Source organism: Microtus pennsylvanicus, chromosome X (genome assembly GCF_037038515.1).
Source record: "Microtus pennsylvanicus isolate mMicPen1 chromosome X, mMicPen1.hap1, whole genome shotgun sequence".
NCBI classification, from domain to species: domain Eukaryota; kingdom Metazoa; phylum Chordata; class Mammalia; order Rodentia; family Cricetidae; genus Microtus; species Microtus pennsylvanicus.
Genome location: NC_134601.1, coordinates 83,068,146 through 83,347,380, shown reverse-complemented (window position 1 = coordinate 83,347,380; position 279,235 = coordinate 83,068,146). Strand labels below are relative to the sequence as shown.

At 40.2% G+C, this 279,235-nt stretch overlaps 1 protein-coding gene and 1 pseudogene across 1 annotated transcript; both read right to left on the bottom strand.

The window, feature by feature from the left end:
- Positions 1–78,846: 78,846 nt before the first annotated feature.
- LOC142840384 (SH2B adapter protein 1 pseudogene) lies at positions 78,847–81,018 on the bottom strand (annotated as a pseudogene).
- A 64,351-nt stretch (positions 81,019–145,369) lies between these two features.
- Positions 145,370–278,535, bottom strand: Nexmif (neurite extension and migration factor). Its single transcript, XM_075957241.1, has 4 exons — positions 278,397–278,535; positions 151,157–151,282; positions 146,155–150,523; positions 145,370–145,581 (listed from the first exon to the last, which is right to left on the bottom strand). Exons 2-4 carry the CDS (start codon positions 151,233–151,235, stop codon positions 145,488–145,490), a joined length of 4,542 nt encoding a protein of 1,513 aa, XP_075813356.1. The 5' UTR covers positions 151,236–151,282; positions 278,397–278,535; the 3' UTR covers positions 145,370–145,487.
- Positions 278,536–279,235: the final 700 nt, after the last annotated feature.

Genomic DNA, 279,235 nt, shown 5'->3' with positions numbered 1-279,235 from the left:
ACTTTAAAAGGGGGCGGTAATTGTAAATGGATGGGAAAATCTGATAGCAGGGGAATTCTAAAAGGGGCGGTTAAGGAAACCTTTCTTAGATGCTAATGACGAAAGGAAGGATCGAAGGGAATGCAGCCTACAGCTTCCAATTCCCATTGAACGGTTAAAGGGGAAAAGAATCTTAAGCCAGTGTTTTAAGGGTGTCTCTGTGCCCCCATCCCCATTTTTCTGTTTTCTCTTAAAAGCATAGATAGAGTAGCTTGTTTATTGTTTTTTCCAAGGGATCTAACTTAGACCAACTCAGGTGTTTAAACTAATCCGGAAGCGGGGGTGAGGTGGGGGGGATGGGGTGGTGGCAGCAGCAGCTGTGCGTGTCTCTAGTACCAGCGCTTGGGAGGCAGAGGCAGACAGATCTCTGAGTTCGAGGCCAGCCTGGTCTACACATCGAGTTCCAGGACAGCCAGGGCTACACAAACACACAAACCAGACTGGAATATTTTTCTTTGATATTTTTGTATTAATCATCTAGCCTCGTCTTATCTCTCAGAGAAACCTGTGATCATCCAATTTAATCTAACAACTTCTCTTAAACTCTTTTCCATACCATTTAAGAATGCAATAAAAACCCCAGAACTGAGGAGGCTGAAGCAGGAGAATTGTTGAGAGTTGGAGGCCATCCTAGGCTACATAGTGAATTCCAGATCAGTCTGAGTTAAAATGTAAGACATTTTTTTAAAATGGAGAATCTCTCTATGAGACCCAGGCTGACCTTAAATCTACAGTCCAGCTTTTTCTTCCCAAGTACTTCCTGCTCCAAATTCATGGATGTCTTAAAGCCTCAGTATATCCGGAAATGACAGTGTCTGTTTGGTAAAGTGTGTCAAAAGCCTCAGTATATGCGGAAATGACAGTGTCTGTTTGGTAAAGTGTGTCAAAAGCCTCAGTGTATCTGGACATGACGGTGTTTGTCAGGTATGCCTGTACCGAAACGAATAAAGCACGATTGCAACAAATTCAAAGTCAGTCTGGGGCTACATAGTATGTTCCAGGTCACCGTAGGCTAAAGTGAGACCCTGGGTTTCTTTTTTAATGCCAGTCATAGTGGATTTTTTAATCTTTAAATTACATTGCGCGTACGCGTGCGCACACACGCTTTTGCCCCACCCCCACCCGGTGCTGGGAACAGGCCTTAGGCAAACATTCTTCCACTAAGCTAGCCCAACTCCTAGAAAGAAGTTGGACATACATGGAAGTAAAGTGTGATCATTATTAGTCATTTAACCATCTTAATTTTTTCCTATATTGTCTTAAACATTTTACAATATACATGTGTTAATAGGTTTTAGAAGGGGGAGAGGCATGTTCATTCAGAAGAAGTATTTAAATGTAAAAAGAGAAAAAGAGTTCCTATCCATTTGTTCCTTCCACAATCCAAATACACACTTTGCCTTTCTTCCTGTTTTTCCCGAGCTTTTTCATAAGCATGAAGCTGCTTCAAGTATGTAGGAAATTATTCACTTTATTGTCAAACTTTGAATGCAGCCCGTGATGCCATTGAGTACACTCTGGAACCATCCAAAACAAACACTGAATACTTCTGTGTCCGCCTACTTGTTTGTCCCACGCAACACTGAAATGTTTCCTAAAAACCTCTTCTTGATTACATGGTCTTTAGGAAAAAGAAAAACATTTCCTTGTGTTCCTCTCGATGGTCTGCCGATCTCTACTCAGATCTACCAGTAGCTCTCGGCACACGCCTGGACTCTGCAGTAGGACAGACGTCGAGCCGGTATCAGTGTAAAGAACATTGCAAAGGAGATTAGTGTGCCAATGGAAGTACTAAGAGAAGCTGCTATTTGTGCCTGAGATCTGAAAAGAGGAAGGTACTTCAGGGAAATAAAGGAGGAACCCTGAGAGAGGAGACAGCCTTATTTAAATATCCTGGGGTGAGAAAATGGAGCCTGCGGTCCTGAAAGGCTAGATAATTTTTTCCAGCAAAGATTCGATTTTATTTTCTTCACAGCGCTCACACATTAGAGTTTATCTGGTCCATTTGCTTGCTTATTGGTTTTATTTATATGTTTATAGTCCGTCAGTCTTCCAGCTGGCTGGCTCCCACCCCTCTGAGAGTAAACATCGTGGGAACTGAAGCTTGGCTCCACCCCCTCACAGCAGAATCTCCGGAGCCTAAATTACTAACAGGCACTCAATATATATATATATTTTAATGAATCAACAGGTTAGTGTGTAGTTCTTGTTGCAGATTTAAGATCTAGCCTAATAACCATGAAAAACGTTAGGTCTTTAAAGGGAAGAGCAATAGAGCAATACTATCTGATTCAAGTTGTTTTTAAGGTCTTTAATGGATGCTATGTGTTTGATTCTGATTTTGCCTTCTTAAAAATAATATTCAAATAAAGGTCTAACAGTTACAGTTGTTGTGTGTTTGTGACTTCATTTTTCCCTTTAGAAACAGCCACACTGTTTTAAAATGTAATAAGTAAATGCTGTCTTTAAGGCATTCCAAAGGTTGTGTGGAAAAGACGGCTACAGAATATTTACTTGGGTCAGGACTGCCTCTAATGTCTTTTTAAATTCTTTTTGAGCAAGAATCATGTGCGTCTTTGATGGGCACCAGTATATGCCACCTTGCCACTCCACACACAGAGGACTCTGTGGGCCTCCTTCAGCCTCTGTCTCTGCCAGTGCTCCTGGTCAGGTTTCAGCTCAGGTGAGATCCCAGCAGGGAGAGTCACTCTCCCTGGCACGCCATCTTCACTTGGCATGTCATGCACTTGTTTTGCATTTGTAGATGGCATGTCCTCAGCGAGAATGCCTGTTTCATGAGAACCAACACTGCCTCTTTTGTCTGCTTCTATATTCCAGGTGCCTTGAAGATCCCTGACCCGTAATAAATACTCTGTAACTATTTGAATAAACGAGTGAAAAAGAAATCCATTGGTCAAAATAGTTTAACCAAAAACCATTGCCTATTTCTCAGTGCTTCCAGTTACCAGTTTGCTCCTGTAGTGGTTCGCGGTGAAAATTAAGATATGAGCAAACTCTAAATGCCTTTTCTTCAGTTGTTCTGAGGAAGTGGCTAAAGATACACAGGTAAATATTCAATAATGATTTATTTAAATAAATAGGTTATTTATTCATTTATTTTGGCATTAGAGATCAAACCAAAGGCGTCTAAAGTCTTAAGAACACTAAGCAAGAATTCCACCACTGAACTACATCCCTAAATAGCTAATTTGTTCATTTATTCCCTTGATTAAGTCATTTGTTCAATAAATTCTGTGAGCCAATACTGTGTGTTAGGCCTTGGGGCTTTGCATACAAACGTTGCAGAGGAGAAGAGAAGCATCTTGGGAGGATGTAGTTTTTTGTAAAGGTGTGTGTTCATTCTATTGACTGCCCAGGAGACACTCTTTAGTTCATTCACATGTGTAATTTGTTTGAGGATACAGAAGACATTAATATGATCAAAGTAACTTATACGTATGCATGAAAGTGTAACAGTGATAAAACAAGAAAAGTTCAAAATACAGCCCATTATTCTCTAATAAAGCAGAACAAAAGCAAGATTCAAAAGCGAAGCACACTTGACCACACAAAGCCTGTGGAGGGCATTTCAAGCCCCTCAAGCTTTAAAAATAGTAACTTGTGGGTCAGCCTCTTCCGTGGCACAGATTACAATTCCTTTTACTCTAACAACACAAAGGCCCGTTTTAGCTGGGCCTCTAGGCACGTGCCTGTCAAGCGTCCTGTTTATACTGGCATTGTTATTGAAAACTGTTAGATCCTTGAGAACTATTATCTCCGCAAAGTTCATTGTGCTGCTTATTCTTTCTCTGGCAGACCCCTGGAACTTAATTAACTGAAGTTGTTATCCCCAGGAAAATAAATTCTAGAATAGGAAGTATTACTGCAAATGTTTGGCATACTGGAAAGAAAATGAGTTCTGGCTAATTGCATTAATATTAAAGAGATTCAGAGTAGATGTGTAGTCAAACCCCTCCCCCCTCCAGCTGTTTTTGCAGCGATCTCAGGTTTTTCTTGACACTCTGCTGTCTGGGAATTAAAAGGCAACTTGCCCTAGCAAAGCAGTAGGATGCGCCTTCAGTATCGAAACAGAGAAGTCCAGAGCCCGGACACAAAGCACAGGACACTTTTGTATTTCATGCCAAAGCAACTAGAATGTAGCCTTTCTAGAACAAATTAAGAACAGGGTCTTAGAGAGAGCACAGAGCTGTGGATTTAGAGAAGATGCTTTCTTGCTATCTCTGATTAGCAGCTCATTTCAATAAATAAATCCTCTTTTGTTTAAGTTATTCTAACTGTGAAGAAGAAAATGTTTAAAGCTGGCTCAGGTTAATTGTGGGCTATCATCTCTGAAGTCAAACACACCAAGTGTCTCTTTGGAGACAAGATACCCAGGTCTTTGCTTCTTATCTTCAGTCTCCTCAGTTAGCAAAAAATTACTATCCACCAAACCCCGCTTTCCGCAGAGTTCTGCTGTAGGGCTTCTACCCTGGCGATCCACACTTCCCTTCGTGCAGGCTCTATGGACTTTCTCTGGGAAACCACATTCAAAAAAAAAAAAAGTCACTCCTCCGCCTTCCAAGTCTCTTCAGAGAAGAAAGGCTCCTCCTTCCAGCACTTTGACCGGAAACTGCCAGCTCCCAAATCTTCCCCTCCCCCAAGAACTCTAGGGAAAATCCCAAGGCCACACCAGGAGTTTAGACTCCTTAGCCTCCCGGGGAGAGACAGAAAGGAAGCTTGTTTAGAAAAGAACAGGTTCCATCCCCTACCCTATGATTCTCATTTAAATGCTTCAGATAGGAACTTGAGAAGTGTCAGGTTTTAAATGGTATGTTTATCAATGTAAATTACTCTGAGGGTTTTGTTGTTCTGTTTAGTTTTCCCCGGTTAGGGTCTCTAAGCAGTCCTGTCTGGCCTGGATCTTGCTTTTGTGGACCAGGCCGGCTTCAAACCTGCAGCTATGGATTTCTTGTCTCTGCTTTCTGGATGCTGGGATTTTAGGTGGTCACCACCACGCACGTTAGAAAGTTTCATTTTAAATACTGCTCCTGCCCTCAGCAAAGATTCAGAGCCGGACTATTTGTAGAGAAGCACTAGCAAGGCCTCCTTTCCTTGAAACAATAGGAGCTGTCATTTACTAAATTATGCTGTGTTCCATGATAAAATATAATGCCATTAAATGCTCTTAGAAGAAAATTTAATAACAGAAAATATTTATAAATACCTTATCCATTACAAGGAGATAATCCTATTTAAAACAATGTTTTAATGTATGCTTGGAGATTTTTATACAATGTATTTTAATCATATTCTTTGCACTCTTTCAATTCCTGACTGCCAGACCCTCCCTACTGCCCCCACCTTCCAACCTTCATGCTTTCTCTGTGTCTTTAAAAAACAACAGTCAGGCAGCGGTGGCACAGGCCTTTAATTCCAACAGGGAGGAAGAGACAGGTGGATCTCTGAGTTCGAGACCAGCCTAGTCATGAGTTCCAGGACAGCCAGGGTTGCGCAGAGAAACCCCCATCTCAAAAAACCTACCAATCAACCATCCACTCAAACAAGCAAGCAAATCCATGGAGTGCAGTCTGTTTCGCCAACTATTTCTAGCTGTGAACCTGCTGTGAACTGTGGTTCATATATCAAGTGTCACTCCGCTGAGGAAAACTTTGCTCTGCAGCAATCAGCTGCCAGTAGTTTCTCAGCTAAGGGAGGGGCGTCATACCTCCCTCCCTTCCTCTAAGCCAGGATTTTGTCTGGCCCGAGCTTGTGCAGCTCTTAAGCTTGCAGTCATAGCCTTTTCCTGCATATGCCCTACTGTGTCTGTAAAACACTGATTCCTTGAAGTCAGCCAGTATTTCTGACTCTTACAATTTTTCTACCCTATCTTCTGCATAAATCCCTGAGCCTTGAGCGGGGGGTGTGATATAAACATTGAAATGGATCTATAAAATATGCTGCGGATGGAAGCTGCGAGACTCAGGCTGCATGCCGGAAGGAAGATCTGCCTGCCTCAGCAGGGGCGGGGAGGGAGTGGGCGTGGGCTTGTCTCTTAAAGAAACAGAAGAGATCATTACAAACATCTCGTTTAGGACCAAGCATTCTGCCATCTTTTATGCTCTGCGTGTTTACCAGTTGAGAGTCTTTGTGTTAATTAGTGTCTCGTGCAGGAAGATGCTTCTCTGATTAGGGTTGATCTACATGATGAAGAGTCATTTTAATTCGATGCCAATTCAGCACAATAATAGTAGTAGGTTTCCCCCTAAGGACTATGACCTGCTGAGGAATATAATAATAACTTTTATCCACTTTCTTGAGTTTTACTTTTTTCTTCCAAGACAAGGTTTTTCTGTGTAGCACTGGCTGCCCTGGAACTCACCTATAGACCAGGCTGAACTTGAACTCTCAGAGAACCTCTAGCCTTTGCTTCCCAAGTGCTGGTGTGCACCACCACCACCTGACCTTCATATCTCATTTTCAACTGGGTTAGTTTTCTTTTCCTTTTTAAATAAATATGACTTTTTAAAAATAATTTATTAGCCGGGCGATGGTGGCGCACGCCTTTAATCCCAGCACTCGGGAGGCAGAGGCAGGAGGATCTCTGTGAGTTCGAGACCAGCCTGGTCTACAGAGCTAGTTCCAGGACAGGCTCCAAAGCCACAGAGAAACTCTGTCTCGAAAAACCAAAAAATAAATAAATAAATAAACAAACAAACAAATAAATAAATAAATAATAAAAATAATTTATTCAACTTTATATTTATGTGCATTGGTTTGAAGGTGTCAGATCCCCTGGAACTGAAGTTGCAGACAGTTGTGAGCTGCAATGTGGGTGCTAGGAATTGAACCTAGGACCTCTGGAAGAGCAGTCAGTGCTCTTAACTGCTGAGCCATCTCTCCAGCCTCGAGTTATTTGCTTTTTTTTAATATTTAGGTTTTTTTCAGCTCTTTGTATATTCTAGATACAAACCTCCTGTCAGATGTATAGTTTGTTATGATTTGTCCCCATTCTGTAGGTTACCACTTTGCTTGAATGATGGTGTCCTTTACTGTACTGAAGCTTCATTAGGTCCTGAAAATATTTTTTTTTAATTTTATGTTCATTGTTGTTTGGCCTGCATGTATGTCTGTGTGAGCAAGTCAGATCCACTGGAACTTGAGTTACACTTGTGAGCTGTCATGTGGATGCTTGGTAATTGAACCCAGGTCCTCTGGAAAAGCTGCCAATGCTCTTAACCATTGAGCCATTTCTCCAGCCCCAAGGTCCTGTTTATTAAATGTTGGTCTTAGTGCTTATGCTAGCAATGTCTTGTTCAGAAAGTCCTTTCCTGTGACAGTGAGTTCAAGTGTATCCTTCCTTCCTTTCTTTCTTCCTTTCTTTCTTTCTTTCTTTCTTCCTTTCTTTCTTTTAAAATCAGATTAAGAGTATTTATCAGGAGTTATGTTGAGGTCCTTGATTCGTTTGGAGTTGTAACTAGGTTGAAAGAACCTAGTTTCAGCTGGGTGGTGGTGGCGCATGCCTTTAGTCCCAGCACTTGGGAGGCAGAAACAGGCAGTTCTCTGTGATCTGTGAGTTCTAGGCCAGACTGGTCTACAGAGCAAGTTCCGGGACAGCCGGTACAGCCGGGACTTTTACACAGAGAAACCCTGTCTCAAAATCAAAAGCCCCAAACCAAACAAAACATGTCTGTAACCCCCTGCAACAAAAAATAAAGTTTCATTCTTCTACATGCAGCTATCCAGTTTGGCCATCACCATTTGTTGAAGATGCTGTTTTCTCTACAGTGTGCATTTTTGGCTTCTCTGTCAAAAATTAGGAGTCTGTAGGAGTGTAGAATTATGTCTGTGTCTTCAGTTCTGTTTCATTGAACAATGTGTCTATTTTTATGACAATATCATGATGATTTTATTTGACTTGCATATATCGAACCATCTCTGAATCTCTGGGATGAAGTCAACTTAACCACATGAATAATCTTTTTTGATATATTCTTGAATTTGGTATGTAATGCACCTATGTTCATAAAACATATTGTTCTTTAATTTTCTTTCTTTCATTTTTTTTACTGAGTCTTTGTTTGTTCAAGGCCAATCTGGTCTACAGAGCAAGTTCCAGGACAGCCAAGTCTACACAGAGAAACCCTGTCTTGAAATTAAAAACAGAAAGGAAGGAAGGAAGGAAGAAAGAAAGAACAGATGTTCTTCAAACAGGCTTGCATTTATATGTGATTTAGTATTTTTCACTTGCAGCTTTCAATACCCTTTGTTTGTCTTTTGTATTTAATATTTTGATTATTTGTCAAATGATATATATCCTTTCTAGTAATGTCTATTTGCTGTTCCGTATGTCTCTTGTACCTTGATAGGCACCTCTTTTTAGACACAGGAAATTTTCTATGATTTTGTTGAAAATATTTTCTGTGCCTTTGACTGGGTTTCTTCTCCTTCTCATATACCTATTATTCATAAATTGGTTTTTTTCACAGTGTCATAGACTTCCTGGAGGTTTTGTTACTGGGTCTTTTTTAATTCAACATTTTCTTTTACTCAGTAATTTGTTTTTACCTTGTCTTCAAGGTCTGATTTTCTCTCTTCTACTTAGTCCAGCATGTTGCTGAGATTTTCTTTTGATCTTGTTGTTTGACTTCCCAAATTGTTCGTTCATTCATTCGTTTCTTCCTTTTTTCCTTCTTTCTTTCTTTCTTTCTTTCTTTCTTTCTTTCTTTCTTTCTTTCCTTCCTTCCTTCCTTCCTTCCTTCCTCCCTCTTTCTCTTCTCTTTTCTTCCACCCCCTCTCTCTTTTCTTGAGACAGGGTCTCCTGGAACTCACTATGTAGACTAGACTGGCCTAGAACTCACAGAGATCCTTCTGCCTTTGTCTCCCAAGTATTAGGATTGAAGGTATGCACCTCTATGCCTGAAATGTCCCAAGTTCTTTTTCACTTTTATTTCATTTTTCCTCCCCCTCCACAAAATATCTTTTTTTGCATTCAATTTTTGTATCTTGAATTGCTTTTTACTTTTTATTTATTATTTCATTTAACTGTGTTTTCACCATCTTCATTTAGATATTTATTCTCCTTTGAAAATGTTCATAGTTGCTATTTTGAAGTCTTTGTCTTTACATCAGTGAAGTGCTTCTATTTGTGGGATATTGCAAATGGGTGCTGATTTCTGGAGGAGCCATATTATCTTAGCTGTTCATTGTCTTAGTTTCTTTTTGATTTCTGTGATAAGACATCATGACCAAGACAACTTATAAAAGAAATCTTTTAAATAGGGCTTGCTTAGAGTTTCAGAGAGTTAGTCTGTGATCATTATGTCAGGGAGCATGGCAGTAAACAAGCAGGCCTGACTATGGAGAAGTAGATGAGTACTTATATCTAATCCACTTGCACAAGGCAGAGGGAAGAGAGGGAGGGGGGAAGATGGGGGGAAAGGAAAGCTAATTGAGAATGACATGGGCTTTTTAAATCTCAAAGCCTGCCCTCATTGATGGATCTCTTCCAATAGGGCCATGCCTCCTAATCCTTCCCAAACAGTTCCACCAATTAAAACCAAGCATTCAAATATATGAGTCTATGGGGGCCATTCTTATTCAAACCACCATATTCATGATGTGTGTGTATGTGTGTGTGTGTGTGTGTGTGTGTGTGTGTGTGTGTGTATGTATGTGTATGTTTATAAGATCTATGCATCTGGAATTAGGACCATCTGTGGTGTTTCTTTGTAGGAATATTTACTTTGGCATTTGTTTAATTGGTGTTTACATCTTTGTTGTTACTCCAGCTTCTTAGATTGTAGACCAGATTAATGATACTTGGGTCTAAGTCTTGGGGCTACTTTGAGTTCTGGGTTCAGTCTCCAAGAGGTCTCAGATCAGAGTAGTACATAGGGTGGCTGATAGCTCCGCAGGTGGGTGGGGAGTATACTGCCTTTGGAAATCTCTAACTGGGGTTCTGAGTCAGCTGTGCACTGTCTTAGGACCCAGCAATATGTTGGGTACCTGAGAGTTAGGCAGACTGGTGGGGTAACTCTGGGAGCTCTCTCCTGGAACTCAGATTCAGATGCAAATTTTATACTCTAAAAGGTCCCGGCAAAGTGTGAGGGGTGGGGTGACTGACATTGACAGGGAGGGAATGTATTGGCTCTGCGAGTTCCTACCTAAAGTCACAGTTTGGACTCCAAGCAGTCCCAGGTATGTATGGTGGATGGGATGCCTATCAGATGAGGGGATGTGTAGGGCACAGGCTCTGGAAATTTCTACCTGGAGTTCTGAGTTCAGCTGTCCAAAACTGGGGGTCCAACAGAAGATGGATGTTTGACAGTCTGATGTTAGTGCACTGACTCTGAGAATTCCTACATGAAATTCTGGTTTGGATTCTAGGTTTAGACTCCCAGACTAGGGTGTTCAGGGTGATGGCTGATAGCTGAGCAAGTGGGGAGGAGCACATTGGCTCCGAGTGTCTCTGTCTAGAGCTCTGCATCAGAATTCACCTCATCTGAGGCCTAAGGGGGGTGGGGTGTCTGACAGCTCAGTGAATTGAATTTGAGAAAATAATTTAAAAAATTATACACACACAGCTACAATTCACTTTGGTTTTGTGCGTTTTAAATGATCATTTTTTGCCTATTTTATATATATTGATATTTTGTTTCCATCTATGTCTGCATATGCCTGGCCAGAATTAAGTCTAAGATTTTTGGAACTGGTGTTACAGATGGTTGTTAGCCACCATGAGGGTGCTAGGAATCGAACCTGTGTCCTCTGGAAGAACAGTCAGTGCTCTTATAACTGCTGAACCATTTCTCCAGCCCCTCTTTGTTTGATTTTGAGACAGAGTTTCCCTGTGTAGCCCTGGTTGACCTAGAACTCACTCTGGAGACCTGACTGGCCTCCAGCTCATAAAGACTGCATGCTCTGTCTCCTAAATGCTAGGATTAAACACATGTGCTACCTGCTTTATTTGCCTTGCGTTAAGATGTCATGTAGCCATTACTGGCCTCAAACTCATTATGTAGCTGAGAATTGCCTTGAAATCCTAAATTTCTGCCTCCAGTGCCTGAGTGTTCAGATTACAGATGTGCATCACCCTGCTGGGTTCCTCCTGTTTTAAGTACATTTTTATAAACATTAGAAAGATATGTCTTCAGGATGTATCATTAAATGCTAATATATATTTCTGGGCACTGGCATTACCGGTGATTATTTTCTAAAGTTTTTACAAGAAATATTCACTACTTTTGCACTTGATTGAAATAAAGGTTACACAAGAGAAGCTGTTCTCTCCAGAGTAATCAAGTTTTGCTCATCATTCTATGCATCACAAATTATCCATTAGACTGTAACTATCATGTGGGCAGAAATTAGTTTTTTTTTTTAATTTCCCCTGGTACTTCCTGCCACACAGTGTTCTGCATTCAATAAATGTTGACTAAGTCCACTCGTGCATACGCATACATATAAGCCTATGTACCTATGCGGGCACGCATATTTAAATATGCTGCCGTCTTTCTCATCAGTAATGAGAAAAAAGTAAAAAGCAGCTTTCTAAAAAGAGCTAATGGGCCTTTTGCCATATGTTGGGAAAAGAACGGTGCTCTCTACCTGCCAAGGCTGAGTACAGAGTGACCACTAATTATTTCTGGTCACCGCAATCAAATTTGTCCATTTCTGCCCACGCAATTATTTTCTTGTACTGCTTTTGGTGAGATTAGGTCCAGCTCTCCAACAATTTTCCTAACTAGCCTGTCTGGACACTTTATTGAAAATGTTTAAATGAAAAGCTATGTACCAAGACAAGTGGTAAATGGACTGTCTGTACCCACTCTGCCCTACTTGTTGCAGCCCCTGTTTAATCAGCCGAGATGACAAGGACCTTGTCCTGTTGAGAGGCAGGCGAGCCAGACAGGTTCACAGGTCTCCAGGCTCATCTCATTTGCTGCGCCTTCAGAATTCCGTGCTCTGCATCAAAACCGAGAGAAAAGTACAAAGTTTGTACTTTGGGTTATCAGCAGGTGCCCAAGGGAGAATGAGTGTTCAAATCCCTCAAACCACTAAATTATTAAAAAACCCTCGAACGGGCTCTTCAGAATCAGACAGCAGGGCTGAAGGATTTACACATTTGATATCAGAAATAGGAGGACAGGATAAAGAGCCAATCTGAGCTCTCGATGATTTGATTTTTACAAAATAGTTCCTGCTGTGTAAAGGAAGGCACAGAACGTGGAGGACATTTTAAAGACAGATTATGGCTTATCCTTAATTCTGGCTGCTGCAGGGCTAAGGAGATGGGTTGGAGCCTGATCATGACTCTGGCCTTCCCTCAGAGACCCAGCAGGCAACAGGGTAGGGTTTCTTTTGCTTCCTCAAAGTCACTGATGGAGAATTATTGATTCTGAAATCTCCTATAGGAAATTTTTACGCTGAAAAGTGGAGCGTTTAGAAATCTGAGCAGATCGACCAACTGTGAATTTATACTGCCTCATTATGTTAACCCATTGGAAGCTCTATCTGGGGACACACTAGCACCGCTGTCTTCTTACATATTTATTGGGCTGTCAAGGTATAAAATGCCACTATTAAAGTCAGAAGCACCATGCAGTGGACCGTGGCTTAAAATTCCCTCTGCTAATCACAGCAGAGTCCTGGCAGCGGTAGCCCTGCATTCAGCAAATAGTGAAGAGTTGGAACACTCGTGCGGCCTTAGGAGATGCTGCTTTACTCTTTATTCTCAAATTATCCAGAATTTCACATTTGTAAATAACTAAAATCCTAGCCCTTCTGAGGCACCCAATCATGTAAGATCTTACCTTGGGAGTGTGATCCAAAAAACAAAACAAAACAACAACAACAAAAAAAAACCCAAAAAAAACAAAAAAAAAAAACCTGTTCTGTTTTGTGTATTGGGGAAGGTGCAAGAGGTGCTCTTGGGAGGAAGAAAGGGGATTGGCAAAGAGTAACGGGAAAGTTTAGGATTTATAAGCAATGCATTCACTTTCAAACATTTTCTGATTGAGAAAAAGTCAACGTCATCGTATGCTTATTCTCCCTATACTGTAGGCAAAGTGTGTACTCATAAACTTGACTCACTGCTAAAATCCCACCAACTTCGTTCCCCATCTTTGCATTGTGTAGCCAGCACTAAATATCCATTTCTTTGTTAGAGGAATGAAAACTGGATCTCAAATGATGGCACTTTTTACTGCCTGTATGGTGGTTTGAAGGAGAATGGTCCCCATAGGCTCATATATTTGAATGCTAGGTCCCTAGATGATGAAACTAGTTTGGGAAAGATTAGAAAGTGTGGTCTTCTTGGAGAAGGTGTGTCACTGGGGATGGGCTTTGAGGTTTCAAGAGCTCACTCTTCCCCTACTCTCCTGTCCGCCTCTCTCCTTGCCTCAGGGTTGTGGATCAGGAAGTGAACTCTTAGCTCCAGCACCACATCTGCCTGCCTGAGGCCATGCTCCCTCCCTGCCAGGAATCTTAACCTTCTGGAACAGAAAGCAAATTAAACCTCCATTTAAATGCTTTTTTTTAATAAGTTGCCTTGGTCATGGTGTCTTTTCATAGTAATAAAACATCAACTAGGAGAGTCTGCTAGTGTTAAACTGAGTATCAGTGAGACTCGCAAATGTACATCTTTTTTTCTTTTTTTTATTGATAAAAGGAGAATAAAAAAAAATTTCCACCTCCTCCGAGCCTCCCATTTCCCTCCCCCTCCTCCCACTCTTCTCCCCCTTCTCCCACCCTTCTCCCCCTCCCCCCCACTCCTCTCCCCCTCCCTCTCCAGTCCAAAGAGCAGTCAGGGTTCCCTGCCCTGTGGTAAGTCCTAGGTCCTCCCCCCTCCGCCCATATCAAGGAAGGTGAACATCCAAACTGGCTAGGCTCCCACCAAGCCAGCACATTAGGTAGGATCAAAACCCCGTGCCATTGTCCTTGGCTTCTCATCAGCCCTCATTGTTCGCCATGTTCCAGTTTTATCCCATGCTTTTTCAGTCACAGTCCAGCTGGCCTTGGTGAGCTCCCAGTAGATCAGCTCCACTGTCTCAGTGGGTGGGTGCACCCCTCGTGGTCCCGACTTCTTTGCTCATGTTCTCCTTCCTTCTGCTCCTCATTGGGACCTTGGGATCTCAGTCCATTGCTCCAGTGTGGGTCTCTGTCTCTATCTCCATCCATCACCAGATGAAGGTTCTATGATGATATGCAAGATATTCGTCAGTATTGCTATAGGCTAGGGTCATTTCAGGTTCCCTATCCTCAGCTGCCCAAGGAACTAACTGGGGACCTCAGCTTGGGCACCTGGGAGCCCCTCTAGGGTCAAGTCTCTTGCCCACCCTAAAGTGGCTCCCTTAACTAAGAATTGTGGTTCCGAGCTCCCCTATCCAACCTTCCTTTATCCCAATCCTCCTGTTTCCCCAAGTCCCCTCCCTTCCCTTCTACCTTTTCTCTCCCCATCTCCCCTTACCCCCATCCCACCCCACCCCCAAAATCCCAATTTTCTCCCCGGCAATTTCGTCTACTTCCCTTAGCCAAGAGGATAACTATATGTTTTTCCTTGGGTTCACCTTCTTACTTAGCTTCTTTAGGTTCACCTATTGTAGACTCCGTGACCCCTATTTATGGCTAGAGACCAATTATGAGTGAGTACATCCCATGTTCATCTTTTTGGGTCTGGGATACCTCACTCAGGATAGTGTTTTCTATTTCCATCCATTTGCATGCAAAATTCGAGAAGTCATTGTTTTTTACCACAGCGTAGTACTCTAGTGTGTATATATTCCATACTTTCTTCATCCATTCTTCCATTGAAGGGCATCTAGGTTGTTTCCAGGTTCTGGCTATTACAAATAATACTGCTATGAACATGGTTGAACAAATGCTTTTGTCATATGATAGAACATCTCTTGGGTATATTCCCAGGAGTGGTATTGCTGGGTCCAGGGGTAGGTTGATGTACATCTTAAGATGTACAGCCCGCTGCAGAGGGTGGATCCTGAGCTGACCACTGAGTATCCAAGCATTTTATCATAGGTATTATTGCTTGTACCTGATACTAAAAGTGGTAAATTATGAAGGGAGAAATTATTTTAATCTCCTGATCTAAGTAAAGCCTCAGACTAGGGGCTGGGAAGATGACTCAGAGGTTAAGAGGTCCTGAATTCAATTCCTGGCAACCACAAAGATGGCTCACAAGGATATATGATGGTATCTGGTGCCCTCTTCTGGTAGGTAGGGATACATGCAGGTAGAACACTATATACACAAAAATATATAAATCTTAAAAAATCCAAAACCTTGGACAAAAATATATTCTCTCTCTGTGTGTGTACACAATTTTAAGGAATCTCTTCTTTTCCTTCCACCTTGGGTTAGGAATTGAACTCATGAACTCATGGATCTCAGGCTTGCGACAAAGTGCTTGTATCTGTCGTTTTGACAGCCCAGAAATTATATTACTTCTTATTTTGAATATTGTATTTGGTAGACCACATTCAGGATAATCACCCAGGGATTAAGTTAAATGTAGACGTGGTAGAGAGATGGAGATGCGATTTGGACCACAGATAAGAGTTGACCTGGAAAAAGTCACAATATTTTCTGTCCTTCAAGAACACATTTCCTACTCACTCATAATTGGTTTCTAGCCATAAATAAAGGTCATTGAGTCTATAATTTGATATCCTAAAGAAGCTAAATAAGAAGGTGAACCCAAAGAAATCCATATACCTATCCTCCTGGTTATGGGAAGTAGACAAGATTGCCGGGCAAAAAATTGGGATCTTGGGGGTGGGGTGGGAGGGGGGTAAGGGGAGATGGGGAGGGAAAAGTGAGAAGGGGAGGATGGGGGGAACTTGGGGCAACGGGATGATTGGGAGAAAGGAAGGTTGGATAGGGGAGCAGGGAAGCACATATCTTAGTTAAGGGAGCCATCTTAGAGTTGGCAAGAGACTTGGACCTAGAGGGGCTCCCAGGTGCCCAGGGCGATGTCCCCAGTTAGTTCCTGGGGCAGCTGAGGATAGGGAACCTGAAACGACCCTATCCTATAGCCATACTGACGAATATCTTGCATATCATCATAGAACCTTCATCTGGTGATGGATGGAGATAGAGACAGAGACCCACACTGGAGCACCGGACTGAGCTCCCAATGTCCCAATGAGGACATGTCCAAGAAGGAGGGAGAACATGAGCAAAGAAGTCGGGACCACAAGGGGTGCACCCACCCACGGAGACAGTGGGGCTGATCTATTGGGAGCTCACCAAGGCCAGCTGGACTATGACTGAAAAAGCATGGGATAAAACCGGACTCTGAATATGGCGGACAATGAGGGCTGCTGAGAAGCCAAGGACAATGGCACGGGGTTTTGATCCTACTTCATGTTCTGGCTTGGTGGGAGCCTAGCCAGTTTGGATGTTCACCTTCCTGGACCAGGATGGAGGGGGGAGGACTTTGGACTTTCCACAGGGCAGGGAACCCTGACTGCTCTTCGGACTGGAGAGGGAGGGGGAGAGGAGTGGGGGGAGGAGGAGGGAAATGGGAGGATGGGAGGAGGCGGAAATTTTTTTTTTCAATAAAAAAAGAACACATTTCCTCAATTATTCTTGCCAGAATTAAATAAACTTTCTTATATAATAACTTCTCTTCCTTTTTTTCTATCCCCCTCTCTTTCCTCACTTTCCTTTTTAGAGACAGTGTCTTGTTCTGTAGTCCAGGCTTATCTAGACCTATGTAGCCTAGGGTGGTCTTAAACTCACAAGCCTTCTGCTTCAGCCTCCCCAGTGCTAGGAGAAAGTATTACAGGCATGCACCACCATACTTGACTTCTCACCTTCCTTCCTCCACTGCCTTTTTTGCTTCCTTCCTTGCTTGCCTCTCTTCTTTCCTTTTATCTTTCCTTTTGGGAATTGAACCCAGGGCTTTGTGTGCACACCAGGCAAGTGCTCTACCAATAAGCTGCATCCCCAGTCATTCTAAACATTGTTCTAACATCTGAGTTACAAAATATACAGGCAGAAAACTTATGGATTCTAGTCCAAGATTTACTAGGATATTATTGTAGATTGCAAACAGTGATAGTTCTTCTTCTTTAAGATAAGAGAAGGTGGACAAAAATCACTAAAAAGAAAGGCATGGAGGCCGAAGAGACGGCTCACCAGTTAAGAGCACATACTGCTCTGGCAGAGGCCCAGAATTCAGTTTCTAGTCCCCACATCAGGTGACTTACAGAGGCTTGTAACTTCAGTTTCAGTGAGACCCACCACTCTCTTCTGGACTACGTGGTCATTGCACTCATATGTGCAAACCATACTCACATAAAACACATATAATTTAAGTATAAAATCTTGGGCTGCAGAGATGGCTCAGTGATTAAGAGCACTGACCACTTTTTACATAGGTTCTGGCTTTGATTGTCAGCACCCGCATGGCAGCTCACAACTGCCTGTAACTTCAGTTCCAGAAATCTGACATCCATGAGCACCAGGTACACATGTGGTGCATAGACTTGCATCACTCAGGCAAAATACCCAAATACATAAAAGAAAGAAATACACCTCAAAATATTAAGAATAATATCTTAAAAAATAAAGACATGCTCTTATCAAGTTTGACAGTGCTAGCTTTTTTTTAGGACATAAATTCTAGATGTTTCTATTTTTCTTTCTTTTTAAAGACAGTGTTTCTCTGTATAACAGCCCTGGCTGTCCTGGAACTCACTCTGTAGACCAGGCTGGCCTTGAACTCACAGAGATCCGCCTGCCTCTGCCTCCCAAGTGCTAGGATTAAAGGCGCGTGCCACCACTGCCCAGCTAGTTGTTTTTCTTTTAACAGTCCAGCTTCTAAGTGAAGTCATCTACTTTATTTACTTTTATTGCTTATCTCAAAGATTTTAATTTTTCTGAGACATGGTCTCACTATGGAGCCCTAGTGGACATCAAACTCAATCTTGACTTAGCCTCCAGGATATTGAGATTGCAAGTGTATGTTACTGTGCCTGATACATCTTTTATTTTGTGTGTGTATGTGTTTCAGTACATAAAATGACATCATATTACACTTTTCATTCTTCCATCAGTGCTCTGCTTGAAAGCAGTTTATAGCAGACACACTATTTCTTCTTGTATTATTATTTTTTTTTTGAGACAGGGTTTCTCTGTGTAAGCAATCAGTGTCCTGGAACTCACTCTGTAGACCAGGCTGGCCTTGAATGCACAGAGATCCGCCTGCCTCAGCCTCTCAAGTGCTGAGATTAAAGGCGCGTGCCACCACTGCCCGCCCAGCTATTTATTTTTGCAGTATGGTAGTCCATGCTTTGCATCTACTGTCTTACATCTAGCCCCTTACCACCAGAAACTGCACTGCAGTAATCATGGCCATATTTGAACCCATAGGAAGAATTTTTTTTCCTTTTTAAACATTTTAGGTGTCATTTTGTAGTTCAAGAGGGTCACAAACAAACTCAACAGCCCTGCATGTCCTTCTCAATTGTCAACATCACAGTCATGTGTCAGGACAAGAATTTCCTTAGGAAACCAACTCAGGAGCAAAACTGCTGGAACACGGAGCTATGTATCAATTGAATTGAATGCTTCTGATTAGTTGTCTGCAAGCTCCCACAGAAATTGCTTGCTTGGGGCTGCTCTTACTGAAGTCGCTGCCTTGGACCTGCTCTGGCAGTGGTCACTGGTTCAGGCAGGCCTGCTCCCTCAGAGGTTTCTGACTTGTGCCCGAACCTGCAGAAAACTCTGGTTTGGGCTTGCTTCCTCAGTGGTGGCTACCTTGTACCTACTCCTGTGGAGGTAATTGCCTTGGCCCTGCTCTGGTGGAGGTCACTTGCTCAAGCCTGCTCCTGGGCCTGCTGTGGCTGACGTAGCTGCCTCAGGCCTGCTCTGGCAGGAAATAGCTGCTTCAGGCCTGCTTGGGTAGAGGTCTTTGCCTCAGGCCTGTTTCCACAAGGGCCTCCTCCCTTGGAGGTCCCTGATGGCGTCAGGTCCCACAGAGGTCTCTGGCTCCAGCCTGCTCCCTCATCAATTGCTTCCTTGTACGTGCTCCTGTGAAGGTCACTGGCTCAGGTCTACTGCCTCAGAGGTCTTTAGTTGGGCCTACTCCCTCAGTGATGGCTCCCTTGTTCCTGCTCCTGTGGGGGCCATTGCCTCCTGCCTATTTCAGCAGATGTCCCTGGGTCAAGCCTGCTCCTGTGGAGGTCACTGCCTTGGGCCTGCCCCTGCTGAGATAGCTGGCTCAGGCCTGCTGAAGCAAAGGTTATTGCTCAGGCCTTTTCCGGCAGATGTCCTTGGATCTGGCCTGCTTCTTAGGTAATAGGTCCCCTGTCAGTATTTTTTAATTTTTTTAAAGATTTATTTATTTATTATATATACAACATTCTGCCTCTATGTACGCCCACATGCCAGAGGAGGGTGCCAGATCTCAGTACAGATGGTTGTGAGCCATCATGTGGTTGCTGGGAATTGAACTCAGGACCTCTGGAAGAGCAGCCAGTGCTCTTAACCGCCGAGCCATCTCTCCAGCCCCTTTAATTTTTTTTTATTGATTTTTATTGAGTTCTACATTTTTCTCTGCTCCTCTACCTTCTCCTCTCCCCTTCAACCCTTTCACCAGGTCTCCATGCTCCCAATTTACTCAGGAGGTCTCGTCTTTTTCTACTTCCCATGTAGATTAGATCTATGTAAGTCTCTCTTAGGGTCCTCATTGTTGTCTAGGTTCTCTGGGATTGTGATTTGTGGGCTGGTTTTCTTTGCTTTATGTTTAAAAATCACTTATGAGTAAGTACATGTGATAATTGTCTTTCTGGGACTGGGTTACCTCACTCAAAATGATGTTTTCTAGCTCCATCCATTTGCCTGCAAAATTCAAGATGTTGTTATTTTTTGATATGTAGTACTCCAATTGTGTAAATGTACCACATTTTTCTTATTCATTCTTTGTTCAAGGGTCATTTAGGTTGTTTCCAGGTTCTGGCTATGACAAACAATGCTGCTATGAACATAGTTGAGCACATGTCCTTGTGGCATGATTGAGCATCCTTTGGATATATACCCAAAAGTGGTATTGCTGGGTTTTGAGAAAGGTTGTTTCCTAATTTTCTGAGAAATCACCACACTGACATCCAAAGGGGTTGTACCAGCTTGCATTCCCATCAGCAATGCAGAAGTGTTCCCTTTTCCCCACATCTTCTCCAGTATAAGTTGTCGTCAGTGTTTTTGATCTTGGCCATTCTTACAAGTGTAAGATGGAATCTCAGAGTTGTTTTGATTTGCATTTCTCTGATGACCAAGGATGTTGAACATTTCCTTAAGTGTCTTTCAGCCATTTTAGATTCCTCTGTTGAGAGTTCTCTGTTTAAGTCTGTACTCCATTTTTTATTGGATTGTTTGTTCTTTTGATGACTCATTTCTTGAATTCTTTGTATATTTTGGAGATCAGACCTCTGTCTGATGTGGGATTAGAGAAGATCTTTTCCCATTCTGTAGGCTGTCGTTTTGTCTTGTTGACCATGTCCTTTGCTTTACAGAAAATTTTCAGTTTCAGGAGGTCCCGTTTATTAATTGTTTCTCTCAGTCTCTGTGCTACTGGGGTTATATTTAGGAAGTGGTCTCCTGTACCAATGCGTTCAAGTGTACTTTCCACTTTCTCTTCTACAAAGTTCAGTGTGGCTGTCTTTATGTTGAGGTCTTTGATCCATTTGGACTTGAGTTTTGTGTATGGTGATAGATACAGATCTATCTTCATTCTTCTACATGTTGATATCCAGTTATGCCAGCACCATTTGTTAAATATGCTTTCTTTTTTCCATTTGATATTTTTTGCTTCTTTGTCAAAAATCAGGTATTCGAAGGAGTGTGGATTAATATCCAGGTCTTCAATTTGGTTCCATTGGTCATCCTGTCTGTTTTTATGCCAATAACAGGCTGTTTTCAGTACTGTAGCTCTGTGGTAGAGTTTGAAGTCAGGGATTGTGATGCCTCCAGAAGTTCTTTTATTGTATAGGATTGTTTTGGCTATCCTGGGCTTTTTTCTTTTCCATATGAAGTTGAGTACCATTCTTTCGAGGTCAGTGAAGAATTTTTCTGGGATGTTGATAGGCATTGCATTGAATCTGTAGATTGCTTTTAGTAAGATTGCATTTTTACTATGTACCACTTTACTTAAAATTTTTCTGATTTGTAACCAGCCTTCCCTGATTTATTAACCTTGAAGTTTCTTAATGCTAAGGAGAATGGAACAATGGCAGCAGAGAGACATTGCATAATAGAAAAAAAACTTCTGAATTAGATCTGTTGGTATATTTCAAGGCTGTATTGTCCTTAGTAACGTAGCACCAGGAAATGTGCTACGTTGGAGAAGGGGTTTTGCTCTTGTTTCTACAGGAGAAGAAAAGCTATGATACCTTCAAAATTAATTGGGATTCAGTTGAAAAGGAAAAACCTCTTGATAAAGAGAAATGACAGCTAATTCACAGAGTTGGCAATCTTACAGGTTGTAAGAAAACCTCATAAGGGTTGGGGCATGGTTCTGTTCTTGTCTTTGCAGGAAAATACCCATATTTGAAAAGTCATGAGACTTTGTGCATCTAGACGCCTAAAGAAGAAAGAATCACCAAGGAAAGAGAAACATGACTTATGATACCAATATCCTAGGTAGGGTAAAATCTCACTACCGAAACATAAATAACTCCCTACTTGTCAGTTTAATGGTAGTCACAACTCACTTAAAACTCAAAGCTGGCTTTGGAGTTAGATGGTGGCTCTCCTTCTCTAAACCCAAGCATGTTGTTAAAATTCAGAGTTTCTGTCTCATATCAGGAACCATCTGTTGTGGGACAGAAGGAAGATAAAATCTAGGGGCTAAGGTTACCAAAACTCTCTTTTCAAAAATTTTACTTCTCCCCATACCTATTTTCATCTCTATGGTACTTTTTTTCTCTCACATATAAATCTATATTTTTTAATTTTTTATTTTTTTAGACCCAAGAATAAAATTTAATTTAGAAAATTCATGAGGAAAACAAAAGTCTAATATCTTCCTCCTATTTTTGGTCTGTGTTTTGTCTTCCCTCCTGTTACACAAAATTATTATTTTTTTGTTGCTGCTTGTTTGTTTTTTTAAATTATTTATTAAATATTTCTGCCTCCTCCCTGCCACCGCCTCCCATTTCCCTCCCCCTCCCCCTTGGACTTCCCACAGGGCAGGGAACCCTGATGGCTCTATGGTACTTTTCTTTGAACAAAAATGTCTATTGAAATTCAAGCTTCCTGGTCTTCAGATTGAACCCCAATATCTGTCTCTGAGTTTTTATTATTTGTACTTCAAAAGTAGAAGACTTTCCCAGTCCCATTTCAATTCTGAACAGTTAGAAGTTTTTTAGGTGCAACAAGTTATTGAGTCCATCTTAAAGAGCCAAAGACACTTGAGTTCTTACATTTTGGATAAAGTTGCTGGAGAGATAGCTCAGTGGTTAAGAGCATTGCCTGCTCTTCCAAAGGTCCTGAGTTCAATTCCCAGCAACCACATGGTGGCTCACAACCACCTGTAATGATGTCTGGCGCCCTCTTCTGGCCTGCAGACATACACACAGACAGAATATTGTATACATCATAAATAAATAAATAAATATTTTTAAAAAAAGATATAATATAGACTATCACAAATTGAACTTACAATTGTCTTGCCCTAGTCTTCTAAGGGCTGATATTACAAGTGTATGACCTCATTCTTAGCATTTTAGTTGTTTTTTTTTTTTACACAAAATCAATTCAATGGACAATTGATAACCTTTTCAACAAATGGTGATGGAATAAATGGATATCTGTCTAGGAAAAGGGCATTTTGATCAATACCATATATTGTTTTTTAATTTTTTAAAATTTGAGACAGTAGAATTCTTTTAAGAGTATGAGTTCTGCTAAATATTTGGAATCACCATAATATCATGCTTATCAGAAGCCCATATTGCTTGTAAAATAAATAAGGAACCTCAAATTGACTTTTAAATTATCTTTTGGGTGACTTCCCTGGAGCAAAGTCTAGCTTTTGAAGATCACTATGGGCAAGCAGGAGAATCAATACCACATATTGTAAACATACAAAAACAAATTACTCAGTAACATAAATTAATAAGTAGGAGGCTTGAAATATAGTTCAGTGGTAGAACATTACCTCGTATGCATAAGGCCTTGAGTTTTCTCCCTGCACTGTAAGAACAAAAATAAAACAAAATAGGATCTAGACTTTCAGGAATATGGAACAAGAACTCAAGTTCTCTCTCCTTCCAGTTTGTCCCAATAAACTGCTGTATAGTATTCTCTGGCACATACTTCAATTTACTTATTTCATGATGTGTAAATATTCTTCTGATAAATATGAAGAAGGTTGTATTTGGGATTAAGCAAAGGGCCTTGTGAACAGATGTGTGCCAGTGTAACAGGCCCCAGAGATTACCTGTTTTGCTTGCAGAAATGGATCAGCCAAATGTATATCTTCTGAGTTATTTGCTCTATAGGAAATTCCACTCCCTTGCATCTGTGTGTATGTTATAGCACTGGTGTTCATTATAATGAAGAGTAGGGTAGGGCCTACCTAAATATAGATTCTGAGCTTTCCCATGTGCAGCAAGTCATTCCCATTCTCATTCCCTTCTAGGTTAGGGTGGATTTTGCAGCCTCAGTTCTACTACCTCAGAGGTCTCTAGTTTGGGCCTACTCTCTCAGTGGTGGCTCCCTTGTTCCTGCTCCTGTGGAAGCCATTGCCTCCTGCCTACTTCAGCAGATGTCCCTGGGCCAAACCTGCTCCTCTGGAGGCCATTGCCTCCTGCCTACTTCAGCAGATGTCCCTGGGTCAAGCCTGTTCCTGTGGAGGTCACTGCCTTGGGCCTGCCCCTGCTGAGATAGCTGGCTCAGGCCTGTTGAAGCAAAGGTTATTGCTCAGGCTCCATCTTCTTCCTTGAAACTTCAAAGATTATTGTAGGAAAAGGATCTGTAGGAAAATCTATTGTTCATCGTGGAAAACATAAACATAATCCATAGAGACATACACTCAATAAAGATTATGATATAGTCAAAATAGACATGGAGAAAATAAAATTTTTCTTAAAGTCTTCCTTCTGTCCCATACCAGATGGTTCCTGATATGAAATAGAAACTCTGAATGGTCCTTTTAACAACACACTTGGATTTAGATAAGTAGAGAGCCATTGACCAACTCCAAACTCAGCTCTATATATTCATAAATATATATCTACATTTATATCTATTTAAATTCCTTTTTCTTTTTTTTTTCTTTTTTATTTATTTATTTTTTTTTTGGTTTTTCGAGACAGGGTTTATCTGTGGCTTTGGAGCCTGTCCTGGAACTAGCTCTGTAGACCAGGCTGGTCTCGAACTCACAGAGATCCTCCTGCCTCTGCCTCCCGAGTGCTGGGATTAAAGGCGTGCGCCACCATCGCCCGGCTTAAATTCCTTTTTCTAGGTGATCCTTAGTGGATAGTTATTTTTCCTTCTGTCAGCATTCAAACATCCAGGGTCTCTTGAATTTTTGAAGATGTGTATTTTCCTGTAAAGATAAGAGCAGAACCCTACCCCAACCCTATATGTTTGTCACCGTTGTGGATGAGCTGTCATGTCTCTTTTTCAAGAGGTTTCTCAGTGTGTGGGTGCACCCTTCGTGGTCCTGAGTTCCTTGCTCGTGCTCTCTCTCCTTCTGCTCCTGATTTGGACCTTGAGATTTCTGTCTGGTGCTCCAATGTGGGTCTCTGTCTCTGTCTCCTTTCCTCGCCTGATGAAGGTTAATATTCAGGAGGATGCCTATATGTTTTTCTTTGGGTTCTCCTTCTTATTTAGCTTCTCTAGGATCACTAATTATAGGCTCAATGTCCTTTATTTATGGCTAGAAACCAAATACGAGTGAGTACATACCATGTTCCTCTTTTTGGGTCTGGCTTACCTCACTCAGGATAGTGTTTTCTATTTCCATCCTTTTGCATGCAATTGGGAACTCACCAAGGCCAGCTGGCCTGGGTCTGAAAAAGCCTGGGATAAAACCGGACTCACTGAACATAGCGGGCAATGAAGACTACTGAGAACTCAAGAACAATGGCAATGGGTTTTTGATCCTACTGCACGTACTGGCTTTGTGGGAGCCTAGGCAGTTTGGATGCTCACCTTACTAGACCTGGATGGAGGTGGGTGGTCCTTGGACTTCCCACAGGGCAGGGAACCCTGATTGCTCTTTGGGCTGATGAGGGAGGACGACTTGATTGGGGGAGGGGGATGGAAATGGGAGGCTATGGCGGGGAAGAGACAGAAATCTTTAATTAATAAATAAATTAATTAAAAAATATTTAAAAAAGAGGTTTCTCCTTTTCACAGTGAATATTTTTAAATTTTGATAGTATCCATAGCTTTTCTTCTCCTGTGGAAACAAGAGTGAAACCCCTTCCCCAACATAGCACATCTCCTGGTTTCCATTGTGAGGTCAACACATCCTTGAAACACAGTGGTTGATTCAGTTCAGAAGTTTTTTCCATTATCCAATGCCTCTCTGCTGCTGTTGTTCCTTTCTCATTAGTGTTAAGGAAATTCAAGATTAATAAAGGACTATGCAATTTATTTCTGGGGGTATTTTCCATCCCTTTCTGTTTGTTCAGCATAACATTTATAGCATGATTTGACTTTTCAATAACTGCCTGACCTGTAGGATTATTTGATATACCTGTAATGTGCTTTATATTGTAATAGGCAAAAGACTTTTTCAGTTTTTTAGATACATATGCTGGACCATTGTCTGTCTTTATTTGTGCAGGAATGCCCATGATGACCATAACTTCTAATAAATGTGTGTTACCAAATCAGCCTTTTCCGAGCTCAAGGCCCATTGGAAACCCGAGTACGTGTCTATGGTGTGGTGTAAATATTTTAATTTACCAAATTCTTCAAAGTGAAACACATCCATGTGCCAGATTTCATTCCTTTGAGTACCCTTAGGGTTCCTCCCTGCAGCCAATGGTGTTTGGTTATAGAACGAGCAAGTAGGACATCTGTTTATTATCTCTTTAGGTTGTTGCCATGTAATAGAAAACTATTTAAACCTTTGCTATTGGCATGATATTTTTTTATGAAATTCAGATGCCTGCAACACACTTCAAATGAATAATGGATCAATTTCTGCATTATCTTGTGCTAGAGGACCTGGCAGACCCATATGGGATTGGATGTGTGTTATGTTTATAGTACAAAGTCTATTCCTGATTATGTCTCACACCTGGATGAATAATGAAGTCAATTCCATATCATCTGGTATAAACTCAGTGGTTTTAATATGCAAGACAACTCTTTCTGCATATCGTGACTCAGTAACTATATTGAGAGGTTCTTTAAAATCCCTTAGTACCGGGCTGGAGAGATGGCTCAGTGGTTAAGAGCATCGCCTGCTCTTCCAAAGGTCCTGAGTTCAATTCCCAGCAACCACATGGTGGCTCACAACCGTCTGTAATGAGGTCCGGTGCCCTCTTCTGGTCTGGAGACATACACACAAACAGAATATTGTATACATAATAAATAAATAAATATTTAAAAAAAAATCCCTTAGTACCATAAGAATAACATATAATTTTGCCTTCTGGACAGAATTATAAGGGCTTTGTTCCACCTTACTTAATTCTTTTGATTTGTAACCCATCTTCTCTGATTTACTTGCATCAGTATAAAATGTATGGGCTCCATTTATTGGTGCATCATGTACAATTCAGGGGAGAATCCAAGAAATATGCTTTATAAGGTTAAGTCTATTGCTTTTGGGATAATTGCTATTAATTTTTCCCAAAAAAATTAGCACAAGCCCTTTACCAGGGTTCATTGTCTTCCCATAACTTTTTTTATTTCATCAGCAGTAAAAGGCACTACAATCTTTTCTGGGTCTATACCTGCTAATTGACAAAGTCTCAATTTTCCTTTTATAATTAATTCTGAGATCTTTCTACATAAGTTTTAAATTTTTTACTTGGTTTATGTGATAAAAAGATCCTTTCTAAGATAATATCCCTCTGCATTAAAATTCCTATAGGAGAAATTCTGGAAGGCAATATGACTAGATTAAGATTTGTATTTACCCTATCCACATGTACCTCCTATAATTTCTCCTCAACAATCATCAATTCCTTTTTCTGCTTCAGCTGTTAATTCTCTGGGACTATTTAAGTCTTTATGACCATCTAAAGTTTTAGTCAGATGAATTATTAGGTCAGGTGTTATCCTACCAGCCAGTCATAGACTGGAGATGTCCCCCAGTAATCTTTGAAAGTCATTAAGAGTCTGCAACCAGTCTCTTCTAATCTGTGCCTTTTGTGTTCTAATTTTCTGCGAACTTATTCTGTAACCTAGGTAATTAACATAATCTCCTCTCTGAATCTTTTCAGGAGCAATTTGTAATCCCCATTTAGGCAAAATGTTCTTTTTTTAAAAAAAATATTTTCTTTTTATGTGTGCAATATTCTGTCTGTGTATATGCCTGCAGGCCAGAAGAGGGCACCAGATCCCATTATAGATGGTTGTGAGCCACCATGTGGTTGCTGGGAATTGAACTCAGGACCTTTGGAAGAGCAAGCAATGCTCTTAACTTCTGAGCCATCTCTCCAGCCCGGCAAAATGTTCTTTACTTCTTCAAATATCCATTCTAAAGTATCTGTATTTGAATTAGATAACGAAATGTCATCCATGTAATTGTAGATTATAGATTTAGGAAATTTTTTACATATTATTTCCAATGACTGGCTGACAAAGTATTGACACAGGGTGGGGCTATTGAGCATTCCTTGTGGGAGGATAGTCCATTGATATCTCCTAGTAGGTTGAGAATTATTATAAGTAGGCACTGTGAAGGCAAACTTTTCTCTATCCTTTTCTTGTAAAGGTGTAGTGAAGAGAAAAATCCTTTAAATCAATAACTATGAGAGGCCATCCCTTTGGTAACAGAGAAATCTGGAAAATGGAGAATGGTGACAGATATTAAAGCTATCAACAAGGTTATGTAATTCCTCTACAATCTGGGATTTCATTTTACAGATTTCTTTTTAACAACAAATACAGGAGAATTCCAAGGGCTGGTAGATTTTTCAATATGTCGAACATTTAGTTGCTCTTGTACCAGCTCTTCTAAAGCCTGCAACTTTTCCTTGGCTAAAGGCTACTGTTTAACCCATATTGGTTTCTCAGTTAACCATTTTAAAGTAGGGCTGTTAGTATCTCTGAAGGTTTATCAGTTGCTTTTTGTTCTTGTACAGCCCAAATGGCTGGTGACTGTCATTTACAATATTTTCTAATATTTTCCCCAGAAAAATAAGTTTTTGGGGCTGCAGGAATGTTAATCTGGGTATTCCATTGCTGCAATAGGTCATGACCCCACAAATTCACTGCAATATTAGCTACATATGGCCTCAGTCTTCCTCTCTTTCCTTCTGACCCTAGGCATTCAACCCATCTTGTGCTTTGTTTTCCTGAGATAGGTTCCAGTTTCTAGGAACTGAACAACTACCTCTTGAAGAGGTGAATTAGGATGCCAAGATTCTGGAGTAATGATACTTACATCTGTATCCATGTCTAGTAAGCCTTCAATAAAAAAGCCATTTATACAATAAAAATGCCATTTATACACACTCTTAGCTTTGGTCTTTGATCATTTGTAGATGTCTGTTAGAAAATACATTTTCTATGTACTACTGGAGTTTTTGACTCATCCTCCACATTTAACCCATCATTCAGGCCAGTATTGTTTTTTATAGCAAGCATTGGATTTTTTAATTTTCCAGGTGAGACACGTTCTCCACAGTAACTAGGAATGACTGGATCACATTTGTCATGCGAGCCTGTGAGAGGTCCACCACAGCATTTCCCGATGGTATCAGGTTGCCTTGTCTGTCCTTCGTTGACCTACATTCATTGGTCCAGTGTCAGTCTTTGCCACATCTCCTATATATACCTGAAGGCTGAGTCCTCCTATTTATGCTATTCCCAGAGGAGGCATTATTCCTAGGAATCTGTTGTCTACAATTCCTTCTCAGATGTCCCATTCTACCACAATTAAAAAATTTGGTATTTTGATGTCTTACCATTGGAAATTGCTTCTCCTAGCCAAGCTTCAGTACCATAGTCAAGTGTCTCAACATTCATTGTATGCAATACCCATTCATCCATGGGTACTGATCTGATCTTTAAAGGACCAAGGATCTTTTTCATTCTATGTTGGCATTCTTATAATCTAAAGATTCAATTATTATACATCTAGCTTCTGGGTCTGTTACCTCTATTTGTACAGCACTGGTTAGTCTTTGTAAAAAGTCACTAAAAGGTTCTCTCTGACCCTGTTTAACCCTAAGATATGATTCAACTCTCTTTTCTTGTTCCTGAATCCTGTCCTAAGCCTTTAAAGTTGCTGTGCCATATAAGGACAAGGTGTGGTCATCATAAAGAGCTTGATCCTGAGGATCAGAATAAAGTCCCTTACCTAGAATTTGATCTAGGGAAATCTCAAATCCTTTTGCTTTTTTCTGTTGCTCTAAAATTTTAGCTTCTTCCTTAAAATAGCACCTCAAAAGCAACTTCAGTCCATTTTCTGGGACTGCTGAAATTAACTGAGTCCATTCTTATGTTGTTGTTTTGTTACTTGAAGCCTACATTTTGACCATTTCCCTAACAAATGTAGTCCATAAGCTACAATTGCTTATTTAATTTCCTTCAGATCAGTCATACATATGGGCTCCCATGAATATTCTTTGACAGCCTCAGGGTACTTGGGGCCAGATACTCTTTCTGATGTTATTACCAGAAAGGCAGGCAGAACTTTGGGGAAGCTATCCCAGAGGTTTTTACATACCAATGAGGCTAAATTTTGTCTTTGTACCTTTTGTCCATGGTCATCAAATTTGATAAGTTCCTCAATCTTTTCAAATCTATTTACCTTTTGTAAAGTCTGGATCTCCTGTCCAGTGTTCTATTCCAATGTCCTCATTGAGGATTCCAAGGTATGTAGTCTTTCCAGTAGAGACAATGTCTCATCCTTGGACATAATCTTCATAGCATGCATATTGCCTTCTTGGAGAGACATTTTATCAGTCAATCTGTCTACCCCTTTGACAGAGTCTGATTAATACATTCAACAGTACTAATTTTCTCAAATAATGTTTCAACACCCACTGTCATTGATTGGGTTTTATGTACCAAATTGGCTGTATCCTTCTCCAGAGTGTTGAATTTTCCTTTAAATAAATTACTATCAGTCTGTACCATTTCTAAAAGTACTCCAGTTAACTGAGTTTTGTTAGTTAAATTGTTCATATCCTTCAAGAGTTCTGACTAGGTATCAGTCTGTAAAGACTGTCCTATTTCTTTTTTTTATTTACTTAACTTTATTTTATATGCATTGGTATATGTTGAAGGGAGCTGCGGACTGCATTCCTGCTACCCAGCTCCCAGCCGCCTGGCTAGCTTATGCCCCAAAATAACGACACACAAACTGTATTCATATAAACACTGCCTGGCCCATTATATCTAGCCTCTTCTGGCTAACTCTGATATCCTGCCTTAACCCATATCTAATAATGTGTGTAGCACCAGTCTTACTGAGAAAGATTCAGCATGTCTGATCTGGCAGCTGGGAGGACAAGACTAATCCCTAGAATTAAAAATAGTGATGTAGGAGGGAAATCATGTAAGTCTTGTAAAACCTCATACATGGTTTAAGTAAAGGGGCTATTGAAACCTTGGATGGTTAGGTTGTCTGATATATTGCCCTTTTAGATTATAAATTTATTGTCATGGGTTAGTTGTAATTGCCTATATTACCAGAAAAATATGGTCCTAGAAAACCCAGTGCTGCAGTGTTAAGATGGTGAGACTATTAAGATCTGGGGACTAGTAAGAATTGGTTAGGTCATTAGCTGTGTAATCTTGAAGAGGATTAATTTACCTCTTATGAGACTCTGACTAGTTCCTGAAGATTGAGACCTGTGCCTTAATTTCTCTCTGGCTTCCTGCCTCAATATGTGATATCATCCATGAATGCTTTTTATCATTGTGATGCTATCCATAGGCTGAGCAGATAGAGGAGCCTATTATGAAATTTCAGTCCTCAAAAATGTGACTTAATAAACACCTCTCTTTACAAAGTAAAAAAATTATAAATTTATAATTTATATTTCAAATTATAAATCTTACCTATGTTTGATTTTGAGCTGGAGTAGGTGCAATAACCATTACCTGCCAGTAGGTGCCACAGGCCACCTACGAAACAAACCCAGCTGGGCATAGTGGTGTACTTGGAGTCTCGTGGCTGGTTTGAATCTGGTTTTGGAGTGAAATGCTGAAAGACATGCTCAGATTAAAAAGACTTATTTAATAGAAATCACGGTCTGTGTCCTCTGCAGTGGCTCCTGATTGGACAGCAGCTGCACAAGCACAGGAATAACAATATAACAGAGGTACCCCAGAAAGCCCGCGTTCCATCTCTGTTTCCATGGTGCACGGCAGTGGGGCACAAGCACCGGGGACAGAGCGTGGAGACTTGAAGCCACTCCAAGCTGTGTAATGAGAAAATATAAAGAATCACAGCTTCTCTGTAGCAAGAAAAGCTGCTGCTTGAGAATTCTATATCCAAATGAACTGCTGACTCTGCGCACAGGCCTTGTCTGAGATGGGCTGACTGAGGACTCACACTGAGCTGGGCACCTAGTGGCGTGCAGAGCTGAGGGTTCTAAATCCAAATGTTTGGGTGCCAGATGATGGTGGAAGTCACAAAATAATCCCATACCAGTTCAGAATTATGAATAATAAAGAGTTATTTATTTAAGGGAAACTTAAAGATCACTGTCCTAGATAACGGTCCTCTGCATGAATAGGAACAGAGTCTAGCAGTCGGAAGCGAGAACCAGAACAAGAGAGCGAATGCACACTTTACAGCTGCATTTACAGTATAAGGCACCACACCCAAGTGGGCTGGTATCGTAAATGCTATTGGCCAAAGGGTGGAATGTACTCCCACAGCAACAGAAGCAGGAAGCTGAGGGCTAACATCTCAAACTGTAAGCACAAAATAGAGACAGTGAATTTCAAATGGCATGTGTAACCACAAAGCCCACCTTTGGTGACATACTTCTTCTAATATGGCCTCACTTCTTGATCCTACCCAAATACCACCTCCTTCTAGGAACCACCATTCACATGCCAGAGACTGTGGGGGGGGGCATCCTCATTCAAATCAACACAGTCCATGAAGGTGGGGATGGTACGGTGGAGCAGTCCGCACCATTCTATTCAGGACGCCGAGAATAAGGAATATAAACAGTAGTGAGAGGAAGAAATAGCCCAAAAAGCCATGACTCCAGTGACCTCTTTCTTCCAATTCAGCTTTATTCCCTACCAATACCACTTTCCACTAATGCCATCATATTATGTATCCATCAAGGGATTCACCCATTCATTAGGCCAGAGCCTTCCTGATCTAATTGTCTTGGGAGGGTGTCTATGTAGTGCAAGCTGACCTCAAACTTATGATTCTGCAGCTTCAACTTTCTGAGTAGCTGGGATTATTACTTTATGCTCTGATCTTATCAGCACCCTACATTTTACCAGAGCCTGGGCATCTTTTCACCAACTTCTTTAGGGCCATATTTTGTTCGCAGAGCACATAGGTCACCAGAAAAGTCTGAGCAATGCTAAGATAGAATCAAATATCTAGTTTTACATTTTAGAGAATTTTTAACATTTGAGATTGTAGCTGATTGTTTTAGAAGTAATAAATAAAAATTAGGGACATACTGAGATAAAATTTGAATTACAGATATTTTATAGCATGTATTTTTATAAATACAAAAATATTGAGATGTAGTGGTACACACCTTTTATCCTAGCACTCAGATGGTGGATCTTTGTGAGTCTAAGGCTAATGTGGTCTACACAGCATGTACCAGGCCAGGCAGGGCTGCATAATGAGATTCTATTTCAAAAACACAAATAAACAAAATGTGTAATATATGCTGTATGTACATACACCACATATAATGTGTCACTTGTTATCATGTACATCATTATTTATTGTGAAATTTAAATATTGATCATTGTTACCTGAGGGCTATGCCTTTGATATTTCTTCCTTTTCCTATCTTTCAACCTCTTTATTTTATTGTTTTTGTTTTTCAAAACAGGGTTTCACTGTGTAGTCCTGGCTGTCCTGGAACTCTGTAGGCCAGGCTGGTCTCAAACTCAAGAAGATCTGCCTGCCTTTGCCTCCCAAGTGCTGGGATTAAAGGCATGTGCCACCACCACCTGGTCTTCTTTTTTTAAAGACAGGATTTCATATATGCTATACTATTAACAGTGTAGCCAAAAATAACCTTGATCCTCCTACCTTCACTTCTGGAGTACTGGGTTTATTGGCATGTGACACTTTACATTTTATGTGTTGCTGGAGATCGAACCTCAGATTTGTATCAGTCCACCAACTGATCTATTACACCAGCCCCTCTTTCTTGTTCTCTCTCGCTCTCTCTTTCTTTCTCTGCTGATATTACTGTGCACGAGAACAGATCACAAGATATACAACAAAACCCACTTTGAGAGTTTTTATTAATAAAGAGAAAGGAAAGAGGGGGTTGCACAGATCTGTCTGAAAGAAACGTAGGGAAAGAGAGCATGGGTCAGGCATGTCCACTTTTTATAGGTAGTTCAGCGCATGTGTAAAGGGGCTTAAGTAGCTACGCCATGCATGCGTATAGATTACATGGCCACGCTGTGCTTGTGGACAGATTACAGGGAGCATAAGGCTCCATAAGGATGATTAGGCAATTTGCCTGAATGCTGATGGCACATGCGTGGCTTTGGGGACCTGGAAATGATAGCTCCCAGGGTGACTAAGCATTTTGTCTGAATGCTGATGGCGGTGGGACCCTAGGTGTGATGGAAATGACAACATTTCACCCTTTTGTTTATTTTAAAAAGTGGGGGATTAAGGGTAGCAGGTGGCTGGGAATCGGAATGTTGGGTCTCACAAAATTGCTTCAAGATGACTTGTTGGGCATTGGTCATCTCTGGGGGGCTTGTCCTGAGGTGGCTGTGTCTTCCGCATTGTTTGAACTCTGTCTGACTGCTTGGGCCTGACAAGATGCTGGCGAGACATAAGATGAAGTTTAGAAAATTTTCCTTAGATCCTGAAGGATCTGAAGGAGGGTCCTAAGATGGAGGGCGGTTCCCCAGGGGTCCCAAGATGAGGGAAGAGGGTCCCGAGACCAGGTAAAAGTTGAATGATACGTATAATGAGTGAATCTGGTCTGTTCAGGTGGGTCCAATGTGACTTCCTGGAGCTTACAAGAATTTTAAGTTTATAAAAGAGATAAGTTTTTAGACACATAAGAAGTGACCAAAGGAATTTAAAATCCTGAGCTTGTGGCTAAGATAATAGAGTGGTGGAGTGGAGTGTTTAATACTATTCTAGAGTTGGGTTAACAGCTTATCAGAATTTTATTTGTTACTGTTAAAGTTATGAACACTCACATAATGACAGAGAGAGGAATTACCAATTAAACTTTTTAATTTCCACATGAAACAAAACTTAAGGCACCTGTTCCTTTTTCATCACCATAACATCCGGGAGACACAGGTGCCTGATTGCAGAGGACAGTTAATAATAATAAACTTGTTATATTAAAATCTGTTTTGTGAGTCTCCCTTCTGAGTCTGGGGATGTGAATGTCTCTGGAGTGTTACTGTTTCTTACCACCTGGACATCTCTGATAACTTTTGAGCCTCTGACTTTGTGGCTGATGGTGGTCTCTGTAACAGCAACTCAGTAGTTAATTAGAAATTTGAATATGTCATTGGAGACATAGAAAGGAAATTGATAAAGCAAGGTATGTTAGGTAGAGACAGGAGAAAGAGGAGGGAAGACCAGGAAGGAAAACATATAGTGTTCTTAATCCAATAGAGTTGAGTAGGTTGTGGGGTGAGACTTCCTTCATCCTTCTGGGATTGGAGACAAAGCAGTTGATCTCAGTGTTCTCTGGAACTTAAAGGAACGGGGCCCTGTTTGAGTCACTGTGTATGAAGAAAGATTGTCCTGAGGTGGGGGAGTAAAGGGTTTGAGGTGAGAAAGGTGAATCCGATGAGGAAGGCCCTCAAGCTTAGTACTTGTGAGGGTTACAAGAACCACCTTAAAGGGGCCCTGCCATTTAGGGGAAAGGAGTGAGGGGTGTTGGTCTGTAGGAAGGGGTAGGACTTGATCCCTGATATTGATTGGAGATGGACAGGGGCTGGCACATGGTATAGGTAGGGAGTGGTCAGTAAAGTCCCAAAGAAGGGAATTGAGGTGTTATAGTAATAGGGTGAGTAGGTGATCAGGGTGAGGTGAGGGTTCAGATGAGAGACTGGAGGTTAGAACCAGCCACCCATGAGTTCAAAGGGTGAGATGAAAAGGAGTCATTTGGGGAGAGCCCGGAGCTAAAAGAATGAGAGGCAAGAGTTTTACCTCGTTAAGGTGAACTTCCCGTGACATTTTAACAAGAATATTTTTTTTTAACAAGCTGTTAGTTCGTTCTGTCTTTCCTGAGGACTGGGGATGGTATGGGATATACTGGGGATGTTGAGAGCTTTAGATAAGGTCTGGGAAATTTGGAAGGTGAATTCAGGACTGTTGTCAGACTGGAGAGAGGCAGGAATGGCAAATCGGGGAATAATCTCCCAGGGAAGAAGACAGTCTGGTCCCTCCTGCTAGAGGTTGGAAATGCTTCTACCCACCCTGAGAGCATATCCTCTAAGACCAGGAGATATTTAACACATCTGACTGTGGGCATGTGAGTAAAATCAAATTGCCAGTCAGTCCTTGGAAGGAAGGCCCTGGCCTGGTGGGTAGGAAAAGGGAAGCTACAATATTTGGAATTGGTATCTGACTTTTGACAGATTTTACACGAGACAGTTATAGTTTTAAAGAGCTAAGTCCTCAGGGGTGGGCTGGAGGTGAGACAGAATTAGACAGCCTGACTATTACGATGAAACAGCTGGTGGAGGTAGGACAAATTTTTTTAATTAATTAATTTATTTATTAAAGATTTCTGCCTCCTCCCCGCCACCACCTCCCATTTTCCTCCCCCTCCCCCGATCAAGTCCCCCTCCCTCATCAGCTCGAAGAGCAATCAGGGTTCCCTGCCCTGTGGGAAGTCCAAGGACCACCCACCTCCATCCAGGTCTCGTAAGGTGAGCATCCAAACTGCCTAGGCTCCCACAAAGCCAGTACGTGCAGTAGGATCAAAAACCCAGTGCCATTGTTCTTGAGTTCTCAGTAGTCCTCATTGTCCGCTATGTTCAGCAAGTCTGGTTTTAGGTAGGACAAAATTTGCTGAGTGTCAGGAGATGACTGTGAGGTTGTTGATTGTAGTGTGTGGATCCCCTGTAGTGGGTGAGGTGAGTCTGGGCCTTGAAGGGTTGATGTCATAGCTTCCTGGTTGGCTCGGTTACTTCCCTTGAGATGTTGGAGCTCAAGGTCTGATGAGACCCGCAGTGAGTAATTCCTAAACCTTTGGGGAGATGGGAGGCTTTGAGCATGGCCATAATTTGGCCTGAGTTAGTTATAGATCCTCCTTTTGTTGTAAGAAACATGCACTCTTTACAGATGTCAGCAGGGGACAGGAGGATATGAAAGGCATATTTGGAATTTGTGTAAACATTTATACATTATCCTTGTGCTAATTGAAAGGCACGGCTGAGAGCTATTAGTTCAGCCTAGTGGTTAGTAGTATGGGTAGGGAGTGTCTGTGCTTCAACCACTCCAGTAACTGACACTATGACATAGTCCACTTTACAGGGCCCCTCATATTAAAAGGAGCTGTCATTTGTGCATCAGGTAGGGGTGGCCTGAGGCATTGTGCCCTCTTGTGTGTGTGAAGAATGGGATAGTAGTTCCTCTAGGGTTTCAATGCAGGAATAAGATGGGGAATAGTCAGTATTAGACTGTGGGAGATGTGAGATGTTGAGGGGTGGGCAAGATTAGAAAGTAAGTGTGGCATCTTTCACGAGTGCCACTAGGAGAGAACGAACTCAAGAAGGAGGTAAATTTTGTAAGCCTTTATAAGATAAGAGATGGGACAGGCTGTGGTGGGAGAAGACAGTGGTGGGTGACCCAAAGGTTACTTTTTATGATTCTCAAATAAGGAGCTCAGCAGCTGCTAACGCACGTATGGAGAGTGCCCATCCATGAGCAGTAAGATCTATTTTCTTTGACAGGTATGCTACAGGTACAAAGGAAGGTCCCAGCTATGGCTTTGAACGCCAAAGGCATATCCTTCCTTTTCTGTTACATAGAGGGAGAAGGGGCAAATTAGGTCTGGGAGATAAAGAGCTGGAGCCCGGAGAAGAGCCACTTGGAGTCTCTGGAAGGGCTTAGTAATGGGATGGAAAAGGGGCTTGTGTGGAGAGCCAAGAACTGCCTTGTGTAAGGGGCGAGCGAGGAGAGAAAAAGAGGGGATCTAGGATTGTAAGAAGCCAGCTATTCCTAGAAATGTTAAAATATCCTCCTTGGTAGAGGGGACTACAAGATACTGGAATAGGTGCTTTCTGTCTAAGGTAATGGCTTTATGTGTTGGGGTAATGGTTTGACCCAAGTAGGTGACCTGAGGGGTGGATAATTGAACTTTTGAAGGTGAGACTCTATATCCCTTGCTGGACAAGAAGTTTAGGAGAGCAGAGGAAATGGGAGATTCCTGAAGGGATAGTGGAAAGAAGTGTGTAAGGATTAGGTACCAAAAGATAGAGGGGGGCCACTGTAAAATTAATGAGCCAGCTGTCTTGAACCAGGTGGTAGGTTCCATTAGATTTCTTAACTGCAAGCATAAGAGTGTTAAAAGGATAAAAGGTGGGGCCAAGTAGCTATTGTCTTAGAGGGTCAGAGATAATAGGCTTAAGTCCCCTAAGGCTCTGGAGTGAGAGTGGGTACTGAACTTGGGTAGTGTACCTGGTAGGATCTTGTAATTGGATGACAGTGGGGGAATGGTGTCTAGTAGTAGAGGAATTTGGGGTGTCCCAGACTCTGAGATCCACCTGAGAGGCAGGCAAAGTAAATGACACATTGCCATGGTAGGGCGGGAGGCAGGAGGAGGAGATAAAGCTGCTGGTGAGCCTGGGGTCAGGTGAATGGAGAGAGCAAAGGAAATAGAAGCTCCCACTTTGGCTAAAAAAAAATCTCTTCCCATTAGGGGTATAGGGCAGGTTGGCGCAACCAAAAATGTGTGAGTGAGAGGAATACCCCCTCTCTAAAATGCAATTGAGTGGTGGGGTCTGATGAGGTAGGTAAGGCTATTCCCCTACCCTGACAATAGGGAAACAAGAAGGAGAGGTGGGTCCCCAAACTCCCTTAGTACCAAGTATGTGGCTCCCGTGTCCAGGAGAAAGACAGATGGAGGAGAAAGGAGATGGATCATCCTGATATTGTGATGTCTACCCATGGCTTTCTCTGATAGAAATGACAGTGGTTGGGTCCACGGAGTGTGGGTATTCTCAGTTGCCCATGGCCAAGCCTAGAAGCTTGGTTAGGTGGTCTGCATTTGATGTCCCCAAGCCACAAGGTGCATGGGGGTAATCAATCCCCCAATGCCTCTCTCAATGGCATTTTGAACACAGTCTAGGGGGTTTGGGGTGAGGATGGGCCCAATGCCCATTTTCTCAACATTTGAAATAGGGGCCTGGTGATCCTTGAGCCCTGGGGAGCAAGAGCGCATGAGCAGTTGCTGAGGCTGGTCGGATGGCCTGGGCCACCATTTAGTATTTTTGTTTACGAACTTTATCATCTCTTCCATGGTACACCTTAAAAGCCAGATCTAATACTTCTGCCTTGGGGTCAGGGGCCTTCTCTCCAAATGCTTAAGCTTGGCTCTAGGTTGGGGAAGCTCTGGGAAAAAAAATGGGTCATAAAAAGCTGTCTGCTCTCTGGGCGCTCAGGATCTAGATTAGTGTACTGCAAGAGAGCCTTTGTGAGGCGTTGGAACTGAGATGGATTTTCCTGTCTGTCCTGAATGATGTCCTGGAGTTTATCACAGTTTACTGGTTTGAGGGCAGTCTTATAGAGACCTGCCAGGAGGCGGGCCGTAAACTGATCTCTAGCTAGAAAGCCACCTAGGGTGTTATAACCCCTAGCGGGTCTTGATCAGGGAGCACCTCAGCCCCGGCAGGCTGGGCTGCATTAGTTTGGTGAATTTTGTCTGCATGTATGCTAGTCTGCTCCCAAGCTCACCTGTGATCCTCAGGAAATAGGTTGTACACACACACACACACACACACACACACACACACACACATAAGGAGAGGTCAAACTATAAGTTTGGGTAATATATTGCAATTGTTTTATGAAAGAGGTAGAGTTAGAGCTCTAAGAACCCAGTTTCTGTTCTATCTGAGTTTTAATAATGAGAAAGGGACATTTACTTTAACCAATCTGCGTACTCTGGCTACCTCTCATAAAGGGAAAATTGCAGCTGAATTGGTTTGATCAGAGTGGGGTCCCTTAGTGGCATGAGAATGCATGACAGGAGGAGTGAAAGTGGGTGCTATAGTCAGACAGTTGGAGTGGCCTGGTACCAGAAAGGAGGAAAGAGCCAGAGGGTCTGAAGAAACAGCTGGAGAGAAGGGAGGGGCTGTTTACTGCTGCGTTAGGAAAGGTGGGGGTTCCTTAGAAGGGTCCAGAGTAGTAGTGGGGTGTTCTTCTGGTTTAGACGGCATAATCAGGAACACGTGAGCAGGTGAACAGGAGGCAAGGAGAGAGGGCTTAGAACTAAGATAGGAAAAAGCTTAGGAGTCTTTAAGTAGGGCATTAAGCTTAGAGGTTTGAGGGTTTCTAAAAGACACCTCAGAGGAGATGTTGGGCTTATATTGTTGGAAGGCTTATTTCCCATGGCTGTGTCAGAGAAAAATAAACGAGATCCATTGGCTTTATTAATCTCAGGCATCCTGAGATTAAGCGAAGACGGAGTAAAATGGCAAAGGCCGCTTCAAGTTTTGTCAGGCAGGGAGCGGAGGAGGCTGGGGCTGAGAAGTCAGAGGGACAGAAGTCTGAGCGACAAGAAACAAGGAACAAAGTCTGAGATGAGAAGCAAGGCCTCAGTCCTCAGCCATGGGAAATTGCCAGAGGTGATTGTTGGCAAAAGGGGCCAGTCATAGCCTTGAAGGCGGTAGATGGCTGTGCCCCTGTTTCTAAGAACACTAGAAGGGTGCCAGATGCTGAACAGTCACTCTCATGGGTTCAGGGAAGCATTTCCGCCCACCGGAAGGGGACAATAGTCGGTGTTGTAGGAAGTGATCCAGCAGCACGGCAGATGGAATATTGGCAGTTATAGATGAACCCCGTTCGGAGTCCTGGCCCTTGGCGCGGGACAGAGGGCAGGAGAGCCTGTCAGAGCCTCGGCACCAACGATATTGCTGTGCGTGAGAATGGATCACAAGATATACAACAAAACCCACTTTGAGAGTTTTTATTAATAAAGAGAAAGGAAAGAGGGGGTTGCACAGATCTGTCTGAAAGAAACGTGGTGAAAGAGAGCATGGGTTAGGCATGTCCACTTTTCATAGGTAGTTCAGCGCATGTGTAAAGGGGCTTAAGTAGCTACGCCATGCATGCGTATAGATTACATGGCCACGCTGTGCTTGTGGACAGATTACAGGGAGCATAAGGCTCCATAAGGATGATTAGGCAATTTGCCTGAATGCTGAGGACACATGCGTGGCTTTGGGGACCTGGAAATGATAGCACCTAGGGTGACTAAGCATTTTGCCTGAATGCCGATGGCCTTGGGACCCCAGAGGTGATGGAGTGGACGACAATTTCTCTCTCTCCTCCTACCTACCTACAATGGTCCTGGGTATCAAACTTAGGACTTTATGTATCCTGGTCAAGAGCTCTACCATTTAGCCACATTCCCAACTTCCACCTCCTCACTCTTTTCAACCCTTTCTCTCCTTTTTCTAATTTTCTGCTTTCCTTTTTTTGAGACTGTTTCACTATTATGCTGGTATAGATTTTGATATATAGGCAAAATGGGCCTCCAACATGTGAATCTTCTATCTCAGATTCTTGAGTGCTGGTGTGATAAACATGTGCCACCTTGCTCTACCTATGACGTTTCTTTTTAAGACAAGAGTGGAAGTGTAGAAAAAGAAAATTATCTCTCTTGCTAAATTTAATCTCTTATATTTATGATAATTCTTTTTTGTTGCTTATCTCTGCTTTTCAAAGAGACAAAGTATTGCTATCCTGTCAAAGGTACTATACAAAAATTGGCAAGTGCAGGAAGGTGAACACACACACACACACACATATATACTTGCACACAAACACATGCATTTTACCATTTCTCCCCCAAGTGGCCACAAGAAGCAATGACAACAGTGGTAAAGAAAGGCAACCCTATTTCCAGATGTTGTAAAATTGTCTATTTGCCTCCCCATCTCACACCGCCTGATCAGATTGGTAATTAGAAGCAAATATAATTTCCATGTAGACTTCAGTCATGTGTGAGGGAGGTGCCAGAACCCCTTAGCCTTATTCCCCAGAGAAAGGTGAGTGCGCTATCTGCCCATTCCACAGTCCCACATGCAGGATAATCAGATGTCATAGGGAGTCAAGTCAAAGCAGGAACTTGGTTTATTACTGTGAGCATTAGCTTATATAGGTTAAGTGACATAGGGGCTGAAGTGATATGGAAGTTCCTCCAGCCAATGAGAGACAGCCAAGCCTCCTCTGGCTGGAGGAGCCTCTACCTAAATTTTGCTGTCTCATCCTCACTCAGTAGCTTTGAGACTATCCTTCAAACTCGAGCCAGGCTTTTTTCTGTCCTACAGGCCTTGAGGTACAGGCCCTGAGATAATTTTGGCCCAATATCTCCCCCTTTTTGTTTGATATCCCACCCCATACCCAGGTCTCTAGGCCAGAATACCCCACTGGGGAGAGGATATGGGGTCAGCGTATCTGGAGTTTTGGCCTGTATACCTTCAAATGGAGAGTTCGTCCATGGGGTGAGATGTATCAAGCCTATCATAATGTACTTGAAGGGCCATGAATTGTACCAGTTGTATTTGGTTTTGGAATGCTTGTTTCAGTCTTTAGAGACTGCAAGGGCCAAAAAGACAGATCAATAAACAAATAGCTATCAGCCAAATTAGAGAAGAGATGAGTGTGGTAAGCCTTGGGGACCAATTAAACCAGGTCTCATAGGGGATGCTTGACTTAAACGAATCAATATCTTTTCTTAACTCATCTAGGATTTTGTAACTATCTCGGAATGGTCATCATAGAAGCAACATTCTTCTCCAAGTGCCCTCTGCAAATTCTTCCCTGTTTCATAAACAGCAAATCTAAGCCTCTCCTATTTTGTAATGTTACCCTTGCTAAGGAATCCAAAGACTTTTGTAAATAATATAATGCAGTTTCTTTTTTAAGGTTGCTGTCGATTGTGAGTGAATTATTTCCATTTCTTGTTGTAAAATCACCAGGGATGAGGTGCCCAGGGCAATCCCGGCCACCTGTAGCCTCATCAATGTGGTGACAGCCAGGGCCATTAGGGACTCTCTCTTATGCCTTTCAGGCCAGGTATCTTTCTTTCTTTCTTTCTTTCTTTCTTTCTTTCTTTCTTTCTTTCTTTCTTTCTTTCTTTCTTTCTTTCTTTCTTTCTTTCTTTCTTTCTTTCTTTCTTTCGTATACAATATTCTGTCTGTGTGTATGCCTGCAGGCCAGAAGAGGGCACCAGAGCCCATTACAGATGGTTGTGAGTCACCATGTGGTTGCTGGGAATTGAACTCAGGACCTTTGGAAGAGCAGGCAATGCTCTTAACCTCTGAGCCATCTCTCCAGCCCCCAGGAATTTTTCTTGCGTGTGGCAAAGTACATGAGGGAAAATTAATGCATGGAGGCAAGTATCATTATGCTGAATGATCAGTGGGTCAGATAGGCAGGGAGTAACCCCCATCTCTTGGAAGATACAAATATACCCATGATCTTTGGGCACCCTCCATGAATCTATAAACCCATTAGCCACATCACAAGTGAGGTTAACAAAGGGGGTGTCTGGTGTATGAGACACAAGTTACGTTCGCCATCTGCCAAAGGGGGATAGTCAGTTCTGACATCTCTCCCATCTCGAGGTTTTCCCATCTACAAATATCAGCTTTTATCTAGTATCTCATAAGAGCCATTTACCCAAAAGGCTTCAAAGTAGGGGAGTGGTGGCTGTAAGCAAATCCAATAGGCCTCAGTGGCTTCAGGGTGGGTAAGGTTTAAAGCCATAAAGGCCATCTTAATGATCTCCATCAAATAAGGCGAGGTTTCTAATCCCCGTACATCTCTAGGCAGCTTGGTGAAGGATACCTTAGGGGTAGATGATGGGGGGGCTTGAGGCATATATATATATATATATATATATATATATATATATATATGTGTGTGTGTGTGTGTGTGTGTGTGTGTGTGTGTGTGTGTGTGTTCCCCATGGGCATTAGCTTGCAAGCAGGCCCCGGCATCTGAGGAGGGTCCTCAGGAAGTATCTCTATTGAAGCATGAGTATAAATAAGGCCATGATCATAACCCTTTGGGTATAACCTCAACCCCCACATCTTCCCAGATAACCAGGATAGGTCCCTTTTCTTTGCCTGATCTCTAAACCTTAATAAATCGAGTGCATCTTCCCTATGGGGGTTCCGGGATAGGGGTACCTGGGAGATCCTGGAGATCATTATATCTCCATGTTGTTTTATCCAGTGTCCAGTCCCAGTCTGCTCACATCCACAGGAAGAGCAATAATTATCAGGAGCCCCCCCCCCCCGACAATTTCTAATAGAGATAGTCCAGTTGCTTCCTGAGCATACATAAAAGGGTATCTGCAGGAAGGCATGTCTCCTAAGGACATGAGAACACCGAGGGGAAAATTTTTAAGTTATGAACAGGTAGCTATATAGGCATTTCCCCTCTGTTTGGGAAGACACATCCATATCCTCGGCTTTGCGTCAACAAGGGATCTGGGCCCCTCCATTGGTTAGTGAGAAGATCCTTCCACCTAACCTTTAGGCAGGGCCTTGTTGGTAGGGATCCCCAATGTTTCTGGAATCTATTTTGTTCATCTGATTTTTGAAAATTTAAAATATTGATGGTTAATAATGCCTTTTGCATTTGTGGATGGGGGGAGACTTTTCCCCTTTTTGTTTTATAAGGACCTCTTTGAGATATTGCTGATGTCTTTTGACAATAGCTTGACCTTGAGGGTTGTATGGGATCCCAGTGGTATGGGATATATTCCCTCTCTGGAAGAATTCTTTTAATGTTTTACTTATAAAACAGGGGCCGTTGTTGGTCTTGACCTGTTGTGGTAGTCCCAACATAGCAAAACATTTTTGGCATGGGGTGCCTTTTCTCCTGAGTGGGCGGTAGTCCAGCATGCCTTAGAGTATGTGTATATGATCACAGCCATATATATTAATTTGCCAAATGGAGTGGTAATGTGTTATATCTGTTTGCCAGGTGATATTGGGTCCTAACCATTTTGGGTTCACCCCCAGTCCTTGTAAAGGGGGGTTGCGGAGAAACTGTTGGCAAATCTTACACATATGAACAATTCTCTTTAATTCTGCTGCAGGGATCTGGGGGGTATGGGTATTTGCGTACTCTCCAGTTGACATAAGTTAAGTCATGCATTTGGGTAGCATTTTGTATGGGCAGAATTAAGACCTCTAAGAGACAGGCCCCTGGAGCTGCAGCATCTGCAGTAGCATTCCCTTGGGAAATGAGGTCAGGGGGTTTTGGTGTCCTCTGAGATGTTGAATATATATGTTTTTTTTCCTACCCTCTAAGAGCGATCCAAATTGTTTCATCAAGGCAGAAATAGGATTAGCATCCAGTCTGATATAGACATAGGGTAAGTGTGGCAGTAGGTTCACTACATAAGAGCTGTCTGAATAGAGGTTGCAGGGTTCTGGGACTGTTGTAATAAGAGCGGCGGGGCTGCATCCCTGGCATCCAGCTGCCCACATGGCTAGCTTATGCCCCAAAATAATTACACGGAAACTGTATTCTTTTAAACACTGCTTGGCCAATTAGTTCCAGCCTCTTCTCGGCTAGCTCTTACATATTGATCTAACCCATTTCTAATATTCTGTGTAGCACCACGAGCTGGCTAACCAGGGAAGATCTTAACCTGTATTTGTCTGGAGTGGGAGAATCATGGCGACTCCCTGACTCGGCTTCTTTCTCCCTGCATTCTGTTCTGTTTACTCCACCTACCTAATTTTCTGTCCTATCAGGCCAAGCAGTTTTCTTTATTAGTTAACCAATGAAAGCAACAGATAAGATACAAGACCTACCTCCATCATGGGACCTCTTGTAGAGCAATATATATGGCCACCATTTCCTCATATTGAGCCAATCCCCCACAAGGGAGGATTTTGGTAATCTTTGTCTTGGGCCCCCCCTGCAGGGAAAACTACAAAGATGACCCCATTCTTCCTGCCATCTGTGCAAACAGTGAATGCTTGGGGCAGGGGCCTAGAATATAAGACTAAGGGGACTCTCCAGTATAGTTCTTGATATAGCTTCGCTAACTGGAATTCCCCAAAGTGGCTGTTCAGGGTTCCCAGAAATCCCTCCAGGGTGAGGCTCAATTGAGAACAATGTCTGGCCTCCCATTCTAAGTCCTTAATTTTGAATGGAATTATTAATTTAGAGGGATCTTTCCCATAATGTCGGAGGGATGTGTCCCTGATTTTTATGATCATATCAGCTATTTGATCTACTAGAGAGTATATTCTGGGAGTGCCCCCCAGGGTGGTGTGTACCCATTCTAGTGGTTGTGACTGCTGAATAGAGGCAGCTAGCAAGGTCTTTTTCCCTAATAATATTCAGCCTTGAATTGGAATATTAGGATTATATCTCACCAAAGAATCCTGATGGAGCTCATTGACGAATTCAGTGAGTGCCTGATGGCCCTCAGGGAGCAAGGAAATGATCTCATAAGGTTGCTCCCCCTTTTAGGAGATCATATAACAATCTAATCTCCCAATATCTATAGGCAACCAGGGCCTTACCCAGTTCATTTCTCTCAATATCTTTTGTAACCCCAATAAAGTGAGACGCTCAGGCAGGATTAATTGGGGTCCACTCACTTTGGCTTGAGAGAGTGTTAATTGGAATCCCAATATATGAAATGGGGGTACCTTCTGTATTTTGTTTGGGGCTATCTTAAAGCCACGTTGTGGGAGGATATCAACAATAGTGGTTACCCAGGGACCTAGTCCTGATCCCTCCAAATGCCCAATGATTAGATCATCCATATAAACATATAGAAGAGTATTATCTTTGTCAAAATAAGGAGAGAGGATACTATACAAATATTGTTGGCAAAAGGCTATTCTCCCTTGTGGGAGAATAGTTCATTCGTATCTCTCATCAGGTTGAGAGGAGTTAACTGTAGGAATGGAAAAGGCAAACTTTTCACAATCCTCCTCATGAAGAGAAATTGAGAAACAGTCCTTTAGATTGATTACAATGAGGTGAAACTGAGAGGGGACTGCTGGGACCCAAGGCAAGTTCTTTAAAGGCGCCCATACTAGCTCCATATGGGAATTGATTGCTTGTAGGTCCTGTAACATTCTCCAGGTTACACTAGGCTTATGTATCACAAACACAGGGCTATTCCAGAGGCACACGGAGGGCCTTATCTCTCTTTTTAAAGTACATTTCTGGCGATTTCCTTGAGCATCTTAAGTTTAAGTTCAGGTAATGACCACTGTTCTACCCGTACTGGCTTATCAGGGGCCTACCTAATGGGGGGGGGAACCTGAATACAGTGGCCTCTACTTTTGGGGGTGAATCCAGGTGTCGGGGGGTCTGCCTGATGACACCTTGCTCAGTTTTATCATCATAAAAGGCTAAGTGGTCAGTGGTAATAACAGCATCCACTTGTCCTAACAAATCTTGTCCCAGGAGGTTTGCAGACAATGCCGGGAGCATCAGAGGCCTGAACTTTTTTTTGTCTCTGTCCAGCCCCACCCAAGTTATGAAACTGACCGTTTCTTGGGACATAGACCTTCCCCCAACCCACATGATAGGTGACCCAGTTATGAAATCGTAGCTGGTCAGGACCTCTTCCTTTCTGAGGACCGTCCTGTCAGATCCTGTATCTATCAGGCATTGGAATCTTTGTCCCCCAAAGATCATAGTCATATTGGGTCAGAACCCCTCTACCATTGGAATGGTCCAGTGAACTGAAGGTGCATCTTTCCTTCCTTTGGTTGAGGGGGCTGGAAGGTGCTCCCCATCTAGTTTAAAGGTTGATTTGCAATGGGTTTCCCATTTATATAAAATTTGAAGTGGCATTCTGAACCCCAATAGTACCCCTTATGGCAGCAAGGGCAGGGAGATGGAGGGGGTCCCTTCTGCACCTGGGTCTTATTGCCCTTTTGTGGGCAATACCTCTTAAAATGCCCCAGATGACCACATAAGAAACATTTCCCAGATGTTTGCTTTTGCTGTGCAGCCACCAGGACTTGAGTAATAGAAGAGGCTAGAGTTTGGGTCCGGGCCTGAAGGGCCACCACAAGAGTCTTGTTGGTATGTGACTGGGTCCCGACATTCTGCGATGCCACAACTCTGACTCATGGACCCTTCCCTAAGGCCAGCACAAGCCATCCTAGTATCTTTGTTCACACCTTCCCAGACTAGGAGCTTAGTAAATTGATCTCTAAGCCCACTGGGGGGCAATATCATCTCAAGGCTGATCTACATGTGGACAATAAAGTTTGTAAGTGGCTCCCTTGGTTTTTGCATCATTCCAGCTATAGATGATTCTGTGGGTTCCTCCTCTAGCTGGCCCAGGCCTCCAGGCCTGCTTGTCTGACTTGGTCCAGATACAGAGCCACAGTTGTGACTTGTTGGACCCCAGTGGAAAAGCCTTCCCCTGTACCAGTTAGCATTGGATAAGTAATAGGAATAGGGGGTCAGCTGCTTTATTGAAATCTGCCTTAGTGGCACAGGCCTCCTTAAAGAAGGCTGTCCATTTAACATATTGGGGTCCCCCAGGGTGGCATTACCCAGATCATATGAGTCATTGGGGACACAAGGATGTTAGGCTTCCTCCTGAAGGAGGGTCATGGCCCAAGGGGAGTTGGGGCCATCTTTGGCCACTGCCTTCCTCAATTTTTTCAGGTCCTTAGATTCCCAAGGATACCAGGCTAGTGACCGATTAGGGCTGGGGGCAACATTGATGGGGAAGGCTTGGGGGTCTGTAAACCTTAGCCCTATAGCCCTAGGGGTAAGTAGGATTAGGATCCCTAGGAGGCTCTGCCACAAGTTCCTCTGTATGAGAGTGCCAACTTTGCAGTCCCCCCCGAGAGGCTGGTATATTTATTTCCTCCTGGCAAGGATGGAGCCCCCATATTTGTCCCATTCCCCTCTCCCATTTTATCCTTTCCAGAGTGGCTAGGAGCATAAGGAAGCAGCCATTTCTTGTCACAGGCAATATCTACGTTCCTTTTGGTCTTTGCCTCTGTCTGCTTTATTCCTTCCCCTGGGACCACTCTTCAGTAAATTGCACTCATTTTTGATCTTCCCCCTTGTCTGTCTCCTTTTTTCCCGTTCTTTTGGATTCTTCAAACCTCTCCTGATCTTTGGCTTTTTCCTGCTCTTCGCCTGTCTCCTTTTCCCCTGCCCTTATAGCCAGTTGGTTATTTTTTGGATTCTTTAGACCTCTCTCGGTCTCTGGTCTTTTTCTTATCTGCCGTTGGGGGAGGCAGAGCAGTGGGGTGAAAACATGCCATAAGGGCCATAATAGTTGGATAAAATCCCAATGGTGGGGTTATATCAAAGTGCTTTCCCCTTTCTCTGGCCAGAGTCTCCACCCGGTTCCACGTGTCCCATGAGAAAAGATTGCTGGTGTGTACTTAGGGGTCCAGGGTAATTATAGTCTCCCATACCTAGATCACATTGTGGTCTGACAATTCCACACCTAGGGAGAATAGCATATATCTCAAGTCCTTAAGCACTGGGTCATTTTTGTGTGAAGCTGCGTTACCCATCATGGGGTCCCACTCACTTTGATCAACCGCTTAGCCCTGGGACCAGTCATGTCCCTGTTCGGGTACCAGTTGCCAGGCCTCCTTAGCCTTATTCCCCAGAGAAAGGTGAGTGTGCTATCTGCTCATTCCACAGTCCCACATGCAGGACAATCAGACGTGATAGGAAGTCAAGTCAAAGCAGGAACTTGGTTTATTACTGTGAGCACCAGCTTATATAGGTTAAGTGACATAGGGGCTGAAGTGATACGGGAGTACCTCCAGCCAATGAGAGACAGCCAAGCCCTCCCTCTGGCTGGAGGGGTCTCTACCTCGATTTTGCTGTCTCATCCTTACTCAGTAGCTTTGAGACTATCCTTCAAACTCGAGCCAGGCTTTTTTCTGTCCTACAGGCCTCGAGATACAGGCCCTGAGATAATTTTCACCCAACAGAAGGGAGAGAAGAAGGGAGGAAATGAGCAAGGAAAGGAGGGAGGGAGAGAACTGAAGGGCTCAAGGATTAACAACAGATGAGAAAGGGACTATGGCAAATTTTAACTAGAGGCCAGTAAACAATTATTAGTGCTGCTGGTTACAGGGAGCCCTGTTTTTCATGTGGCTTCAGATTCATTGTGTGATCATATCCTGATGCATGTGACTAATCTTAATCCCCAAATTCTGCCTTTTAGGAGTTAGGATGTACTAGCTAATTTTCTTATTGCTGTACAAAATACCCAACAAAAGCAAATTAAAGGATGACTTTATCAGGGTAGGCAAGAAATAGAGGTGGGAGCATCTCACAGCGGCAGAAGCATAAGACTGTTGACTCACTTCTGGGAGGATAAGGAAGCAAAGATAGGGGAATTCAGTTATTCAGCAGGCTTTTTCCTTTATTTTGTTTTTATTTAGTCTAGGATTCCAGCCTTGGTGATGGTGTTGCCCACATTCAGAGTGAACCCTATCCTCTCAGCTAATCCTCTTGGTAAATTCCTTCACAGGCACATCTAGAAAAATTCATAACTTACTTATGACTATCAGTCAAATCAAGTAGGATATGAATTTTTGGTGGTAATGACTTGGTATTAAGTGTAAGGACTCAGGAATATTCAGTTTTGCTTACCTTTATTACATTTCTAATACAAAGTTCATTGTGTTAGTTACTTTTCAATTGCTGTGATAAAACATCACTACCAGGGTAACTTATTAAAGACAGAGTTTAATTGGGTTTGTGGTTCCAGTGAGTTCCAGTTTATGATGGCAGGTGACCGAAGAAGCAGCTGAGAGCCCATATCTAGATCTATAGTCAGAAGGCAGAGCGAGTACACTGAGAATGACATGAGTCTCCTGAAATCCTAGTGACATATTTCTTCCAGAAAGGCCTCACATCTGAATCATCACCCAACCAACTGGGGATCAAGTATTCAAATACCAAAGACTTATGTGGGACAGCTCCTTCAAATCACTACTTCCGAAGATGAGGCATGCATAAAAAAAAGGCAAGAATGGGGGAGTGTCTGTTCTATTGCTGTGAAGAGACACCATGACCAAGGCAACTTATTACAGAAAACAATTAATTGGAGGCTTGATAATGTTTCAGTGGGTGAGCTCCTGACCATCATGTTGAGGAGCATGGCAGGCAGGCAGGCAGGCAGGCAGGCAGGCATGGTGCTGGAGGTGCTATAACTGAGAGGATGCATCTAATTCACAAGCAGGAAGCAGAATGCTAACTGGGAGTAGCATGGGCTTTTGAAGCCTCAAAGGCTAGGGACACACTTCCTCCAGCAAGGTCACATCTCCTAATCATTCCTAAACAGTTCACCCACTGGGAACCAAATATCCAAATATATGAGCCCATCGGGGGGGGGGCATTCTCATTCAAACTTTGCTCTGGGTATATTAGTGCATGGCTTTTAATACCAACACTGGACTTGGGAGACAGAGGCAGGAAGATTTCTATGAGCCAGAGGGCAGCCTGATCTATGTAGTAAGTTCCAGGCCAGCCAAGGATACATATGAGTCTCTAGCTGGAAAAAAAGCCATTTTGTGATTGGTGGAATAAATATCCAATTCTTTGGTAGAGTTAGAGATCCGAGGATAACTCAGGATCAAAGTCCAAAAAGGACTTAGTCATTTCTTGCCAATTTCCTGTCTTTCAGTAGCTGATCATTAAATTATTTAACAGCTCTTGTGTATCTGAAAACACATGTAAAAAACTCAAAAATAAAAACAGCTAGGATTCTAAGAGACTGTAGCTTAGAGAAGCAGCTGGTCACCTCTTGCAGCCTCAGCCAGGGAGCAGAGAATGATGCCTTTGCTCGCTCAGCTAGTTATCATTTTATAAAGAAGATTTCTTCATTTATTATGCATACAGTGCTCTGCCTGCATGTCTGCCTACAGACCAGAAGAGGGCACCAGATCTCATTACAGATGATTCTGAGCCACCACATGGTTGTAGGCAATTGAACTCAGGACCTTTGGAAGAGCAGCCACTGCTCTGAACCTCTGAGTCATCTTTCCAGCCCGCTAGTTACCTTTTTTTTTGTGCAGTCCGGAACCCAAGCATAGAATCCCACTGCCCACTTTTAGGGAGGGTATTCCCACCCAAATTAACAGAATTGAGATAAGTCCTCAGGACCATATCTAGAGGTGAGTTTAATTCAAATAATCTCCTGTAAGTATGCACACAGTCTGGTTTCTTAGATGAGTCCATATCCTGTCAAGTTGACAGTCAACATTAGCCATTACATCTCCTAGAATGTGTTAAAGGCTTCATCCCCAGGGTGGCATTGTTGGGAGTCCAGAGATCCTGGAAGTGGGACCTTCTAAGAGTTCTTGAGGCATTTATTGAAGGCACACCCTTGAAAGAGATTTTTAGGACTCCAGCCCATCCTCTTCTCTTTACTGTGTGAGACTTGCTTTCGCTCCTGACAATACTGCCATGGAATCATTCAAAGCAAATATGGGCATTTGATCATTGACCGGAACTTTAAAAACTATCAAGTAGAATGATCCTTTAAGAGCCAGTGAGAGACAGCGTGGTGGTAGTACAAGCTTTTAATCCCAGCACTTAGGAGGCAGACACAGGTGCTCACTGGGTTTGAGATCAGCCTGGTCTATAGAGTGAGTTCTAGGCCAGCCAGAGCCACAGAGTGGAATAGTTCGTTCAGTGGCAAAGCTGCTTGCTGCCAAGCCTGTTGACCTGAGCTCCGTCTCCAGAAGCCACATAGTGGAAGGAGAGAACATACTGTCACAAATTTTCCTCTGATGTCCATCCATGGCATGCACATGGCACTCCCCCAGCCACCCATAAAATGAAAGAATCACATGTAAAAATAATGGAAAATTTAATTATCAAAATATTTTGTTACACTGAGGCAAAAGAAACACAGGAAAATGGTATTGAGATGCAAGGCTGTCGCTAGACAATACCTGACAGTGTAGAAGGGCTTTGGGAACTGGTTTGCATGAGGAGTCTGGCATTGTAAGACAAAAAAGGCTAAGCGTTTAATAGGTGATTCTGATAAGCTAATGTGGTTCCAGATGGAAATGAAGACTCTAGTGGGAATTGGACTAGAGGCCACCCTTGTCATATGTCATAGCAAACAAACAAACAAATGAAAGCATACCTACATCTATTCATGCCTTAAGACTTTAATGAGAGACCAAGCTTAAAGGTAGCGAGCTAGTGTAACTGATGGGTGGGATTAGGAAGGCAGCAAAATACACAGGATTCAGAAAGAGCACTGCTGGCTGCTTTTACCCACATTTACAGTGAGAACTGACAATGAAAAGGAACGAAGAAATATTTGAAAATTTTGGAGTTCAACTAGAAAACAAGTTCATGTAAAGGTGTAGATTGTTAATATTGATAAAAAAGCCCAGTGTTTTGTGCTGGGACAAGCAGGAGGAATGTCTCTACTTGAGCAATTGCCGAGGCCTTAGCTACCACTGGTTTAGAGATGAAGTGCAGATTTGTTCTGAAGATAGCCCAGACCAGAGTCTGTCTTTGTGTTTCTTTATTTGGCTATTTGTTTATTATGTGGGGCCACTTATGTGGAGGTCAGAAAACAGTTGCAGGAGTCAATTCTCTTTCCACCATGAGGGTCCTGGTAAGTAAAATCAAGTAGTTAGACTTGGTGGCAAGCCCCTTTGTCCTTCCTCTGAGCTATCTTACTGGCTCTGTCTATATTCTCTTATAGCCCTAGAATGCCTGTATTGCTCAGGAATGCCTACAGAATCATTTTGCAGGTTTAGTTGGCTAGACACTCCGAGGCCAGTGTGACCAGGATGCAGGCAGGCTCAGATCTAGGTAATACAGGCTTTGGAGAGATGCGGATACAAGGCTTATGGAGAAATGGAGGCTTCTACAAAGGTTTCAAATGAAATCCTGGGAAGTTGGGCAGCGTGTTATCGATTGAGAGTCCCTGCAGGCAGCTTCTCACAGGACAATGCATGGAACTAGAAGGGTGAAACTGCAGGTGCCGTGGTGATCTGAGGACGACAGAGATGCCAGCCATGTGCAATGCTTACTGAGGGAAGCTGCAAATGGTGTACAAAAGGTCACCGGGGAAGCCTTCCTCCCATCACAGTGTGCTACCATTCCCAAACATGGACTTTTAGGATTTAATTTTTGTCACACTGGGGTATTTTGCCTTCAAAGTGCCTGAAAACTGACTAACGTACCCTCCCAACACATTACTGAATGACTATAGCTTAAGAAATGGGAGTCCTTCACTTCACCGAGTCTTTCTTGAGAGAGTGGATGGGGTTGAGAGGAAGTTGTGGTCTTTTATGTTCAAACTTTGTGTTTAACATCCATTGTGAAGAAGGAAGCTGTAGATATGAGCAGATGTCTTCATAAGGACCTGGGAGGTAGATAGGGGCTTCTTCTGTATGGATTCTCAGATATTAAGTTTTGGACTTGGGTTTCTGGTTTGGACATACTGGGATCCTGTCTTCTTATGGAATTTAGACATTTGTTGAGGTAGTCCCTGCCTCCCGTTAGTCATCCCTGAAGGGTCTCCTCTTTACCTCATTACCCACCTTATGCACTTAAATAAATCTTTGTTTCCATTTTATTTTTGGTTGCTTGAGACAGGGTTTTATTATGTAGCCCCACCTGGCAAGAAATTCAGTATAAATTCCAGGCTGGCTTCATACTTACAGCCATCCTCCTGCCTCTGTGTCCTAAATATTGGGATTACAGACATATGCCACTATGCCTGGCCTTTGTCTCATACATTCCTACAAACTGACAGGATTTAATCCTGTGAGAAGATAGCCCATGTCTATTACTTGCTACTCTTTATGTAAAATTCATGGCTCAACATTCCTCGCAGTCTCCATGGCCTATTATCTTGGTACATGTGTCCCCATTATGAACCCAGAGGATTTATTCTGTCCTGTGGGTCACTGCTGTTAATGCTGGAGATTTTTTTTTTGAGACAAGGTTTCTCTATGTAACAGCCCTGACTGTCCTGGAACTCTCTCAGTAGACTAGGCTGGCCTCGAACTCACAGAAGTCCACCTGCTTCTGCTTCCTGAGTGCTGGGATTAAAGGCATGGGTTGCCACCAGTGTTGGAGATTTTTGAGTTCTTTAAAACCTGCTGGTTAAAAGAGGTCCATCGATTGTTCCCACATGCCTGGCATACTTGTAAAGTGTCCTCAACACATTCCTGAACTAAAGCCATTTTTGATGCTTCCATCTTTAGCCAAAAGAATGTTGTGCTACAGGTTATTCAAACCCTGGAAGATTAGAGAAGAAAAAGAAAGTAGAATCTGGAGAAACCGAATGTGGCTGAGGACGACTACTGGGCGTGCCCCCTGGGCTACATATAACAGCACCCATAGTAGAACATTATTTTAAAAGCTCATTTTCTTCTTTTGTTCATATTTATGTAAGGTCCACTTTTGCTGTTTTTTGTTTGTTTGTTTGGTTTTTCTACCTGTGAAAGGCCAGCACTATTTGTTGGCTTATTTTGTTTCTTCTTCCTGTTTATGCCTCCGTTTTGTAGTCTTGACGTGTTATTATTGTTTTTGAGATAGCATCTTTCTATGTAAGCCCAGCCTGGCAGGGAACTTGCAGTGGTCCTCCTGCCTTTGCCTCCTGAGTGCTGGGATTAAAGGTGTGTGCCATCACTGATCTTCTGGTTCTGTAACAGCGTAAATGAATGTAGACAGATTGTAAAAATATATACAGCTTTAATGGGGAAATAGACTTATAGAACCACCGTTCCCTCGGAGACCAGGAAATCAGAAGGGGGGCGCAGGCTCCTGCTCGCCCGATTAATAAGTAAACATTCGCCCGAGGTGAACACGCCCCCTAAGGGGCTGGGCTTATTCCTACATGGTTCCAGGAATTAATTTAGGTTGACAAGCTTTTAACAGCAAATACTCATAACCACTGAGTTCTCTTACATGTCTTTTTGAATGTTATCTAGTTAGTCATGCAGGGAAGCTGGGTAATCTACTACTACTACTACTACTACTACTACTACTACTACTACTACTACTACTACTACTACTACTACTATTGATTTTAAAAAGACAGGATTTCACTATATGGCTCTGAGTGGCCTGGAAGTTGCAATGCAAACCAGGCTGCCCTCAAACTCACAGATATGATCTGCCTGCTTCTGCTTCCTGAATGCTAGTATTAAAGGCATGTGCAATCGTCCCTGGCTATGGTTTGATTTTTGGAACAATCTCACATAGCTGAGGCTTGTCTCCAACTTTCTAGGTGGTTGAGGGAGCCCTTAAACTCCTGATTTTTCTGCCTCCATCTCTCACGTTCTGGGATTATAAGAATAGAAAGTCATTCTAGTTTACAGCTTCTTTTTTCCCTCTTTATTTTCTGTTAAGTCTGAGTCAAAGTTATGCCTCCTGGACCTAATAACAGAAAAATATATTCTTCTTTTCTTAGTTCATACCAAAACATCATTTGCTGGCCTTAAATGTGTATAAGCACATTTAAATAAATATGTCATAAATATACCTATAGTATTTTGACAACAATAACAACACAGTGATCTCTATGTACATCCACGTTGCTTTTAGACTTAGAGCTATCTTTTGGAGGCACATTCCTCGTTTTCCTTTCATGTAGACCCTGACCTCTAAGATCTTAAGCCTTCTCTACCTTTATTTCCAGATAATCCTTTGGTTTGCCTTCTGACATTTCTAAAGCTATAAAAGTCTCCTGGGCTGTGCTTCTCTGTTCATTTTAAATACACTGTAGTTGCTCTGCCTGCTGCCAAGGTCCTTAAGCTGTTGCTGTGCCAACCAGATTCCCAAGGCCAAAGCAGTAGTGCCACCGTCTTTTCTAGCGCATTTTCTGTTATGATGTTTTCCTTTGGATTTGCTGTAATTTATTTCATTGGGTTTTCTCCCCTGCCACTTCAGTACTAAATGAAGCCACATTCCTTGTGTATTGCTGGCTCTCACACTTCTTGATCTGCTTTTTCATAAAGCCCACCACCCTTTGTGGACCTTTGGAATTGACAACCAGGATCAAGGTCTACCTGAGGAATAATCAGAGCCAATTCAAGAACTTCTGGTAGAGGAAAGGGCATCAGAAGCAAGGCAAGCAAGCCAGTTAGATCTCTGGGTGAGTTGTGTTAGCTCGCCTTCTTCGACAATGGTTTCGTTTCAGAATAAAGTAAAGAACAGCATAATATGTGCAGTTAACACAAAGGCCCAGTCAGCCTTCACCTGCCAAAGCTCAGTCTGCAGCTATGTCAGAGGAACAGAATTGGAAGAGAGAGATAAACTGCACTATCTGAAATCATGTTACTATATTAAAAATAAAGATGTACTTTTGAAAGACATAAAGTCTTTGTTGATAGTTGTCAAATACTAGAAACTCAAATGCCCATTAGTAAAGAATAGCTAAATAAATTGCCACATTTTATTTATTTTATTTATTTATTAAAGATTTCTGTCTCCTCCCCGCCACAGCCTCCCATTCCCACCCCCCATCCCCAAATCAGGTCCCCCTCCCTCCTCAGCCCGAAGAGCAATCAGGGTTCCCTGCCCTGTGGGAAGTCCAAGGACCACCCACTTCCATCCAGGTCTAGTAAGGTGAACATCCAAACTGCCTAGACTCCCACAAAGCCAGTATGTGCAGTAGGATCAAAAACCCATTGCCATTGTTCTTGAGTTCTCAGTAGTCCTCATTGTTCACTGTGTTCAGCGAGTCCGGTTTTATCCCATGGTTTTTCAGACCCAGGCCAGCTGGCCTTGGTGCGTTCCTGATAGAACATCCCCATTGTCTCAGTGTGTGGGTGCACCCCTCTCAGTCCTGAGTTCCTTGCTCGTGCTCCGTCTTATTCTGCTCCTGATTTGGACCTTGAGATTTCAGTCTGGTGCTCCAATGTGGGTCTCTGTCTCTGTCTCCTTTCATCGCCTGATGAAAGTTAATATTCATGAGGATGCCTATATGTTTTTCTTTGAGTTCACCTTCTTATTTAGCTTCTCTAGGATCACAAATTATAGGCTCAATGTCCTTTATTTATGGCTAGAAACCAAATATGAGTGAGTACATCCCATGCTCTTCTTTTTGGGTCTGGCTTACCTCACTCAGGATAGTGTTTTCTATTTCCATCTATTTGTATGCAAAATTCAAGAAGTCCTTGTTTTTTACTGCTGAGTAGTACTCTAATGTGTATATATACCACACTTTCTTCATCTGTTCTTCCGTGGAAGGGCATCTAGGTTGTTTCCAGGTTCTGGCTATTACAAACAATGCTGCTATGAACATAGTTGAGCATATACTTTTGTTGTATGATAGGGCATCTCTTGGGTATATTCCCAAGAGTGGTATTGCTGGGTCCAGGGGTAGGGTGATCCCGAATTTTCTGAGAAACCACCACACTGCTTTCCAAAGAATTGCCACATTTTATTACATGGAGCATTATCTTAAACATTTTTTAAAGCTTAAATGGCTTTGAAAGACTATTTCATAGATGTCTCTGTTCCATTTGGATCTAGGGTTACAAGTATTTGTGATGACACTGGCTTATTACACAGGTGCTAGGATCCAAACTCTTAGCCACGCTACTATCCACTTTTTTGATTATTTTTTGATGGCTATGTTATATTCTGTAGTATGAGAATATGAAATTGTATTTAATTGGGCTTTTATGCTACTTATTTTCAGTCTTTTGCCACTGTTGACAATGCAGCATAAAACAAGGGAGTGGCAGTGTGCCCCTTTAATCCAGCATTTGGAGGCAGAGGCTGATGGCCTCTGTGAGTTCGAGACTAGCCTGGTCTACAGAGCGAGTTCCAGATCTGCCAAGGCTACATAGCCAAACCAAAAAATAAATCCCTCCAAAAAGAAAAAAAAACAAAGGTACACAATAGAATTTATCTTTACCCTAGTAGTGGTGGTGCATGCCTTTAGTCGCAGCACTGGGAAGGCAAAGGTAAGCAAATCTCTGAGAGTTCGAGGCCAGCCTGGTCTATAGAGTGAGTTCCAGGGCTACACAGAGAAACCCTGTCTCAAACACACACACACACACACACACACACACACACACACACACACACACACAGAGCCCAACCAAAAAACCAGCCAAACAAACAAACAAACAAACAAACAAACAAAAAACCAAAATATTTAATCCGAACCAAACTAAAACTGCAACAAAAATATTTTATTTACCTGTAGGTGTTTCTGAGACCTCGATATGGCCCTTGACTTTGTTTTAGACTTTATGTCACTGAACACTGCCAGGGTTATGTGCTCAGTGCAGACACAGTGTCAGTTTTCTTAATACAACATACCGTTACGCTAAAATCCCTGGTGTATCGGGGTGAACGCAATGGTGTGCCCCTGTATTGTGAGATCAGTCATTGCGAAGCTGAGGCTAAAAGATGAAGACCATCCTGGGTGAGCATTTGTCTCAAAAGAGAAAAAAAATTAAAAATAAAAGGGAAAAGTCATCAAACACATATTGGAGAGGCAAAATCTATTCTTTGGTAGTTTGCAATTACATTTATTTTATTATGATTTCATGTGCCTTTTCAACTGTATGAAAGCCAGATTATTATACTTTATTCTGAGTGACAATTCATATATTTGCTCATATTGCTGCAGCTGTCTTAATCATTTCCTTTATTAAATATATATAAAGGAATCAATTATCTAGTCATTCTCCTTCCATTTGTGCCTTCATTTTGTGTAATTTTTCCCTATAGAAAATATTTATGCTTATATTTTATTTTCTCCTTTTTTCAATTACATTTATTTATTTATTTTTGTTTTTATTTTGATTTTTTAGTCAGAGCCTAATGTATCCTAGGTTGACCTTAAACTTGCTATGTAGAGGAGAAGGACCTTGAACTCCTGCCTCTACTTCCAACATTGCAATCATGTACTTCCTTGCCCAATTTATGTAGTGCCAGGGATCAAACCCAGGGTCATGTGCATGCCAGAGAAGCACTTTACCAATTAAGCTGCATCATTGGCCTGCTGTCAGCCCAGTTTATTTACCTGTTTGGGGTGTGCATGTGTGTGTGTGTGTGAGAGAGAGAGAGAGAGAGAGAGACAGAGACAGAGACAGAGAGAGACAGAGACAGAGAGAGACAGAGAGACAGAGAGAGACAGAGAGAGACAGAGACAGAGACAAAAAGAGATGGGATTATGTGTTAGTTCTCTCCTTCCATCATGTGGATTCTTGGTATTAAAATGCAAATCCTTAGGTCAGGCTTAGTGGAGTGCTTTGCTTGCTGAACCATCTTGTCAATCCAGATTTGTTGTTAGAAAGAGTCTCATTATGTAGGCTAGGCTGTTCTCACACCAAAGATCCTCCTGCCTGGGCCTCTGAAGTGTTAAGATTATGGGCATGTATCCCACACTCAGTTTCTCTTTTTCACCTTTCTTTAGATTTTTTCTTTTTCCTTTATTGAAAATACATTTTTATAATTTATTTTTATTTACTGTTCATTGGTGCTTTCCCTGCATGTATGTATGTGTGAGTATGTCAGAAGCCCTGGAACTGGAATCACAGACAGTTGTGAGCAACCATGTGTGTTCTGGGAATTGAACACAGGTCCTCTGGAAGACCAATTAGTGCTCTTATCTCCAATCCTCAAATATATATTTTTTCATCCAATATATTCTGATTATGGTTTTACCTCCCCTAACACCTCCAAGGTCCTCCCATCTCCCCTTCTAACTGCATCCACACTTTTCTGTCTCTCCTTACAAAACAAACAGGCTTCTAAAGAATAGTAATAAAATAAGATAAAACAAAAACAAATCAGAATAGGACAAAACAAACAAACAAGCAGAAGAAAAAGAGCCAAAGAAAAGCACAAGAAACACATAAAGATGCAGAGAAACACAAGACTTCCTTAAAAACACAAAACTGGAAGCCATAATATATACACAAAGAACTTTTTTTTTGTATGACCCACATCTTCTTAACAAGAATAATAAGGAAAGGAATTGTAAGCCCATATATAGCTTTCAAATCCTCTGCTAGCAGGCGGCAAGTGTGCTTTCCCAATGTTGGCTCTCCACTGCCACCCTCAGGAAGCTTGTGGTAAAGGCGCTTCAAAACCCTTGACCCTGGCAACCTGGCGGGAGTTGGTAGTAAACTGGCTAAGGAAGAAGGGGCCGGCATTTAGCTTGCTGTATTTTACAAAATCCATGTTTTCTTTGTAACTCAATCAAATTATAGGAAGATGGAAACAGCTAATGTTTATATCTGTATTGTACCTATGTAATAAAAGTTTATAAATGCTTTAGATATCATACATACATAAATAAGCTAAGCAGTGATCAGAAGTCCACGCTCATTCTACACTGGGGAGTACACAAACAACTTGTAAGGTTAAAAAAACAAACAAGCAAAATCCCCGACAAACATTATGAGACAAAGACCCTCCAAATCAACCATTGAGTTCTTCTAATTGTTTTTATTAAACTTTATATTTTTCCCACTCCCTTTATTTCCCCTCTTCCACCCTCTCTCCTGCCCCCATGCTCCCAGATCTCTGGAGCTGTGGACTAATTATCCTTTGCTTTACTTTATATCTTCTATCCATTTATGAGTGAGTACATACCGTGCTTATCTTTCTGAGTCTGTGTTACCTCACTCAGGATGTTTTTTTTTTCTAGTTCCATCCATTTTTTTCTGCAAATTTCATGACATCATTGTATTTTTAACAGCCGAATAGTACTCCATTGTGTAAACGTACCACATTTTCTTTATCCATTCTTTGGTTCAGGGGAATCTACTTTGTTTCCAGGTTTTGATTATTACAGATAATGCTGCTATGAATATAGTTGAGCAAATGTCCTTGTAGTATGATTGAGCATCCTTTGAGTGTATGCCCAAGAGTGGTATTGCTGGGTCTTGGAGTAGGTTGATTCCCAATTTTCTGAGTAACCACCATACTGATTTCCAGAATGGCTGTACAAGTTTGTATTCCTACCAGCAGTGAAGGAGTGCTTTCCTGACTCCACATCCTCTCCAAAATAAACTGTCTTCAGTATTTTTGATCTTAGCCATTCTGACCGGTGTAAGATGGTATCTGAGAGTTGTTTTGATTTGCATTTCCCTGATGACTAAAGATTTTGAGCAATTCCTTAAATGACTTTTGGCCATTTGAGTTTCTTCTAATGAGAATTCTCTGTTTAGTTCTCTACCACATTTTAAAAAGGGATTATTTGTTATTTTGTTGTCTAGTTTCTTAAGTTCTTTACCTATTTTGGAAATAAGCCTTCTGTCAGATGTGGGATTGGTGAAGATCTTTCCCCATTCCGTTGGCTGTCATTTTTGTCTTTTTTTTTAAACCATGTTCTTTGACTTTTACAAGCTTCTCAGTTTCAGAAGGTCCTATTTATTGGTTGTTACTCTTAGTGTCTCTGCTACTCTGATGTTCTATTTAGGAAGTGTTCTCCTGTGATAATGTGTTCAAGGCTACTCTCCACTTTGTCATCTATCAGGTTCAATGTAACTGCCTTTATGTTGAGGTATTTGATCCACTTGGACTTGAGTTTTGTGTAAGGCAATAGATAAGGATCTATTTGCAATCTTCTACATGCTGACATCCAGTTATTCCAGCACCATTTGTTAAAGATGTTTTCCTTTTTCCATTGTACCTTTTTGGCTTTGTCAAAAGTCAGGTGTTCATATGAGCATAAATTAATGTCAGGGTCTTCGATTTGATTCCATTGATCCATGTGTCTGTTTTTATGCCAATACCAGCCTGTTTTTATTACTATAGCTCTTTAGCAGAGTTTGAAGTCAGGGATGGTAATGCCTCTGGAAGTTTCTGTATTATACAGGATTGTTTTAGCTATTCTGGGTTTTTTTTTCAATATGAAGTTGAGTAATGTTCTTTCAAGGTCTGTGAAGACTTGTGTTGGGATTTTGATGGGGATTACATTGACTCTATAGATTGCTTTAGGCAGGATTGTTATTTTTATTATATTGATCCTACCTATCCAAGAACATGGGAGATCTTTCCATTTTCTGATGTTTTCTTTAATTTCTTTCATTAGAGACTGAAAGTTCTTGTCATGCAGGTCTTTCACTGGTTTGGTTAATTACCTCAAGATAGTTTTCATTTGTGACTTTTGTAAAGAGTGATGTTTTTCTGATTTCTTTCTCAGTCCATTTATCATTTGTATATAGGAGGGATACTGATCTTTTTGAGTTAATCTTGTATCCCACTACATTACTGGAGGTGTTTATCAGTAATAGTATGAGTTCCTGGGTAGGTTTGGGGGTAGTTATTTATCATATCATCTACGAAAAGGGATAGTTTGATTTCTTCCTTTCCAATTTGTATCCCCTTGATCTCCTTTTGTTGTCTTATTTTGCTAGCTAGAACTTTCAGTACAGTTTTGAATAGCTATGGAGAGAATGGACAGCCTTGTCTTGTTCCTGATTTTAGTGGAATCACTTTGAGTTTCTCTCCATTTAATTTGATTTTGGCTGTTGGCTTGCTGTAAATTGATTTTTTTTATTATGTTTAGATGGTCTTTGTATCCCTGATCTCTCCAAGACCTTCATCATGAAGGAGTCTTGGATTTTGTTGAAGGTTTTTTTCAGCATCTAATGAGATGATCGTGTTTTTTTTTTCCAGTTTGTTTATGTGGTGGATTACATTTCAAGATTTCCGTATGTTAAAGCAACCCTGCATCTCTGTGATGAAGTCTACTTGGTCATGGTGGATGATTTTTTTTTGGATGTGTTCAGTTTGCAGCATCTTATTGCTGTGGGATAATGCTCTTGTATTCTGTAAAGATTTGTCACTTGTATTGGTTTAATAAAATGCTGATTGACCAGTAGCCAGGCAGGAAATACAGGCGGGGTGACCAGACTAGGAGAATTCTGGGAAGAGGAAAGGCTCAGTCTGCAGTCACCAGCCAGACACAGAGGAAGCAAGATGAAAATGCTGCCCTGAGAAAAAGTACCAAGCCGGAATGTCAGAGAGAGGGAGCTCAGTGGCAGTTGCCCTGACCCCTACCTGGAAGCATCAGAAAGGGAGTGCAGCAGTCTGGGAGCATCAACAGCAGCGGCTAAACATACACAAGAATTACAGGTTAGTTTAAGTTGTAAGAGCTAGTTAATAGGAAGCCTGGGCTAATAGTTTGTAATTAATGTAAGCTTCTCTGTGTTGGTGGCTGTTGCTCCAATGATTGCCCCTCCAGGAGTAGGCAGGGCAGAGTCTCAGGTGGTTGCTACTCCAGGTGCCAATGGGCCCAAGGCTCAGGTGGTCACTCCTCCAGATGCAGATGTAGTCTACAAGGCTTTGATGCCAGCAGGTCTGTGGTTCCAGTGGTTACTGATTCAGCAGGCGATCTCATACAGAAGATGGCACTGGATGCTGGCTGGGACCCTGGTGTTCTTTCCCAGAGGGACTTCTTAATATTGTTTTTAGAAGCTACTGCTGTTGATGCTCCCAGGTTGCTGTACTCCCTCTCTGATGCTTCCAGGTAGGGGCCAGGGCCACTGCCACTAAGCTCTCTCTCTCTGACATTCTGGGCCTGGGCTGGTGTTGTCACCGTGCTTCCTCTCTCACTGACTCTTCCTTGAAATGTCTAAGTCAGGGCCAGTCATTGAGTTCTTTTTGTGTTGGCCAACTACAGTTGGACATGAGACCTGCCATTAAGTGTGTATAAGTTTGTATACTGAGTGAGACTCCATTGAAGAAAACTAACTCTTCCTTTTCAAATGGTTATCAATTGGAAATGGGTTTTGGTTTATAGAAAGGCACATGCATCCACTTCCTCTCTTAGTGCTAGGACACTATCTGACCTAGAACTGTCCAGGCTCTGTGCGTGCTACCACAGTTTCTGTGAGTTCATATGTGTACCATTCCTGTTGTGTCTAGAAGACCCTGTTTCCTTGGTGTCCTCAGTCCCCTTTGGCTCTTACAATCTTTTCACTTCCTCTTTTTCAGGGTTCCCTGAGTCCATCTGAACAACCACTGGAAGAATCAGAGGATTGAGTAACTGCCAGGAGCATCTAAGGTGAGCAACTGCAGGTAGTGGCATGTGACTGCTGGGAACGAAAACAGTGGCTTCCAGCAGTGACTTACAGAAGTAATTGTAAGAAGTGACTCTGGCAAAGAGCACCTGTGTCTCAGCCAGCATCCACTGCCATTCTCTGTAGGAGATACCTCGTCACTGCAGCCACCACCAGAAGCTCAGTCCTGCCTGTACTTAGAGAAGTCATCACCAGAACTGTGACCAGAGGAATGACCACTGGAACTGTGGCCCCACCTGCACCTCAAGGAGTAACCATCTGAGCCTTGGGCCTGCTTGCACCTGGATCATTGGAGGCTCTTCTCTGCTTGCACCTGAAGGAGCATTCACCAGAGCCATAGCCCCCAACTACACCAATTGGAGGCAGAGGGACCTTCTGAAGCACAGGCTCCATGTATACTGATGGAAGAAAAGTACAGGTAGACAACAAGGTAAGAACAACATAAAATGCAATTCAGCACCACCAGAAACTAGTGGTTCTACAACAGCAAGATCTGAACATCCCAACACAGATGAAGCAGAAGGCAAAGACCTTAAAAATAACTTTATGAAGATAACTGAGGCCTTTCAAGAAGAAATGAAAAATTCCCTTAAATAAGTGGAGGAAAAGACAAAAGAATTGGAAGAAATCAACACATCCCTTAAAGAAAACCAAGAAAAAGCAATCAAACAGGTGAAGGAAATGGTTCAAGACTTGAAAACTGAAATAGAGGCAATAAAGAAAACACAAACTGAGGGGATTCTGGAAATGGAAAATTTGGGTAAATGATAAGTTACTTTTTCAATATATTATGCATTCTAAGAATAGGCCTAACAAGTAACAGAATCCCAACATTGGTTGCGTGAATTATGGAATGAGGGTTTTGATGATAGAAAAAGCCAAGGGAAAGTCACTATAATTGCCTCTATGTAGGAAAATTTTTAGTAAATCAAAACCAATACTACATGGCGGCTCATATCAGTAAGTCCAGAATTTTGAAGACTGAGGCAGGAGGACCTTCAAGATTCCACAGCCAGCCTGAGCTACACTGTTAGACCCTGACTGTAGAAACCAAACCCAAAACAAACAAGCAAGAAGATTACTGATACTTGTAGTAATATATAGCGGCGGCGGGGCTGCTCGGCTAGCTTTTGCTCCGAAATAACAACACACAAACTGTATTCATTTAATCACTGCTTGGCCCACTAGCCCTAGCCCTTACTGGCTAATTCTGATATACCGATCAACCCATCTCTAATAATCTGTGAGCACCGGTCTTACCGGGAAGATTCTAGGTCGGAGCTTCATCGCGTGTGTCTGCCTGGGAGCGGGGCATGGCGTCTCTCTGAGGCGTCTGCTCCGGAGAGGAGAGCTGTCGAGTCTGAGCTCACTTCCTCTTCCTCCCAGCGTTTTGTTCTGTCTACTCCTCCCACCTATCTTCTAACCAATGAAATGGGCCAAGGCAGTTCCTTTATTAGCCAATGACCTTCCTCCATCAGATACTACCAAGTATTATTATTATTGTTATTATTTTATTACTTTAAACAATACCAATCAAAATTCCCACTCCCTTTTCTCCTCCCACTCCCTCCACACTTCCCTCCCCCTCCAATCCTAAGACACCCTGCCCTGTGGAAAGTCCAAGGCCCTCCCTACTACATCTAGGTTGAGCAAGGTATACATCCAAAGAGAATAGGACCCCAAAAAGCTAGTACGTGCAGTAGAGACAAATCCCAGTGCCACTATCAGGGGCCCCTCAGTCTGCCCCAACTGTCAACCACATTCAGAGGGACTAGTTTGATCCCATGCTCACTCACTTCTAGTCTAATAGAGGTGATTAGCTCCCATTAGCACAGACAAATTGTCTCAGTGGGTGAACCCCTCATGGTCTTGACTTCTTTGCTCATACTCTCACTCCTTCCACTCTTCAACTGGACCTTGGGAGCTCAGTCCAGTGCTCCGATGTGGGTCTCTGCCTCTGTTTCCATCTGTTGTTGGACGAAGGTTCTATGGTGATATTTAAGATAATCATCAGTCTGACTACAAAGCAAGGCCAGTTCAGCACCCTCTCCCCTATTGCTTCGGGTGTTAGCTGGGGTCATCCTTATGGATTCCTGGGAATTTTTCTAGAGCCAGGTTTCTTGCTAACCCCATAATGACTCCTTCAATCAAGATATCTCTTTCCTTGCTCTCATATCTGTCCTTCCTCCATCTCGACTACTTCATTCCCTCAAGTTCTCCCCAGCCCTCCCCTTCTCCATCCTCTTTTCCTTCTCCCCATCCTTTTTCCTCCTGCCCCCATGCTCCCAAATTTTGTCAGGCAATCTTGTCTGTTTCCAATTTCTTTGGGTTCACCTTATTAATTAGCTTCTCTAGGATCATGAACTATAGGATCAATGTCCTTTATTTATGGCTAGTATTCACTAATGAGTGAGTACATACCATATTCATTTTTTTGGGTCTGGATTACCTCACAAAGGATAGTGTTCTCTAATTTCATCAATTCTCATGCAAAATTCAAGATGTCATTGTTTTGTTTTGTTTTCTGCTGAGTAGTACTCTAATGTGTAGATGTGCCACACTTTTTTTCCATCTTCAGTTGAGGGGCATCTAGGTTGTTTCCAAGTCCTGGCTATTACAAATAATGCTGCTATAAACATCATAGTTGAACAAATGCTTTTGTAGTATGATTGAGCATCTTTTGGGTGTATTCCCAAGAGTGGTATTGCTGGATCCTGAGGTAGGTTGATTCCTAATTTTCTGAGAAACTGCTACACTGATTTCCAAAGTGATTGCACAAGTTTGCATTCCCACCAGCAATAGATGAATGTTTTCCTTACTCCACATTCTCTCCAGCATAAGCTATCATTGGTGTTTTTTAATCTTAGCCATTCTGGCATGTGTAACATGGTATCTCAGAGTTGTTTTGATTTGCATTTCCCTGATAGCTAAGGAAGTTGAACAGGTCCTTAAGTATCTTTTGACCATTTGAAATTCTTCTGTTGAGAATTCTCTGTTTAGTTCAGTATACCATTTTTAATTGGGTTATTTATAATTTTAATGTCTAATTTCTTGAGTTCTTTATATATTTTGGAGATCAGTCCTTTGTCTGATGTGGGGTTGGTGAATATCTTTTCCCATTCAGTAGGCTGCCTTTTTGTCGTATTGACAGTTTCTTTTGCTTCTCAGTTTCAGGAGTTCTCATTTATTTATTGTTGCTCTTATTGCCTGTGCTACTGGGGTTATATTTAGAAAGTGGTCTCCTGTGCCCATGCACCAAAGGCTACTTCCCAGTAATTTTATTTTTTAGACAGGGTTTCTCTGTAGCTTTGGAGCCTGTCCTGGAACTCACTCTGTAGACCAGGCTGGCCTCGAACTCACACAGATCCACTTGCCTCTGCCTCTCAAGTGCTGGGTGCCACCACCACTTGACTTTTTTGTATTACCAAGTATTTGAAGGAAACAGGGAGGGCTGATCCTTGTCTCATCTTATTAACTACCCTATTTGGCTTTGTGCAGAAGGCAGATGGAGTTTGAAGAATGCCAGTTGGTTATCCTAAGTTTAATCAGGTAATAACTCCAGTTGCAGCTTCTAGACTAGAAGTGATTTTATTGCTCAAGTAAAACATCTCCTGGTGTTTGGAATATACCCATTCATCTGGCAAATTCCTTTTCTCTTGGTCCCTGATAGTAAAGAACATTAGAATAATTTATGTTCAGCTAGCAAGGTCAACAGTACTGTCTCATTCCAAGGGAATGCATATTCTCTATCCTGTGTCTTGGTCTGGTCTTCAAGGACTTTACTTGCCTTCAGTTCTTGTACGACCCCAGTGGTTTATTGTATTGATGTTAATGCTGAGAAGACTTGATGGCGTAAGTCACAAACAATGCCACACCAGTTTGGAATTATGATTAATAAGGTGGTATTTATTTAAAGGGGAAAAAACTTACAGATCACAGTCCCAGACAACAGCCTTCTGCGCAACCAGGAAGGGAGTCTAGTTGCCCGCGGAGCAGGAAGTGAAGAGAGAGAGGAGAGGGAAGTGGCCGCTTTTTTAAAGGGAGAGAGACCACGCCCCAATGGGCTGGTATCTCAGCCGCTATAGGCTGGAGGAGCAAAAGGACCTCCCGCAACAAAGACTCAGTGAGCATCCAGTTAGCAACTACTTGAGACTTGCATTTGCATGCCAGAAATTAGAAAATAAATTTGAACAAATTTAGGAACTTTTGGGCATGGGGGCCTGTATCTGTCACCTCCACACTTAGGAGATGCATGAGGATTGTGATCTTGGGATCAGTCAGGACTACAAAGAAAAACCCAAGCTAGCTACATATATGTCATGAGACTTGTGTCAATAAACAAAACCAAAAACAACTTAGGAGCTTTATGATACAGTAAAATTAATATAGTGCCAATTAATTGGGAACATTTTAAAATACACCTTTTTTGTTTTTGCTTTTTTTGAGACAGGGTTTCTCTGTGTAACAGCTCTTGTTGTCCTGAAACTCACTTTGTACATCAGGCTGGCCTTGAAGTGCCGGGATTAAAGGTGTGCATCACCTCTCCTGGCTGAAATATACCTTATTAAGAGGTTAAATTGTTTTATCTGCCCCTTTCAATGCCCCAAAAGGTAGATGACATCTTTTGAGTCTCTTTGAACTTTGGAGGCAACATACTCCCAATTTGAAAATGCTATGTTGAGTCAGGCAGTGGTGGCGCACATCTTTAATCCCAGCACTTGGGAGGCAGAGGCAGGCGGATCTCTGTGAGTTTGAGGCCAGCCTGATCTATAAGAGCTATTTCCAGGACAGGCTCCAAAGCTACAGTGAAGCCTTTTCTTGAAAATAAAAAAAAAACAACTAGAAAATGCTATGTTGAGCTATTCACTAAGTGATCTAAAATGGTGCTAGTTTTAAGTGGTGCTTAGAAAAAAATGAGGCTCAAAGAAGCTGGACAAGCTGTGCTACTATTTTCTAGCAGATACAACAACTCTTAAAGTCCCAATGAGAGATAAGACTGTGGTCTAGAAAGCATGGCAGTAGTGGTGCAAGCCTTTAATCATAGTCCTTCGGAGGCAGAGGCAGTCGAATCTCGGTGAGTTCGAGGTCAACCGGGTCTACAGAGTGAATTCCAGGACAGTTGGGTCTACAGAAAAATCCTGTCTCAAAAAACAAAAAAGAATAAAAAGAATGCAGTCTGGAATGTTTGGCAGGCCTCTCTAGGTGAAGCACTGCACTGACTCTTAGGAATTAGGAACAAAGCCCTGTGTTTTTGAGAAACAGCTTTTGGGTTGTTACTGGGCCTTGGTAGTGACTAGACACAATCCTGAATCACTGAATAGCTTGGGTTGCTAATTAAGAGCTGGGTATTATTGGTTCACCAAACAAAACTGCGTGCCCAGGTGCACTCCATCATCAAGTGGTAGTAGTCTATAAATCTGAGCAAGCCTTAAAAGCACAAGCTAGGAGAAGTGGCCCAAATGCCTATGGTCCCACACCTGAGTTTCACATGATTAGTTAAAAGAGGAAAGGAGACTTGGGTCTGATTTACAGATGGTTCTGTATAATCTGCAGGCACTGCCTGAAGGTAGACAATGAGCAAAAAGTTGGAAATTGTACCCGATACTTCACTTTGACTTGTATGGAGAAATGGTCTGAAGTATCAGTGTATATTCATGGATGGGGGCTAATGGTGCTGAGATTAAGCAAACAAGCCTGCCCTAAGTACTGCCATCTTGTTTCTAGATTCCACTTAAAAGTAGGGTAAAACAAAATTTGTTTCCAAGCCCTGGGAGAGCTGGGATTCTTCACTAGAGTCATAGGCTTCTTTCTTAACAGATGAGAAATAGCTTGTTACTCATCTCTAGTTCCTCAAACTGCAAAGGAGAAATGAATTTGATTGGTTACATTGTAAAACGTACATCCTGTGTTGGTTGACACATATGTTTGTGGTTTTTCTGCTTAAATACTTGCTGAAATGAATGTCCAGGAACACAGTCAGTTCCCAAATCTGTATTGTCCCTTGCCAGTTTTTGCTGACCCTTCAATAAAGATCTTGATTTGTATAAGTTTTTGTGTGTTTAAGTTGTTTTGGATCTTCTCAGACCCTGCAACAATGGTTTAGATGGATGATGGTCAGAGACCTGGAAGGAACATATCTGGAAAATTGGTAACAAGGAGGTTTGGGGAAAAAGTAATATAGATGGTCCTGAATGGGTAGAAATATAAAGCAATTTGTTTTATATGTGAATTCTAACCAAAAAGTGTCTTCATAAGTAATATAACTTTCTGTACACAGCAGTAAGCTCTTTTCCATAGCTAGTTCTGTTATCATCCAATGGGTTCATTTGGAAAGTAGCCAGAGTAGTGGGGTTGCCACTTTAGTATAGGTTCAACAATATGGCCTTCAGTTCACCAAGGGAGACTTTGCTGTTTTCACTGCTGAGTCAAAATCAGAGACCATTGTTGAACTTGACTTAGCCACACTGATGAATTCAATGTATTTAATCATAGACAGGGTTCATTGGAAAGCTTAATTCTGGGCTTAAAGTAGCAGTGGAGGATCACCTTTTAGAAATTCTAATTTAGTGTCAGGAGCCCTAGTACTATAGAAAGTATCAGCAAGACTTTGTTAGTTTCAGTTGAGTAGCGCTCTGAGCCACTTCCCATACCCACAAGCATTTTGCATGTTAACTCTTTACTCTTTCTTTTCTTTCCCCAATGAAACACCCTGCTAGAGGACCTGACTTACCGTGACAGCAAATTTCTATTTACATGTCTCAAGGGGTTTTGTGGAGTGATTTACAGTGAGGCATTGCAGGGGAGGCCAGTCAGGATGATGATACTTTGTTGCCTACTTCTTAGATCCTGAATGAGATAACAACAAGGGTGTTTGCTCATGTGGAGGAGGAACAAAGGGCTCCAGAGCACACACAGGCTGTTTACCACCTGCCAGTGCCTAAGCACACTCCAAATAGAAAATGTTATAGGAGGCATGTCTCTACCTTCATTCTTTGTATACCATTTTTTAATATCTATCCCTACGGTATCTCAAATTTCTACATCTAAATTTCCCTGATCTGGAAACCAGGTGCTAACTGTCTGAACAAACTAGAGAATACCAGTTGGATGACCAATGTTAATCTTAATTCCTTTTTTCTTCAGTGTATATTTAATAACAGTAAAGAACCATCTTTCTTTGATTCTCCTTGTCCTATCTTGAGGAAAAGTCATGAAAGACAACTGGATTACTCACCCATATTTACTTGGCTTGTGATGGCCAAGGAGTTCTGGACCTTCTTGAGTGAGAACCTATCTGCATAGAACACCAGAGAATTACCTCCTCCAGGACAATCTCAAAAGAATGCATTCTCAGATCCCTGTTTGGGTGCCTGGAATGCTACTGTAAGGACTAGCCTTCAGCAGCTCAGGAATTAAAAGGGAGCCATGGAGCTGGTGGACTAATTGCTCAACTGGCTTTTCTATCTGAGGGAGTAAAACTTAATTCTCTGTGGCTGGTGAGTGGGGCAAAATGTAACTCTCTGGGGCAGGCAAAAAAGTGAAACACACACACATACACATCTTTAGGATCTCTTTATAATCTTTTATCTCTCTATCTTTGTTTTTTCTTTACAGCTTATATATCCCAGCAAAATCTTTCAAGTGACATAAAAATTACAATGTGGATACTTTCTGCCACCCAGCTCCCGGCCGCCTGGCTAGCTTATGCTCCATGATAACAACACGCAAACTGTATTCTTTTAAACACTGCCTGGCCCATTATATATAGCCTCTTCTAGGCTAATTCTCAAGTGTTAATTTAGCCCATTTCTAATAATCTGTGTAGCACCGCTAGGGGCGCTTACCGGGAAAGATTCAGCATGTCTAACCTGGCAGCTTGCTTCATTGCGTCTGCCTCAGAGAGCAGCAGCCTGGCCTCTGAGCTCACTTCCTCTTCCTCCCAGCATTCTGGTCTGTTTACTCCACCCACCTATGTTCTAACCCATCAGGACCAAGCAGTTTCTTTATTAGCCAATGACCTTCCTCCATCAATACATGTCCAAGTAACTCATTACAGATTTACAAAGTAAGCAAGGTATTTTCCTCAGTCAGTTTTTCTTTACTGGTTCACTGCATTTTGTGATTACAAAGAAAGGTTTGATCATTTTATTATTTATCTCAAAAAGTAATGTTACAAAATCTAAACTTTTGTATATGAAAAACAGTCAGCTCTACTTTAAATCCCCAGCATCCATTCCACTCATCAACAGTTCTTTTTATCAGGAAACTGAGGGCAGAAAAGGGTACTGTTGTGGGCTTGTTATCACTGCCTGTTGTGTGATCCCCATCTCCTAGGGGCCAGGGGTGAGAAGATGTGGAGGCAATGACACAGACTCTGAGAGATTCCAATACAGAAGCTCTTTACTGTAAGCTGCAGCAGGAACATTTTTGGTTGGTTCTTTTGAAAATGGCAGTTGCTGTTGGTGTGTTGTAATTGGCTTGGAGTGTGTGTTATTAGTTACCATGTTTTTGGTCCACTGACTGGTTGTTTTGGCCAATTTTGCTTATTCATTGTGAATTTGCACGCACTTGCTTGTGCTATTGCCCTGCCTCATCTCACCCTTTTAATTTCATTTTTATTGGGCCAGAGTGTCCTCTGGACTGTAATAAGTCTTGAATAGTTTGCGTAGTTTTAGAGATAAAATCCTTTTGAGACTTCAATTTTGCAAAAGATAGTATTTTGCATGCTTGTGTGGCATAGTGAATATCTGAGAAAATATTTACTGGTTTTTATTGGGTCATTTCCAATACCTTAATGACCATCAATAACTCCTCTAGTTGTTCTGATCAAGGATTTAATTGGGGATAGGACCTTTCCTTATGATTAACTCCCATTATTAATAACCCAAATTAGTTTTATTGGCATCTGAAAAGGCTATTGTGGCCTTTGTGTTGTATGAAGATTACTTGTGGCCACTCAGACCTAAAATAACCACACAGAAACTGTATTAATTAAATCACTGCTTGGCCTATTAATTCTAGGTACTTTTTAAATTTATTGATTTTTATTGAGCTCTACATTTTTTAATTTGCTTTCCTCCCTGCCTCACCCCTCCCCTTCAACCCTCTCCGGTCCCAATGCTCCCAATTTACTCAGGAGATTTTGTCTTTTCCTACTTTGCATGTAGATAAGGTCCATGTATGTCTCTCTTAGGGTCCTCATTGTTGTCTACATTCTCTGGGATTATGATTTGTAGGCTGGTTCTCTTTGCTTTATGTTTAAAACCATTTATTAGTGAGTACATATGATAATTGTCTTTCTGAGTCTAGGTTACCTCACTCAAAATGATGTTTTCTAGTTCCATCCATTTGCCTGCAAATTTCAAGATGTCATCATTTTTTTCTGCTGTGTAGTACTCCATTGTGTAAATGTACCACATTTTCCTTATCCATTCTTTGGTCAAGGGGCATTTAGGTTGTTTCCAGGCTCTGGATATGAAAACAATGCTTCTATAAACATAGTTGAGCACATATCCTTGTGGCATGATTGAGCATCCTTTGGATATATACCCCAAAGAGGTATTGCTGGGTCTTGAGGAAGGTTGTTTCATAATTTTCTGAGAAATTGCCATATAGATATACAAAGGGGCTGTACCAGCTTTCACTCCCACCATCAATGGAGGAGTGTTTCTTTACCCCACAACCTCTCCAGTGTAAGTTGTTATCAGTGCTTTTGATCTTGGCCATTCTTACAGGTGTAAGATGGAATACCAGAGTTGTTTTGATTTGCATTTCTCTGATGGCTAAGGATGTTGAACATTTCCTTAAGCGTCTTTCAGCCATTTTAGATTTCTCTGTTGAGGTCTGTACTCTACTTTTTTTTATTGGATTATTTGTTCTTTTGATGACCAATTTCTTGAGTTCTTTGTATATTTTGGAGAACAGATCTCTGTCTGATGTGGGGTTGGTGACGATCTTTTCCAATTCTGTAGGCTGTTGTTTTTTCTTGTTAACCATGTCCTTTGCTTTACAGAAGCTTTTTAGTTTCAGGAGGTCCCATTTATTGATTATTTCAGTGTCTGTGCTACTGGGGTTATCTTTAGGAAGTGGTCTCCTGTGCCAGTGTGTTCAAGTATACTTCCCACTTTCTCTTCTATGTGGTTCAGTGTAGCTGTCTTTATGTTGAGGTCTTTGATCCATTTCGACTTGAGTTTTGTGTATGAGTATGGTGATAGATACAGATCTATTTTCATTCTTATACATGTTGACATTCAGTTATGCTGGCACCATTTGTTAAATATGCTTTCTTTTTTCCATTCGATATTTTTTGCTTCTTTGTCAAAAATCAGGTGTTCAAAGGAGTGTGGATTAATATAACTACAATTATATATTCTTTAACTCCATCAAAGACTCCAGAAGGATATAATATTACCTAAGTAAACAGGAAGTGCATTATAAGCAACTTCTAAAACTCTAGAATTGACAGAGACATCTTGCTGCCTGGACAGTCACTCAAAGTTCTTCTGTACCATTGAGGCATCTATCTTCAGTCTAAAGGCCCATAGCATTCAGCATACTTTTCCATGAAGCAGAAAATTTCAAAGACACTTCTGCCTATATTAGCAGTTTGTCAATCACTTTCTTCTGTGTCCTGGGTAATGTCTAGCAGACTCTTCCTATTCTTTCATGAAGTAGAAACTCTTAAGGACGGTCTCACCTTTAGGCAAGTTCAGCAGTCATTTCTCTGTGGGTCCTGTATGTCCAGCCCATGCAGCATAGCATCAAGCAGTCCAGGCAAGAGCAGTTTCTTGCCTAATTGGCTAACCAACTCCATAAGGAGCCTCTTCAATGCCTATCATCCTCTTGAAGTAATTGGTGTCGACAGGAGCAGATGTGTCTCACTGTCATAAAAAGTCCTAAGTTCTTAAACATTTTAAATGCCATATTCTGTAGTCTTTGAAAGGTTTGAAGAATGCCTATCCATTTGAAATACACTTCTGTCCATATAGAAAATCTAACTAACAGGGCTACAAGCTTGACTATTATAGATGACTATCTGTTAATCTGTATTTCTTAATCATACATTACATTTTTAAATGAGCTGTATAAACACAGTACCTTAATTAGGAGTATAAATATACATATAAGAAAATTGAGTGTAAATGTGTATTAATAATCTAAGATCCATTCCAATGCAAATCTCTATAGCATATCCCCCTTCAAATGTAAACAAACACTTATAAACAATATTTGGTAATATAGTCATAGTTCTCTCCAAACTGCTTCCTGCTTTTTGTTGGGTGAAGTAATTTTTGGGGGATGTTCATGATGACCTTTCGGGAGGTCTTGGTGTATCAAACCACATCAGTCTGGAAGAATTCCACAGGTTCTCAAGCTCTGTAGAAGTAAATGAAGAACCTTCCCTCCCCCCCAAAACAATACATCCTTAGACCCATATTTCGAAGTCAAGACACCTTTAAGATATATATGTTGGTTTAGCTTAGCAGCCTATACAATAAAATGTCTCTCTGTACTTAGCCCCTTAAAGGTCAAAAAATTCAAAGAAAACACAATAATATACATAATCCTGACTCCCTGTGTATATTTCCAACTTTAAATGGCTTGTTTTTCTTTATTTTTTTAATCTATGACTGTCTCGACTTTTGTCCCTTTAAAGACTTTGTTTTACTCTTTTTTTATAAACCACTTTCTTTTATAACTCTTTATACTCTTTTTCTTCTCTGTCTTAAGCCTACATACATTTTTTAAAACACACTGTGTTTTGTTTAGAGGTCTTTTATGTCTGAGTCTGTCCTAATTGCATATTTGTAATCCTTTCCTGACCAGAACTGCTTTTTTTAAAAAGATTTATTTATTATATGTACAACATTCCTTCCATGTATGCTTGCATGCCAGAAGAGGGCACCAGATCTCATTATAGATGGCTGTGAGCCACCATGTGGTTGCTGGGAATTGAACTCAGGACCTCTAGAAGAGCAGTCAGTACTCTTAACCTCTGAGCCATCTCTCCAGCCACAGGACTGCTTTTTTAAAATGCTAAGTGCATCTTAAAAACCTAAATAGCAGCATTGCTAGGGCAAATACAGCCCTGCCTGCTTGCTCTGTCCAGTCTGAATGGCTGTAATCCATTCACTGCCTCTGAGACTGCCCTGTGGGAGTCATCCTTACTACCTCAACTCTGGGAAACACCATGCAGCATTTAAACCCTTTTTATCTGAGTAAAACTAACTCTGCAATGCAGTGCACTGTGCAACCTGGAAATATCTTTGTGTATAGCAGCAGGAATCTGCCATGCTTTTCTGCTTGTGCATACCTAGTAGATCTGATTCTGCTACCTGCTCAGGCAGGGAGCACTGAGCTTTGGGCATGGTCTCAGTTACTTTTCTCCCAATCCCAAAGGTGCATACAAACACCCAGACCCCCAAATGCCATTCAAGTGCTTGGCCTCCAGAAAAATCCAGAGTGGTTTGTGCTGCCATTTTGAAGCCACACAGGTTTTTTTTTTCTGTCAGGTTTTAAGTATATTTTAGTTGACCATGTTGGCATGCCAATTTGTTGTATTAAGGCTGCTTGCTTGTTCCAGCTACTCAGACCCAAAATAATCACACAGAAACTGTATTAATTAAGTCACTGCTTGGCCTATTAGCTCTAAGTTCTTATTGGCTCACTCTTACATATTAATTTAAGCCATTTCTATTAATCTGTGTATCATCATGTGACTGTGGCTTACTGGGTAAAGTTCTGTCTAGTGTCTGTCTCTGGTGGGGCTACATAGTTTCTCCTGACTCTGTCTTCTTTCCCCAGGATTCAGTTTAGTTTTCCCTACCTAGCTCTACTCTGCCCTATCAGGCCAAGCCAGTTCCTTTATTAAACAATGGGATTCACAGCATACGTAATACCACATCACCTTGAGGATGGCATGGCACAATGTTTTATCTTTAATTTTAAAGGGGGGAGGGCAGAAAGATGTCTGTCCTTAGGGAAATGATTATCCAGCATTTCCATACTGGACATAGCAATCACTTTAAAAAAGATTTTCTCTCCAAGTGTTTTGCTGTTTTTCCTGGCTTTGCTTATGACAATGCCTCTGCAGTCTATATCTATAACTGTAACTCTTGGATCAGGGAGTGCATCCAGTACTATGAGCAGCTGCTGACTGGCCTAAAGGGTAGTAAATGGCTTATTTTCACAGACTATCCTGGGAAGCTGGCTGAACACATAGCGCATGAACAACAGAAACTCCCTGCTGCCACCTTGGCTCTGGAAGAGGACCTAAAATCTTCCACCATGCTCTCAAGCTAGCTCGCAAAAGACACCAAAATCTCTATTAAGGTTGGCTATACTGCTGTTCAAGTAACCTCAGCAAAGAGTACAAAAGTATTAGGGCAATCTGTCCTTTTAAATAACATCTACTATTTTTCTAAAATTGAAGAGATCTGCCAAGTGGATGAGAAGCAGTTCACCTTAACCAATGCAAACCAAGGCACATCACTTACCTTCAGGCACCAGGAGTGTGAAGCCATTGTCCAGTCTATCAGGGCCCGCTGGGAACTTCTACAGTCTTGTGGCCAATGATAGCCCTTTTGGCACTTAGGGCATTAGGTCTTTGGATGAGCCCTGGGACAATACCTATGTAAGTGGCCAGACTGTTCACATCACCAGCAAGTATGGTCTGGTGAGGTGGAATTATCGTCCTTGTCAAGTTTGGTGTTGACCAAGACATTGATGGAAGCAATAAGGGCAGAAATGGACCCGTTCACTGTATCAATAACATAGACAGCCAAGACCCACTTATGAAGATTCTCATTTGTCACAAGTGTGATGACATGAGTGATAGTGTTGGACCCCTGTCAGCTGTTTAACAAGAATATCCTTGGTAGGACCAGATGGGGCACACTTTTCAACAGCATTGGTGACATGAGACAAAAGTTCAGGAAATGGTTCTGCAGCCTGCTGGATAAGACTGTGGAAATAGCCTCCACTGTTCTGGGGCATACAAAGTTTAAGGGTCTTGGAGGCTAGGTTGGATGCTTGTTGGAAAAAGGCATGTAGGCCAATTATGAATTGTGAGACAGGATCAGTGTATTGTCCATGGCCAGTAAGCATGCAGAGGGTGACATTAAGTCCAAATTATAAGCTTGTATAGGTTTGGGTCTCTGCTGCATCATCATAAGAAGAGCACCACTGGAAGAAAACTGAGGGGTCAAGGACTGCCTTCAACATGAAGTACTAATTATAATGGGTTTGAAGCTTCATGGCCCATTGTCTGAGTACTTCCTCAAAATAAGGAGAATTGGGGTAGCATCAGTCACCCTTACACACCCCTGCATGGCTCCCAGCCTGCTCCCAGCCCTGCTGCCACTGGGAGGGAACATAGCTGACAAGGACAGCATCACTGTAGTCTCCAGACTCCACAGGGATGGGATGCACCTGGAAGTGTTCAAGCATATCGAAAATGGACTGGACCCGACACTGACCCTCCTCATTCAGGGATAAACACAAGTGCTTGGCCTTGCCCTGGAAGTTGAAAGTGAGGGCATATTTACTTTGTCTTGTCTCACTCTGATGTACCAGCAAGACACCATGGGAGCCAGTGCCTCCTTCCAGCACTTACTGGGCAGCCTTAAGTCAAGAGAGCATTCCATGGAACCAAGGATATGCTGAGAGGGGTTGATTCCCCCCTCAGTGCCCTCTGACAACCCCTGGAACAGAAATGACCCTGCATCTGCTTCTGGAGTATCCAGGGGGAGGGGAGGGGGTTGAGAGGGAATGAACTGTTTTTACTGGGGGCTCCTCCTCAATGGGAATGTGAGGGGGCAGTTCCAGAGAAAACAGTTCCATTGAGTCAAAGTGGGAGGCAGCAACGGAGGCAGAACTAGGGGAGAAGGATGCTGATAGCTGGTCAGAAAGGCCCCCATAAGCCTCCTCTCATAAGCGGTCATTACTATTGCTGGGTCGCAGCAGCAGATCCTGGCTGGACAGACCCTCTGAAGGATTCAAGCAGGGCAACTCCAGGCTGTCTGTATCCTTTGTGAGGAAGTAAGTCCCAGGGGTCAGAGGAAGGGTCATGGATACAGGGGCTGATAGCAGGGCAGGATCCTGGGCTTAGGCACCCTTTCCTGGATGTCAGACACCCAGGCCTTCTCATGAAGTGTATCAGTTGTCTCCAGAATGTACTCTTTGGGGCCTTCTACCTTAACCACAAACATGTTCTCCCTGTCAGGCATCTCTAGGGCCATGGCTATGCAGTGATAGTAGACCAGGGAATACTGAGTCAGGGCTGGGATGCCTTGGATGATAGGAAGAACTCCAAGCGACTTCCTCTTCCTTCTTCACTTTGGAGCAGTAGGTGACACTTGTACCTCTAAGGCTGCCCTCCTCCCCCTGAGGTCAGCCCAGTCGCCCCTCCTCCGTTACTCACTCCTGCTGGGTCAGGGTCAGCTTCTTCAGCCCCCATAAAACTGAGCAGCTCTTTTCTCTGTACAATTCCTGTTCTGTCTTTCAAGGTTCCCCCTCCACGACTCAGTCTCAGTCTATCTCTCCCCAGGGGATGTGCCATCACTAGCCAATCCCCTACCACATGTCCCAGCACCACCAGAGGAGTTGGAGTTCCTGTTTCCGCCTAGGACTGGAAGGCCTGATGTGGTTTCCAGAGGCCCTGCTGGGATGTATCAGTGGCCTCTCGCCACTGCAGAATGACTCATACAGAATCTCTGACATGGGGCTGGAGAGATGGCTCAGAGGTTAAGAGCATTGCCTCCTCTTCCAAAGGTCCTGAGTTCAATTCCCAGCAACCACATGGTGGCTCACAACCATCTGTAATGAGGTCTGGTGCCTTCTTCTGGCCTGCAGGCATACACACAGACAGAATATTGTATACATAATAAATAAATAAATAAATATTTTTTAAAAAAAGAATCTCTGACTGAGCGATGGAGGGAAGTGTTTCTTGAGCCTTGGCTTTGAAGATGTTGTAGAGGAGGAAGAGACTGAGGAAGGAAGGGGGGCCAGCTAGATTCTAAGAAGATAGAAATGGGCCCAACACAGTCAGGGGACCGCCCACCCTGCAACTGTCAAAGGATAAGTCATGTGGTCGAGTAATCTCCACACCAGGACTCAATGGGGTCAAGACAGGTGGGGCGAATGAGCCCGAGGCCGGGGCCACTTCACCTTCGAAGTGCTGTAGGAATAGCTCAGTAAAACGGCCAGAAAAGGCGGCTTCTGCTTCAGGCTTTGCATACTGTGGGTGGGAGGCCAAGTAGAGGCGAAAATGGTGGGCAAGATCCAGGGCAGCAGCCCTTGCATGGGACTCACAGAACTCTTGCCAGCTACGGGGAGGGGGGGTGGCAGCGCTGGTGGAGAAGGGAAGGGCCCATTCCCTGGGGAAGGGGCATCATTCATGATAGGCCCCAGCAAGAGCCTGTGAGGTGGGGCAGCAAAGAAGAAAGCAGCCAGAAGAGAAGGGGTGAGTGGCAACAACTGCATCTCTGTTCCTGCACTCAGCTCCAGGGTCAAGCAAGTGGAAGTAGCTGCTGTCTAAGGAAAACGTTCCAATCCCAGAAGGGAAAGGGTATTCAACCACACTCCAATGGCCAAAACCTTTCTGTGAATTAAGAAACCAGCTCTTAACTGGTGGTCACGTAACTGGATTAGTTGAGAAGAGAGACTAGTGTGGACTGTTGAACTTCCTCCACTGTGGTTTGTTAGGTCGTGGCGTATACTTATACAGTCTCTCTGGGTGAAAAGGACCTGTCAGAGGGTCTTTATTGGCTCTCCTCCTGTGTGGTCAGCCCTTATGTGGAGGTACTGGGGCAAACAGAGTCACGATAGAGAGTTCCTAACCCGGGGGACAAACAGCCAAATGAAAAGAAAATGTGGGGATAGGAAAGAAAGCTGCAACTCACCATAGGTTTAGAAAACAAAAATAGGGGTCAACTTACTGAAAACAACTGAAGGGGGTAAACTCAAGATGCGGGCAGAGAGTCAGGATGGGGACAGCAGTGGGGGCAGCAACCAAGCAAGAAAAAAGCCCGAAAGATGGTAAGGAGGACCCAAAAAGTGAGCAAAAGGAAAAGTTCCATCCTCGCTGGGTGCCAGTTGTGGACTTGTTACTGCTGCCTGTTGTGTGATCCCTGCTTTCTGGGAGGCAGGGGGTGAGAAGACGCAGAGGCAATGACACAGACTCCTAGAGATTCCAATACAGAAACTCTTTACTGTAAAAAGGTTGGGAGGTGTTTTTTTTTTTTTTATGGGATTAGGGAAACCAAACTGCTGCAGGAATATTTTTTTGGTTGGCCCTTTTGAGACTGGTAGTCACTGCTGGCTGACAGGTTGTTTTGGCCAATTTTTGCTTATTCATTGTGAGTTTGCATGGGCTTGCTTGTGCTTGCGCTATTGCCCTGCCTCAGAGTCCATCATCATCTTTGATCACTAACCCATTCTAGCAAGAAAAGAACATCAGCCAGCAATAGCCAGCTGCGATTGTTTTGTTCCCTGACCTCAATGAGTTCCTTACTCAACTGTTAAGTGTGTGTTTCTAAACTTTAAATTGTTCCCCCAAGATTTTGTACCTCAAAGCCATTGGTAAAAACATCTTAACTTAGCCTTCAGTCATTATTTAAAGCTTTGTTTTAACAATAATGCACACGGAAACTCATGAACACATCTCCCAACATTAGGATTAATGTTGAACTAGCCTTGCTTCTGGGACTCAGTTGTTTTCCTTAATCATTAACTTAAACCATGGTCTTTATGGCCCCTCAAGAGAAATTCATAAGTTCTAGATGCATGACACTTTCTTGTTCCTATTTTCTATTCTTTACAGTCCCTGGTTCATCAGGGGTGGGGCCAACACTATATCCTGCCTTTACGTATATTAATTTTAATTTTCCCACTAAACTAACCTCTATTATGATCCCTTCCTATATTTGTTAAAAACCTCTAACCATCAAAATTCTATTTAAATTAACACTATTCTTGTAAAACATCACTGCTTCAGTTAAAGAGTTCAACTTATACGGAAATCATCTTCATAATAAGCCATAGGTAAACATGCCCAGTAGAATGGGATATTTCCATGAGATAATCACACTATATTGAAGGCAGTGGGGTCTCCCACACCCATTCACACCATACCAGATACCATAAAAAAATTGACAGTGGCAAACATGTAAAGGCACAGCAGTAGTAAGAGACATCCTGGAGCCAAAGCCCTCAGGGCCTTGCTTATCCGGGATTCACCCATCCGTGCCTTGCATTCTGGAGAGCTGCACTCCTGAAGCCAATGCCACTTGCTGCTCCTCTGACATGGCCGCTGGCATCTTAATATGCACTAGATCAGTATCCACTGTACAGTGCTCTTTCCCTTATATTCAGGATTTATAGATGCAGGAATCAAGGTGATAAATGGGACCTACATTTAAAATACATGAGATATGAAAGTAGAAGGGTGACTGTTTGGAAGCAGAAAGGGGATTAGTAGAAAAGGAAAAGAGTGGCAAGAGATAAAAACACAATGGAATTTGAGCAAGACCCATAATATACAATCTGAAATTAAACATATTCTAATAAAAGGAAAATGAGAATGCCATTATTTGATGTTTTCTTTTTATCCTTAAGCTAATTTTAATTTTATGAGAGAGAGAGAGAGAGAGAGAGAGAGAGAGAGAGAGAGAGAGAGAGAGAGAGAGAGAAGTAGGTCACACATGCCACAGAACATGCAGAATGTAGAGATCAGAAAACAACATTGGGGAGCCAATTTTCTCCTTCCATGGTGATGGTGGCCATTATGGGAAGAACTTAGGTCATCAGGCTTACTCTGTAAGTGTTTTCACCCACTGAGCTATTTGGACCTGTAGCTAATCTGTAGTTAATGTTTTGCTTCCTGCCTCTGTGACTGTATTAAACAAAGTTCTCTAGAGGAGCAGGATCAATGGAATGGATATATATATATATATATATATATATATATATATATATATATATATATGCGTGTGTGTGTATTATTAGATTGGTTTACATCATACAGACTCAGTAATTCAACAATGGCTGTCTACATGCCAGAGAGCCTGAGAACCTAGTAGCTGTTTAGCCTATGATGCTGCATGCCTCAGTAGTCTCAATCTGGCACTAAAGATTTGAGAGATTTCTGGAGAGTTTCTGGTCTTCAGTCTCTGTTGGAAGGCTGGGATGTGATGTCAGCAAAAGATGGTGGCAGTGGCTGTGGCAATGGAGGTAGGTGTCAATGCTGTCAGAGGCAGCAGTAGCAAGTAGCAACAATGATGATAGACTACTTAGCAGCAAGATGTGAAGGTAGTCAGGCAAGCAACAATACATTTCCCTTAGACCTCTTAATATCTTTGCCATCCACTGAAAGGTGCTACCCACTCTGAAGGAAGGTCTCCACCCTCAGCAAATTCTTTCTTGAAATTCTCTCAGAAACCTGCCCAGAGGACTGTTTCATAGTTGTTTCCAAATCACATCAGGTTGAGGATCAATATTAACCATCACAGTGACCTTATGATTTCTAGTCCAGAGGTCTTAGTTCCAAAGAGTAGGATATTTGTATCAGGAGATACAGTGTTATCATTGAACTAGAATGCAAGGTAATTACTTTTAGGCCTTTGTGCTTCTACATATACAGAAGTGAAGGGGGTTACTATATTGGCTGTTGTGATTGATCTTGCTTACCAAAAGGAAAGCTTGCAGTACATCTGGTTCCTATTCCATAATGGAGGTAAAGGCAAACATGTTCACTATATAGTATATTCTTTAGAACATTTCTAAATGCTGTCATGTTATGTGAAAACAACAGAGATGGCAAGTCATTAGGACAAAAGACATATCTGACATACCTCAGAGATGTTGTTTTGGATTCCAGACCACTGCTGTAAAGTGAATATCAAAATGAAGCTTTCCGTAGGAAGTTGATATTTTTCTGTGCCTATAAAGATATGTTTGTATTATACTATAATCTTTTAAATGTATATACTATAGTGTCTTAAAACTGAATTAAAAAGACTTTCCTGCTAAAGAACAATCCAGGAGTCCTCTCTTTCAGCTTTCACAACATTGCAATCATTTTATCTTTTGGAAGTTTTGCCTTCATGTCAATTTTGCTGACTAAACAAGTAATGATTACTGAAGGTTGGGTGGCTGGGCAATTTTTTTTTCCAGTGCTGGGTGTGATGCATTAATTAAAAAATGCTGCAGGTCCCCAACTAGCTGCAGTAGCAGGAACGCTGCAGGCCTCCAAGCAGCAGCAGGCAGCGGGCCATGTGGTGGCAGGCAGGGACACTACATGAGACCATGCCACAGGTCTCCAAAGGGGTCTGGTACTGGGCAGCGAGACACACAGTAGTGGGCAAAAGACAGAGATGTGAATAGGCATGCCATGCAGAGTGAGATTTGATATTTATTTAGTGAGTTATGGCTGGGAAAGAGAGAAGGGGAGAAGAGCAGAGAGGCAGAGAGAGAGAGAGACAGAGAAGAAGGGACGGAGGGAGAGACAGAAGCTGCCTCTTCAAGAGGGAGACAGAAAAAGGAAGGGACTCCGGATGCAAGCAAGAAGGAAGATCTGCCTGCCTCAGTGGATGGGGAGGGAGTGGGCGTGGTTTGTCTCTTAAAGAGACAGGACAGTTCATTACATTCCCGTATCTTTTTTTTTTTTATAATAAAAAGGTAGGAAGTTAGGCACCACAGGTTAAGGTAATTGGGGCAGTGTGTTCTTAAGACTGCTTCCTGCTTATTTATGGGCATCATCTTTGGGGAGCAGAACCTGAGAAAGCTGGGTGCTGATCACATCCTTGGATAGCTGATCTCTTTGCTCCTGTCTGGTGTTTGTGGTATCGAAATGTCTGTTGTCTCTTACACATGTTTAAGGTATTGGCAGAACAGAGGACAGAGTTAAGGAAAAAAGTTTTAGGACCAAAGAATTGAGAGGGGTGTATCTGACCTGTTTAAGGTGGATCCTTCAATTTGACTCTCTGGAACTCACAAGAATTCTTTGAGTTTGTGAAAACAGAAGTTTTAGACATATCCATTGTATAAACAGTAGCATATTCATGTCAGAATGACTGTGACAGATATTTTTGTACAACAAAAAGTATTTTTAAGACTATGAAAGGCAGTGGAAGAGAGAAATTTGATAGTGTGCATTTGTCCTCACACCTTTAATAACTTGCAGGTCTTGTATTTGTATTTTACTGAAATTTGTTTGGTGAGGTTGTCCTTTTAAACTGACAAAACCTCTCAGCTATCAAACTGCATCAGAGATCTTTGATAAGGATGAAATTTTACTTGAGTTATTAATTAAAAAACGACAGAGAACTTACTTCATTGACACCTAGAGCTACTCCTCAGGGTCCTCTATGGTTGCTGAAGGTTGCATTTGCATTTTGCTGTTTAGCGCAGGGTCTGCCAGGCTCCAGAAGATCCTTTGGGCTAAGAAATCTGTAGGAAGACAAGCCTACCTTGACCCGAGCAGCTAGGCTGTTGATTCCAATGATTCTGTCCATGTCTGGAAATCTTCAATTTAGAAGACAGGTAGTTTTTCCTAGTGGTCAGGGCTTGGCAGTTGAAGCGAATTGCCGATGGGTGTTGTTCTGTGCCCATTTGTCTTCGTTGGAGGAAATAGAGTGGTATTGTTAGGAGCCAGCCTGTCTCTTTTTTTTTAATGAAAATTTATTAATATTTAAATATTTAAATGCCATATTCCCCAGATCTCTGAGCAGTTGAGGACTGTTTATTAGGTAAAACTATGTATAGAATCTGCCTGGATAGCTGGGTCTGAGCTTGACTACGATGGCTCTTAACAGCTAAGATTTACACTCATAAAAAGATAGAAAGAAGAAAAAATTGCTTGCAATAGAAGGTTAATGGCAGAACTGACAATAGTAGAGAACAGCTTAACATATTTTAAATGAGGGTTGGATTAAATATAAAGCATTTTTGTAAGAAACTTAAAAGTACATACCAGTGGGTTTTTGATCCTACTGCACGTACTGGCTTTGGGGGAGCCTAGGCAGTTTGGATGCTCACCTTATGAGACCTGGATAGAGGTGGGCGGTCCTTGGGCTTCCCACAGGTCAGGGAACCCTGATTGCTCTTCGAACAGATGAGGGAGGGTGACTTGATCGGGGGAGGGGGAGGGAAATGGGAGGTGGTGGCGGGGAGGAGGCAGAAATCCTTAATAAATAAATAAATTTTAAAAAAAAGTAAAAAAAAAGTACATACCAGTTTAAATCATGAGACTTATTGTTTTTGTAGTCTGAAATGAGATGTAATGAACAAACAGTTATAACATTTAACAGTAAACATAGGTACATTTAACTTACACGTATGAACATATACACACACTGAACAGGAATTGGGCAAAGTGGAATGCTCTTGGTGGGCCCTACCAAAGGCATGCCACTGCATAAAACACACATGCAACAGAGTCAGCAAGAGGAATTTAGAGACAAAAACATAAGTAAACCGGGGGACCAGGCAGGGTATACTTCAGTAAAGATGGCAGGACTTGGTCATCTGACGTGGCTCTCAGTTAAGATGGTGGTAAAGTCATCTGACCTCAGTTAAGATGGTGGTAAGGTCACCCGTGTAATAGAGTTAACCCTGGGGAACCTCAGTAAAGATGGCAGAATTTGGTCACCTGATCTGGCTCTCAGCCAAGATGGCAGTAATGTCACTTGACCTCAGTCAAAATGACAGTGGTCACATGTTGTATGGAAAAGTCACAATTTTGAGCTGCAGGGAATTTAAGGTTAATAATAAGAGAGACCTAAAGGCATGATCTGTCCTGTCGCTGAGCCACCATGCCACAAGCTGCAGTGGGGAGCAAAAAACTGGAATTGAAAACAGCGGTCCCATGTATCTGACCAATCTTATGCAGCAGTAGTGGTGGCAGAGACAGTTTGAGGAAACTCTTTCCATTTGTCTGTGTGCTGACAGTAGTTAGAAAGCTCCCTCTAACAGTAGTTAGAAAGCTCCCATAAAAGTGGAACTGGCAGGACACTGGTGGATGAGGGTACGAGTTGAAGAAGTAGGGTATTAAGGCCTGGGGTTTTAGGACCTCTAAAAGGTATCCATCCCAGGGGCGACAGAAATGTATGGCTCGCTATCCATAGCTGAAACTGGAAACCCGTGAAACAGTGACATCACAAGCCCTATAATGGGACATCTTCCCCTATAGGCAGGGTGCAAATCAGTGCAAACAGTGCAGGACCCATGGGAGAGCATCTTCCACCCCTGGGATCCAGCCTAACTGGATTCGGTAAGGGTGACTCGGAAGCCAGAGAGGCTAGAGGCCTCTCCGAGTAGCCTTCTACTGGGGGGGGGGAAGAAAAGAAAAAGAAAAAAGAGAAAGAAAAACTGAGGGACCCTGGGCCCCCAGTTGAATGCACCTCACAGAGTGTGCAGTGCTAGCATGGGAGGACTGACCCTGGGTCAATTCGGTCATGATTTTAGCTAAGGGAAGCAATCCAGAAATGAATGTCAGTGAAAGGCTCAACCATAGCCTTAAAGACTGTGGCTGGGGGCTGTCTCCCCATTTCTAGGAACACCAGAAGATTGCCAGGGGCTTACCAGTCAATTCCTCAGGTTCAGAAAAACAGTTAAGCTGACCAGAATGGGGGAAGCTCACCAATTGAAGCCAGTGGTGTGCGAAGAAACCACACTGTAGAAATCACACTCAGGCATATGGAACACGTGGTTGTTGTGGGAAAAAAAATATGGTTCAGGATCCTGACCTCAAGAGAGGGGCTCGGGGCAGGAGAGCCATCCGAGTCATGGCATCGATGAAATGGATTAATAAAAAATGCTGCAGATCCCCGAGTAGCTGCAGTAGCAGAAACGCTGCAGGTCCCCAAGCAGTGTCAGGCAGTGGGCCATGTAGTGGCAGGCAGGGGGCAGTGGGTCCCGAGAGCAGCCAGTCCCAGGCAGGGAAGGTGCATGAGACAACCCCACAGGTCTCCGAAGGTGGCTGGTCCTGGGTGGCAAGCCACGTGGCAGTGGCAGGCAAGAAACAGACACATAGGCATTCCATGCAGAGTGAGGTTGGATATTTATTAGTGGGTTATGGAAGTATGGAATGGAAGGGGGAGAAGGAGAAGGGGGGAGAGAGAGAAACAGATAGAGATAGAGATAGATAGATAGATAGATAGATAGATAGATAGATAGATAGATAAGAGAAAGGGGAGAGAGAGAAGAGAGAGGGGAGAGAGAGGAGAGGCAGAAGCTGCTTCTTCGAGAGGGAGATGGAAAAGGAAGGAACTCAGGCTGCAAGCTGAAGATCAGCCTGCTTTAGCAGACAGGGGAGGGAGTGGGCATGACTTATCTCTTAAAAAGACAGAACAGATCATTACACTGGGGATTAAACATTTTAAAAAGTCTTTCTCAGCCATTTGTATTTCATCTTTTAAGAACTCTTTAATTTTATATCCCATTTTTAAACTGGAGGTTATTTTAGTGTTCAGTTTTTTTTTAGTGTTCAGTTTTTTGAGTTCCTTTCATACACTAAATACTAACCCCCTCTTAGTTGTATAATTGGTTATGATTTTTCCTCATTCTCTATGCTGCTTTTTTACTAAAACAATGGTGTACTTTGCTGTTCAGAAGCTTTTTAATCTTCATGAGGTCCCATTTATTAAATGTCTTTGTCTTAGTTACGGTTCCTATTGCTGTGAAGAGACACCATGACCACAGCAACTCTTATAAAGGAAAGAGATTTAATTGGGGTGGCTAGCATTTTCAGAGGTTTAGTCCATTATCTTCACGATACAACATGGTGGCATACAGGCAGACATGGTGTTGGGGAAGTAGCTCAAAGTCCTACATCTTGACTCCCAGGAAGTGGTCTATCTCACTGGGTGTGACTTGGGCATATAGGAGACCTCAAAGCCTTCCCCCACAGTAACACAGTTTCTCCAACAAGACCACACCTACTCTAACAAGGTCATACCTCCTAATAGTGCCACTCCCTTTGGGGTCCATTTTCTTTCAAATCACCACAGTCTTAATGCCTGCCTTATTGGATCTAGTTCAGGAAATCCTTTTCCATGCCAACGAGCTCACTATACTGTCTACTTTCTCTTCTATCAAATTCAGAGTATTTGGTGTTGTGCTGATATCCTTGATCCATTTGGAGTTGCATTTTGTGCAGGCTGAGATATAAAGGTCTAGTTTCGTTCTACATGCACAGTCCAGTTTGACTGGCACCATTTGGTAAAGACTTTTTACCATAGGAGATTTGATATAGGGAGTGGCTCCATATAGGCTTCTTGGTCTAGGGTGTATTTGCTGCATATCCTGCTCAAAATATAAAACTGATTAACTCAGGAAACAATGCCCTGATGTCTTAAGTATTGAAGCAAGTAACTCTTCTGGTTGTCCTTTGTGTCATATTAAAGCAGTCTTCTTCTCCCACTTTTTGTATTGGGGTGTATAATCGTATGGAAAATAAACATGGCCGAATTCAATATTCAGTATTCACTAGGTTGCCCTCCTGGTACTATCCTATATCTCTGTACTTCTTTTGTATCTGTCTATTCTTCCTAACATTTCTAATCCACATCCCCCTATCCTGGAATGTTCAAACTCATCATGGCTGGACTGTGACAATTGTCACCCCAATGTGTGGCTTACAAAATCTTGCCTTGAAATCAGAGATCTACTTGCTTCTGACACTCATGTGCTGGGTGGGATTAAAGGCCTGTAACACCACTGCCCAGATTATTCTGTTTTAAAAAAAGTTACAATAGCTCTGCAGCATATCTTAAAAACTGAAGCTGGGCTTTGATGGCACAAGCATTTAATCCCAACATTTGGGAAGCAGAGGGAGGTGGATCTCTGAGTATGAGTATGGTCTACAGGGAAAGTTCCAGGACAGGCAGGGCTGCATGGAGAAACCCTATCGTGAAAAACAAAACAAAACAAAAAATAAGCACAAAAAAACCTCAAACCCCAAACAAGAACAACAACAACAAAACTCCCAAACAACAACAACAAAATGAACAGAAGTGGTGATACTTCTAGCAGTTCTTTTATTGTTCAGGATTATTTTAGCTGTTATGTTTTTTGTTTCCATGAAGTTTAAGTTGTTTTTAAAAACTTCTGTGAAAAATTATTGTGGATTTCTGATGGGGATTGAATTGAATCTATGTATTGTTTTTGGTAGGATGGCCAGTTTTACAATATTAATCCTACCAATTTATAAGCATGGGAGGCCTTTTCATCTCTAATATTTTATTCAATTTTTTTCCCTCAATGTCTCAAAGTTTTTATTTTATAAGTCTTTTACTTGATTAGTTAGAGTTATTCCATGGTATATATTTTTGAGATTATTGTAAATACTAGTGTTTTAATGTTTTTCCCTTGGTACCTTGTCATTTTGTACACAAAGGTTTCTGATTTTTGTGTGCTAATTTTGTTTATTTTATTTATTTATTAAAAATTTCCACCTAATCCCCTCCTCACATTTCCCTCCCCCTCCCCCCAGTTCCCTTCCCCTTTCCTCTCCAGTCCTAAGAGAAGTCAGGGTGCCATGCCCTGTGGGAAGCTCAAGGTTCTCCCCCCTCTATCCAGGTCTAGGAAGGTGAACATCCAGACAGACTAGGCTCTCAAAAAGCCAGTACCTGCAGTAGAATCAAAACCCAGTGTCATTATCATTGGCTTCTCAGTCAGCCTTCATTGTCAGCCACATTCAGAGAGTCCAGTTTGATCACATGCTCGTTCAGTCCCAATCCAGCTGGCCTTGGTGAGCTCCCATTAGATCAGTCACACCGCCTCAGTGGGTGGATGCACCCCTCATGGTCCTGATTTCCTTGCTCATGTTCTCCCTCCTTCTGCTCTTCATCTGGACCTTGAAAGCTCAGTCCAGTGCTCCAATGAAAAACAAAAATTGGGTCTCTGTCTCTATCCTCATTCATTTCTGGATGAAGGTTCTATGGTGATATGCAAGATACATTCATCAGTGTGGCTATGGGAGAAGACCAGTTCAGGCACCCTCTCCTCTCCTGCCCAAGGACCTAGCTGTGGACACACCCTTGGACACCTGGGAACCCCCTAGAGCCAAGTCTCTTGCCAATCCTAAAATGGCTCTCTTAATTAAGACATCTTCTTCCCTTCTCCCATATCCACCCTTCCTCCATCTCAACCATCCCATTCCCCCAAGCTCTCTCCACTCCCCAATCCTCCCCTTCTCCCTTCTCTCTCCCCATCTCCCCCCCACCCCTCCTCCACCCCCATGCTCCCAACTTTTGCCCAGCGATCTTGTCTACTTCCAATATCCAGGAGGATAAATATATGTTTTTCTTTAGGTTTACCTTATTATTTAGGTTCTCTAGAATCACGAACTATAGACTCAATGCGCTTTGTTTATGGCTAGAATCCACTAATGAGTGAGTACATACCATATTCATCTTTTTGGGTCTGGGTTATCTCACTAAGTATAGTGTTTTCTATTTCCATCCATTTGCATGCAAAATTCAAGATGTTATTGTTTTTTACTGCTGAGTAGAACTTTAATGTGTGTGTGTTAATTTTGTATACTGCTACTTTGCTGAAAAGGTTTATCAGATGTAGGAATTCTCTGGTGAAATTTTTAGGGTTGTTATATATACTATTATATCATCTATGAATAAGACTACTTTTGACTTCTCCTTTCCTGTTTGAATCCCCCTTGATTTCTTTTAGTTGTCTTATTGCTCTAGCTATATTGAATACTAGAGCAATAAGTACTATATTGATCACATGTTCGTTCAGTCCCAGTCCAGCTGGCCTTGGTGAGCTCCCATTTGATCAGTCACACTGCCTCAGTGGGTGGACGCTATATTGAATAAATATGAAAAGTAGACAAGTTTGTCTTATTCCTCATTTTAGTGCAGTTGCTTTGAGTTTGTCTCCATTTTAATTTGATGTTGGCTATAGGCTTGCTGTAAACTACCTTTATTATGTTGACGTATGTCCCTTGTATTCCTAGTCTCTCAGGACTTTTATCACGAAGGGGTGCTGGATTTTTTTCAAAGGCCTTTTAGTCTTCTAATGATGGGGTACCTCCTCCAACCAATGGCCTTTGAGAGGCTGGACCAGGCTTAGGTGTGACTTTGGGGTACCAAAAAGTCACAATCCTGCCCACTCACTGCGCTCTATATCTAGATGTTGCCCCCCTTTCCTGTTCCATGAGTTTTCCTTTTTTAATAAAGGAAAACCTTTATTAAAAATATCCTCTATTAGGAGTTAGCTTGGGATTATTTGACTTGTGTTCCCCCATTTGATGTGTTCAGCATCATCTGGCATCCCACATGGGAATGAGTCCGTGGTTCCTGGGAACCTCCTGGTTCACCAGCCTGGGCACGTTTTGTTGCCCACTCGTGGCCCATTTGCCACTGCTAAGAAACCTGATGTTCCCCTCCTGCTGTTTCTCCAGCTAGCGATCCCTGCAGTGTTTCTTCTGAAAGCAGCGGTGTGCAGTTTGTGGCTTGCAAATGATGGAAAGCTTTGTGCTTCCGTCTTATTCTGACCACCACCTCTTAGAATTTCTTTGACTGTAGTTAATAACTGCCTTTAATTAGTTAAACAAAGCACATTTATCAGTATCTATGTAGGCCATGGCCTGTGTAACCAGAGAGAATGATCTGGGAGAATGCTGGCTTCTCCTCTGCATCCCTTTACCATGTGGCTGCAACTGCAACGCCTACTGGCCAATAAAGGTCATTACAATGCTCCAGTTCACTGTAATTGCCTTATGACAGGTAAGATTTGAAAAATTACATGATTACTGATAATATTACCATTCAGAAATTTAATAACTATTTTGCTTATTATATGGATATTATTCTGCAAGGCTTGTGTGATTTTACTTATACATCCATTTATTTGACTTTGGGAATTAGTTTTGTTTTTCATATTATACCATTAAGAAAATGGTTTGATAACAGAGCCAAGAATGAGGCACTTTTAGAAATGATACAGTCTTTAGAGACTAATAATGAACAGTTAGTTTAAAAAATTGATACTATTGAGAAGGATTACATTAATTTGACAGACAAAATTCAATCAATGTCAAAGGGTACTGAGACATCTGAAAGAATTTATGCTGCTGAATTTAATAATTGGAATCTGTTGAAAAGTTATGATAGATTAACCGATATGGTATATTTCCAGAAAGGCAATATGTACACCATCAAAATTATGTCAAAGGACGAAATTTTATCTTTACTGGACAAATTTCATAACTTGGAATAATCAATGAGGGCATTAGAATGGAACACTGGACAGGAGATTCAGACTTTACAAAAGGGAGGTAAAAAGATTTGAAAATATTGAGGAAATTATTGAAACTGATGAGCAGGGACAGAAGGAACAAGGACAGGATTTAGCCTCATCAGTACATGCCAAACTCTGGGATGACTTAGCTAGAGTTTTAACTGCCTATCTGGTAATTTCCTCTGAGAAAACATCTGGCAGAAAATACCCTAAGGTAGTCAAAGAATATGCATTGCAACTTATAGGTATGGGTGACCTAGAAGAAATTAAGCAAACAATAGTATCTTATGGCCTGCAGCCACCGTTTGTTAGGGAAATTGTGAAAACATGGGCTTCAAGCAATAAGGCTACCCCACAAGATTGGCTTCAATTAACCACCCAGAAAACAGACACCAGCTGCTATGGAACTGCTATTGGCAAGTAGAGGCAAAAATTTTAGAACAACAGGGAAAATCAAAAGAATTTGAGGCTTTCCAAGAACAAATTACCGAAGACACTCCACTTGGAGCTTGTTTTCTTCTTGGCAAAACTGGCCTTTGAACAAGGAACTGCCTATGCCTCAACCATTGACAAAAGGCATCCAGACTGGACAAGCAGGATACAAGAAAAAAGACTGCCAAACCTTGCCAAGACAGGGTAAGACAGTTTTGAAAAATTTTCCCGCCTCTGAAAATGGTCTGTCAGTTATTCTAGGCCTTAGCCAAAGTTGGTTGCTTCAACATTACAAATGAGACTTTGGGTGATTGCCCAGGTAGCCAGTTGTCTCTGTCATCTACTGCATATTTTAGAAGCTGCTTGATTGCACTTCCTGCCTACTCAAGTAATATTATCTCCCTTCTCAGGTCTTCAAAGGAGTAGAAGTCATAGTTACTTTCCTCTTATGATTTAGCCAATCCATTTCTAATACATGACTTCGACTCCTTAGGATAGAATGATTATTGAAACATTTAGCATATGTTCCTTGCTTAATATTGTTATGCTCGAATTTTTATATTTGATATCTATTCTTATTGTATATATTGTATTGGGTTTGGAACTCTTTTATTTAGACTAAAGGGGGGAGGTGATGGGGAGCCTCCTCCAGCCAGTGGCCTTTGAGAGGCTGGACCAGGTCGAGGTGTGGCTTTGGGGGTACCAAAAAAAGTCATGGTCCTGCCCACTCACCCCTCTTCTTCCCATGCTCCACACTTAGATGCTGGACCCCATTCCTGTTCCATGAGTTTTCCTTTTTTAATAAAGAAAAACCTTAGTATACTCTATTCAGAGTTACCTTGGGATTATTTGATTTTTGTTCCCCATTTGATGTGTTTAGCATGACTCTAATGAGATGGTCATGTGAGTTTTATATTTCAGCCTGTTTACATGGTGGATTACATTTATCAATTTAGATGTGTTTAATCATCCCTGTATCTCTGGGATACAGAGATCCCTACTTGGTCATGGTGAATGATCTTTTTGAGGTGTTTTTGAATTTGAATTGCAAATATTTGATTGAAAAATTGTTGCATCATATGTTTATAACAAATATTGGTCTATAATTTTCTCTCTTGTTTAGTCTTTTGCAGTTTTGGTATAATATAATGGTGGCTTTGTAAAAAAGAAATGGGCAATGTTCCTTCTGTTTCTACCTTGTAGAATAATTTGAGGAGTATTGGCATTAGCTCTTCTTTGAAGATCTGATAGAGTACTGTGCTGAATTCATCTGGCATTGGGTTTTTTTTCATGAATAGAGTTAAATCTTTGTTTTATGTGTATGAATGCTTTTTATGCATAAATGTTTGTGTCCCATATCATTTATATGGTAATGGTGAAAGCTAGCAGAGGACACAAGATCACCAGGGACTGGAATTACAGATAGTTGTGAACCATCTTATATGTGGTAGGAATTGAACTAATACTTGACTCCTGATTGTGATAAGTGTAACTGTAACTTGTCACAGGTGTGTTTATGTTTGTGCTCATAAATCCCACTTCTGCCCCTATTCAGGGCTACCAGGAAAAGCAAGACACCTGAGTCCTTATTTTGCTGCCCTGATGGATTAGTGACTCCACTTATGTGATTTGTTGAAGTTTTTGGAACCATAAGTGTTGTCTCTCTCTCCTTTCTTGTTTTGCACAATAGATTGGATGCAACAAAACATTTTCCTTTCTCTGTTGATTATGTCTGATAGTTTTGATATGTGTAGTAGTCTGGGCTAGTGTCTGTCTCTTTAGAGATTTTAGGACATTAGTCAGGGCCTTTCTGGCATCTAGAGTCTCCAGTGAAAAGTCAAATGTTATTCCAATAGGCCTATCTTTATATGCATTTTGGTATTTTTCCCTTACAGGCTTTTGAGAGCCTTTGTTTATTCTGTACATTTAGTGTTCTGATTATTATGTGTCACAGTGAGTTAGTTCTTTTGTGGACCAATCTGCTTGCTTTTTTTGTGCCTTTTGAAGCTTAACAGGCATTTCTTTCTTTAAACTAGGGAAATTTTCTTGTATGATTTTGTTAAAAATAATTCCCATGGGGAGATGGATAGATAGCTCAAAGGTTAAGAGCATTGGCTACTCTTCAAGAGGTCCTGAGTTCAATTCCTAACAACCACATGGCGGCTAGCAGCCATCTGTAATGAGACCTAGTGGTCTCTTCTGGCATTCCGGCATATGTACAGGCAGAACACCCCACATAATAAATAAATAAACAAACAAACAAACAAATAAATAATTTTTTTAGTTATAAACTGATTGGCCCATTAGCTCAGGCTTCTTATTAACTCTTATAACTTTTATTGGCTCATTATTCTTGTCTATGTTATCCACATGGCTCATTACCTTATTCAGCAAGGCAATCATATCTTGCTTCTTCTGTGGCTGGGTCACACTGCAGACTAGGACTTCCTTCTTCCCAGAATTCCCCTGCTCTCATTGGCTCACCTCTACTTCCTGTCTGGTTGTCCTGCCTACATTTCCTGCTTGGCTACTGGCCCATCAGTGTTTATTTAAAATATAATTGACAGAATACAGACCATTGTCCCACACCACTTCCCCCTCTCTTTTTTTAAAATAAGAACTCTGAATCTAATATCCCCCTCTTTTTAGCTTTTTTCCTGACTGTTATCCATAACAATTTGTAACCAACATTCTAAACAAAAGAAAATATCCATAGTCTAGATTTTGGGAATGTAAGCATAGTTTTCCAGGCTACTTCCTGCTGGTTGGGGGTGCTAATAATCTTATGGTGACCTAAAAAAATTAGAATTATGATCAAGTCCTGACTGGAGTATCCTGTCAGGACTTGATCATCTCAGGCAGCAGTCTTAAATCTGTTCTGGATGTAGAACTCTGACATTTGGGCCATCTGTTCCTACCAGAGATTTCTCAGGTGGTCTTCCTTGATCAAACCTGATTTTTCTTAACTCAGAATAAATCCATAGCCTCTCATTTTCTGTGGAAACAAAAGCAAAACCTATTCTCCAAAGTAACATATCTTTTGACTTCAATTTTGAAGTTAAGGTATTTTCAAAATACCTACCTTAGATTAATTCAGCAGCATTTATAAACAAATATCTTTTGGCAGCTGTTGCTCCTTCCTCAGCACTCAAATAATTCAAAGAGAACATAATAACATACAGTATCCAGATGCTCTGAGTATTTTTCATCTTTACATGGCTTTATTTTAACCTCTATTTCTTTTATTTTTATCCTTATTTTTTGGCTTTTTGAGACAGGGTTTCTCTGTGTATCTTTGTCCGGCAACTCACTCCATAGTCCAGGTTGTCCTTGAACTCACAGAGATCCACCTGTCTCTGCCTCTCAAGTACTGGGATTAAAAGTGTGTGTCACCAGACCTAGAACTCACAGAGGTCTGTCTGCCTCTGTCTCCCAAGTGTTGGGATTAAAGGTATGTACCACCACACCCAACTACTCTCTTTCTTTCTTTTTTATTTTAAGGACTTTAACCTTTTTATTTTCTTTCCCAAGCCTGCATATATTTTTTAAACACACTGTAAACCATTTAGAGGTTTTCTTTGTCTTTGAATATCTCCTTACTGTATATCTCTCTTTTTCTGACCACAGGAGTCTTTAATTTGCTAGGCAATATGACTAGGATTAAAGCTGTGGCTTTGATGGCTGGATCCAGCCCATTCTTTAGCTTTCTGAGATTCCAGCCTCATGGTGGAGGTACTGGCTGTAACCATGTTTATTTCCACAACTCTAAGACATTTCAAGGTCCCTGCCACCAAGCAAGCTGCAGCAGTCTGCTCACAAACCACAGTCAAATGCTCTGTAGCCAGACCTCCTGCCTGAAAGAGCCAGAGTTTGCACTGGCAGGACGGCTCAGAAAACTGGCATTTTAAAATGGCACAGCTTATTTCCTGCTATGGCTGAAAAGCAAAAAGCATGCAGTTAGCTTTTTATCAGCACCATTTAAGTGTTTTGTAGCAGGACCTCTTAAAAGAGCTGCAAGGTTTTGCAACTAAAGCTGAGTCAGGAAGCCTCTCTCAAATGAAAATGCTTGCCTCTAGCAAGCAGAGCCCACCCAAGGAAGTGCTGCTATCGATAAACCATGCGTTGCTCTATTATTTTTTGTCTAGAATAACTTCCCAAACTCTCTCAGGCTTTATGTGGGTGCAGTTGTCCACGTGGATGCCATTCTGTTGTCTGAGGTTCTCTGTCTTGCCCGGTTCCCATAATCATTAAGTACCAAAGAAATCACACAGAGGTCTATCTACATTAGTCATAAACTGATTGGCCCATTAGCTCAGGCTTCTTCTTAACACTTATAACTTATATTAGCTCATTATTCTTGTCTGTGTTAGCCATGTGGCTCAGTACCTTATTTGGTGAGGCAGTCACATCTTGCTTCTTTTATGGCTGGGCCACACTCAATAAATAAATCTTAAAAGATATTATTTCTCTGTTGAATGTATGATTGGTGAAGATTTTTCTCACATTCTGTAGGCTACTTCTTCACTTGATTGACTGTGTCCTTTGCCGTACAGAGACTTCTATAATTTAATAAGGTCACATTTGTCAGTTGTTGGCATTATTTCTTGAGCAACCAGGATATTGTTTTAAAAGTCCTTTGCTATGCCTATATCTTGCAGTGTTTCACGTACTTTTTCTGTATACTGTTTTTAACATGGATTCTGGGCTTGAACTCTGGTCATGTTTGGGTATCAGTGATTTGACCCCACGAGACAGCTCCATAGTCCCACATTAGTTTTTAATGCCACCTAGAATGCAAATATTTTTCAAAGGATTTTCAATTTACTTTGTTAGATTATTAAAAGGTTCATTACTAAAATGATATTTACAAACTGGGCATTGGTGGCACACACCTTTAATCCCAGCACTTAGGAGGCAGAGGCAGGGGGATCTCTGAGTTCCAGGCCAGCCTTGTCTACAGGGTGAGTTTCAGGACAGCCAGGAGCATACAGATAATCCCTATCTAGGAAAACAAGCAAGCAAGCAAACAAACAAACAAACAAAAAAACAACAACAAACTAAAACAAAGCCTACAGTCTTTTTTTGCAATTAAAAGCATTAAAGATACTAATCCCTGTACTAAAAATCCCTGTTCATCACTATCAGAACAGTTCAGCGAAAAGGTGTCTTGTCAATACTCACTTAAAAGTGGGATTTTTTTTTTTTTTAGCAAACTTTGTTGTAAAACAGTTGAGCTCACATCAATCTACTATTCCATGTTCAAAGCACATATAGTAGGCTTATTATAGTTTTGAAAAGCCTTTCAAACACCCAGAATGGTGAAAGAGAATTGGTTTTAAGTCAAGAGCTGCATTAGATTCTAATGCAACCTGTCTTTTGAAGCCAGGTGTAGGTTTCTTTTCTTCAACACCTAAGGTCCTATATGGTGTATTTTTCAAATAAAAGATTGTTTTGCCTACACTGAAAAACTCTGTAGTTGGGTTGAGAATGTAACCTACAAGTCCCACTTCACTCCCATCCCCACCCATTCCAGGAGACCTCAGTAGCTCCCTGAGACAGAGACAGCAACTGCAACAACAAGAGAGGATCCCTGAGACTCAGACACTGACTGCAAGGATTGAATCAAGAGGCAAAGACACTGCCAACTCCAATTGTAGGGAGAGATGTGTAGGCGTCAATGCAAGAAGTCATTCAACAACCTAAAAAGTAACATGATAACACCAGAACCCAGTGGTCATACAAAAGGAAGACCTGATCATCTTAACACAAAGCAGCAGAAAAAGATGATGTAAATTTAACTTTCTGAAGATGTTAGAGACCTTAAAGAGGAAATAAAAAATTCCCCTAAGTAAATGGAGGAAAAGACAAACAAAAAATCAGAAGAAATCAATAAATATCTTAAAGAAATCCAAGAAAACCAAAAAAATAAAACACCCATCAAACAGATGAAACAAACAGTTCAAACAATTCAATACTTGAAAACTGAAATAGAGGCAATAAAGAAAACACAAACCTAGGGAATTATTGAAATGGAAGATCTGGGTAAACAAATAGGAACTGTAGATGCAAGCATAAACACCAGAATATAAGAGATAGAAGAGAGAATCTCAGGCATTGAAAATATGATAAAAGAAATAGATTTATCAGTCAAAGAAAATGTTAAATCCAACAAATTCTTAACACAATAAGGAAATTTGGGACACCATGAAAAAAACAAATCTGAAAATATGAGGGATAGAAGAAGAAGAAGTCCAGCTCAAAAGCACAGAAAATATATCCAACAAAATAATAGAAGAAATCTTTCCCAACCTAAGGAAGGATATGCCTATAAAGCTTACAAAACACCAAATAGACTGGAACAAAAAAGTCCCCTTACTATATAATACTCAAAACACTAGACATACAGAATAAAGAAGGAATATTAAGAGCTGCAAAGAAAAAAAGGCAATGTAACATTAAAGACTGTATCTAAACATAATGCATACAATATACAGCAAACTGACAGCCAACACCAAATTATATAACAGTCAAAGTCATTCCACTAAAATCAGTAACAAAACAAGGCAGTCCACTCTCTTCATATCTGTTCAACATAGTACTCAAAGCTGTAGCTAGAGCAATAAAACAACAAAAAGAGATTAAGGGGATACAAATTAAAAAGGAAGAAGTAAAATTTTGCTATTTGCAGATGATGAGATAGTATACATAAGTGACACCAAAAATTCGACAAAGGAACTCTCCTACAACTGATAAGCACTTTCAGTAATGTGAAAGGACACAATATCAACTCAAAAAACTCAGTAGCCCCTCCTATATACAAATGATAAATTTGCTGAGAAAGAAATCAGAGAAATATCAGCATTCACAATAGCTTTAAATAGCTTATAATATCTTGGGGGTAACACTAACCAAAGAAGCTAAAGACCTGTATGACAAGAACTTTAAGTCTTTGGAGAAAGAAATTGAAGATATCAGAAAATGAAATGATTTCTCATGCTCTTGGATAGGTAGGATCAACATAATAAAAATGGCAATCCTCCCAAAAGCAATCTCCACACTCAATGCAATCCCCATCAAAATCCCAACACAATTTTTCACAGACCTTGAAAAAAGCAATATTTAACTTTTCTTGGAAAAACAAAAAAACAAAAGATAGCCAAAACAATCCTGTACAGTAAAGGAACTTCTGGAGGCATCACCATACCTGACATCAAGTTCTATTATGGAGCTACAGTAAAGAAAACAGCTTGGTATTGGCATAAAACCAGACAGGTAGACCAATGGAATTGAATCTAATACCCAGATGCTAATTCACACACCGATTAACACCTGATTTTTGACAAACAAGCTAAAACTATACAATGGAAAAAAGGTAAGCATCTTCAACAAATGTTGCTGGTGCAGCTGGATGTCAGCATGTAGAAGAATGCAAACAGATCTATCATGATGCAAAAAACCCAAGTATAAATGGATCAAAGATCTCAATATGAATTCAGCTACACTGATCCTCATAGAAGAGAAAGTGCGAAGTCTTCAACACATGGGCACAGAATACCACTTCCTAAATATAACTCCAGTAGCACAGACACTGAGAGCAACAATAAATAAATGAGATCTCTTGAAACTGAGAAGCTTCTGTAAAGCAAAGGACACAGTCGATAAGACAAAAAGGCAGCATACTGAATGGAAAAAGATCTTCACCAACCCCACATTAGATAGAGGACTGATTTCCAAAATATATCAAGAACTCAAGAAATTAGACACCAAAAAACCAAATAAACCAATTAAAAATGGGGTACAGATCTAAACAGAATTTTCAACAGAAGAATATCAAATGGCTGAAAGACACTTAAGGAAATGTTCAACATCCTTAGGCATTAGGGTAATGCAAATCAAAATGACTCTGAGATACCAGAATAGCTAACTAAGACAAAAAAACGCCAATGATAGCTTATGCTAGAGGGGATGCAGTGTTAGGGGAACATTCTTCCATTGCTGTTGGGAATACAAACTTGTACAGCTACTTTGTAAATCAGTATGGCAGTTTCTCAGAAAATTTGCAACCAGCCTACATCAGGACCCAACAATACCGCTCTTGGGCATATACCCAAAGGATGCTCAACCATACTACAAGGACATTTGCTCAACTATGTTCATAGCAGCATTATTCATGATATCCAGAACTTGGAAACAACCTAGATGCCCCTGAACCAAAGAATGGTTAAAGAAAACGTGGTAAATTTACACAATGGATTACTACTCGGCGGTAAAAAACAATGACATCTTGTATGCAAATGGATGGAACTAGAAAAAAAACCATCTTGAGTGAGATAACTCAGACCCGGAAGTATGAGCACAGTGCGTGTTGTAGGGAGACCGCTAGTTTGTTCCCAGCTACTTCGCCCCAAAATAATCACACAGAAACTGTATTAATTAAATTACTGCTTGGTCCATTAGCTCTAGATTCTTATTGGCTAACTCTTACATATTAATTTAACCCATTTCTATTAAGCTCTGTATCACTGTGTGACTGTGGCTTACCAGCTGAGCTCCCAAGGTCCAGTTGAAGAGAGGGAGGAGTGAGAATATGATCAAAGGGGTGAAGACCATGATGGGTTCACCCACTGAAAGAGCTGACCTGAGCAAGTGGGAGCTCACCAACTCTGACTTGATAGCAGGGGAACCAGCATAGGACAGAACTAGGCCCTCTGAATGTGGTGACTGTTTTATGGCTGGGACATATTGTGGGGCCACTGGCCATGGCACCAGCATTTATCCATACTGCTGTACTGGCTTCTTGGATCCTGTTCTCTTTTAAGGGATACCCTGTTCAGCCTAGATATAGTCGGGGAGGGCCTTGGTCCTGCCTTAAAGCAATGTGCTAGACTTTGTTGACTCCCCATGGGAAACCTTACCCTCTTTGAGGAGTAAATGGGGTGGGTGAGGTGAGAGGAAGGTGGAGGGAGCAGGAAAAGGGGAGGGAGTGGCAACAGAGATTGGTATGTAAAGTGAGAAAAGATAGTTTTCTTAAAAAATAATGAATTAAAATAAGAAGCCAAAAATAAGAAGTAATAAAAGATTCCCCTTGATAATTGGGCATGGCATGGTGGCACATGACCATAATAAGACTCAGGTGGCTGAGATAGGAGGATTAGGAGTATGAGGCAAGCCTGGATACATAGCGAATTTCAGAACCTCATAGGGCACATACTAAGACTACATCTCAAAAGCAAGTAAGCAAAACCAAGGGCTGGAAGCATAACTTAGTGGTTGAACAAATGGCTGCTATATACAAGAACCTTGGCTCAATCCTTAGCACTGCCATAAAAATTTCATTGTTTAGTGTCATCATTGCCTTCATAATAATCTTAAATTTTCTGTATAATTTGAAATTTTTATGTTGGCACTTTCTGCTGCTTCTTGTGCTTTTCTGTTAGGGGAGACTGCTTATTAAATATCATCTACCAATCTTTTCTGGTTTCAGATTTTCTGTCCTTTATTAATTTCTTCATGTAATTAAGGAGAATGAGGGCCTTGGTCCAGATTAAGCTTTATCTGAGGGGAAAGCTGTGTCTGGTTTGATCTTCTATCCAGCGCACTATGACATCCTCTATACTGACAATATGATTTTCTCACTTTTGTTTTTGTTTTTCAAGACAGGATTTCTCTGTGTAACAGCCCTGGCTGTCCAGAACTCTCTTTGTAGATCAGGCTGGCCTCAAACTTAGGTGTCTCCTAAGTGCGGAGATTAAAGGCTTGTGCTACCACTGCCTGGCTCAGTTTTTTTCACTTTCTTACAATTTCTCTATTCACTTAAGTAGAACTTTAAATTTTGTTCAAGACTTTTGTATTAGCACCTTGGCTAATTGCTATAATAAGTCTTGTGTTTGGTTTCTCTTAGCTTTTTATATGCTTTTCTCAAAAAATGAGAAATGTACAATTCTTCCTTCCACTAATATACTTAGAGGCCATTGTGGTATCATAAATTATACTAATTTTAACATCTTTGCTGAGGGCAAAGGGACCAGGGGCAGGAACAAAGGAATAAATTGTAGAAGATCATTTTAAATATCAACTATAATCATGAATACAATTGCAGAAACAAGGATTATAATCATTCTGGATATGTCTTCCTTATTTTTCATGAATGCTTAGTTTTGGGTAAATTTGTATTGAATATCTTTGTTTCATTATCTTTCTTATTATATAAAATCTGATTCATCTAACTATTAAAACTAGTTAATTTTACATTGCAATGTTTACTTTTCAATATATCAAGGAGAATAATTGCTGTGGGATAATGCTCTCACATACTGTAAATATTTGTTACGCATGTTGGCTTAGTAAAATGCTGTTTGGCCAGTAGCCAGGCGGGAAGTATATGCAGGTTGACCAGAATAAGAGAATTCTGGGAAGAGGAAAGGCGGAGACACAATCTCCAGCCAAACACAGTGGAAGCAAGATGAGAATGCCTCACTGAGAAAAGGTGCAAAGTCACGTGGTTCAACATAGACAAAAATTATGGGTTAATTTAAGTTGTAAGAACTAGTTAATGATAAGACTGAGCTTATAGACAAACCAGTTTATGAATAATATAAACCTTTGTGTGTTTTGTTTGGACTGACTGACTGCAGGACTAGGAGGGACAGAAACTTCTGTCTACAAATAATGAATACCATTTGGATCTTGGCATGTGCACATCTGTGTGTGGATTTGCATATCAGTGTATGCAAATGCTTCACTCACATATGTGTGCATCTTTAGAGGTCAGAAGCTGAAGTTGGGTGTTTTCTGTAATCACTTTCTATATTTTTTTTGAAACAGAGTCTGTTACTTAACTTGGAGCTCACAATTTTAGCCTGACTGGTTGGTTCTATGTCTGCACTCCCCACATGTTGAGGTTATAGACCACCACCATTTGCTTTTATGTAGACTCTGGAGAGCTTAACTCATGTCCATGTTTGTGCAGCAAGTTCTTTACCCACGGAGCTATCTCCCCAGGCTGAGAGATTTTAAGTTACTACTTCAATTTTGTTGTTAGTTATAGATCTGTTTAAATTATCTTATCTTGGTTTACTTTGGGCAATGTTCCTTCTGTTTTTATTTTGTGAAGTAATTTGAGGAGTATTGATATTAGCCTTTCTTGTTGATTTTCTCAAAGAACCAATTCTTATTTCATTGATTCTTTGTTTTCTTCTCATTGTTTATATTTTATTGATTTCAACCCTCAGTTTTATTATTTTTTGCTATCTACTCATTTTGGTTGTACTTACTTTTTTTTTGTTCTTGAGCTTTTAGGTATGCTGTTAAGTTTCTAGTATGAAATCTCTGTAATTTCTTTATGCAGACACTTAGTGCTGTGAACTTTACTGTAGCACTGCTTTCATTGTGGCCCATAATTTTTGGTATGTTGTGCATTCATTGTCATTGAATTCTAGGAAACCTTTAACTTATTTTTTTATGCCTTGACTCAGCAGTCACTCAGTAGAGGGCTGTGAAGGACTTTAGCAGGCCCAACATGGTAAACATGGTGAAGACAGGTTTTTAAATTTTTTTAAAAAATTATTTAAATGTATTTATTTACTTTTTTAAACATTTTTTTTATTTTACATACCAATCCCAGTTTCCACTTTCTCCCCTCCTCCTGCTTTCCCACATTTCCCCACCCTTCCCCAATCCACTCCTCAGAGAGGATAAGGTTTCCTATGGCAAGGTGACAAAGTTTGGCACATCATTTTGAGGCAAGACCAAGGCCCTCCTCACTATAGCTAGGCTGAGCAAGGTATCCCTCTAAAGAGAATGGGCTCCAAAAAACCAGCTCAAACACTTGGGATAAATCCTAGCCCCACTGTCAGTGGCCCCACAGTCTGCCTCAATCATACAACTATCACTCACATTCAGAGGGCCTAGTTTGGTCCTATGATGGTTTCCCCACTGCTAATCTGGAGCCAACGAGCTCCCATCAGCTCAGATAAGCTGTTACTGTAGGTATCACCATCATGGTCTTGACCCCTTTGTTCATATTATTCTTCCTTCGACTGGCCTTTTGGAGCTCAGCCCAGTGCTTCACTGTGAATCTCTGCATCTGCTTCCATCAGTTGCTAGACGAAAGTTCTATGATGACAATTAACATTGTCATCAATCTGACTAAAGGGGAAGGCCAGTTCAGGCACCCTCTCCACAATTGCTTTGGGTCTTGGCTAGGTTTATCCTTGTGGATTCCTGAGAATTTCTCTAGTGCCAGGTTTCTCCCTAGCCCCATAATGGTTCCCTCAATCAAGATATCTTTACCTTGCTCTTCCTTTCTGTCCTTACCCATCTCGACCATCCCGTTCTCCCATATACCCAAAGGATACACACTCATACCATAAAGACATTTGCACAACTGTGTTCATAGCAGCATTATTTGTAATAACCAGAACCTGGAAGCAAGCTAGATGCCCCTCAACTGAAGAATGGATAAAGAAAATATGGTACATTTGCACAATGAAGTACTATTTGGTGGTAAAAAACAATGACACCTTGCAATTTGCAGGCAAATGGATGGAACTAAAAAAAGCCTTCTAAGTGAGGTAACCCAGTCTCAAAAAGACAAATGCAGTATGTACTTACTCATAAGTAGATATTAGTTGTAAAGCAAAGGGTAACCAGCCTATAGTCCACAGCTCCAGAGAAGCTAAGTAACAAGGAGAATCCTAAGAGAAACATACATGGATGCCCCTGGGAAGGGGAAATAGACAAGTTCTCCTGAGAAAATTGGGAACTGGGGGAGAAGAGAGGGTGGAAGGGAAGTGGAGAAGGAAAGGGGAGAGGACAGGTTTTGCCTTTTACACTTCTTCATTTCCTCTATTTTGTCAAAGCATTAGATTAACATTCCCAAAACTAGCCACTAAGGGCTATTCTCTTATTTGTGACTTCCTCCTCCTGAGGCTGACTACTGGTATCCAGTGATCAAAGAATTGAAGTCCAGCAACCAAAAGTCCCCTTTTGGAATCAAGATGGTGCTCTAAGCTATGGTGACTGTAGCCTTTTCCAGGACTTTATCTCTCCCTAAAGTGTTGCATCTAACTTTGGCCATAGATTTATTTCAATTGGGAGCTCTGGATTGGGCAAACACTTAAAGATACACAGAGAAAACCTTGTTGTAGACTATTCCTTTACACTGTTTGAAGAGATGTAACTGTAATTTGTTTAATAAAAAGCTAAATGGCTTTTTCAGACCCAGGCCAGCTGGCCTTGGTGCGTTCCCAGTAGAACATCCTCATTGTCTCAGTGTGTGGGTGCACCCCTTGCGGTCCTGAGTTCCTTGCTCGTGCTCTCTCTCCTTCTGCTCCTGATTTGGACCTCGAGATTTATGTCCGGTGTTCCAATGTGGGTCTCTGTCTCTGTCTCCTTTCATCGCCTGATGAAGGTTAATATTCAGGAGGATGCCTATAAGTTTTTCTTTGGGTTCTCCTTATTTAGCTTCTCTAGGATCACTAATTATAGGCTCAATGTCCTTTGTTTATGGCTAGAAACCAAATATGAGTGAGTACATCCCATGCTCCTCTTTTTGGGTCTGGCTTACCTCACTCAGGATAGTGTTTTCTATTTCCATCTATTTGCATGCAAAATTCAAGAAGCCCTTGTTTTTTACTGCTGAGTAGTACTCTAATATATATTCCATACTTTCTTCATCCATTCTTCCATTGAAGGAAATCTAGGTTGTTTCCAGGTTCTGGCTATTACAAACAATGCTGCTATGAACATCGTAGAGCATATACTTTTGTTGTATGATAAGGCCTCTCTTGGGTATATTCCCAAGAGTGGTATTGCTGGGTCCAGGGGTAAGGTCTGAAAAAGCCTGGGATAAAACCGGACTCTCTGAACATAGCGGACAATGAGGACTACTGAGAACTCAAGAACAATGGCAATGGGTTTCTGATCCTACTGCACGTACTGGCTTTGTGGGAGCCTAGGCAGTTTGGATGCTCAACTTACTAGACCTGGATGGAGGTGGGGGTTCCTTGGACTTCCCACAGGGCAGGGAACCCTGATTGCTCTTCGGGCTGAGGAGGGGGGGCTTAATTGGGGGAGGGGGAGGGAAATGGGAGGCAGTGGCGGGGAAGAGACAGAAATCTTTAATAAATAAATAAATTTTTAAAAAAAGCTAAATGGCCAATAGGTAGGCAAGATTTTAGGGGCAGAGAGAATACTGGGAAAAAGAAGGCTGAGTCACCAGTCAGATGTAGAGTATAAATTAGAAGAAATGGGTTGTTATAAGAACTAGTTAGAAACAAATCTAAGTTATTGCTTGAGCTTTCATAATTGTTAAGTCTCTGTGTGTTAATTTGGGAGCTGGCAGACAGGACGGAGAAAGACTTGCAATAGCCCTCCTAATGCATGGCCTACCCATAGCATGAGACACACTATGATGTGCAGCTATAGAGTGGAGAGATGAGAGAGAAAGAAGTAGAACAGCTTGCGTACTATGAAAAGAGGTGGATACGGACATGAGGAAGTTGATATGAACAGCCTGATGTAAGTAACCTGTGAAAGCACATGAGGCCATAGTGCAGTCCCTGCTTGTGCTGCCACTGAGGGCCACGTATGGGTCTATGGCCATTCAGCAGCAGACACCTGTGCCATATGTTAATGTCGCTGATCTGGACTGCTGCCTGGACCACAATGATAACCAAGGGCCACACAGGGTCCTATCCCTCACTGGCTGCAGCACTGCAGAGAATGGGCAACATCTCTCTTGGGCATCACAGTAGGGTTGACCTTGGTGATAGGGATACAGGGGACTCAGCCCTGAGTTTGTGAGAGCAGGAGAGCTGGTCCTGCCCTTCACCTGCCATGTGCTCATGTGGATGAGAGAGAGATGCCTTCCCTCCTCCTCTCCCTCATCATCTGTGGCATGTGGGAGAGTTGTTCTTGCCCCTCATCAGCTGTAGCACCAGGTAGTGCAGGTCCTGCACCTCTTCTAGGTAGCTCAGTAGAGTTGACCCTGTTGGGGGGGGGAGTTAAGTATGATCTGGCCCCACCACTGTTTGTAATTTGGTGATGTGGACTAAGGAGAGTTTCCCTCCCTTGCTACCTGTGGCAGGCGGTAGAGCTGGTCCTAACTCTAACCAGCTGCAGTACATAGGAGAGTGAGCATTGCTCCTTGTCTAGGCAACACAGCAGAGCTGGTCCTGGTGATTTGGATATTGGTGAGCTGGCCTGACTATGTGAGAGCAAGAGAACAGGCCCTGCCCTTGCTGCTTGAGGCATTGGATAAGCAAGCTGGGGTAGTACTTGGGAGGTTACCCTGATGGTGATAATTCAGGAGGGCTGGTGGGATGATCAACTCAGCTACCATGCAGGCTCAGAACCAGGGCTATGAGTTGGCCAATCCCAACATTGACCTCATCTATGAACTGCTAGTGCACACAAAGAGGTCAGTCCTGCAGATCCAAAGCTGTAAGATCTCCACATCACAGGGCAGCAACAGGATATCCAAGAGGAGTTACAGTGAGGAACCAGTATTGAAAGTGTAACAGAAGTCAGAGACCTCAAATCAAACTAATGACTCATTGCAACAAATATCTGCAAGTGAAGATGTATGAACTAAAGCTTCCACAATGAGATTTTTTTAAAAAATTTTATTTTATTTTGGGGGAAGGCTGCAAGGGCAGGGGGCAAATATGAAAGGATGAGGTGATGAGTGGAATTGGGGAGCAAGATGTGATATCCACAAAGACTCAAAAAAAGTTAAAGTATACAAGAATAAAAAAGTCTCCTTTTGGCTACCTTAATTAGCATGCCCAATCATAATTAACCAACTCATCCTAACATGGAATTTTCCTTTTTTCTTTTATAAACTGCCATTTGCCTATGGGCCACTTATGTCTCCTCTGTTTCCAGAGACAGTAATTTGTCCTTTTGGAGACTAATATTCTTTTCCCATTTCTCTTGTTCCTTTTCTCTTCTCCCTTATCCTATATTTTCTGTCTTTGTCTCTTATTCCCTGCCCTTTGTCCCACTGGGGCAAATAAATCTCCTTTGTGTTGAGAACATGAGTTTGTAGGTTTTCTGCTGTTGAAATTCAGTTTTAATCCTTTGTGGTATAGGGGGTTATTTCCATTTTATTCTATCTGTTGAGTCTTGCTTTGTTACCAAGTATGTGCCCAGTTTTGGAGAAGGTTCTGCTATGTGCAGGGAAGGTTTATTCTTTTGTGAAATGTTCTGTAAATATCTGTTAGGTTCATTTTGTTCATAACATCATTTAGCCCTAGCATTTCTCTGTTTAGTTTTTGTCTGGATGACTCATCCATTGGTGAGAGTGAGTCATTGAAGTCTCCCACTATCAATGTGTGAGAATCAATTTAAGCTTTAGTAATGTTTCCTTTACAAATGTGTGTGTCCTTGAATTTGGGACATAGATGTTAAAAACTAAAATGTCATCATAAGATTTTTCTTTTGATGAGTATGAAATTTCCTCCATCCCTTTTGGTTAATTTTGGTTTGAAGATTATTTTGTTAAATATAGAATGGTTACATCAGCTTGTTTCTTAGGTTCATTTGCTTGGAAAATCTTTGTCAAACCCTTTACTATGAGGTAATGCCTATCTTTGATTTTGAGGTGTGGATGTTTTCCAATCCATTCTCTTTTCTAGATCCAGTGGTGGCACATGCCAGTAGTATTCATTGAAAGCGATGAAGGGAGAAGGATCACGAGTTTGAGGCCAGCCTGGGATTGAAAGTTTTTCTGGACATAGTAGTGTTGGTTGGCATCTGTGGTCTCTTAGAGTCTGTAGCACATCTGTCCAGGCCCTTCTGGCTTTTAGAGTCTCCATTGAGAAGTCGGATATGATTTTAATAGGTCTTCCTTTATGTTACTTGCCTTTTTTTTTGAAGAAAAGAAAACTTTTGCAGCTTTTAATATTCTTTATTTGTTCTATATGTTTAGTGTTTTGATTATTATGTGGCAAAAGGACTCCCTTTTCTAATCTAGTCTATTTGGTATTCTGTAAGCTTTCTGTACCTCTATAGGCATATCCTTCTTTAGGCTAGGGAAATTTTTTTTCATGATTTTGTTGAAAATATTTTCTGGGTCTTTGAACTAAGATTCCTCTCCTTCTATTCCTATTATTTATTGGTTTGGTCTTTTCATGGTGTTCTCAGCTTTTCTGCACCTTCTGTGTCAGGGATTTCTTAGATTTAACATTTTCTTTGACAGATATATCTATTTTTCTATTGTATCTTCAGCACCTGAGATTCTTTCATTTTTTAAAATACTGTTAGTGATGGTTGCCTCTGTAATTCCTGTTTATTTGCCTAGATTTTCCATTTCTAAAATCCCCTCAGTTTGTGTTTTCTTTATTGCTTCTATTTTCATTTCAGATCTTGAATGATTTCATTAGTTTTCTTCAATTGCTTTTTTCTTGACTTTCTTTAAGGAATTTATTCATATCCTCCAATTTTTTTGTCTTTTCTTCAATTTTTTTTCTTCAATTTCTTTACCCATCTCCATTAATCTGTGCATCACCACAAGGTCATGGCCTACCAGCAAAATTTTAGCACATCTGTCTCAGCAGCGGCTCCATGGCTCCTCCTAACTCTGCCTTCCTTTCCCCATGTTATAGGCCAAGCCAGTTTTCTTTCTTTCTTTTAATTTATTTATTTATTTATTTATTTATTTATTTATTTATTTATCTTTATTTGTGTAGTAATAAAAGCGGCGGAGCTGCGTTCCCAACACCCCGGCCACCTGCTTGGCTAGCTTATGCCCGAAATAACAACACACAAACTGTATTCATTTAATCACTGCTTGGCCCATTTCTATCTAGCCTCTTTTAGGCTAATTCTCACATATTAATTTAGCCCATTTCTAATATTCTATGTAGCACAGCTAGGTGTGCGCTTACTGGGAAGATTCTAGCCTATGTCCATCCTGGGTCGCGTGCGTCTGCCTGGGAGCTGGGAGCATGGCATCTCTCTGAGGCATCTGCTCCCAAGTGGAGAGCTGTGGAGTCTGAGCTCACTTCCTCTTCCTCCCAGCACTCCGTTCTGTTTACTCCACCTACCTATGTTCTAACCAATAAAATGGGCCAAGGCAGTTCCTTTATTAGCCAATGACCTTCCTCCATCAATTTATTAACCAATAAAATCAACACGTAGACAGAAGGACCTCCCACATCATTTCCCTTTTTCTGTTTAAACAAAAAGGAATGCTTTAACTTTAACATAGTAAAATTATATATAACAAAACAGGTATCAAACAAGAATTACAGTTACAATATTTATATCTATTTTATCTTTTATTATAATTAAGGAAAAACTATAACTATAACCATTTATTTTTTAACTCCATTAAAGACTCCAGAAGGATATAATATTACCTAAGTAGACAGGAAGTGGGAGTCCCCTCTGTGTGTTGCTTTTCTTAGCTAATAAATAAGAAACTACCTTGGCAGGGAAGGTAGAACTGAATGCTTGGAGAAGGAAAGAGTCAGAGTGACACCATGGATCCATCAGACAGAGACAGATGCTCGGATTTTTACCTGGTAAGCCACTGCCATGTGACAATACATAAATTAATAGAAATGGGTTAAATTAATATAAGACTTAGCCAATAAAAAGCTAGAGCTAATGGGCTAAGCAGTGGTTTAATTAATACAGTCTCTGAGTGATTATTTTTGTTCTTGGCAGCCAGGACAAACAAGCAGACCCTCCTCCTACAGTGCAATGTAAGCAACTTCCAAAACTCTAGAATTGATAGAGACATCTCTCTGCCCGGACAGTCACACAAAGTTTTTTTTTTCTTTTTTTCTTTCTTTCTTTTTTTTTTTGCACTATTGGGGCATCCATCTTTGGCCTACAGACCTATAATGTCCAGCAGACTTTTCCATGAATCAGGAAATTTTAAAGACAGTTCTGCCTACATTGACAGTTTGTCAGTCATTTTCTTTTATGTCCTGCAGAATGTCTGGCAGACTCTTTTATGACACAGGAACCCCAAAAGATTGTCTCACCTTTAGGCAAGTTCAGCAGTTATTTTTTGTGGGTCCTACATGTCTAGTTCAGCAGTCTAAAAAGGATCAGTTTCTTGCCCTCATGGCTAACCAACTCCATAAGGAGCCTCTTTGATGCCCATCTTTCTCTTGAAGTAATTGGTGCTGCCAGAAGCAGATGTGTCTCATTGTCATGAAAAGTCCTAAGTTATTAAAACATTTTAAATGCCATATTCTGAATGTCCTGAAAGATTTGAAGAATACCTATCTATCTGAAATACATCTCTGTACATCTAGAAAATCTAACTAAAATGACTATAATCTTGACTATTATAGATAAATCTCTATTAAACTATATTTTTAAATTATACATTACATTTTTAAATGAGCTATACAAACACAATACCTTAATCAAGAGCACAATTATACATATAACAAAATTGACCTTAAATTTGTATCAATAAACCAAGATCTATACCAACGCAAATTATATATCTATATCATATTCCCCTTTAAATATAAAGAAACATTTAAAAACAACATTTGGGAATATGGGCATAGGTTTGTCTAAACTTCTTTCTGCTGTTTATTGGGCCAAGTAATTTTTTCAGGGATATTCAAGACAACCTTTCAGGGGGTCTTATTCCATCAAACCACACCAGTCTAGAAGCAATCCACAGGTTTTTATCCTCTGTAGAAACAAAAGAAGAATCTCCTTTTCAAAGCAACATATCCTTAGGCCCATTGGAAGTCATGATATCTTTAAAATACATATGCTGGTTTAGTTTAGCAGCCCATACAATGAAATACCTCTCTGTACTTAGTTCATTTACAGTTAAAAATTTAAAGATAACACAACAATATACATAATCCAGACTCTCTTGGGATTTTTTTATTTTTATGTGGCTTATTTTTTTTTACTCCTTTTGATCTATGGCTATCTGTACTCTGTCTCTTTAAAGACTTTAAAAAAAACAATTAACTTTTTTTATGACTCTTTTTCTTCTCTCTCCCAAGCCTATGTACATTTATCCAACATTGTGACTTGTTTAGAGTTCCCTTTCATCTGGATTTGTCTTTATTGTGTATCTATCATTCTTTACTGTCCAGGAGCACTTTTTAAAATCTTAAGTGCGTCTTATAAACTTTAGCTGCACCATTACTAGTATATGTATGATACTACCTGCTTGCCCCACCCAGTCCAGCATGGTAGAGCTGCTTGTGCCCCTGAGCCGCGTGCACTGCCCCACCTCTAGGCACACAGCAGGTTCATGTTTCCACCATGCAAGCTGCAACACGCTGCTCACAAACCCCATTTAAATGCTCTGTCTCATGAAGAGCCAAAGGTCATGCTGGCAGCATGCTCCAGAAAGCCAGCATTTTAAAACAGCATGGCTCTTTTTTTGATACAGCTGAGTCAGGAAAATCTCTCTTAAAGGAGTTGTGAAATGCTGCTAGTAAACAGCAAGAAGCTGTGTTAAACTCTGTATTTTTGTGTCTAGAATTAAGCTTTCTCAGGTTTTTAAATGGATTTTTGTTTACCACATTGGTGCCAATTTGTTGAAGGAGGCTGCTTGCTGGTTCTCAGCTTCCAGGCTAGCTTAAACCTGAAATAATCACACAGAAACGGTATTATTTAAACCATTGCTTCACCCATTAGCTCTAGTTTCTTATTGGCTAACTTTTATATCTTAATTTTACCTATTTCCATTAATCTGTGCATCACCACAAGGTTGTGACCTACCAGCAAAGTTTCAGCACATCTGGCTCCATGGCTTCTCCTAACTCTGCCTTCCTCCCCCCATGCTACAGGCTGAGCCAGTTTTCTTTATTCATTAACCAATAAAATCAACACATAGACAGAAGGACTTTCCTCACTATATATATATTCATATATAAAATTATATATATATATATATAAAACATAATTTTAGGTAAATATAGAATAATATGATTCCTTGAAGTTTTACCAAACAACCTTGGTGTGATTCGTTCTTCTTCTCTTCTTTTATTTCTATATTGACCTCCATTCATCCTCTCCATAGTAACTTCACATTTTTCCATTTCTTACTTCATATCATCTGTATCCTGCTATTACCTTCTCAAAATGCCCCATGGTCCCTTTATACTTTCCTGCTTCCTGAAATTACTTCCTGGTTTCTGAAATTACTGATGTCTGAAAACTTCGAGCTAGGAACCTCTAATGAGAGCCTGCCTTCCCTTCCCTTCCCTTCCCTTCCCTTCCCTTCCCTTCCCTTCCCTTCCCTTCCCTTCCCTTCCCTTCCCTTCCCCTCCCCTCCCCTCCCCTCCCCTCCCCTCCCTTTCCCTTCCTTCCTTCCTTCCTTCCTTCCTTCCTTCCTTCCTTCCTTCCTTCCTTCCTTCATTTCTGTTTTTGGTTTTTAGAAACAGGGTCTCTCTGTGTAGCCCTGGTTGTTTTGGCACTCACTCTGTAGACTAGGTTGGCCTTGAACTCAGAGATCCTTCTGCCTCTGCCTTTTGAGTGCTGAGGTTAAAGGCATGTGCCACGCCTGGTAAGAGACAGTTTCTTATAATTTCACATCTCTCTCTTTTTGTTTTTGAGAGAGCCTCTTGAGTAGCCTAGGCTGGTCTTGAACTCGATATGGAGCTGAGGTTGATATTGAACTTCTGGTCCTACAGCCTGTCTATGAAATTGCTGAGCTTACAGAACTATAACCCCATGCCTTGGTTTACACAGTACTGGTTACAAGGTTCTGTGCATGTTAGATAAGCACTCTATCTACTGGGCTATATCTCAGCTCTAGAAATCATAAATTTGATGCTTACTTTTTGCCTGAACTACAGAGTTTCATGTAGCTACAGCTGGTCTTGAACTCCCAATAATTCTGTTTCAGCCTGCCAAGTGTTGTGATGTCAGATATGTGTAGCTGTACCTGGCTCTAAATTTTTGTTTCTTGATTGATTGTATTTGATTTGGCCTCACATTTATCTAGTAAATGGTTCTTCATGAAGTTTTTAACTTCCCTTTGGTGATATACATGGACTAATATAATCAAATCTAGGGTGGATAGCTAGATAATTAAGGGCTGAGCTAGGGAATTTGACAGTTTTATTCAAATTTTGACTCTAATTTAAAACCTGTGTAACCCGACAAGTTGTTTGACCTTTGCATGCCTTAGTTTCAGCTCAGCATCTGTAAAATTGGAGCGGTAACAGACTTGATTTCATAAAATGTGTGTGTGTGTGTGTGTGTGTGTGTGTGTGTGTGAGAGAGAGAGAGAGAGAGAGAGAGAGGGAGAGAGAGAGAGAAAGAGAGAGAGAGAGCCACTTTTGTGAACTCCTAGTACAGCTCTCACTGAAGATCTTTTGATTCTCTTGATGTAGTTCCCCTGAGGGTACCAACACTTCCTAGGATATCCATTTTTATCCCTGCCCCCTCAGTCTCAATCTACCCCATACCAACGAGTATATTTTACCTGTCATGTGTCAAATTCATATAAACTAGCTCCCTATCTCCTGACCATCTGTTTCCTGGAGAAGAGTCTTTGTTGACTTGTATTCTGGATAAGGCATAAGCTCTCTTTGGATTCTGCTGTGGAACATAAAATACCACTAGGGTCTGGCACTTATCTTCCCACATTTGAATTATATACAAGTTCTGTCTCTTCATAAACCCCAGGGGACATTATTTTGCAATGCATCCCCTTGGCTTGAGGTAAGGGAATGTATCCCAATTCATTCCTTTCGAAAGGCAACAAAGAACATTCAGGACACCAACAATTCTTCCAGAGAATTATTCCTTCTATGTGTAGGTCTCTCCAAACTCAATTTCTGTGAACAGGAATTGGATAATGTTCTAATTTTATTTCACAGTCTCTAAGTGTGTCTTTGTGGCTGATTTTGTAGTTCACTTATGAAAATATGTTGTAGCAGTGATACTCATTTATTTTCTTCATAATATTTGTATCTTTCCCCTTCCTTGGCACAAAATTGAGTTGCACATCTGTCTCTACATTGAGGTCCAAAAAAGCCATATGCCTTGTGTTATCCAGTTAAATCTAACCAGAAGCTTGAACCCATGGCTCCAGTGTCCATGAAGAGAATTGGTACGATTTGTTATCATTTACTCTGGGACTCTAAATGAACAGGATGATCAGAGGTCCTTACTGATAATCACTGGTAATGCTGTATGAATAAGAAACAGTTTTGTGCTTCAAAGCACTCAGATCTGGGGATATTTCCTGGTTCATGCTAATGTAGGAATGTAGCTAACATTTATTTTTGTTTGTTTTTATGCCCTCTTTGTGAGATGCAAGATGAATATTTTCCATTTGGTTGAATTAGTATTACTATTTCTTCTCATTACCATTATCTTCTTTACACTGGGACTTGTGAAATTGTACTATGTAGAAAAAATTGATTAACCCAGGCGGTGGTGCCACATGCCTTTAATCCTAGCACTTTGGAGGCAGAGGAAGGCGGATCTCTGAGTTTGAGACAAGCCTGGTCTACAAAGCTAGTTCCAGGACAGGTCCCAAAGCTACACAGAGGAACACTGTCTCAAATCCCCCCTCCCTCCCGGGGAGAGGGGGGGGAGAGAAACTGACTAAAGCATCAAAGAGACAGAAAGCTTGATTTTGATTTTAAGTCTTGGTTCTAAGACTAGCTTTATGCATACAAAGTTCACTATTTCCTTAAGTATAGAAGACAGGTCTACATCTCCCCTGCTTCCCTCATTGAGTTGATTTAAGGATTAGTAAAGACACAGATAATATAGTGCTATGGAAACTCTATGGCAGAACACTAGCATAGTGTAAAAACTTGTGATTCACAGTGGAATCCATACACTAGAATGACCTATAGGTCATCCTCAAAGGTAGGTTGCAAACTGTTGAGAGGAATGCGATGATGAAACATTCAGTCAGAAACTTCCCGCACAAGCGAGCAGTTATCTGTGCAGTAAAGCATATCAATTTCACGTTGGGCCGAATAATTTGCAGTTGCTTTCAAGTGATGAAAACGTCTTTTGGGCATGTCTTATCTCTGCTCAATACTATGCCAGTCTGTATGAGAAATAACACAGTGTAAGGCATAGCTTGAGACTTTTTTCTTGCTTTGATTTTTTAAGGCAGGGTCTCCTGTAACCCAAGTTAGCCTTTATCTTAGGATTCTCCTCTGTGCCTCTCCAAGATTCTGGAATTACAGACATCTGCCACTATCTCTATTTAATATTTTGTTCTATTTTTACTTTAAAAATTATTTCATTGTTTTTAAGAACTGCATATATGAGCACTGTATCTACATCACTTCCACCCCATTTTTTTCCATCCCATTCCTCCCATGAACTCATGGGTTCTTCTTAATTATTATTGCGATATGTATATATATAAGCTACTGAATCCACTTAGTGTTGCTTGTATGTATATGTGTCCAGGACTGACCACTTGAGCTCAGACATCCATATAGATAGGAGCTCATCTGTACAGGAAAGAATTTTTTTTTTCTGTTAGCAGTCGTAGAGCTCCTGCAGTTTTTCACTGAGGGATGAGACCATGAGTCATTTCCTGTGTCCACAGCAGGATGTCAATTTATGTTTTCATTACACTGGTCTTATTCAGGCAACTGTACTGTTGAGATTTCCTGGATGCAGCTTCCCTGTCATGACTAGGGAACATTATCTAACAGTAAGCTTCCTGGAACTCTGGCTCTTATAATCTTTTTTTTTATCTATACCTTTAGATGTTTATTTTTGTTTGTCAATGATCAAGTTAAAGAATACATTTTACAGCTATAAAATCTACTAGAATTTTCAGCATTTTATTGATTACCTCTCCAGAAGGCTTATCCCTGTGATGGGCTTTCCCCACCTGTTCCACATCATCTGCCTTCTTCAATAGATTGTTTAAGCTTGGAAGGCAGAGGCAGGCAGATCTCTGTGAGTTTGAGGTCAGTCTGGTCTACAAGAGCTAGTGCTAGGACAGGCTCCACAGCTACAGCAAAACCCTGTCTCGAAAAACAAAAACAAAACAAGACAAAAAGATGATTTATCATAGATATTTTCCTTTTGGTTGGTTGACAAAGATATGTTGTTATGGCATTTTTCAAACAGAATTTGTTTTGTGGTCCTCCCCAGCTTCACACTCTCCCTAGACCTCCTTTGAAGTCTTGGATATGTTGAGGCAGTTAGGGCTGAGCTGGGTTTGAGTTCTGTTATCTTTCTCTTTTCTGATGTTTCCCCTATAGGCAGCTCTCCTGCCTTGTGTCTAGTGTGGGGAGTGGACTCCTATGGAGCCTTTCTCAATGCCACTCAATTCCCATGTCTAGGCATGGTGGGAATTGTCTCTCCACACCTCATCCCTCCTTCAGCAGCAGACATGGTCGGAACTCTCTCTCCACACCTCACCCCTTCCTCAGCAGCAGGCATTAGGCATGTCTAGGGATGGTGGGAACTGTCTCTTCACACCTCACCCCTCCTTCAGCAGCAGGCATGGTGGAAACTCTCTCTCCACACCTCACCCCTGCCTCAGCAGCAGGCACTAGGCATGTCTAGGCATGATGGGGACTGCCTCTCCATAACTCACCCCTTCCTCAGCAGCAAGCAGCTTCTGCAGCCGTTCTTCTCTGGCTCCTGCTAATTAGGTTTCTAATCCCCTCCATGGCTGCAGTCAGCTTGGAACATGGGCATGCTTTTGTGTGTGTGTGTGTGTGTGTGTCCCAATAGGGCCTTTTTTTTCTCCCCAGTTCTGACCTTAGTAAATCTGTCAAGCATCTCTTAGGTCTCATGGAAGTGTGCTTGCTTGTGAATGAGGCTCCTTCTAAAAAAAAACAAAAACAAAAAACAGAAAAAACAAAAACAGGTGGAGAGCAACCAGAAGACAATGACATTGCTGTTAGCTCGTACATGCAAGCATAAAGAAAAGTGTCTCTGCACATTTATGTGTAAACCCATACTTCATATGTGTATACCACTCATATACTTACAGATTCCATAATAATTAAGTGGATAGTTTGGTAAGTTTTGATACTACAGTGTCATATAGCCTGCTTATGGCTTATGGTTCAGGATAGGAAGAAATTATTTCACCCTTCCTTTCTTTGGCTACTTGACCAAACAACTGACTCTGTCCTTGTTCCGGTGTCTACAAGATCAGTGCTGAATGTTCTCAGTGTGGGTTTATTTTTATCTATTGTCCGTGTGGGTAGCATGAAGCCTTTACTAGGTTTCATCCTCTTGGCTTTTCTGAGCTCCTTCCCACAGTGTGCTTCACTTATAATTTTTTTTATTCATGAGAAATGCTAAAAGTGGACGTTAACTGTTCTTACCACAAAAGGATAGCTTTACGGCATAACACATGCATTAAATTGATGTAGGTAGTCATTATGCTATGTAAAACTCTTCAAAATATTTTACTATACACAATAAACACATAAGCTTTGTTTTGAGATAGAGTTATATTATGAAGCCAGGCTGGTCTCAAACTCCTGCCCCAGACCTCCAAATGTTGACATTATAGGTATGTGCCACCACTCTTGATGAAATATGTACAACATTATCTTCAATTAAAGAAAACAGGGGCTAGAGAGATGGCTTAGCAGTTAAGGGCACTTATTTCTTTTGCAGATGATCTGAGGATCTGGGTTCAATTCTCAGCACTCAAATAGTGACTGAAACCATTTGAAACTCTAATTCCATTCACTTTTGACGTTTTTGGGGATCAGACACACATGTAGTGATACACATATACAGCAAAAGCACTCATACTCATAGAATGAAAATAAATACATCTTTAAAATGAATACAATTAAAATTTACTTCTATACATATGGGCATTTTGCTTGCATGTATGTCTATGTACCATCTGCATGCTTGGTCCCCAAGGAGGTCAGAAAAAGGTCCATCTCTTGGGACTGGAGTTACAGGCAACTGTGGGCTTCCATGTGGGCACTAGGAGTCAAACCTGGGTCATCTGAAAGAACAGGCAGTACTCTTAACCACTGGGCCATATCTTCAGCCCCATAAATAAGATCATTGAACCCAGAAAGGACAAGCTTTGATAAAGAACAAGATGAAACAAAAGATCTAATTCAGGCAGAATGAGGAGCAGCAAATCTTATCCTCTGAAAATCAAACTGATAAAATTATTGAAAGAGCTATTTCAGAACTCTAAACATTAACCAGAAGTGTACAATTCTGTGAAAAGTATTTGCTTGGAAGAAACTACTCAGCCTTAGTAAGAACACTGGGATCTTTTAACTCCAGGAACCCTTCTCTTTATTTTCTTACCCACTTAACTGTGGTGCAGTTTATGAGAACCCCTATCTTTGATGCTGGTTGGAGGTGGTTAACTTGATCTAGAATTCTATTCAAACAAGGGTCTTTGTTGTAAACAGTGGTGACTTGTGTAAAAAGAAAATCAAAGATCAGTATTACAACATCAGAGAGCTAGGCATGGTGTGATATGAGTATTTGGAAAACTGAAGCAGGAGAGTCATGAGTTTGAGACCAGCCTGTTATATAATAAGGTTTCTTTTCCTGTTAAATTCTTCATTCTTTATTCCTTGTATCAGTAGATAAAACAAGCAGTATTCTCCAAGTACTTATTTAAAGATGTTAAGAAGTACCAAGAAGTTTCACAATGACCTTTTAAATGCAAATTTAATGCTTATCATAAACCAAGGACAATAGTAACTTAATGCAACAGGCTAAATACGCACAAAGCCTGCATATCCTGAACTACAAAAGTGGTTTGAGTAGTGACATATCATTTTAATCAAGAATACATTTCCACAATGAAAGTAGTTATAGGTATGTCACTCAACAGTACCCCAAGTACTTGCCTTGACATGAGCATTGTAAGCACTACCGTTCCTGCTGCTGAAGGCATTTACTTTTAGAAGTTTTAATGTCAATGAGGAAAATGAGGCCCACTAAAATTTAACAAGCCCCAAAAGGTTTTAAATAAAAAAAAACAGTTCAACATAGACACACTAACTTAAAACTTTTAGTTTCTTAAACAAAGAAAACAAAACCCTGATCCTTAGAAAAGAATACTAAAACAAATGATCTATTAAGGCAGAGAAACACCCTTACAAAACTTAGTTCCTTAAAGGAAACACAAACCATCTCAGGCCACTGTTGTCTAATAACTTCAGAATACATAAACCCTAACTCTCAACTTTCATAAGGTCAAGATGTATTTCATAGATGCATAACTGCACATATTATGCATCTATGGAATATGGATTGTAAAGCACAAATATACCTGAAGCATAAACATCACCTTTCCCTTTTCAAATGAAACTGCATGGTTTGAAACAGTTTACCTTAGCTGGAGTCATTAAAATGCATTAAGCTATTCAAATATGGCTAGATAAGGCAGACAATTAAAGGCTAAAGTTATGGTTTTAAAATGGGATACCTTTTTCATTTCACTCCCTGCTTTCAGGATATTACTTCAGAAAACATAATTATAATATATAATTTCCACAGAAAAATAACAAACTTTCAGAAATTATAAATGATGCCAAGATCCATAGCTGGCTTCATCGAAAGCTTTTCTAGCGCATCTCAATTCTTAGTTAACAGTAAGTCCTCAACTCTAGAAAACTCTCTTGGGTACCTTAGTGTCAGAACATGATCCAAGAATCGAGTTGTACAAGGGAAATTCTGAGTGTTTGTGAGAAAATTCCAAGAAAACAAGACAAGTGTTTTGTGACCTCATTTTTTTTTAACAACATGGAGTTATTCTTGAATTATGTTTTTATGCTCCTCTTAGGTTTAATGGATATGATTGAGTTCATTTCAGATCATTCATTACAACTGCCTATTGTTATCTATTTATATGCCTCTATGAAAAAAATTTTTTTTGGCATGTGTGGCTTGCCCACCATGTGTGACTTATCTTTGTTTATTAGATACTTTATTTATGTGACTCTTATTTAACCCCTGGAGTATAAATTGTCTTATGCTCTGAATAAAGTTGTTATTGTGTTTTGAAAGAAAGCATCTCCCAAAGGGAGTGGCACTATATATGTGTGTTGAATTAAGTTATGTCTTTTGGAGTGATAATGCTTTCTCCTCTCCCCATAGGAACTATAGACTAGCTAACAAAAATCTTTGTGTGGCATTGTCTTGATAAATGGTTGATATGGGATGGCCCAGTTCACTGAGGGCATACCACTTCTGGGCAGATAGTCTTGATCAGACTGAGTAGGTCTTAGAGATCAAGCCAGTAAGCATTGTTACTCCAAAGTCTCCTGAAGATCCTGCCTCAAGCTTCCTGTCTTGAGTCCCTGCCTTGTTTTCGCTCAGTCAATTAACGAGCCAAGAGTCCATGGATAGATAAGTCATAGAACTTACGGTAAAAACTACGACTATTATTCTGCTAAACAGATGTAGTATGAAGCCACCCCCAAATCTTTAGTTTTATAGTTGTTGTATATTAGTACATTTCTCAACCGTCACCAGAGAAACTTCTCTTTGCAGTAGACGGTGATTAACACACAGACTCACAAGTGGTCAACAAACAGAATAATACACTGTAGAGTTTTTAGCCCTAAATCAGATGTCTATATTACACCTTCCCTTTCCAGGGCTCAGGGATCATTGGGGAAGCGTGACAAAGAGGTTTTCAGAGCCTGGATGCCTACTGCAAAACTGTTTTCTGGACACCACGGGGCAGTTGCATATATGAACTCATAGTGACTGTGACTGCGTGTACAAGACCTGCAAAAGATTAAGCTAGACAGTATCCTATCATGGACAGGGGGTGGGTCACAAAGTCCCATCAAATTGCAGATATAGTGGCAACTGATGATGTCTGCAAGGAATTCAGTTTTCTTGAGAAATGAGACCCTGAGACACTAGTAACAATAGGGCTTGGTGTATTGTTTTGTATTTCTTTTTTTTTTTTTTTAGAAAAATCAAGCACAAAAAGCTAGGAGGGAAAAATGATAGAAGGAGTTCAGGAAGATTGAGAATGGAAGGATTTGATCGAAACACATTTTACACATGTATGAACCTCTCAAACAATAAAACTTAATTAAAATGCTCAAGAACAAAAATAGTTTATGCTTCAAGAAATAACACAAAATAGCAGACTACAAGCAGCCTCTGTGTGACCTGGTGAAGAAGTGTCAGAGTAAGAAAAAGAATAGACTCTATTCCAAAGAGACAAAGAGAAGAAGAACTCGGAAATTCAAAAAGAAATGATAAGACATCTGAAAACTGGTGAAATAGAAGGATGTCAAATAAAAAGGAGCCCAGACTAATACAGTCCCAGCTGTATGGAGGAACTGAAGTGGAAACCTCTTCTAAAATTTCATACAAGTGGGCTTGGTGAAAAGAGACTGCCTACTCCTGTACGCAGGAGAAGCCCACAGCTCTTAAAAGCTTCAATTGTAGTTGTGGCTTCTGCCAAGCTGGTGACTTCTTTAATAAAAATAATTCAGCCGTGGTGAAGAGCTTCTCTGAACTAGATAAGGAACCACTTTTTTTTTTTGAAAAGCTGAGTTTCTCCCTGAGAGACTGAGAACAGGGAACAATTGCAAGTCAATGGGTTTGAATTGTACTTGTCACAGCTCCAGGATGAGAGATTACTGTGGGAACCACTTGTGAAGACGGGGAGGAATGGATGCTGAGAACCCAAAAAGTTAATATGGCAGTAGACTTAGTCCAGATCATAAATTATACAGAAAACAGCAGCTTCACCCTCAGTGCCTGGAAAAGACCTCATTGAGACTAACTCTGGAGTGAGGATGTGAGTCTGACACTCCTAAGCTTGAGATCATCTGGTGTATAACACTGTCAGGTTCAGTGTGTTATACAATCAGAATTCTGAAGCTCCAGGCTCCTTGACACTCACAGCTGCATCCCTCTAGCGAGTGATCAATGCTTGATGGGTTTTGAAATTCTGAAGACAGGTCAGTCTATACCAATCTCAGAGCTGTAATTGCTTCCTCCCCTCTCCAATTCATGTAGGAGAAAATTTAGGGATTGCCATAAATGCCTATACATATTTTTTCAAAGACGCAGAGAGATTCTTAGTACTCCATTTCTCCCATTCTTTTTGCTTCTTGTATTTTCTTTGTACAATGTTTTTAGTAGTTATTTTACTTTATCTTACTAAGAAACTAGTGGTCTTATTTTTTATTTCCTTCATATGCATAATCCAACCTCATTTATAGATCTTTTCATTAATGGGAAATCTTTTTTCTTTTTCTGTTTCTTTCTATGGTCTCTGAGTTTCCCCCTTTCTACTTTCTACTGTATTTTTTAATAATATTCTGACTTCATCTAAATGTTATTTTATTTTGAAAGCTTTCACATTCTCATTTGATACTACGCTTACATGTATCTAACTTTGGTTAAATTTTTTCTCATTTGTTGGAAAATCTTTTTCCCTTGTTATTTTCTACAATGTCAGAATGGCTTATTATGTAACTTTATAAAGCACAGAGATGCATAAACTTTGGATCTGTTTATTTTTTATGTGTTAATGTGTTCATTTCCAAGTTTTAAGTAATAAAGTTGACTACAAATTGTTTCAAAATTACTTTATTTAAGGGAGCCATTTTAGGGTTGACAAGAGACTTGGCTCTTGAGGGGATCCCAGGTGTCCACGGGGATGTCCCCAGCTAGGTCCTTGGGCAGCAGAGCAGAGGGTGCCTGAATTGGCCTTGCCCCACCATTACACTGATGATTATCTTGACTATCACCATAGAATCTTCATCTGGCTACAGATGAAGATAGAAACAGAGACCCTCATCAGAGCAATGAACTGAGCTCCCAAGGTCCAGTTGAAGGGCAGAAGGAGGGAGAAGATGAGCAAGGAAGTCAGGACCGCGAGGGGTGCACCCACCCACTGAGACAGTATGCCTGTTCTAATGGGAGCTCACCAAATCCAGCTGGACCGGGACTGAATGAGCATGCAATAAAACCATACTCGCTGATTGTGGCTGACAATGGGGGCTGACTGAGAAGCCATTGATAAAGGCACTGGGACTTGTTTCTACTGCATGTACTGGCTTTTGGGACCCTAGTCTGTTTGGATGCACAGCTTCCTAGGCCTGGATGTATTGGGGAGGGCTTTGGACTTCCCACAGGGCAAGGTTCCCTGCCCTCTCTTAAGGAGGGAGGGGGAGGGAGAAGGGTAAGTGGGGGAGCGGGAAGGGAATGGGAAGAGGAGAGGAAGTGTAAATTTTTGAAAGGAAAAAATAAAAAAAATACAAAACTAAAATAAAAAATAAAATTACTTTATTTACTATTCTGCGCATGCATATGTTGTGCCTGTGTGGGTGTGGGCACACACTACTCCACCGTGTGTGTGTGTGTGTGTGTGTGTGTGTGTGTGTGTGTGTGTGTGTGTGTGGAGGTCAGAGGGAACTTGAGGGAGTTGATTCTCTTCTATCATGTTGGGACCCAAGATCAAACTCAGATTGTCAAATGTGATAGCACAACCCTTTACAGCTGAGCCATCTCACTAGCCCCATTTTCTCATTTTTCTATTTATATTCTCTCAGGTATTCATTACATGAATGCAACAATAATTAAAATAAGAATAAACAGCTGGGCTGCAGCGGCACAGGCCTTTAATCCTAGAACTCAGGAGGCAGAGGCAGAGGCAGAGGCAGGTGGGTCTCTGTGAGTTCAAGGCCAGCCTGGTCTATAAGAGCTAGTTCCAGGACAGGCTCCAAAGCTACAGAGAAACCCTGTAGTGAACAACCAAAATATATAAATAAATAGTAGGACGCTTACACACTGCTTAACATGTTTAAGGAGTGACATTGTTTTATGCTTTTAATTTTAAGCTTAAAATAGCAAGAAAGGAAAATGTTTGTTTACTAAAAACATGAAAATTCAAGTTCAATTTCTAATACTTTCCTGAGGGCATCTTATAAAATGGAAGATGATAGTAGAAGATGAACTACCTATGTAGTTCTGAGGGAATTAGAAGAAAACAGATTTATGTTTTAAATATTTTTAAGCTTTGGGGTAGTGGCATGTTAAGTTAAAGTCATATGTTACTGTGCATTAAGTGGTTATGTGTTTCATGGTTATAAAATATGTCTAAGCTAGGAGGAGGCTTAAGGATCCAACTTTCAAAGGGTAGAAATTAGACGTATTGAGGTTAATTTAAAGCCACAGATAAGTAACATCTGTCTGGATTTTATGCAAAGACCCTTGTCACATAACTTAACACTTGTGTAATTCCGAGAAAAGACAGAGGACTTTCCTATTTAATATCTGAATAAAATGTGGCACAAAGATAACAAAGCTTATCTTTTACATTACTGCCTATGCTGAAATTCATTCTGCTTGTTTAGATTTAATCAATTCTTTTTAACAACTATTTTAAAAGTTATACATGGTCAAACTCATAATATTTTGCCATCTACATGTCAGACTTCGGTAGTTTCAAATGCTCTCTCCTGCCTAAAGAGCACTCTTTCTCCATCGTCTTCATTGTCTCATTGCAATCCAGTTGCAGTATCAGGAAAGATTCTTTATTTTTTAATTTAAAAAAAAAGTGTGTGTGTGTGTGTGAGTGTGTGTGTGTGTGTGTGTGTGTGTGAATGTCTCTCTGCTCCACATATGTTACATGTGTGAGTGCTAAATGGTACAGAAAGAGGGTATTAGATTCTCTTGAACTGAATTTGCAATCAGTTATGAACTGCCTGGCATGAGTGCAATGAATTGAACTCAGGTCCTCTAGAAGAACAGTTAGTACTCTTAACTGCTGTGCCATTTCTTCAGCCCCTGGTCAAGTTTCTTTGTACTTTCCATAGAAGTATGTCATTTTATTTTAGGGTTTTTTATTTTACTTTTAAATTATATATTTTTAGCCAAAGTGCTTTTAATATTTTTCATGAGGACAGAAAAAGTTCTATTTTGTCAACTCTTACATCCTCAGTACCTAGCACGGTTGCTGAAACATAGGAGGTACTCAACAACAACTTGTTGAATTAATCAAATAGTGAAAAAATATCCATTGTAAACAAATATCCATCAGTAAATTCCACTTCAATCACAGCAGCTTAGATAATAAATTATATGCTTCAAATTGTAGCAGGGATTCTCTAATATAATAGCTAGTATTTATTGGGAATTTATATATGTAGCAGTCAGCATTTTGAATATTTTATATGCATTATCTCAATTATTACTTAAATTCTATGAAATAGGCATAACATATATATATGTATATATACATGGCATATATGTGTGTATATATGTAGGTATGTATTGCAGGTTGGGAAATTGAGGTGAGTCTTGTTAGCAAGTGAAGCTTGGATTAAAATCTAGGCTGTCTAATTTCACATTTAATGCTAAACAATGTTGTACAACCTCATTTTCAGGTGGGGAAATTGAAGCATAGAGGGAAATTATTTGTCTGTGTTTTAAATTTAATTAGGCAGCAAACTCAGAAGAGTCCAGGTTTTATGATTTATAATTTGTAGCTTTATCTCACCTTGCCACTGACATTAAATTAGCTCTAATAATAATGTTTCATATAATAACTTTTCTAATTTATCTTCAAAATGACATCTTTCTCAAAATAAAGATCACAGTTTCTTTGAGATAGTTTGCTAATTTTCTTGGCTGAAAGCCAAATAAAAAGAGACGTGTTTGCAGCAAGCATCTGAAGTGACCTGTAAAAATCAAAATAAGAACTATGAAGATGTGTGCACGTATCTAATAAACAATAATAATTGTTACGCAAGACTTAACTGTTTATTGTTACCCCAAGTCTTCACAAGTGTGTTCTTCAATCTCCATGATAAACCTATGAGAGGGATAACATTGTTATGCTAGAACTCTAGGTTATTTGGTTAGACTCCCCCACCTACATGAGTTCTCTCTCTCTCTCTCTCTCTCTCTCTCTCTCGTGTGTGTGTTTGTGTGTGTTGTGCTGGGCTCAAATTCAGGGCCTTGTGCTCAATCACTAAGCTACATTGCTAGAATTATACTTTGATTTTTGTACAGAGACTTTGGAATACTGAGATTAAAGTAATTAATCTTAAATTACACAGCTTTTAAGTGATGGGTGCAAGGAAGCTCTGATAGTTGATTCCCAAATAAGAGGAAAGTAGAAGATAAAATATTTGTTATTCTGAGTGACATTTTTGTGACACTGATGGGTGGACATTTTTCCTTTCTGGGTTCCGAAGGATAGTAGGAATTTCCCTTTGTAAGTGATTTATTTACTTTAAACTGGTACTGACAATCAGGTAGTGTGATGCATATCTGTAATCTTAGTACTTCAGAGGCTGAGGCAGGAGGAGCTGCAGTTTAGTTTTTCCGGTTACATGAGACTGTCATAAAACAAAAACAAAACCTAGAGCTAGAGACATGGTTCAGTGAGGGACCTGGTTCAGCCACAAGCATCCACACTGAGCAACTCACGGTTGCCTATAACTCCAATTCCAGGGAATCCAACACATCCCTATCATCTCCACAAGCACCTGAGCACACATGGTGCAATTCAGAAAACGAGGGACACACATATACATATAAAAATAAAAATAAACAACAATTGCTGGTGAGGATGTGGGGAAAGAGAAGCTCTCATTCACTGTTGGTGTGACTGAAAACTGGAACCACCACTCTGAAAATGGGTGTGGAGAAGTCTCAAAAGGCTAAAAATAAATTTATAACCAACTGTATCACTCCTTGGTGGAAGATCAAAGAACTCAACATCCTGTTCCACAGACACTTGCTCAACCATGTTTATTGCTGATCTATTCACAATAGTTAGGAAATAGAAACGAACTAAATGTCCTTCAGTTGATGAATGGACAATGAAAATGTGGTACATGACACAATGGGATACTATTAAACTGTGAAGATATGAAATCATGAAGTTTTTAGGTAAATTCATGGAAATAGAATATATTATACTGAGCGAGGTCACTCAGTACAGTCAAAGCGTCAGACTCAGAAAGTCAAGCATCACATCGTATTTCCTTTTTTGTGGTCCTAGCTCCAAATCTTTAGATGTGAATATATAACCTGGAGTTACCCCAGAAACCAGGAAAGTAAAAAGTGACTAAGGGGTATGAGAGGACCATTGGAGAGATGCATAGCAGGATAAAGTGATATGAAGGGGAAAGGGAGGATTTTAACTGGTGATGAGAGAAAAGAAGAAATATGGGGGAGAGGGGCGCCAATGAAGGGAGGACAGATAAAAACACTAAGGTTGTTTGAGAAGACATAGGAAATCATATCATCTAATGTTTACCAAAAATTAGATATATGCACATACATATACAAAGATATATAAGTTGAATAAATATGTTAATTGGGGTAATAATGTTCTCCCAAAGCCATAAATTACATAAAAAATCCAAGTACTAGGCATGAAAAATTTCCTTTCAAATGTTGGTCAGGGAGCCTAAGACTCCACCAACAATATAGGCTATTGCTGTTGCCTTTGATTGTTTCCTAGAGGTTGAAGGAAAGGTTCTACCTCTGAAGATACCACACACAGGGGTTGGAGGAATCAAGCTGGAAATGACCTAGAAGCCTAGAACCTACCAGAGGAGTAGTTCTCATAGTTCAGGAGTGTATCATGCAGGCTGCCAAAGGAGGGGAGCAATCAGTAGCCCAACCCAGCTGAAAAGGACCCTTGAATTCTCAACAATGTTGTTTCCTCAACAAGACCAGAATAAGTTGACATGTGCATAAGGAAACTCAACATGGTCCCAACCCTACACGAAGAGCTAGAGGTGGTCAATGACCGCTGAGAGGGGGAGAATCTATTGCCTCCAGGGACAAATTCCTACATAGATTGTTCAATCCCAAGTCATCAGCCATGGATACATGTAAATATAAGCAAATCTCAATGGAGTCAGTAAGTTATATACATGTATGCATTATACACATACATATGTATATACATGTAAAAGTAATATCCTAAGAAGATCATAAATTTGGGATGATGGATGTGGAAAGAGTTGGAAGGGGAGAGGGAAGGGTAGGAATGACATAGATACAGTGCTCATGTATGTAGTTCTCAAAAAAAAAAACCTATTAAAAATGAAGCTGCAGGGATGGTTCTGCAGTTAGGAGCACGGGCTGCTCTTCCAAAGGACCTGGGTTCTTTTCCCAGTATTCGCATGGTGGCTTACAATCATCTGTGATTTCAGTTCCATCGTTTCCGATGTCTTCTTTTGACCTCCTCCTGTATTAGGCCCTCAAATGGTGCATGCACACATGCAGGCAAAAGCACCCATATGAATAAAGAAATCTAAATAAGCATAATTAAATATTTTTAAAACTAGAAAAAGGGCTGGAATAGGGCTGGATTTATGTCCCAGCAGTTAAGGACATTTACTGTTCTTGGAGGGAATCGGGGTCTGCTTCCCTGACCCTATATGGAGGTTAACAAGCATTCATACCTACAGTTCTAGGGGACCCAAAATCCTCTCTGATCTCCATGGTTACCAGGTACACCTATGATGCACACACATACATACTCATAGACATAAAATAGAACTGCCAAACAAATGAAATAACATCAATAAACAAATTGACTGTGGATGTTTCTATATTTAAACTATTAAACTGTACTTCTCTATTTCATTTGCGAATTTCAAGAGAACAATACATGCATTTTACACTTAAATTCTTTGTTTCCATAAAATTTAGCCCGATATTCAACACAAAGCCAGTTATTTATTCTGTAACAATGATTGCCAGTATTAACATTATTCTTATTTGTAAAGTATGTGTGTAGTTAATATGGTTTCTGATAGAAACAAATGTCTTGAATTAGAAACCTGGGCTCACAAAGGGACAGACACACAGGACTTGGGTGCTTGAAAGCTTATTATGTCATCTTAAGGAAGTGTACTGTAACTCTCCGTCCTATTTTTCTTATATGTAAGATATAAAAGATACTTTTCCCCCATGTTTTTGAGAACTTGTAATTCACGCAGAGTAGTTGTTACAAAGTAGGCAATAAAGGATAGTTTTTGTCTTGTATTATTGCAGCAGGGTAGATTGACGAAGAGAACTTAGTATAAGTGAAGAAAATGTTGGGCTGGAGAGATGGCTTAGCTGTTAAGAGCACTGACTCTTCTTCCAGAGGTCCTGAGTTCAATTCCCAGCAACCACATGGTGGCTCACAACCATCTGTAATGAGATCTGGTGCCCTCTTCAGGGGTGCAGGTATACGTGCAGGTGGAGTATTGTATTCATGATAGATAAATAAATAAATCTAAAAAAAGAAAAGAAAATGTTGAATGGCATTTGTGTTCCCTCTCAGTATAGTAGTTACACATCTGAAAAACCTCTGAAATTCTATTAAGCTCTGAGTACATTATTTATTTTTGTGAATAAGACTCACTAATACATTCTTCATCCATTCTTCCATTGAAGGGCATCTAGGTTGTTTCCAGGTTCTGGCTATTACAAATAATACTGCTATGAACATAGTTGAACAAATGCTTTTGACATGTGATAGAGCATCTCTTGGGTAAATTCCCAAGAGTGGTATTGCTGGGTCCAGGGGTAGGTTGATCCCGAATTTCCGGAGAAACCGAAACACTGACTTCCACAGTGGTTGCACAAGATTGCATTCCCACCAGCAATGGATGAGGGTACCCCTTCCTCCACAGCCTCTCCAGCAAAGGCTATCCTTGGTGTTTTTGACTTTAGCCAATCTTACAGGTGTAAGATGATATCTCAAAGTTGTTTTGATTTGCATTTCCCTGATCGCTAAGGAGGTTGAGCATGACCTTAAGTGTCTTTTGGCCATTTGAACTTCTTCTGTTGAGAATTCTCTGTTCAGTTCAGCGCCCCATTTTTGAATTGGGTTAATTAGCATTTTAAAGTCTAGTTTCTTGAGTTCTCTATATATTTTGGAGATCAGACCTTTGTCTGTTGCGGGGTTGGAATATATACACACTAGAGTACTACGCTGCGGTAAAAAACAATGACTTCTCGAATTTTGCATGCAAATGGATGGAAATAGAAAACACTATCCTGAGTGAGGTATCCCAGGCCCAAAAAGACGAACATGGGATGTACTCACTCATAATTGGTTTCTAGCCATAAATAGGGTTCACGGAGTCTACAATAGGCGAATCTAAAGAAGCTAAGTAAGAAGGTGAACCCAAGGAAAAACATATAGTTATCCTCTTGGATAAGGGAAGTAGACAAAATTGCCGGGGGGGAAAAGTGGGATCTTGGGGGTGGGGTGGGATGGGGGTTAGGGGAGATGGGGAGAGAAAAGGTAGAAGGGAAGGAGGGTGGACTTGGGGAAACAGGAGGATCGGGATAAAGGAAGGTTGGATAGGGGAGCACGGAACCACAATTCTTAGTTAAGGGACCCACTTTAGGGTGGGCAGGAGACTTGACCCTAGAGGGGCTCCCAGGTGCCCAAGCTGAGGTCCCCAGTTAGTTCCCTGGGCAGCTGAGGATAGGGAACCTGAAATGACCCTACCCTAGAGCAATACTGATGAATATATTGCATATCATCCTAGAACTTGCATCTGGCGATGGATGGAGATAGAGACAGAGACCCACACTGGAGCACTGGACTGAGCTCCCAAGGTCCCAATGAGGAGCAGAAGGAGGGAGAACATGAGCAAAGATGTCGGGACCACGAGGAGTGCACCCACCCACTGAGACAGTGGAGCTGATCTATTGGGAGCTCACCAAGGCCAGCTGGACTGTTACCAGAAAAAGCATGGGATAAAACTGGACTCTCGGAACATGGCGAACAATGAGGGCTGATGAGACGCCAAGGACAATGGCACGCGGTTTTGATCCTACGCAATGTGCTGGCTTGGTGGGAGCCTAGCCAGTCTGGATGTTCACCTTCCTAGATATGGATGGAGGGGGGAGGACCTAGGACGTACCACAGGGCAGGGAACCCTGACTGCTCTTTGGACTGGAGAGGGAGGGTGAGAGGAGTGGGGGGAAGGGGAGAGGGGTGGGAGGAGGGGGAGAAGAGTGGGAGGAGGGGGAGAAGAGTGGGAGGAGGGGGAGGGAAATGGGAGGCTGGTGGGAGGAGGTGGAAATTTGTTTTTTTTTTCTTTTCTTTATCCTCCTTTTATCAATAAAAAAATTAAAAAAAAAAGAACACAAAGATATACCACCTCAAAAAAAAAAAAAAAAAAAGACTCACTAATACAATTAGGTCTCAAGATGGTTCTTCATAGGCACGTGTATTAAAGAGTTGTGTGTTAGAAAATGTGCTTTTGAGAAGTCACTGGGTCATGGATACATCCACTGGTGAATCCATCCCATTACATTATTGGGAGACTGTGGAAACTAGGAGGTAGAGTTTATTTGGAGAAGTAAGTTACTAGGGATGTGTATCCCAGAAGGATGCATTTTATCTTCAGATAGTTCTGTATTTCTGTTTCTTGGCTGCCATGTGGTGAGCAACATTGCTTTGTCATACCCTCTCCATCATGATGCTTTGCAAAAACTAAAAGAAAACAAAAACAAGTCTCTTGCCACCCCTAAAATGACTCCCTTAATAAAGATATCTTCTTCCATGCTCCTATAGCCGCCCTTCCTCCATCTCCACCCTCTCACTCCCCCAAGCTCTCCCCAGTTTTTCTCTTCTCCCTTCTTTCTCCCCCTCTCCCCTTCCCCCACCCCCATGCTTACCCCCACCCCTATGATCTACATTAAGGGAGCCATTTTAGGGGTGGCAAGAGACTTGACTCTAGAGGGGATCTCAGGTGTCCACGGGGATGTCCCCAGCTAGGTCCTTGGGCAGCAGAGCAGAGGGTGCCTGATGATTATTTTGAATATCACCATAGAACCTTCTCCTGGCGACAGATGGAGATAGAGACAGAGACCCTCATCAGAGCAACGAACTGAGCTCCCAAGGTCCAGTTGAAGGGCAGAAGGAGGGAAAAGACGAGCAAGGAAGTCAGGACCGCGAGGGGTTGGTCCACCCACTGAGACAGTGTTCTAATGGGAGCTCACCAAATCTAGCTGGACCGGGACTGAATGAGCATGTGACCAACCCGGACTCTCTGAATGAGACTGACAATGGGGAATGACTGAGAAGCCATTGATAAAGGCACTAGGACTTGCTTCTACTGCATGTACTGGCTTTTTGGGAGCCTAGTCTGTTTGGATGCACAGCTTCCTAGGCCTGGATGGAGGGGGAGGGCCTTGGACTTCTCTTAGGGTAGGGTTCCCTGCCCTCTCTTAAGGAGGGAGGGGAAGGAAGGAGGGTAAGTGGGGGAGCGGGAGGGGACTGGGAGGAGGGGAGGAAGTGTAAATTTTCGAATAGAAAAATTAAAAAAAGAAGTTCTTATGAATTAAAAAAAAACACAACAGTAGGAACAAATGACCATGGACTGAAACTTCTGGAACCCTAGTTTCAGTCTCTCATAACACATGGTGAAGAGAAAAAAAGACAATACAGTGCATTTGAAATATGTTGCTTCATCATCTTTTGGTGCTAAAATCATCTCTGAACTAATAATGAATAGTTTAATTCTTAAATATTATTTAGCGAGCTAAAAATCTGTGATTCTACAGAATTTTTATGTATAAAAATCCAACTCTGAAACTTACTGAATTAAGACAATGATCAAATAGCACAGGCCAAAAAACATTAAAGATGCTAGGTGGTGATGATGCATGCCTTTAATCCCACAATCGGGAAACAGAGGCAGGCTGATCTCTGTGAGTTAAGAGGCCAGCCTGGTCTACAGAGTGAGTTCCAGGACAACCAGGGCTGTTACACAGAGAAAGCCTGTCTCTAAAATCCAAAACAAACAAAAAAACTAAACCTTTAAAGTTTAATTAAAGTAGTAGCAATGGTAGTTTGAAAGGTGCAAGTATTTTTGGTAACCAGGTCGATGTGAGATAAAGGTGAAGAATTTCGGATTTAGGTTAGTAGGTGGGTGGCAAGATTAATTCACTGTGATAAGGCACACTCAGATGGTAAAGAGATTATAAAATAATCTTGAATTAGTCGGTCTGAGGGTGTTGCAGAATGTTCAAATAGATAGCCAGTCTATAAATGGAAATGTATATGCAGGAACTTGGGAGACATTTGTCGAAAACCAAAGGGCAGTTGAAGTGATGAAGGTGGGTCTGCTCCAGTGAGAAGAGGGCCACTTCTTCCTACACATTTTTCAGTTTCATTGAACAGTGATATTCAAAACCAAGGATGTCAAGTCTCTTGCCAACCCTAAGATGGCTCCCTTAATTAGGATATATACTTCTCTGCTCCCATATCCACCCTTCCTTTATCCCAACCATCCCATTCCCCCAAGCTCCCCCGTCCTCCCTTTTTCACTTTTCTCACCCCATTTCCCCTTACCCCCATCCCACCCCACCCCCAAGTTCCCAGTTTTTGCCCAGCAATCTTGTCTACTTCCCATATCCAGGCGGATGCCTATATGTTTTTCTTTGGGTTCACCTTCTTATTTAGCTTCTCTAGGATCACAAATTATAGGCTCAATGTCCTTAATTTATGGCTAGAAACCAATTATGAGTGAGTACATCCCATGTTCATCTTTTTGGGTCTGGGTTACCTCACAAAGGATAGTGTTTTCTATTTCCATCCATTTGCATGCAAAATTTACGATGTCATTGTTTTTTACTGCTGAGTAGTACTCTAATATGTATATATTCCACACTTTCTTCATCCATTCTTCCACTGAAGGGCATCTAGGTTGTTTCCAGGTTCTGGCTATTACAAATAATGCTGCTATGAACATAGTTGAACAAATGCTTTTGTCATATGATAGGGCATCTCTTGGGTATATTCCCAAGAGTGGTATTACTGGGTCTCGGGGTAGGTTGATCCCGAATTTCCTGAGAAATCGCCACACTGATTTCCAAAGTGGTTGCACAAGTTTGCATTCCCACCAGCAATGGATGAGTGTACCCCTTACTCCACAACTTCTCCAGCAAAGGTTATCATTGGTGTTTTTGATTTTAGCCATTCTGACAGGTGTAAGATGGTATCTCAAAATTGTTTTAACTCTAGAGGGGCTCCCAGGTGTCCAGGGAGATGTCCCCAGCTAGTACCTTGGGCAACTGAGGAGAGGGAACCTGAAATGACCCTATCCTATAGCCATACTGATGAATATCTTGCATATTACCATAGAAGCTTCATCTGGCGATGGATGGAGATAGAGACAGAGACCCACATTGGAGCACTGGACTTAGCTCCCAAGGTCCAAATGAGGAGCAGAAGGAGGGAGAACATGAGCAAGGAAGTCAGGACCACGAGGGATGCACCCACCCACTGTGACAGTGGGGCTGATCTATTGGGAACTCACCAAGGCCAGTGATCTATTGGGAACTCACCAAGGCCAGCGGGACTGGGACTGAATAAGCATGTGATGAGACTGGACTCTCTGAACATGGCAGACAATGAGGGCTGATGAGAAGCCAAGGACAATGTCACTGGGTTTCGATCCTACTGCATGAACTGGCTTTGTGGGAGCCTAGCCTGTTTGGATGCTCACCTTCCTGGACCTGGATGGAAGGGGGAGGAAATTGGACTTCCCGCAGGGCAGGGAATCCGGACTGCTCTTCAGACATGAGAGGGAGGGAGAATGGAGTGGGGGGAGGGGGAGAGGAATGGAAAGAGGGGGAGAGGAGTGGAAAGAGGGGGAGAGGAGTGGGGGAAGGGGGAAAGGAGTGGGAGGGGGGGAGGGAAATGGGAGGGGGGAGGAGGCGGAAATTTTTTCAACAAAAAATAAAGAAAGAAAGAAACTGCCATAAAAAAACATTTACCTAAGCAGAAATATTAATTAAATATATTCAGAACCTCTTTCTTTCATGGTTGGTTGAAAGAATATTTGCCAATTCTAAAAGCAATGGATGTCTATGACACTGGTTGATGAAAATTAAAATCATTTTGTTCTGATGCCATGTAGCTTGTAGCATGTGATAACAAAGAAATAAATCATATTTTCATGCAAAAAAAATAAAACCAAGGACGTGTTTATTGGCTTGTGTGCTCTACAATGACTTGTGGTTAGCCCGGCCTCTGGGCTCTCATGAACACTTCAAATGTGTGGAGACATAAAAGTAAAGACTAATTTCTGTTCTAGACATGGCAAGTAGCAGCATACTGGGAATACTGTAGTGGGACATAAGCTAGGAAATCCTGATTAAAAGAACTAGGGTTTGTGGTGAAAAGTAGGTAGGACAGTATGGAAACCGTAGGGAATTATGGAAAATCTGACATCCTTGGGTTTCAGGCAAATCAGCATTTATTACTTTTAACAAACAGCTTTTACATTTTGAGAGAACTGTTTCTCTGCAGAATCCATCTGGACCACAAATGAAAGATACCATTTGTTTTAACATCTTTGAAGAAGGGACAAACTAGAAAATATTTCCAAAATTTGAGGGTCACACAAAATTCTAGCCCAGTGCTTCTCAAACATTTCCATGTATACAATTCACTTAGGGATCTTGCTGACATTAATATTCTGACTCAGCAGAATTGGCACAATAGCCTGGCATTCAGCATTCCTAACAAGTTCCAAATGATGACAATGCTGTCGGTTTTATTCAAAGTGCTAACATGTTTCAGTCCCATGGCAACTTGACATTAATCAGTGTATTTGTTCTCATACAGGATACCAGTATTTTGTAATTCTTTTCTTTTTCTCTATGCCGCTTATTTTGAAAGATAGCTTTACACATTGACCTATGTACACGTGGGCTTTTATTTCGCCTATTTCTCCATTTTACTTTATCTGAAATTCATTTGTTTTGTCTTATAACATTCTGGGATGGATTGCAAGAAAAACTGCTCTCTCGCCAGAGACAGTTTGAGAAACACTGCTCTAGACATCTAAGAACTGTTTAGTTAAGATATGAATTCACTTAGAAATGTTTTGAATTCTGTTTACATATGATTCTAAAGCTGTAGTTTAAACTTTTATTTATTCCATAAACAATAACAAAACTCATCTAGGTAACGTTATGACAGTTTCACCATACATTCAGTCACAAATATTTAAAACTTTTGCAACAAGAACAACAAAACCAGAGGTGTTACAAGAATAATTTACAAGAAATTCTATAAAACAGCAAGAAGCTCACAAAGTTCATTTTCTTTTGCACAAGATCACTACACTCTTTCACAACGGATTTTCTGTTACAAAATTCCCAACAAAAGTGTATTTTCTTTGTATTGTGGTTTCTAAAACCAGAAACTTCGAAGTAAATATCCTTTTATTAGCACTCAGTGGTGCAGAAAAAGGAGAACTCTCACATACAGACACTTCACATCACTTTTCTAAGAAAAATATACACTTACAAAATATGTTACAAATTGGCACACTTAAAAATATACAAGATTTTGTAGGCGTCTTAAGAGTGATCCTTAAGCTTTATACTTCAATTGACTCTACAGATTATTTATAAAGCTTAATTCTAAAAGAAAAAGGCAAATAATTTCCTAACATTAAAGTTGCAGTGTCGTGTGTCAAACAGAAACAGGTTACATTCATAAAAGGGGCCTCTAAATGTCTTTAATTTTTCTTAAATGTTTAAGGGACATGGGGAAGAAGAAAAATGGGGATAATCATTTTCTTTAGCACCATAAAGCATTTCACTTACCGAAGAGGTGCATTCAGTTCTATGGAAACTAAAGACTAGTAAGTACATTCAATACTCTGGAGGCAGCAAACTCCAGTCAGTGCTACAGCTATCCCAGTGGAGACTCTGAAGCTCTCTACCTCCCTGGGAGTGAAAAACAAAAGGCCCCTTTTAGTTTTCATTCAAGCCTTTTCTTTTGTGCTGTAAAACCAGGCATCACTTGTTCAAAGAGGCAGAATGATTTCAGTATCTCCTTTTCTTTCCTTCCTTCCTTTTTTCCTTCCTTCCTTTTTTCCTTCCTTCCTTTTTCCCTTCCTTCCTTTTTTCCTTCCTTCCTTTCCTTCCCTCTCTCCTTTCCTTTCTTCCCTTCTTCCCTCCCTTCTTCCTTCCTCATCCTCCTTTCTTTAATTTTTAAAAATTTTCAGATTGGGTCTCATACCACAAACCAGACTGGCCTGGAACTCTCAGCAATCCTCCTGCCTAGGATTACAGGCATGAGCCACCATGCCTAGTAACCTTTCTTCATTTTCAGTGGGCTGTCCTTGAGACTCAGAAAGCCCTGAATTTGTTGAACAGACAGACATCCTTTCCATATCATATGGGTGAGTGTTTCTTTAGTGTCTTTAGTATTTATATACCCCAAACTATCTTTAGTATTCATTTACCCAAACACTGATTTTTTTCAAAGCCTCATTCATTCCTTAAAACTTTTACTAAACCTCTCTCTTATAGTGTCCTTCCCCAGTGTTTTATCACTTAGCTATGATTCTCAAACCAAGAGTACACCTCAAGTATCATATAGCTGCAACGGGATCTCTGCTTCATGACTGTAGCTACTGCTTACTGTTGAGTGAAAACTGTGCCTTGAAGGGTAGCCTGCGTAGTCATCAAAACAACCCCATGCTGGTTGGGGACTCTCACGCTGATGATAGTGTTTCCCAAATTAAACAGCCCAACTAAATTTTTTTCTCCTTTGCTTAGGTCTTTGAGAAATATTTATAAAATCCCTAGCCTACATTATATTGACAAGACCTCTATTTGTCATGAAAATGTTTGATTTTGGTACTAAGCCTTCTAAATATAACTATTGGCTTAGTGAATTTTATGATTAGAAAACGAAACTCACATTGGTTTTATTTTATAAAAGGAGATATTTTTTGTGATGATTGGCATCATTTAAAAACTCTGCAAATAAAAAAGAAAACTGCTTAAATTTGACAACTTCTCAGTCATACAGGAGAAAACAAACATTTCTACTTCTAGCAACTAGCTAGGGTTCCATTTCCCTCTTCAGTATAGAAACTCGGCTCTGACTCTTTTTATTTCTCAGAACTGTTCTGGGAGAATCTGTAAATTGTGCATCTCCATCACACTAGTTCAGTTTGGTAAGAGCAAGCTTGACTAAGAGGTCCTTGGATATGCTTTTCTCCTTTATGCAGTAAACACTAATTTAAATCCACTAAAATGGAAATTCACGAGAACTGCAAGAACTCATGAGAAATAATACAGGATGAGAGCTGATTACAGCATTTGAAGCATCCTTCATGCTTCTCTCTTACACACACACACCCTCCTTTGTATTCCCCGCCCCCCAATGATTCTTCCCAGCAAAGAAAGGAGTCAGAGAAGGTGAAAATTTTGTCACAAAAGCCCACCTAGCACCCAGGACTTAAGAGAGGTGGCTAAGGAAGTGATGGACACAGTACTGCAGGAAATTTGAAAAGATTGAAGAAAAGATAAGGCCTTAACACATAATTGCACAGAGCAACAAGAAGTCAGTAGGGAAAGCTGTGCGGAAGCAGCATATGTGAAGCAGATGATATCTGAGACAATGGAGAAGCATAGAGGGCGGTTACAGGTTCAAGCTACTTATTCAGGTCCCTATACAACCTTCAAAGTCCTGAAGACCCTTGGCTGGGGCCATTGTATCTGCACTCTTGTTCCATGTAGTACAGCATTTAACCACAATAGGAGATTGGACCTGTTCTTATACATCTTCAAGAGAAAGCAGTTTCCAACTTTTCTCAAGTGTGTGTGTGTGTGTGCCTGTGTGCGTGTGTGTGTGTTTTGAGTGATTAAGACTAGGAAGGTAGCCCTCTAAACTTTCAGAAGAAAGTCTCTAGCTGAAGTTCTTAGATTCTATCAATTTGGGAGATTGAATCTAATACTATACAAGAAGAAAAATTCTAAGACTGATGAAAGTTAAGGAAGAAGAATAACAGGATATAATTTTCAGCAAAGTAAAGGTTAAAGGAGACTCTGTTGAGGAGGCATTAATAGGAAGCAGCTTCTCAGAAAGGAGAGGTTAGAAGAGAGTAGTCAGAAATTTCAGACCAAGGAAAATCCAGGAGTTTTGACTTGAAGAAATCAACGATAGGGTAAAACACTCTTTTCATCCATTGGTCCTCACTCCACTAAGGCAGTTGGTTGAATAAGAGCTCTCCAGTAAGTTTGGCCTACTATGTTATGACAGAAAGAAAAGAATTCTGAGAGCAGAGACAGGACCAACAGAATGAGAAGTGCTCAACAATCCAGAGCATAGGATAGTGAAGACAATGAGCATCTCTGCCTTGGTCTATTGCTCCCTTCTCAAATTCACTTTCTTGCTAGGTTTCAGTACATCATGACTGGTTACGAATCACTAGTTTATATATTAAAAACATACAATGCACAGCAGGCCGATAAGAAGGTGCTTTCAAATGGCAGATCTCTTTGGAGAAAGATAAGAACCATGCCCTAAACTTGGCCCTTAGTGGTCTCCATAGGAGCAACTGAAAGAGTATCCACTCCAAAGGACTAATGATAAGGTTCTGAAAAGGAAATTGTTTCCAACAGTTTCAAGCTATGCTACCCCATCCTTACCCAGTTCTCCAAAGTTGAACATCATGATGCTTTAAAAAAAAATTGGGACAACTGCTCCTATATTTATTTTTATAAAAACACATTATACTCTTAGAACCTTTTTTTAATTTCTTTTTTAATTTCCACTTTTTGGTTACATCGAAAGCACTCCATTCCTATAAGCCAGCAAGATGACTTTGAGGTCTGGAGTTTTGGGGATCACAATATAGGCTGAGTTGGTGATTCCAAGCAAAAATTCAGCTGCAAAACAGGACAAACAAAAACAAAAACCAAAGACCAGTTCCTAGGATATAGCCATAGCATTTCACGCAAATAGCTAGCTATCAAAGTATCTAGAAACAGAAAAATGTGTTCTTGTTTGATTATTTTCTCTTTTGGATGGCTGTGTAGGGCAGGAGACTTGTTTCAGCTGGTGCCTTGCCACTAAGTAATTTTCTAGGGCTCACTGCACGCAGTGTCAAAGCCTAGGAATGTGCCTGAACTCTCCTCACAGACTTCTCCTCACCCACTCATCCCCACAGACAAAAAGAGACTGATGTTATGAACGCACACAGTCTAGATCATGGGCTTGTTCATTTTACTACCTAGCTGTAAGTAGTAGAGTAAGCTGGTGAAAGGAATCATGGACTGGGAAATGTATATACTTATATACACAATAAGCTCCCTTCCATTTCTCTCTACTTTAAAACGTTGCTTCTCTGTGAATAGATTTATGTGTCAATGACTAGGTAGGTTGCTCTTATTTTATTCAAAAAAATTCTTTTGAAACATCTTCCCTGCTTTGTTAAGTTCCCCTTTCCCCCACCCACTTATCCTCCTCCCTCCCACCCCAGCCTCTATATTCACAAGTTAATAGGTTAGTAACAATATTAGTAAGAATAGTAACAACAACAACAAACAACAACATTAATAATATTAATCCCCTATATTGGTATAGCACTTAGGATCTACAAAGCGCTTTCACATCCGTTATCTCATCTGTGCCACAGTGCATCAGTCATCGGGCACATAGGCCTTTAACTGTGCAAGGAAAAGAGAGCAAATGTTAGGAGTCAAGTGGTGAAAAAAGGGGAAGAAAAGGCTAGTAGTGAGGGATGTTGGAACTGTGAAAGTTTTTTTAAAGGTAGTGGAAGGGAAGGCTGAACCGAAAATGTGATTTTTAAAAATTATTAAAATTTGAGATTTATGTAGCTTCTCTAGGATCACTAATTATAGGCTCAATGTCCTTTATTTATGGATAGAAACCAAATATGAGTGAGTGCATCTCATGTTCCTCTTTTTGGGTCTGGCTTACCTCACTCAGGATAGTGTTTTCTATTTCCATCCATTTGCATGCAAAATTCAAGAAGTCCTTGTTTTTTACTGCTGAGTAGTACTCTAATATGTATATATTCCATACTTTCTTTGTGGGAGCCTAGGCAGTTTGGATGCTCACCTTACTAGACCTGGATGGAGGTGGGTGGTCCTTGGACTTCCCACAGGGCAGGGAACTCTGATCGCTCTTTGGGCTGACAAGGGAGAGGGACTTGATTGGGGAAGGGGGAGGGAAATGGGAGGCGGTGGCGGGGAAGAGACAGAAATCTTTAATAAATAAATAAATTAAAAAAAATAAAAAATTGAGATTTATGTTTATTTATAAGGTATCCAAGAGTAGCCATCCTCAGACTATGTATAGATGGCCTCAATTGGTTGTTTCCACATATTGTTCAACTTACCTGATCTATATGTATTTAAACACATGAAGAAAAACTTTGTCAATTTGCGATGTCATTTTTAAAAATGACATTGGCTTTGCAAGCTCAACATTTAAAGAACACTAAAGCCATGTTGTGAGTGCACTTTTGACAAAACTGGAATAAAACATTTAGGAAACTACTTAAATAAAAGCAATCTATGTATTTCATTTATTATTAGTGTCAATTCTATAGCTATTTTATAATTTATCCCAGACTATAATAAAATATATAAAACTGAGATATAAAGTATCATCAATATAACTTTGCACTTTAAATTACTTTCCGCTACAGATTTTGCTTTGGAAAACAAACTTTCAAAGCAGCTGTTTTATTTCCTTGTACAAGGTTCTGTAAATGCAAATACTCTGTCCCTGATGGACTTAGCTGTTGTGACCTTTAAGCCTTTCCAACATTTTAATCCTTAGACTTAGGAACAAACAAATCTTTATTGTGCCTTGCTTAATTGTTCATGTTTCCACACAAGATAGTAGAGTTTAAAACAGTCAAAAGAATGTATGCATGGATGTGTGTATGTATGTAAACACACATGCATATTGTATACACATGTGTGAGCGTGTATATACATATAGATTTAATAATCACTGATGATGGGGTGAATGTGGAAGATGAGGTAAGAAGATTTGGCACAATTCAAACATTTTCCTTTGTTTTGGTAATTTTTATAACACAACATATGTTTCCACTGTGATCTACAGGTGCTAGCCACAAAAGTGGGGGTGCTTAATAGCAAGAACCACTGGAATGTTTCTAGTATATTAACAGGGACAAGTCCCCCCAAATACTCACAACCAAATGTTGATATAGAAGTAAAACTATATACAGTACAGTTACTTATTTGTAGTTTCGCACAATGTTTTCCTTTTTTTCCTTGTGGGCAAACAGTGCATAAACTACTTGTGCAACTGTATGACTTTTAAAGTCTTTTACACAGAACATCAGATTAAAGTTTGATTTCAAAGACTTATTCCCACAATTTAAATTTTTCTTTAAGCACTTACAGGTCAACATACATACCACAAAGCTTATTTTGAAAGAAATAAAACACAAACATTAAATGTCTTTCTGGAAAATGTGAGTCTCTTCTTCAAACACAGGTAAAACCCCAAATGCTTTTTCTGCTTTTAAGAGATTGTAGTTGGAATCTCTGCAGAAAAAAATCAAAGAATTTATGTCATCTTAGTAAGTTTTAGTGTATGTCCACAAAGGGATCATACCATATAAATATATTGACACCATACTAGATGTCGTCTGACGCAGAATGATAGAGAAAGTACTCTTAATTGCCGTGTGTTGACAAGTAATGCTCTTTTGTTGAAATGATCTTGGCTTTTTGTCTACATGACTTTTTGATTATGTTGTTCAGAATCTGTCTTTATTGCAAAGCCCTTCCATTCCAAAAATCATTCAAGAGCATATTTTAGTTCTATTTTTTAATAAGCAATAATTAATGCAGAGTAGGAGGAAAATGTAGCCTCTGTTAGAACTTATCCCTAGCCTAGCCACAACAAAATTGGCCGATATTTTGAGTGGCTTAAAGGAACAGGGATTTCCATGCACGTTTTTCTTTTTTTTTTTTAATTTGAAAAGGAAGAGAATAGGAAAGAGTCTCTCATGCAAACTTTTGCTTTCAAGAGGGAAAAATGAGGAACTCTGGACTCAGCAGGTAGTAGGAAAGCCAAGGAAACATCTCTTCTTAGCCCTTTTGGTGCAGCATTACCTCAGTTTTTCAAAAGAAGCTGTCCCAGCCTCATCCTTGTGGACCTGTTCTCGTTCCACACGTTTCCCCTTATATTTCTCATCTCGCAGGGTCTTGGAGCTGGCTTTGTGACGATATAATTTCTTGTGTGTTGGTCCATTGTTGCCTGAAGTGCTCACGTCACTGTACTTTTTATCAGAGAAGGCAGATTGAGAGTCCTCATTGTAGCCAGGCATGTCTTCACGACCAGGATCAGCAACTGCTGCTTTCCCGTTGCTTTTGCTCGCACCTTTGACTGATTTGTGATTCTTAGAAGCTCCTGAAGACCCATTATTAACTTTTTTCTTAGATTCTTGTGGTGTACCAGCTAATATTTTGAGGGTTTTTAATTTCAGGCTATTGGAATCAGGAGTGTAGAATGTGTTGGACTCCCCTTGCTGCTCCATGGGTTCCCAAAGGGGCTCCATGGAGGCCATCATGAATCTCTGCACATCTGCCATACCAGAGGCAATGTTGGACAAGATATAGGAAGGCTCTTGAAATTCCCGTTGGTCATCATCCAGAAGGTTGTTGGTATTAGTGACTGTACTCATGTCATTCCAGGCTGGCTTGCTTTCCTTTCCCAAAGCCCAGTCTCCGGAAAGTCCCTTCTGACTTGGAATCTTCACAGAGGCAACAGGACCACCATGTTGAATACATTCAGTCTTTCCACTGGAGGATGTGCTGTTGGGTTGGCCCCCACCACGGCCACTCCCAGTCTGCATTTTCTCTTCATTGACTGCAGCCACATGTTTCCCTTTCTTTGTTGATTTAGAAACCTGGCGGGAGGTTTTGCTAGGTGGCTTTTCACCCCCTTTGTTGCTGGCTTTGGGGGACTTTTTCTTGGCATTTTTCTGTGAAGAACTTTGGCTCACAGCCCCGCTCTTGCCAGGTGAAACTTTCTTTTTTGCTTTTGACACTTTGTTGTTGGCACTGATTTGTCCAGCTGACTCGTCAAAGGTTGACAGGCAAGGGTTATTTTGGAGCAGGCCAACAGAGTCCTCATCGTTGAACATATGGAACTGAAACGGATGGTTATTTACTGTAAAGGCATCATCCACATGGACTTGTTGTGAAAGGGTACCACAGTCCCACTTGATTTTCTCCATGCTGCCCAACGATCCTGGGACACCCTCTTGGAATACCTTCATGGTTCCTAGTGTTTTGACACTCTCACATCTGGTACTCTGAGGAGAAAGGCTGGGTGTGTCCGGTGGAGACATTTCTGAGAGGGAAGAGTGGCGGAACTTGTCAGGAGTGAAGTTGGAGATATCGAGGAGGTCAGTGGACTCTTTTAGTGGTGCGATCTCATCAATGCTCTGCTGGATCACCAGTTTCGGGCTGCAGTGGGCCAAGAAGTCATCAATGATCTCATCATCACCATCGTTTTCACAGGATTTCAAGCTTAAGGGACAATAATTGCTTGAACTGACAGAAAAGGGAGTCATTGAATCAAAGTTAAAGAGCCGGCTGTCATCGTCTGTACTGAGTGGAGCCTGCTGGAAAGGAAAGCAGAGCTCTCCGTTATTAAAGTGACACAATTGATAAGAGTCATCAGATGGGAGATGAGAGTCCTGCACAGAGGCATACAGAATCTTGTTACAACCATTGCTGACACCGTTGAGGCAGACAGGACTGTATGTTAGAGTTGTGAGGTTATTCTCCATGGAGACTACTTGGGACACTTCGAATTCATCAGATTGGTTTGTGGCGATCTCCCTTGAGACTTCAGTCATGAACTCTTGTGGGCCAGATGTAACCTTGTTGGACCACATGCTTCCATAGTTGCTTGCTTCCATTTTGAAGTCATGAGATGATTGTTGCAGCTCAGACTCAGAAGATGAGGACAGCACACAGTCCTGAGAAGACTGGAGAGGTACAAATGATTTTTCCATTTGAGCAAGGCTGGCTTCATTTTGATCTGGAGAATGGCTGGTGAAGTATGAGATACTAGTATTATTTGACAAGTCAGAAGCATCTAACAGTGTTTGCAGATACCCTCCAGGGATAACAGGTATATTAGCGGCAACATTAGCAGAAGATAAAGGCATTTCAGAAGAGCAGGTGGTTGGTAAGAAAGTGGAATTCTTAACCTTTGTCTCGTGAAATTCAGACAGATGGGAACCGTTTGAGGTTCCAGGAATGACTTCATTTTTTAAATTAGCCTTGGAGGATTGGTCTTCTAAGACAGGGCTCATTTGAACTGGTTTGTTTTCTTGTCCGGTTTTGATTTTTTTGGATTTTAGCCTAGCTTCACTTTTAAATTTAATTTTGTTGAGCACTTTCCTTTCTGGCCCTTTAAACTCTGAGTCTTGAGTTTTGACTTTGACTGAGTCAGGGACTATGATGCCATCTAAATGTGACCCACTGGCACAGCTTGGAGCAGCAAGAGGTGCTGACTTTGGTGTACCTTTGAAGCTGCCTTCTTCTTTGCGATTACTAGCTTGTTTTTGATCACTGCAGAATGAAACCTGCTTACTGCTTGCTGAAGATTCCATGGATTGGATCTTTTGAATCTTGTGTCTGTTGCCAAGCTTAGATTTTCGTTTACGAGCAGGTGGCAGGAATGACACCTCAAAGTTACCTGGTTCAAAGCTTTGCTTCTGGCATAAGGGTGTTTTGATGGCGTCTGTGTTGCTGTTTCTCTGCTTTTTCTTCTTTTGCCAGAAGCCCTTCAAAGGTGCTAACTTGGCATACTTACTGAGCTGATTCTCACTCAAATTTACTGTTGTCTCACTGGCATCTACCTTACTTAGCTTCACCAGCATGTTCTTCTCACCTTTAAAACGATTGATGATGATATATTTGATAATAACAGGGGGCTCCTTGCGGGTTGCTTTTCTTCTCTTTTTGGGACACCATTCATCATCATCATCTTCTTTCGAACCACCTGGAAGCCATTCCTTCCTCTCATTTACTTTTTCCCCTTCTAGTGAGTCAATATCATATAGATAATCTTCACTGTATCTGACTTTTCTCTTGGCTCTCAGTCCATAGTTCTGCTGGGAGGATGAGCTTCCAGAATTAGTTTCCCGAGACATATAGCGGCTACAGTCTTTGATCTCCCCCATGGCATCATATGAGACTTCAATGAAGGAATTATCATCACTGAAAGTTCCTGGTGTCTCCAGGGAATTAGTAAGATGGTCCGGCTTTGGGTTCGTAAATTGCTCTACCTCAAGCCCACTGCATGGTTTATTATTTAATTCAGGCTTTTCTTCATTATCTGTTTCATGTTTTTTCTCTATACTTTTGTCTTCATGCACTTCCTCTTTGTCTTTTTTCTTGTCCATGTTTTTATCTTCCTCTCCCCAGATGATGCTCACATCAGGGACCTTGAATTGAGAAAAATCGCTGCTCTGCTTGAGGATTCCACTCTTAGATTCCCTCTTGGGACATGTAGTAAAGACACTGGGGAAAAAATTGAATTGGGCATCTTCCTGCATCAGAAGGGTGGTCTTATCTCGAATATTGTCCTGAAAGGACTCGTATCGAATTTTGAGGGAGCAGACATCACTGCCCAGTGTTGACTCATCATCATCGAACATATAGTTATCCACATCTTCTTCAGAGAAAAGGTTAACAGACAGTTCATTCTTGGAACAGAGGTCAAGTAGTTCAATCTTACTCTCACTAATAAAAGTCTCAAAGTAACCCCAATCCTGATTGGAGTTCGCCAGTAAAGCTTCTTCTGTATTGCACTTATCTAACAGTAATGCCTCATAATAACCTTTCTGAGTTGGATCTTCCAAGTCAATGTCAGGCTTTTCAGTTTCTCGCCTATCTCCTGCCCTTGGTTTTTGCAGGGGGAAGCCTAACAGCTGGTCTGAAAACAGCTGCTCTCCATATTTCATATTTTCTCCAGCATTAATGCACTGAATCCCTATATCAGAGACTGCACATGTTTCATAATCTCTATTTGGATCACTGACTTTTAGACTGATCCCTGGTTCAGGATCTACTGTTTCTTTTGACTCCATGAAGCAACCTAAGCAAGTCCGGCTTGGCTGCATGAAGCAGTCTCCATTCAGAGCCGACATGCCTGCGGGCTCCATGATGGCAAATGGTGCTTTCTCACACTCACTGGGCAGCGACCATGTGTTCAGGCCTTTTGCAACTCCAGATGTGAGGGAGATGGCATTCACAGAAGCGCTATTAGCGGAATGATCAGGTGCTTCAATCAGGCCCAAAGGAGATAGAGGGCTCTGCACACACGGCTTCTTAGGTGGCAGAGGTAGGAAACCCCTAGGAAACATTGGGGGCTCTTTTTGTACCACTGGTATAGGTTGGACTGGTGTAGTAGCTTCTAGAGCTACAAATGACTTCATTGCCACATCCTGGTCCTCTGAGTCTAGACAAAAAGGAAATAAAAACATGAATAAAGTTAAAGATCTTAGATAAGATTCATTAAGTCTCTTTTCCTTAGTCAGTTTCTAACACCTGGATATCAGAGCCTTTTTCTCTAGCTTTATGAATCACCACCAAAACAGTAATAAAATAACCCTGATTTAATACTGAAAATTCATACAAGTGAAAAATAATCAGTTTTAGGTTCAGATTCTTCTTGAAGAAAAGATAGAGCCCCATCAGAAATGGTGAAAGAATTGGACTGATGGATCAATTGAAAAGTCAAAGCTTTCAGAGGGGGAAAGGCACAGGGTGCCATTCATCATTTCAGCTATGAGACACATAGCCATACTTGCAAACTTATGTTAGAGAGGTTCCTAGTGAATTACATACTTGTAATTTACTAGCAACTTTGAGGAACTTCATTTAGCAGATGGATTTGACAGCCCAAGCTGATTTATCTGAGAACTCTCAGGGATTCTTCTAGCTCGGTTAAAGATTTGACAATTTAGATTTACATCAACTTTTGATGTATTTTGGATTCAACCTGTCTCAAGTTTTTATATACTGAAAATCTACATTAATTAAAAAAAGACTACCAGGAAAAATAATGTATACGGCAATTAAACTCTCTTACCATTTTCTTTGATCCCATTAATCAGACTGTTTTCTTCATCGGCTGAGGCAGCAATGACTTTATCTTGTTGGTTATCCATGGATGTAGCTTCTTACTGTTTCATCCCAATTTCAAATGTCGTTCAACCTGAACATTTCAAAAACATAATGTTAGTCATTCAGTTTGTCTTCTTTTGTATTTTACATGTTATTTCAGTTAGAGGGCTTTAAAAACACTCACTGGGATCGGTTTTCTACATCGGCTTCATTATTTATGCTGGTTTTGGTTTTGAGTTTACACCTACCATATAAGGTACTTATATTTCCTACCAACAACTATATACTATAGCACCCAAAACAAAAAAACAGAGGAAGCAGTGAAATGTAAAAAAATTAGCTTAAATTATAGCTGCCCAATTAGGAAATATGCAAAGTCTAGGATAAGTAAATAATGTGCATATATGTGGAGATTAGTTTTGTTTACTTTGTTTCTACTTTAGAGGATGGAAGTTCTTCAAAGACAAACCAATTCACTTTTATACATTCATAGTTAATTTCTTTTTATTGTTAAAATAAAATTACATCATTTTGCTATATCCCCTTTCCTTCCTCCAGATCCTACCATGTCCCTCTCCTTGTTTCACTCCCTCTCTAATTCCTGCCTTCATTTTTGATATATTTATATCTATACATCTATATCTTTATCTATATTCATATATATACCTATATATCACACTTATTTTCTCTGTGTCTTAAACTTTGATTTCTAACGTTGAAAGGGATAGAGGACTCCTTAGTTTCTTGATTTGACTTCAATAGAATTTTGATAACCATTCCTCTAAAAACACATCAAGATTTTTAAAAATGTGAATATAATTAAGATCAAGATTTTGTGAAAAGGTTGCAGCCTTGTGTGATACTTTTAAGACGCAGTACAAACATCTATAGCTCTTCATTTTTGCCCATTTACTTGGGTATTAGATAGATTGGATATGACAGATCATTCCACCTGAGATAAAGGTGACCATCAAGTGCCACTCCATAAATCCCTACTCATTTCGGCTAACCTCTATCCCTAAACATTCTTCCCAGTCAAGTTTTCTTCCCTTTATTTAAAAGCACACACGTTAGTAATAAGGCCATATGCTATCACATGCCTGTAATTATTAGTACTCAGTAGGCAGAAGCAAGTTAGAGGTCAGATTGGTCTACATAGTGAGACCATGACTCAAAAACAAAGCAAAATAAAACAGGGCCTGCTGAACTCCTCTGGGACCTACCTTCTATGAGACACCAGGTATGCCTACTATTTCTAACCCCATGGACCTTCCTGGCTACCTCTGGGACTTCCCTTTCTGGTACCTACCAGGTAGAGCCATTCTTCCTACAGACCTGCCCTGTCCCTCCACCAGAACTTCTTTCACCATTGTAGCCAGGTAGGCCTATTCTCTACTCCACCTGGTTACTATGGGAACTCCTTTCTTACATCATCAGTAGATTCTGCTCCTTCCCATCCTATAATTCCAACCAGCTCTTCTGAAACTTTCTTTCCCTATCGTGCCAAGTAGTCTCTTCTTCCAACTTATAGAGCATCCCTTTCTCTGAGTCACTGGGTAGATGTCACTTTGTTTATCCTCATGGGACTCTGGGCTCTTCTGGGATCTTGCTTCCACATGCTTCCAGGCCACCTGTCTCCCCAAGAATCTTCTATCCTCAAAGTTCAGATTAGGAACACTACTCCTGACACTATAAATTTGTTCCTCCAGTGGTTCCCAGTGTTTCCAGGGAAGTCCTACTCCTCAATACCACACCCAGTTTCTTGAGAGCTCCTGTCCTCAGCCTTCTATAGTAATGCTCTCGTGGATGTTATATATGCTTACACTGAAACAAGAAAGGTGCTTTGAAGAAAAAAAATGATTTGACTAACAAACTACTTCAGGTGCACAAATTCTAGTACAGAGACAAAAGTAACATGAAAAAACAGAACATGTCCCCCTGTGGTGGTTTAAATGAGAATGTCCCCGAGAGGCTCAGATATTTGAATATTTAGTACCCTGTTAGTAGGCTATTTGGGTAGGTTTAGGAGGTTTGTCCTCGTTGGAGGGAGTACCTCACTTGAGACAGGCTTTGAGAGTTTAAAGGAGTTAACTATCTCTACTTCCTGCTTTCAGGTCAAGATGTGAGCTCTCAGCTTCAAGCTCCAGCCATCACGCTTGCTTGCTGTCACAATTCCTCTCCATGACAACCTTATCACCACACTCTGGTACAGGCCTTTTTTTTTTTTTTTTTGGTTTTTCGAGACAGGGTTTCTCTGTGGTTTTGGAGCCTGTCCTGGAACTAGCTCTTGTAGACCAGGCCGGTCCCGAACTCACAGAGATCCGCCTGCCTCTGCCTCCCAAGTACTGGGATTAAAGGCATGTGCCACCACCGCCCGGCTCCTTATCACTCTGGGAACATAAGCCAAATAAACCCTTCCATCTATCAAGTTGCCTTGGCCATGATGTTTTATCACATCAACAGAAAATTAGCAAATATAGCACCCCCAAATACCATTACCAATCTCACAGTAATGAACGCTAATGAAAGTGACTGAGAAGATCTTCCTGACAAAGAATTCAAAAGAATGATTATAACTGTGTTCAAACAACTCAAAGAGGATTGACATATAGTCTAAGGAAACCAAATAGCTGAATGAAATGTGGAAGTCAATTCAAGATATGAAAATACAATTTAATCAAAAGAAAAGAATTGTTAAAATCCAAATTGAAATGACGCTGGAAATGAAAAACTTAGTAAGTCAAATAAAAATCCCACTGGAAACCATTACTGAAAGAATGGGTCATGTGGAAGGTACAGTGTTGGTGTGAAGAGGAACTCTATCACTCAGTAAAGGACAATAGAATTTAAAAAATAAGCAAAACACAGGGGAACTTTGAAATACCTTGAAAATATCTAATATTTGAATTATGGGTATAAATGAAATATGCCACAGTGAATGCATGGTGACTATTTTTAATAAAATGATAGAAGAAAATTTCCTAAACTTAGAAAAAGGGATGTCCATCCAGGTAGAAGGGACCTATACAACACACTAGAAAAGAAATGCCCCCAAGAAATTGTTAATGCTAAACATAAAAATACAGTCTAAAGAAATGGCATTGAAAGCTACAAGAAGAAATTGTTAGATCACTTATAAAAACAGGTCCACCAAAATAAACCTGATTACTTCACATAAACTTTAATGCCAGACAAGCCTGCAAATATGTATTCCAAGTTCTGAAAGACCAAAATTGTCAACACAGACTATCATATTCAGCAAAACTATAAATTAAAATTTAAGGAAAAATAAAGCCTTACCATAATAAAAATAGATTAGAGGAATTTGTGACCACTAAACAAGTTCTATAGAGTTCACTGGGAAGAATATGCCAGTCCGTTGAAGGAGCTGTGGGCAGGCCTGCTTTTTGTCCTGCCCGGCTCCTGCATGGCTAGCTTAGCCCCAGAAATGACAACACACAAATTATATTCTTTTAAACACTGCTTGGCCTATTATATCTAGCCTCTTCTTGGCTAACTCTCACATCTTGATTAACCCATTTCTAATGAGTGTAGCACCATGAGGTGGTGTGTGTCTTACCGGGAATATTCTTAACCTGCATCCATCTCGGAGAGGAGAGCTATGCCGTGTGCCTGGAGAGGAGAGCCATGGCGTCTGCCTAACTTCCCTTCTTCCCAGCATTCTGTTCTGTTTACTCTACCCACCTATGTTCTAACCTATCAGGCCAAGCAGTTTCTTTATTAATTAACCAATGAAATCAACAGATTGATATATGACACTCCCACATCACCAGTCTAAAGTGAAGGACAAACACACTCAAGAAGTCATAGTGAATATAAGTAATTTCAGAACAGTTAATCAAAAGAGATATATGAAAACAGCAACGTCACAACAAATAACAGGAATTACTAAACACTGTCCAATAATAACTCTCAATATTAAAGATCTCAAGTTCCCCAGTAATTAACATTTTGGATTATAAAACAGGATCTATCTATCCATCTTCCTGCTGCCTTGAAGGAACACACTTCAGCATCAAGGACAGATACCACCTTGATGTGGGATTCCCCTCTGTATGCTAGACTGTATTATAATTAGTGTAGTTTTGTGTGATTATTCGGTTCTGGGTGACTGGGAAACCAAAAAGCAGTCTCTGTTTACAAATGGCACCCAATGTTTGGAAGCATACATCCACATAAAGCATAAGAAATCTTGAAAAAGTGGCTTCTAGATCCACAAAATGGGAGTCAATTGGAGTTTCTCAGTAGCCACATTTTTTTTTCAGAGTGGCTTTGTTTGCTGGTCATGAGCAGAGGCATGACTCCTTTAAGAAACGACTTCCTGACTCTCTATTAGCAGCAAAACCTGTATGGTTTCTCCAAGAAATGACTTCCTGGTTCATTCTGGCAGCATAAATTGTTCTGGATCTTTCAGGAGGTCTTTCTTGAATGGGGTTTGTGGGTAGCTTGTTGTAAGTTATTTGGTAGCAGCATGGGCCAATTGTTTTCTAGAGTTGGGGTGGTAAACATGGCTTCCAGAGCTGGTGGTAAATGGACCTCTGCCATGTTGGAAAGCTAAGCAGCTTGGAACCAACAGTTAAAATGCCTGCTTAACAGTTTACAACAGTGATCAAAAAAGGGTTACAGATACTCAATAAAGACACATTCAGACAGAAATAAACCTCTGAACTGATCATAGTATGTTTAAATAAATATATGTAGGCTTAAGAATAAAAGAAAAAAATGACTATAGGCAATTATAGAAAGAAATAGTTTCAAAAATAATATAAAAGAGTATAGATAGTCATAGATTAAAGTAGTAAAGAGAGTAAAAAATGTGCCATGCAAAGGTGGAATATACACAGAGAATCTAGATTATATATATATATGTATGTACATATATATATATATATATATATATATATATTTGTGTTTTCTTTGAATTTTTGCTTGTTAATGAGGTAACTGCAGAGAGACATTTGATTGTGGTGGCTGCTAAGCTAAACCAACATAAAGGTATCTTGACTTTAAAATTTGAGTCTAAAAAAATGTTACTTTGGAAAAGAGATTCTGCTTTTGTTTCCACAGAAGATGAGAACCTGTGGATTCCTTCTAGTCTAATGTGGTTTGATGGAACAAGACTCTCTGAAAGGTCTCCATGAACCCTAAAAATGCTTCACCCAAAAGCAGCAGGAAGCAGTTCGGAGAAAAACAATGCCCAAATTTCCAAAATGATTGTTTATAAATTTTATTTTTATTTTGAAGGGGTTGGTTATAAATGATTATAAATGATATAGAGATGAATATTTTGCATTTGTATAGAGCTTGGTCTATTGTTATTAAAGTAAATTTTGTTACACTGTGTATATGTATTTTTGCTCTTGTTTAAGGTATTGTGTTTGTGCAGGTCATTTGAAAATGTAATGTATAGTTAAAATTACAGATTAATAGATTTATTATAGTTAAACTTTTTGTCATGTTAGGTTTTCTAGATATACAAAGATATATTTCAGTTTGATAGATAATCTTCAACACTTTAAAGACCTATAGAATATGTCATTTAAAAGGTTTAAGAACCTAGACTTTTCCCAACAGTGAAACATGTCTGCTTCTGGCAGCAACAATTACTTCAGCGAGGATGGTGGACATTGAAGAAACTTGTTATGGAATTTGCCTTCAGTGTGACAAGGCTAGCCATTTTGGCAATAAACTGCTCTTGCCTAGACTGCTTAATGGTGTTCTGTGTAAACTGGACATGCAGGATCCACAGAAAAATGACTGCTGAATCTGCCTAAAGAAGGTGAAACAGTACTCCAAGGTTCCTGCTTCATGGAAGAGTATGCTAGACATTCTAAAGGACACAGAAGAAAGTGACTGACAAACTGCCAATATAGGCAGAACTGTCCTTCAAATTTCCTGCTTCATGGAAAAGTCTGATGGATACTATAGACCTGTAGGCTAAAGATGGATGCCCCAATGGTACAGAAGTTTGGGTTCTCTGTCAATTCTAGAACTTTGGAGGTTGTTTACAATACACTTCCTGTTTACTTAGGTAATATTATAACCTTCGGGGATCTTTGATGGAGATGAGGACAGATAGTTATAGTTACAGTTTTTCTTAGTTATGATAAAAGATAAATTAGATATGAAACTTTAGATGCACAAAGATAAAATAGATGATAAAATATTTTCTTTAATTTTGCGAGATACAAATAGACTAAATATTGTAAGTGTAATTCTTGCTTGATACCTGTTTTGCTATATGTAATTTTACTATGTTATAGTTCAAATCTTCCTTGTTATTTAGATAGAAAAGGGAAAATGATGTGGGATTCCCCTCTGTATGCTATGAATATGTTTTATTACAATTGGTTAATAAAGAAGCTGCTTTGGCCTAGGGCAGGGTAGAATATAGGTAGGTGAAAAACCTAAACTGAATGCAGAGAAAAAGAAGGTAGAAACAAACAGATGCCATGTAGCTGCAGAAGGAGAAAGTCACCAGAACATGTACCAATAAGACACAACCTCATGGCCATACAGATTAATAGAAATGGGTTAATTTAAGATATAAGAGCTAGCTAGGAATACACTTGAGCTGTGGCCAAATATTGATATAGTTTTTGTGTGATTATTCAGTTCTGTGTGGCCAGAAAACCAAAAGGCCGTCTCTATTTACATCACCTCATGGTTGAAAGGATAGAAAAAGATATTCAAAGCAAATGGAACTAACAAACAAGGAGACATAGACTTAAAATGGACTTCAAAACAATACAAGTCTAAAGAGATAGGAAAGGAAACTACATACTAGAGAAAAATTCCTTACAATTTGAAACATATGTACCAAAAACAGGTGCAACAAATTCCATAAAAGACAAATTAGTAGATTTAAAATCACAGATGAGACTCAACATAGTAATAGTGGGTGCCTTCAGTACTCTACTGTTATCACAGGCAGATTATCTAAATAAAAAAAGCAACCAGAAAATCATTGGACTTAAATAATATCATTAATCAAATAAATATAACGGACATCTATAGAGCATTCTACTTGAACACTAAAGAATATATATTCTCAGCAGCTCATAGAACTTTTTCAATAATTGATCACATATTAGGATACAAAATAAGTATTAACAAATAAGGAATGTTAAAATAATATTCTATATTCTATGTAATCACAATGGAATAAAGCTAGATTTCAACAGTAATAGAAATTAAAGAAAGTACACAAACTCACGGAGATTAAACAATACACAACTGAATGGTGTGTCTCTAGAGAAATCAATAAAGAATATAAAATAAATATAACTGAATAGAAATGAAACCACTGGAAATGAAAACATATAGGACACAGGGAAACTACCTTTCAGATGAAAGTTTGCAGTACTAAATACTTATATAAAATTTTGAGATATTTGAAATTACTAACTTAATGATGCACCTTAAAGTCTTGGAAAAAAGAACAAACCAAAGCAAAAGACAGTGGATGACATCAGATAATAAAAATAAAGATTGAAATTAATGAACTAGAAACAACAGTAACAACAACAAATAATTTAAAGAATCAAAGAGCTGGTTCTTTGGAAAAATAAATAGTATTAATAAACTCTTAGCCAAGTTAGCCAGGAGAAACAGTTAATGCAAACATTATGGCCATTACTTAAAAATTAAATAATTAAAATTAATGCAATTACAAATGAAGAGAGAAAATACAATAGATAACAATGGAATTTAGAAAATCATAAGGACATTAGGGAATCCCATTCTCAATAAGTATACACAAGCACACACACAGAGAATACACACATATACAAACATGCACATGCACGAACACCCTCCCTTCCCCAGCTATAAACCTAATCAAGAAAACAATCAATAATTGGGATCTCATGAAACTAAAAACTTCTGTACAAAAACGTAAAAGATCAATTGAACAAAGAGGCAGGTACCAGGGCTCATAGCTTCTACTTTGTGATGGACATATTAATATGGGAAGGGAAAATTTTGTGGGGTCCTATCCTTAAACAAAGAATGACAAATAGCTAATGACTGCTTGGAGAGAATTAGCCTCTCCCAGGGATGAACTCCCTTATTGGTTGTCCAATACAGAATGGCAGTCGTGAAACTATATACACACAAACAAAAAATGGACTCAGCAGGTTGTATTTATATATTTGTGCATACACACACATGTGCACATGCATTTATAACAAGAATAATTAAAGAAATAGAAGTTACCAACTTGAGGGTGGTTGCGACATGACAGAGGTTGGAGGGATATGCTGGAGGAAGGTTGGGAAGTGGGGGAAAGTGATATAATTTTATTTCAATTAAGACAGAGGCATATTTAAAATAAATAAACAAATAAATTAATCAATGCATTATTTGTAGATTTCAATCCTTAGTGTCTTCTAGTCTTTTATGTTTATTGTTAATTTCAAGAAGGTCTATTTTTAGTACCAGAAAGGTCACACAGAAAGAGGAGTTATGTGGCTAATATCATAATGAACATAATGGCATGAGAATAACTCAGGACTTTAATAAAAATATCAGATATTCTAGTCTTAAAAAACCAAAGTGTTTTCTTCCCAATTATTACCATTTTCAACCTCTACCTACAAGAAGGCTATACAAATGCAAATTTCTGTGTTACTGACCTGTACTTTTACTCTCTTCAGGAAAACATAGTAGTGAAACACTGTTTCATACAAATATTTATTATTGCTAAGAACTAATGTTCTATGAAATATATAAAGGAGCAATATACTTAAGTATCAAAAATTATCCAATCTCTCACTTCAGTCTATCATCTAAGGAAGTGCTAGAAAATCATAGGTATGATGACTGGCTTTAAAATGTTCTATTAGCCTTGCATATAATATTCATCTAAATCAGAATTCAACTTCTTAAGTCTTATTTCCTTTTTACTCTGTTTATATTTTTCCTATATTCAATAATCTAAATATTCTTGCTTTTATGTTCTTTTTATAACTAATATAATATCATACAATAAAACAAAAATTAACACATCAATTTTGGACAAAACAGAAGGAAAAGAACTCAAGAGAAGGCATAAGAGATCCACTCGTTTGCACACTCAAAAATCCAATAAAAACACTAAACTGAAAACCAAAATATATACACAGAGGGCCTGGAACAGACCTGTGCAGGCCTGGGATCATTGTAGTTTTTCCTGTCTACTGCAGGGGGAAGTTTCTCTGACGATGGCTGAGTAAGGCACTGATCTATGAGTATAGTAGAATGTCATTATCAGTCATTTTATTGCTATGTTATTTAGTAGAACAGTAGTATTTGGTTTTACCCAACATCCTTGGGCCATCTAGTTTCAGGTTCTTGGTCACCCAGGCAATGTCAGGTATGGATTCCATTTGAACAGTGGGCCTTAAGTTAAATCAGATATTGGCTGGTTACTCCCATAAGCTCTGTGTCACCTTTGCCCTAGAATATCTTGCAGGCAGCACAACATTGTAGATAAAGGGTTTGTGGCTGGATTGGTGCTTATATTTTGGTATTTATTATGCAGAGTACCTTCCTGTAACAAAGATTCTAGAATGGAGGGGTGAAGGCTCTGTGAAGGCACCAATACGACTTCTCCATGTTCAATGAGTTGTGTAGGTGTTGTGTTCAGCAATGAGGTGTTGCCATCAGTTTGTGGAGAACAATCTATATTATGTTCTCTTAATATGTGACCTTTTTGCTTCTAGGCATTTTACACTGAAGATTCTCTTTGCCAGGCATGCCTGTCCTTCCTCAGTTCTTTCCTATCCTCTCACCTTTTTATCTTTTCCCTACTCAACTGTATTTTGACACATTCTTTAACTCTTACCGCTCTTAACAAAATTAGTGTCTGCCCTTTAGGATCTCAAAAATCTTTGATCTCTTTCATGTTTATCCATCACTTCTTTATGTCTGGTATCACCTAAAAGGCTATATGGTACTGCTTATCTCTAAAGAGCCTGATTTAGAGTGTGGTTTGTACTCTGTAAAATTTGCTTTAAGATGATGTTGAATAGTGTGAAAAGCAGAGAGGGAATTTGGGAACAGTACACATTGGGCCAACTTTGGTACGTATAAGAAGATATAGCAGATAATACATACTGAGACTATGCTGTGGAGTTATTCAGAAGGACACCACAGAGTTTTAAGTGGTGAAGAACATTAGGACCAATGATAATGGTAGAGACAAATGTAGGAAGATAAGGCCAGGCATGCTAACTCATAACTAATCCCAACACTCGAGAAATTGATGCAGGATGATCATCACCAGTTTGAGATTAGCCTTGGGCTATAGAGTGAAACTTGGTCACAAAAAAGACAAAGAGGTATTTTAGGAGATAAAAGTTAAGTTTAAAATGTAAAAAACGAAAACAAAAATCCCTAGAATCAGGGATCAGGAAACAGAAGAGGAAAAAAGATATTAGCATTCAGCAGAACTATAGACATGTGCTGTAGAGCCTTGGTGATGGAAAGTAGTCAGCATATAGAAGAAGTGAATACATGGTTGTGAAAAGAACATTGTAAGCAGGTGGGTTTCAGGCCAGAGTAGCCTCAGAAAAGTCTGTATGCAGGATGTTTATATGAATAAAGCAGGTGAATATTAAGACTGTCATGTGCCACATGGATAATGAAGCTAACTTGGGCATAGCTGTCACAGTGGAAAATGAGCAATCAACTAGGAAATTGGTGCTGATGGTAGGTAATCTACAGATTTTGTCAGAGACTGAAATGAAACAAAAAGACAGTACTGCTGTGCCAAACATGTCCATAGAAGGTGTTCCAGGCCAATCTAGCTAGCTTTGTTCATAGCCATTCTTCCCAGTCAAATTCTAGTCAGCAGAAGAATTAGTAAAGCAGATAGCATTATCATTTATAATTCTGCCTTGTTTGTGCTAATTTCTGATACATCACAAGATTCCAAGGATCTAGGTTAGGAATATGTACTTATTGGTTTAAAATTTTAAAAAGGTGTATGTAGACATTGAGAGCTTGTTCAGAAGTTCTAGCAAGGGAGTACAACTACTCATAGACCTCAAAGACTGGTCCTTCTCAATTAAGTGAAGTTCATCCTATTCAACCTAGTGCTGGCTTTGAGAGGGATGCATAGGGAGCAGTGAAAGAGGAAGGGGACACCTGCCTAGCAGTCACATCAGCCAACCCAGCCTGGCAATCATCGGGGTGACAGATGCTGCAGCCAGATTGTACACCTGTCAGAATGGCTAAGATCAAAAACATAAGTGACAGTTCATACTGGAGAGGATGTGAAGCAAAGGGAACAACTCCTCCATTGCTGGTGGGAGCACAAACTTGAACAGCCACTTTGGGAATCAATATGGTGATTTCTCAGAAAACTGGGAATCAATCTACCTCAGGACCCAGCAATATCACTCCTGGGCATCTACCCAAATGATGCTCCTTCCTACGCCAAGGACACTTGCTCATCTATGTTTATAGAGCTTTATTTGTAATAAAGCCAGAAACTGTAAACAACCTACATGTCCATCAACTGAAGAATGGATAAAGAAAATGTGGTACATGCAGGTAAACGGATGGAACTAGAGAAAAAAATCATCCTGAGAGAGATAGCCCAGACCCAGAAAGACATGGTATGTACTCACTCATAAGAGGATATTAGTTGAAAAGTAAAGGAGAATCATGCTACAATCCACAGACCTACAGAGGCTAAGTAAAGGGAAAGGCCCAAGGGGGGCTGCATAGATCTCACTGTGAAGGGGAAATAAAATAGATTTTGCAGTGGACTGGGGGCAGGCTGGGATGGAAACAGGAGAGATTAGTTTGGGGGAGGGAGAGATGCTTGGAATAGGGGGACATTTGGGGGGTTAGGTAGAAACCTAGCACAATGGAAGCTCCCTGGAATCTACAAGGGTGACCCTATGGATGACTCTTAGTAATTGGGGATACAGAACCTGAACAAGCTATCTTCTATAACTAGGCAAGGCTCCAGTGGTGGGAATAGGACATCAAACCAGCCACAAAACCTCAACCTTCAATTTGTCCTGCTTGTAAGATGTGCTGGGGTAAATGTGGCACAGAACTTGTGGGAGAGACCAATCAATGATTGGCCACAACACAAGAGGGGACCCATGTCTAATATTGCCCAGAAAGCCAGGAACCAAAGTCTGGATAGCCCAAAGACCTCGGATAGAATCAAACACGACTGGAAAAAAGTCCATGAAATGAATCTTAATGATACTCTGCAATACTTATAGACCAGAGCCTACAATCATCATCAGAGATGTTCCATCTAGCAACTGATAGGAGCAGATGCAGAGACCCAGAGCCAAGCAATAGGTAGAGTTTTTGGAATTCCATGGAATAGAGGGATGAAGGACTGACTGTGGGAGCCAGAGGAGTCAAGGACACCACATGAATAGGACCCACAGAACCAACTAACCAGGGCTCACAGAGACTGAAGTGACAATCAGGGAGCCTGTATGGGTCTGGACTAGGTCCCCTCATAAATGTTATGGCTGTGTAGTTTGCTGTTTTTGTGGGACTCCTAACAGTGAGAGTGGGCGTATCTATGACTCTTTTGCCTGCTTTTGTGACCGGACCCTTTTCCTGCTATTGGTTGTCTCACCCAGCCTTGATATAATATCATGTGCCTAGTCTTATTGCAACATGATATGCCATGTTCAGCTGATGTCCTTAGGAGGCCTGTTACTTTGCATATATGTTTTCAGGGCTGAACATTTGATACTGACATGAAAGCAGGAGCAGCTGTGGAGGTCAGTGCTGAAGCCTTCCTGGGAGCTCTCAGATATGCAAACGTAGCACCGGACTTGTTCAAATTCCAGGAAGAAGGGCTGGCTGTTGAAAACAGCCAGGGTAGGAAGTGTCTGCTCAGCCTAATTCTTTTTTATCTAGTTTTTGCAAGTTCCGTTGGCTGCCTTGAGGCCCCCATTGTGGGCAAAGTTCTCCCCAACAGTGTGAATATTGTAATATTTAATAAAACAGTAAAAATATCTGAAATTCTACCTCTTAAATTTTCTATATTCCCTTTGGATCTTTGTTCAGGTAGATAGGTTTTATTTTTTTAGCTCAAAAATTTTTTAATTGATTTTTATTGAGCTCTAAATTTTTCTCTGCTCCCCTCATGCCTCTCCCCTCCCTTTCAAACCTCTCCCAAGGTCCCCACACTCCCAGTTTACGCAGGAGATCTTGTCTTTTTCTACTTCCCATGTACATTATATCTATGTAAGTCTCTCTTACTGTCCTCATTGTTGTCTATGTTCTCTGGGATTGTGGTTTGTAGGCTGTTTTTCTTTGCTTTTTGTTTAAAAACCACCTATGACCGAGTACATGTGATAATTATTTTTCTGTGTCTGGGTTACCTCACTCAACATGATGTTTTCTAGCTCCGTCCATTTGCCTGCAAAATTCAAGATGTCATTATTTGTTTCTGCTGTGTAGTACTCCATTGTGTAAATATACCACATTTTCCTTATTCATTCTTTGGGCAAGGGGCATTTAGGTTGTTTCCAGGTTCTGGCTATGACAAACAAAGCTGCTATGAACATAGTTGAGTACATGTCCTTGTAGCACGATTGAGCATCCTTTGGATATATACCCAAAAGTGATATTGCTGGGTCTTGAGGAACGTTGTTTCCTAATTTTCTGAGAAATCACCACACTGACAATCAAAGGCCTGCCCAAAATTTTCAATAAGCTCCATCAGGGGCTTGGCCTAGAGCTCCTCAATCCTCATTTCATTCTTACATACATGCTTCTACATTTGGGCTTTCCTTTTGCCTCGTTCATATTGGTAGTGGAATTTTTGAGCAGGCTCTTTATTATGGTTTGGTTGTATTTGTAGAGGTTGCTGAAGTCCCCCCCCCCATATGAGTGGCCATCACGTACAGGATTGGCCTTGAGCCAGGCGTCACAGACATAGCTTAAGTAGTCCTGGTAGGGATTTACAGTGGGGTCCATGGAGTTTAAGATGAAACTAGCCACTGAGACTCAAGCCTTCCTCAGACATGCCGGGGTCATTCTTGTCTGGTACTGGATGTCCTGGGCTGCCAGTCAGGCCATCAGCTCTGTTCCCAAAAGCATTAGAACCACCAGCTGCTTCCTTACTGGGACTGGAAACACCCATCACGTCTGGCTGCTTCAGGAGCTGCAAAATTTCACCTCCAAGATTATGAGGCACATGTTGCCCTCAGAAGGTGAGTCCACCAGGTCTTCCTTGTCCAGTATGGCCTACTAGTAGGTTGACACCATCACTTATGGGCTCTGCACTGGGGTTCTGGCTGTGCATCTCTTTGGGTTTGGGCTCCCAACTCAGCGTAGCTGCTGCCACTGCATTCCCACCATGTTCTTTTTACTCCATTTGTCTGTAAAATCTCCTACTGTAGTATGGATACTTGGCTCAGCTAAATGCGTAGGAGCCATTTTAGGTGATTTTATGACTGCATCAATAAAGAAAGAAACTTTCCCTTGTTCTCTGAAGCATCACAAAGTGAAAGTAATTCAAGAGCTGACAGGCTTCCTTGAGCTCCGGGCTTTTTATCTTTATTATTTAACTTTCTTTTCTAATCTTCACACACACACACACACACACACACACACACACACAGAGAGAGAGAGAGAGAGAGAGAGAGAGAGAGAGAGAGAGAGAGATACATACACATACACGGCTGTTTTGGAATAAACTGTCCAGGTTTACGGGGTTTTGAATAACAATTGAATCATATTTATGCTGTGGGTTAAAGCAATCTCATATATCAAATTTTACAGTGCAGACCCATCACTGGGAAACTCACTTGGCCCTTGTACGTAATATTCTGTCTTTAAACTGTTACCTATACACTCCCATGTCTTTGAATTTACAGAACCTTCTTCAGGGAGCCAAGGGAAGTGTCTAAAAATAAAAATAGAGAACTTTCCTAAGTTCTTTAGTGCTCCATGACAAGGAGTGGAATGCAGGAGTGACAGAAGCATTCGAAGGAAGCGAGCACCTTTTGACTCTCGCAGTCCCATGGCTACTCCTGGCCCTTTCCTTTTTTCCCCTTGGTAACCTTCTCATTTTTATTTTTATTTATATTATATTTTTAGCCAGTCTCCTAGTCTGACTCTTTTTACCCTTTTTATATATTGATCATGGCTGTACTCATTCTTGATGTGTTCTCCTGCATTATTGCTCTACAGCTGGATACCACTTGACCTGAACCTCCATGAGTAAGGGTCTCTATCAGCTAGGTGTCAAGTGGGAGGACCATGGCTTGAGGAATATAAGAGACAAAAACAGTAGGTAGGACCAGGGGAAAATGGTCAAGGTCAGCAGAGAGCTAGATCAGCTAATGTTGTCAAAGAAAATACAGGACACCTCAAGACATAGTTGTCTCAGGACTGATAACTACAGCCCCAGGGGAAGAATCAGATCCCTAGAAACCATAGCCTTGACTCCTTCTGGATTGGATCCTGCCATATTTGCTCCTGAAGAAGGACACAGAACTAATGTTCCCTTTATCCTTTCATCAGGGCCTCTGAGAAAGTCATGGGTTGGTTTGGCTCCCAACAGTACTGAACAACCAACTGGTGTGCTCTCCATCAGAGAAGATGGTTTCTCCCACTCTCAGCATTCCTTAGTTGTGTGTAGTTCTTTGTGGAGGCTAGAAGCCTCACGGGATTCCCCTATTTCAACTTGATATGTTTATTATTGCTCTCCTTGTTCAGCTCATGTTTAGTCAGTCATGTTGGAGAGATTTTTCTGGGTGGAGCCTCTGATATCACTAGGAGACACAATCACTCAGCAAACTCCCTGATTCTCTAGCTCTTACAATTCTCAGCTAGCTGCTACAGTTGACTGGGCGGAGGAGCTCAGTTTTGCCATTCATAAATTCCTTTATCTTCTCTCTTAACTTCAGAGAAAATTTCATGGCTTTCTTATTTATTATGTATACTTAAAATAGAGTTATATTCTAAGCAGTGAAGAACAGAATAGCTAAACATTGATAAAAATCTATGAACCTATGTCTTTATTGAGCACCCTAATCTCCTCAGCCCTATTGATTATATAGAAATCTGGAAGACCAGAACTGTCACATGAGTACAGAAATGTGCCAAATATATTCTACATGTGCTCAATATCTGGTTTATATGTTAGATGATTACATGAGCCAAAAAGAAATGAGAAATAAGTTCTACAAAGAAGTCACTAGTAGCATAAAATGATATAGGTGTATATTTTCCAAAGCAAATCTTGCTTTGATATGAATCTTAGCTTGACTCAAATATTCATTTCTGTACTTTTATTATGTTCTTATCACTCCCCTTGGAACTATTTCTGTCACGTTCTTTTAATTTTCTACATGAGACGATGAACGGGCTACCCAGGAATAAGAGAAAAGGATGGGGAAGATGAGGTACATCAGAAAGGAAAAGGGGTAGGTACAAAACCAATTCGGCATCATTCTATTTAGCATTCTTTTAATTTTCTAGCTATTATCTATCACCTTTTATCTCCCTGTTTTGACCTACCGAATTTGATAACGACCGCCTATACCGAGGCAAACAAATTCTCAGAACAACATGATCAAAAGTAACTCCCTGAGGAGTTACTTCTGCAGCATTCGGGCCAAGTTAATCTTGGATGATATCCAAACTAAATGAATGGCATTCTGGGACCCTATGTGCTTTAAAACCTGGGTAGCAATCATTAATCGAATGCTTCTGTTTCAAAGTCCTCACGTGTTGAGCAGCAACAGTTGATTATGCAGGACTCTTCCCAGTTCTATCACCCAGTAGGGAAGACTGTTGAGGGACCAGGCTTGTGGAAGGTCACTTATTAATGAGAAAAATAGTTTCTTAAGAAGGCAAGGATGATCACATTCTTTCCATATTTTCTTAGTTCTTTTACTGTTCTCTCATCTATCAGTAGAGCCAAGTATTATAATGACCATGTTTCTTAAAAAAAAAAAAAACTATAGAGTTCATCTACCTTTTCTGTGCAACTATTTGGTCTTTATTAAAATATCCAAATTTTATTTTTCAATATAGTACCTACTAGTCAGCTGGAAATGTTCAAATTTAAATAGAGATTAATTAAATGAAATTAGATTAAGACCAGCTCATCAGTCATTCTAGTCACATTTCAGATGTTTAGTAATGACATGTGGCTAATGTAGCCAATACAGAACATTTTCACTATCATAGAAATGTAAACCAAATAGTATTATTGTTATTTCTTCCTAATCAGCTAGTCTTTTTAAATTTGCACATGCATGCCTAATGTTTATTATTTTATTGCTCTCAAATGAAAAGGGTTAATAGCACCAGTGATCCAAGCAAAATTTCTTCTTGTATACTACTCAGTTATCCTTGTTTATTCCTATACTCTTTCACAGGAAACCCTTCTAATGTGGTAAATATACATGTCTCTACGTTCATTTCAAGGAGTAGTTATGTGTTATACTTAAAGTTTACATGTAAATGGTACCATGCTATATATCTCAGTGTTTAAGTTTTTTTTCTCTCTTTTTGCTGGCCAGCCTTGAACTCACTATGTAGGTCAGGGTAGCTTCAAAGTTACAGTGGTCCTCTTGCAAGTGCTGGGTTACAAGAGTGCATGACCATGCTAGGCCTCATTATTTTAATTATCAGTAAATGTCACATTTGTAAGATTTGTTCACACTCCTATGCATATATTTTATTTTAAAAAGTTTTATCTGTTATATAACGCATTATGGTATATACCTACCACATTTTGCACATTTACTTTCATTTTGATAGATACTCAGGATACACGGACATTATTTAAAAGTCTTTAAGAGACTAATAAGTGGAAGTATTTGGCTATGCGAGCTCATTTTTAATTGAAGGTATCACAACACTTGTCCTGTCCTTTATTATTTTAATTTACTGATATTATTCATTGACTGTTGCTGCCATTGTCAATTTTGTTTGTCTGGAATGAGGTTTCTTTCCTATTCTTAACTTCAAATAATGGGTTTCCATCGGTCTTTGGCCCTGATTCCCTGGACTCAAATTATGAGCTTCTAAAGTTTCTCCTATCTTTTTTTTGTTTTGGACTTTTCTTTTCTTGGCCTTGCTGCCATTCAACATTCATTCTGACAGGTAACTTCCTGGCTAACGTTTCTACAGAGCAGCAGGGGTTAGGGACCTAATGGAGACAGGGTTACAACACTGACAGCCAGAGATGTCCAAGGCCTAATGGGAAGTTTCATGCTGTCTGTTAACTTGACACACCAGGGAAATAACCTTTTAATCCAGTACAGCATATTTCATTTATTGTAGCATTATCAAGTTCAAAGATGTTATGAAAAACATCCCCGGAGAGATTTAAGATTTCAAAAGCGTCCTGAGTTTGAACTTAATTCAACCATTCTGGAAGGCTGAACCAGTGGAAGATGACCTTTAGGCGCTTCAGATGCCAGGCACTGTTAGGCCAGATAATGTCATGCCAAATTAGAATATTTGTCTCCTGAGGGAGGGAGGATGGGTAGGAAGAAGATGTTGATGGCATGTGTTTTAATTAAAATCACTCATCAGTGCTAATGTTCTAACATTAAGACATTAACAATCTACAAAAATACATTAAAAACTGGAATAGCAGTAGTGACACACGCCTTTAGTCCTATCAGTCAGGAGGAAGAGGCAGATGGATTACTGTGAGTTCAGGCCAGCCTGATTTACATAGAAAGTCCCAGGAAAATCAGAGTTACATAATAAAATTCTGTCTCACAAAGAACACAACACAACAACCTATGGAAATACAAATAAGTAACTGGACAAGGGACACAGGTTATCTTTAAGGTGGAAGAAAGGAAATGAATGAATGCTCTAATCAGCTTCAATAAGTAATGCAGGAAACTAAAAATTATTAAGAAGGAAAAGTCAGAAACAACAACACTTAAAATTGTAGTTTTGTTTGGGGAAGGAAATTTAAGAAATGTGTTTTCTGTCTTTAAATATATCCACCACAAGAGATTGAACTAGAACTTGGTTAGACCACAATGGGAAAAAAATTGAGGGAGACATACTAGCTTAGATTACTAAGAAAAAAGTCTTAAGATGAAATGAATGCTAAGGGAAGAGGCATAGGGAAAAAGTGAGCTCTCTGTCACCAGAATCATTCAAGAAGCTGGGGAACAATTTGACAACATTAAAGAACAGATTCAAGTAATGGATGGAGCAAGTAGACTGGGTAGCTTTAGCTCCAGCTACATAAATCTAAAATAAATCTGGTCAACTTCTAAAAAGCTACACACGAAAACACAGCAAGTCCAATAAAAATTAGGCCCTTATCAAGTTAGCTATCTATGAGAAAGAGTAACAGAAGGCATTCACTCACTCAGCCATATTTGGGTTGCATTTTTAAATAAAGGACAGACATTTGGTCAAAGACAAGGAGCTTTAGGGAGTGGAGGAATGCAGTAGGTTAACAAATTCTTAAAAACCCAATCCATAGTTTTTCCTCAGTGAAAGTCACAAAGATTTTTCAATCAAAATACACGTAAACTGGTCAAGGATGACAAGCATTCTTTGCCTTTGTCACCTTGGCCCCGGATTTCCCTGTTTTCGCAAAAAGCATGCCTTTTCAGGAATGTTCGGCCACATTTCTCTGAGTGTCTGTGCAGAGTTTCAAAGCCAGATGAAATGACAGTGCACTCCATTCTACTTGGCTGGATATTATTGCCGGTGGCACTCTACAATTTCCCTTCAATCCCAGGCTAGATTACAATCAAGGTTTGCGGAAAGCAAACAGCACAAGTCAACCTGCCACAGCATCAATTAAGCGCAAACATATCATGAAAATGAAAATCAAATGCTAACCCTATGAAAAGAAACTAAAAGCTTCCTGAGCTATCATGAAAAAAATAAAGGCAGAAAGAAAAATAGAAGAACCTGCTCTTAGCCATGCGTCCTCAACCTCAATATCCCATCATTTGTCACATCTGCATATTCTATACTTGTATCACACTGTTTTAACACATTTATAATCAAGATATCTTAAAAGCGATTTTATAAATTTTATTTGGTGACACATGACTGCTTTAGGTTTCCAAGATAACAAATGTATTTTGCCATACCTACCCAGAAAATTATTTTCACAAGTTTCAGGTACTAGAGGTACTTCGTGGCCCAGGGAATGGCTCCAAAAGGAAGGCTACCTAAGTAGGATTGGTTGGTTTTATATTCTTGATTCCATAACCCTAGGAAGTCTAGGCTGTAGAATTAAAAATCTCAAATCAGCTTTAAAGGGCTATGGTCCAACAACAGCTATTTATTACTGTTATACATCCCTTTAGTCCTGAGTACACAGCTTTAATAAATGCATTTAATTTTTTTATCTCTGCCCCAACTATTTCATAAAGATGGCTATATATACTATAACAATAGTGACAGTAATAGATAATACTTAAGTAGTGTTATTTTTGGATATTGGTAGAAGAAAGAATATGGAGAAAAAGAAATTTGTCTAGTCTTGAATGAAGTCAACAGGTTGGCTTCTGAGTCTCAGCTGCGCCATTTATTAGCTGTGTGATGCTGAGAAAAATCCCTTTATTCTCCAAGCCCCAGTTCTTCATTTATATAATATCTCCTTTCCCCTCTCTCATACAGTTACTATGAGAAGTGAGTGGTTTATCTATACACTAACTTTTTAACCTTTGTGCATACATGTGTATAGTGTGTATGTGTATGTATGTGTGTCTACATACACACACACACTTATGAACATACTACAGCTTCAATTTGAGATCAGGGAACAACTTTGTATAAGAGTCCCCAGTTTCCACTGTATGAGACAGAATCTCATTTGCTACTGTGCACACCAAGCTAGCTGGCCTGAGAGCATCCAGGCATATTCATGTCTCTGCTTCCACTCAGCTCACTGGGGGAACAGTGGGATTACAGATCTGCCTGCTGCTGACCAGTAAGTATGAAGGGACAGTTTCTTTCTTGGCTACTCACTCACCCATCTATGAAACAAGGAGAAGTAGTTTTGTACTCAATGACAGTTTCTTTCTTGGCTACTCACTCACCCATCTATGCAACAGGGAGAAGTAGTTTTGATATGCTGTCTCTACAATCATCTATTCCTCACGGACATAAAGGAAACAGGACTTCTCAGGAAAAAGGCATTAGTCATTAAAGCTTTTACTCTAAAGTCCTCTTCAGGTATCCACTTATTGCCATATCTTTCAAATATTTACAGTTTCTTACTTAGGCTTTTTAAAAAGGCAGCTTTCTCTTTGGAGGATGGCTGGAATTTGTGTGTAGGGAGGGGAAAATCAAGCTACAATTACATTTTTTATCCAGCAAAAAGTAAATCAGATGGTGATGAAATCCAAGGAGAAAACACAGATTAAAGTCTGCACTTTCTAAATCTGTTACTTAACTAAACACAGCTGCTAAAGATGGAGTATTTGCTTGCATGTATATCTATAATAATGCTGCCATTAGTATTCAGATAGGATGCTGGCAACACTCTCCATGCCTAAGATATGTTCTCAGAAGGTCTTTCACTAGGAGTGGGGATGTATTTTACACTGATCCACCCACAAGCTCAACTGGTTACATTTTACATTCACAGTATGGTAAAAGAAGATTAGCGTGTATTGAGTGATACTCTACTAAGCATTTTAAATACATTTATTACATTAATGCAAACAGCAGTTATGTTGAACAGCTGTTATTCTTTCCTTTAATAAATTAAGAAAAAAAATCTCAGAAAAAGTTAACTCATTGAAGTCCACCTAACTAGCAAGAAAGAAATCAGGATTTAGATCAAACACTAAGTTACTTCTGGTCTTATCACACATAATAGGCTAACGTACCTGGGCTGAGAGCAACAGTTCAGTCTTTGATGGGGCCATAAAAATAGACTCTCTCTAAGTTGATCATTTATTCTACTGCCATTTATGACACATAAGTACAGTGCCACATTAGTCTGAAACATTCTCTGTATGGAAATGAAACAACTCACACACTCACATGTGCATGCGTGCGCGCGCGCGCGCACACACACACACACACACACAGACACCATGAAAGTAGAAAGGGCATTGTGAGAGGTGAGGAAGATGTCTAAAGAGCAGGATGGGGAAACAAGATAGGATACCATAATGTATGTGCCATGAAAATAGAAAGTGGGGCTATTTGGGTGGCAGAAGAGGACCAGCGAGAAGAACAGGGAAAGGAAGTCGTGGGCAAAAATAAACAAAATATAATGAATATGTCATGATGAAACTTGTTTCTTTGTGTGGTAATTAAAAGATTAATAACAAATCTGCGAACCGATGCTAAGACTTAAGGAGCAACCTTGAACTCGTTAACATGCTGCTGTAGTAAAACAATCCCGTTGAACTTTTCATATATAAAATATCTACTTACAGGAAACTAATTAAAAAAAGGTAGGGGAGACTGAAGTCAGTTCTCAGCTTGTAGAACACCTGAAATCAAGATTACACTCAAGATATTTTTGTCAATTAAAATTTAATCAAAAAAGTACAATAAGAAGGGTCCAAGAAGAAATTCTGGTGTGCTTTGTTTGATTTGTTTGTTTTTGAGACAGAGTCTCAGTCTGTTTTTCCAGTGTTGCTTCCAATTAAATTTAAGGAACTCATAAATGAATATTGACTACAGAGGGCTTTGCAAATTAATGAGAAGGTCACATACATTCTTGTACTTGAAGATCACCATACTGTGAGTCAGTAAAAAAAATCTGTCATGTTGGTTTGCAGATGTGAAAAAATAAAGGCCAAGAAAACAATAATATAAAGTTGTTGAGATGGGCTGCGTGGGCCCTGAAGGCTTTGTATACTGTATTTTATTTTATTCAATGCAGTTTTTAGTAGTGAAGAAAAATGATCAAAGTAGCACTTTAGGCTAGTCAACCTAAAATGAATCACACGAGTTCATAGTGGGAAACAGGAGGAATGCTGGACTAGGTGCCAGAGCTAAAGTTTAAATTATGGCTTCATCATGTTATTGATATGTAATTCTGTAAAACGAAGATGAAGATTCCTACTTTTTCTATTTAGAGGCTGTTTGGGGCTCAGACGAAGGAAACAATGGATGCAAGAATGCTTAGGTTCAACTCCCAGCACTTCAAGAAAATGAATAGAAGATACTTTGGCCTGAGAGAGTCCTCAGCTTAATATGCATGACAAGCTTGGTTGAAGTACACACACACACACACACACACACACACACACACACACACACAGTGACTGACTTTTTAGAAACAAATCAGACTATTGTTAAGTAGTTACAGATTTTAAATAAATATTCAATGGATCATTCATTCAATTGTCTTTTATGATACATAAGTATATTGACCCATAACATTCTCAATAAAGAAAACAGTTGTTCACCATAAAACATGATCTGCAACTCTTCGATCACTAAGGTAGGTACTATGTTTGAGTTAGAAGATACCAAAATAAAATGTGGTGATATTACTGACTTTCTTTACTACATAATACATTTCCTCTGAACTCTGAGGATCATTAGGGCCCAAAGAATCCTTCTCACTTAAAGGCAAAGATACCATTCAGTAAGGAGGTAAGAATAAGAGTTTTGAGTCATAGGGGAGACAGCTGCAGCAAAATGTCTTTTAATATCTTCTATTATGCATTAAAAAATCTACATTTTGGTTATTTTCCAATGTAAAAGACAGCCTAATTAGTTCTCGTTACTAGATAAAAATCTTGCTAGAGTAAATTGAATCTACTACATAATAAGACAACCTATGGATTATAGACAAGTTATTTTGACACATATTAAAAGATTTGGAGTGGAGGCTATTATTCTAACCTAAATTAATTTTACTCCCTCTTTCTGCTCTGTCTTTTATTGACCTCTTTTCATTTTTGCTCTAAATTCCTACTTTCCTCAATCAGTTCTGTGCTATCATTTATTTCCTCTGTTCACAAAATGTTCCAGTATATTTATATAGTTCTGGGAAAATTGTACCATATTCAGACAAGGCATTCCTATCTTGATCCTAACCACAGTATGTTTAACTGATAGGCTTTTTTTTATTAAGATGCTGGATATTGAAAAGGTAAAAACTAGCATTATAAAGACAGTACTCTAAATATGGTCCTATAATTAAAAAACCATAACCCCTACAGAGATTTTTTAATAAAAAGTACTTGTTATTTGCAAACGCATCCCAGAATCAGCTGGTAATTTTGTGAATGTCTTACTCATGTACTGAGCTTGCCAGAGAAACAATCTTACGTTTTGTCCTATGAAGAACTGAGACCAATGAGCCAGTTTTTTTCCTTCTAGTAAGTAGTTATAGAGAGCAGAACATTGGAAACTTTTCAGGTGAGTTACTAGAATGAAGTTGACTGCTACTTTTGCTCATAACTTCAGCCTGAGGATAAGGTGGCAGCTATAGCTACTGACACTAAAATCTTTGTGGTCACCCGAATAATTGTCACCAGGAATCTATGGATGACAAGGCAATGTAAGGTACCATAAAAATTTGATCCATTATAGTGGAATAGCCAAGCTAGGTTAAACATTTTATTACTTGCTTCATAGAGAATATTGTGGCATCTTAGATCCAATGATCCACAAATACCTAATTGTAGCTTTGGTCTTAGTTATTTTTTTCCAACAAAATATTTTCATTGATTATTTGGAACTTTTACATTATGTACACCGATCACATTCACTTCCCAATCTTTGTAGGTCTGCCCCCACTCTGATGCTATTCCCCCAACAAAAAGAATAGAAAAAAAAGAGAAAAACCCAAGTCCAATTTGTATTGCCCATATACTCCCTGGAACATGGTCAAACTTCAATAGTCAGCCCCTTAAAGAAAACTGAATCCTTTCCTACCCACACTCCCACAAGAAGCCATCAACTGTGAAGAGCTACACTTCAGCATCCTTCTCACAATTTTTAAGAGTTCTGTTCAATGACTTCCTGTCTAGACTGTTTCTTTTTGTGGGAGGAGGTGGGTGAGAGAGGTTGTCACAGAAGCCTTCTAAGTCTCTTCTCAACTGCGAGTCTGCAGTCCTTGATAGCACTGCAGAAGAAGCTCCTTACCCTCTACAGTCAGGGCCAGCACAGATCACAGACTTCCACATGGCTTCTGGTGATAGCACGACCACAGACACCCACATGGCCTCCAGGGTCAGCATGGACCACGGGCATCAGTATGGTCTCCGGAAGCAGTACAGCCACAAGGCCCTCCAATACAGCATGGACCATGAACATCATCATGGCCCATGACTGCAGCACAGGCCACGGATATTCGGGCATCAACGTGGACTCTGAAGGCAACATGAGCCACAGACATCAACATGACTTCAGGTGGCAGCACAGACCACAGACATCAACAAGGTCTTCTTCAGTCGCAGCTCAAACCATGGACCTCAATATGGCCTCAAGTGGCGCACAGACCACGGACACCATCGTGGTTCCAGGGGATATAACACAGAACATGAACATCCACATGTCCTTCAGTGGTAACTCGGGCCATGGACATCCACACGGTCTTGGTCCACAGTAGGACCAAGGAGGCAGCACAGGTCACTCACATCAGCATGGGCCCAGGAGCAACATGGACCATAGACATCAATACGGCCTCTTGTGGTAGCAGCGATCATGGCCGTCCACCTGGCTTCTGGAAGCAGCACAGGCCAAGGGGTAGCACAGACCACAGGTGTCCACAGGGACCCTGGGAATCAACACGGCTTGGGGAGGCAGCTTGAACCACAGACAAAACAGCACATCCCTTCGCTTTAGCACAGATGACAGTTATCAACATGGCCTCTAGGGGGCAGCAGGGACCCTAGAGGTTTCAATCCAGAAAAGGAATCATCCTCCACCGCAGGCATCCTGTTGTTGCTCAGAGCCAGAGTGTCTGGGGCAGAGCCTTCAAGAACTCCAGGCACACCACTCTGCTGGCCCTACCCGGCAACAACATGCTCCCCGTCCACAGCACAGCAGCCTTCTCCCACCCCTGTCACCAATGTCTCATCTCTATTTCCACCTCTCTCCTCTGTGCACATGCCATTCTCTTCCTCCATCTTTCCCACCTCTCCACTGCATATTTGTTCATTGAAGTGGCACTGCAAACTGCAGTGTGTCACACAGTATATTTTCCCCCAAACAGCTTTACATGCAAACACTCATAGCAAGGTGTCATTGGTCTGGTTTAAGGCTTCTGAAGCACCGTAAATACTGGACTATCACTGAGACTCGCCTGCTGTTGCTCAGAGTCAGGGTGGTCTTGTGGCTAGGCTGGGTGTCTGGGGACAGGATTCAAATGAGCTCCAGGCCACCGCACATGGAGGCTCACTGGGCATGACTGCTGTGCTTGTAGCTGCATGGACTGTATCTGCTGCAGCTCCATGCTGTGGTCTGGCCAGGGGGCTGGTCCTCTTCAGTAATGCCATGTTCTTTGTCCACTGTGGCTGCACTTTCCCATATTGCTCCCATACCCTTCATCACCTCATCTCGAGTTGCCCCATTCTCTGCTGTGTGCGCTACTCTGCTCCACCAGCTTTCCTTCCAATTTTGTGAGACCACTTTTTTAAAAAAGCATCTTCCCATCAGACTTTCCTTTTTAAAGCTCTTCCAGAGATATTGTGAGTTCTGTGGACTCCTCGCAGCAGGGCAGCACCCTAGCTCTGGCTTAGTTTCCAGCCACCACAGCCCCTCAATGGCAGCCGCAGGGAGCCTTGCATGACTTGGCCATCTTGTCTCTGCTCCCTTATTTACCTATTTTTGTGTAATTTATTTATACTTATAAATAACTATTTATTTGTTTACATAACTGTAAAAGTGATCAAAGGCAAAGGTGCAAGATATACACATAACTTCACTGGGGAAAAGTCATGGTATTATTTGTATTTTTTAAGATTAAATCCCAGTCCTTCTGAACAAAGAAGTCAATTCATCCAAGCACCTAAGCATAACCAAAAATATGAGTATGCCATCAAATGTACTGTAGATCAATGGACAATATCCATGTGTCTGATGTGTGTTAACAGGCTCCACAGACAGCATATCTCAGGTGAATGGCAACAAATAGTTCTTATTTCCAATGATTTCCATATGGTAGCTTCACTCTTTCTTAAGTTCTCTCAAGTGAAGCTATATCATAAGCAAATTCTATGAGATAATGTGTATTTTACACCAGTTAAATTAGAGTCAAGCTACACTTAGTAGTAGGCATATTTTATTCAGAGAATATGATTACAATAAGTAAAGGCAAATATATAGTATTTAACCAAGACAAGTTGTATACTGAATTTATTACTTGCTGACCACTCATCCAACATAACTGTAGGCAGTCACATAAACTTAAATCCAGTTACTATTTTAAGCAGCTTCTATTAGAGCAGGCGAAATTCTACCCATTAGCTACCAATTAAACAGCAAGCTGGGAGAAATGTTTGCTGTTTTAAAATGAATTCAAGTTTAAGACCCAGTCAGTAATAAGCTGACTAGTCTCCTCTTGATGTCTTATAATTATAATAACTTTACCAAATACATACCATGTTCTAGAATCTTTATATTGATTTATATTATTTAATACTTACACAAAAAACTCTGAAGTACCTTTTCACAAAGGAGAAAACTAAGGATTCTTTGAGTTCTAAGTAAACTTCTCAAAGTCGCACAGCCTCATCATTCCAGGACAGTTATGTTCAGGTTGCATACGGGCATTTTAGGGTAGAGGAGAGATGCATATGATTGTGTCTATTGATGTGTGTCAAAGTGAGCAACATTTGCCCGAGTAACTCAAAACAACTCGCTACTTAAATGACATTTGTCATATAATTTCTCCTTTGTTTATAGTCTTTTGGTGCTAGGTTTGTTCAATTTGTCTTTGGTACCTCTTTCTTTTCAGACAACAAAGGTCATTTTGACCTAGTCAGACTAATACAAGCTTTGAGTCTACAAGCTTTGAGAAGAAAGATGGTTGCACATTTTGGTTCCTGCAAGTTGGTCAGATCCAGAAGCCATTCACTGATTAAGCTCTGGGAAAGTATTGCATTTTAGGCCTACCTATAAAGTAGTCATTTACTGATAAAATTTATTTATGATAAAATTTATGTCAGTCTTCTGACTGATTGATAAGGACTTTATGGTCCCCAGTGTTCTTAGTGTTCTCTCTTTCTGGTTATATCTTGCTTTCAGGGCATATTGCTTTCTTCATACCTACCACCACATCATACATTAACAAGTGAATTTTGTAGTAGGTGCTTATGTCTACAATAATATACCCTGTGTATTGCTTAACATATTATTTTTCTTCAGGTTTCTGACTCAGTAATTCACAAAGGGTCACCGCTGCCTACTATATTCAATTTAGTGATCTCTAACAGGATTTCAAAGACTTCTATAGTTGGTCCCTGCCGTATCTCAAGAGCCTTAACTGGTATCATGCACAGTACCTAACATGATCCTTCTGTCTGGAAGATAGATACTCTTTCTTTTCCTGACCCAATATACACAAAAATATCCTTGCTGTCTTTCTCCTGGCCTTCTGAAATCTATTCTGGCCTACATAGATCTCCACGTTTTCTGAATGCCTTCTGTTCCACAACATTTTATACATGCTACATTATCTTAGACTTTTACATACACTACCACACTAAGTCTCTACACAGTGATCCAAATATATGTTTAGAATGTGGTACTCCAAAGAAAACAGCTTCATCGGATGAGCTATGCTTGTTTACACGAGACCAGAAAGATACCAAGATTAGACTGTTGAATATTGCTATTCCCTCAGAGAAAGAGAGAAGGAGGGGCTAGGGACAGACACTGCACCCTCACCAGAGAAGCCACAACTCCTTCCTGCACCTCTCAGTCATTTGTAGGAAATTCTACCTTAATCGCACATGCCCTCGGGGTCTTGGGATTATATAGACTGGGAAAGGTGAAATGATTCATGTGTGAGGGTCTGCCATCTTTGTATCTCTGAAGAAGTTGGGTGAGACTTTCTGAAGTCACGTATTCTCTGTCAGTAAACACAATAAACTCAGTGTTTGCCTAAGATAAACTTTGATGGAACGATACCTTGGTTTGTCTTGGGGGGTGTTAAAAGTAGGGTAATCCTTTGTCTACATCTCCCCAGGGAAGGAATTCTTATAATGGTATGCAATGAAGAATTATTTAATATTTTCTTGTCACCTCCTCAAGGATATTTCTACATATAGGGAAATTTGGAATATAGATTTTTGTTTCATAATAAGAAGTAGCTAGGGAAATGTAGATTCAGTTTTCATCTAAGTTTCTTACATTTTACTAATTGCCAGTAACATATTTCCTCTGTTAAAGGCAGTCTGTTTTAATCACTCCTGGGTATTCATTAGGGATTTCACCAAGATACCAACTGAAAAAGAAATCTAACTACATTCAAGTGATGTAATTGCTGCTGGCCTTTGTATCAAACAGAAAAAGATTAGATTTTTTCCCTTAATGTTAACTTTATTCAAGGTATCCAAGTGAACTGAACATAAGCAAATCTGAGTCTATAAATAGACCTGGTACAATCTACCACATGATCTAGTGAAAAATCACAGTTAATAAATGTGATGAAATTTGGTGCCTTTTGACAAACTACCTTATACTTTCACAGTATTTTATAGGCTATACACATGTCACATCTGTTATTTTATTTGGTCTGTGCAATAGAACTATAAATTGGGCATTATCTTTCTTTCATGGATGGAGAAATATGGGAACAGGGAAGTATATATCTTAATTAAGGGAGCCATTTTAGGGTTGGCAAGAGACTTTACTCTAGAGGGGTTCCCAGGTGTCCATGGAGATGTCCCCAGCTAGTTCCTTGGGCAGCTGAGGAGAGGGCATCTGAACTGGCCCTATACTATAGGCACTCTGATGGATATCTTGCATATCACCATAGAACCTTCATCTGGCGATGGATGGAGATAGAGACAGAGACCCACATTGGAGCACTGGACTGAGCTCCCAAGGTCCAAATTAGGAGCAGAAGGAGAGAGAACATGAGCAAGGAAGTCAGGACCGCGAGGGGTGTGCCCACTCACTGAGATGGTGGGGCTGATCTATTGGGAGCTCACCAAGGCCAGTTGGACAGAGACTTGATGGAGCATGTGATCAAACTGGACTCTCTGAACGTGCTGGACAATGAGGGCTGATGAGAAGCCAAAGACAATGGCACTGGGTTTTGATTCTACTGCATGTTCTAGCTTTGTGGGAGCCTAGTCTGTTTGGATGTTCACCTTCGTAGACCTGGATGGAGGGGGGAGAACCTTGGATTTCCCACAGGGCAGGGAACCCTGACTGCTCTTTGGATTGGAGAGGGAGGGGGAAGGGAGTGGGGGGAGGGGGAGGAAAATGGGAGGCGGGGAGGAGGCAGAAATTTTTAATGAAAAAAGAGTCAAATAAATCAAGAAACCAACAAAACACTTAAAGCTAGGAAGTAGTAAAAACAAGATCTGATTACAGTATAGAGAATTTGGACAGAGAAGGGACAGCACAGTGTGTGTGGGGGGGGGCGTGATTTGTGACTCAAGTTCTACTATAGAGATACCTGTATATCCGTGATTACTATAAACCTATTCACAAGAGCTAAGAAATAGAACTAGCCTAAATATTCATCATCAGATTAAATGAATAAGGAGAATACGGTACACATACAGAGTAGAATTTTATTCAGCTATAAAAAATCAAAATCATCACATTTCTAGGAAAATACACAGTACTGAAAATATTAAGCCTCTTAATATTAATTTTCTTAAGAGAAATAAGCCAGACTCAGAAAGACAAATACTACATTTTTCTACCATATATGAAACCTAATCTAAATTTGTGTGAATGTAGGCATGTGTTTACATGTATATGTGGGCCATGAAATTTCTGAAGGGGACTATAAAAGGGAGGGAGATCTTTTCGTTTGTTTGTTTTCTAAATATGGTTTCTCGGTATAACAATCCTGGCTGTCCTGGAACTAGCTCTATAGAGCAGGCTGACCTCAAACTCAGAGAGTCATTTGCTTCTGCCTCCCAAGTGCTGAGATTAAAAGAATGTGTCACCATTGTGCGTGCGAGCCCGCGCGCGCGCGAGATCTTAAGTAGACATGAAGGGGTCATGGAAAGAGAATAACAGAATACATACCAGAAGGAAGCAGAAGACAATCAGCAATAGGGGGTCAAAGGGACAGGAGAGGGCTGTATAGGAAGGGAACAAATAAGAGAACAAATAAGAACGAAGTATCATGAAAATACCGTAATGAAATCCATTGCATTGTATGTGAACCTACAGATGTTTTAAAAGTATGTGCTAGTTATCGTTAGATGATACAAATAAGAATGACAATTCTCTTTTCAAAAAGATTAATTTTATTTGTGTGTATGTGTGTGCATATGGAGAGGGAGAGAGAGAGAAGGAGAGAGAAGGGGGTGGGGGAGAAGGTGGGTACCTGTGAAAGCCAGAAGGCCTTGGATCCTCTGGAGATGACCTTACAGGCAAGTGTGAACTGCCTGACTGATGTGGGTGTTGCAAACTGAATCCTACATCTTAGTGAGAGCAGCAAACACTCTTAACAGCTTTCTAGCCCCAGAGATGACAATTATTATCTTAATGGTACATTAATTTATCATAAATATAAGGTGGGCTATATTTAAATGGAAACTAAGTCAAAACTAAGGTTTTCAGGACCTATGCTCCTTCTATTAATACAAGTATTCTGTCATGCTGCCCATAGTTCTGATTCAAGGATCTGGCTCCTACTTTACCACTTTCTTCGTTTAGTTTTTAGAGACAGGCTTTTGGAAGGTATAAAGCAGTCTACAGCCATATCACCCTGAATGTGCTCTATCTTGCCTGATATTAGAAGCTAAGCAGGGTCAGCCCTGGTTAATACTTGGATGGGAGACCTGGTTAGTATTTGGGTGGGAAGTTATAAGTAAATTTTTAGTGCTGCTCTCTACAGAAATAAGAGGGTATTTGTTGGAAGTGAACATTAGGAGAGAATGCTGGGCTCTCCTGCTGAGAGAACAGAATTAGGAGGTTAGGTGTAGAAATAGATAAGATCACATGTTCCACGTTTTTTGTTCTTTACCAAATGTGAGGTTGGTATCAAACAACAAACAGTAAGAAGTATGTTTGAGAGAGGAAGTTAGAGCAGATGGAGAGAGGGGGAACCTAAGGAGAAATAGTGGAGCAGCAAGACAGAAGCCTTGGACTTTGGGTTTGTGAATTCTGTATTAATATTTCCCCTTATCAGCGTGTAGTATATCTTGCTTAGTGGAGCCAATTGGTTCTCCATACTTGCTAGTCTTGAGAATGGGACAGGAAATGACTTGCTGAAAATTTCCTTAAGTCTTTGCAATCTAGCAAACCTATACCATAACACAGATGTGTAAGGGCCTGAACAGCAGGCAAGAACTTGGGAACCCTGAACCAAATGGTGACTGATAGTATTCTTAGGATAGATTCAGATGAAAAAGGAGGAAAGGGGAGTAGGTTAAGGACACACTCTTTCTGCGGAGCTCCAATTACTTTCAATTGCTCTGATTTTGAGAGTCAGAGGGCCCACAGTAAGTTTAAGAGCTTTCAAATTTGAAAGAGGGCCTTCTCTGAGCTTTGGTTTGGAAGTTTGGCAGCTAATAGTTTATGCTAACTGAGCAAGTTAAAACTTTTTATGAGACCACGGTAATAACTTGCACTATCTTCAAACTTACAACTGATTCTTCACCATCATTCCCAGCCTCCAAAAGAGCTGGTAGACAGAAATCCTAAAGTCTTCCCATCTATAACCTATTTCTTCTTTTTTTGAAAAAGGGGTTAATTTTTAAATTTTTTTTCTGAGTGCTTTTGCCTCCATGTGTTTGTCTGGTGCCCATGAAGGCCAGAAGAGACAATCCAATCCCCTGGAACTGGAGTTACAGGCAGTTGTTAATGTGCTGGCAAAGGAACCCAGCTTCTCTCTACAAGAGCAATACGTGCACTTGTTGAGTTATTTCTCCAGCCCCCCCCTTCATTTCCTCTTAGAAGGCCTTCTGCAAGGCCTTATTTACTTCCACTAAATATTTTCACATTTCTGCATGATTTTTCAATGCATACTCCAAAGATCCATGGCTATTAGATGTTGTCTCATTACTTCAAACAACAATAACAACATTCCCCAACCCCCCTAAAATCAAAAAACAAAACAAAACACGTTCCCCTATCCTCCTATGTGCTTTAACTGATTTGCTTGCTCAGATTATCATCCTCTATACGTTTTGTTTTGTTTTGAGACACAGTGTCTTGTAGCAGGCAGGCCTTAAATCTTAACGTAGCCAAGGATGACTTTGTACTTCTATCTTCTTACCTCCACCTCTCCAGTGTTCTTACAGATGTTTAATAGGTTTATGCAGCTTTAGGATCAAACCCATGGCCTCAGAGTCCTAGGAAAGCACTTTACCAACTAAGCTGCATATCCCATAAGATCTTACACACTATCTAGTGGAAGTCAGTGTTTCGGTTTCTCAGGAAATTCGGGATCAACCTACCCCTGGACCCAGCAATACCACTCTTGGGAATTTACCCAAGAGATGCTCTATCACATGTCAAAAGCATTTGTTCAACTATGTTCACAGCAGTATTATTTGTAATAGCCAGAACCTGGAAACAACCTAGATGCCCTTCAATGGAAGAATGGATGAAGAAAGTATGGAATATATACACACTAGAGTACTACGCTGCGGTAAAAAACAATGACTTCTCGAATTTTGCATGCAAATGGATGGAAATAGAAAACACTATCCTGAGTGAGGTATCCCAGACCCAAAAAGAAGAACATGGGATGTACTCACTCATAATTGGTTTCTAGGCATAAATAGGGGTCACAGAATCTACAATTGGCGAACCTAAAGAAGCTAAGTAAGAAGGTGAACACAAGGAAAAACATATCGTTATCCTCTTGGATAAGGGAAGTAGACAAAATTGCCGGGGAGAAAAGTGGGATCTTGGGGGTGGGGTGGGAAGGGGGTAAGGGGAGATGGGGAGAGAAAAGGTAGAAGGGAAGGAGGGGGGACTTGGGGAAATAGGAGGATCGGGATAAAGGAAGGTTGGATAGGGGAGCACGGAACCACAATCCTTAGTTAAGGGACCCACTTTAGGGTGGGCAGGAGAATTGACCCTAGAGGGGCTCCCAGGAGCCCAAGCTGAGGCCCCCAGTTAGTTCCTTGGGCAGCTGAGGATAGGGAACCTGAAATGACCCCATCCTAGCGCAATACTGACGAATATCTTGCATATCATCTTAGAACTTTCATCTGGCGAGGGATGGAGATAGAGACAGAGACCCACACTGGAGCACTGGACTGAGCTCCCAAGGTCCCAATGAGGAGCAGAAGGAGGGAGAACATGAGCAAAGAAGTCGGGACCACGAGGGGTGCACCCACCCACTGAGACAGTGGAGCTGATCTACTGGGAGCTCACCAAGGCCAGCTGGACTATTACCAAAAAAAGCATGGGATAAAACTGAACTCTCTGATCATGACGAACAATGAGGGCTGATGAGACGCCAAGGACAATGGCATGCAGTTTTGATCCTACGCAATCTGCTGGCTTGGTGGGAGCCTAGCCAGTCTGGATGTTCACCTTCCTAGATATGGACGGAGGGGGGAGGACCTAGGACTTACCACAGGGCAGGGAACCCTGACTGCTCTTTGGACTGGAGAGAGAGGGGGAGAGGAGTGGGGGGAAGGGGAGAGGGGTAGGAGGAGGGGGAGAAGAGTGGGAGGAGAGGGAGAAGAGTGGGAGGAGGGGGAGGGAAAGGGGAGGCTGGGAGGAGGTGGAAATTTGTTTTTTTTTTTCTTTATTCGTCTTTTATCAATAAAAAAATGTTAAAAAAAAACACTGATGACAACTTATGCAGGAGAGATTGTGGGGAAAAGGGAACACTTATGCACTGCTGGTGGGAATGCAATCTGGTACAGCCCCTTTGGATGTCAGTGTGGTGACTTCTCAGAAAATTAGGAAATGACTTTCCTCAAGACCCAGTAATTTTGGGTATATATCCAAAGAATGCTCAATTGTGCCACAAGGACATGTGCTCAACTATGTTCATAGCAGCATTTTTTTTTGTCATAGCCAGAACCTGGAAACAACCTAAGTGTCCCTCGACCGAAGAATGGATAAGGAAAATGTGGTACATTTACACAATAGGTTTAGTATTTTAACTGGTACAAGAGGTAGAAGAAACTTTTTTAAGGCAAAATGCAATAAGGCAAGGAATGAGTCAGTCCTTAATTTCTTTATACACAACATCCAAATATTCTACATAAAAAGAAGTAATGAGTTCTCTTGATTTCAGGATCTCTTATCTCTGTCCTTTTCTTCCAGCACTCTAAAGAGACTATATTGCATTATATATGAAAACTTTCCAGGGCCAGTAAGGTCTGGCAGATGAAGGCCAGTTTAAGGAGAATCACTGGCATTGCTCCAAGACAAAGAGTGAAATTAATATACCAGCAAAACAAATAAATCAATTCAAGTTCATACACAGAATAAAGACAACTGCCTCTGATACCACTTTTGGGACGGGGCTTAGAGCAGAGAAAGAGCTGGAAGGCAGATAAAATATATTTAACAGCCACTTTGCTAACAAAGTTCCATCAGGATGTTTGTGGTTCCTCTGCAAGATAAGCCTTTCTAAGCTGTTCATCAACCTACTGTTTGCCATTAGTACTTGGGTTCAAACAGAACTCTCCTTTGTCATGTTTTAGGTAAGAGTGTTGCAATATCATCTTCACCTCTATGCACTGACATTATCAATATGCAAAATGCATGAATTTTCTTTTTATGCTCTTTTTCTTCATCCTTAGCATGGCCCCCATTCTTCTCCTTTGGAAGAAACATCAAGGCTGGGCTGGTAATCAAGTCCAGTTCTTAGCTCAAAAGTGATACACTACAGCCATCCTCGGGTTTACATAAACTCCTTTCTTATTGAGCTTTACTATTCACTATAGTAAAAGCACTTCGCTGAGACTTGCCTACAGTTTTCTGTGAAGCATCTGGTTGTGCTCTTTTTCAGCGGTTCAAATCTGCATTTTCTTTAAGGTCTACATCTTTGCCAAAATCCCCTGGGTGATTGAACAATGTGGCTTGTGCAAGAAAAAAATAACAGTTGGAATAAACAGACAAATAACAACAACTCCCCCCAAAAAGAACCCACCAAGAAATATATAGTTGTTGATAAGAAAGTCCAATGTGAAACTGGTGAGGAGCAGAACGGTGCTGGCGATGAAAGTATTTCTAATCACAGAGAAAAGTGAAATCCTCAGTAGGATTTTTAAACATCTTTTCAATTTTCAAGCCTACTTCCCATGCAATTTTCTATTCTTGCTGTACTTAATAACATTCCAGAGCAACTCTAACTCTTATTAAACAGTTGTGATAATACTTTCTCACATTTAATACACTTCATTATTAACACACATCACCTTGTATAAGTACACACAGTAATTTAATATTTTAATACCTATCTGTAAAAGGAAAAGTTAGCCTAGCAGGCCCAGCTTTCTCAAATCTTATGTATTTTTCAAAGTGCTCACCTATGTGACTAGTCCTCTGTTGGCTCTTGAGAACTGGTCTTAGAATGATCCCTGAGCTACAAACTGACAAGAGCATCATGAATGCCTGAAATCGTGAACTATACAATAAAATGTAATTTACTGTCCTTTCTTTCTGTAGGATCTGGGTTTTGGGTAATTCCACTCAATTACAAAAATGCAGGATTTCTTTTTAGAGAGTATTTCTGAGAAAAATACTTTCCCTGGGTTTCTGTAGCTCATTGCTTAGGGATTAAGCATACCCTGTGTGAGTCTAGTACTGAGAAGACTTTGGAAACTTATTCCTGGAATCTTCAAGGCTTTGCCTAATGCACATTTTTTTCTTTGTAAGTACTGCTTTCTATCTTTTTGCTATAACAAATAGCAATCTGATTATAATGACTTCTGGGTAATTCTAGCAAATTGTCAAATGTGGAACTGGTATTGGATATACTGTTTTACATTGTCACTATGAGCTATCACCTCTACATTGTACTAATGGAAATTGAGTTTCATGGAAAACAAATGACTCATTTAGTTGAGAATAGAATTCAATTCTATACAAATCTCATGTTCTTTCTACTACACTAGAGCATATTCACCATATAATTTTGGAAAATAGAGAGCACATAAAATAGTATGATAGAGCCTGGACTTTCAGATCTGATAGCCATTAACTGTATGCCCTAAAACTCACATTTAAAAGAAAGGAAATAAAGTAGATGCACATCTAAAAATGAAACGTTTACATGAGTAAACTTGAACTTCCCTACTCTTTATACATTTCACCTCCATTTCAAGTTGGTTGAGGTTATACTTGCCTTCTACAAGAATATATGCTCAATGAAAGAAATTTCAGTTTAAAGAATGACTAATTGTGCTATGTATGTTTCCCAAAGTATTCTATCTTGTTTTGAGAATAAAACCTAGCACAAGTTTGAGAAAGGTTCTAGTTAGCTTTGTTTATGTTGTTATTAGAGTAAGAATGGAAAAAAAAACTTTGTCTTTTCTGGCCGGACTTTGTGAATATAACATCCTTGCAATGCTCTAAACTTCCAAATGACTGACTTTCTTCCTTAACACTGTGTGGTCTCAAGATCTTCTGAGTAAATTGGGAGCATGGGGACCTTGAAAGAGGGTTGAAGGGGAGGGGAGAGGCAGGGAAGGGAGCAGAGAAAAATGTAGAGTTCAATAAAGATCAAGAAAAGATCTTGTGTGGTCTCTTACTGACTGTTTGAGAGTGGTGAAGACAAAACTAGGTAGCAAAATAGACAAACATATTAAATCAACTTTTCTATGCACTTTAACATTTATAAAATGTATGTGATAAAGTGTGTGTGTGGTTTTTGTTTGCTTATTTTTTTATTTGCCATCCTGGAGTTTGATCTTACAGCTTTCTGAACTATAGTTATAATGTATGCTACTACTAAACTATGCCTCTAGCCTGGTTTTTTATTTTAAAGAGAACATCATCCATTAGTTATTATGAAACTTTGCTTCTATCCTCAACTTTAAAATCCTACTGTGTGGGCCAGGCATGATCACATACACCATTAAACTTGAACTCTAGAGAGAGGCAGGTGGATCTCTGTGAGTTTGAGGATAGCTTGGTCTACATAGTGAGTTCCAAGACAGCCAGAGCTATGCAGAGAGGCCATGTCTCAAAAAACACGCAAACAAACAAATAAAAATCCTATTATGTGATTTTCAAGGCCCTAAGATAGTTTTTACCTTTTTAAAATATTAATTACAAAAGTTTGGCTGGCGGCTCAGGTTTATTACTAACTTGCTCTTACTTTTAAATTAACCCATTTCTATTACTTTACTACAAGGCTAGTGGCTTGTCACCTCACATATTGCTTCCCTGGCAGCTGTTGGTGTCTTCCAGACTCCACCTTCCTTTTCCCTTCATCTTTGCCTGGATTTCCTACCTGGCTCTATTCTGTCTGGTTATTGGACAAATCAGCTTCTTTATTAACTAATGATAATAAAACATAATCACAGCATACACATCCTACATTATCTCCCCTTTTCTGTCTCATTAAAGAGGAAGGTTTTAACTTTGACATTGCAAAATTAAATATATAGCAAAATGATTATTAAGCAAGAATTACAATTATAGTATTTAGTCTGTTTGTATTTGGTAAACTTAAAGAAAATACTCTGTAATCTATCCTATCTTTGTCAGTCTAAACTTCCATATCTATCTTATCTTTTACCATAACTAAGGGAAACTATAATTATAAATATCTAGTCTTCAACTCCTATCAAAGACCCCAGAAGGATATACTATTACCTGAATAACCGGAAGTGCATTGTAAGCAACTTCCAAAATTCTAGAAGTGATGAGATATATGACTGCCTGGACAGTTACCCAAAGATCTTCTGTAACACTGGGTACATCCTACAGGCCCATAGTATCTGGCAGACTTTTCAATGAAGCCAGAAATTTGAAAGACTGTCCCACCTATATTGGTAGTTTGCCAGTCACTTTCTTCTGTGTGCTGAAGACTGTTTGGAAGACTCTTCATGAAGCAGGAACCCTGAATGGCTGTCTCACCTACTTTAGGCAAGTTCAGCAGGCCTAGGCAGGAAGATCTTCCTTCTGCTTCTGGCCTGAGTTCTCTTTCCTTTCTGTCTTTTTCCCAAAAAGGGCTCCTCTCCTCAACCCCCTTCCTCTCTCTCTCTCTCTCTCTCTCTCTCTCTCTCTCTCTCTCTCTCTCTCTCTCTCTGTTTCTCTCTGTCTGCCTCTCTCTCCTCTTTTCCCTTCTCCCTTTCTCCCCTTTCCCCTCCATAAACCACTAAATAAATATCCAGCCTCACCTTGCATGGTGTGCCTATCCATCTTGCTCTCTCATCTGCCACGTGGCTCGCTGCCTAGGACACACTGGCCCTCATGGCCCACAGGCTACTCGGGGGCTCTCTTCCTGGGACTGGCTGCCTTCATGGCCTGCAGTGGTCTTGGAACCTGCTGCCCACTGCCACCACTCGGAGAACAGCACAGCATTTTATTTTTACCATAACAGGAATCATAATAATAATATATTGTATTTAAAAATCCATTAAAAAAGAATGTAAAACTCAAGAAAAAAGGAATGGTAAAGTACAATAATTAGATTTAAATGCCACTGCAGAAAAAAAAAAACCTCGACTGGGCAAGAGAAAAAGGTAGATATTTGCTGTCATTAAAAGCTCTTGCTGGGCCAGGCGGTGGTGGCGCACGCCTGTAATCCCAGCACTCGGGAGGCAGAGGCAGGAGGATCTCTGTGAGTTCGAGGCCAGCCTGGTCTACAAAGGGAGTTCCAGGACAGGCTCCAAAGCTACAGAGAAACCCTGTCTTGAAAAACAAACAAACAAAAAAACCAACAAAAAAAGCTCTTGCTGGGCATTGTGGCTTACACCTTTAATCCAAGAAATTATGAGAATGAGGGAGGATGACTACAATTCTAAGGTCAGTCTGGGATACAAATTGAATTCAAGGCCAGTCTGGGCTACAGAGTGAGACCTTATTTCACCAAACAAACAGGCAGACTGCTCCAATTTTAGAGCAAGGGGTGATGTCATACTTGTAACGTAGAAGCAGGAAGAGCAAATGTGTAAAGCCCTTCATAGCCAGTTTGATGACAGCCTACACTACATGAAACTATGTTTCAAACACTCACATACATACAAATAAAAGTTATAGTTTTGATAAACTATTACTATTCTGAATATAGCACATGCCCTCCTCCAACAACCACACATACATAGCCATATGAACATAACATTCCGAAACTAAAAAATTCTTCAACCCAGTCTCTATTTACAAAATTTAAAAACAAACAAATAATTTACTGACTTTGATAGGAAAAAGAGAAAGAGTACTTAGAATTCAGAGGAAAAATAGAAGTAGGTAATCTAAAACAACGTTGTACATACACACTCATAATCCTTCCCATTATGTACATTGCATCAGTAGTTTTCAGGTAGGATAAATCTTTTTCACTGGAGGATGAAGATTATAGCCATGAGAGTTATAGAATTCCTTTTCTACTTGACTAATACCAATACAGGCTTCTGTTAAAATTCATGTAATGTGGTCAGTCACAAAGAAATGTGTACTTAGCTAATTAGAGTTGATTGTCTTTGGATCTAAGTCTCATTCGCTTTCCTCAACTGTAAAATGAAGGCACAGAGCTCAGCCTCCCAGGCCAACTGGTGTCCTGTGGTTTTTTGACCCTACTACAAGTACCAGATAGATGAAATTATAACCCATATGACATGGTCCAAAGTTTTTACTTCAATGAGATCATCAAGGAGCATAGACTTGACATGACATGATCAAATCTTACTACAATTACCTATGGGTATAAGGGCAAATGTTTATAGATTGTCATTAGGTTGTGTTGGTTTAGTAAATTGGTATTTGTATATTCTCTTCCAAAATTCATGACTTCATGAATACTGAGTAGTTGGCTAGGTTTTCAATACCAGGCATGGTCTCCTTTTTGTTGAAATGGTCTTAAATCCAATTAGTGATACTGACAAGGTATGTGTGCCACTACTAACCCCATAGGGTTATCGTGGTATATTGGCCATTGATGTAGTTGATAGGCATTATAGCCTGGTGGGACTGTTAGTTGCCTCTCTCCTTTGGAAGTTTGCATGGTGCATTCTGGTACCAGGAATTCTAGTCTTTGGGGAAAGAGCGTTCAGGTCAGTTCTAGCTCAGGAGCTTCTGGGACCAGTTTCTGAAGAAGATGGTATCTTCAGTTATAAGGACTTAACCTTCCACCTCTTTTGGGTATATGCCCAGCAGGGGTATAACTGGATCATGTAATATAGTTCTGTTTTCAGTTATTTTTCAAACGTCCACAGTGATTTCCATAGTGGTTATATCAGTTTAGATTCCCTTCAATAGTGTTAGTGTTCTTCCTTTCTAACATCCTCACCAAGTTTAGCTGTCATTTGTTTTCTTGATGTTAGCCATTCTGACTCCAAGTAGTTTTAATTTGCATTTACTTGATGGTTATAGTTGCTGAACTCCTTGAAAAGTATTTATGAACAATTTCCTGTGAGTTCTCTGTTTAATTTATAAGCTAATTTAAAAAGCCAACTGTATTGGCACACACTTTTAATCCCAGCATGCCTGTAGAGGCAGAGGCAGGCAGATCTGTGAGTTTGAGGCCAGCCTGGTCTACACAATAAGTTCCAGGAAAGTCAGAACTACACAGTCTCTGAAAAAATTGAATTCTATGTCTACCTGTATAAATATATACAAGTATTCTCTCTTTCAAGGAGGTCGAGTTGGCTTGGGCGGACCTCTGAAGTATAAAAAACAGAAAAGAAAAGGAAAAAGAAAAAAAACCCAACAATTTTCCTACTGCATGAACATGACAAACCAAATGATCAAAGTCAGTTAATGGTAAGTCTTTTTAATATTGTATACCCCTTTAGATAATGTGATGGTAATGACACTTTATCTCTGTGGTATTTTCCTCCAAAACTCATAATCCTTGGGCAACCACAAGAAAACTATCAGACTCACAAACTGAGTGACATTGTACAAAAAAAATCTGACCAGTAAACCTCAGAAACTGTCACAGATTGGAGAAGACTAAGGAAATATGAAGTTTAAATGTTTTAAGTTATCATTATTCTGATTTTCTAACACATAGATGCTAGTATAGAAAACTGGTGAAATCTGGGGTTTCATTTTGAAACTATAACACAACAGTGATAGTTTTAACAATATTTGTCAGATTCCTCCTTAACAAAAGAGGGAAGAATAGTCTTTCTTGAAGCCGGAAATTCATTATGTGACTGTGACCTTGAACAAGTTTCTTTATTCAATTCTAGGCTTCAACTTTCAATATGTACGTTGAGGGATTCAGCAAAATTGTCTCAAAGGCTTATTCAGCTCTGTCTAGTCTGGGATTATTTTTGGTTGTATGGGAAGGAGGAACAGAGACCTAAATCTTCCTTAGGGGGTTGTTTGACAAAACCTTCTGCTCTACTAATACAAGATCAATGTGGAATGCTCAATTTGCCTTCCAGCTACCAGGAATCCTATAGAGATAGTTTCAGCTAAGAATCATAATAAAAATAATAAAATAAATATGGTGTAAATTGCCTTTCTGGGTAGTGTTTTGTGTTCTCTAGAAAATGAGGGCAACGTGAAAGCCCTCACCTTATAGGTGGAGTTAAAAACGGAAAAATGGGCCTAATGTAAATTTGTATCTTTATGTTTAAGATATATATTGTTTCATGCCAAATAATAGCTGCCCAACCATGGTGTTTGAGTAAGGACAGATTGATATTAAAAATAAAATGCTTTAAAATGGTACTCTTTTTAGTTATCAGATATAAGGAAGTAATAGTTGAGAACAAGTAAATGTCTATGTTCTAAAAGAGATTTGGGCCCAGTCAAAAAACCACATCATTAATACTCCTTATCTTTGAAGGTCTTTGGTTAGGGCTGGAAAGATGGCTCAGTATGAGTGCCTGCTGCACAGAATGAGGACCTGAGTTTGGGCCCCCAGCATACATATAAAAAGCCAGGCATGGCTGCGAGGAAGTCAGAAACCCTAGTGGAACAGAGTCGGGGGATCAGTAGGGCTTTCTGACTGTCATCTTGGCTCCATGGTTTAGTGAGAGACCTTACACAAAGAGAACATGACAGACAGTGATGTGACAGGCCACCTGGTATCCTTCTTTGGCCTCTGTATACACACACACACACACACACACACACACACACACACAACCCATTAAAAATGAAGGTTTTTCTCTGCTCAGTCAAAACTTAGTCTATCCCATGGAGACAACTCTTGACTTTCTAGAGCAAGAAATTACTAGCATCAGATGTCAGATGCTGGTCAGATGCTGGCATTACTTTAATGGCTTAGTACGAAAGAGATGGCTGAGAAAAATGTGCACCCTTACTTTCGAAGATGGTGACGGTGTGTGAGAAATATGTATACTCACACACAGTACACCAACCTCAAAACTAAAGGGCTAGATCGCCATCATGAACAATATTTAAAGCACCAAAAGTTTTCTAGACCATTCTAGCTGCCTATAGCCCACGGTAAGAATAGAACAGAGAAAGAAATAAACTCAAAAGTCAGCAGAGGTGTCTAAATCTTATCAGCCTGCAAGAGAATTAAAGAGGCGCATATAGAGAGTGGCATGGTGGAATGCGATGAAAATTCCAACACTTTGAATGCAGGACTATGAGTTTTAAGACAGTGTGGGCTACGCAGTGAGTTAGAGGCCAGGCTAGGCTTCATGGTGAGGTAATATCTTAAAAGAAAAGGAAAGGAAAAAGGAAGAGAAAGGAAAGAAGGAAAGGAAATGAAAGGGAAGGGAAGGGAAGAGGGGAAGGGAGAGGCCAAGTCAAAAAAGAGATGTAAAGTTATTACTACCCCATTTAAGTGAGTAATGTTCAGACCTAATAGCTACAGCTGTATTTCATGTTTCCATCAGTGAGAACAGTTCTCTAACTGTGACGGACAATCTCAGAAGCTCAAATTTCACCTGGAGTTCATGAATTTGAAACTGCGGGGTCTTTCTGCAGGGGTTCCTTATTAAGGCAGAGTCTTATATACACATTTATATTTACACAAACCTAATAAAGAGCAAGAGCATTTAAGGCCAGTTACTATAATTTCTTTTGTAAAGTATTTTTTGCTTACTTTCTTCAAATACATTTTCTTTCAAAGCAGAAGCTCCAATTACATGATATGCTGGCTGTCAACTTGACACACTGGGAAGAGGGAACCTCAGTTGAGAAGAGATCTCCATCAGATCGGCCTGTTGGCAAGTCTGTGAGGGCATTTTCTTGATTAGTGACTGATGCAGGAGGACCCAGGACATGGTGGGTGGTGCCATCCCTGGGTTGGTGGCCCTGGTTATATAAGAAAGCAGGATGAACAAGCCATGGGGAACAAGCCAGTAAGTCATACCCCACTATGGCCTCTGCTTCAGTTCCTACCTCCAGGTTTTTGCTTTGAGTTACTGCCCTGACTTTCTTGGATGATTGACTACAAGCTGTAAGCCAAATAAGTCTTTTCCTCTCCAAGTAGCTCTGGCCATGCTGTTTTATCACAAGAGAAAGCAAACTAAGACATATGGCAATAAAGTTCATTGTTTTAATTTGTATACAATTTACAGAAAAATAAAATGTGGTTTTTAATTTTATTAATAAATGCATACATATATTAACTTAGAATATTTAGTTTCAGTACCAGTTTGCAACAATCACAAGTCAAATGGAATACTGTATAAAAAGGAGAAATCAGAGGGAAAGATACATGGAGGAAAGAATACAAAGAAGAGGGGAAGTAGAAGGGGAGGAGCAAAACTGGCCAGGAAAGGAAAATAAAAAAGAAATAAATTAGAAAAATTGAGTAAAAGAATTACCAAAATACACCATGTGCATGTATGAACTTGTCAAATAAAAATTTTAAGAAAGACTGGAGAGATGGCTCAGGGGTTATTCTCAGAACTTATGGAAACACTCAATGGGTGTGGTCAGAAACCCTAAAGCATGCTGGCTAATGCAGGGAGCCATTTCTGTGAACTCTGGATTTGATTCAGAGACCTTGACTTGAGTTATGGTGAAAGAGCATTGATGCTCATTTCTGACACTGACCTTGAACCTCCACATACATGTACACAATGGACCTGTACTCATACTCCGACATGCAAGCTGCATACACATGTATACAATGCACACATATGAAAATGAAGAACTCAAAAGGAAGAATCAAAAGAAACAAAGACAGTGATAATCTAAGGGAACGATGAAGAAACTGGTGTTACAAGTAGTTGTGAGTGCCTCATATGAGTGCTAGGAACCCAACTCCAATCCTCTGCAATAAAAATACGTATTCTATTTTTAACATCTGAGCCATCTCTCCAGACTTCTAAATTCCTTCTTTCACTTATTTATTCATGAATTTGGCTGTTTTGTTGCTGCTGCTGCTGCTGCTGTTTTTGAGACAGGTCCCCCTATGTAGTCCTGCATAGCCTGGAACTAACTCTCATGGTCAGACTGTTCAGACTGGCCTGGAACTCACATGGATCTGCCTGTGTCTGCCTTCCAAATGCTGAGGTTAAAGGCAAGCACAACCATGCCAGGGCTTTTATATGTTAAAACAGTATGTTCATTTTTTAAAGAATTTCATCTACCCATACAATGTATTTTGATTGTGCTAGTTCCCACTCGTTTCCGACACCTTCCAGAGCCACCAGCTTGTCCCCAGCAAATTCATACAACATTTTTTAAAAACAACACTCTAAGTCCAGTTCATAAGGCCATCCTCTGAAGTATGCATACTCCTAAGTTCTACAATTTAATGTTCATTTAATCTAAAAGCTTTGACAAATGTATGGCAAGGATCCACTATTACAGTATCAAAATTCATTGTCCTAAATTCACTACGCATTATTTCTTCCTCCCCCTGTCCAACCCTGCAATTACTGATCAATTTTATTGACATCATAGCTTTGGTTTTTAAGAATATTGCATGAGTTGAAAATATATAATATACAGACTTTTCAGACTAACTTATTAAATGCAGCAATATGTATTTAAGCTTTTTCTGTGCCTTCTTGGCTTGATAGCCAATTTCTTTTTAAGGGTTGAATATTTCATTGTGTGTATCCAAAACATTAATTGAGGTGGTGGTAGCTTACAGTTTCAAAGGTTCAGTCCATTGTCATCATGATGTTGACCACGGCGGTGTGCAGGCAGATCTGGTGTTAGCTAGCTACATATTAACCAGAAGGTAACAGGAAGCAGACTGACTGTTACACTAAGTGAAGCTTGATAAAAGAGATCTCAAAACCTAGTCCCCACAGTGACACACACTTCCTTCAACAAGACCATATCTACTCCAAGACCATACCTCCTAATAGCGCCACTCCCTTTGGGGGCCATTTTTCAACACCATCACACTTATTCTCAGCACGTTGACTACTTATGAGTCTGTATAGTAACTGCTGCCCACTGCAAAAGGAAGCTTCCCTTACCAAAGCAGACAACAGCTCTTATATATGTGTATATCTATAAATATCTTGAAGGCAATTTGATGGGTATAAAAAGAATAGTGGCTTACCGCCGGGCGGTGGTGGTGCACGCCTTTAATCCCAGCACTCGGGAGGCAGAGGCAGGCGGATCTCTGTGTGTTCGAGACCAGCCTGGTCTACAAGAGCTAGTTCCAGGACAGGCTCCAAAACCACAGAGAAACCCTGTCTCGAAAAACCAAAAAAAAAAAAAAAAAAAAAAAGAATAGGGGCTTACCTTCTAGGGCCTTCACAGCCTCAGGTTTGTTATCAGATTTACAGTAACAGGCATGAGTTCTTTCCTATAAAGCAGGCCTCAAATCCAAAGAGAAAGTGGCTGGGTATGCTCACAAGAGTCATGCCACTATTGCAGCAGTGGGCACAGCTTGTCGTGCAGGTCTGTAGTGTAGCATGCAGAGCCCATAGCTATGTAAGCGCCTACATAGCTCTTCTGGCACTGTGAAAGTTATCTAGCATAGAGGAAGTTTCTAGGTCTGTTCTAGGTTGATTTGCAAGAGCACTAATTCCACCCATATAGGTAGAGCCCATACAGCTGAATTATTTCCTTTTAATAACTGCACTGTGACTAAGTATTTTTATTATCACTAATTTTAAGGTTCACATATAAAACAATCCATTGTCTTACTATTTCTGTACATATACACCAAGAACATTGTAATTTACTCCTATCATATCCCCCAATCATGCAGCATTTATCCTATCATTGCCTGGTTATTTCACCCATCCCAATATCCTCAAGATTCATCCATGTTGTGGCATGTGACTGAATCTCCTCTTTGAAGCTGCATACTAGCCCATTATAGATATACACTACATTTTATTTATCTATCGTACACCAATAAACATTTGGGTTGTTTATAGCTCCTTTAAAATACAAGCTTTTCCTGGGATCCCTAGGATCAGCCTGACCTCTGGTAAAGCAGTTAGAGTTGTGGGCCCGAACATGGAGCCCAGGGAAAGGAATGCTGTCAAGAGAGGAATCTCAAATGGCCATGAAGCACAAAAAATTAACATCCTTAGCCATCAGGGAAATGCAAATCAAAATGACTCTGAGATTCCATCTTACACCTGTCAAAATGGTTAAGATCAAAAACACTGATGACAGCCTATGTTGGAGAGAATGTGGAGTCAGGGGAATACTCCTTCAGTGCTGGTGGAGGTGCAAATTTGTACAGCCACTTTGGAAATCAATATGGTGGTTTCTCAGAAAATTGGGAATTGATTTATCTCAAGACCAAGCTATCCTATTCCTGGGCATATACCCAAAGGATGAACACTCATACCACAAGAACACTTGCTCCACTATGTCATAGAAGCTTTATTTGTAATATCCAGAAACTGAAAAGAACTTTGATGTCCATCAACTGAAGAATGGATAAGAAAATGTGGTACATTTACACAATGGACTATTGCTCATCTTTTTAAAAACAATGACATCATGAAATTTGCTGGTAAATGGATGGAACTAGAAAATATCATCCCAAGTGAGGCAATCCAGACCCAGAAGAACAAACATGGAATGTATATAGATGGATATTAGCTATAAAGTAAAGTATAACCATGCTACAATCCACAGAACCAAAGAAGATAGATAACAAGGAAGTCTCAAGGTGGGAGCACATGAATCTCATTGTGAAGGTGAAATAGAATAGACATCACAGGTGTAAGAAAGAGGGGTCTGGATAGGGGTGGGCATGGGAACAGGAGGAATCAGGTGGGGAAGAATGGAGGGAAAGAGTACTGGAAAAGACAACTGGAATCAGAGGCATCTCTGGGATGAGCTAGGGACCTAGTGCAATGAAAACTCCCAGGAGTCTAAGACAGTGACCTTAGCTAAGACTCCTAGCAATGGGAGATATAGAGCCTGAACCAGCCAAATCCTGTAACCAGGCAAAAATTCCAGTGTAGGGATTGGGAACCAAACCCAGCCACATAACCTTTGATCTACAATTTACCCTGCCTACAAGATATGCTGGAATAAAGGTGATGCAGAAATCACAGGGGTGGCCAATCAATGACTGGTTCAGTTAGAGACCCATACATGAGAGGGAGCCCACCCCTGACACTGCCTGGAGGGCCAGGACCCTGAGGCTAGATAGTCCAGAGACCTAGAATGGACCAAAACATGACTGGCAAAAGTTAATGAAATGATTCCTAATTATATTATGCTATACTCATATTGCCTACCTCAACTGTCATCAGAGGCTTCACCCAGAAACTAATGGAAACAGATGCAGAGACCCACAGCCAAATATTAGCTCAAGCTCAGGAAATCCTGAGGAAGAAGGGGAGGAAGGATTATGGGAGCCAGAGGGGCCAAAGACACCACATGAAAATGGCCCATAGAATCAACTAAGCCATGCTCATGAGGGCTCAGAGACTGAGCCACCAACCGAAGAGCTTTCAATAGGACTGACCTAGGCCCTCTGCACATATACTACAGTTCCGAAGCTTGGTATTCCTGTGGGGCTCCCAATAGTGGAAACATGGGCTGTCTCTGACTCTGTTGGCTGCTTTTGGGACCCTTTCCTCCTACTGAGTTGCCTTAATGGGAGAGGAGGTGCCCAGTCTTACTGCAACTTGATATGCCATGGCTGGGGCATATGCATGCAAGGCCTGCCCTTTTCTAATGAGAAAAGAGGAGGAGTAGAATGGGAGGAGTGAGGTTGGGGGGAAGGACTGGGAGGAGAGGAGGGAGAGGAAACTGTGATTGGGCTGGGAAAAATTAATTAATAAATAAAAATACATGTTTTATTGTCAATCAATTTATTGTGTATTATTGATGTTTATAAGATAATATGGATATATGTATGTATGTATGTATCTCAAGATTGTGTATGAGAAGTCAGCAGAATTTTTTTAAGCTTTCCCCTGCTAGAAATCTGAATAGTCAGAAAATAGCTTCTTCAGAAAGTGAGTGAGAGAATGCACTCAAGTTCATTACTACACAGACTTGGGGAAATGCAGAGCCTCTGGCTATTGGAACGGAAGGTGCAAAGAGTGCATCAGCACTGAGCCCATAGTGGCTTGGCAGCATGGCAGAGGTACTATCAAAAAAGGGGAAAGACGTAGGGGACAAAACTTGCACAGAGACAGAGATACTGGGAGCCGCATAGCATGCTGGCACTTGGGAAATGCTCCACATTTCACAATGTAAAAGCATTCTCTAAAAGATTGTGTCCAAGCTGCTCGCTTTGAGAAATATGTCCCTACAGTTTCCTTCCCCTGTGGCACTTGTAATGGATTTTTCTACTCTATACCTTCCAGCATCTACCTTATGATGTAGTGTAGCCCCAGCAGAATGTTGCTAAAGAAAGCTCATTGAAAAAAATATGCAGTACTTTCAGGTGGGAGATATGGAATGGAGTAGAGCTCCCTTTCGCTTTCAGATAGGCAGCTCAGTGGACAGATGAAAACCCTCAGTGACTGAGAAAGCACATGTGATTGCATGCAGACTGGGCCTCAGGAAACTACAGTTGTAAGTAGGGAAAGCATGGGGTTTGCTGTTCCGCTCTACCTTGTATACTTTGTTGTCCTATCCCTTATGTGGGCTTCACTGGAAAGCCAATGATCCAAATACAGTGGATCTCAGGGTCAAGCGGGCCCTGAATGAGGGCGGGGAAAGGATGTTTAACTAGCATATTTGGAGTAAACTCTGACTGAGGGAGCTTTGATTTCTCCTACCTTGTACTAGCAAGCAGGAAAACAAAGATATTCCAACATATGCAGACCAAAAACACTCACATTGTCAGACTGATTGACAACACAAAAAAGGAAAGGTGACTGTCCCCTATGTTTGCTTTCTCCAAGAAGCATACAGTGACATGAGGGCGTAGATGTGTCAATTTATAGAGGCAATGAACATTCACTATTGTTCACATAACTACTGAGAGAAAATATCATTTTAATTTCTAAAACCGTTTTTGGAGACAAAGTCTTAACTAGGAGGCTCAACTTGGATTAGAAATCACTCTGTAGGCTACACTGGTCCTAAAAACTCGTGATTCTCTTGGCTCTACCTTTAAAGTGCTGGTTTGGGCCTGTAATATCCATATGTATAATAGACATATATTCATTTTGTATTTGTAAAGATTTTTTTATTATTTTTGTGCTGTTACTATTTATCTCCCTTCATCCTCTAATAGCAAAATTTTTATTCTCACTCTTAATTAATGATCATCACTTTTCTCCTTTGCCCATTTTCACTTTTAGAATATTGGTCTTTGGAATATAACTACATATATATATATATATATATATATATATATATATATATCTCCTCCCAAAATACCAATTGATTTTTGAAAAGATTGGAAGAAAATTTTGAAATGCATAGAATCAAATTAAAATGAAATCGTAATTTATCAGAACATCTGGAATACAGTAAAAGGAGTTCCAGTAGGGAAATTTGTAAGTATGAATGCCTACTCAAAAAATTTAGAGAGAATTCATAAATAGTTTAATGACACACCTCAGGGTCAGAAAAACAAGAATAAGGTAAACCAAACTCAGTAGGAAGCAAGAAATAAAGATCGTTGCAGAAATGGAGAGTAAACAAATAACAAAATCAATGAAGTTAAGAGTTTTTCTTTTAAAGTCATAAATGTTTAAAAAACTATTTTTTAATTTGCTTTTTCAAAACAGGGTTTCTCTGTGTAGCCCTAGCTGTCCTGGAACTAGCTCTGTAGACCAGGCTGGTCTCGAACTCACAGAGATCCACCTGCCTCTGCCTCCCGAGTGCTGGGATTAAAGGCGTGCACCACCTCTGACCAACTTGAGCACTATAAACTTTTAACAACAGCCAAAGGAGGGAGAAAAGAGGGAAGGAAGGAGGGAGAAAGAACCCCAAATTAGCAACGAAAAGGAGAATATAAAAAAAAGATACCAGTGAAATACACGGGACTGTTATAAAGTACCAAGGAAACTTGTATTCCAATATATTGGAAAATCTGAAAGAAAAGGATAAATTTCTAGAAACATATGGGCTTCCAAAATTACACCAAGAGGATATAAACAACTTAAACAGATCTATATAAGTAATACGCATGAGCACCGAGAAAACAGAAACCCAGAACCAGATGGATGCTCTGCCGAATACTATCAGTCCTGTAAAAAAAGAGAAAGAACTAACACAAATACTCATCCAAAATATTGCATTATATAGAAGGAATGGGCTAGAGATCTGTGATACATGTCTATGATCCAGGACTTCCAAAGCTTAGGGAGAAAGATTATCAGCTTAAGGACAATTTTAACTACACAGTGAAATTGAAGCTAGCCTCAGCTACAGAGTAACAATACTCAAATCTCAAAACATCAAAAAAGAATTTCTAGGTAAGACGGTAGACTAAAGTCTGTATAAGTGTTACCTGGAGGAAAGAACAATCAGAATAAGAAAATACTGACTTTCAGGTAAGATGGCAGACTAGAGGCTGCTGCAGTTGAGAGCTGTGGAGTCACAAAAAGAATAAAAGAGAATATTCCAAAGGGAGAGATTAAGGAAGAGCTTCATTAGAAGCACATGAATATACAAAAGAAGCCTTGTGAATTTTGGAGGGGCTACAAGGGAGTGGTAGAGAGCACGAGGGAAAAGACAAAGGTAGCAAATATAATTTTAATTAAATATAAATGAATAAAATTAAAATAAAAACGTATACATATCAGTGACACTGAATGAACAAGTTGCATTTATATATTTATATGTATATACTTATAATAGTTAATAATTAAAGGAAAAGATTTAAAAAGAGAGGAGAGGTGGGGGATTGATCTAGGAGTTGGGAAAGGAGTAGGGTATAGGGTAAATATGATCAAAATACATTGCATGACATCAAAGTGAATGAGCAAATATAATTTTAAGTGACAGCATATATAATCTACTTCCATTTGCTGTTAATGTCTATATGTTGTTTTAAAATGTTTTTTTTAGTTCTAATTTTTTTTATATTTATTTGTGTGTGGGGGCACACACATGTGTGTGGAGATGAAAGGGCAACTTGGGAGAATTGAGTTTCTCCTTCCACCATCTGGGTGGATTTGGTGAGCTCTAGGTTTCTTGGCTAGCTGGCTTAGCAGAAATGGTAAGCTCTAGTTTTGGTGAGAATTTCAATGTCAAAAATAAGGTGAAGAGTAATAGAAAATAGTTGAGTTCAACTTTTGGTCTACACACACACACACACACACACACACACAAGTGCATTTTCATATCCACCTTCAGACAAGTGCACACTGTCCCCATAATAAAGGTTCAAAAACCAAATAGAGGAATCAAATAGACAAGAAATTTAACTTGAGACCTACAAAATAAATGGATAAATTTACGACTGATAAGCAAATTACCAATGTGAACAAAAAATATGGTGGGGAGTGGTGAGATGGCTCAGTAGGTAAGGGTGCTTGCCTTGCCACTAAGCCTGATGACCGGAGATCAACTTCTAGCACACAGATATTATAAACAACAGGGCCAATTCCTGCATGTTTTCCTTTGACTTTCATATGTACAATGTGTCTCATATATGATCCCCCTAAACACACACACATGCACTGCATACACGTACACACACAGATACACACACACACACATACTGATGGGATAAAAATTAATGAAAGTTGAAATGGAAAAAATTCAACAAGGAAATAGAGACACTGAAAAACAAACAGAATTTTGGAAATGGAAGAATCATTATAAAATTATTAACACAACATAATGTATCATTAACAGATAAGACACAGCAGATAATTTAATTTTGCTGCTATTATGAAAATAGCAGTAATAAACATAGATATAAAAGTAACTCTGTAGTAAGATTAAGAAGTTTTTTGGGTAGATGCCCTGGAGTGGTACTACTGATCATATTATTGTCTTAGTTTTAATTCTTTGAGGAGCCTCCCCTGAATGACTTCCATGATGGCTGTACCAATTACACTTTTACCAACAGTGGGCAAAGATTGTCCTTCATCACATTTTTCTCACCATTTGTTTATTTGTTGTTGGTTGGTTGATTGGTTTTGTTTGTTTGTTTTTCTGATATCGGGTCTCTCTAGCTCTGGCTGGCTGTCCTGACACTCACTCTGTAGACCAGGCTGGCCTCAAACTCAGAGATCCACCTGCCGGTCTGGGACTAAAGGTATGTACCACCACCACCTAGTTTCCTTGTCACCATTTGTTTTTTGATGCTGGCCATACTGACTGGAGTGAGAAAGATAGAGCTTCAGTGTAGTTTTAATTTGTGTTTCTCTGATGACTAAACAAGGCAAGCACTTTTTTGAATATTTGTTGGCTATTTGTATTTCTTCTTTTGAGAACTGTTTGTTCAATTCCTTGGCCCATTTATGTATACCAGTTTCGTGCTTTGAGGGGATCTTTAATTTTTATAGTTATATATTCTGGATATTTACCCCTTGCCTGAAGTATCTCTGACAATGATTTTTTCCCATTCTGTAGGCTTCCTGTTCACCCTGTTGATAGTTTCTTTTGCTGTGCATCAGTCATAGAAGGGATAAGACTCCATAAGTTTAACTGCTTACCATTCTTGCACACGTAACTGAGTGCCTCTATTTTTTAAAGACTCGGGTTGCTCTAACATGTGGTTTTTTTTTTGAGTGGAGGGGTGGTTTTGTGACCACTTGTGTATCATACTTTTCTTTTTCTTTATTTTTTAAATTTATTCAAGAGTTCACTTTGGATTACAATTCCAAAGGGAGAGTCCATAATGGTGGTAGTGGAGAACATGGCATTAGTCAATAGATGTGATGACAAGAAGCTGAGAGCTCATATCCTCACGCACATATAGGAAACAGAGAGAATGAACTCAGAATGGGCTAAGGCTAAAATTTCACCAAAGCCTATCCCCACTCTCATTCCTAAAGGTTGCATTAAGTCCCTAAACAGTGCCGTCAACTGGGCCCAAGTGTTTAAATACATAAGCCTCTGGGGGACATTTCTAATTCAAGCCAGAGAACAGAGACCATCTCAAAAATGAGCTGTAGAGCAACGAGGGAGCCAGCCTCACCTATCTCTAGCCTCCATGGGCACATCTACCATCATACACATCCATGTGCACAGACAGACACATACACACACACACACACACGCATACATACATACATACATACATACATACATACATACATATACACACAGTGCTAGGTGTTGTAAGGTATACTTGTATTTCCAGCACTGAGGAGGCAATGTCAGGTGCATTGCCACAAGTTCAAGGTCAACAAAAGGAAGTGTTGATACTGACGGAGGTACAAATTGAGCATCACTAATCAAAAACTAAACATTCATAGCATGCTGCACAGATTTAATCTAAGCACTTGGGAGGCAGAAACTCATGGATCTCTGTGAGTTTCAGGCCAAGATGGTCTAAATTGAGTGTTTCAGGCTAGTCAGGGCTGTATAATGATATCTTCTCTAAGAAGAAATTATCTAAAATTTCACACCATAAAACTGTCTTGTGAACATTTTTAAAAGGTTATATGTTTCATATATTAAGTCAAAACCAAAGAAAACTAATATAAAATGACCTTCAGGCTGTGAGTATAGGTGTGCATAAAACAAAAATGAGCTGTGTGCGCATGCTGGGATCTCTCGCCAGGACATCTCATCACATATTAGAAAATGTAGGCATTCCCCGAATCTGGGAGAAATCCTCAGTCCAAAACAACATGGTCCTAAATACTTGTGACAAAGCATAGACGACCCACATGCCAGCTCCCTCAGTTGTGGACATAGGTGGAATAAATGTGCCATCAGGACCATGAGATAGGTCCGTTGTTAAAAAGGTGCTTTTATCCAGCCGCAACTTGAGTTCAGTCCCCAAAACTCACATAGTAGAAGGAAAGAGCCAACTTCTTCAAGTTGTCCTCTATACACACACACAGACAGACACATGCGCGCGAGAAGAGAGAGAGAGAGAGAGAGAGAGAGAGAGAGAGAGAGAGAGAGAGAGAGAGAGAATATATTTCTTTAAAAAGGAAAAGCCTCTTTTTCTCAAATTAAGTAGTCTTGCAGTGTGCATATTCTTCAAGTCGGTAGAACGGGCAATCATTCCTGTAATGGACAGCCTGTAAAGACGACACTCAGACTGGCACTTGCTTTACTCTCTACTTTACATGTCAGCTCCACTACTTCCTATGTAGTTCGCTCAGTATCCATGACAACAGAGACTGCTTCTCCTGACAGCTCAAGCAGTAATTCTCACAGGGTTCCTCTAAACCTACAGACACCGCAGCTCAGCAGCAGCATCTGCACATGGCCCTCCCATCTCACTGTGCCCATGTCTGTGCTGGCACTATTCTCTAGCTGTGTCTGGCATGAGAGTATCCTCAGGCTAGGAATGCAAAATAGGCTCCGTGACACGTGCCATATGCTTAGAGCCCCATGTTTAAGGTAGTGAGCCTCTCAGTGCCATCACGGAGAAGAACTGAGATCAATTTAGCAGTGTCTACTGTGACAGCTACCAGGAAGACTAAGAGACAGGCAATGTGCCATTTGCTCAGAAAGAGAAGAGACCTATGTTCCATTCTTTCCTCATGCTGCTGGCTGTTCCGTGATATAGGATGTGTGATCTCATGGCTAAGTGGCTGGAATCACAATGGGTCCAGCTTCCTGTGGTGGCTGGTGGGGGTTTCTCTGGCAGGAGTTTCCTGTGCTGGAGTCTGTCATTTGCAGCAAATAAAGACAGATGGAGGCCTCCAAGTGTGAGATGTAATGGGCGAGGTCGTCATCCTGAAATAACTTCAACATCTCATTAAATCCAAAGCTTTTCATTCCAAATGGAAAGGGTACCACCCAGAAACCAAGACCCAGAGAAAGGACAGCCTGACTTCAATCAAGTCCCAGGAGGGAGTTTCAGAAATGTGGTCATAAAAGACGCACCAGACAAGTGCAGAATATTCTAGAAAACAGGGGAGCAACACATTCAGCTTGGCCTCCTGCTTCCCTTACTACCTACCACCCCAGAGGAACAGCAACTTGGTCCAGTTGACTTTATAGATATCATAGTGCTTTGTGAATGTGTCCAGGTGTACGTTGAGGGCCTCCATTCCTTTACTCTCTACTCTGTTAGTTTTGTATGCCTTCTTTAGAATTCTTTCCATTTGCTGCTCCTCCTGCAACATCTTGAAGGCTGTTTGAACCTTGCTGAGAGACTACTGGCAGTTAATGGTTTTAGGAGAACAGGGTGTCATTCCCACTGAAAAGCAGCCATGGTCAAGTATCACCTATCCATGCACATACAAGAAACCCTAATTAATTCAGTAAGTCACAGACAAAATAGTTATAAAAGCAGAAAGTGACTTATTTGGAAGAAGAATGGTTATAGTGGAAGAGAAAGGTGTGTAAGAGAAGGTAATGGGAGCGAAAATAACTAAAATTCACTCTAAAATGCACAAAACTGTCAAAATAGCAAAAATACAGAGCAAAGAAACAATACTAGAAGCTGTAAAAGAAACATGCCAACTAACCTACAAGGGTAAACACACCAGAATAGTATCACATCTCTCATCAGCATACCTAAAAGACAGGAAATCATGGAACAAAATATTTTAAGCCCTGAAAGAAATAACTTCTAACCAAGGTTGCTATACTCACCAAAAGCATCTTTTAAAATTGGCAGAGAAATATGGACATGTCATGATAAGCATAAACTAAGACACAGCAAAAGATAGTTAAAGGAATACACAGATGAGAAAGTTACACACACACAAGAGCATAGGAAAAAATAAATTTCATACATAAATACCTGCACAAAGGAGCACTAGGAAAAGAATTCATCTTGTCCAACACACTAAACCAGGAAATCCCAAATACTAACAGAGAAAGAAAAGAATCAACAATAATCCAGTAAACCAGAGGAACAACAAATAAGATTACAGGAATTAACAAACATAACGCCTCAACTCATCAATAAGAAGATGTAGAAACTCGTCAATAAGGAGACTGGGTTGAAAATAGAATCCAACAATACGTTATCCTATAGAAACACACCTCGCTGTGTAGATAGCCAAAGACTGAGAATCACAGGATAGAAGTCAACATATCAAGTGAATGAAAGCAAAAATCAGCTGGCACAACTATCCAATATCTGATAAAGTAGATGTCAATCTATATATTAACAAAGGAAACAATTCATCAGAAGATATAACAACTGTGAATTTATATATAGTGAATGTTGGGGCTCCTGGATTTCATAAAACAAATGCTAATAAGCATGAAAGATCTTTTAGGTCCAGATACAATGATGGTGAGTAAGTGATATCAGTTCCTCACCTTCATCCTTAGATAGGTCATTCAAATTAAAAATCAAGAAAGATATGTCAGAATTGAATTATACATGGATCAAATGGACCTAACAGATATCTATAAAATATTTCATTCAACAGAAAAATAACATACATTCTCCTCAGCAGCCCACAGAATATTCTCTAAAATAGATCATATTCTAGATTACAAAAGCAAGTCTTGACAAATGAAAAAAAAAGAATAAAATTTTTTTCTTATTATCATAATTTATAGTGGAAAAACTGGAAATTAATAGTAAGAGAAACTACACAAAGTAATAAACATTTGGAGACTTGAGTTACTGGGTAAAAAGTTAGGGAGGAAATTGAAAAATTTCCTAGAATCAAGTGAAAAACCTCCCAGAACTTTTGGGATAGAGACTAGGCAGTTTTTTTTTAAGGCAGGGTCTTATGTATCCCAGACTAGTCTTAAGCTAGTAGTGTAGTTTAGGATCACTTTGATGTTCAGATCCTCCTGCTTCCACATCCCAAGATTACAGTCATACAACCACTATGTTTAGTTACTAGGCACTGAACTCAGATCTCTGTACATACTCAGTGTCTTAGTTACTGTTCTGTTGCTGTGACAAAATACCATGACCAAGACAACTTACAAAAAAGTGTTTAATTAGGGGTTTACTTACTTATTTAGATAATTATTCCATGATAATCATGGTGGAGAAATTTGGTGGCATGTAGGCATGGTGCTGGAGCAGCAGCTATGAGTTGACATCCTAATCTTCAGGCAGAAAGCAAACAAAACTGAGCCTGCCATTGACTTTTGAAACCTTAAAGCCCATCCCCAGTAACACATCTTGTGGTGGCTATCCTTGGTTGTTGACTTGACTACATCTGCGATTAACTAAAATCCAAATGGCTGGGTACACATGTGAGGGACTTTTTTCTTAATTTAATCATTTGCAATAGGAAAATCCACTTTTAATCTGGATCTTCTGAGTGGGAAGATACACTTTTAATTCAGATCTTTTGAGGTTCAAAGATTCCACCTTTAATCTGGACTATACCTTCTGTTGGTAATCTATATAAAGGACATGGAAGAAGGAAGCGTGATCTCTTGCCTGTTTGCTGTTGCTCTCCCTGGTAAGTCTATTACTTTAATGGCACCAGAACTTACTTTTTCTGGATTCAGTCATATACTGTAGACCAGTTGAAACATCCAGCCTTGTGAACTGATTCATGGACCTTTTGTTGGTAAAGAACTATTGTTGGACTAGGTGAACCACATCTTGTAAGGCATTAAAATAATCTTCCTCTCTATATTTTAATTTATTAGAATTAAATATATATATATGTATATATTCTGTAAGTTCTGTTTCTCTAGAGAACCTTAATTAATATATATCTCCTCCAAAAAGGCCATCATTCCTAATTCTTCCTAAACCATCTACCAACTGGGACCCAAACTTTCAAGTATATGAGCCTTTGGGGGTGTTTCTTATTCAAACCACCTCATTTCATTTCCTAGACTTGTGGCCAAATACAAAATGCACTTAGCCAAAATTCAAAAGTCCCCATAGTCTTTCAGTCTCAAGACTGTTTCAAAGTGCAAAGTTCAAAGTCTCTTCTGAGACTCAAGGAGATCTCTTAACTGTAACACCCTGTAACATCAAAAAGCAAATTACATACTTCCATCATACAATGACACAGAGCACACATTCCAAAAGGAAAGAAAGGAAATACTAAACCAATGCAACACCGAAACTCAGCTAGGCAAACTCCAAATCCTGACTTAGATGGCTCTTCTAATATCCCACTCTTTCCAGCTTTGTTGACTGCAATACATTTCTTTCCACTCCCTGTCTACAGACTCTTTTTTGCTCTTGTCCAAAAATCTGCCAAAGGCTAAATGGCAGCAAAAAAGAGACACATTCATTTCAAAAATACCACAAGAATGGTATCAAATATTCTCCTCTAAAACCTCTTTAGCTGGCCTCAACAGGCTGCATTGCTTTCAGCACTACTGTAGTCCATGCTCCTACTAGGATGGCCCCTTAAGTCCCACTTAAAGCATTAAACTACTTTTATAGTTCAAAGTCCCCAAGTCTTCCATATTTCTCCAAACAACAGCATGTCCAGACCCGTCACATCAATATTCCAGTCCCTGGTACCAACATCTGTTCTATTGCTGTGACAAAACAGCACTCTCTAGACAACTTATTTAAAAAAACATTTAATTGGGGGCTTGCTTAAAGTTTTAGAGGGTTAGTTCATGATCACCGTGGCAGGGATCATAACAACAGGCAGATAGCCACGGAGCTGGAGAAGTAGCTAAGAGCTTACATTTGGACCCACATGTAGCAGGCAGAAAGAACAAGATTGGGTCTGGTGTGAGCTCTTGTGGGGATCAAGCATTCAAATATATGAGCTTTTGGGGACATTCTTATTCAAACTTTATCAACTGATCTATATCCCCATAAGGCAGCTCTAAGAGCAAAGGTGACAGCTATGGGCACATACATTAGAAAACCAGAAAGACTGCCTATGAATTACCTAATGATGCTTCTCAAGGTCCTAGAAAACCATGAAGAAACAAAAAACAAATGAAAGAAATCACAAAAGTCATCACAGAAATTACTGAAAGAGAGTGTACAAGAATCATGCATAGAAGCAATCAAACTTAAATGTAATTATTTGGAAAGGTAAGCAATAAGCAAGACCATAGAGAGAAACTTATGAAAAGAAAAACAGAAAATATTCAGGTTAATAAAATTAGAGGGGAGTGTTTCAACATTTTGATGAGATTTAAAGGGCTTCTAGGGAAAGCTTTGAAAACTTATGACCCCAAAACACCAGGAAAATACAGAAGAAATGGGCAAACTCTTAAACATTCACAACCTAGCAAAATAAAATTAAATAAAGAATATATAAACAGCCCAACACAGATCCTAACAAGTATTTCAAGTAGTAGTTAAAGTTTCCCCCAAAAGAAAAGCCCAAGACTGCAGTTTCATTGCTGAATTCTACCAAATCTTTAACAGAACTACCCCAAATATGCCTCAACCAATGCCACAAAACAGGAGGCAAAGGAACACTATCAAACTTATTCTGCTTGGCAGCATTACTGCCATCAAGAATGTCAGATGTGGTCCCTGATCTTTCATTTCTAGGTAACTTTATAACTTAAGAAAAACTATGTACCAATTTACTTGGTGAACATAAATGCAAAAATTCTCAATAAAATTATTGCAAATTGAATTCAAGAACATATTAAGAAGATCATACACCATGAAGAAGCTGGTTTCCTCCCAGGGATGCAAGATTGATTCAAAATATGCAAATCAATAAATGTAATGCAACATATAAATATTAAGGACAGAATTAGAAAATCATCTTAATAGATATTGAAAAGGCCTTTGGCAAAGTTCAAAATCCCTGAAGAAACTAGGAATAGATATCTTGGCATAAAAAGGCTACCTGCAGCCAACATGTTACAAAATGGGGAAAACATAAAAGCATTTACTCTCTAAAATCATAATCTAGGCTAAAGTGTGAATTGCCACTGTTCATATCTGATATAATATTCAATGTCTTAGCTCCAGTAATAGGAAATAAAATGGATCCAATAGGAAAGGAATAAGTTAAAGTACTCCTATTTGCAAATGACATGATCCTATATTTAAATGGCCCTAATGACTCTATCATATAACTGTCAGATCTAGCCTGACTTGTCTATCCGTTCCTGAGAAGGGGAGTGTGGACTGAGGAAAGAAATAGACAAAAGACAGAAGATAGAGTCAGGAGGGCTTCCAGTGAACACTGTAACAGAAAGTCCCATGTTTATTACTCACAGTCATTATATATCCCAATCAAAGGGGAGGACACATGACCTCCATGATACAAAGAACAAGGATGTGCAGTTACCTCCTTACATCTCAAAACCCCTGGTAACCATGCCCTAAGTCAAGCATCCTGTTGTTTGGCTTTTGAGGAGCAAAGCATCCAGTAGCCACACCTTTGATCAAACATCCTAATGTTCATCCTTGAGGAGCAAGAATAGGTTTGAACTCTCTGACCTTTAATCAAAATGGAACGGATCCAAAACTGTGGGATCTGACAAAAACTGTGGTGCAAGGAACACTTAAAGGCTTAGTAGCATGGACGAAATCAGTATATGAAAACCAGTAGCGCATAGTGAAAGCGATTATTTTGTATACTAATCTGAAAAGTCTCCCCTTAGTAGAAAAGACAAAGTATCAGTAGCCTTTCTATACACTAATGAGAATTTTCCAAGAAAGAAACCAAAGAAAAGAAATCCCTTTCACAATAGTTTCCAGGAAAAAAAAAGCCCTAGGGTTACTTAACCACGGAGATGGAAAAAAAAAAACCCCTCTACAATGAAGAATTTAGGATAATGAAAAAAAAAACTGTAGAATCAATCACCTCACAAATTTCATTTTAAAAGTTTGATGCGCCCAACTAAGAATTGTAGAGGAACTTTGTTCCTCAAATGTGGAGATGAAACTGGCTGTGTTCCGTGTCCTCACTTAACAGAGGGAGGACACTTGAGTCATATGGCATGCTTAAGCATAAGCCCAGATTTTCTAATGCCAAACCCATTTTTTTTTCCAGTGAACTATAAGACACTGCTTTTTGTGGAACCCCCTCCAAACACACACAGTGGTGATTTATTTTGATTGTCATCTTGACAGCATTTGAATGTCACCTATGAATGAGGCATATCTGTGGGGGTTTCCATAGGAGTGTAACTGAGCTGGGAAGACCCACGCTGAATGTAGATTTCACAACATTCCATTGGCTGGAGTCCTAGAGAGGGAAAAAAGAAAGCAAGAAGGGAGCACTACTGTTCATCCTTGTCTGCTTTCTGAATGTAGATACAATGTGACCATCTGTTTCAAGTTCCTGATGTCACACCTTCCATACCGTGACAATTCTACCCTTAAAACTACAAGCAAAGATAAAGCTTTTTTCCCTGAAGATGCCTTCTGTCACGCAACAAGAAAAGTAACCGCTGTACACAACAACTCTCAAACCCATAGGACTCTAGTGCCGGTCATGCTTGTATCTTGTGTGAGATTTAAAACAAAGTAGTATTTGATAAATTATACTGAAGAAAAAATAGGATAGCTGACTAATAAACAATGGAACCCAGAAAACTCAAAGTCTGTTACTGGTAGAACTGACTCCTCAGCACGATCACAAAAATAATTCTACTAAAGTGGGATCTGTCAAGAGGAAGAAAATATATCAATATGGATTTGCTATTTTTAAAAAGAGGAAAATTTCAACGTTTTTCTCCGCTAGACAGAGTAAGATAACGATGGCAAGTTATAAATTGAATCAGTCTTCTATTGCTTAAAAGTTACAATTCTTTCTAATCAGGACTTTCAAAAAGAAAATTACAATTGCAGAAATCTTGCCTCAAGAACAAAAGGCATATTATTCATTCAATTTTTAATAAATACTGTGTCTCAAGGATATGACAGGGAGAGATGCAGATATAGGTACTTTTTAAAATAGGGCTACCATAAGTTATAAGAAATACTGGCATGTGACTATTTCTGTAACAATCTTGTTCCATTCAAATACTTTTATTTATTTATTTGTGTATTTATTTAATTATTTATCCATTATTTTGTGACAGGGTCTTACTCACTAGCCAAGGTTGACCTTGAATCTACAGCAATAGTCTTTCTTGCCTTATCCCCTTAAGTACTTGAGCCAGGCCCTCAATTTTATATACATCATCTCTCTTTATATTTATAACATTTAAGACTGAAGGTTATATGAAACACTTACTATTATCCATGCTGTAGAGAGGAGGAAGGTGAGGCATGAAAAAAAGCAGTAGTATAGTTAAGGTCTAACAGTAAACATTAGGAAAAGAAATTCCAAGTCAGGTTTGCTTAAATTCTAAAGCTGTATTGTTCTGCCCCCTTTAGTACAAACCATAAGATGTTCTCTAGTTGTGTTAGTCACAATAAAGCTCCAATCCACTGAGTCCAGCGCTAAAAGTCTTCCAAGATAAAGCTTATTATTGATTACCATCCTAATATCATCTCCAGATAGGATTTTCATTTTTATTTTTCCCTTCCTTCCCATACACTTTCTATAGGTCTTTCTCCTTCCTTCCCATAAGAAGCACACCGGGAAGTATTCTACTTATGTTTGTCTCCATTCCAAGGTCTCATTGATATTTTCTTAAGCTTAGTTTTAAAACTACAATTTATATATTTAACACAATCTATAGACAAACAAAAATCTTCTATTAGCTTAAGGTATTCTTTTGCACCTATATTCCTCAACTAGCGGTAGCTGCCACTTAGATTAGACTGAAAAGACTAGTAAACAAGGGTTCAAATTGCTCACTTATTATTATTCCTTTTAAATGAGGTGATGTTACTTAACCATTTCACTGACCCTTTAGGTATAGTTAGGACTCTTGTAGTCTGCACCCTCCTAACTTGAAGAGCAGACCAGCTACATTATACAGCCAGCCAATTACTTTGCTTCTGTGGGATATTTTAACTAGGTTCTCTAGTTCTTCATAGAGCTCCAGGGTGCTACACTCGTTGGTGATGGAGCAAGATAAGCTTCTGCACTTCTTAGCCTTGTTTTTAAGCATGGAGAAAAAAACTGTAATGGTGTGGGGTGCATATGATATATTCCCATATAAACAAAAAAGGAAAAAAAATCTAGCTTCAAGGAGAACATTTACATGATTCAATTATTCTTTCCTTCTCCAAACAAATTGTCTAAATCATAATTTGCTGAAAAGCATGTGGCTATGAGTTAGTGAATATTCAACAGAAGGCAGAATTGGACTGTGGGAGTAATTAGAAAGGAGAGCTCCATTTTATCAGCATTTCTAGTGTTTGTCCTCAGTAAATAGGAACTAGCACATCTCAGAAGCAATTTTACTCACCATTAATCAATAATTTATTTGCTACACGCAATTAATACATCAGACTCAAGCACTATCCAAACTTAACTATACACACACAAATCCATTCCTCCACACCAAATTAACATGTAGTTTCCAAGGCTTTTGATAGCTTCTTCATTAAAAAATAATTTTCATAAAGTTCTTTGTTTGCACCTTAAAGTAACATAGCTATTTAGGATTTTTAATTGTCATTATACTTGGTTCTTGATATTATTCTAACACGTAATAAATTAAGATACAGTATCCTTTGTAAATATTGCCAATTGGGCTCACTTTCTCTTACTGCAAGGAAAATGCAGGAAATTACATAGGATGATATACTGCCAAAATAAATAGAAGACTGGTCAAGGATGATAGGAGTCAGAACTGAAAGAGGGTAGACACCTCAGAATGAAAAGGAATAAAAGCTGAGATTTGAAATACCGGAGAAAATAAGATAAGATAGGAAAGACTTCTGAAGAATAGAAAAATATGAGAGTCTCAAGAAAAGCTATCATTTATCTAGCTTTGCAGAAATGTAGAGAGCATAGATGCTTGTTCAAGGTCATGAAAGAGGCAGAACCAGGAACAAAGAGCAAGTCTTCTGATTCCAAGTTCAGAACAAATGTAGCTTCTTCTTCTAATGTGATGTCTGGATGAACTAGCTGAATTCTGGGGCAATGAATAAGGTCCAAGTCCAAGAGTAACATTGACTATTTTTAATTCCAGAGAATATAGGCCTAACTATTTATTTTCTTTATACTTAGTTTCTCCTAGAGTCAAACACAATCATGCTAATAGGCCCTATACTCCCAGGGAGGACGTGAGGGTAAGAAAAGAGGTGGGGAAACATTAGAAGGAAATATTCCTTTCAGTGAGGGATGCTTTAAACAGTTACAATAATTAGAAGGCATAGCCTTGATCAAACAGACAGAAAGCAAACAATTCAGAGACTCCACTTTGCCCTGCATTAAACTCAAGATTTAAACAAAATGAAAGTCAAATTAAGCAGCAGATGAATAAACTAACATGCTGAAAAGGGGGCAACTAGTTTTCCTGGGTTTCTCCTTGATATAAAGTGATTTTCTAAGAGACACCAGCAGGTGCTGCCAAACAGAGATCAGAGAAATTCTGTGTATTTTAAGTGAGCTTTCAGAATGAGTAGGATTAAACTGTGATTTATTTACAATGATTCATACCTCATGAAAGCACCTAGATAAGAACATGTGCAAATATAAGCAAACATTTTTCTCTCAATATTAAGTTAGTTGCTACATCATAACTAGAATTTAGGCTGCTTCACTTAGAATTCAATCCATCCGAATGTAAGTTCCATGAGTACAAGAATCTTCATCTGTATGTATCTCTGATATCACCAGCGTTACTAGCGCTTAGTGGTCCTACTGAGCACACATATTCATCTAGCTGTTAGAATATATGTTAGATCCCAGCATATATTAGAGGTTCAAGAACTAAATATTTTCAGTTTGAGGTTCAAAGGAGGAAAGTGTGAAAGCATTTTTTATTATAAATTTCAGTGCACATGAAAAGGATTATGAATGTTATAACTATAGCATTTTAGAGCTTGACAGTAACTGGAGTATCATCAGTTATGGCTACTACTACACAGAACTAAAGTTTTTGAATGGATTTATCAGAGAGGTTTTTAAATCTCTAGCATATCCCTTCTCAAGCAGGCAATAGGTTACCTATTTTTTTCAAGGAATTGGTACTGTGATGATATTTACATATAAGTGTATTTAATCATCATGACAATTACCAATGTATGAATTACTGTCTCATTTTGCAGGTAGGAAACTCGGAGGTCAGGGAGTTTAATTGGAAGGCTCAAGAGGAAAAGCCAAGAATGCCATTAGCCAGTCAGATCTCATTTTGCAGAAAATTATTTGTTTCTGCTTTTTAGGTTGAATCTTGAATGGCTGTATTGTAACAATATCTCTGGAAACAGAGATAGTTTCTATATCTATAGTACTATTATGGAATCTAGCATTTTATACAGGTCTATAATTGTACAGTGGACTCAGACTCAAATATCCAGGAATATCTTATTTCAGCCATGTTTCATGATATTTACTGGTGGGAATAAAAAGAGAAGTATTGTTCAGTCCTGGGGCAGCTTCTGATTATCAGACATAGGATGCTATGTAACTGACACAAATTAATTAGCTAACAACACACAAACAATTACAAACTATGTGAGATAAGACCAGCAGGGTGGCTAAGAAGGTAACAGCACTTGATGTTACACACACACACACACACACACACACACACACATACACACACACACACACACACACACAAAATCTGAGTTTTCGATTCTGTTCCATTGATTCATGTGCTTGTTTTTGCACCACAACCACGGTGTTTTTGTCATATGGTTCTGTAGTATAATTTGAAATTATGTGTGGTGATACCTATGCAGTAGTGTAGAGTATCTGTCCAGGTATAGATATTCTTGTTACACAAAAATTGAAACAATGCAGAGTAGCTAATATAGATAGGAATCAAAAATAGTTCAGGAGAGATGGCTCAGTGGTCAAGAGCATTTGTTGCTCTTGCATAGGACTCAGGTGAGTCCAATACCCAACATCCATTGTAACTCTAGTTCCAGGGGACCTGATGCCCTATTCTGACTTCCTCTGACACCAGGCACTCACATGGTGCACCTACATATACTCAGGCAAAACATTTCTATATATAACTATTTTAAGAATAAAAGAATAGAGGGTACACTGTAGTTTAAATAAAGAGGTCATTTGAGCGATAGTAGTTGAAGAAAGCTCTTTGAAAATGGTAGGACTTGAATAGGCTAGCCAAAGAAAACTAGTAAAATTGAATTCCATCTGTGGTTAATGAATGGAGTTAAGACAGAAATAGAAATAGAAATACAGACATATGGGGTAACAGTTAATGGAACAGTTTGTTAGAGGACAGAAATTCCTGTGAAGGAATAGTGATAGAGGACGCTAAAATGTACTAGGGTTGTATCATGAAGTGCTTAATGCTAGTAGTCATTAAAGCTAATGGGAATTATTGGTAGTTTTTAGTAGAGAATAAGGACAAGTATAAAGAGCATATATTTCAAAAGGATGGCCTGTTAGCAGTGTAGGGGGTGTCTTAGAGGTAAGGAAAGACGATAGAAAGCAACTGCTTTAAACTAACCATGAGATGGGAGATTCACAGAGAGTATTGCTAGAATTGCAATAGATTACAGTGGATAGTTAACTATAGTTATGGCACAAAAAATGTCTTAAGGATTGCTCCCAGTCATTTACATTTGATGCTCTGAAATCATCATGCCTTTGACAAAATAAGACAGTGGCTTTAATTCTAGATCTTCTCCAGTGATCCTAAAAGTGTTTGTTAGTTTTGGACTTTGTTTTTACATATTTATTTATTTTGATACACAAAGTAAAAATTAATTATATTCATTATCAAGCTGAAGATTTAAAAACTTAAAACATAAATCACCACTTTAGTTTTATACACACATATCTTCTAAACACAAAACCTAGCTCTGTCTGAATTGTTAAGAGTATTTATTAGCAGCAACTCAAACAAGTATGTGTTCTTTATAGAATATTTCTTAAATAGACTCTTCCTGATTAGTGATTTAAATAGATGGGATTTAAATGAAAACATTATATACCTTCTGGGGATCTGCATGGAAGGTTAAAGCAACTCATTGATAGCAAAGACTGGAATATTGCCAATCCAATCCCAGAGACAAAATTGTATGGAGTATAACTTATGAACCAACAGGGAGTTAGCATGCAAGAAATTAATTATATATTCAGCCTCACATTTTCTTTTTAGTATATTAGTGTGTGTGTGTGTGTGTGTGTGTGTGTGTGTGTGTAGGTCAGAGGACAACTTTCAGGGGTCAGTTCTCTCCTTCCATCGTGGGTTCTTGACATCAAGCTCAGGACACAGGGCTACATAATTTTTTGACAAAGATGCCAAAAATACACATTGGAGAAAGGACAGCCTTTTCCAGGAATTGTGCTGAGAAAACTAGATATCTACAGTTAGAAAAATGAAACTAGTTTTCTATGTCTCACCCTGAACAATAATACCAAATGCATCTAAAAACTGTTAGAGGAAAAAGTATGGAAAACACTTTAGGATACAGGCATAGACAAGGACTTTGTCTTTACATAATTTTTTATTTTTTGACTTTTATAAAATAAAAAATGTATGTATTACTATATTTAAACCATTTCAACCCCACTTTCTCCTCACTGTAACTGTTTCCATGTCCTCCCTCCTCCCTTTTGAATTCATTGTCCCTAAAGAAGGCTGATCCACCCTCTCTTATAATTCATTAATTTCTTGTAGTACTTTATCTAGGGGTAGGGACTTGTGTGATTTTCCCCATCTATGTTGGCAAGTCTACTAGTATTGTCATTATGTAGGTCTTGTTTAGGTGACCATACTGCTAAGATTTTATGGGTGCAACTCCCTGTCATATATAGAAGACATTATCTTACAACAGACTCCCTGATGCCCTGGCTCTTACAATCTTTCTGCACCATCTTCTGTGATGCTTCCTGAGCCCTAGGAGTACGGGTTGTATTGTAGATGTACCAGTTTGAGTTGGATACCCCAGTCAGTTGTTCTGACTTTGTTAGTAATATTCCAGTCACTCAGAAAATAATGTCAATAACTGACAAATAAGACCTTGTGAAATTAAGAAAGTGATGAATCCTTACATACATGATCAAATGATTCAATAGAATTGTCAAAAACCATTTAGAAATAAACAATGTTTGAAAAACTGGATACCCATATTAAAAATAATTAACTTTGAGCCCTTTCTCATATTATACATAGAAATGAGCACAAGTAAATCAAATATCTAAATTGGAAAAAAATAAAATTACAAGATCCTATAAAAAAGAGTGACAGTAGGCAGGTTGGTGATACAGTAGTTGCCTACCATGGTTAAGGCCTTGAGTTTGATACCCAACACAGAATATATATATATATATATATATATATATATATATATATATATATATATATATTAAAATAAAATCCTCAGAAGGAAACATAGAAGGGAATCTTCATGATTTTGTTTCACAACAAATTTTTAGATATGAAACTAAAAGCTCAAAAACTAATACAATAGTCTGGGTTTTGTGGCACATTCCTACAATCCCAGCACTTAGGAGATGGAGCCAGGAGAATCAGGAGTTTGAAGTCATTCCCAGGTACATAGCAAGTAGGAGACCAGTCTAGGCTACATGAAGCTCTATTTTTTAAAAAGAAAATAAACAATATGTTGTGGGAGGTCCTTCCATTCCTCCAGCCAATATCCGCTGAGATACCAGCCCATTGGGGCCTGGTCTGTCTCCCTTTAAAAAAGCGGCCACTTCCCTTCTCGCTCTCTCTTACTTCCTGCTCCACTTCCGGCGACTAGACTCCCTTCCTGATTGTGCAGAGGGCTGTTGTCTGGGACGATGATCTGTAAGTTTTTTCCCCTTTAAATAAATAACCATTCCATTAATCAGAATTCTAAACTGGTGTGGGATTGTTTTTGACTTACGCCTTCGCCTTCAACAATAGAATAAAAAACATTGGATTTCAAAATCAAAAACATTTGTACTGCCAGGGACCCCACCCAAAAGAAGGAAACAACCCATAGACTATGAGAAAGATTTGCATATTACATGTGTGATAACAGGCATATATTGAGAAAATACAAAGAATATTCATAACTCAGCAATAAAACTCAAATATATCCCTTGAAAATAGACAAGTGATTTGAAGTAATACTTCTTCAAAAAGGGACACAAATGCTCAATAAACACATGCAGTTTAAATACTTCTACTGCTGCCAAATCTGAGCTACCAGTAACTGATCATAAACTTGGAATTAGGAAAAAACTTACAGAATTTGTTGTCAAGAGCTGAGGCAAGCCACTACTGGATCTGGACAAGAAATATTGAGCCTGTTCTTGAAAAGTAGGAGAAGTGTTTTGTCTCGTTGCCTTGATGAATGAAAGACACAAGAGACAGATTAACACAGATATGTTTCATGACGCTGGTGCATAGAGAGTCTAAATTATATGCTGGAAAAAATAGTAGGCTCCACCCTACAGTGTTCAATACAAAGTTAGGAATGTAGCATTACTAAAACAATGATGAAAAGAGCTGGAAAACGTTTAGGTTACTTGTCTCTTTGAACACACACACACACACACACACACACACACACACTAGATAATTTTGGAGTAGAGAAAGTAGATAGGTTTGTAGATAGAAAATATTTAGCTGGAAAGACTTTTAAACTTATTATATTATTTACTTTTCTATTGTTGTAATGAAACACCATGATGAAAATAACTTATAAAAAAGTATTTAATGAGGCTTATGCTTCCATGGGGTTAGAGTGTATAATGGTAAAGCAAAATCAGTGTCAGGAATAGCTGAGAGTTCACATCTCACACTGCAAGCAAGAAGTAGAGACAGTTATCTCAAAATGGCGCAAGTATTTTGAAACCTCAAAGTCCTCCACCAGTGACATAGTTCCTCTAGCAATACCATATCTCATAATCTTCCTAAACAGACACCAAATAGGGTCTAAGTATATCCAAATGCCCAAGACTACCACATTGCACTCTCTGGCCCCCATAGCCTCATAGTTATATCATAATGCATTTAGTTCAACTTCAAAAGTCCCCATATTCTTTTAGTCTTGACACTATTTGAAATTTAAAAAATCCAAAGTTCAATATCTCTTCTGAGAGCCAAGTCAATCTATTAACTGTAACATACTTCCAACATACAAAGACACGAAAATGGGAGGAATTGGGAAATAGTGAGAAAATACTGGATCCAAACAAGCCCAAAACTCAGCAGGGCAAACTCCAAATCCTGTAACTCCATGTGTGATGTTAGAGGGAATCTCTGGCTTTCTAGTTTTCTTGCCGTACATATATCCCTGGCTCTCTCTGGCTGCTTTCATTGTCCATATGCTTGCCTTGGCAGATGTCTCATGGCTGTGGCACCTATAACATCCTGGGATCTCTATTGCAATCCAGGCTTCACTTTCACAGTTTTACACAATGGCCTATCAGGGCTTCTGTGCAGGGACTCCCCTGACACACATCTGGCATCAGCCGATGTTTATGGAAACGACAGAAGATTCCAAAAACCTTTATTCGTGTATCCTTTATGGCTCTAAAGCAAAAAAAAATGTGAATGACATTGCCAAGTTCAGCTGCCTGCTTGGATCATATTTATAGAAGCTTTGTTAATTCCTTAGGCCTTTTCCTTATACAAGTTTGGAACTTAGCTGAGTGGGGTCTTGTCTTAAGGGGACTTTTTCCTTTACTCCATTCTAGCTTCTTCTTAATCTCCTTATTTCTTTCAACACAAACCTTGCTCTTTTTATCTTCAAACTGTACATTTTGCATTTCCTTATGTCCTATTTGTTATTTGTCATTGTAGACCTGCATAAGAGTAATTATTAATAATCATGTGACAGAATCAATATTGGGTTATCCTGAAATCTGCTCCACAAAAAAATTAGCCCACTACTTTGAAATTTTGCTTCAGATAAGTTCTTAGAAAAAGGATAAACCAGCCACATTCTTTCCCAAAATAGCACAAGAATAATTTCTAGCTCAGGTGCTATTATGTTTCCCTCGGAAACCTCTTGATCTGGGCTTCCGCAATCTACATAGCTCTCAGTATTACTGTCTTCCAAGCTCTTACTAAGAGAACTCATTAAGCTCTGCTTACACTATTTTACTACTTTTTTAATCCAAAGGCTTCCGCATTTTTTTTAAAACAAAACAAAACACTTCACACATGGCAAGGTTTATCACAGAAACAGCCCACTCTCTGGTTCCAACTTCTGTATTGGTTACTCTTCTAATGCTATGACATAACAATTCAGCCAAGGAAATTTATGAAAAAAATATTTAATTTATGAAAAAAGGATTTAATTGGGTTCATGGTTCGATAGAGTTAGGGTACATGATTGCAGAGCAAAGGCACGGCAGCAGGAACAGCTGAGAGCTCACATTTCAAATCACAAACAGAAGGCAAAGAACACACTGGGAATGGCACGAGTCTGTTGAAACCTCAAAGTCTGGTCCCAGTGACACACCTCCTCCAACAAGACCTCACCTCCTACTCCTTCCCAAACTGCTTCACCAACTAGTGACCCAGTATTCAAACATATGAGATTATGCAGATCATCCTCATTTCTACCACTACTTATTTAGAATGACAAGATGAAAGACAGTATGAATAAGAGGAGGAGGGGGAGCGGAGAAGAAGGATGATAAACCTCCAATGAGGTCAGAAAAAGAAAATGATAATTAAAAGCTACAGTGCAATGTATCAGGGGAATTTTGTTGCAGTAGGTGACAGAGTAGATGTAGAAATATTGTTACAAGGACTGGAGGGATGGCTCAATGGTTAAGAGCACTGGCTGCTTTTCCAGAGGTGCTGTGTTCAATCCCCAGCAACCACATGGTGGCTCACAACCATCTGTAATGCTACCGGCTGCCATCTTCTGGAATAAAAGCATACATGCAGATAAAGCACTCATACACATAATAAATAAATAAATTGACAAAAAATACATAAATCAAAACAAAAACATTTAAAAACTAAATACAGTTACAAGTAATAGATTTCAAAAAACTTCAACTCTCTTGTTCTGTTGCAGGTATCTAGTACATTCATGGTAGTTATAGATTGTAAATGGAAGTTTCTGTCCTACCTGGTCAGGTAGCCAGTCAGTCCCAAATAAGCACAAAGAATTCTCCTAGTCTGGTCACCCCACCTATACTTCCTGTCTGGATACTGGCCAATCAGTGTTTTATTTAACCAATGCGGGTGACAAATCTTTACAGTGTAACAGAGCAGTATTGCACAGCATTTCCTTTTTTTCCTTTTCAAAACAAGAACCCTGAATCTAATCTCCTTTGTTTATGTTTTTTTTCCTGACCATTATCCATAACAACTCATAACCAATACTCTAAACAAAGACAACCATCCATAATCCATTTTGGGGGAATGTGGGTATAGTTTTCTAGGCTACTTCTTGCTGATTGGGGTGCTGGTAATCTTTGGAGAACACTGAGAAAATTTAGGATTATGGGCAAATTCTGACTGGAGCATTCTATGAGGCTGGATCACCTCAACCAGTCACTTTGATCTGGATGCAGAACTCAGAGGAAAGTTCTCTGAGATGTTGAGCCATCTGGGCCATCTTTTCCTATCAGATTTTTCAGGGTGTCTTCCTCCATCAAACATGATTTTCTTAACCCAGAAAAAATTCACAGCCTCTCATTTCCTGTGGAAATAAAAGCAGAACCTCTTTCCCAAAGTAATATATATTTTGACTTAAATTTTGAAGTCAAGATATTTTTAAAATATATAGGCTGGTTTAACCCAGCAGCATTTATGATCAAATGTCTTTTAGCAGCTGTTGCTCCTTCCTCAGCAGTCAAACAATCCAAAGAGAGCACAATGACATACAGTATCTAGACTCTCAGTTTATTTTCTGCCTTTATGTGGCTTTTTAAAATTATTATTCTATTTCTTTTTTAAGAACTCTTTCTATCCTTTTTCTTTTCTCTCCCAAGCCTATGCATGTTTTTAAACTCACTGTAAACTGTTTAGAGGTTTTTTCACCTGAATCTGTCTTTATACTGTATATCTTTATAAGTGGGCATGGCTAGAACCAGAGCTGCCACTTTGACTGCTGGTTCCACCTTGTTTGGCTTTCCAACATGGTGGAGCTACCCAGGAGAGTCACACTTACCTCCCCAACTCAGGGAAGCAGTACTAAGTAGCATGCAGCTGTGCTCTTAGGCCCACAGCTGTGCTCTCAAGCCTTCAGGCAGTGGTTGGGAGAAGCCTCTTTGTACTGCAGCTACTAAGAGACTGTGGGAACCTACCACACCACTTAGCTCATGGTGGCTGGTGGCTGACTCCATCTTGAAGATAGCTGTTGGGAGATGCATCTCTGCACTGTTGCTAGCATGAGACTGTGAAACTAGGCAGCCCAGTGTGGCTCTGTTTTTGTGAGTTCAGGACATTTTTTAAGTTTTCTCAGGTCTTATGGAAATTCAAGAGCCCCACGTTGGTACACCATTTGTAGATGAAAGTTTCTGTCCCACTCAGTCTGGCAGCCAGTCAGTCCCAAATAAGTACACAGAGGCTTATATTAATTATAAACTGTTTGGCCTATTGTTCAGGTTCATTACTAACTAGCTCTTATAACTTAAATTAATCCATAATTCTTATCTATGTTTAGCCACAGGGCTTGGTACCTTTTCTCAATAAGGCATTCTCATCTTATTTCCATCTTTTTATCTGGCTGGTGACTGACTCTCTGCCTTTACTTTTCTCCAGAATTCTCCTAGTCTGGTCACCCTGCCTATACTTCCTGCCTGGCTACTGGCCAGTCAACATGAGTGACAAATCTCTACAGATTACAAGAGCATTATCCCACTGTATTAGATTAATCTACTATAGTCTTTCTTTAAAAAAAATAGTTATGGAAGTCTAGGTTGATATTGACATAAAGTAAGTGAATTTGCTTTTTAACTTTAGGTCATTCATTTACATCTTGTCATATTATTTCTTAAAGATTGTGGACTTAGAAAGCAGCAATACCTCCCTACCTTACAAATAAAATAACATGATTAGTTCTGGGTTTAGCAGTCTTCTTTACCAAGCAACTGTAAGACAATATGTAAAACAAGCAACTGCCTAAAAGCAGTGTTACTCAATCATTTTCATCATCCTAGCACTCAAAAAGGAACATAAAATCTTCAGGTGTACTAAATATCCTTAAATATTCATTATAATTAATTTCTTACTTGTACTACGGGTCCACAGCTAACAATCAACACTAAGGGCCATATTTTCTTACTATATAGCTCTTGCTGGTTAAGAACTCATTATGTAGACCAGGTTGTCCTCAAGCTCACAGAGATCAGCCTGCCTCTGTTTCTCAAGTGTTGGTATTAAAGGTTTGTGGCATCATGAAAGCCCATTTGTGTTATAAATCAAGAATACAAGTAAATAATGTATATAGTGAGTTTTTTGGCAACCGATATTCCTCCAAGTGAGTCACTTAAACAATAAACATAAAATTTCAAATAGAAAAGAGCTACAAGTCACAACTCCAGAACAGTAATTATAACCTTTTCTCTTAAAACAGTTCCAATTATCAACTCCCAAGAACAGTATAATAGAAGAGGAGGTACCAAGTTCATTTCCTTATGCAACGAAGTCTTTCCACACTAGTAGTAAAGAAGATTCTTTACTGGCAGTGATTTAGTTACCCACCTAATGCTCACTTAACGTGTTTCAGAAAAACCACTACAAGAATTTTCAAATAGAAACAATTAGCATCCCCAGTAATTAGTATTCTTTTTCCAAAGGCAAGAAGAGCTGCTACTTTGGCAGAAACTACTGATTCTCCTCCCAGCCATCCCCAGTCACTACAGCTGCTACAGGAGCTGGTTAAAGGGCACAGCCTTAAAGAATGAAAGCATCTTCAAGTTTATTTACAATTACCTCCCCTCTTTAAAAACCTATTTTTCTATGCAGATAAAGCCAATAATAAGCATATTCATCATTGCACATGACTAAGCCAAACCTTTTTCAGCTTGTATAAAGCATGCATTCATGTCCCTTTTCAGTCCATCCAAACTCTACTTGAATTCTAAGGCCCGGATATATTTTCCCCTCATCACAAAACCATTTCAAGATCATTGTGCCACATGAATATCTGGCCAGGGAGTATAATTATCTTTGGTACTATTCATTTCTCCATTTTTAAAATACATCATCTATAAATCCTGACATGTGAGGATGGCAACAAGACCTGAATGTGTTAATCACGGAGGAGAAATATTTCAAGTGCACATAAACTAAAAGTATTTTTATATAAATGGAGCTTTGCCATGTAGATGAAAAACTAACAATTCACTTTTGTTGCACCATAGAGTAGAATCAGACATTAGCTACATTTTAAGCTGCAGAAGTTAGTACTAAATATTTATCATGTATTTTCTCTATGTTTCATGTACTCTATTGGCTATGATCACATTTTGTCTCATTTAGCTATAGAGGACTGCCTAACAATGTAACTGGTTGCTAGTGTATTAGTGTGTCTTCAGAAGCTATTAGCTATTTAATTTTCTTTTGTTATTTTAAATGAACGTATTTTTGGGTGATTTCCTGTGCAACAAAGACTAAATGAAACAAAAAAATTTATCTAGAAGTACAGTACCGTCATTACATAAATTTGAGCTGAGAATTCAGATCCCAGAACCCACATTGGGTGGCTTAAACCAGCCTGAAACTCCAGCCCCAGGGCATCTGATACCCTTTTCTGGCCTGCATGCACCCACATGCCCCCACACAAATATGCTTTCAAAAAATTCAATTCTACTCAAGGCTACACATTATTTACAGTAATAGTATATAGTAAGCATAATATTAATACACTATGAAATAAAAATTTGAGTTCACACTACTTGTCAGACACTTTGCTCATCCTATCAAATGGCTCTTTAGTCAACTACAATAGTCAAGGCAATTAAGTTACAGGCTTGACTGACTCCCTCCTCTTTTCAACTGAATGCATTCTAAGGAAGAATTATTCATTTTATAATTACTGTCAGATAACTCATGATGGCCTGGACTGTTTATTTACCAAATTTTCTTCCGTAGACAAAACATCATAGCTTATTAAATAATATTTGAGGGTTATTATTATTTTCCTATTTCTATTTTTTTCTCTTATGGTAAGAAAAGTACGCTCATTTATTTAAAAATGATGTATCAGGCTTGTGGGATGGCTTAGTAGTAAGAGCACTTTCCACCAAGTCTGATGGCCTAGATTTATTCCTCAAGACTCACATTGTAGAGGGAGAGAACTGACTCTTTGGGGTTATCTTCTGACTTCTACTTGCCTGCACTATGTGCCAATTACTATAATAATGAATAAAAATGTCGTAAAAGCAATATCTTTATCAAAGATACTAGCTGATATTCCATGATAAAAAAAATCAAATTCAGGCTAGTTGAGTATAAAGCCACATGTTTAACACTGGATCTATGCTGTTATCAAATTACCAGAGATTTGAAGCATTAACTGTAATTGCTTTTTATGGTTATTGCAACAAATTTCTATGAACATGGTGGCAATTCATTCTTCATAGTTCAAAAAGTCAGAAGTCAAAAATCAAGGTAGCAGCAGGGCTTCACTCTCTGTAGACATCTAAAGAGATTCTTCCTTCGTTATAGGATACACACACACACACACAAATGCACACACGCACACACATGAATGTATGCACACACATACATTTAGGGACCACAAAATAATTCATAATTACCTCTTCATTTTTATATTGTTTAATTACATATGCAAGGACTTTTCTTCCAAATAAGGTACACATAAGAATTATCAGTGAACCAGAAAGTAAGGCCTCATCAAACATTCCATATGTTGGGGCTTTGATCTTAGAATTTCCAGCATCTAGATTTGTGAAAGTGATATTCTATTGTTTATAAGCACCCAGCCTATGACAACGTTTTATAGTAACCCAACTAACACAGTAAATAATTTTTTCTGTTCAGGCATATGCACTTAAAATTTTAATATAATTTAAAATAATAAGTATATTTAAAACAGCAAGATTAAATTATAAACTTCAAACAAAAGATTGTTATGAGAGTGGAATATGCTAGATGTAAGCACTGAAATTAGGAAGAATCTGAAGCACCTTTGCTCTAAATTTCATTATAGGCGACACTTTCATTAGCTTAGGCTGCATATGGTGGGGGCCTTCAACCCACCTTGGTGATGATGAGTCAGCATGCAATACTCAAGTCTACATCCATTCCACAGTTCTAATAAATATAGACATTCATCCATTTCTTTAGAGTACTTAGCAAACACTATATGCCAAATGCTATAGAACAACAATCTCAAAACTGTGGCCCATATAACTAAGGTTTTTCGAGAGCTGTGGACACAATGACAGCTTAAAAAGAGCCCAGTTTCCACATGAACACATTCTCAAATCTGAACTGCCTTAAAAAGCATGGATGATTAAAGATATGCTTCCTGTTATTATAGTCGTTTTCTTTCGTTACCAAATAAACATATCCAAACCCATTCTCAATCTTAATATGTGCTAAGATAGTAAATAAAGGAACAAGTTCAAATATTATTGCAGATTTTAGAAAGTTCATTTGATTGACTAATGGCTTTTGCAAAACAGAAGACTTCCATTTCCTGTTAACAAAACTGAGGAATTTGGTCGATTTATAAGATACTTTTAAATTTTTTTTTTGGAGACAAGTCTCATTATATATCCCAGATCAGCTACATAATGAATTCCCAATCTTCCAGTCTTAGCTTCTTGAATGTTGATCGTATAGCTATGTACTATCATACACAGAACGATCTTTTGTAATAGGTCATTTTGAATTGTGGCAAATACATTGGAAGTTAAATAATTGGGGATATATATATATATATATGTGTGTGTGTGTGTGTGTGTGTGTTCCTAACTTATTTGCATGCTTCCAAATATAGAAATATGAATAAAACTGATGCCAAGTTTGTCATGCTATGGCAGTGATTAATATTGATTTATAGATGATATATCAACTAATTTTTAAAAGTCATATCCATTTAACTGATATAAATTTGTTATGAAAAGATTTAAAATTGTAATAGACTCAATCCAGGAGAATAATTTTATGCTGTGTTTTCATTTTTTTCTTTTTAAGATTTATTTTATGTTTATGTGAACGGCTAAATGTGTGTCTGTGCACTTCATGTCTGCCTGGTGACGGTGGAGTTCAGAAGAGGGTATTAGATTCCCTGGGACTGGATTTACAGACAGTTGTGAGCTGCCTTGTGGATGCTGGGATCTGAATTTGGGACCTCTTCAAGAACATCAAGTGCTCTTAATCACTAAGACATATTTACAGTCCCCTTGCCAGTGCTGTAGGAAATCCTACAGCCAGTAGTTACCCGCCCACTGGGGCGTGGCGGCCGACCTCTTTTCCGGCTGAGGGATTTGGTTTCTGTTCTCCCTTCCAGCAGAGGATTCTGATTTGTGAGTCTACCCCTAAATAAACAATTGTCTGTTATTCTCAATTCTGAGCTAGTGTGGGATTTCATTTAAGCATCCTTCTTCATCCCAGGAAAACTTTAACTCTTAATGATATTTTGGGCCTTAGAAAAAATTTGAAAATTGAAAAAAACAGAGTATAAACTAATACTGGAAAAAGTTCAAAGCAACTTAAAACATAATACCATAAAAGGTAAATGGAATACAGATGTTTCAATAAAGAACACAACCACTTGTATTAAGACTTATCTTTTTTATCTATCCCCAGTATCTTATATTAATGTTAACATCGCAATATAAAGCACAGATAACTTTAAAAGTTCCACAATCTAAAAAAAACCAAACATACTAAAAAAAAAGTTGTCTCTTTAAAATAAAGTCCAAAACGTCTTAACTGTGGGATCTTGTAAAAATGAACGTGAAGTTACATAATTTCTTACTCCAAGAGGGAAAAACCAGGGCATAGTCACAATCAAATCAATCAAAACAAACTTCAACAGCGTAAAAAGTTCAATGCTTGGCATCTGGGACCCACTCACAATCCTCTGCACTCCGAAAGCCCTGAGCAGTCCCACTTCTGTAACTTTCCCACCCGCAATACACACAGTTTGTCTTTTTGGCTCTGGCCAGTTCCACTCCACAGCTACTTCTCTTCTTGGTGGTTTTTGCACAGTCATAGCATCTCCAGTATGCTGGGGTCTCCACTGGAACTGAACCTTTACCAGTAGCCTCTTCTAGCTCTCAAACAGGACTAACTCTCAGATGTTCTTCATGACTCCTTTAAGCCTTCAAAACTAGTACCCCATGGGAAACTCCTTACACTTTACCAAGATTTTCTGCCAGCATTATTTGCAGCTTTGGTTCCCTCTGGAATCGAGCTTCTGTGTGCTGACCCTGAGGAAATACTCCCAGAAGGTTTCCTCTCAATGATGCTAGTCTCTTCTTAATAGCAGCTGATTTCTCAGCCCCAGTGAGCCAGCATCAATTGTCCCAGGAAAGGTTTCACTTCAGTAATGCTGGTCTCTTGTTAATCACAGCTCCAGCTGAGCAGACACCACAGATTTTTATTTCAAATATATCACACAGCCTGGATAGAGTCTTTGCTTCCCTCTAAAACTTCACAAGTCAGGCCCCCATAGTCTGCATTGCTTTCTGTTCTTAAATTGTTTTTATTACCCTCTCCCTCTCCCATGAACCCCATGCTCCCTATTTACTCAGGAGAGCTTGTCTTTTTCTGCGTCCCAAGTAGATTAGACTGCATTGCTTTCAATACTTGTATCCTCCAAGTCCCAACAGAATAGTCCATTATGCTTGAAAGAGTTAATGACTTTTTCAGCCCAAAGTTCCAAATTCCTGCCACAATCCTTTCCAAAACAACATGACTATGTCTGTCACAGAAATATTTCATGATCCTGGTACCAATTTCTGTCTTAGTTTGCTTTCTATTGCTGTGATAAAACTCTGAACAAAAGCAATTTGTGGAGAAAAGGGGTTTATTTCATCTGACATCTTATAGTTCATCATTGAAGGAAGTCAAGGCAGGAACTGAAGGCAGGATCTTGGAGGCAGGAACTAAAGTAGAGGCTATGGAAGAATGCTGGCTTGCTTTCTGTGACTTGCTCACTCTCCTTTTTAAGCTATCGAGGATTATCTGTCCAGGGATGGAACCACCCCCAGTGGTCTGGGCTCTCCCATTTAATCATTGATCAAGAAAGTGCTCCCATAGGCTTGCCTATAGGCAATTTAATGAAAATATTTTCTCAACTGAGGTTCTGAGTCCCAGATAACTCTAGTTCGTGTATTCTGACAAAGACTTAAACCAGAACAATTACCAAGGAAAGTTTTTTGGATGCACTGTTATTTATAAGTTGGTTGTGCAAATTTATAACTTAGTTATGCAATATTCAAGATTTCAAAATTTAGTGTATATCATGTCAAGGTATTGTTTGGTGGCATGTAAGTTTTCAATATAAAAAGTCTTTGTCTTCTTAAGATATACACTTCGTTAACTGGGATAAAATTGGGGAAGATTTGAAAAGGCAGAGATGAAAGGTGGGAGTCCATAATCGGAGAGAATAGAATGGGTGTGGAGTCAACAGGCAGAAAATGGAAAAGAAATGATCAATAAAGAGCAAAAAAGAAAAAAAGATCAACAAAGATCCAAGAGAAGACATATAAGCATTTAGAAATTTTTTTGAAGCAGATTTCAACTAAAGCATCCAATTCCTTAGACTTCCAAAATATAGTAGACACAGTGACAAGAAATATTAAAGTTCATAGTACAGAATTCTGTGAACAAATATGTATTGTTAAACTCAAATTTGGTAAGAATAATTTTTAAAAAGACATTTTACCTAGGCAGTGGTGGCACATGCCTTTAATCCCAGCATTTGGTAGGTAAAGGCAGGTAGATCTCTATGAGTTCAAGGCCAGAGCTAGTTCCAGGACAGCCAAGGCTACCAAAAGAAAAAGCTGTCTTGAAAAACAAAACAAAACACATTTTAACACAATAGACTAATCTTAAATAACGTTTACCAGTTGAAATAATTTGGTAAAGGAACTAACAGGTTATGGTACTATGGATAAGTAGATAATAGGCTCCTGGACCAAGAGTATCATTGGTTTAGGCCATGAAAATGCATGTTTATATGTAAGACAATGAAGGTAGAAACAACATTCAGAGAACTAAGTTATTTATCATAGGAGAGGGGTCTACTGTACTCTCCACTAGAGAACAATCATTTCAAACACTTTTATGTGGGAATGCATTTCAGTGGCATAGCACTTGCCTAGTATATAAGGCTCTAGCTTTAATCACACACCCACGCATTCACTCACTCACACACGTTCGTACACACACAAACCAGTATTTGTTGTATGTGGAAGGACGCTTAAAAGAAACCCCACACTAGCTCAGACTTGAGAACTAGATGGTTATTTATTTAGGGGTAAACTCACAAATCAGAATCCTCTGCTTGAATGGAGAACAGAAACTGAATCCAGCAACCAGAAAGAGCGGCCGGAAAAGAGGCCAGATACAAGCTCTACATCAGCATATATAGTACAAGAGGCCATGCCCCAGTGGGCAGGTAACCACTAACTGTAAGACTTAATATACAGCTTTTACAAGAGTCTTTTAATTGTTTTTTAAAGTTTTGTTATATTTCTTTTTTGAGTTTTCTTTTGAATTTTGTTTTGGGTGGGAGGTCACAAGGGCAGAGAACAGATTTGAGAGGACTGGGAAGGTAAGAGCTATAAAGAAGCAGAATGAGAAATTCACAAAAAAAAAAAATAAAAAGTTTCAAAAAAAGGAAAAAAAAAGACTTCCTACAGCAGTTGTAGACCAAACCAAGATTTGTTGTAGACAAAGAGAACTGAAAGTCAAAAAGCGAAGGCAAAAACCTTTCTCTGTTAAGGTGTATACTTTATCATTATGACAAATGTTTCTAAAGGAAAGCGATCTCTTAATCCTAACACTAATTGATTTTCACAAAAAAGCCCATAGTGCAGATCTCTCTCGGAAATACTTAAAACATTTGACTTGTAAAAAAAAATATATATCTGGTGAGCCTTTATATAAAATTTAATTAACAGGGTCTTTCCCGCAAGGAAGGCTCTTTGTGGTCCCCAGCTATCTTGTGATGCTTCTCACTTAGATATACTTTGACAGATTAAACCCAAACACTTCATATCTGTCGCATGATAGGTACCAAAGGGATACTACTCAGAAGGAAAAGGAGACAGGCTTGAGACATTCATTAAAGGAGACAATCAAAAGAATACCAGTGTTGGAGGGAGGCTGAGAATATGCCTAACTTCAGAGGGCTACATATTTTCCCTTTTTAACTAACCTGGCAACTTGTTTTTGACATATTTTGAAATGAAGAAAAAAATGGAGTCATTTTCTTCAGCCACAATTTAAGTTGATCTGTTCTTTTAGTGTTGGGGATATAATCAAGGGTATAATAATTATATACCAGGAAAGTATTCTACTTTTATGTTATATATCTATCTGTAAATGTTCTCTTAAAATATTATTCCTAGAAAAATTATTATAGTTTTTTCTCATCAACTTGCAAGCAAATAGAATATCTATTTGCTTATCTATTTACTTATGAGACTAAAGGCACATGACAAACATATGTATGTGAATATATGTGATTGTATAAACTTGTTTTTTTCTTTTAGTGAAAATAGATTTTTTTTCTCATATATCTTAATTATCATTTCCCCTCCTACTGCTCAGAGTTATTTTCCCACTTCCCCTCCCATCTGCATCCACTCCATTTCTGTCTCTCATTAGAAAACAACCAGACTTCTAAAGGATAATAAAATAGGATATAATAAATAAAATATAATAAGATAAAACAAAATCTAACTGTTTGGTTGGAACCTCCAGCTCACCTCCTGCATGATCCAGAAAGCCCCATCCCTTTCTCTCTCCAAACCCTGCCTTCTCAGAGAATCTCCAACAAAGAAAAGGCGCCAAAAAGCCCAGTTCCACATTCCTGTGACTACTGCAACTTCGTCCCCTGTGGCCGCCAGCAGCCTAAGTCCCCATCCAAGCATTCCATCTTTTGACCATACTTTGGCACAAACTCAGCTTGTGGTGGACACGTCCTGACAGCTTGCCTACAGGCTATCTAATCTCCTTGCTTTAGCTGGGGCAGGTGGCATCTCTGGCCTCAATCTCTGGGCCTGGAGAACCCACCCAGGATTTGTTTTGCTCAAATAAACCTGTTTCTACTTTTTCAATTTGGCTTTATCTGGCTTAGTGCCTTGGTGGAGAAGCCTACTATTGGAGATACAAAAAACCTATTATCTTGGTGCCGAAATCTGGGAGGAGGTGAGCCTTCCTGCCTGGTGGACTAGGTCCTCCGGCTACGTAAGAGGCCATCCCTATCCCTTTATCTTTCTCTCCAGCAGACGTGATTGACTTTTGACTCAGGGTAAGTCACCCATTTCCCAGCCAGTGCCTACAGAGGTCAAGCCCCACCAGCACAGGTATCTGAGACTCTTCCAGCCTTCGAGCACCTTAGCCTGGTAGAGGACTGCCACTTTCCTGCACTCTTGCAGGAAGATTCTTCTCACACTCTCTTCTAGTCATACCAGTTTGCCTGGTACCTTTACTTGGCCATGATATCCTTGCCGCTTTGGGGATATCATCTCCTTGACCCCCACATAGTCTCTTTTGACTCCCATCTTTTTCTTCCTTTAATTGCCTCACAGATCCCTACACCAAACTGTCCTGTCCCTACCCTCCCGGACCAAGTCAACCCCCAAGTATGGGGTATCTCCTAGTGGTTGCTACTTACCATCAGCCAGTCCTGGTTTGCCTTAAGACCCCTTCTCCTTTCCTTCTAGAAACCAGTTTCCTATTTGAAACCCATTGCTAAAACCTCAAACCCATTATTACCAGCCTCTATCTCAAGGACTGTTAATCCCTATCGACTCCCCTTGCAACACTCCCATTCTCCCCATGCATAAATCCTCCAGTGTTTACCGCTTAATTCAGGACCTCTGCCTCATTAGTAAGGCAGTTATGCCAACCCACCCAGGGTCACCAAACCCTTATACCCTTCTCTCTGACATTCCTCCTACTAACTTCCCACTTTCCTGGATCTAAAAGATACCTTTTTACTGTCCCTCTATATCCTGACTCATATTGCCTCTTTGCCTTCACCTAGGATGACCCTGATGGATGGTCTCCAGACAGCTCACATGGACTGTTTGCCCTCAGGGTTTTTGGGATAGTCTCCATTTCTTTGGCCAAGCCTTAGCCAGGGATTCCACCATTGTCCCCAGTTCTAGCACACTTCTCCAGTATGTAACAACCTCCTACTTTGCAGTCCCTCCCTCCTCTGTCCCAACGAGCCACCATGTTGCTCCTAAACTACTTTGGCTCCCTGGGATACCGTGCTTTCCCATCTAAAGCTCAGCTGTGCTCTCCCACTGCTGTGTATTTGGGCATTCAGCTCAGGGTCTCTAAGACCGTCACCTCTGATCAAGTCCTGAGCTCTGTGGGATTTATAATCCCTGACCGCAGCGGACCAGATTTTCTTATTTTGGAGCCTGATGGGATTCTTCTGTCACTGGATCCCGACCTTTGCCATCATGGCCATGCTCTTGTACGAGACAGCCAGAGAAACCCCCACAGGGCCCCTCATCCACCAGGCCACCATTCAAGGCCACTTCTCTTTGTACCAGGATGCTTTCCTGATGCCCCTCCAAGTTCTCCCAGACTCCACCTACTGATACCACCTCTTCATAGATAAAAAAGTAGGAGTGGTCCCTGGGGTTCCAACCCAACCAGTTGAGCCTTCAAATTGGGCTGTTGCTCTCCTGTCCAAGCAACTAGACCCTACTATGTGTGGAAAGCAGCCATGTTTGAGAGCTCTGGCAGCAGCAGGTGAACTTGCTCGGGATGCCCCCAAGATCACCCTGTTTCAGCCAATCACTGTGTACTCCACCCACTGCCTCTCAAAACTTCTGAGTCATTCTTCTCTTTCCCTCCTTGGGCCCTCATGGGTCCAGGTCTTCCATTTACTGTTTCTAGAAAACCTCCAAATTACCTTGGCCCTAGCCCTGCTCTAAACTCTGCACCCCTCCTGCCTATCTCTTCCTCCTCTGATACTCTCTTCCACTCCTGCCTAGAGGCTGTGGAGGCCTTATGCTCACCCCAGTCTGGTCTCCTAGACAAACCTGTCACAGATCCCCAATTCACCTTCTTTGTTGATGGAAGATCTCTTATAGACAGATCAGGAAACCAGCAGGCGGCTTATGTGGTGGTCACTTCCACTAAAACGGTTGAAACAATCCATTTGCTGGTGGGGACCTCTTCACAAAAGGCCAAATCAATTGCCTTGACTAGAGCACTCCAAATAGCTAATGGTCAATGGGATAACATTTACACTGACTCTAAACATGCGTTTTTAATAGCCCATACCCATTCTGTCCTTTGAAAGGAAAGGGGCTTCCTCACTACCAAGAGCACATTGCCAACAGACTCCTTATAGCCAAGCTCTTGGAGGCCCTCCAGCTCTCTGCAGAGGTAGCCATAATCCACTGCTGAAGACATCAGTCCTCCAACGATCCAGTGGCCTTAGGCAATGCCATGCCTGATTCAGTAGCCTGGGGACTAGCCTCCAGTGCCACTGGATCTACAGAACATACTTTGTTTTTGACACCCTCCTATCAGCCCTGTTACTAACCAGAGGAGAGGGATGAACTCCTGAATAAAGGAGCCACACACACAAAAGACAAATGTTCGATTTAAACAACAACCTCATCCTCTCCCAGGATCAGGGACTCTCCATCATTTCAGACATCTACCAAACCTTACATATAGGAACCAAGACTTTGTTCCACTTCTTAGAGCCCCTCTTTGGTTCCATCCACCTTCAAGCCCATATTGTACAGGTCCACTCCTCCTGTCAGACCTGTGCCAAGGCTAACCTGCAGGGGGCCCTCCAGATATGCCAGCACTTGCATCAGCTCTGAGGACACCAACTGGACAAGGACTGACAGGCTGACTTCACCTATAGGCCTACTCATCAAAAGCACCACTATCTGCTAACTCTTGTTGACACCTTTACAGGACGGATAGAGGCAACCTCCATCTTCAAGGAAACAGCAGATGTGCCGGCTGGGGTATTCCTTAAACACATCAACTCTCAGTTCAGTGTGCCACAGGCCATCCAAATGGGCAATGGCCCAGCTTTCACATCCAGGGTAATCGAGCTGGTATCTGAAGCCCTCAACACATCCTGGAAACTCCACAAACCTTACCACCCACAATCCTCAAGAAAGGTTGAGAGGGCCAAGGGACTCATCAAACAACTCACCAAGCTCTCTATTGAACTCAGGTTGCCTTGGCCTTCCCTCCTCCCCATTGCCCTTACCCACCTCCAGACCACCCTATGCTCTCCTATAGGTTTTAACCCTTTAGAGCTCCGTTCCAAAAGGCTGTTCCATCTCAACCACCACCTCCCCATCCAGACCCCTTCACTGGCCACATTCTTACCCTACCTCTCTCTTCTATGATCCTTTTTCTGTCCACATGCTGACAGCTATCTCCCTGTCCCCATGCCAATGGATACAACTCTTCCTGAGTTCACCCCACTCTCCCTATGGAACTGGGTACACCTCAAACAGTTATCTCCTAAATCTCTAGAGCCCTGGTGGAAAGGACCCTACACTGTTATCCTCACCACCCCTTCAGCTGTCAACCTCCCAGGACATCAGTGCTGCTACCACCTTCCCAGGCTCAAGTGGGCACCTACCCAGGATGAATGATCTGTGAAGCAACTGGAATCCTTCACCCTCCAGTTTTCCAGAAACCCAAAGCCATAGTTTCTGCTATGACACCAAGGTGTCAATCTGTTACAGTGCTTTACAGACATTTGCATGTGTCTGGGGAAAGTGTGTTGTTACTGTATCAAGGACTCTGGCCTGGTAGAAATTAATATCGAGTTACTCCACAAATTATCTGAAGAACATTGCCAATACAAGCAGGATATATCTCACTTCCATTCTTTCTGGCAATCTTCATTCTTCCAGTGGCTAGCCCTGTTCACATGACTGAGGGTAATAATCTATTTTTTTCTCCTAGCAACTTGCCTGCTTCTTCCAGGAACATATTCATGAAGTCTCCAGGCTAGTGGGTAATTGAATGCTTTTTCACCCATACTTCCTGTTGAGCACAAACCCACCAACTCCTAACTCCCCCTACTCACATCATCCCATGCCAGCAGGAAGTAGCCAGATTTGAACCTATGCCCATTGTTAGCATTCAGGCACTATGCTGGCCTTTCCCGTCATGTGGCAGGATGCACTCAGGCAGTACCCTGGTCCATCCAGGGTTCTGTGGCTGCTGTGTTACTATGCAGTCTGTGTACATGCGCTATGCCCCCTTTTATTTATTTTTTAATTTATTTATTAAGGATTTCTGCCTCCTCCCCGCCACCGCCTCCCATTTCCCTCCCCCTTCCCCGATCAAGTCACCCTCCCTCTTTTAAGAGACAAGCTTTACCCATTCCTCCTCTCATTCCTGCTGCTCCTCCAAAGAGGCAGGCATGCTTTTGGGCCTCCCTCTCCCTCCTCCTTTCCATTCCCCTCCATCAAATAAACTCTCCATGCAAGCTCTGTTGCATGATGGCATCTGTCTTGCATGTGTGCTCCCACCACTTTTTAAATTATAACATTGGTGCTGTGACCTCGGGAGACTTTCCTGGTGCTTCCTCCTGCCTACTGGCAGTACGGAGTACACAAGGACCCTGGAACCTGGTTTACATGTGACAGTCTTGGTTTTTAAACTAACAGATCACTGGGCCAACCATACAAAACCAGCAGAATCGGTAAGTTTCCCTTCTCCTGGCCAGCATAAATGCTTCTCTGGATCCGTGTAAGTGACTATTGAACATATGGCACCCCTCTGGTGTCCTTGGGAATCCTTTCGCTGACAGTCACCTCTGGTCTTTCCCCACAAATGAGGCCTCATTTCTCATCTCTTGGACCCAAGCATCTCTTGGGTTTAGTCCTTCAGCCTCTACTCTTTGACTGACAAGTCACGGTGTGGCTTGTGTCTTTCTTGCTTGATCCTCACTTGATAAAAAGTCATTGACTCTTATTCCTCTACCTTAATCGTGGGGTCTGCATCTTCCACTATAATAAACTCATCTGCCTCTGCAGGGAGATTTGGCCCAAATATCCCTTAGATATCAATCCACATGGCTGCTTCCCAGCACCCTATATCCCAACATTTTATGGGACCTTTACAACTTTCTGCCAGAAATCCAATAAATGGAAGGAGACACCCTAATTTCAACCTTTATCTTACCTTCACTCCAAGTCCCTCCCTGTTCTTTTTCCCTGTGCTGGCTATGGACAAGTGGTGAGTCTGTAACAAGTATACAGTTGGTGCTCTGGCTCTACACCTCCCCTTCAAAATATCTAGGGCTTGATGCAACTCAGGAGTGCTGCACTGCCCGTGACTCCCTTCTGGGCGATGGTGCAGTCTGAGGACACCTCCATCCTTTGTTGAAGCTGACTCAGGTACTCCGATCCATGTACACCTCAGCACCACCCTCCTCTCATTGCCAGCCTCTGCTGATGAAGCAGTTACATGTCACCAGGTTGCTTTCTGCCACTAGCTATGTGACATATGCACCCTTAAAAATGCCCACCAGGCAGAGCTCATTCTCTCTGCCTCATCTCTTACCTTTTACTCCTTTCTTTCCTCCTATTCTAGCTTCATTATGTGTGGCATGTTTGTTTAATGGCATACCGTGGCAGGGCTCACCAAAGGTACCCACTTTTTCCACTTTCTTTCTTTCTCCTTGTTCCAAAATCTGCTTGTGTTTGTCTGCTCTCCCTCTCTAAATGTCCTGTCTAGGTCTGCTTCAATGTGGGATTAAGAGATGGAAAGCCAGCTTCATCTTGCTCAGCACCTACTGGTTTCCCCCTTTAATTTATTCAACTCCTGTTTAAATATATATATGTCTATATATGTGTACATATATGTGACTTGAATTTAACTCTATATGTATGAACACAAGCTAGCTTTAACTCTGTATGTGTATGTAACTTGGATTCAACTGTGTGTATGTCTGCATGTAACTATTGTTTAGAAAGCCACCACGTGGCTCTCCTCTATCTTGGCTGGTGACCTCATCATGATGTAGACAGCCACATGGTTGGCAGCCATTTTTTTTACTAAGTTTAAAGAGTAAACTTTTTAATCCTAATGAGCTCTATTCATTGTATCTCCTACTAGACTAAGAAAGCAACAAGTCTCAAATATTTTTAATTGGTATAGACTTTTGTATGATGATAAAAATATATGGGTAGGTCTGTTACAATGTACTGTATATGTGATTCAATTCTACTTTAAAATACATTCTATATGATGATAAAAATTTAAGGTTATAAAGATATATTTAAATTAACAAAAGCTAACCTAGGGATTCATACCTAAATACTTTTATCTTTGTCAAGTGTTCAACATCAAGCTTCTAAAGAACTTAGATACATGTTATCATATGTTTAATAAATATTATATTTGATAAATAAGATATATATTCTATAATGGAATGCCTGGCCCTCCAAGAGGAGCCAGAGTTGGGCATTTGGACAGAGGCCCCCATGACTTGTCAAGGGCAGTGCTGGCTTCTGTGCTCCCTCAGTCCCTGCTCACGGGCTACATCCCAACTCACAAGCCCCTTTTCTCTTGCTCCCATTTCACCCTGGGATCTTTCCCTTGTCATTTTTCTTTGCCCTCCCAAGAGACAGCCTTACAGCTGGCACAAACATTTTACCCATAGAATGGCTATTTTGGTTTCTTTACTCAGCAAATTTTCTATCATTAAAAGGTTTTATTTTGATACTAGAAGAGCTGCAATTCAAAATCAGTATTTTAAAGGCTAAACCAGGCAGGAATATAATGCAAAGTTCTAGACTTACAACAGCTGTTCACCTATTGTAGACTGTTAAGGGATACAAGTCAATAGTCATCTTATAAGTGATCGAGTTCTTTAGTTGTCTTCACACTGAGTACTGATATAATTGATTACAGGGATAAGCCTTATTTTGCCCCCTGCATATGTTTTCAAAGTGAAGCTGAAAACAAGCAACTAGAAACAATGTTTGTCTACTCAGACTTACCTAATAGTCATACAGTCTGAAAACGCTCAGATCTGCAGAATATCACATTTAAGATGTTTAATTAAAAAGCTTTTCATAATAGAGAAACATGCCAGCTCCTAGCAGCATCCCTATTTCCTCCAAAGATGGATGGGTACAGAAGAACCTTCACCTGAATCTTGCTTCAAAACTGGCAACTCCAGCGACTGAACAAAACTGCCTTTCACCTCAACTGCTGCAAAGACCCTCTTCAGACCGTGGACAAAACAGGGCCCTGAGGAATCAACTGCCTCTAGTTGCTTAGACAAAGGTAAACTGGTATTTCCACAAGTTCATGACTATGCCTTCCAGAAAAGACTGATGTTGCCCTGAGACCTCTGCCTTCAATGATCACAGAGGAAGTGGCTGTTTAGGAAACCAGCAACTAAGTCTCTGTCATTTTAAATCAGTAACTCAAGCAAAATTTATCTTTCTCAGAACTCTGACAGTGTTTGATGACTAGGCTAGAGGCAGCTTCGTCAGCTTAACAGCAACAACCAAGGCTTTAGCTGTCTTCTCAGTTCAGTTCTCTGTGTAAAATTCAGGTCACAGGCTTCACTTTCCTAGAGCTAATACTACATCTAGACACAGTTCACCTTGCTACCAGACTCAAGGAAAGACTTTTATTTAAAGGAACTTGTTTCGCAGCGACTGCTCTCAATGGTCAGCCACCTGTATCTCCTGAATTAGAAGGTGCTTCAAGGTTTGTTTATGTGAAGATAAGAAAGCTTAAACGACGATAAGGAGGAAGTGATCTGAGAAGTATAAGAGAATAACATGCTTCAGATTTCTTTTCCTCACTGTGCAACTGTTATATTCAGACTCTGAAAGTTCATAGTCTTAACAATAGTTGATGGAATTCTAATAAGCTATTAATCTAGCTCTGGCAGAGTACTAAACTCCATACTACGCCATTATACGATCAAGATTTTAAATTCCTTTTAGTTGTTTTCTAAGTATAGACTTAAAAGATTCTTTTCATTGTCCTAAAAACATCTGTCACAGTTTTCCAGACAGAAGAAAGACTGTTAATGAATACAACCAAAATCATTTCTGGCATGAGTATACTGCTGTTTCTACAATATAAATTTCAGTATAGGTTATAAACACTTGGAATGCTAATGTGTCTAAAACTTACCTTTTCACAAACTCCAAGAATTCTTGTAAGCTTCAGGGAGTCGACTTGCATTCACCTTGAACAGGACAGAGGCACCCCTCAATTAAGTACTGTTAGCAGCCTAATCCTCCCCACCTTTCTTTGGTATTGTCACACCGCCCCACCTCAATTACCCACACCTAAGAAAAATTTTTCCCTACACTTAACTTTATCCTCTGCTCTGCCAGCATCTTGCTAGATCCAAGAGGCACCCGACGGCACCACAGAGTCTGGAGAACAGTGGAACAGCCAGATATTCCTGAACGTGGCCAGCACCCTAGCTTTCTCAGGTCCCCCCAAGATTCCAACACTCCCAGATCAGCACGAAGCAGTCTTAAGAACTCTGTGTTCTCATCCCCCTTACCTGCCACCCCTAACTCCTCACCTTTTTATAATAAACAAAAGGGAGGAATGTTAGCATTTAGGCATTATGCTGGCCTGTCCCCGGTCACCTGGCAGAATGCACTCAGGCAGTACCCTGGACAGCCCAGGATTCTGTGGCTGCTATGTCACTAAGCAGTCTGTGCGCACGTTGTTACACCTTCCCTTAAGAGACAAGCTCTGCCTGTTCCCCCTTCTCTTTCCTCCAAAGAGGCAGGCAGGCTTTTGAGCCTCTCTCTCTCTCTCTCTCTCTCTCTCTCTCTCTCTCTCTCTCTCTCTCTCTCTCTCTCTCTCTCTCCCTCCCTCCCTCCCTCCCTCCCTCCCCGCTTCTCTCTCCCATTTCCATTCCTCTCCTCAATAAACTCTCCATGCAAACACTGTCACCGAATGGCATCTCTCTTGTACGTGCTCCTGGTATTTAAAATTATAACAGCCATATACCCAAAAGGGTCGAGATGTTTGGTTGGAACCTCCAGCTCACCTCCTGCATGATCCAGAAAGCCCCATTCCTGCCGCTCTCTCTCCAAACCCTGCCTTCTCAGAGAATCTCCAACAAAGGCGCCAAAAAGCCCAGTTCCACATTCCTGCGACTACTGCAACTTCTTCCTCTGTGGCCACCAGCAGCCTAAGTCCTCGCCTAAACATTCCAGTTTTTGACCATACTAGGGCACAAACCAAGCTTGGGGTGGACACATCACCACCCCTTGCCTACAGGTTACATAATCTCCTTGCTTTAGTTCAGGCAGGTGGCTTCTCTGGCTTCAATCTCTGGGTCTGAAGAACCCACTCAAAAGCTGCTTTGTTCAAATAAACTTGTTCTTCTACTTTTTCAATTTGGCTTGATCTGGCTTACTGGGTTGGCAGAAAAACCTATTACCAGGGTACAAAAAAACCTATTACTAACATCAGACTTGAACAAGACAAATCAATAGGAGGAAAAGAGCACAAGAGAAGGCACAGGAAATCAGAGACCCACTCAGAAATCTCACAAAACGTTAAACTGGAAGATATAATAGAAGCACAGAGAACCTAGTTCCATGCAGACCTTGTGCATGCTACCTCAGCCTCTGTGAATTCATATGAGCTTAGATATGTTGCTTTAGATGACCTTGTTTTCTTGGTGTCCTTCACGATCTCTGGCTCTTATATTCTTTCTGTATCCTCTTCTGTAAGTTTCTCTGAGCCTTGAGGGGAGGAATTTGATAGAGAAATTCTGTTTAGGACTGAGCATTCCACGGTCTCTCACTGTCTGAATAATGTCTGGCTGTGGATCACTGTATTTGTTCCCATCTGCTTCAACGAAGCTTCTATAATGATGGCTGATCAAGGTACTAATCTATGACTACAGCAGAATGTCAGTAGGAGTCATTTTATTGGAATACTTGTTGTAAACTAGTAGTATTCAGTTTGACCCTAGGTCTCTGGGCTATCTAGTCTCAGGTTCTTGATCATCCAAGTATAATCTGGCATGAGTTACATTTCATGGAATGGGCTTTGAGTCAAATCAGGTATTGGCTTGTTACTCCCACAAGCTTTGTGCCAACAATGCCTTAGCACATCTTGCAGACAGGACACCATTGCAGATCAAAAGGTTTATAGTTGACTTGGTATTTATGTTTTGGTAGAAAAAATATATTTTTAATACTGAAGTATTTAATACCCTTGTTATACTTATATAACATTATTTTATATAACCTATATATTCTTATTATATTTGTAGTGTTATATTTATAGTGTTATATATGTATATAATAAGGATATATAATTTATTTTCAAGTGGTTCAGGAAAAATGTAATGAAACTGATAAATTAAATGAGGAAAAATACTAATAATAGGTATATTTGGGTGAAGTTGTTTAAAAAAATACTTAGTGTAGAGTTTATTTTCTGTTAATTTGAAATTATTTCCAACTAGAAAGTTTAACATGGGGCTGGACAGATGGCTCAGTGGTTAAGAACACTTGATGCCATTGCAGAAGACCCAGGGTCAATTGTCAGTATTTCCATTGGGCAGCTATACCTGCCTATAACTCTTGCTCCAGGGGATTTGATGCACTTTCTGGCCTCTGTCAACACTGTGTGCATGTGTTACATATACAGACAATCAGGCACATCAATGTACACATAAATGAAAATATATTTAAAATTTTAAAGCTAGAAATGGTTCCAATACTTCCAACTCTCCACCATACCAATATCAAAAAACCATATTAAATATCTAGGAGTTCAGAATGACATCAGAAGAAAGGCCATAACAATGACAATGCTCTCAAAAAAAATTCTTGCCCTTTAATCTTTAAGAATGCTGACAAACTGTCAAACTGATGTTTTCAGAACTCTGGAGATTAACCCAAGACAGCAATTCAAGGAGCATTTAAGCAAAAAACAATGACTGTGTTGCAGCAAGAAGAGTAAGCTTTGGAGGTGTTATAATTTTCCTTATTTCCATTTCCCATCTCCTCCTCCTTTTAATCTCTGCTGTAGCTTTGAAAATTAAAAGCCCACAATGGCATTGAAAATCAACAGTAGAACACAATGAAGCCAGAGTCATTGGAGAGGCAGAATGGGTTTGGAGGTCTAACAATAACCCATTTTCAGAAACCTGTCATTATTTGGCTTGTCTGGTGGCTTCCTGGAATATCCTATTCACAAAACTTGTCTTTATTTGACATGACTGGGAGCTATCCCAGTATGAATGGCCTCTTCCTCGAGGCATTTGTTGAAAACAACCAATGGCAATTTTGTAACATCATGGCTGTCTGATGGAATGAGTTAAAAGAAGATAAAAAAAGGTCAAGAAAAGGGCCTGAAAGGAAAAGCTGGAGAGTAAAATGTTTCTAATGGGGATATGAGAAACTCTGCCATACTCCCGGGATATCTCCGTGGGCTCGTGGAACTTGATGCTTATGTTCAGGCTTGTGTGCTTGCTTAGGAAATACTGGAAACGGGTCTGAGCTCTCCCTTCCTTTATCTGAGACAGCTTCACGTAGTCCAGGCTCACTTAATTTGCTGCCAAAGATGACCTTGAATTTATGAACCTCAAATCTCTATCTTCTGGGTGCTGAGATTACAGGTTTGTCACCATGGCCAGTTTAGGCAGTCTTGGACATTGAATCGAGTGTTGTATTCATGGTAGGCAAGTACTCCATCAATTGAGCTATATTTGTAGCCATTACACATTTCTTATCCCAAGGGTCTACACAGCACAAACTGATAACGCATAAAGTTTAGTGTTGAAAGTATGCCCTGGGTCTGGAGAGATGGCTCAGTGGTTATGAGCACTGGCTGCTCTTACAGAGGATGAAAGCTAAATCCTCAGCACCCACAAGGCAGCTCACAATTGTCTGTAACTCCAATTCCAGGAGATCAGTCACCATCACATAGACATACATGCAGGCAAAACACCAATGCACACAAAATGAAAATAAATATATCATTAAAAAAGAATGTCCCTACATGTGCACAAAGTCCCTCTGTAATGACCAAAAGAACTATTGATTGCAAGTGTTTAAGGAAATCTCTATCCATTTATTGCTCACTCCTAAGCTAATCAAGCAAACTTCATTGGCCCCAAAATATACAAAATATAGACGTCAATTAATTATTGAAAGGTACTGGAAAATAACAATCATTAACTTGTGAAGGCAGGAGAACCGTGTGATTTCTAGGTAGCATCCTGCTTAGTATTTAAAATGGTCACATTATTTAAGCTCTCTGATTCAAAAAAGTAAAATAGATACATGAAGAAATTCCAAAAATATGGCCCATGCACAGAATAAAAGCAACCAATAGAAATTGCTCCTGTAGAAGCTCAAATGGTGAACTTACTGGAAAAGCACCATAAAATAATTGTAACTGTATTGCAAAACTAAAGGAAAACTGTATCTAAAGAACTAGAGGGAAGTGTAAGAACAATGTCTCAGAGACTATAAATAAAGACATGGAAATTATAAAAATTATCTGAATAGATACCCTGGAGTCCAAGGGCATAAAATGAAAGATTCACTAAAAAGGCAAAATTGTACAACTGAGCAAGTAGAAGAACAAATCAATGACTCTCAAGACAAGCCAACTGAGTTTAACATCAGAAAAACAAAAATGTGAAGAAAAATAAACAAAGCCTCAGAGACTGTGGAAATTATCAATGCACTAACATACACACAATGGGATTCCTAAATGGAAAGAAGAAAAAGAAGCAAAATAAATATTTGAGCAAACAATGGCTAATGTATTTTCAAATTTAATAGAAATAGTAATGATCACATGCAAGTTCAACAAACTCCAAATAGCATAAACTCAAAAAAATATTCACACCAAGATACATGGTATTTCTAACAAATTCATCTGGAATTTAGATGGTAGTATAAAAATAAAAGAGACTAGCCAGGGAGTGGTGGTGCATGCCTTTAATCCCAGCACTCAGGCAGCCGAGGCAGGCGGATCTCTGTGAGTTCGAGGCCAGCCTATCTACAGAATGAGTTCCAAGATAGCCAAGTCCACACAGACAAACCCTTTCTTGGAAATAAAAGAAGAGGAGAGAAGAGGATAGAGATAGCAAAATGAAGAAAAACATAAAAGTAGAAAAAGGTAAGACAGTTACTTATCACTTAAAAATCAAGACTATGATATTTCAACATATGAAAACTACATGGAAATAAATTTCAGGAAAAGCATATAAAGCCTACACAGTAGAAACACTCTCATTTCAAGAATATACTGACATTTAGAACAATGATTTAATATTAGGTAACTGCTGAATATTGGTCATAGTGTTTGTAGATGATATAATTGAACTACCTGTGTGAATTTAGAATTATTTTCCTTTGTAGACTATTTGATATTTTTATTTGCATGCATGTGTGAAAATGTCTATATGTTTGCATCTATGTAGAGGGTGTCTTAGTTTATTTGCTACTGTTGTAAAGAGACACCATGACCGAAGCCACTTGTAAAAGAAAGTATTTAATTAGGGCCTTGATTACAGTTTCGGAGGTTGAGTCCATGACCACCACAGCAGGGAGCAAGGTAGCAGGTAGGCAGGCATGTGCCGGTACAGCACTAAGAGATTACATTTTATCTGAGAGTAGAAGACAGAGAGAAAGGCAGGAATGGCATGGACCTTTGAAACGTCAAAGCCTACCTTCAATGATATATCTCCTCCAACAAGACCACATCGCCTACTCCATACCAAACATTTTTATTAGTTGGGGATCAAACATTCAAACATACGAGCCTATGGGGGCCAATCTCATTCAAACCTCCTTTCACTCCCTAGCCTCCATAGGCTTGTAGCCATTATCATAATGCAAAAAGAATTTACCCAATTTTTCAAAAGTACTCATAGTCTGCAAACAGTCCAAAGAACCTTCTGAGATTCAAGGCAACCTCTTAACTGTAACCCCTGTAGAATCAAAAAGAAAATTATATACTTTCAACATACAATTGCATAGAATATACGTTATACTCGACCAATGCAAGACCAAAACACAGCAGGGTATACCCCAAATCCTACAGTTATATGTCCAAAGTCAAAGGTCTTAGATGGCTCTTCAGATCTTCCACCTCTTTCAGCTTTTTTGACTGCAATACACTTCTCTCTCTTGGGCTGGTTCCACTCCCTGTTTGCAGCTTTCCTCAGGAGACATCATGCAGCTCTGGCTTCTTCAACATCTTGGGGTCTCTAAGCAATCCAGTGATGTGGGATTCCCCTCTGTATGCTGCAAATATGTGTTACTACCATTGATTAATAAAAAGAAGCTGCTTCAGCAGGGCAGAAAATAGTCAGGCTGGAAGATAGAGAGAGAGAGAGTAGGCGAAGTCAAAGAGATGCCATGTAGCCACCAAAGGTGACAGATGCTGGGTGGAACTTTACAGGCAGGCCAGAGTCACGTGGCAGTACACAGATTAGTAGAAATGGGTTAATTTAAGATGTAAGAGTTATTTAATAAGAGGCCTAAGCTATTGGCCAAGCAGTGTTGTAATTAATATAGTTTCTGTGTGATTGTTTCGGGTGTGGGCGGCTGGAACAAATGAGCAGCCTCCACCTACAATCTAGGCTTCACTTTCACAGCTTCATATATATAATGGCTTCCCTGAGTCTCCATGGAGGGACTTCCCTGTCACGTGCCTGGCCTCAGAGGCTTTCCTTAACTGCAGAGGAGATTCCACTACCCCTGTACTCTTGTTTGTGCCGCCACACTAAAGTCAGAACCATGTGGCCAATGCTGCCAAGTTTCCTTGTCTCCTTGGGATAGAGTATGGCCTCCTTCTTGAATTACAGTTGTATTTGTTTTTTCTTTGTGTTGCTTTACAGGAATAGATAATCTCTGAAGTCTTTTCTCCCTGGAGCAGTATTAACTGGGTAGGGTCTCTTCCCAGTCCACTTCTTTTCAGGCCTCTATTTCTTTCAGCACAGGCCCTGGCTCCGACATTATATTCCCTGGCATTCTTTTTCTTCTCATATTGTGCATTTTGTATTTTTACCCTGCTTTCTCTTTTTAATTGTAGATCTTCATAAGAGTGATCACTGATAACTACACAACAAGTCAATAGTAGGCTGCCTTGAAATCATGTCTGTCAATGAAATTAATTAAAATTTTTTCAGTTTAGCCTCCAACAGTTTTTTTTATGACAAAGGCAGAACTTAATGACACTATTTGCCAAAATATCACAAAAATAGTCCCTGGCCCATTTGCAAATACTATTCCCTTCTGAAACCACTTGAGCTGGGCCTCCACACTCCACACTGCTTTCAGCATTAGTGTCTTTCAAACTCCTATGAGGATGGGCCACTGATCTCTGCTTATAGCATTCATCACTTTTCTAAGTCTCAAAGTTCTCCACATTCTAAAAAATGCATGATCAGGCTGGTCACAAAAATACAACACTCCCTGGTACCAATTTCTGTCTTAGTTACTTTTCTATTGCTGTGAAGAGACACCATGACCAAAGAAAGCATTTAACTGGGGGTTTGCATACAGTTTCAGAGTGTGAGTTCATGAACACCCTAGCAGGAAGCACAGCAGAAGGCGGGCTGGCATGGCAGCGTAGCTGAGAGCTTCCAACCTATCCACAAGTTGGAGGCAGAGAGAGTGAGACTGGAATGGCTTGGACTTTTGAAACCTCAAAGCCCGCCCTCAGTGGCACACCTCCTCCAACAACACCGCCACAATTCCTAATCCTTGCCAAACAGTTTCACCAACTGAGGACCAAGCATTCAAACATATGAGCATATGGGGGCCATTCTCATTCAAACCACCACAGGAGGCATGTAGTGCAAATTCTAATTGGTCATAATGGAAAAACAAATTGGAGTCAGACATTAGGGGGTGAAAGCCGAAAGATCAGAGAAATAGAGCATCCAGCCACTAGTTCTTACCTCTACCGAATGCTCAGGCCAAAGTGAGCAAGATTCTGTCCCCACGAATCCTCAGACTGAATGCCATGAACTCCTGTCTCCTCCCACCTGGTGTTCCTCTCTCTGCCCAGCAAAATTATTCCTTCCTGTCTCCACTTCTCTAGTGCTGGGATTAAAGGTGGTTGTGTGACTCGCAGACACTGGGATTAAAGGTGTGAGTCACCACTGCTTGGCTCTGTTTCTCTTTTAGACTAGAACAATTTTGTGTATGTAGCCCAAGGTGGACTTGTACTCACAGAGATCCATCTTCCTCTGTCTCCTGAGTGCTGGAATTAGAGGTGTGTGCCACCACTGCCTGGCCTCTATGGTTGACTAGTGACTAGCTCCACACTCTGATCCTCAGGCAAGCTTTATTTGCATAGCACAAGCATAATATCACTACAGGGGCATATGTGCATTTATGTACACAAGCATGTGGAAACCAGCACAAAGTGTTAAGTGTCTTCCTCAATTACTTTTTGAGATAGGATTCTCACTGAAGTTGAAGCTTGTCTATTGGTCAGACCGGCCAATAGGACCCTGGAATCCTCCTATATCTTTCTCACCAGTGATGGGATTACAGATACATACTGTCATGCCTGACTTTTTACATGAGTTCTGGGAATCCAAACAAATGTCCTCATGCCTGTAAGGCAAGTACTTTAGCAATCTTCATAGCCCTGATATCTACTTTCCTTTTAAAAAGACTTTGTGTGTGTGTGTGTGTGTGTGTGTATGGGGGGGGGAGTCTTGTGTGAGTGTATGCACATACATATATATATGTGCAGATGCCATCAGAAGCCAGAAGAGGGCATCAGATCACTTGGAGCACTTATGAGTCACCTGATGTGCCTGCTAGGATTAGAATTTATGATGTCCTAAAGATGGAGCGGCAGAAGCTCTTAACCACTGAAACATCTTTCTAACTTGATATTTTCAATACTACCTTTCTCAGTTTTTGACATATATAATGAACTTCATCAAAAAATAATGTCTTATTTTTTTGTGGTGCTTGCAAGCACTTTATCACCGAGAGACACTCAAAGTTCCATAATAACAAAAAGATGTTTAAATTGCCTGATGTCTGGGATTATATATGCTACTTTTCTCCCCATTGTCAAAAGTAGCAGAGAAATGATCATATATTGATATCCAAATATTTTCTCCAATAAACATACTGACATAATTGCAACATTATATGTGCATGTACAAATCATAAATACTCATTAGTAAACTATATCACATTTGCTAATGGATGTCAGGCCTGACCACAATTTCTGACATATAGAAATATATATGTGCATAAGTATATATTTAAATTATAGTTTCTATGCAAGTAATACTATAGCAAGAGTCCTGTCTAATTTCCCTACTATCTTACCTATACCTATACTATAGTGAGTAAGCATTCTCCACTCATTGAAGATAAGAACAGAAATAGGACAGGCATCTTAGAAACAGGGGCCTGAATTTGTGTCCTTGGTCAGAAACTGGAAAAGTCCTTGGTTCTAACTGGAGGCCCAAAATGCCAGCAATATTTGGGGTCTCTGATCAACAGATTGGCCCCTAGATGATTTTAGGGCTACTTTGTTGGGTGACAGAGTGTTCCAGCAGCCTTAGAAGTCACTGCGGCTTTGGATCCCGCGGTCCATTTACTGGTAACACTGGAGAAGTAAACAGCAGCCATGGTGCTCCTTAAATTGCCATATGAAAAAAAGGAGGCATCCATTTCTGGAGAAAAAATAAAATCTAATTTCTATTTCTGGGTCTAGTTGGAGACCCAAAATATTAGTTAATTTTGCTGGGCTTGTCAATCATCTGATCAAGAAAAAGTTGAGTCACATGAAGTCACAGTAATGAGATGGGATGACTAATTATGCCCTTAATGAGATAATGCACGTTTCCTTACCAAAATCCCTGTCCTCAGTCAAGTCGCTTACAGAGTCGCTGCCATGTAGCTCTGTTAAGACTGTCTACCTTTTCTTTCCCTTTTTCTAAAACCTAGGCATGTTTGTCCATGATGTTCTTTTTTCTGAAGGTCCTTCCCTCACTTCTACTATGGATTTTCTTATTCACCATGTGGCTGCTTGCTTAACATGCTCAACTCTATCTCAATAGAGGCATGGCTTTCTCTCTTCTCTCCATTTTCCTAATCTGAGCAGTTGTCAGGATTTGTAACTTGCCTTCTCTGCTGTTTCCCTCTTAAACTTAAGTAAAATTATCTTTAGTCTTTCCTTGGAGTTCTTTTCTATTTTTTTTTATTAATGAGACTAAGAACCCAAAAAGGGCACTTCAGTTTCTCTGGTAATACACTCCCTATCACCCAATGTAGGAAACCCTACATAGACACAGAAGGGACATTAAAGAAGGAGAAACTGAAATCAAAACTTTCCAAGGAAAGTCACTATAGTGGTATATTATTTGTGTTTTAATAAATAAAGCTTGCCTGAAGATCAGAGGGCAAAGCAGCCACGCTAGTCAACCACACAAGACAGGGAGTAGAGGCACATACTTTTAATCCCAGGACTCGGGAGACAGAGGCAGATGCTTCTGTGAGTTCAAGGCCCACCCTGGGCTACACAAGGTTGAATCTGTCTAAAAGAAAACAGCTCACACAAAGGTGGTCCCAGCACTTGGAATCACACACCTTTATTCCCAGCACTAGAGAGGTGGAGACAGGAACTATATGGCTGGGTGGAGAGAGGAATATAACGGGGAAGAGATAGGAACTCAGTGGCGTGTGGAGCCTGAAGATTCATGGAAATGGGGTCTCACCCTTTTTCGGTCTGAGGATTTGGTAGAGGTAAAAGGTCTCTCTAGTGGTTGGCTGCTTTGCTTTTCTGATCTTCAGGTTGAATCACAGTATCTGTCACTGGGTTTTTATTATTCGTGCTACAGTCACAAACTAACCTTCCCATTTCATCAGCAATAGAACTTATAGCTAGCTCAATGTTGGGCCATGCATGGTTTTCTTCTGGCATGATGGTGGCTTAAGCCAAGAGAAAATTTGCTTTTAGTATTTTACCAACATTTGCCCTTTATTACATTTCTTAATTCCATAGAATACTACTCCATATCACAAAACTTAAAATTTTATGCGATCTATAGAAGTTATACAACATTTGTAATTACTCCAGGGCCATAATAAATGCAAAGAATTCTTATCCCTTCCATTGTTTGTACTAAGACATCAATACCAAAATAAGGTATAAAAGAATGAATTCCACGTATTACCTAAAATGTCAAAATTGAGAAGCTTAATCACTATTTATTTAGCTAAGAGAAATTAGGAGTAGAAAGAAATTATTTATTATACAAATTATCTGAGGGCTATCATTAAATGGAAAAACTTAAAGAATGGATATTTAAGAAACATGTCCACAGTTGTACACACATGGTGCATATACTCAGGGGGAAACTGGAAACCAAACTAATTTGCAAAAAGAGGGAAAGGGTAGAATTTCGTAATCTGGGCATTATTCATATCTTGGGTTGAAGTGGTTTTTTTTATGCATATGGAGGTAGTGATGAACTGTAGCTTTAAAAGCATTTTTATTTTTGCCCATTAGATGTCATTAGCAACTCCAAACCCAATTCTTACTTATTAAACATGTCTCCAGATATTGCCAGATGTCCCAAATAGCAAATTTTCCCACATTGAAACTGTATGTCTTATGACAAAAAGATTTCCGTAGTCTGTTTCCAAGAAGCATGTTAGAAAACACAGATGCAGGACTAACTAGTTGTTACCCTTATTGGTCCTTCTACAAACAAGGGTTTGTGGTTTTTCATGGTTAATAGACGTTTTTAGCAAGAGCAAAAAAAAAAAATTAGCTATCTAGTAATGAGTCTTATTTGTGATGGCTTAATCAAGGCTTGCCTTGCTTTCTCTTTTTCAGCATAACTGCCCATGGAGCACTGAAGCACCAAGGGACCCAGTTAGGGACATCCATGTGTCATTTCCTTTTAATTTTCCAAATTTGCTCTCTCAGAAAATTTTCATATTTGTCAGGCAGTTCCTATATATGCTGAATTTCAAAAAAAAAAGCAGAAAAGGAATTAGGCTGAGGAACTGATGGTGAGTTAAATGTAGAACTTATTTATCTATAAACATTATTGTCTCCACCCTTAGTTAGCCACTTGGCCTTGAATGTGATGACCCCACACTGATTACCTACTGAGGGTGATCTCATGGATCACAGGAGACAATGGTTGTAAATGTGCCGTAAAAGCTATAAATTTCTGCAAAATTACACAGTGCTTATTATGCCTGCTAATGTTTAGGTCTGCAAAGCAGAGACAGAAGTATTCTGTGAGGATCAGAATGGGATATATGAATTTGTAGGGCTGAAGAACAAAGGTAGAAAAGAAAAGAATGGAATATAAAAGCAACTTGTTGGGCTTTGAAAATGAAAACCAGTGAGATGGAAGGAAGCCAAGTTCTGACCTCAGGGATAAAACAGTTTTGTTTTGTTTGAGCACGGAAGTGGCAAAAGGCAAGTGAGCACAGGAACTACAATTACAAATAAAATATTATGTGTCTTAACACATCCAGGTTCTATAAATTTCAATGTTAGTGATTCCCAATCTATGTACCTTGAAACAAGTACTCTCAAAACGTTACTAAAGACGCTTTCAGCAAAATGAGTTGAGGGACGTATCAGAGTCACCATACGCACACTAGAATGAGTCTTCTAAGATCTGTAGCAAAGATATTATTTTATTTTGTGTATTTAATTATGTACTAAATTAATCTAAACACAGAAATTTGTTTCCTTTAAATCTAATGCATGGTGACATACACTTTCCGTCCCACCACTCAGGAGGCTGAGGCAGGAAGAGTGCAAGCTAGAGTTTGTCCTAGGCCACCTGGCCTGTTTTAGCCCATGAGCCTGAGTTACAAATATGAGATCCTGCTTAACAGAAAAGGAAAAAAAAACCTCAAATTAAGGAATGCAACACTCAGGATCACAAAGGACCATAAAGAATATGAGTATTTACGGTGTCTGCTAGGTATTATGTGATGGAATGGTAAATTCCTCTTCCAAGAGCATGTCTCATTTTTTTTTCCTGAAATGGTACATCTAGTTTTGAGCTTGAAAGAATATGAACAAGAAAGAGCCAACAAAGCCCATGAAAGTGATAAAACTGTCTTAAAGCAATAAATTAAAGGATTGAGATTGTATAGAACTTTTGTGCATGTACATCTCAGAGATAAGAAACAAGCAGCAGGTGTTGCTTGTTGATGGCCATAACTAAGTATATAGTTCTTTCAGTCTGTTTTAATTTTCTTTCCTCTGTTGGCTGCTTCTAGATCAGTGATTCTCAGCCTATGGGTCCTGGCTCCTTTGGGGTCTCATATCAAATAATCCTGCATATCAGATATTTACATCGCGATTTATAACAGTAGCAAAATTACAGTTACGAAGTAGCAATGAAATGATTTTATGGTTGGGGATCACCACAACATCGGGAATGTATTAAAGGAATTTTGATCCCAGACCTATTATGTCTCTCTTCACCAACTATAGAGATAGTTTTACCTAATGTAGTGGAAAGGAGGAAGGTTTTCATGCACTGTATTAAAGTCAAATGCCCATCTACAATTATTAAGTAGGTACAATTTAGTTTTCGAAATCAAACACATACTAGAAGAAAACAGGAGCCAGAAAAGATGGAGAAAATGCCAATCGTCTGGTTTAGAAAAGTTGGCAATTGACAACTGACTTGAAAAATTATTAAAGGATTTTGGTACAGGGGCTCTAAAACCAAAATTTTAAATTTATAGAGGCGATTCCATTTTAAAATCATGCAATTGTACTTTAAAATGCAATATTTGAATTATGTATATGTTTTCAAACACATTCTTGTTCCTTAGGTAACAAACATGTTCTATTCCTTTTCCAAAAATTCCCAACAGTCCCTGTGGCCACAAGGGTAAACCCGCTGTACACAGTCACGCTCATTTCTCAAGTCAGAAACCAAAACTCCCGCTCTTTCAGGCCATCTAGCCGAGGCGTAGTGATTGAACACTGAATGAGCACATTGGAAAGCACAAGATGCAGTAAGAAAAGTGGGCACACCAATCATTCAGAGCGTTGACCCTGCTTACCCAGCCAGAGAGTAGCACAGAAGAGATGGGAATAAGCATTGGCAAGATGCCACACGGCCACTCTGTTCATCATTAGATATGCTACTGCCGCTGCTGCGGCGACTACCAACTAAATATGGAGAGGAAGAAAAAATCCCTTTCTCAAAACAGACCTACAGTGGGTGTGTAGCTTCAATCTGACAGTCTCGTTTCACTTCGGTGCTGTTGGAAAGGGAAGGATGGAGGAAAGGAGAGAGAGGAGGAGGTGAGAGAAAAAACACAACCTTTTTTTTTTCTAATTAAATTTCAGAATCTTCTCAGGATGCAGTTTTAATTCATTGAAAGTTTTTGCTTCCAGCCCTCCCTTCTTCAAAACTTGCTGTACTCACTCACCTCTCCTGTGTGAAAACATGCATGTGTGCACATGCACACACACACACACACACACACACACACACACACGCAGCATTACCTTTGATATGAATGAAATCAGGCAGAGCAATTCTGCCTCAGTGCTTGCCTTTGTAACCATGCTTGTAAACAATATTCAGGAGGTTTTTAGCCTTGAGAACAGTTCAACAATAATGGTTGCCTTTCCACTTTACTCAGGAAAAGCTCAAAGGAAGCTAAAAGGTTTAATAGGTACAAATACTGTGCGCCTGCTACAATCAATAAATAATGCCAAAGTGAAAGAATAGCAGTACATGGCAACAAACTGAATGATGCTGTTTCTGGTAATCCTCCAGAGACAGCCTTTGTGAAGTTTTATGCTGCTAATCACATTAAATTGACCTCTGAGGGCCAGGACACAATGTTCTGTTATTATCGTTGTATTTGTTTGTTTTGCTATTTAACGGCTCTCATTTCTAAGTTTAACTTAAATTAGAGAAGGGTGAAAAAACTCTAAGCAACTCAAGGTTTGACTTGATGAATCCATCCAGGAAAGTGTATGAGATTTGGACACAGATGCTTAGGCCTCTAGCCAAGAAGAAATTACCGCTGGAGAGCATGAGACTGGGGAGGCTAGGCCTTCAGTTTTGAATTAATCAAGCTGTGCTCTCTAGACAGTTGATTCAATCTATTCTACTTTTGAAAAGCGGCCACTATTGCCCCCATTTCTTCACGGCTTAACCTAGTGTGAAGTAATGAAGAACACAGTACGGCAAAGTATGTTGGTGGGCTTAGTCCCAATCTAAGCCACTACAAAACATTTCCACTGGGTCAGCAACACTTCCATTTGCGAGGCGACATTACGGAGGAAGCTTCACTAAGTATGATTTGTTCTTCTTAGAAATTTCACAAAGCAAAATTAGTTGACTTGGCCACAGGCCATAAATACTAATTAGGTCTGTAAGATTGTTTAACATCAGTATTCTTAAAGAGACTTTCTCAATCCAAAGCTGGAATGCAGAAGGACAAGAACTAAACACCAGCTATAAAGGAATCAATTTCTCTTTAACCTGGGCACCAGAGGAAAACCTGATTAAGAAAGAAAAATATGTTACAGGGCGTTCAGGACTTGGTGGGGCTCAAAGGAATAAACCAAAGATCCTACACAGGCCTCAGAAAATAAATATGATTTTTCTTCTAGGTACTCTGGCTACTTTGCACATTTCCCACATTTTTCTTCCAGCGTGGCAAGCATAAGAGACAGGTATCTTTATCCCCCAGCTCCTATACAATACAGTCTTAGACTCTTTGTCCTCAGGTCAGGGGCTTACTATTAAGTGATAGATACGTAGATACATACTGCATAAGCAGGGTTGAAGTGTTGCCTCCAATTCAACCTTTTCTTCAAAGCTTAGACCCACAGAACAATGAACAACTTTGCATTCATTTTTCAAACATCAGCCACCTAATTTGAATGACACTATTTTAATGACAATAAATGTTGCATGGGCACCATGAGGAGAGAAACAACTCCCTGTATTAATACCCCCATCTGCCTGCCAACTCCCCAAGATCCTGAGGCATACTTCAAAGATAGCATAGGAGAATTTACACCTAATTAAAACCGCAGGGGCAATGGAATGTCAGAAACTGAATGTAGTTCCTTAGAATTACAGTACTTCTGAGCTGTCAGTCGGTCCATAGTATTAGCAGGGGAGGAAAGGAGGGACAAAGAGGGACGAATATCTATATGTATAGGTAGAGGGTAGGCAAGGATGAAAATACCAGAAATGGACTGATTGGTTTTTACCCTCCTACTCCTAGCATGGACTTGAAATTCAGTCCGTCCTATTTGCTACTGTCTCCATCTTATCCTGGCCAGTAGGTGGCACCACAGATAGACAGCTATTTCTTTTCCGCACAAGACACTTTAAATGTCTTGTGCTCTTTGAGTGAGGCAATCATTCATCCTACGAAGCTGTGATTCGAAATATATTGTACACACCACAATTTATACTTCGTGAAAATTGATATTCAGATTGATGGAGTGGCCAAGTAGTAAAGGAGAAAATTTTTCTCTATCTTTTCTTCTTCCAGGATCACTAGCCCACATATAAAGGAAATGTGACAAGACAGTTACAAATTCCTTACCTTGTGTGTGAATGAACACAGACAGTGCCGCAATAAGACTTGACACCATTTGCCAAATCTCCCCGTGTAGTCTCTGAATCTTCTAAAAGAGAAGAGCAGGGATGGGGCACTGGGGTGTGTATGTATGACAGGATATTACAATATAAATTATTTGGGGATTATACACTGTTTGGGATTAGCCACACCTCAGCACCTTTCCATTAGTATTTGATAAGTAGTTTTTTTTAAAGAGACACAGAGATAGCTGCTTAATATCTGCAGCAGGCAAAGACAATTAGAAAACATTCGTTTTTGTTCTGTTCACACTTCTATTCCCAAAGCTAGCCACGTACATTCTAGGTTTTGGCTTGACCAATCAATCATTATCTACCATCATACAGAAATGAGTTTGATTTTTTTAATGCTTGAATTTCAGAGTTTTTTTCACATATATTAGATCACATGTGATATTCAACCTATAAATATTTAGTACTAGAACTGAAGGCCTACGCAGCTGAAGTTTAAACAAAATGTAAAGGTTAATGGAGTAGGTTAAAAGAACCCAGGAGTGCACAACTCATACAACAGCTGTGAATAAAGCACTGTCTCTGAGACTTAGTTTTCCAGACCACAACCTGTGCCATTCACTTCATGAAGAAGCGAGGAAGGTCAAAAGACTAGATTTTGAAGGAGATTTGAAAAATCTTAAACTTTCACAAAATAAGAACATACTTCCCCTCAAATTCCTAGGGTGATTACTAAACAATCATTTACATATTCACTGACATAGCCTGGATACTAGGTACCAGCACATACAGTTTCTAGAAGAAAAAATATCTTTAATTTCTCTTAAATTTTGTGATTGTGTGTAGGATACGGAGAGTAAAGGGAAGTAATAATTCAAGTAAATGACAAAATGGAATGTCTCTAGAAGTAAGCAACTAGGATAGTAAGAGGTCAATAAATCTGTCATGGGAGGAATGTTGATGAAATGGATGGGGAATGTTTAGTCTGGAGAGAACTAGAGAAGGTATAAAGACAGATGTTTTCAAAAATCTGATGAGTTATCAAATGAAAGAGATATGTTGCTTTGTTTTGCTTTGCTTTGTTTCTAGTGGAAAACAGTAGTAGAGCAAAAACCACGCTCAAAGGAACAAAGTTAACTTGTTTACCAAAACCCACACATCTCAAAGGGACACACTGAAATCCAACTGAAAATGCCCCTAAACAAAAAAATGCTGGAATAATTTGAAATACAAGGGAAATAAAATAGTATTGGACCATAGCCCAAAGTTGGAAATAAATATGCATGAGTTACTATTGATATAAACAATGATTTAACAAACAAATAAATATCAAATGAGAATAGAAACATTTCTACTGCACAAGAATTTTAACTAATTCATGTAAATATTCTATCAAGGAGTACCATAAAAAAAAACCTTCCCTCTTTAAAGTATAAGGTATCAAAATTTATTCTTTTTAGAAAGTCCATTATAAAAATGGAAGGAGCAACTTTACGCAGAAGAAGCCTGTACCTCAGCCAGGCGATCACAGTCAATATTAAGTGTTATGTTAACAGCATGTTTCATTAAACATTACCTCTGTTCTTCATCCAAATATGTGATCCCAGTCTAATCATGGAAAAAGCACCAAGAAAATCCCAAGACAAGTATATTCTACTGAATACCTGAACAGCAATATTGAAAATTGTAAAGGTCATCAAAAACAAAGAAAGTCTGAAAAATTGTCTGACTTATTTAAGGCTCCTATTGCACCACATAAAGGGTCCAACTGCTTTTCTAATCCACAGCCCCAAGGTCCATATTCCTTCAAACAAAGGCATGGTCCGACCTTTCACAGCAATACCCCTGTCCCTGGTACTAAGTCTGTCTTGGTTAGGGTTTTAATTGCTGTGAAGAGACACCATGACCATGACACTCTTATAAAGGAAACACATTTAACCAGGGTGGCTTACAGTTTCAGAGGTGTAGGTCATTATCATCATTGTGGACATGGTGACATGCAGTTGTCGTGCTGGAGAAAGAGCCGAGAGTCCTACATCTTGACCCTCAGGCAACAGGAAGTGAACTGTGTGTCACACTGTGTATGGCTTGAGCAAAGGAGACCTCAAATCCCACCTCCACAGTGACACATTTCCACATTTCCTCTTATAAGACCACACCTACTCCAACAAAGTTATACCACTTAATAGTGCCACTCCCTTTGGGGGAATTTTCTTTCAAAATACTACATTGTCTGCCGGGCGGTGGTGGCGCACGCCTTTAATCCCAGCACTCGGGAGGCAGAGGCAGGTGGATCTCTGTGAGTTCGAGACCAGCCTGGTCTACAAGAGCTAGTTCCAGGACAGGCTCCAAAGCCACAGAGAAACCCTGTCTCGAAAAACCAAAAAAAAAAAAAAAAATACTACATTGTCACGCTCAAAAAGAATCTACGTAAATACCATGACTAAATGTAATGTGCTATACTGAATAGGATCCTGACATAAATATGAGTAAAGAACAGAACAATTAATTATATAATTATAGATTCAATGATTATACCATATGTATCACATGTGCTGATGCATGTGTGTGTGTGTTTAAGTGTAGTCCCTGGGTTTATGGAAAACATGCAATATTTGTCTTTTTGAGTCGGACATATTTCCCTGAAAATGGCATTGGTCATTCTTTTTTAAAAGCTAGATAAAATTCTATTGTATATATAATCCTACATTTTTTTTACCCATTCATCTACTGATGGACACCTAGGATGGTTTCATACCTTGGCTATTATGAATAGTGCACCAGTGAAAATGGATGAACAAGTATCTACATTTTTGTTGATATACTGACTAAAAATTCAGTAGTGGTATAGCTGCATTACATGGAAGTTAAGTATATATTTTTAAAGAACCTTCTGTGGTGGTTTGAATGAGAATGTCTTCCAATGTCTTTCATGTATTTGAACACTTGGTCCCCAGTTGGTGGCACTGTTTAGAGAGGTAAAAGAGGTGTAGATTTGTTGGAGGAAGTTTATAACCCTGGGGCGTGACCTTTGAGGTTTCAACGCCTCACGCTATTCCCAGCGCTTGCTTTCTGCTTCATGCTTGTGTTGAAGATGTAAGCCCTTAGCTTGCTGATCCAGCCTCTATGCCTGCTGCTTGCTGTCATGTTTCCTCATCATGATGGTGATGGACCCTTATCCCTCTGTAACTTATATCCCTTATCCTTCTATAAGCTACCTTTGGTATAGTGTTTTAGCACAGCGACAGAAAAGTAATGCCCTGCACCCATACTGTGCTAGACTTTCCCACACCAGTAATTTTGAAACTCCATTACAGACTTGACTGCAGACTAATAGAGGCATTTTCTCAACTGAGTTTAGGTTATCTCAAGTTGACAAAAAAAGACAGACATATAGTTAACAAAAAATTTTCTCTTTCTGTAGGCTGTCTCTTCACTCTGCTGATTATTTCCTGTGCTTTTAATGAAGTCTTGACCTATATCTATATCTTCAAGTGTTCCACCTATGCTTCCATCTAGAAGTTTAAGAGTTTCATATCTTATGTTAAGGTCTTTTATCCATTTCGAATTGATTTTTGTGCAGGATAAAAGGCATGTATTTAGCTTCATTCTTTCACATGTGGATAACATGTTTTCTCAGCATCATTTGTCTTTTTTCTGATATGTATTTTTGACATGCTTCTCAAAAATATGAGACTGTAGCTACGTGGTTTTAAAAATAGGTATTTTAAAATGAAAAACCTTTGACAGGGACGATGATTCTTTACAGAGAAGTTTGTCTATTCTGATTTAAAACTGCAATGTGGATGCAATGTATGAAAGAATAATAAATAAAAAATAAAAATAAATTGTTAAAAAGTAAAATAAGGCTGGAATGTTCCCAGTCCTGGAATCCTCACTGATTCACAGTAGTAAATGATTATCATCTCTTTCCAAATGCACAATATCCTTGGACAAATTTGGGGTGAAAATGTAACTAGCAACTAGCATGACTCTAGTGACTTCTTAGCCCTGCACAAAAGGCTGGAGATGAGAACTGAACAATTGAAATTGGCAAGGCTTCATAACAACTACTGTGAATTGACATTTGGCCGATATAAAGACAGCAAGGGCAAACCAGTCCCAAAGTAAATTGATTAAAGTAGAAGTACAGATGAGTTCCAGTGGGTTAACTTTCAACTTTCCAATACCCAAGACCTGAAATAAAGACTGACAAGATGGTTTGTTGGGTAAAGGTGCTTGCTACCAAGCCTGAGATCTATACCTTCAGATGGTGAAAGGAACAAACTAACTCCCAAAAGCTACCCTCTTGTCTCAACACACTCACTGTAACATATATGTGCCTACATACACATAACACATGAAAGATAGACAGATATATATACAGACAGACAAACAGAAATGTATAAAAATAAGATATCAAGGATAATGGCACTTTCATTTTATTTTAATTACTATTTCATTTTTAATTATATGTAATGTATTTGTCTGAATGTAGGGTTGTGCACATGGAGGCAAGAAGAGAGCCTAAGATCCCCTGGAGTTGGAGTTACAGATACATGTCAGCTTCTGGAAATGCGTGTTGGGACCAAACTCCAATTTCTGCAAGAACAGCAAACACCCTTAACCACTGAGCAAGTTTTTCAGGCCCACTTATTTTATTTCTAACTTCAGCATCATACCTTTTTGCTGTGTGACATTCAATTTGTTTCATCTCTGAACTTTGTTGTCTTAATATGATGAACTGCCTAAAACAAAAATCTATCACCAGTACTGGGGAGATGGCTCAGTAAGGACTGGATTGGGTTCGGGGACAGAACTTAAACTGTCTGGTATGTTTCATTTTCTCTTTCTGATAACAATTGAATGCAAAACTCCATTCAAAATGTTAAAGTTTGTCAAGATGAGGCTGTATCCAGGTATGTTTGTCATATCATTCACTCTCAGTGCTTTGCAATGCTTTTGATTACTCAAAACAAAGCAATGCATAAATCTAAAAGAATGCTAGGTTATTTTTTCTATATACTTCAGTATTTGTGACATATTAATGGATTTTTCTTTTATATGGTGCTAGGATCAAATTCAGGACCTTGAATGCATTCTATTACTGAGCTATACTCCTTCCCTTCAAGGATTATTTTGATAAATGACAAATGAAGTTAACCTTAAAACTAGAGAACTAGAAAAGCGGAGGAAAAATAACAAGAGAACGAAAAATAAAGACAGTCACTGAGATAAGATAGAGGTCCCAGAGCCTTGATACATCAAAGTTACCACAGTAACTCAACACATTTCTGTTCTAGTCTGTAAGTCAAAAATTGAACAAATGCCTGTCTTTCAAGATTAGGGATCCTGGATGCTTCTGCTTTCACCCTCTACTAAAATATCAATCAAGTTCTTCTGTTTAACTGATTTCTGTTGTCCAGACAGAGGTTGTCTCCTCCAACCACTTACCCTTTTGTGGTATTTGTTATTTTATCAGTCCTTTCTGAACCTAAGTCATACTGGCTTCCTGGAATCATATGGAGAACACGGTTTTCTGAATTTATTCCCTCACAGTAACTTAGCTTATTGTGGAAGTTGAACGTAATGAAGAGAAGCTTTTCATCCCCCCCCCTTAGCTTCCTCTTCCAATCTAATACCATAGTCATCAAAATATCATCTTTACCATCTCAACTTGGAAGAAATATCTATAGTCTTATTCTCTTTGTTGCATATTTATTAGTCATTGAATCCATTTTTTTAAACATCTCACTGTCTCCTGATGTCCAGCCCTGGCCCCTTTTGCCATTCTTCTTCACTCATCTTTCAGCTTTAAACTCTCTTTTCTTTTTGAGGTTACCTTATAACATAATGGTTGCTTTTTAAGTGTTTCTTCCTATTCTGATTCCCTTTCACACACAGGAACTCAAGTCTCTCTTGTCTGGTGTACCTGAAGTACTGGATCCAGGCTGTACTCTTCCAGGGCAGCTATGACCTTGCTCTAGCCACACAATATGTCAGGAAAACAGCTTCAGTCAAAGAACATACAGATCCTGTACAACAAAAGGCATTATTGATAATTGAGAAGAAGTAGGTTGGGAAGGAAGTCAGGTGGAACAGAGTGTTAAATGCAATGGATAAAGACGGGCTTCACACATTTAGAAGTAAGGTTTTCCATTATCTCCTGTTTAAAAAGACCATTGATAGAGAAATCCAAGAGAAAAGATCAAGGCCTGGCTTATAATCATCACTGTGAATCAGAGTGATGCATAGTGGGGCTCTGGGAAGCTCACTTGAACATTTCCGAGACTCAAAATAGAAACTGTTAACCGTCATGCACGCTTCAGCTTCACAACTTAAAAAATCTGAAGTCGGAGTGAAGCTGCTTGTCTTACATGGCCACCAATATACATGCTGTGTACATACATGCAGGTGTACTTGTAAAATAAAAAGAAATAAAAACAATAAAATAAATTATTCCTCAAGCTCAGTAATCATCGTAGCTCAGTAATTTCATAAGGTCAAGGCAGGAGGACTGTCATAAATCCTGGGCCAGTCGGAGTTATATAGTGAGTTCCAAGCTAGCCTCGACTACAGTATGGGACTCTGCCTCAAAGACAAAACAAAACAATAAGGCAAGGAAAAACATCCTCGCACTATGAAACAGAAGATCTCAAACTGAATGGAAACTGGTGTTCAAACCCAAATGACTAAGATATCTGAATTACCTGGGAGGAGAGAAGGGAGGGGAAACTGCAAATGGGATGTATTGAAAACCACACAAAGGAGAAAGAAAAATGAAAATAAATAGAATTACTGAAGACTTTAAAACTAGTGACAAAAAATGGTTCAATTGCCATTTATAAGTACTTTTGGAACAAAGAGAAAATACAAAGTATAAAAGCAGAGCATATATAGAAAAACAGTAGAAATTGAGAAATAAGTAATAAAAACAAAATAAATTTTATTTAGAATTACAGTAACACAATAACTTCTCTATAGTAAAATTGAGAGTACTGAGAAAAGTACTGACTTGATAGGATGATGGGAATCATTGAGTCTGAGTGAGAAAGAAAGACTAGGCTGGGGAAAATGTCCAGAGCCTCTGGGAAATAGAGGACTAAAGTAAAAAGTTTCCGGTGATCACAGGAAGCCAAGAATGATAGGATGTGGGTCGGGGATTTAAAGCCATGATGACTATTTTAAAAAGTTTTAAAATTTGCAAAAGACATAAACCCACATGTTCAAGAAGCCAGCTATATTTCGAAGTAAGTAAAGTCAAAGAATGCCACGCCAAGGCACATCATGGCCACATTTCTGTTTTAAAATCTTGAAAGCAGTAAAGAGAAAAATGGAACCTTATCTACAAGGGAAAATAGTTAAAGTGACAGCAGATTTCTCATCAGAATCCATGGAAGCCAGAATGGGATGACATATTTCTCAAGCACATTCATAAAAGAACTGTCAACCTTGATTCAGTGAAAATGTACTTTGGGGAATTAAAGAGCAATAAAGAAATTTTCAAATGGATGAAAATTAGAATTTCTTTCTAGAAAAACTGCACTGAAAGAATTGTTAAAGAAAGTTCTCTAAACAGAAAGGAAAATGCAAAAGACATGATCTTAGAACCTCAGGAAGAACACACAGCACAAAGAGAAAGGGTAACCTTTCTCAATTATGTTTTACAGCTGGAGCAAAAAATTATAACACTATCTGATATAGTTATAAATACATAGTGAAGAAATATTTAAAACCATTATGTTATAAATAGGGAAGGGTAAAGTAAGTTAAAGAAGGCAAAGTTTTTATAATTTACTAAAGCAGCCAAAATGTCAATCTTAGTACGCTATAATAAGTTACATGCAGGCACTCTAGAAAATGCTCTCTCTCTCTCTCTCTCTCTCTCTCTCTCTCTCTCTCTCTCTCTCTCTTTCTCTCAGCAGTTTCTTCCTGTGCAGCCCAAACACGACTTGAATCTATTATGTAACTCAGGTTGTTCTCCAGCTCAAGCTCTTCCTATCTCAGGCTCCCAAGTGTTGAGATTATAGGCATGAGCTACCATGCCCAACTTAGGGTAGTTTATTTTTAAAAGTTCAAAACTAGTTTCTAGTTTAAGAAACTAAACATGTACTTACATACAAAACAGAAATCCTATCCAAAAAATTTATCACAGAAAAAGGAAATTTCTGTTCTCTCAAAAACCTGTACATTAAACTGGGGGGTGGTGGTGGCACATACCTTTAATCCCAGCACTCAGGAGGCAGAGGCATATGGATCTCTGTTAGCTCAAGGCCTAGTTTACAAGAGTTAGTTCCAGGACAGGCTCCAAAGCTACAGAGAAACCCTGTCCTGAAAAAACAAACAAACAAAAAAACCTGTACATTAATGCTCACAACAGTTTTGTTGTTGATAGACTAAAGTGTAGACAAGTAAAGTCTCTCAACAGGTGAAGAACTAAACTGTGATAATCATATACAAAACTGTTGAATAGCAAGAAAGGATGAATTACTTACACACAAAACAAACTGGGTGACTGGGCTTGGTGATGCACACCTTTAATCCTAGAACTCAGAAGGCAGAGACAAGCGGATATCTACACAGCAAGTGCTGGATAGCCAGGACTGCTGAGTCAGATCCTTTCTTAAACAAAACAATTAAAAAAAAAAAAAAGCTCAAGTGGAGCTGGGCCTTTATGCTGTGTGAAAAGTTCATATCTCTATGACTTCATTCATGTAATATTGCTGGAATAAAGAAACTGTGGATATGGAAAACAGAAATGTGAGTATGGAAGTTTGATACGGCACAGAGTAAAAGTATAAAAACTACAATGGGTAAAACACAAGAAAATCTCTTGTGATTAAATAATACCTGTTCTTTATTATGTTGGTAGTTATACAAATATACATATGTGATATGGTGGCAGGCATGGAACTGTACACAGTCACTATTTCAAAGCCAAATATGTGATGTTGAAATTATACCATGGTTATGCAAAATGTAACAATGGGAAAAACTGGGTGAAGGGTACATAAGGCCCCTCTGTCCTTTTCTGCCAATCTATTGGTTCTATTAATTATTTATTATTATTAATTCTATCATTTATTGCAAAATAAAAATTAAAACCAAAATTAACTAATTGTGAGAGGCAGACCAACTGCCCTTCAAAAATCTTACCGCCAGAACCTGTGAAAATTTAGATTATATGATATAAGAGGAATTAATATTGCACATAGAATTAAGGTGGCAAGTCAACTAACTAGTTGGGGCGAGAGTCCATTCAGGCAAACTCAATACAACTATAGTGGTATTTCGAAGTGGAAAGGGGAGGAAGAAGGGCAAAAATTGGAGGTGCAGATTTTTTGTAAACAAGACTGAAGGGATGAGATGTGGGGATTTAATCATCCGCTAGAAGCTTTGAATATGGAAGGTCTTCAACACGACATGAAATATAAGTAGCATCTAGGAGCTAGAAAGTGGATGGAACTAGAGTTTCCTCCTGTGGTCTCCAAAAGGAATGCGGCTATTTTGACACCTCGACTTTAGCGAGTGAAACAGGAGTTCAGACTACTGACATCCATGACTACTGAATAATAATTTATGTTATTTTAAACCACTCTGTTTTGGGTAAGATTTATTGAAAAATAGTAGCCATAGTATAAAAATGAAACTATCCACCAAGAGTTAAAAACTAACCAACTCAAAGATAAACAACTGGGGCATTGGAGCATTCGATTGGAAAAGGGCTCACTGCACAGTCATGAGGACCTAAGTTCACATCTCCAAGCATCCACATAAAAAATTATGCACAGTAATCCCAGCACAAGAGAAGAGGAGGCATGAGGATCCCGGGAGGGGCTGGCACAGTAATCCCAGCACAAGAGAAGAGGAGGCATGAGGATCCCGGGAGCTGCTGGCAAAGCCCATTTAGCGAATTGACAAGCTCCAGGTTTCGTGAGAGACCTGTCTCAAAAAATAAAGGGAACAAACGAACATAAGTGTGGGAAAGGGACTTGCAGAGAGGCCTTAGCAAGGATAGGAAGCAAATAATACAGGATGAGGGGTCAGAATGATCAGAATGCATTATATATGTATGACGCTGTCAAAGAAAAAAATTAATTTCAATCTTAATTTTCAATAAAATTTAAAATTTGCATTTTAAAACACAACAAAGTGGATAATGATTGCTGAAGACACTTGATGTCCATCTCTGGCCTTCTCATACATTCAAACTCATACACAATGACATCCGCAATACACCAGCACGTACAGACTGTGTTCTCTGGTAATCGACATATAATGATGAAAGCTATTTGCAATTCTACATCACCAATGAAATCAATGATGGAACATCTTCCCTCAGAATTGCAAGGAAAAGAAAAATGTTACTCTCTATTAAATGGGGCCCATTAAAACAAAGGATATAAAAACAGAAACAATTTATGCCACAGAAACTGGCAATCCTGTCTCTGTCCAGTTTTGGATCTATTTGCTGAGGAATTTTTGTGTTAAGACAACTTTAGTTAGTTTCCAAAGACACAGTATACAGAGACAGTAGAAAAATGCACTGAATTAGAAAAAAGGTAGGTAAAAGACACAACCACCTAATTTCCTATGACAGGACAATTCATCTTGTTCTTTTTCTGTTTCTATCTTTAATATCCCAATGCTTAGCAGATAATATATGCTCAAAAATGTTTGATGAGATATACTATAAGTGATAACTAATAGACCCATCAAGTATTAGATTATATTAACTTTCCAAACTGCTAAGACAAAATACCACAAACATTTATTCTACGTATTACCATTCCAACTACAAGGCACAGTTGTGGCATATATTTATTTTTGTGGTGCTTCCAGAGATTTGCATTTAGTATATGATATTAGAGTTCCAGGAGGAAATCTTTTAAGTCACTCCACAATGACTAATACTCCAAACGGCCCATGAATCCCAGGGGTCTCATGAACGTATCTGTCATTTCCCTCTCTGACCCCTTCACCACACCTAACAATTGGTACCAAGAATAGTTTTCTATTTTGGTTAACCCCTTTGGCTAAGTAAAACATATAGACAGAAAAACACAAAAGAGAGAGGGTAGGGGAAAATGAACACGATGGGGCTTTTATGGAATATAATGTATTAATGCATAAATTGTTAGGGTAAAAGCTGAACACATTTTTGTTTCCATCTTTTTTCTTTTGTTTTTGAGATTATAATTATATCATTTCTCCCAACCTTTTCTACCTCCAAACCATCCCATAAACCCCCATTGCTCTTCACATCTACAGTTTCTTTTTTCATTAATTATTTTTACATACATGTACATGAAAAATAATTTTTAAGATTTTTCGAGTTAACAAGTCTAGGGTTTGTTGAAATGAGACAACTTATTTAGGGTAAGAATAGCCCAATCGAGTATTAAGTGGCTCTTTTTCATAATAAAAATGCCTATGAAGGTTAATCAGAAAAATATTTGGAACAGTAGTCGAGGGCTATGAACCATGAGTATACTAATTCTGTTTTTTGAGAGTCATTTTCATGGCTTTCATTTCAAGCTACTGTGACCATGACAGGCATGCAATAGGATTTCTGTAACAACTGGGGAAAGGCAGTTCAGACGCTTGTTTTTGTTTGTTTGCTTGTTTGTTTTTCGAGACAGGGTTTCTCTATGTAACAGCCCTGGCTGTCTTGGTACTTGCTCTGTAGACCAGGCTAATCTCGAACTTAGAGATACACCTACTTTTGCCTCCCAAGTGCTGGGATTAAAGGCATGCTCAACCACTGCCTGGTCATGCCGAGGCTTTTAACTCACAATGGATGATTGGACTTCTTGAAATGCACAGTGTGCACATACTGTGTATGTGTATATAAATATGCAGTTCTCTGAAAAGCACACACTTGGAGGCCCTCGAATTTTTGTACCAGTTCATACCACAATAAGCGACCACTGGGCTAAATAGTGACGGTCCTTTTTCTACTCCGCTGCTTAGTAAGGCAACATATCTCTCAAATGTGCTTCGTTTACTTAATAGCTAAAGAGAAAGTGAGTTTCTGCTCAGACAAGTCATCGAGACTGATTCCTGGGTTAATAAATTACACATGTGCCTGAAAAAAATGGCAAATATTGGGAAAAGAGACAGAAAAAAACCTCCGTAGTACTACAAAGTTTAGGCTACCTCAGAGGAGAGAATGGTAAGTTAATTATTGATACACGGACTGAAACAGACATTCACTTTCAAATTTTGCTTTTTAGGTAATCCCCGGGCCATTCTTCCTGGTTTTGGTTAATCTCTCAAGCTCTAGTTATTAGTTGAGGTATTGAAGGTAGGCTGGTTTTAACAACGGATTTGGTAATAGTCAACTAAGTAACAGGAGCTTGAAAATATTTACAAAAAGCACTCCTAACTGGCTTTTCTTTTTCCTTCTTGTTTACATAATCATTCCACAATTGATCATATTTAGACTGGGAACCACAGTTTTATTCACTGTAGCCTTAGAGCAATAAAAGTCAATCAGAGATGTTTAGGACTGGGAGGCAGACAGCTTAAAAGATCATCTTGGCTCTTATCCATTCTTCCCTTAGCACTACATTTTTCTCTTCGTCTATATGAAGGGGTCAGGATAACCCTAAGGTTTTCCTGATAAACTTTAACCTTGTTATCTCTTAAATTTCTTTTAAGTATTTTACTTCATGGGTGTGGTGTTCTGTCTGTCTGTATGTCTGTGTACTATGTACATGTCTAGTGCCCTAGGAGGCCAGAAGTGCGTATCAGATGCGTTGGGAAATGGAGTTAGGGATGGTAATGAATTGTCATGTAGGTGCTGGGCATCAAACTCCGGTCTTCTAGAAAAACAGTCAGTGCTCTTAACCTCTGAGCCGTCTCTCCAGCCCCAGCTCTTATCAGGCTTTTATGAAAGTAAGAACAGGCACTCTCCAGTGTATAGATGGTACCTCGTGAAGTGCATGCATTAGTACAAACACAGAATTCCATTTTGTAGTGATATCTTTGAACCGGATATTCCAATTCTGTTGGACACAAAGCACCAATCCTTTCGAGGCTCTTCTACAGCCTCTACAGCCTCTTAGCTGGCAAAGGTTGAATGAACTAGGTTAAAGAGTCATTGTATCTCTGAAGCTCATTATTCTACCAAGTTTTGCTAGTTAATTATCATCTCAAATTAGGAAATACAGTTTCTTAATGTAAAGGTATCTTATACCTCAAGTTAATAGAATTGTTTAGGAATAAAATAAGCATGCCACAACATATGTTAACCTACTGATAATCTCAAATAGAGAAAATACTTTAATTTCATCCAAATAAAATTGATCTCCTCCTTGTCATCTTCCTCCTCCTCCTTCAGTCCCCTCTCTCCCCTTCCCTCCCTCTTTCACCCTCCCTCCATCTCCACGGGAAAGAGTCTTGTGTATCCCTGATGATCTCAAACTATCTACTGGAGGATGCCTTTAAACTTCTTGTCTTCCTACCTTTTCTTCTTGAATATTGGGATTACACCACTATGTCCAGTTTAGACGTTTCTAAGCATTGAATATAGGGCTGTATGCAAACCATTCCTTTAAAAAAATAAGACGGGGTCTCACTATATATCCCAAGATTGCCTTGAACTCAGTTTCCAAAGCTGGCCTCAAACTCAGGATCTTCTTGCCCCTCCCTCTTGAGTTAGGTACTATACCACATCTGGCTTTATGCTTGTTCTTGATGGAGCGTGGGTCAAATTACTACAACATTTGGGTTCAGTGTACAAATTTTGTTCTCTAAACACTCTCCAGATAAACATCAGGATAACTTTCTTTCTTAAGCTAGTTTGTGCGGCACTTGAAAAAAAAGCACTGGGAGAAAGAAGCTGACATTTAAAATAGGATTTGGGGGTACTTGAGAAAATGGTACATAATTGCTTACGTCAAACTCTTCTTATGGAGAGAAATAAGAATCTACAGGCATGTCATTTAAGAAAAATAATCATATGCATAGTAGCTGGTCTCAAGAATTCATCCAGGTTTTGTGGTACATGTTTGTAATGATGGTATTTAGGAAGCAGAGGTCGGAGGATCACAAGTCCAAAACTAGCCTGGGCTACAAGTAAGACCCCGTCTCAAAACTAAAATCAAAAACAGAAACACCAATGGCTGAGAATGTAGCTCCGTGGTAGAGTACTTGTTTGGCATATACGAGGTCCTGTGCTCCATCTTCAGCATGGGAAAAAAGAGGTATGAAATAGAACACAACAGAAACAACACAAACGCTAGCTCTCCTCTTCTACTAGAGAGCAAGGAAAGGAAAGACATTAGATCATATCACTTACTAAGGAAAAGGGGGGCACATTCCTTAGCCAAAGTCTGTGAATCACTGTGCATAAATAGGGAAGAGACAAAAGGCTGTCGCCTCTACCTGGAGCTGGCCTTAGAAAGGCCGCTTCCCCTAACTGCCCCTTCCCTAAGCTGTGACGTGCATACTGCTGCATAAGGTTGACATTGTTTGACACGACAGGAATGTTCATCTGTGCCCGAAAACACATTTTCTGGATAGTAGTGAAGGTATGAACTTAAGCAAGTCTGAAGTTGTGCTCTTGTCCAAGGTTCTTTGCTTTGTTTTCAAACGGCTCTGGATAAGTGTCCTGACAACCAGCTAAGCTCTTTGTGTCTAACCTTGTGACCTTGGGTTTGAAAAGGTGCTCTGACGAGGAACTATTAACTACAGAGCTCAACTTTTCGGAGGAAATAAAATAATAAAATGAAATTTAAAGTTTAAATCCAAGATGGGAAAAACAAATAAGCCCCAAATGTCTTACTTCTTAGTGAATAATTCCTTTTCCCTATCATCCTTTTGATCTTTCTTTTGCTTCCTGCCAGCAGGAACATTTTAACCACATGTGTGCCAACAGATAAAAAGGTTTACATATAACAGTCAAAGGCCAACTAGAATCTCCTACTACAAAGGAAGGGGCTTGCAGAAGAAAAAAAAAACCTCTAGCACTGGATATAGGAATGGAGAAGCTGCAATCAATGCTTCCTTGGTTAAGACATTCCCTCCCCTAAGCAAATACTTGAGTGAGACTAGAACCTGCACAATGACTGTGTTAGAGTTCCATGAGCTTGTCTTTGAGTGTTTGAAATCCAGCCGTTATCGCTTTTTCTTTCTCTCTTTTACCTCCGTAAACACAAGCGAAGCGAAGCGACAGCACATCTTTAGTTCTCTCTGCTCTCTGGGTAGCTAACAGGTAATCAGATTGTGAAAAAAAAAGGAAAAAGATGGGAGAAAGACAGTGAGTAAAACAGAAAGCAGCAGTGTTCTGCAGTTATTTGACTTTGGCAATGGGGCGATTACAGGTTTGCACGTGTGTGCCTGCATGTGCACATGTGTGTGTTAAAAAGCATTGATGCATCAAAGATTTATTCATTGAACAGGCTGATTTATTTAACAGACTTGACATATGTCAAATTCTGCCATGTGCTTATATAATTGTTACCCATTTATCAGAGCTGTAATTTAGGCAAATATTTGTTTTAAAAGTATCTTCTTTTAAATGTCTTTCTCTGGCCTGCTGCACAATCAATCTGGGCTTCTTTTTAATCATGTTAACAATAGCTATTTGGTTGGAGTCTGTGAAATCTAATCTTTCCCCCCCAAACTCTTCAGATTTTTCAGGTAATTACTTTCAAGTTAAAATCATACTACATGAAAAAAAATAAATATGCATAACATCCTTTTGTGTTTTCATATTTTGAATGTTTGATCTTCAAAAAAGCAGTTTTTTGACATTGTTAAAAATCACAGATCTGATACTGCTAATGTAAAAAGCTTCCTAAAGGGACAAAAGGGTATGATTTTTGAGAGCTTATGTGTGGGGGATATGGAGACAGCAAAAGTAGCCAAGCGTGGGGGAAACCTACAAAAAGAATTAAGTAGAAAAAAAGAAGTAAATGAAATCAAATCTCAATTCTTACAAATTTTGTTAAATCACCCTACCCCATTTGAACACAAAAAATTATATCTTTTCAACTTAAATGCATGCAATCTATCTAGGTTCTGTGGGAGGTAAAATTTTGCAAAGTATTTCCAAGAAACAAAAATGTCTAATCACTAGCTGCCGGAGCTGCTTTGAATTCCCTCATTGTAAATATGTTACTTGCAAAAAACAAGAGGTTTATTTTGACCTCCCTGGTCAAGGAGTGTGGAGACTACATAAGTGATAAGGGTGGGGATAGAAGGGAAATCCCACCACCACAGAAGTAAATTTTTGACCTAGTAAGCAAATACGCTTTTGTTGTTAGTGCTGGGTAAAATGTACAAGTCTTCCAGAAATTAGAGACTGTAATAAAAATGTACCAGCCCAAATTTAAATTGCTCACTAGACAGATGGTTAATTATATTCACAGCCACATATTTCTCTGGGATAGAGTTTCAGACACTCAGCCAGTTTTATTTGATTAGCCGGTTTTCTAGTTAATATGTAAAATGACAGTTACTTGGGGCTTTTTTGTTTCTTTCTAAAAATATATTTTTCAATAAGTGTAAGTTCTCAGCCTTAAGAACGTCACTGCTGGGAATGAAATGTTTGGTCACGCTACCCATGTGGAAAGAAGTACGATTCACCCCACAAGCCCCAAATGGTCTCTTGCAGTTCAGAGAAAACCATTGGAGCACCTTTTATTCCCCAAGCAAAACATTCCGGGAACTGTTAGCACACACTGCTTCTCCAGCTAAAACAGTTTTTCAAATCCCAGGACTAAAGTATTTTATAGATTTTTTTTTTATTTTTTTAAAAAAAGGGTCCTGCCAACCCCACACACTATTGTGTATTCTCAGACAAGTCTAGAAAATGGAACGTTAAAAACACGGCTAAGTGTGCCGTTGTGCCCAGATTTCAACATGTTAATAGTAGCCAAAGCCCAGAAGCAAACTATGAGACTCGGTCATTCCAAAATACTACCAGAAGCTAGACAAAAATCTGGAGTGCTGGTGTCAAAATGTGGATCTCGACTGATTTTTTTTTTAAACTTTGAAAAAGACCAAAAGCCTTGCATGGGTGGTTTGGTCCCTTACGAGTCAGCCAGGAGCAGTCATGCAGAAACCACTGGATTCCTGGGCTGAACTGTGTGGTCTGCACACTTTCCGGTTGCGGGGCCGCCCCATGGCTTCCCTGGGCGCCGGCTGCCTGGGACCGAGTAGAGACAGCGTGAATGCAGGCGCGGCAGCCGGGGGCTCCAGAAGCCCCGGAGAACAGCGGCTGTCGGACCGCCTGGGAGAGCGGGAAGGGGCAGCTGGCCAATTTCAGCAAAGGTGACAAGCTGGGCGAGGCTCGCTTGGGTCCCTAACTTCTTCTCGCCGCCTTTGGCTTTGGCTGGGTAGTGCGAGCTGTGGTGGCGCGGTGGCGCTGCGAGGTGGCCAGAGGCGCCCTGAGCGCACGGGAGCGCCGGTCGGGGGAGGCGTCGGCACCCCGGCTTCGCACCTCTGCGCCTTCGCCCGGGACGCCAGCCGAGGCCACCGCGTGGGTTTTCCCGCTCGCTCCAAAGCGTGCCTCGGCTGTGCCCGGCGCCCCGGCTGGCCGGGGCTCCCCTCAGGGTCGCCGAGCTGAAGGGAGGTGGCACTCGGCTGGCTCCTGCTACCCTGCGGCGTGCGAGCGAGCGGCCCGACCCGCTCCCTCCCCTCCCCCTTCCCCGGCGGCGGCGGCGGCGGCGGCACACAGGCCTTTCCTAGATTGCAGCGCTCGCTCGGCGGGTCGAGCCGGGTTCCATCGCCCCGGCGGCTTCGCTCCCTGGCGCACACAGACACCGCACGCACTCCATCCGCGCGCATACACACGTCCTCCCCGCTGGCTTCCCTGGCTCGGCTTCTCGCAAGCTTCTCGCTCAGTTGCTCGCACCCACCCCCCTCCAGCTGCCGCCTCCCCGCGCCCACCGGCCTGGGAGCCAGCGGGAAGGCCTGGGGGGTGACAGGGGGCAGGCTGGGTGGCAGCGCTCACACTCACCTCGCAGGCAGCCTCCCCGAGGCGCACGTCGCTGGCGGCTCCGGCAGCCGGCGTCCCTAGCTGTAGCGACCGCAGTCAAGGCTGGGGCTGCCGCCGTCGCTGCAGCTGGTCGAGCTGCCGCCGCTGCTCCCGCTCACTGCTGCCGCTGCCGCTGCCGCTGCCGCTGCCTCTGCCTCTGCTCCGTGCGCGGGGCCCGCCAGGTGGACGCGCCTCGCTCAGCTCGCTCGCTCAGGTTCCGCCGCCGGCGTCGCCGCCGCCGTCGCCGTTGCCGCACTAGATAGAGTCAGAGCTGTCGGGCTCCGGCGCGGGAAGTCAGAGCTTCCACCGCCACCCGCCGGCTCAGCGCTCCTCTCACCGCGCCGCTCGCTCGCCCGCTCGTTCGCTCGCCCGCCGGTTCGCCCGCTAGCTCGCTGGCGCCGGGACGACCTAGCTCGCGGGCTGCTGCGCGCGCGGCGCCTGGAGCCCGCTCTGCGCGGTGGCTGCGGCCGTCCGCGACAGAGAGAGGCAGAGGGTGGTTGAGACTGCCGCTAGCGCTGGGAAAGCTCTTGCTAAATGCTGCCACTGCCGCTACTGCCACTGACTGCTGTGGTGGCGGCGGCAGTGACTGCTGCTGATGCTACTGGTTTTCCTTCCCGGGTTCTCCCCCTGCCTCGGCCCCCTCCTCCCCTCCCCTTTTCTCCTCCTCCTCTTCCTCCTCCTCCTCCTCCTCCCCCTTCTCCTCCCTGGGCTGCTTGGCTCAGAGCCTCTGCGGGCGCTGCCTGCTCCCCTCTGCTTCCAGAGCTGCTTCTGCCCATTCAGAAAGGTGCCCAGAGTGGGGCTGCCTGGGCTGCCACCATCGC

Excerpts from the sequence above, each read along its gene's own strand:
- Nexmif (XM_075957241.1), bottom strand. The coding sequence starts at position 151,235 with ATGGATAACCAACAAGATAAAGTCATTGCTGCCTCAGCCGATGAAGAA. Across the intron at positions 150,524-151,156 it reads TAATGGGATCAAAGAAAATG|ACTCAGAGGACCAGGATGTG; the intron begins GTAAGAGAGTTT and ends CTTTTTGTCTAG. Across the intron at positions 145,582-146,154 it reads GCTTCTTTTGAAAAACTGAG|AGATTCCAACTACAATCTCT; the intron begins GTAATGCTGCAC and ends TTTTTTCTGCAG.